General features: G+C 39.7%; 9 protein-coding genes across 13 annotated transcripts in view; 2 read left to right on the top strand and 7 right to left on the bottom strand.

Annotated features, from left to right (window-relative positions):
* Positions 1–7,119, bottom strand: part of TRIM47 (tripartite motif containing 47) — a 24,370-nt gene extending 17,251 nt beyond the window's left edge. The window contains exon 1 of the mRNA XM_070739885.1: positions 6,166–7,119. Coding sequence (XP_070595986.1) covers positions 6,166–6,837 — 672 coding nt within the window. The 5' untranslated portion in view covers positions 6,838–7,119. The remainder of the gene's footprint in view (positions 1–6,165) is intronic.
* Positions 7,120–15,414: 8,295 nt separating this feature from the next.
* Positions 15,415–28,404, bottom strand: TRIM65 (tripartite motif containing 65). The gene is made up of 6 exons (XM_070739887.1): positions 27,885–28,404; positions 26,506–26,601; positions 26,021–26,254; positions 25,405–25,570; positions 24,075–24,158; positions 15,415–16,327 (listed from the first exon to the last, which is right to left on the bottom strand). Exons 1-6 carry the CDS (start codon positions 28,332–28,334, stop codon positions 15,750–15,752), a joined length of 1,608 nt encoding a protein of 535 aa, XP_070595988.1. The 5' UTR covers positions 28,335–28,404; the 3' UTR covers positions 15,415–15,749.
* Positions 28,405–36,960: 8,556 nt separating this feature from the next.
* Positions 36,961–52,483, bottom strand: MRPL38 (mitochondrial ribosomal protein L38). 2 transcript variants are annotated; one of them, XM_070739876.1, is made up of 10 exons: positions 52,364–52,456; positions 52,039–52,208; positions 50,818–51,087; positions 50,085–50,237; positions 49,782–49,990; positions 48,101–48,173; positions 45,794–45,839; positions 42,368–42,526; positions 41,561–41,697; positions 36,961–37,364 (listed from the first exon to the last, which is right to left on the bottom strand). In XM_070739876.1, exons 3-10 carry the CDS (start codon positions 50,960–50,962, stop codon positions 37,228–37,230), a joined length of 1,059 nt encoding a protein of 352 aa, XP_070595977.1. In that variant the 5' UTR covers positions 50,963–51,087; positions 52,039–52,208; positions 52,364–52,456; the 3' UTR covers positions 36,961–37,227. The 2 variants fall into 2 exon arrangements, with proteins under 2 accessions (XP_070595977.1, XP_070595976.1); XM_070739875.1 differs by lacking the exon at positions 52,039–52,208 and having other exon boundaries at positions 50,818–50,997; positions 52,364–52,483.
* A 4,446-nt stretch (positions 52,484–56,929) lies between these two features.
* On the bottom strand, positions 56,930–106,951 carry FBF1 (Fas binding factor 1). The gene is made up of 30 exons (XM_070739873.1): positions 106,341–106,951; positions 104,192–104,297; positions 100,387–100,414; positions 97,541–97,582; positions 96,297–96,384; positions 95,270–95,330; positions 95,023–95,073; positions 94,405–94,546; positions 87,895–87,978; positions 85,175–85,291; positions 84,928–85,063; positions 83,326–83,459; positions 81,502–81,601; positions 80,087–80,521; positions 78,829–78,906; positions 77,359–77,456; positions 74,274–74,323; positions 72,268–72,423; positions 71,199–71,299; positions 69,362–69,568; positions 69,059–69,166; positions 67,587–67,726; positions 66,408–66,526; positions 64,967–65,089; positions 63,391–63,576; positions 62,556–62,732; positions 61,087–61,224; positions 58,415–58,553; positions 57,681–57,811; positions 56,930–57,319 (listed from the first exon to the last, which is right to left on the bottom strand). Exons 2-30 carry the CDS (start codon positions 104,192–104,194, stop codon positions 57,236–57,238), a joined length of 3,456 nt encoding a protein of 1,151 aa, XP_070595974.1. The 5' UTR covers positions 104,195–104,297; positions 106,341–106,951; the 3' UTR covers positions 56,930–57,235.
* Positions 106,952–107,715: 764 nt separating this feature from the next.
* ACOX1 (acyl-CoA oxidase 1) lies at positions 107,716–143,350 on the bottom strand. 3 transcript variants are annotated; one of them, XM_070739871.1, is made up of 15 exons: positions 143,143–143,320; positions 141,648–141,807; positions 132,160–132,320; positions 127,736–127,896; positions 125,858–125,965; positions 125,251–125,370; positions 123,842–123,957; positions 121,865–122,034; positions 119,320–119,482; positions 117,318–117,508; positions 114,827–115,006; positions 113,627–113,732; positions 112,983–113,126; positions 111,033–111,239; positions 107,716–109,245 (listed from the first exon to the last, which is right to left on the bottom strand). In XM_070739871.1, the coding sequence occupies exons 4-15, from the start codon at positions 127,848–127,850 to the stop codon at positions 109,195–109,197; spliced, it is 1,671 nt and encodes a 556-aa protein (XP_070595972.1). In that variant the 5' UTR covers positions 127,851–127,896; positions 132,160–132,320; positions 141,648–141,807; positions 143,143–143,320; the 3' UTR covers positions 107,716–109,194. The 3 variants fall into 3 exon arrangements, with proteins under 3 accessions (XP_070595972.1, XP_070595971.1, XP_070595973.1); XM_070739870.1 differs by lacking the exon at positions 132,160–132,320 and having other exon boundaries at positions 143,143–143,350; XM_070739872.1 differs by lacking the exon at positions 127,736–127,896 and having other exon boundaries at positions 143,143–143,335.
* Positions 143,351–143,445: 95 nt separating this feature from the next.
* On the top strand, positions 143,446–159,658 carry TEN1 (TEN1 subunit of CST complex). 2 transcript variants are annotated; one of them, XM_070739868.1, is made up of 4 exons: positions 143,446–143,677; positions 144,942–145,058; positions 149,005–149,162; positions 155,017–159,658. In XM_070739868.1, exons 2-4 carry the CDS (start codon positions 144,970–144,972, stop codon positions 155,148–155,150), a joined length of 381 nt encoding a protein of 126 aa, XP_070595969.1. In that variant the 5' UTR covers positions 143,446–143,677; positions 144,942–144,969; the 3' UTR covers positions 155,151–159,658. The 2 variants fall into 2 exon arrangements, with proteins under 2 accessions (XP_070595969.1, XP_070595970.1); XM_070739869.1 differs by lacking the exon at positions 143,446–143,677 and adding an exon at positions 143,697–143,916.
* Positions 159,659–161,406: 1,748 nt separating this feature from the next.
* Positions 161,407–172,521, top strand: CDK3 (cyclin dependent kinase 3). Its single transcript, XM_070739867.1, has 7 exons — positions 161,407–161,622; positions 163,253–163,330; positions 163,891–164,011; positions 166,881–167,051; positions 168,351–168,452; positions 171,728–171,931; positions 172,241–172,521. The coding sequence occupies exons 1-7, from the start codon at positions 161,495–161,497 to the stop codon at positions 172,358–172,360; spliced, it is 924 nt and encodes a 307-aa protein (XP_070595968.1). The 5' UTR covers positions 161,407–161,494; the 3' UTR covers positions 172,361–172,521.
* Positions 172,522–175,952: 3,431 nt separating this feature from the next.
* On the bottom strand, positions 175,953–237,269 carry EVPL (envoplakin). Its single transcript, XM_070739866.1, has 22 exons — positions 237,054–237,269; positions 220,219–220,321; positions 216,474–216,628; positions 215,041–215,164; positions 212,910–213,035; positions 211,266–211,304; positions 209,671–209,832; positions 206,996–207,103; positions 202,801–202,896; positions 202,200–202,325; positions 200,877–201,023; positions 198,552–198,706; positions 197,152–197,249; positions 195,628–195,809; positions 194,292–194,470; positions 193,985–194,123; positions 190,867–191,060; positions 188,282–188,432; positions 187,306–187,389; positions 187,098–187,208; positions 183,404–183,496; positions 175,953–179,753 (listed from the first exon to the last, which is right to left on the bottom strand). Exons 1-22 carry the CDS (start codon positions 237,263–237,265, stop codon positions 176,328–176,330), a joined length of 6,210 nt encoding a protein of 2,069 aa, XP_070595967.1. The 5' UTR covers positions 237,266–237,269; the 3' UTR covers positions 175,953–176,327.
* A 27,992-nt stretch (positions 237,270–265,261) lies between these two features.
* On the bottom strand, positions 265,262–286,646 carry SRP68 (signal recognition particle 68). The gene is made up of 16 exons (XM_070739864.1): positions 286,444–286,646; positions 282,822–282,888; positions 281,811–281,924; positions 279,940–280,135; positions 279,167–279,249; positions 278,824–278,933; positions 278,165–278,247; positions 276,003–276,143; positions 273,918–274,016; positions 273,635–273,699; positions 273,287–273,446; positions 272,373–272,467; positions 271,088–271,217; positions 270,587–270,662; positions 269,452–269,504; positions 265,262–267,249 (listed from the first exon to the last, which is right to left on the bottom strand). Exons 1-16 carry the CDS (start codon positions 286,598–286,600, stop codon positions 267,022–267,024), a joined length of 1,857 nt encoding a protein of 618 aa, XP_070595965.1. The 5' UTR covers positions 286,601–286,646; the 3' UTR covers positions 265,262–267,021.
* Positions 286,647–288,358: the final 1,712 nt, after the last annotated feature.

The following is a 288,358-nucleotide window of genomic DNA, read 5'->3' as shown; positions in this document are numbered from 1 at the left end:
TTGAGTGTTACCATCTCAGCATGCCTTCTAAATGCACCAAGGGGGTAGTCATCGGAGTTTACCCAGAATCTAGAGATTATATAAATATTAAAAAGCCAAATGCCAATTTTTTAAAAAAAAACATGACCTCCTTCCACCAAAATAAAGTTGGAAAGTGTAGAGAGGGACAAGACCTTGGGAGTCCAACTACAGTACTCCTATTTCTATCCTTAAACTCTATGAATACACCAAAATGGCCAAATTTACATTGCTGAAAAACCAGCTCCTTGAAGCCAATTGTCTACAGCCATTTTCATCCTTGAAAACAAGAAGTCAATGATTAGTAAAAATCACCTCTTCCTGTGATCTCCCCTTCTTTCCCATCTCATTATATACTGCTCAAAAAAATAAATAAAGGGAACACTCAAATAACACATCCTAGATCTGAATGGATGAAATATTCTCATTGAATACTTTGTTCTGTACAAAGTTGAATGTGCACAATAGCATGTGAAATTGATTGTCAGTCAGTGTTGCTTCCTAAGTGGACAGTTTGATTTCACAGAAGTTTGATTTACTTGGAGTTATATTGTGTTGTTTAAGTGTGCCCTTTATTTTTTTGAGCAGTATATTTCACAACCAAGCTGATGAAGGAGAGCAAGTTCTGTCCTGAATTTTGGGAAAGCTATTCACTTCTGAACGATTCTTTGATGAGATGGAAACTTGCCAGCATGTACAATATAATCCTTTGAAACTATAGTAATTGTCTTTGCACCCCACCTTTTGTACAGAAGCCCAGTTTAGTGTACATATTGTACTATACACTAGTGGAGGCCTCCTTCTCCTCCCTTAGGAAGTAGGTTGGGCAGAGAGCATGACTCACCCCAAATCACCCAGTTTCTATAGTTGAGGATGAATTGGGTCTCCCCATTCCAAATCCAACACTTATCTACTACACCATACTGGTACCTGGATGTAGCCAATTAAGAAACTTGCCAACACTTAATGCTTCCCAGTTAATGCATTGATTTATTTTGATGACTTGTGAAAGTATTCTCTGAAAACTTTTCCAAGTTTAGCAATTCTTCCAAAGGAGTCAAGCACACCCACAGAATGTTTGGAAATGGGATTTCCCGAATAACACTTCAGAATGACTTAAACTAAAACTGACAGGAGTTTAGTCAGAGCCATCTGGAAAGAGGAGCGGCTGAAAAAAAAATAACGCCAGTAGTGCACTCTGAAAGACAAACGGAGCGAGGACTGGAACCTGGGAGAAAAGCCAACGGAAATAAAGGAGTTGGATTGAGACACTGTGGGAAAAGGCTACAAGGGAAGGAATGAACTCCTGTTGCCATCACACAGAAGTAAAGCTATCAGACTAAGCTAGGCCAATTAGCATCAGATGGAATTAATCACAGGCTATAGAGCTTCCTTGTTCCTTGTTTTCTTCACTTTCTTTCCAAATCCAAACAAAATAGATTTCTTTTGTGTGTATGGTTTGGAAAGCCAGGCAAAAATCACCAGAAGTTCAAATAAATGTTTGTCTTTGCACCAGAAAGACCTTTCTGATAGTTTGAAAGACTAATTTCTGGCCTCTCTTGATCCCCAAACAATTCTTTCTAGGGAAGACTGCTGAAAGCTAAGCATTCAACCTCCCTTTATCCTTCCAAACAACTTCCTGGAATGAAATCACCTTCATCCGTTTTTTCCTGACTCTTCTCCACCAAATCTGATGTTTCTATGGGTCTTTATCATTTCATGGGTGGTTCTTATAGAATGGTAAGCAAACCTGATTGTGGGTGGCTTAACTTTCATGACCCAGACTATCATCAAAACTTGCATCTAGTGACTTATTCCAGAATATCGTAAATTATTGCTTAAAGAAGATGTCAAGAGGACATTAGAAACTTCAGTTGTAATGATACTATAGTCCTGACAGTTCTTTTCCCTGATGAATTCTGTAACTGTTACCTCCTGAGAAGGCCTAGCTTTTCAAACAGTTCCTTATCCATATACTGCTTCATCCTGTTAACTGTATTGCAAACCTTTTAGACATTACTCTTAACACTTTCTAGATTTTAAAGTTCTTCCCCACACTCACTCTCTAGAAGTTGTTTGAAACCTTTACCATCTAACAAAGTTCTTTCTTCATTAAATATTCTTTTGCAATATTGCCTATTTTCTAATTAAAAAAGACATGCAATTCAAGATTACCCTGTGTGAAATAGATATTATTTTCCTAGTTTAGTGCCAATGTTCAGTAGCATGCCTTTTCTTGAAAAAAATCAACATGATAATCTGTACAGTTGTTTGTACAGCTGGGAAAAAGTTTAATGGAATTAGCAGCATAATAAAAATACTATGACGATTGTGACTGACACCTGTTGGCTAGTTCCTATGTCTAATATTTCTTTTCTATGCCAAGTCAGTTTTGGAATTTTTATTGATGTTTGTTCAATGCATACAAATGGATGTACATCTTTACAAATCCATTCATAGCCCAATCTTAGAATCTTGTCTATTCAAATTCTTACCTAGATATTTATTCCCTTACAGGTTAATAAACTCAGCACTATTTTAAATGGAAAATAACAGTGCAAAATTTTGCTTGAATAGGAAAACTGACTACACCCAATTCCCGCCTTCTCCAATTTGTTCCAGTCATTGTGACTTTTATATTTACTTGTCTGGCTGCAATTCAAAACTCAGAGGCTTTCCATTCCCAAGCACGGATTTCCCATCCATCTTTAACTACCTTGAACAGGGTAATTGGAAATATTTCCATATAAGTTAGTGTGCAGTTGCTTTTGTCCTAAACAAAAATGATTCCTGCAACTGAATAATCGGACAAAAATCCCCAAAGACTGCAATCTACAACATGTGACGGCAGGTATCTAAGTCCTCCCTGGGTGCTTGCTAGGCGTTTTTAAAAAATCATTTTAATTTATAAGTGGGAAGTGCAAAGCAAAAGTCTCCAACAGCATACAGATTCCCAAGAATGCTTTCAGTCCCTTCAAAGGTCACACAAACTTTCAAAGTTGTGTAAAGTTGTATGGGACCTGGAGAACCTCGAATCCAAATCCCTGCTGGAGACAGGAATCCTCAGACCATCCCAATCAACCTTTGCCTGAAAACCTGCAGTGTTGGATAACCATAGTTATAGTGTAGTTAGTTTAGTTTATTAGATTTGTATGCCGCCCCTCTCCGAGTGGGCCCAATAGCTCTCAAAATGTCAACACTGTTTTTCCTTTGCAATTTCCTTGTTGTATTCTGCCTCTTTCATAATGTCATTCCGCTAATAATTGTATAGGTCACCTGCACTCGGTTGTCATATGCCATGGGTGTCTAACTCACGGCCTAACTGGGTCCGTCACGTGCTGGCCACACCCATGCCTACTTTAGCGAGGGGGGGGGGGGAGAAGTCCAGATACACTCGTGTCATATACAGATAATCTATTAGAACTATGCTGTAGCTCCCATGAACAGGTGAGCAAGGAGAGTCTTCCATCGTATGTTGTGCCTACCATCAAGCTTCTCCTATTCCTTCATAGCAGAATTTCTTCATGGATGCCCTGTTTGTTGCATTACAATTCACTATGCTTGGTCAACATGTTGGAAGGATGGGATGATGAGAGCTGTAGTTCAACCACACCAGCTCTTTTATCGGTGATATTTGGTGAAAAAAAATATCTTTTTTATTTAAATCTATTTATGTAGCGCCCACTGTGCAAATGCAGCTCTAAGTAGCTAACAAATGCAAAGTATCAATGGAAAATAATAAAAGAACATCTAATTCCAATAGAAAATGGGGGCAACCAAGGAAGTCTAATCAACATACATATGATGGGCTCAACTAACATCCTGACCCCTAAGCCAACAAAAGGACTTTCCAAAAGACCATGCAGGGCCAACGGTTTGTATTTCTATGCCTTAATCTTGCTCTGTAATACTTATTCCACCCATCCTTGGGCACGTGCAAGCTTACAGAGCTGGTTTATACAAAGATCAAACTCTTAGCTCCCTAAGGCTTCTGACAGTCAATCTTTCCCAGCTAATCAATCTTCCTTTTACAGACAATGCAAGGATTGAAACCTGCTGCCTTCTTATTTAATTTATAACTTATCTTAAAGTATAACCCCTTTATTTTACTTTTCAGTTACTAAAAATATAACTACAAAAACCTAAAAACCCCGCCCCTGAAAAACATAAACAGCAATAAGCAAAACAGAAAAATTGAAAATTTATAAATTGACTGACCCATATTCAATCTTGCAATTATAAACCATTTAGAACACCTGACTATTAACCAATATACAGTGGTACCTCTACCTACAAATGCCTCTACTTACAAACTTTTCTAGATAAGAACCGTGCGTTCAAGATTTTTTTGCCTATTCTCAAGAACCATTTTTCACTTACAAACCCGAGCCTCCGAAACTGTAACTGGAAAAGGCAGGGAGAAGCCTCTGTGGGGCCTCTCTAGGAATCTCCTGGGAGGAAACAGTGCCTCTACCCTCCCTGTGGTTTTCCCAATCGCACGCATTATACATTGATTCCTATGGGAAAAATTGCTTCTTCTTACAAACTTTTCTACTTAAGAACCTGGTCATAGAATGAATTACTGGTGAGTTCGTAAGTAGAGTACCACTGTACTGCACAAAAGTAAGCAGTTGGTGACAGGGGTGGGGAGGACAATGTGGGACTCAGTGTGGTGGGAAGCAGGCCAAAGGCTTGCAGGGAGCTGATGTGTGTATGGAGGGGGAAAGATAGGTGAAGGGACATTGCAGCATCCTCGTAGTTGGACATAAGGGCAAATCTACCCAAATTTTGTTTCAAGTGACCATAGGGATTCTGCAATGATTGCAATTCCAATACCATATTAAAGCTAGCCTTTCGGAGATTTGCTGTAAAACTTAACCTCAAATGGCTGTTAAGTGCCTGGTGAACATTTTAAATTAGAAAAATAAAAACAAAAACATCAGTTCCCTAATTTCAGAGTATCATTTCTTCATTTTGCCAAATGTTCCTTGCGCCCTTTTAAACATGCCAGATCTGTAATTCCCCAGGACTTTTACCCCTAAACTTCTTGCTTCTCTTAAGTTATGTCTCTAATGAATATTGAGAATCATGTGATAATCACGCCAAGAACTCCTTTGCAAAGAAACATTACAGGACAGAATTAGGGTTCTCACGAAGTTCATTCATTCTCATGTATAGCTGCCTCAGACTAGCAACAGATATATTCTCTGTCAACCTGGAAAATATTTGATTTCTCCCTTTCCCTTTTCACTCTGTTGTGGTTCCCCTAACCTTGGTAAAACAGTCAATTTTATATCCCAATTTCCCTAATGTGGAACCCCTGCATACTAGTGGGAATTGCTACTCCCAGATCTTTCATTCCTGTTGGTTTGGACCCAGCATGCTTGGAAATCTGCAGGTTGAAGAGAATCTTTCTTAATTAAATCAGCGGCCTGCATTAAACAGGATTCTTCACCCATTAGTCTCACTATCTAAATCTAATTATACTCTATTATCCGTATTAGATAAAAGACTGTCTGGTCAGTCTTATACACCAGGGCTAACTGGACTATTTTGGTTCCCAAACTGAGCAGAATGCTTTCTCTTTCTTTTTAATCTAAGGGGGGAAAATGCTTCCAAACATCCCTCTCTTTTTCAAAAACTTAACAATAAACATAATCTCTCCTAGAATACCTTCCTCAAAACCCCTAAACTTTTAAGTAATCCCTAAACATTAATCCTTAAACGTTTCTTCTCTTAGAAATTAAGCGCCTGAAATGTGCAAACTACTTTTCATTCTTCTTTGGTTGAATGAGCCCATACCCTTTAAATGTAAATAGGCTTTATGTTAGGTGGATTTTGAGCTAGGTTTTGCAATCCCTTTTCAAGCGCGGGTTCTCTTACTCCCTAACCTCTACTTTCCAATCTGTAATGTATTTTTAATCACTCCTAACAACGCTCCTAAATCCTAACGCGCGTCCAACAAAACTTTCCAGCGACGCTGGCAGCCAGGGTGTTCCCAATTTATTCCGGGGCTGGAAATCGCCGGCGCAACTTAAATAATGGTTTTGTTCCGCCAGCCGGCCCAGGTTGCGCCCTTGGTCGCTCCTCGGAAATCAGGGCGCAACAAAGGCGCCCCTGTGTACCTCGGACGGCGGCCCTACCCACCTCCACGTGTTCCCGCTCCACCTCCACGGCCACCACCTCGTGGCTCCGATGCTCCTGGGTCAGGCAGAGCTGGCAGATGCAGCTGCGGTCGGTCCGGCAAAAGCTCTCCAAGGGCTTGAGGTGCAACTTGCACAGGCTCTCCTCGATGTGCCGCAAGGGCGAAACCAGCCGGTGGCTTTGGAAAGCCGGGCTTTTCAGATGAGGCTGCAAGTGCGGCGCGCAGAAGGACGCCAAGCACACCAAGCACGACTTGGCCGCTTCGGCCCTCTCGCCGTCGGTGCAGAAGTCGCAAAGCACCTCCTGGGTCTGGGCATCGCCGCCGTTCCCGGGAGCGCATGGCCCCGACGTTTCCTCGGGTGCCATTGCCAGGCGCGGACTGGTGGGCGCGGGCTGTCGGAGCTGCAACAGTTCGGCCAGGGTGTGGTTCTTACGGAGCGGGAGGTCGGCTGGGTAGGGTTCCTGGCAGAGCGGGCAGCGGGAGGCACTCTGTCCTCCGGCTCCCGTTACGCCCCCGCCGGGGTGATGCCTGTGCGCCCCGATGCACTCCAAGCAGAAGTTGTGGCCGCAAGGAGTGGTAACCGGGTCCTTCAGGGCGTCGAGGCAAATGGGGCAACCGAAAGGACCTTCTTGAAAGTTGGGAGCGGAGCTAATGGGGCCGGAGCCCGCGTCCATGCTGCTGAAGTCAGCTGGTAGGAGGCGAAGAGCGCGAGGCTGGGTTGGCCCCCTTTCCCGAGGCAGGGCAGGGCAGGGGGCTGGAAGCGCCAACTCCGCCCATTAAGAACTCAGTCAGGGCGATGCCGAGCAGCCGCGGCAGGCCCCCAAAAGGCGAGCGAGGGGCCGCCTCCCCTGTGCGCGGCGTTTCTCTCTGAGGGGCGACTGAGGAGAAAGCCGCCCGCCTCGGTTAGAAATAAAATAAAAAGCGCTGCTCCTCCTCGAGGCGCGCGAAATGAACCCACGTTAAGCTTTTCCCGCCCTCCGTAGTCTATTAAAATGGTGTGAGTAATTGTGAAAGAATCCCGGGGAATTTTTGTAGGAACATGAGAACAGGACTTGTTTGCGTCCTTTTACTCTCCAATTCAACAGCAGATAGTTGGATGATAGCAGGTAGCGAGGGTATTATGAGTAATAAATGACAGATTCTTTCCCCGTTTTGCTGCAGTTAAGTGGACAGTGATTTATTTATTTATTTATTTATTTATTTATTTATTCATTCATTCATTCATTCATTCATTCATTCATTCATTTATTTATTTAGTCCAATACACAATGAGGGTTTTAGTGGGTATATATCTATATACACATAGTAAAATACATGTACATGATAAAGGTTATAGAGGAGATACTCATAGTAAAATATATTTAAGAAATAATAGAAAAGAAGTTATAGTAAGAACATATCAATGAAAGAATAGAAGAAGAGATATTATTCTATTTCCAGTGGAAGAGTGAAGGGCTCTTCTGGTGAAGTATCTTTGGACATTTTCAAGGGTCTTAATGTCTGAGATGCGATATGGGTTCCAAACAGATGAGCTGTATTCGAGGATGGGTCTGGCAAAAGTTTTGTAAACTCTGGTAAGTAGTGTGAGATTGCCAGAGCAGAAGCTATGTAGGGTTAGGTTTACAACTCTTGAAGCCTTCTTGGCTATGTTGTTGCAGTGGGCTTTGGCACTTATTGATTTTGTCCAATACACAATGAGGGTTAATTGTGCGTGTGTAGTGTGTGTGTGTGTGAAGGTAGATATAGATGTATTTTTGTACGTATGTACACTGTTCAAAAAAAATAAAGGGAACACTCAAAGAACACATGCTAGATCTGAAAGAATGAAATATTCTCATTGAATACTTCGTTCTGTACAAAGTTGAATGTGCTGACCACATGTGAAATTGTCAATCAGTGTTGCTTCCTAAGTGGACAGTTTGATTTCACAGAAGTTTGATTTACTTGGAGTTATATTGTGTTGTTTAAGTGTTTCCTTTATTTTTTGAGCAGTATGTATAGCACATGCATGGGTAGAGATGGGCTTTCTTTGGAGAGCAGGCAACAGTGGCCCAGTGTGCTCACAATTTTTTAAAAAATGACAAAAATTATATCTTAAATTTCAACTTTTTATTTAAATGAAACCTGACTATTTTGGACCATATTTATACAACTGCTGTGCAAATTCTTAATACCGGTATCTTCAAATGTCTTCCATTAATTAATTTTATTCCCTAGGAAAGATGCCCAGGTGAATAAAGCTTGAAAAAGCAGTTGCTGACCTTTGGCCAGCCTTACCTAGTGCTAGTTTCTCAAAACACAGCTGAAATATATTATTCTTTCCTTTATTTTTATTTTTTTTATTTGTCAAAGGTGTATAGGATAGCAGTAGTTTGTATAAACATAAGTTGTATAAAAGAGGACAATAGGACAGGGACGGTAGGCACAGTGGTGCGCTTAGGCAAGCCCCTTACAGATCTCTTAGAAACGGGGATAGGTCAACTGTAGACAGTCTAAGGTTAAAGTTTTTGGGGTTTGGGGAAGAAAACCAGAGTTGGGTAGTGCATTCCATACATTGATTACTCTATTGCTGAAGTCAAAGTTTCTGCAGTCGAGTTTGGAGCGGTTTACATTTAGTTTGAATCTATTACGTGCTCGTGTATTGCTGTGATTGAAGGTGAAGTAGTCATTAACAGGAAGGACATTTTTATATTTATTTTATTTATATGCCTCTCCAAGGACTGGGGCAGCTTACAACATATACAGTAATAACAAACAATAAAATACAATGGCTAAATCCAATTAATTAAAACTAGATAACTAGTTTTAACTAGATATATGATTTAGATTAGATTGGAGGTGACGTAGTTGTAAATTGTCTAATCCCAGTATTTCAAGTCTGGTGGAATAAGGTATTTTATTGCGAGTAGAGGAGTGATGGACTCTTATGAAATATTTCTGGACTCTCAATTTTTAAAATTTAAATTTAAAATTTATATGTGATACATATATATACATGTGATACATGTGTGTGTGTGCCACATGTTTTTGCTGAATTTTTAAAATTCAGGGAGACTAGGATAGCGCTATTTCGGCCTTGTTCTGGCCTCATCAGCTAGCCATATCCTTACTGGGATTTGATCCAGCAGCTTCTGCCTTGTAAGGCACAGAATTAACCTCTAGGCCACCAGATCTGATCCCTTCAGTAATCCAACAGAAAGAACATATATATATGTACCTTTCCTCTTCCATGCTAAAGAATGGAAAGATGGCTACTAGAGAGGTAGCCAGCAGCAGGAGGCAAGATGTAAAGAATACACCTTGAAAGGGATTAGGATTAAATCAGTGATGGATAACATTTTGGGTCAAAAATTCAGAAAATGCCCAACTTTACTCTGCTGGTGTATCACATTACATACCCACACACCCAAACAAAAGAGAAATAATTTTTAACACTTTAAAAAAAAATGCAAACCAATTGTGTGTAATCCCCAGGATTAGCCATGTACTGCTTACCATCAGGCAATGTTCTCTGTTTACAGCTTCCTGCAGCTTGTTACATGAGGCCTTCGTTCTTGAAGTGGAGAATAGTCTTCCATGGCCTCCACAGCCTCCATAATTGTGTGAATAGTTGTTGAATGTTGGGGGGATGCTGGAGTGTCCTCCAAAAAGTCATGGCCTGTCACCTTTGACGTGTGTGTCAGAGGTGAAATTTTTCCTTTCCAGTTCTGTGGGCGTGGCTTATTTTGTGGGCGTGGCTTGGATGCCAGATGGGTGTGGCTTCAGGTAGGCATGATCATGTGGTCACGTGACTGGGTGGTCATGGCTAGGTTGATATGTGACTGGGTGAGTGCAGCCAATTTAGCAGTCCATTTTGCCAGGGAGCAGAGACTAGATGACCTCTGAGGTCACATCCAGCCTTTGCTGTGCTGTTTCAAAGTATCCTCTGAAGTTGTGTCTAGTGCCAGACAAGTTTGTGCTCCTCCCTCCCTCCCTCCTTCATTTTGTAAAAAGCAAATAAAATATTACTCATAATAAAAGGTTCACAGAAAAATTAAGTGCTAACAAGGAAAAATTAAGTGCTAACCAAGAACCTGCTTGAAGCTCATTCCACATTCCTGCCTGATGGAGATACTGTAATGAGATAATGACCATATAGAAAGTGAAAGCCTGACCTCTGGCTCCATTCACGTGAGCAGGCAAACAGATCCCTAGAAAACCCATTCAAGAGGGGATATTTTGAATTTTCCCCATGACAAGATTTGGCAGCTAACAAGACACAGTAGTAGAATCAGAATAAGCAGCCCCATACTCAAGACTCGACAAAGGTCATTTAGCCACAATGGGAATCACCAGCGGTGGGCTACGAGTTGGAACACTAAATTGTGCTCGCTGCTGCGGCTCATAAATGCTTGCGGGGTCAGTGCAATTTTGCTTCTGCACCTGTGCAGGTAGCAAAATTGCGCACAGAGCTGCAGGTGCGCCCGTGTTTCGGCATGTGCAGAAGTTAAAAAAAACTAACCGAAACATGGGCGCACCTGTGGCTCCATGCACGATTTTGCTACCTCCACAGATGCAGAAGCAAAATTGTGCTGGCCCTGCAAGCACTTACGAGCTGCGGCAGCGAGCACAATTTAGCATTCCGGCTAGTAGCCCACCGCTGGGAGTCACCCAAACCCTTTTAGAAAAACGAAGCCTATATTTCACAAACCCCAAAACTTCAAAAACATAGAACCATATAAGAATCCTCCATTTTATCCATTACTGAATTTCACTTCACTTCTACAACTGAAAACCTCCTTCCCAGCAGCGTCCGAAGGCTTTTCAATTTAAAGCAGGAGTCTCCAAATTTTGCAACATTAAGAATTGTGGACTTCAACTTTCAGAATTCCTCAGCCAGCCTTGTGGCTAAATTTGGAGACTCCTGATAGCAACAGCATTTGTTTTTCTTCTTTGCCAAGCGATCTCCCAGTTGGAAAGTGAGTCCTGATTTTTCCTTCTAACACCTCTTTCTTTCTCTCTTCCCTCCTCCCCGCCCCCATCTTTCTTTCAGGGGAACTGGCAGGGGGAAAAGGCTTTAAAAAGTTTTTTTTTTTAACCAGAAAGCGATGATGTCTGAGCGGGTATGTGGAGCCTTAGGCTGCCATCCTGGTTTTCCGAACCATCCACCACAACCGCTACCTACTCGCCTGATACGGCCCGAACCCAGGAGGATTTCAACCCTGAAGTGTGTCACGGGTTTGCCATCTCGGGATTAGATGGATCCCTAAATTTTACTCTTCTTGGGATATTATGGATAAGATTATGAGCATAGTCCAATTCATAGGCAGAAAAGGAAAATATAATACAAGAGCTTAACAGACTTAAAAGAAAATCTGAAAGATTTTTTCCTGGATCTTTTCCTCAACAACCTCTAGCCAAAACTGACTCATTTTCAACTTTGATCTTTTTCCAGCTAATCTTCAGCCCTCCCCCACCTCCAACATATAGTATCTAAGAGAGATCTTCCTATGGGCAGTTCTGAGAATCAAGCTAATACTATTCCAACTTTCTTTTTAAATGAGCAGAATAAACATAGAAACATAGAAACATAGAAGACTGACGGCAGAAAAAGACCCCATGGTCCATCTAGTCTGCCCTTTTACTATTTCCTGTATTTTATCTTACAATGGATATATGTTTATCCCAGGCATGTTTAAATTCGGTTACTGTGGATTTACCAACCACGTCTGCTGGAAGTTTGTTCCAAGGATCTACTACTCTTTCAGTAAAATAATACTTTCTCATGTTGCCTTTGATCTTTCCCCCAACTAACTTCAGATTGTGTCCCCTTGTTCTTGTGTTCACTTTCCTGTTAAAAACACTTCCCTCCTGAACCCTATTTAACCCTTTAACATATTTAAATGTTTCGATCATGTCCCCCCTTTTCCTTCTGTCTTCCAGACTATACAGATTGAGTTCATTAAGTCTTTCCTGATACGTTTTATACTTCAGACCTTCCACCATTCTTGTAGCCCGTCTTTGGACCCGTTCAATTTTGTCAATATCTTTTTGTAGGTGAGGTCTCCAGAACTGAACACAGTACTCCAAATGTGGTCTCACCAGCGCTCTATATAAGGGGATCACAATCTCCCTCTTCCTGCTTGTTATACCTCTAGCTATGCAGCCAAGCATCCTACTTGCCTTTCCTACCGCCCGACCACACTGCTCACCCATTTTGAGACTGTCAGAAATCACTACCCCTAAATCCTTCTCTTCTGAAGTTTTTGCTAACACAGAACTGCCAATGCAATACTCAGATTTAGGATTCCTTTTCCCCAAGTGCATTATTTTACATTTGGAAACATTAAACTGCAGTTTCCATTGCTTTGACCATTTATCTAGTAACGCTAAATCATTTACCATATTACAGACCCCTCCAGGAATATCAACCCTATTGCACACTTTAGAGTCATCGGCAAATAGGCAAACCTTCCCTACCAAACCTTCCCCTATGTCACTCACAAACATATTAAAAAGAATAGGACCCAGAACAGACCCTTGTGGCACACCGCTTGTAACCTGTCTCTGCTCAGAATACTCGCCATTAACAATAACTCTCTGATGTCTATGCTTCAGCCAGCTTGAAATCCACTGAACTATCCAGGGATTAAGTCCAATCTTCACTAATTTATCTATCAGCTCTTTATGTGGAACCGTATCAAAGGCTTTGCTGAAGTCCAGATAGGCAATATCCACGGCACCACCTTGATCCAACACCTTTGTGACATAGTCAAAGAAGTCAATGAGATTAGTCTGACACAATTTGCCTTCAGTAAAGCCATGCTGATTTGGGTCCAATAAGTTATTGTTTTTTAGATGCTGATTTATCCTCTTTTTGAGTAGAGTCTCCATCATTTTAACTACAACTGATGTCAAGCTAACTGGCCTGTAGTTTCCAGCTTCTTCTCTACTGCCCTTCTTGTGGATAGGCACAACACTGGCCATTCTCCAATCCTCAGGAACAGGGATTAACAGGGATTGGTTAAACAAATCAGTCAGGGGGGTAGCAATGACAGATCTGAGTTCTTTAAGAACTCTGGGATGGATGCCATCTGGACCCATTGCCTTATTTATCTTTAATCTTTCAAGTTCTTCTAAGACATCGGCTTCTAAGATCACTGGAGCTGAATCCGTACAGCTGGAAGCAATGCTATATCCCTCTATAGTATTATTTTGTAAGGTGTCTTTTGAGAAAACTGAACAGAAGTAGCTATTGAAATGGTCAGCGATCTCCTTATTCCCATCAATGCATGTATTATTCCCGGTACTAAGCTTTGTGATGCTGCAGTTTTTCTTCTTCCTATCACTAATATATCTGAAGAAGGTTTTATCCCCCTTCTTTACAGATTTTGCTATTTCTTCCTCTTTTGAGGCTTTAGCAGCATATATTATCTGTTTCGCCTCCTTCTGTCTCATTTTATACACCTCTCTATCAGCTATACTTCCAGACTCTTTATACCTCCTATAGGCAGCCTTTTTTTCATTGACTATAGCCCTTACATCATTGCTAAACCATAGCGGTTTCTTCTTCCTTTTACCTTTAGTTACTTGCTTTACATAAAGTCTTGTGGCTTTTAAGATGGCCTTTTTTAATACAGTCCACTGGGTGCTCGCTCCTGCCATTTTATCCCTCCCCTTTAATTCATTATTTAAATATTCCCCCATTGCATTAAAATTTGTTTTTCTGAAATCCAATACTTTGGTTGCAGTATAGGATTGCTCACAATCAGTTTTTGCATCAAACCACAAACATAGATGGTCGCTGCAACCTAAATTTTCTCCCACCTTGACCTCTGAAACCCGATTCCCATTTGTAAAAACTAAATCTAGAATATTCTCCCCTCTAGTTGGTGTCTTAACTAGCTGTGCCATAGCTGCTCCTGTAAAGGCCTCTACTATATTCTTACTTTTGCATGTAAGGGCACTGGGGATATTCCAGTCAACATCAGGCATGTTGAAATCACCCATAACCACAATATCTCCCTTTACTGCCATTAGGGTAATCTCATCCACCATCTTGTTGTCATGTTCCTCAGATTGCCCTGGAGGCCTATAGATCACCCCAATTCTAATGACAGAACCGTCTTTATTTTGCATGCAAATCCAGAGGGTCTCCAGATCTTTACATGTATTTTGAATTAGTATTGTTTTTAGACTTTCTTTAACATAAATGGCTACTCCACCTCCCCTTCTCTCTATTCTATCCTTCCTATACAGTGTATATCCTGGTATGGATATTTCCCATTCATTGGAATCCTTAAACCATGTCTCAGTTATGGCAACCAGATCCAAATTATCTCTAGATATTATGGCCATTAACTCACAGAGCTTGTTGCTCAAGTTTCGAGCATTCGTGCACATTACCCGAAGAACATTATTTTCATTATTAGTTTGCCCCTTATCATCAACAACTACATCTATTTTATTTTCAGCTCCCTTTTCATAAGCTCCCAGAAACTGATGTATCCTCATTGGTCGGGGACAGAAATCCTCCATCTGGTACATCTCTGTCCCCTTTACCTAGTTTAAATGCCTGTCCAAAAAAGCTCTGAATTCCTCACCGAGCACCTGGGTACCTCTGTATGATGGATGCAAACCATCCCTCTTAAACAACTCCCTATTAGACCACCTACTGACATCATGACTTACATAGCCAAAACCTTCAGCTTTACACCACTGCCTTAACCACACATTAAACTCTCTGATACAACTTGTTTTACCCTCCTGGCCACAAACCGGTAACACCTCTGAGAAAGTCACTGAATCAGTGATAAGAATAAGAATCTGTAATGCTAGCTGTAGATATATCATAATTTTCTCCATAGAAAAATAAGCTTTCTTTCCCTGGGATTTTTCATAAACTTAGGAAAACAAAATAAAACCTGCTCTAGATTTCCTTTTAAACTGCTTTTAAAAAATAAATGTTTGTATTTTTTATAATTTTCTTTTCCTATCAGATATTTATTGATGGTGATCTTTTAAAAGATTGATTTAGTTCTTTTGTAAAATGCTGTACTATAGTCTATTCTAATAGGAAAAAGGGTACAAAATAAATTTTTAAAATTGGTTTCCGGAATATGAATTCTTAAGAACTTGCTAGTATCCAATCACCCATATGAGAAACTATATCTATAGTACTTAACTGTTTCACAACGTATTTTCATAATGAAGTGACTACACAAATCTTGTAAACAATTATCTGTCCAGAATAAAAATAATTGTACATTTCCTTTTTGTCCAACTTGATTCTTTTATTGGCTGTTACAATTTCCCAATTCAAAGTTAATTATCTTTTTGTTTACACTATTTCTTTATTGATATTCATTTCTTAATTTTTGTAGTTTGCCCCAAAGCTTTTATGCAGCCCCAAAAACACGTGCATCAGATTCTGTGGTGTATAAGCATCTAACTGCATCTTTACCTGGGAGGGCAAGGGGGACTTCAATTCACAAGAGAGCTATAAGAGACAGAAAGAATTGTCTGTACAGCCAAGTAGCCAAAATTGTTTTTCAATGTTCCAGAGTTATTTGCTTGCTCAAAGTTTCTCCGTAGGGGCAGTTTTTGCCTATACCGGTAAATCAGGTGACCTCTCATCAGCTATAATCTGGCTGGGTGGCCTTTGGCAAAGTGTCACAGCTGTAGCTTCGCAAAGCCAGAAAATTGGTACCAGAGGTTCCATAAAAGTGGTGTGGAAAACATGGAGGCATTTCATATGATTGTCTATGCTGTAGAAGGATATTGTTCCTTGATCACAGTCCAATAGAACTCCAATGAATTTGCACAGAGGTTCTTTTATCTTTGTAGACTTGTCATTGTACCAAGCCACATAGCTGTCTTCTTGGATATGCAGGCCCCAGGAGTGTTTGTCCAGCCCAATGGTGAACTTCTGATGAGCCTGTTTCAATCTGGTGAATGTTTTGCACGCTACGCCAACAATGACGGAGTGGTTGGATAACTTTACTTCCCAGTACTGGGTGCCTTGGCTGAAGTTCTGAGCACACATGACTTGCCATGGCTCAAATCTTTGAGGGTCATTTGGCTTTGGTTTTTGAAAAACTTGGGGATGAGTTGCTTTCTGATTATTATCAGATATCTGCAGATATTTGTTGGCTGTGACTGGATCAAATGTCAAATTCTGCTGATCTGTGGAAGTAACAATGATAATATACAGTATTAGGAATAAGCAAAAAAATCTAAGATCACCAATTTACCTACTCCCTGGAATAATTTCTATTCTGCATATTCATTGAAGCAGGATCATATTATTAAAGTACTGTATTAGTGTAATTTAAAAAGTTAGGAGTGGTGTTATTGAACAGATCCTGCTTTGTTATTTATTTTCCAAACTCTAGATTTAATGTAATTTTGATATATAGTGTTCCCTCGATTTTCGCGGGTCCGAACTTCGCGAATAGCCTATACCACGGTTTTTCAAAAAATATTATTTAAAAAATATTTTGTGGTTTTTTTTTCTATACCACGATTTTTCCTGTACGATGACGTCAAATTGTTAATAAATAATTATGTTTATAAATATCAGGATCACTAAGTGTCTTATTCAATGTTGAGTACAAGTAATAATGGTGAATGGTTAAGTAAATGGTTAAGGGAATGGGAAATGGTAATTTAGGGGTTTAAACTGTTAAGGGATGGCTCGTGATACTGTTCATAGCCAAAAATGGTGTATTTACTTCTGCATCTCTATTTCGCGGAAATTCGACTTTCGCGGGCAGTCTTGGAACGCATGCCCCGCAAAAATCGAGGGAACACTGTAATATAATTTTGCTTCTTGTCAGTATCACAAATACTTTATTTTTAGACATGGAGTCTTTAACATGGATTCTGACATTATGTATTCATGTCACATACATAATGAAAAATTAACTTTTTAGGGTTGGGAGTACTAAACCGAGTCTGCGGAGAGGGGCGGCATACAAATCTAATAAATAATAATAATAAATAGTAGTGTAATAAGTAGGAATATAACAACAACAACAATAGTTTGATGCCTTCAAGGCAGTCTTGATTACTGGATGAGTCCCTGATGTTGTCTTGGCAACATTTTCAGAAGTAGTTTGGCCCTGCGTTTTCCCTAGGACTAAGAGAAAGTGACTGGCCCAAAGTCAACCAGCTGATGTGCCTAAGGCAGGAGTAGAACTCAAAGAGTCTCCTGGTTTCCATCAGGCTCCCATGATATAGTTGATGAAAACTGAAAACTAGCTTCAGGGCCAAGGATTACTACTAGCTGAAGAGTTCACAATAGTCTCTTTGAAATCTATGCCATGATAAAGAGTGCCTGTTCTTACTGGTAACTCAGGAATCCTTTGCTTAGCATTCTGCCTAAATATGTTTAATGAGATAATTATTTCCCCTAGAGATACAAACCAGAAGCCAAACAGAGGAAGTAGACAGACGTATATCCAAGTATATACACATCCCAGATGATCTTGTATTTATTGTTGTTAGTTACTAAAAACAAACAGCTCATTGAGAAACAGCTATGATTAGTTTTGATTAGTTTTCATCTTTGGCAAAGAAGAGGAATGACTACATCTATATTTATGGAAAATTAGATGCAACTTATAAATTAAAGAGACCCAATTAACCGTTTCCTCATATGTTAATACAAAGTCTCTTTAAAAGCAGGAACCCTTAAAAATAAACTAAAAAGAATAAGAGAGAAAATAACTGATTTCACCATTGTCTCTATCAACCCTTAGGAGCATGTAAAATGAGCATTATCAATTAGTTTCACTAGAAACAATCATAGGTGATGACTTTGTGCAATCAACAGTCATAAAATAACTTTGGATGTTCCACAGACAACAATATTGTAGGGCAAGCTATTTACTGGGTTATGTAATGTACACACACTTCTGCAGTCATGAAGGTACAAGCAAGGTACTTTTTTTTACTTCTGAGACAGACACTTTATTATTATTTTTAAATGGGAATAAATTATATAAACTATACAGAAATCTGGAAAGTATGATGCAGCATTCCCATTTCAATGCCATTATACTCCTACCTGCACACCAAGATTTCATTCAGTTACAGAGGATAGAAAGTGATTTATTTTCATCTTTGCAATAAACACCAAGCTCAGAAACAGCTCTATTGAATCAAGTTCCTCTCTGATTTCTTTCTTAAAGCAGTCCTCCAAGGATGGCAGAAACATAGCCATCCAACTTCACACTGGACCTGAGGTGTTGAACTGTTAAGTTCCAAAGAATCATTTCTTGTTTTTCTCCTTGTTAACACAGAGGTGTAGGGAATTATTGCTCATAATTGCAATCTCTTCTGCTACAGAGCAGGGGTAGGCAAAGTTGGCTCTTCTATGGCATGTGGACTTCAACTCCCAGAATTCCTGAGCTAGCAGGATTGGCTGAGAAATTCTGGGAGTTGAAGTCCATAAGTCATAGAAGAGCCAACTTTGCCTACCTCCACTAGAGAGGGTCATAGATAGTGTAAATAGCTCTAATGGAGGATAAGACTAGGGCCGTCCACTGAACGCTCCTCCACCTGTAACAGCAGCCTATGTATTATTTCTGGCCTAGGATTTCCTTACTAGGCCCAAATATACCAGTCTAAGTTGAGACAACATGTTTTGTCCTCTATGTTGCCAGGGATGTGTGCCTATTGGCTCAGCTAGTAGTGCACAATGGTCAGTCCTACATAAACAAACTTGTCAGAGGAAAAGTGAGGGAATGGCTTTGTTTCTGTTTGGGGCAATGGCCAAAGTCTACCAAGGCTTTGTATTGGACACTTGGTAATAAATCTTTTACTCACTAACCAATGTTCCAAATGAGGTGTTTTACAGCAGTGTTTGCCAACCTTGGCAACTTGAAGGTATTTGGACTTCAACTCCCAGAATTCGGGAATTCTGGGAGTTGAAGTCCAGATAGCTTCAAGTTGCCAAGATTGGGAAACACTGTTCTACAGAACAAGGAACATGATGGCAAGCTGTCACTCATACACGAACACTGGCCTTGTGAAATAACCCATCTTCCTTAAGACAAGCCTTCCTTTGTTGTATTTCTCTGAGTGCCACATGAGGTAGATGAAGGGTTAGCCCCTTGCCTCATTCTCCAGGTCACTGGTGCTTACTTCCTTACTACCAAAATGCAATCAACACTGAGGAGAGCTATTCCTGAGATGCCATTTCCACCAAGTCACACTCTGAGCTAGTCAGTTGTTCAATGAAGCAAGTCCTTGGATTCATGCATGGATGAGTCCCATATGTGGTTCACCTGGCTCGTTTCTGATCAGCTACTGAATGGGACCAGAAGAGAATCTGCATGTCTTTTTCAGACTCTGGATAACATCATAGACTCACATTGGTGGAATTTCCATGTGAGTTTATTTAGTTCCTACATTTTCCCCATGTCTTTGGAGGTTCTCAGTCATCTATATCAGTGTTTCCCAACCTTGGCCACTTGAAGATATCTGGACTTCAACTCCCAGAATTCCCCAGCCAGCATTTGCTGGCTGGGGAATTCTGGGAGTTGAAGTCCAAATATCTTCAAGTGACCAAGGTTGGGAAACACTGATCTATATGATTGTCTCAAAGTTGCTTTTCAAAAGGCAACTGGATTTTCTTGCTTTTTTCCCCTTGAAAATATTTTGCTTCTCATACAAGAAGCTTCTTCAATTCTGACTGCAAGAGGGGGGGATTAAAATGATTTAAATATTTTTATTTCCTACCATTCTGTCAGAACTGAAGAAGCTTCTTGGATGCAAAGCAAAACATTTTCAAGAGAAAAAAACCCAAAGTCCAGTTGCCTTTTGAAAAGTATCTTTGGGACATCTCTCTCATAATTCCTTTTCTTCCCTTAAACCCCTTGCCATAGCCAACAAACCTTCTTGTGGGTTGCCAGTGGTATTGCATTTATTTCTATAATTTTTAAAGAGATAAATACATTTTAAAAATGCTCGTGTACAGTTGGTGCATTCTGTGATGCATTTTGTTACAAAGGTGTGTTTGAACTTGCTTGTTTCAACCTGGTTGCTAGAGAACATCTGTAGCACTTTAAAATGAAGAGTGGTTTTGTTGATCAAGGTGTGTGCATAACTCATAAGCAATTTTTTTTCTGTGCACTAATCGATACAGTATTATAAATATACTGTAATTCTAATCCTGATGTAGACTCAATATGCATTTCTGATTTAAATACAGATAGTAAGGCATAGAGCAATTTTTTGCATTTCCTAACATGGTGTCCATCTTCTGGGCAGTGGACCTATTTCTGTTCTGTTCTGTCAGAATGACCTCTTATACTACAGAAAATAATTGATTGAACTGTTTGTGTTTGCTGTGAGAAGTAAACCTAGACAGCATGACGCTTTACTTGGTATATCTCTATTTCCAAGGCAAATTTCAGGGAATATTTAGGACCAAGACTACAAGATCTGGATTGCAAAACCCTGCATTAATAACTACCGTAGATGGTAGCAACATTTTGGAGTTTATTATGTTTTCTGCTGCCATCCAGTGCTGACTTTTGTAAACAAGAAAACTTGTCCTGGATCCCTTTTTCCCTGTGTCCAGAACACTTAAAACCATTACATGTTTCATTTCATCCAAGAACAGGAAAATTTAATTTTCCTAGAATAGGCAAATGCTTCCAAATATTGTTTCATCTTTCAAATGGGGGCAACATAAGCTTATAGATTGCAGTGGTCTTTTTTTTCATGTCCCTACTAGCTGGGGAAATAAAGGTTTTAACATCAGACCCACCAAAATATAGTTATTGAAAAATGCAGAAATTAAAGATTGGAGCTTGGATTTTAAAATGCCCACTGATAAAAGGGAAGAATTCCTGCCCTGCACTAGTTTTGAGAAACTTGCTTTCAGACAGATGTGGGGTCCTCCAGAAATTTTTATAGTGGACAAGTTTTAGAGAAAAAAAAAACTAGTGCTACATTGAAGTTGCCTTCTTTTTGTGCAATAGAATATTTAAATCCAAACTTTGGGCTGCTAATTCATAGTTAACAGAATTCAGTAGGTTTTTTAAAATTAACCTACCGATAAGTACATGGGAGTACTCAACACAGTAAGCCACAAACTGAACACGACTATCTGGATTTATACCACATGCTGCACTAACTGGCCAAATATCTCAAAATATTGTATGAATGGACACTAGCATCTTTTACAGCTTTTCAGTTTCCCTACAGCTATTCTACAGGTTTTTGCTGTTTCTCCTGTCGCCTGTGGCGCTTTCTTGCTGACTCACATCAGCTATTCTACAGGTTTTTGCTGTTTCTCCTGTCGCCTGTGGCGCTTTCTTGCTGACTCACATCCTCTCTTCCTTTTTGAAACATATTTATATGAAACGTGTATCCTGAAAATCTGTATATTGTGTACCCAGAAGAATTATGCAATTGGCAATTCACACAAATTTAATTATACTGACTGATAAAAGTAGATAAAGTAAATAGGTTTTCTTCATATAGAATTTGTTGGGTAACATACAGTCTCAGTAACATACTGTACTGGGCAACGAGACTAACTTCTGGTTCTTTCCTTCTTAATTGCATTGGCATCCTTCAGTCTCAAAATACCATGGTATCATGCTCTGGATTCCCCTTTCTTAATAAGTGAAAGATAAAGAGATATAATTGTGTCCTTTTGATAAAGACAAAGATGTTATTAAGACAGATTTCTGAAACAGCCCTTACCAAGCCTAGGGAAGTTATCCCAAACATTTCTATGGTATTCTTCACTCTGCAGGCCAAATTTATTTATTTATTTTATTTATTTATCAGATTTGTATGCCACCCCTCTCCGTAGACTCGGGGCGGCTAACAACAATAATAAGACAATATAAACAAATCTAATACACTATTTAAGTTTAAGTTAAATTAAGAAACCCTAAATATAAACAAATCTAATATTTAAGTTTAAGTTAAAATAAGAAACCAATCATACATACAGACATACCATGCATACATTTTATAAGCCTAGGGGGAAGGGAATATCTCAGTTCCCCCATGCCTGACGACAGAGGTGGGTTTTAAGGAGCTTACAAAAGGCAATGAGGGTGGGGGCAACTCTGATCTCTGGGGGGGAGTTGGTTCTAGAGGGTCGGGGCCGCCAGAGAGAAGGCTCTTCCCCAGGGTCCCACCAGACGGCATTGTTTAGTTGACAGGACCAGGAGAAGGCCAACTCTTTGGGACCTAACTGGTCTCTGGGTGCATTAGATGCTAGAGCCCTAGCAGCAAACTTAGCTGCATTCAAAGTAGCATCAGCCGAATACTCAGTGGCTGCAATAATTTTGTTGATGTCATGACACAAGTGAATGTTCTCAGGTGACAACCTGGATTGTAATTGGCGCAACCAGATTATGGCGACCTATGGAAGAAGGAGGTGGCAAAAGAAACTCTGATGGACCAGGCAGTCGCATGATGAATTTTACTGCACATCATTTCAACCTTCTTCTCCTCCCTGCGTGTCTCACTTGTATCAGTGGTCAACAGAGGGGGAGTAAACAAGGCTACCGCAGGAGCATCAACCTGAGGAAACTGCAAAAGATCTTCCATATAAAAGTTTGCGATCCATGTTGCTAGAGGCTGTGGGAGAACCAGGACTAGGCCATGAGTGCTGAACAATGTCCAAAAATAATTTTAGAGACGGCTCCTCTACAATAGGCTCGGAAAATGGGCCCTACTGGCCAGACAAGGCCTCTGAAGAGGCAGAGGGCTGTTCCATGTTGGCAGAAGCAATGGCCTTTTACAACAAGGATTTGAACAAAGGAAGGTGGAAAAGACCTGTAAATGCTGGTCTTTCCGGGAACACCCCTTTGTCATCAGAGAACTCCTGATCATCTAACTCATCATCTAACTCAGTGTTTCCCAACCTTGGCAACTTGAAGATATCTGGACTTCAACTCCCAGAATTCCCCAGCCAGCATTTGCTGGCTGGGGAATACTGGGAGTTGAAGTCCAAATATCTTCAAGTTGCCAAGGTTGGGAAACACTGATCTAACTGATAGATTCTTCGCTATGAGCCGAAGAGGTTGGAGACTTGGTGCGTGGACAAACGTGGACCCATCTGAAGGGATAGGGATTGCATATGACTATGATGCCCAAAGGTTGTGACAAAACCTTAAGAAATAGCTTGTGCTATAATCTGGCTCAAATCCTGTACATAATGGGCCCTTGGGTCTGTCCATAACGGAGCCCTGCAGAACTTGGAGTGAAGGTTGCCTCTGATACAGCAGGCCTAGTGGAAACTACAGGTGTAGGAGTAAGTTGTGATATAAGGCCAAAGGCAAAAAATCGTCCATCCTTAACTGAGTTGTAAAAAACAGCGGTGTGGCCAGGAAATTCTTATAACTCAGTCTCTTAGCAACGGAAGTCAACATCCACATGTGGATGCTCCAGCCAATCGCAACTGAGAATATGTTTTTCCTCCTCTGGGTTACTGTCAGAGGTGGGTCTCTACCAGTTTGGACTGGTTCTATAGAACCGGTGGTAACTTGGTGGCCTGGATCGCTGGAGCCGACAGCAATCCAGGCCTGCCATGTCTCTCAGCTGGTTGTCTTGGTGGCACCATAGGTGCCGCCATCTTTTTTCTTTTCTTTTTTTTTTGGGTTTTTTTTTTTGGTTTTTTTTGTTTTGGAGGGACCACTGTACTTTGTATTGCTGTCCCACTCTTAGACTTTGGGGAACTGTATAAATTCCTTTTAGGATTGCAACTAAAATTGCTGGAACCGAGAGTGCATTCACTGACGAAACAGAATCAGTGAGAGACATCTTTGTGTATCTTTATATCTTTGTAAACCGCCTTGAGTTGCCATGTACGAGTAGGCAGCAATATAAATTTTCTAAATAAAGATACAATAAAATATTAAAGAATGAGATCCCACACATCAGCCCAGTTTCTTACCCTTTAGAAGCTTTGTCCTTAGTTCATTCTCTGAAAGACAAGGTTCAGGCATCCTCTTCACAAATATATTTGGCTCAGGTCTGTCTGCACAATGCAATAGAGAAGAAAAATTCAGTAGCAGGAAGAAGGCAAACTTCAAAACATTTCCAAATAGTAATAGAATATAGCTATTAAAATTAACAAAAGAGACTTGTAGTTAAGGCACCAGACTAGACATCTGTCAGGGTTCCAAGTAACACCCCCAATGAAAGAAGATTCTGAGGCTTGAAGTTCCACAAAGTTCCATTTTATTAGACATGTCATATTGGCACACCTGGGAAAACCTGAATCTGAAAAGTTTTCAGGTTTTCCTCACCTAACAGAAAGTCCAAGTCCCTTCCCAGCACCCACAAGTCCATCACATTTATTTGTTTAGTTTGTTTGTTTGTTTGTTTGTTTGTTCTTCATTCATTCATTCATTCATTCATTTATTGGATTTATATGCCGCCCCTCTCCGAAGACTCGGGGCGGCTAACAGCAATCATAAAACAGCGTACAATAATAATCCAATACTAAAAACGATTAAAAACCCCTTAATATAAAAAACCAAACATACATACAGACATACCATGCATAAAATTGTAAAGGTCTAGGGGGAAAGGGAATCTTAATTCCCCCATGCCTGGCGGCAGAGGTGGGTTTTAAGTAGCTTACGAAAGGCAAGGAGGGTGGGGGCAATTCTAATCTGTGGGGGGAGTTGGTTCCAGAGGGCCCAATCAAAGCACCATCCTGACTGGAGTGGCCTCCCAGTTCCAATCCTCCAGGTACAGGGCAAGATGTCCTTGACTCTCTGAGAAAAGAATGTTATTATGACTATATATCAGCCATGCTCCCTACAATCCCCCTTCTAGTTTCCCACAGTAGGTAATGTGGTAGGCCTAAAGGCCCAATGCAAAAAATGGCCTCCAGGCTTGACAGGCTGCCCCCCCCAAATCAGAAAACCGTGTCCTGCAACGAGAATAATACAAGGGGTTACATCAAAAGAGCAACCACCTCTGCCCCCCAGGGACTCTTTGCCTTATCAGGGTATTTATCATGGAATTGTTTTACAAGCCTGTCTGCTTTCATATCCCAGCTTCTGGTATGTGATCTGGTAGCTCTTTTTCCAGCTAACAAATTTTATTCAAAGGCACAAGTTTTTCTGAGTTGCAGCTCACTTCATTCGATGCATAGTGTGGCTAGACTGAGATTTTAAAAATGTGCTACCAGATTCTTACATATTTGCCAGGAAATTGACCTGTCATGTGTGACCCAATTTTCTAATTTGCCCATAAAACAGCTTGATAATTACTTTTTCTGCCACCCTTTTGTGGATTCAAAAGATTTGACTGAAGTGCCTCCAAAAGCCTGAAGAACTCAGTGAAGAACTTGGTGACGGTATCTGCATTCTTATCTAAGTCAAGTTGAATGACTGGAGGAACTTCCAGTTTACTAGGTGGAGAAAGGAGATGTTGTTCCTGCAAAAAATAGAAAATAATTATTTCTCTAGAATTCTGGGAGTTGAAGTCCAGATAGCTTCAAGTTGCCAAGATTGGGAAACACTGTTCTACAGGACTAGAGCAAAGATGGATAATCTGAAATATAGGGAGGGAGGGAGGGAGGAAGGAATACTAAGAAATGTCATAAGACCAGAGAAAACAATAAGAAATAATCTCACTGATTCATCCTCTAGTAACTACACTCCTATTGTGGCAGCTACTTTTAAGCTATTTGTGCCAGTACTCATAACATGCTCTCAGCATTCCAAATGCATGTATATAATGAAACAACAACAACTGGGATCCTCTGAAGTTGCTGGCTTTTGACACCCTGATTCCAATCATGCATTTTGGCAAAGAAACAGTATTATGTCTCCAATGACAGCAACATTCTCCCAATGCACAGAGCCCACATATTTTTTTACCCACTTGAAGAAACACGATATCATCCGCAGAGCTCATCAGCTCTTCTGCTGTCCTGTTGTATTGCGTGACAGCCTCCAGATGATGCTGTAGGCAGTTCTGGTTCTCTTGCATTTGCTTTAGCAAAGCATCATGTTCACTTGTAACCGTCTCCGACACCACCTTCTGGCATTCTTTTAGGGTTTCCATGAGATGATCAAACTTTTGCAAAATTCCTGATCTGAACTTCATTGAGAAAACCTATAGAAAGCCAACATTCAAAACATCAGTTGTCCTCATAGCAGCTAATGTCTCCCTCCATTTTTCTTAAGGCATCAAATGGCAGTAAAATAAAACGTGGAGGGAAAACAATGGAAGGGGTACTGCCCGTTACCTTCTGGACACCAACTAGTAATGGGAGGAAATTACAACCTCTTTGCTTATTCAGCAGCTACCACAAGAACAATTAAAATGCACACTAGCAAACCACAAAATATATCTACATGACTCACTGTAACATGGTTCCTCTGCTGCTCCAGTGTCTGGATTTCTGCTGCGATTCTTTCTGCCTCTTTTCGTTTTTCTTCCAAGATTTCCTTGATTGACTCCTGTCAAAGGAGACTTGAATTTCAATTGAGCAATTGTGTCACACTTTTCCTTGATTCTTCCAGCCCCGTAGAGAATACTTCACTTGGCATATTCATGTTGGTCTAGTCCAGAAGTCCCCAAACTTGGCAACTTTTAAGACTTGAGAATTCTGGGAGTTGAACTCCACAAATCTTAAAGTTGCCAAATTTGAAGACCTCTGGCCTAGTCACATTGGAAGAAACATCTAAATCAGGAGTTCTCAATCTGGGGGTCAGGACCCCTTTGGGAGTTCCTATGGTCCTAAGACCATAGGAAACGACACAATTTCCATGAAGCTTCTATTCCGGTGCCTTGGAACAAATTTTTGCAATCCGACCAATCAGGCGTTTACAGTGGGGGTTGTTCCTCTGACCATCCTGCCAATCAGCTTAAAGCTCTGGTGGGAGAATTGGTGCTAGACTTATGGTTGGGGGTCACCACAACATGAAGAACTGTATTAACCACCCCGAGTCTTCAGAGAGGGGCGGCATACAAATGTAATAAATTATTATTATTATTATTATTATTATTATTATTAAGAGGTCACAGCATTAGAAAGGTTGAGAACCACTGATCTAAGTAAACATAAACATGTAATCTTTTGCAGGGGCCACACAACTCTAGTAATAACACCTTACTGCCACTGTGTTGAACTGAAACAAGTTGACCAAGATCCTGGAATTGTTATCCACTTCAGAACAAGCGATGGGCTCAGGAAAAATATAATGGTATATGGGCCAATTGGGTTTAGTTACAATCATTACTGAATCGTGGTACTAGTCTGGATTTAGCAAGACCTTCAGATCTAGACTTATGTTCAAGTCAGGATCATATCTCTGGTGAGATAGCATGAAAGCAAAACTATCATCCATTTCAAATTGTGCATGGTTTGTGGACCAAACAACAGGCCTTCTCTGTAATAGCCCCTGCCTTGTAGAATCCTCTTATTCAGACACCCAATAGCCCTTTCATTCAGTCTCAAGAAACAACCACTGAAAAGCTGTACAATACTATTCCAATATGCCTGAGTTGATTATGGGCAATGATAATTGCGGAGTCTGCGGAGAGGGGCGGCATACAAATCTAATTAATTAATTAATAATCATCGATTTGGCTGTTGCATTATTTTTATCTTATTCCTTATATTTGATTTTTCATTTTGTTTTTGTGGTTAACTCGCAAAATGTTTTGGGGCTAGACTAGAGTAAATTTATCTGTCTGTTAACCCACCAGCCCCTCTCCTTGACTCTACCACCCTGCTTACCTCTTGAGCTTTCCGTCCTTCTTCAAAGAGAGCCCTCTGGTGCTTTTGGCAGCTTCTCACGGTGCAAACACAGCAGATGCAGCGTTTCTCAGTTACGCAGTAAAGCTCCAAGGACCGGCCATGACTTGGGCATTGCCTTGCCTGAGAACCAGCTGCCTTCCTAATCTCCCCTTCTGAGACACCCGGAGGGACTTGTTCCTGTTTCAGCAGGTCTACCAGGTTTTCAAGCAGGACCGTTTTGCTAAGTTTGGGTCTTTCTGGAAAGCCGTTTCGGCATTCGGGACAAGTGCAGATCTTCTGTCCATTGAGTTCCTCTTTGTTCCAGTGGCTGTTGATGCACGTCTCACAAAAGCTGTGTCCACAAGGCACGGTCACAGGGGTGGTAAACATCTCCAGACAAATGCAACATATTAATTTCTCTTCCAGCACCTGAGATCCAGAGGAAGCCATTTCCCCAGAGGAAGCCCAGAAAAGAGAAAGAGAAAATAGAAACACTCCAAATACTTCAGAATGCTCTAAAAGGGGAGGTCCTAGAGGTAAGAGTGAGTCTTAAAGGGACAGACGCTATCTGTAGTTAACACAATACAGGACAGCATTTAAGGGCATTTCAGATGCCCTAAGATTTTTTATTTTTATTTATTTATTTATTTTTATTTGTCAAACAAGTATGGTATTATAGTACATATTAACATAACATAACGTAAGTAGAACGTAGTAATAGAAAGGATAATAAGACAGTAGGACAGGGACATTAGGCAAGTCAAGAAACATTTTATTTTATTTATTTATTTATTTATTTTATTTGTCATACAAATATAGTATTGTAGTATGTTTAACATAATATAAGTATAAAGTAGAGATAGAAAAGATAAAAAAGACATTAGGACTGGAACGGTAGGCACAAAGGTGCACTTATGCACGCCCCTTACAGACCTCTTAGAAAAGGGCAGAGGTCTATTGTAGATAATGTAAGGTTGAAGATTTGGGGGTTGGGGGAAGCAACAACAGAGTCAGGTAATGAATTCCAGGCGGTGACCACTCTATTGCTGAAATCGTATTTTCTGCAGTCAAGTTTAAATCAAATGCATTTACATTAAATTAAATACATTTAATCAAGATTAAATGTATTGATTCTTTTTGTAAGTGGAAAAAAATCACCTCAAGCTTTGGGTCTGAATCTTATCTCCTTACTTCAAACAATCTTTAGACCAGTGCTATCTATTTCAATGTTTAATTAGTTAACTTGAGCTGTATTGTTTTATTGCACCATCTGAGGTCACCTACAGCTCCTAAAAGGATTGGTTGAGCTCCTGAGGCTTCTAAAAGTTGATAACAAATTGTAATCTTTAATGGCCATAAGAGGAAATACATATTTGGAGCATAATATTAACTGGAGCATAATATTAAAATAATAATAACGAAACATAAATGAAACCACTCTAGTTATCACCCAGCAGGCCCTGTTATTCCTTTGAATAGTTTAAGTAACCCTTGATCTGGGGAAAAAAACCCTCCTCTGCTTCCAAGTTAGAACAAAGAATGGTTTAGGATTAGCATCTTTCAAGGTTTTTTCAAAATCAAATTGGCACCTAAAACACGATTTGAGTATTGCCCACAAGATCATATGCTGCAACGTCCTACCGGTCAATGACTACTTCAGCTTCAACCGCAACAACACAAGAGCACGCAACAGATTCAAACTTAATATTAACCGCTCCAAACTTGACTGTAAAAAATATGATTTCGACAATCGAGTTGTCGAAGCGTGGAACTCATTACCGGACTCAATTGTGTCAACCCCTAACCCCCAACATTTCTCCCTTAGACTCTCCACGATTGACCTCTCCAGGTTCCTAAGAGGCCAGTAAAGGGCGTACATAAGTGCACTGGTGTGTCTTTCGTCCCCTGTCCAATTGTCTTTCCTTTCTCTCACTTATCATATATATTTTCTTTCTTTCATATATCCTCTCCTCTAAGTTCACTTTTACCCTTATATATATTACTACATGTCCATTTTTCTTCCTATGTATTTGTGTATTGGACAAATGAATGAATGAATAAATAAATAAATAAATGTACTCATCTTGGGAGAAGGGGAAGGAAAAACTGCAGTCTCCTTGTAATTAAACCTCAGTAAGAACTGAGTGTCGGGAGACTTTATGCCACTCTAATGAAGCAGAACATGCAGAGGAATTGGAGCAGGTAGATGTCCATGTTTTGCAGGCATCTGCTAGATTATCTTTTTTAGGTTGGCACACACAAAACCCTTTTTACATTGCTTGCCTTCCCAGAGAAGAGAGCTGGTGCTTCAAGCTGCAGTCAGGAGAGGCAAAAGGGAAAACAGAATCTCTAGACACAAATGTGCACTTTCAGCACCCAAAGGAAAAAAGGTTTGCCATCACGGCTCTAGACTCTAGCCACAGAAGGTGCTACTAGAGAGAAAACAGAGAAAACTGGAGTTTGGAATTACATTTGGATGTTTCCCTGAGTTCCCAGCTAAATCTCCAGAGTCAGATATTATTATTTAACACCAGCGTGCCTTCCGTCCCCTGTCCAATTGTCTCTCCTTATCTCATTTATCTTTTCTTTCTTTCAAATTTGTTCACCTATACTTTTATATTTTTTCTTCTATTCTTTTCTTTATTTATATTATTACATGTCTATTCTCTTCAATGTATATTATGTATTGGACTAAATAAATAAATAAATAAAATAAAAATGTGGTCGGGCAGTAGGAAAAGCAAGTAGGATGCTTGGCTGCATAGCTAGAGGTATCACAAGCAGGAAGAGGGAGGTTATGATCCCGCTATATAGAGTGCTGGTGAGACCACATTTGGAATACTGTGTTCAGTTCCGGAGACCTCACCTACAAAAAGATATTGACAAAATTGAACGGGTCCAGAGACGGGCTACAAGAATGGTGGAAGGTCTTAAGCATAAAACGTATCAGGAAAGACTTAATGAACTCAATCTGTATAGTCTGGAGGACAGAAGGAAAAGGGGGGACATGATCAAAACATTTAAATAGGTTAAAGGGTTAAATAAAGTTCAGGAGGGAAGTGTTTTTAATAGGAAAGTGAACACAAGAACAAGGGGACACAATCTGAAGTTAGTTGGGGGAAAGATCAAAAGCAACATGAGAAAATATTATTTTACTGAAAGAGTAGTAGATTCTTGGAACAAAATTCCAGCAGACGTGGTTGGTAAATCCACAGTAACTGAATTTAAACATGCCTGGGATAAACATATATCCATTGTAAGATAAAATACAGGAAATAGTATAAGGCCAGACTAGATGGACCATGAGGTCTTTTTCTGCTGTCAGACTTCTATGTTTCTAAAAATAAATATTTGCCAATCTTGTTCCAGAATGATGAAGGGGAGAATAAACTTTCTACATCTCTGGAGTCCAACATTTACTTTCAGTTACACTCTAGCCAGCAACGGGCCACCATTTCCGGCACCATGGGAACAGGACTGAGAGCGTGCACGGTGCGGGATTCAGCTCCTGCACATGCGCAGAAGCCGAATCTTGCGTAAGGATGCGTGATTTCCCGGTTTTTTTCCTCCGCGAATGTGCAGAAGCAAAAAAGCCGGAAAACGAAAAGGTAAGTTACCCTCCCCCCTGTGTGCCCTGCCTGTTTGCCTGTCCCCTCCCCCACACTGCCTCAAGCTGCGGCTCTGCTGCGAGCAGTCCGAGTGCTCCACCCTCCGCCGCCTCCATTACCTTGCGCAGTGGCTTCTCCCTCACCGAGAAGCTGCGCAGTCTGTTCTGTTCTCTCCCACGTCGCAGGCATCTCTCAGTGCGACGTTGGTGCCTCGAGCGAGTCGTGGCCTTCAGGAACGCAGTGCTGCTGTGGCCACGACTGGCTTGGGGTGCCTTTGCCACGCCGAGAAATGCATGAGAGCAGAAAGCAGGCCATGCGACTGGAGCTCGGGCAAGCCACTTTTGCTGCTGGCTCCAGCTGCTGCTCTAGGTGCCGCATCGAAATTCGGCTGCTGCGCATGTGCAGCAACTGAAATCTCACGCATGGACGTCCTTCCGGCAGCCAAAATTGCTGGTTTCTTTGCTTCCGCGCACATGCAGCAGAAAAAAACCTAGTCATTTTTATCGGAATCATGCTGGTTGCACGTGCACAACCCATGCATGCCCTGTAGCAATGAAGCTAAGCTACACATTCCATTGCCACCCATGGAGCCTAACCCATCCCCATGATTAGCTAGCACTAGTCAATTCTTACAGCTCTGTCCACAAGTCACTCCTTGTCCCATAGAGGCTAATTCATGATTTCTGGCTGGGATCACACATTGTGCTAAAGCATAATGCCAGGCACATAAACCAGAATGGCTGGCCTCATATAATAGTTTAAACCAAAGTTAAATAAGCCACATTACATCTCGTTGTTCATGGTTTGATCCCAATCAGACTCTTCAGTTGTGAAACATTCTAATCCAATTTATTGATTGATTTAGAAAATTTACATTGCTGCCTACTCGCACATGGCAACTCAAGGCAGCTTACGAGGATATAAAAAGTGTATAAAAGAAGTAAACTTAATAAAAATGGCTCCATCCTATTTTGGAATCTTTTAACTAGAACTTTTGCCCGTATGTTTTGTTGGTTAATATTTAAAGACTTGTTTGTTTCTGTAGCAGTTATTTATATGTTTCCAAAGGTCAGCACCTGATCCATAGTGATTATCATAGTGATGAGATAAAACAGTAAGAGTTTGCTGGAGACGTCTGGTTTCAAACTTTCCTGGAACTGAGCTGACTTCAATGCAGTGATGTCAATAGCTTCTGAATCACCGAGTTCAGGCAAGATTGGCTAGATCAGAAACATAAACCTCCCCGATTCTACAATTCTATGATACTTAAGTAGACACAAACAAAAATGAGAAATAATGGGAATTCATAATTACCTGGCTGCTGCTTTACCCTTTAGTGTGTGTCAAACACAGACTGCCTACAAAAATAGGTTTTTTATTTTTCTCATAATTAAACCACAGATCTATCCATAACTTATTGAACAAAAAGTTCAAGATAACACAATTGTAATCCCCTCCAGAAGCAGAAAAAATGGCAGTGCTTGCTTAACCCCTGAACAGATGCTGTTCTTATGAAGAAGTAACATTTGCAAGTGTCAAAATTAAAAAAAACACAACCAAGAATCTGCAAATTATTTGCAAATTATTTAAATTTTGGGTTTCATACTTCAATCAATCCTAAGTTACAAAAGGTCACTAGAACTTATTAAAAATAACATAATAAATTGTATTTGTTAAACTGCTAGAAGACTAACAAAATCAGTCCTTACTTTAATATGTATATTTAAATGCAAAAAATTACAGTTGTAAAAATGTGAATGATAGACTATATATTTCTCCAAATATTGCCATTTGCAGTACTGTACTGTATATTATTTAAATTACTATGTAAAGGGGTCACTGCAATATGTCTTACCCTTAATTAAATTCTGAGAGTATGATTTAAGGTAAGTTTCAAACAAGACACACATTCAGACAAATGTTTGCAATTATTGGCAATGGTTTAAATTATAACAAAACCAAGGGAGGAAGGCTAGATTGGATACAGTTATTTTTGAAGAATTGTTGAATCCTCTAGTTGTTTAATTCTTAATTGCTTCAAAAGAATGTGATTACATAATCAGGTGCTTGGCAAAGAAGTAAATCTGAGCCTTGATCTGAACCTTGATCTACTGTTCTAACAGTAACAATAGTTATAATGGCTATGAAACCTATTTTAGCATGTAAAAGTGGAACAGATACAAAAATGATAAACAAATGTTTTCAGCATGTTTCAAAACATTCAACATCTGACATAGTTTTTGGATTTCCCATACGATTTACCATAATTGATATAATTAGAGAGGAAAAAGAGAGAAACAATTGAGAGAGAAAAAGGTGGGGGAAGAGAGGGAGAGAGATGAGAGGGAGAGAGAGGGAGAAATGAGAGGGAGAGAAAGAAAAAGAGAGAAAGAGTGAGACACCGAGAGCCACAAAACCTGGGTAGGTGTGGCGGGGGGATGTCATGTGACTGGGTGGGAATGAGTGATGTTGAGTGGCCTCTGGTGTTTTGTTTTCTGTGGGAAATCGGTCCAAATGACTCTGAGTGTTTTAAGGTTGCAGACCCTTGGCTTAAGTGATCTGGACTTTGCCAATTAATGCATGGAGTGGGCATCAATTTGAACACTCTTACTATACAAATCAAGTATCGATAAGTTAGCAAAACAGTTTTCCTAGTCTTACAGTATTATCCTCTAACATAAAACTTTACATTCAGTATTCTCTTTTTCACCGCTGTGGTAGGCAGTTAACAGTAATACATGTGTGTAGCTCTCCCGTTGCTTCCTTTGCAGCCTCATGAACAAAACTAAATGAGCAGAACTAAAATTTGTATTCTGTTGTTGTGGGGTGAGGACATAAAAGGTTTACAAATGAGTACCTTCAGCCCTAAGCCCTTTTAGCAATCTCTCCTTTACCAGTCCAAACATTTCCAAATTTATTATTTGTTTATTTGTCAAACAATTATAGGGTGATAATTTGTACATATAAAACATTAGATAAGTAATGATAAAAAGTAGACAATAGGACAGGGACGGTAGGCACAATGGTGCGCTTATGCACCCCCTTACAGACCTCTTAGAAAGGAGGAGAGATCAATTGTAGACAGTCTAAGGTTAAAGGTTTTGGGGTTGAGAGTAGAAACCGCAGAATCAGGTAGTGCATTCCAGGCGTTGATTACTCTGTTGCTGAAGTCGTATTTTTTGCAGTCAAGTTTGGAGCGGTTGACATTTAGTTTAAATCGATTTCGTGCTCGTGTGTTGTTGCAGTTGAAGGTAGAGTAGTCGTTAACAGGTAGGACATTTTGGTATATGATTTTATGAACTATAATTAAGTCGGAACGGAGACGACGGAGTTGTAAGTTGTCTAAACCAAGAATTTCAAGTCTGGTGGAGTAAGGTACAGTATTTTGTTCATTGTCTTCTTCTTTTTTTCACTGAGACCCAAGGGGAAAAGATGCTTAAGGCACAGATTCCACTCCTTAAATTCAACTAGTCTCTTTACAAAGGAAACAAGAGTCAAAGAAATTGGCTCTGACCAGGATGACACAAAGGCTTTAAAGTTCATTAAATTTCATTAAACATAAAATAGCTTGTTTGGTGACCATGTCTGGTATGGAAAATCTTTCACTTAAATGTCAGTCTTAATAGCTAGTGGGACAAATCCATTGTACTTAATTCTGTGTTGAACTTGAAAATGCTCTTGATTTTATTTTTTTTAAAAATTATATGGCTGTCCAATTCACCCTCAGTGACTCCAAGGGATTACAAAAATAAAACCCCAATTAAAAAACCATCAAGAGCAGTTAACTCCTCACCTCTGCCTGAAGAATTATCAAATGTAATTATAGTTGGGCCCTGAGGGACAGTTTGGTACAGTGGTTAAGGCATTGGGCTACAAACCTGGAGACCTTAGGTGCAGTGTTAGGCCACTCTCTAAGAAAAAGGCAATGATAAACCAATTCTGAACATCCTGCCAAGAAAACTGCAGGGACTTGTTTAGATAATCATCAGCAGTCAAGACTGGCTTAGAGGAAGAGACTCCCATACAATTTTAGCAGGCTTTAATGCAGGCATTCTCTCTCTCATCTATCTATCTATCTATCTATCTATCTATCTATCTATCTATCTATCTATCTATCTATCTATCTATCTATCTATCTATCATCTATCTCTACCTACCTACCTATCATATTTATATGCCGCAACAATAAAATCATTCATAAATAACCCCAATTAAAACACCCATGCTCAGTCTAACATTCCACATTCAACAATCCCAGGCCTGCCGGAACAGCTTTGCAGACGTCTGACAAGGTGGGGAGAACACGAATCTCTGGAGGCAGTTGGTTCCATAGGGTCGGGGCAACCACAGAGAAGGCTCTCTCCCAGGGACCTGCCAGCCGATATTGTTTAGCTGACGGGATCCAGAGAAGGCCGACCCCATGGGTTCTTACTGGTCGCTGTGAGGTATGTGGCAGAAGGCGGTCCCGAAGGTAGTCTGGTCCTAAGCCATATAGGGCTTTATAGGTGATAACTGTTGTACATACTCCTGGTCAGTTGGAAGATGAAGATATTGAGGACTCCGATTCAGATGTTTATGAATTAGTGGGGGGCCCGGGGTTACAGGTAGTAGAACAGGTGGGAGGCCAGCCACAGGATGAGGCTATGAGTTCAGGATCTAGTGAGGGAGAATCAGACATTCGCTGGGTTAACCCTAAATTCAGAAGGGCCCCAAAACGTAGAGAACAGGTGTCTAGAAGAAGATATTAAGAAGAGGAATGGGTTAAATACTGTAGTGATGTATTTGGCACGTCAGGGGGTCAGTGGGGAAGAAGGGTGGAGTTTCAACGTTGCCGAAGAGAAAAATTGAGGTTTTTCTTGCCAATCTCAAGTAAGCAAAGGTATTCTGTGTTGATTAACAGTCAGGGCTGCTGTTTTAGAAATCATGCTGTTAGGAAAATAAATCTTGTTAAGTGGAGAAGGAGAAGGAATGTGAGAAATGCAGTTAAGGGAGATAACGGACCAACAATAAGTGCCTGTATGAAATGTTTTTGAATTCCAGAACAGCAGAGAAATAAATGGAGTTTCTTTATTTATGAAATAATGCATTTAATAAGAGTTATTTGTAATTGCTAAATTTTTACCAGAAACCAGAACAATAATCAGCACCTTGAATTGCGTTTGGAGACCCACTGGCAACCAGTGCAGCTCGTGGAACATCAGTGTTGTGTATGTACCTTGGTACTCCCATAATTGCTTGCGCGGCTGCATTTTGCACCAGTTGAAGTCTCCGAACGCTTTTCAAGAGTAGCCCCATGTAGAGTGTCTATGCAGGACAGACCCAGCAACCCAGGCCTGTAAGTGATTCTATGTGTTTCTTTCCAGGAAACTGTTTTCAAATATTTTGAAATCAGGCTTTTCCTTTTCTTTTAATATGAAAGATGATACATAGTCCAGCTTCTGTAACAATCAAACACTTTGCAACATATATTGTATGTATTGTTTGATTTTATTCAAATAAAAATATTTTATTCTTCAAGTCTTTTTGATCAAATACTGGGGGCAAAAAATCAGCAAAACATCTGAGTCATATATACACAAGAGAGATGGGAACTGGATTTTCTTCCAAGTGGGCGATAGCAAGCTGGGTCACTTTCAATGATATTTTATGGACTTCTGTTTCGTTTTTTGGGAGGAGAGGAACGACCGGACACACAAATTATTCTGTTCACATCTCCTATGGAAATGTTTGTCTGCTCAGTAAATGCCATATGTGGGTTCATCACTGTCCCTGTACCTGTCCAGGTACCTCAGAGGCTGACGATGTGGATATTTCTTCTGAGGAGGATGATATCTGGGTGGCCGAACGAAGTCAAAAACTGGTTCCTTCATGTCTATAAAAGGAAAAGAGAATGTTAGCACGTCTCAACAATTACAAATATAACAAGCTGACCATTGGCTGACCAATTAATGGCTTATCAGTTTTCTATCTTTCATCTGTCACAATCTGCAGTACAGTGGTACCTCATCTTACGAACGCCTCTTCTAACGAACTTTTCGAGATACGAACCCGGTGTTTAAGATTTTTTTGCCTCTTCTTCTGAACTATTTTCACCTTACGAACCCAAGTCGCTGCTGCTGGGATGAAGGGGTTTCTTTCCCCCCCCTTTTTTGAAGAAAGAAAAGGGAGGGGCGGCTTGGAGGGGGAAAGTTTGCATTTAAAAAAGTAGGAGAACAGCGTGATTGCACAGGCACTGAAACGGTGTCTTTTGAAAAAAGAAAAGGGAGGGGCGGCTTGGAGGAGGAAAGATTTTGCAGAGAACAACGTGCTTGCAAAGGCACTGAAACGGTGTCTTTTGAAGAAAGAAAAGGGAGGGGCACCCCCTTGCCTTTCTTCCTTCCCACTCACCCTTTAGCCTAGCCTTGCTTCTTCCACCCGCCCCCTTTAGCTGCTCCTCCCTGCCCTCTGTTCGCCTCCCTTCTAAAGTTTGGGATTTTCCTGAAGGATTTGCACGCATTATTTGCTTTTCCATTGATTCCTATGGGAAACATTGTTTCATCTTACGAACTTTTCACCTTACGAACCTCCTCCTGGAACCAATTAAGTTCGCATCATGAGGTACCACTGTATTTTCACTGTGCCCTGAAAAAGCATATGCTTCCTTCTCTTCCTAATAAAGTAAAAGGAAATTAATCCAGTGTTTATAAATCTATGTATCCAGATTGTGGTTGATCCACAGTCACATTCTGCTGGTTACTATCTCTGCTGTTCGTTTCTTGCTGAAGTAACTTTCTGTTAAGTTCCTAAATTCCTGGACTAAATAATTCTGAAAGTTCTACACTCAGTTATTCTCTAGATAAAACCACTGGGGCCTGGAAGCTGCACAAACTAACAGTATATGATTCAAAACATAGCCCAATAGTACAACACTCAATAGTCTTAGATTAGCATTTCAAAAAGCTAAAAGTTGCTAAAGGTTCATGCCAACCTGATGGCACATAATAATTCAATTATTATTACTACTAAAACCTGAAATACATACAGGGGAACCTTTTAATTTCACAGAAACTGCAAAGAATCAGAATTTTATGAGATTTGGAACAAAGTGTATATATGGATAGATAAGAAGAAGTAAAAGTTAAAACTAGGTGAGAATTATAGAAGTACTGTTATGATTTAAATTTTGAGTTGTTATTTTGTCTATATATGAAGGTTTTTTATATAAGCTTAAACAAAATTTCTTCTTTTCACTCAAATTAATATGTTGATTTAAGGTATTAATAATGTACAGTAGTCCCTCGCTATACTGCGCTTCACCTACTGCGGCTTCACTTCATCGCGGGTTTTCAAGAAATATTAATGAGAAAAATCATTCGCGGATCTTCGCTGGTTCGCGGGTTTCTGAGGAAGTCGATCGGCAGATTTAAACAGTCCGCCGAACTCGATCGGCAGGTTTTTTTAAAAATATATATCTAAAATTGTAAATACTGTATTTAAATACTGTATCTAAAATAAATACTGTGTGGGAAGGGTTTATAAACACTTAAAACAATGAAAACTTACCAAACAATTACAATATAAATACTTAAATAAGTACTATCAGTCGATAAATTCCACATCGCGGATTTCACCTATCGTGGCCTGGTCTGGAACGTAACACCAGCGATAGGTGAGGGACTACTGTATTCTTCTTTCTGTAATATGATTTGACTTCTAGAACAAGAGGGGTAATTACAACCCCAATTTTATGTTAAATGTGTGTTTGTGTGTATGTCATTTTTTATGAAAATTTAATAAAGTATATTAAAATAATAATAATAATAATAATAATAATAATAATAATAATAATAATAATTTCACTGAAAGGAACATAATGAAACAGCAATAGATATTCCTCAAATTTATCATACAACTAACAAGGGAATAAAGGGAACTTAATCCACAATGTGATTGCTTAAAGGATCTGTCTGTGACGTTTTCTTGCTAGTGCTAAGGACATGATTTACCACTGTATTTCCAGGGATGTTTCCTTCAAAATTTTTAATCTGGTCCACAGGCTCTGAAATTCTTTAGTGCTTTTCTATCCAAATATAAGCCAGGCATGACCCTGCTTAACTTTTGAGCATTTATAGGATGAGTCTCATGCTGCATCTGTATTTTCACACTGGAGCTCCTAGAGGTCTTAGGAGTAGGATGCTGAGTGACTCTCCCCAGCATCCCACTAAACATGGCTCCCACTTGTAGTTTCTGTGTTTCCCCACATATTTAGTGTTTTCCACCATATATTTACTGTTTCTGTGTTTACCCACATATTGTGTGCTAAATTATGAGTACATTTCTAAGTTCTCTGTCATACTATTGTGTTTCCCCAAAAATGTCCTGATAAGGCCAATCAGGCTTTTCAGCGCATGTGCTGAAATAAGCCCCTCCCAATAACCCTCCCCACTACTTTCTGGGGAAAGGGGGGGACATGCCAGGAGCCGCTCTTTTTGCATCGGGCACTCTTTTGGCTGAGAGAGAGAGGAGGCGGCGAGACAGGTATCAAGACTCGCTACCTCTTCCTCACAGGAAGAGCGCATTTCAAAATCCCACAGGAAGCAAAGCCCAGAGGAGCCGAGCCAGTCCCGTGGGTGCGCACATCTGCCTCTCGCTTGCTCTCTCTCTCCCCAAGGAACGCAACAGAGCTACAAGTGTCAGGTAGGATGCATGTCTCATGGCCCAACACATCCCGCCTGCCAGAAATGAGTCTCTGTGAGACTTGTCATGCTACCGCCGCTGTCTCATAGAGCAGGACTCTGCAAGGCTTGTTTTATTTTATTTATTATTTTATTTTATTTTATTTATTCGATTTTTTATGCCGCCCTTCTCCTTAGACTCAGGGCGGCTTACAACATGTTAGCAATAGCACTTTTTTAAAAAACAGAGCCAGCCTATTGCCCCCACAATCCGGGTCCTCATTTTACCCACCTCAGAAGGATGGAAGGCTGAGTCAACCTGGAACTGGTGATGAGATTTGAACCGCTGACCTTCAGATCTACAGTCAGCTTCAGTGGCCTGCAGTACAGCACTCTACCTGCTGCGCCACCCCGTCTCTCTCTCTCTGTACAACGGCAGCACTACCGCAAGGTTCGACATATAGTATTCCCTCGATTTTCGCAGGTTCGAACTTCGCGAATTGCCTATACCACGGTTTTTCAAAAAATATTAATTAAAAAATACTTTGCGGTTTTTTCCCTATACCACGGTTTTTTTTCCATCCGATGATGTCATACATCATCGCCAAACTAATAATTTTTGCACATAAATAACAAAAAAAATAATTATTGTTAATAAATAATTATGTTTATAAATATCAGGATCACTATTCAATGGTGAGTACCAGTAATAATGGTGAGTAAATGGTTGTTATGGGAAATGGTAATTTAGGGGTTTAAAGTGTTAAGGGATGGCTTGTGATACTGTACATAGCCAAAAATGGTGTGTTTACTTCCGCATCTCTACTTCGCGGAAATTTGACTTTCGCGGGCGGTCTCGGAACGCATCCCCCGTAGAAATCGAGGGAACACTGTACTGGCACAGCCCGAGCGGCAGGACACCAGCTGTGCCATTATGATGAAGCTCACAGGAGTCCTGTAGTTCGTGCATGCAATGGCACAACAAGCCTTGCAGAGTTCTGCTTCACGAGGCGGTGGTGGCGGGCCAGCTGCTTGGCTGGTGCCAAGAACAGGGAGGGGAGACTGCGACAATGGGACATCCAGTCCCACGCTCACCGCATAATAAGCTCCCCACCAAGACAATAAGGCCAAGGACATATTTCTGGGCTCAAAAATAAAAGAAGACACTGTCTTATTTTTCCTGGAAATATAGTATTTCAGTGCTAATTATACAAAACAAACGACTGATCAAGGGATTTTTTTTTAAGCTTCCAATTTCTACCAATTTTGGGTTTAAACTACAGCTTACCCCCCACTCCCACCCAATTATATGGCTTTTTTTGAGATAACAAAGTTTAAGTCTGTCCCAACATTTTATTTCAACCTTAAATAAAATGCAAAATTGTAGCTATTTTACATGTGATCCGTTACTTACTAAGAAGCTCATAAAAGACATTTGTAACAGATTTATCCCACTCGCATTGGAAAAACGCCAGTCCTGCTGGTGTCATGTCACTTTGATGCTTCTTGCAGAAGTCAAATGTTTTGAAGGTTCTCATCTTGAGGCTGTGACTGAAGAGATGAAAATACAAATACAGTAGATTTGTCTCCATCTATTGCAAACATCAATTTCTGTTCAAACATCAATTTCTGAACTCTTAAATTGAAATAAAGATGTGCTGTGTTGGGCATTTTTTTTGTCATAGAAATCATAATTGAATGGGAATGAAAGTGAGACAAACAATTTAAAACTGCATTAAATTTTAAACAGGTAAAAACGTGGAGTTCCTGGAATGAATTATAGAATTATTATATCCAATTCTTGTATTCAACAACTTACTATAAGCAGTTTATCTTGACTGTGCTACCTCTGCCTGCCATTGTACATTCAGTGTATCACCATTTAAAAACCAGAGCTTAGTGGGCATCAACAGCTGTACTCCACTCTAGTGGTGGGCATCACACTGGGAGACCAGAGTTACTTACATGCCATATGCTGATTTTTACCCAAGGAAACAGCCCAAAGTGTTGTGTATAAACTACTATCCAATAAAAATGTTTCAACATTTAAAGCCATTTGGCTAGTTGTGCTTGTTTTCAAGTTATGCTGTGTTAATTTTTTGGGTTTTTCTGCTGAATTGTTTTAATAATATTAAATACTTCTGGAGATTCAGTCATCCAGGTCATGTAACATCCCAATACAATTTTCTTTCATCATTATATGGAAAACATGAAGAATTACCATGGCTTTGGCCGCACATCTTCAGTAAAATCAATTGGCTGGTCCTGTTTGAATAGAAGGAAGACGTAACGATGGTATCCCGTTCCTCTGGCTGGAAATGCCGGGAAATAATGGCAGATTTCCTGCCCTGCCTCTATTTGGTTGCCCGGAATGTTTCCCCTGTTGATATAAAACAGGATCCAAACATGTTTGTTTACATTATTCCTTGGAGAGGGGTGGCATAAAAGTCCAATATATAAATAAATTATTCCCCCCAAAAAAGAATTTATTGTACAGCCACCAAAGGATAGAATTACAGTTTATCTTGGGGAAGTTGGGATTATTCCAATGAGGATAATAATAAAGGTTTGCAAGCTCCCTTTGCAAAGCTGATTTGCTACTTGGCAAAAGCTGTTAGCAATTTAACTGGGCAATGCACAGTGCTGGGGAAACCTTGAGCTCATCCCTCAGGGTCTTTTTAAGTTTACCAGACTGAGTGCTGTTGGATTCCAAAGATCTCATCTCTGTTTTGAGCAGTGTTGCATTATAGGGCCGTGATGGCGATCCTATGGCATGCATATCACAATTATTTATTCATTTATTTATTTATTTATTTATTTATTTATTTATTTATTTATTTATTTATTTATTTATTTATTTATTGGATTTGTATGCCGCCCCTCTCCGCAGACTCGGGGCGGCTAACAACAATGATAAAAAACAACATGTAACAATCCAATTTAATAAAACAACAAAAAACCCTTATTACAAAAACCAAACAGACACACAAACATACCATACATAACTTGTAATGGCCTAGGGGAAGGAATATCCTAACTCCCCCATGCCTGGCGACAAAGGTGGGTCTTGAGTAATTTGCGAAAGACAAGGAGGGTGGGGGCCATTGTAATCTCTGGGGGGAGTTGATTCCAGAGGGCCGGGGCCGCCACAGAGGAGGCTCTTCCCCTGGGGCCCACCAAACAACATTGTTTGGTCGACGGGACCCGGAGAAGGCCAACTCTGTGGGACCTTATCGGCCGCTGGGATTCGTGCGGTAGAAGGCAGTTCTGGATGTATTCTGGCCCAATGCCATGTAGGCGTCGCTCTGCCATGCATGCACACGTGATTCCTGCCAGCCAGCAGGTTTTCAGGTCTCTGCCGTGCATGCGTGGGGGCGGGGCGCATGCAGATGTGTGCGCATGCATGGAGTGGGGGAACCCGTAGGGATCACACATGCATGCATGGGGACAAAGCATGCACAGGGATCATGTGCCCATGTCACGGGTGGGGCACACACAGGATCGTGCATGCATGCACATGGGGCTGACATGCGGGGGGCTGGGGCTCACACAAGGGGTTGCGGGCACATGCATGGGGATGTGGTGCATGTGAGGGCCCCGTGCGCATTTCATTATGGACATGTGCACACACACACACATGCTTTTGGCACTCAGCACCAAAAAGGTTAGCCATCACTGTTATAGGGCATGTCTCAGAAATCAATGCAATCCTCAGGGTTCTGTCAAATTCACAAGAATTCTTGATTAGACCATTCAAAACTGTAAAGTTTACCAAAGATCAAACTGCTTTCCGCCACTTTTAAGATATATGGATTTTAAATCCCCCAGATTTTCCATTGTGGCCAGAGAATTAGACTTGAAATCCTCACATTCAGAAAGTATCCCGTCTAGGGAAGGTTGAGGTTAAAAATTTAGAAGCTTTGGACAATTGAGATCATAGACCTTTATTAAAAAAACTAATGGCTTCAAGTTACAGAACCCGGCGCAGAGGTAGTCAAACATGTTCCAGGGCAAGAAAGAATAATTTTAAATGAAACAGGAGTAGATTCCAGCTGATTAGGGCACATTCCTAATACAGTGATCCCTCGATTAGCACGGTCTCGATTAGCGCGAAACGCTGCAACGCGGTTTTTCAAAAAATATTAATTAAAAAATAAGTTCTCTCTCTCTTTCTCTCCCTGTTGCCGGCGTGGTATATGAGAGAGAAAGAGAGAGGCAGAGAAAGAGAGAGGCAGAGGTCGAGCGCATTACCAGGAGGTGGAGGCGGCGTGGGGACGCTGGGTGCCGGGGACACCGAGGAGGGGGTGGACGTGGCCTCTCAGCTGCAGAGCCGAACAAGGGCGGAGGCAACGGCGGAGTCCGGCGCTGGGGCCATGCGGGGCCGCTCATCCAGGGGGGCGTGGACTGGCAAGTCGCCCTCCTTTCTCTTTCTTTCTCTCTCTTATACCACACCGGTAACAGGGGGAGAAAGAGAGAGAGCGGAGGGCACCTTGCCGGTCCACGCCCCCCTAGATGAGCAGCTCCGCATGGCCCCAGCGCCGCCCAGGCAAAGGGGAAACCCCAAGATCGCTTGCCGCTTGCCGTATTGCAGCGAAGGAGGCGAAGCAAGGCTCCAAGCTGCAATACGGCAAGCGGCAAGCGGCAAGCGATCTTGGGGTTTCCCCTTTGCCTGGGCGGCGGGAAGACCAAAGGAAGGTTCCTTCAGCCGCCCAACACCTGATCCGCTCCGCAGCGCGGCAGCAGCGAGGAGCCGAAGATGGGGTTTCCCCTTTGCCTTTACCCCATCTTCGGCTCCTCGCTGCTTCCGCGCTGCGGAGCAGATCAGCTGTTGGGCGGCTGAAGGAACCTTCCCTTGGTCTTCCCCGCCGCCCACACGCAAACTCCACCATCTGCGCATGTGCGGCCATGAAAAAAATGGCGCGCATGCGTAGATGGTGTTTTTTACTTCCGCACCACTATAACGCGGAAATCGATTAGCGCGGGAGGTCTTGGAACGTAACCCCCGCGCTAATCGAGAGATCACTGTAGTATAAACTGCTTCATTAACAGAAGCCAATGGAGTCTGATGACTTGAAGGCCATCTATTGGGCTTGCCATAATACTAGTAGAATGTACACTGAGAAGTGGAATAGGCTAGTGTAAGATAGTTATAGTTATACAGTAGTACCTCTAGATACGAGCTGCTCCACATGCAAGTATTCCAAGTTATGAGTCACGAGGGGAGAGAAATTTCTTTTCGAGACCCGAGCTCAAATTCGGGATATGAGCCGAGCGTCCACTAGGTGGCGCAAGAATCCTTGCTTCTGGTTATCTTGGAGGGGAAAAACAAAGTCTAAAGCCATTTGTTCCAGATACGAGTTGTTCGACATACGAGCTCCGTTCTGGAATGAATTAAACTCGTATCTAGAGGTACTACTGTAGTTTATTAGATTTGTATGCTGCCCCTCCATATATTCTATGATTTTATAATAATGTGTGGATCAGGGAAATTAGCATTGATAGTACAGTACACTGAAATCTAAATTTTGAGATTCTGTTTCAGATTCCCTTTGAAAATGATGCCCACAGTGAAGGAGGTTGGATTAGAAGACCTCCAAGGTCCCTTTCAGCTCTGTTGTTCTGTTTTCTATACAGTGCTAATACTCACACCAACCAATGGACGTACTCCGAATTGCCTTCAGACAGGTGACCATCTGTACACACAAGGTATACAAAAACCTAGTAAATATACAACTCATCTTACAAAGCATGTCTTTATTATACTATTTTGGCTGTAGTGTGTTCAGGTTTTTTTTTCTTTTTCATTACAACAGTTTATTTTTATGCTATTATAACAAACTTTCACAATGGCTTTTTAAAAAAACTTACTGACAAAGGTTACACAATATTATATAAACAAACATTCGACAAAATAACCCCCGCTCCCCGTTCCGATACATCTGTACCATATATTAATCCTTAATCATCCACCGATTTTAAAGCTACAATTAAATTATAATAAAATACAGTGGTACCTCGACATACGAGTTTAATTCGTGCCAGAGCCGACCTCGTATGTCGATCAATTTGTATCTCGAACCAATGCATTTAGATTTGGCTTGTCGTGCGGAGATAACTGGAAAAAATGAAATTCTTGCGCCACCTAGTGGACGCTCGGCTCGTATCCCGAATTTGAGCTCGGGTGTCGAACATAAATTTTGCTCACGTCTCAGCTCGTAACTTGGAATACTCGCATGTGGAGCAGCTCGTATCTAGAGGTACTACTGTATTTGAACATATCAAAACATGTCCAACTATTGCACAATCTCTTTAAATGAGGAGTCCTCATGTGGCACTCCAAATGCCTAAAATGATTAAAAACTGAGACTGAATAAGGATTATAAGTTTCCAGAATCACTAAGATAGTGGGATGGGTGACATATAAATTAATTAATTAATTAATTAATTAAATAAAGCTATTTACTATGAACATTTTAATTTTAATATTTGACTTGTGGGAGTTGCCATATCTGGCATGCAAAATTTCAGCAAAAGCCTACAATGGACCTGGACAGGCAAAGTAGCAAATGAATTTGGATAGTGGTGCAACGTGATCAACTTTGGGGAAAAAATTGAAGCCTTTTTAAAAAAATGTTGCTCACAACATAAAAAAGCTTTATACACAATCTAGGGACAAAGAAACATCGAGAACTTGCAAAATCCACCTTTAAAATTTCCTACCTTACAAAAGCAAGAATTATCTAAGTTTATTTATTTATGTATTTATTAGACTTCTTGTTAAATCGAACAAAGATCTAGGCCAGGGATTCCCAAACTTTTTACCTCAATCAATCCTTCATGGATTTTCAAACTGTTCACTCACTCCCAAACATTATATGAAAATAATTTAATAAGTACTTCAATACTGCAAATACAGTACAGTGATACCTCATCTTACAAACGCTTTGTCATACAAACTTTTTGAGATACAAACCCGGGCTTTAAGATTTTTTTGCCTCTTCTTACAAACTATTTTCACCTTACAAACCCACCACTGCCATGCTCCGCCTCCGGACTTCCGTTGCCAGCGAAGCACCCGTTTTTGCACTGCTGGGATTCACCTGAGGCTCCCCTCCATGGGAAACCCCCCCTGTGGACTTCCATGTTTTTGTGATGCTGCAGGGGAATCCCAGCAGCGCAAAAACGGGCGCTTCGGCTGGCAAAAGGGGTGAATTTTGGGCTTGCACGCATTAATCGCTTTTCCATTGATTTCTATGGGAAACATTGTTTCGTCTTACAAACTTTTCACCTTAAGAACCTTGTCCCGGAACCAATTAAGTTTGTAAGACAAGGTATCACTGTACTAATAATAGACATCTTTAACACTATCAAAATCTGCCTATCACAGATGATAATAATAATAATAATAATAACAATAACAATAATAATAATAATTTATTAGATTTGTATGCCGCCCCTCTCCAAAGATCCGTGGGAAGGTCTTGATAGGCAGATAAAAATACCAAATCCTGTCTAAACATCTAACTGACTATGCAAACAACCATAATAAAAGAGACAACTCAAGATTGCTCTCATTTGCGACTAACCATTGAACCCTGGATAACACTTTCTTACTGGACTAGAGACTGGAACGGAGCTCTACAGAAACTCCCCCAATTGGCCACTGATCATTTATCTACCTGTTATTCATTCCCAGCCATTGATCGAATGACTCTGGGAGTCAATATTAACCACTTTAAGGAATCCCAATCTAGGCAGTTTTACTTAATTATATGATTTCTGATTTCCCCCACCCCGCTCCTCTATTGACACATCGGCTTGATGTGTCTGTTTCGGCTGCAGCGAAACTGGATTTTAATCAGAAGCTTCATCAAAATATGCAATGGAAAATCTTTTGCCATTGTTAAGAAATCCTATCAAACAAAGAAAGTATTCTTAACATAATGTCATTTACCCAGATTAGTGAGCAACAATGTCCAAAGTGTTCCTTCATCTGCTTCAAATGAGACTTCAGGAGGATTAAAAGCCTAAACAAGAAAATATGACAATTAGTGTTAAATAGTTATTCTCCACCGTGGTCCTGAATAAAGAATTACAACTTGTGTCGCTGATGTAGTTGAGTGGTCTCTTATTTGAAATAATAATTTCTTAAACTTGCTCTCCTGGCTGTTCATAACTTTCACATCAGTTAACAGACATTTAAATCATTTCTTGATAATTGAAGCATGGAGAATCAAAACTAACATTATCAAGGGATTTTGGAGTTAAAACAGAAGATGTGGTAGAGAAAAGGTTAGGAGGAGGGAACATTTTTAGAGCCATGGATTTCTAAAGGAAAGGTAGTACTGTAATACACACACAGACACGCACACACACATGCACACTATATCACGCAGGTGGATAGAAAATATATTTCAAGGTGTTTGCGGAATTTGGGAGGGAATTATTTTCAACCAGGATGCATACAATAACTATCTTCAAGATTTACAGACACCCTTTCTTCCATTTTAGGTTACAAATAAGAGAAAATAACTGACAAATTTCCTTACTGCATGAATTTGGGAGAGTCTGTGGACAATTAAAAAAAAGAGAGGTGAAACTACTGTTATTGATAACAGAAATCTCACCCAAACATCAACAGTATTGCAAAAAGCTATCTCATTCCGTAAGATTATTCCAGCCCATGCAAAATTTACAAGTAAGGTTGAGAGTCAGGAGTTGAAGCATCTCTTGTCATGATTATGTGATAGGTTAAGAGCATCTTATGATCCCAGTTATTTAAGATGATGGTAGTTTCTGCTTTACTCATGCTTTACCGTGCAACTGATTCTTTTTTTTTAATTCACAAAACAATTCATTGCTAATTTTTAGCATTTGTCTGTACTTAGTTGAAAACTGCTCCAGGTATTGTACGACTGAAAGAGTACACAAGCATATAATAAGTGAAAGTTAAAGTTATGTTTACTTCATAGGTAGTCCTGATTTGAGACTGGCAATTGCATTGCTAAGTGATCCAGTTGTAAAATAAAACATCAGCTATGTCAGTTCCAGTTCATTAAGCAAATTACCATACATTGTTAAGCACAATGTTATGTTGATCAGCATTTGGTAAGGAAAGTCACAAAATGTGATCACACAACAGCAGAACATTGTGGTCATTGTAAATCCATGCTGATTTTCAAGTACCCAAATTGCAAATATGTAATTGTGACAGCTACATCCTCTAGGATCAGTCATAAGTCCCCTTTCTCAGCCCTATTGTAACTTTGGCAGTTGCTGAACAAGTAAGGATTACCTGTAATTAATCTGACAGAGAGCATTGCATATATCCTTGATTATACTTATTACTATTTATTACATGTTAATTCTAATAATTAATTTATAGTGAATCTGATTCCATGCAGCTTAACCCTGCAAGGTGGATACTCTGCTGGCAGAGCACTATATTAATACATAGAAAACAGGTAACTATTAACATGTTTAGAGTAGTGACATATTCATTAGGCACAATTTTGTGAAAGGTTTCAGGAAATTTACTTTAGTGCCTTATACCTAATATGTTCATGAGAAGCAGACGAACCAAAACCAAAAAAGTATGTACTTTTATCTCAAAACTCCTATTCTTGGCATAATACCTCTGTGGGAGTAACCACATTTCCATAATAAACTGGCATAACATAATTCTCATCCTGGCTATATTCCACTTTTAGAACCACTCTGGGGAAAAAGATAGCATTATCAAACAAGTCCCGGTACAGTCCATAGTGTTCTGCTATTTGTTGCTTGTGATATGGGCCACTGGTTCTTTCCCATTCAGCTTTTACATCATCTAGTGGAATCTGCACTGCAAGCAGAAACAAAATAATTAAGTAAACAAAAACGATAAATGCTTGTGAATGCAAATGAAATAAATGTTGGGAGAGTGGTTACTAACATACATGTTTTGAGCCAGGATGCCTTTTCCAGCTCTGGATTACTTAAATTTTGTTTCCTAAAAGCCTTTCTCTCCTTGCATATTTTTTTTCGTGAAAGTGGAAGAGTAGTGGATAGTGGAAGACTGGGCAGACCAATGTCAATCTTTGCCTCTTTATCTAAGATTTAAAAGAAAAGAGATTATGCAAAATAGAGCTTGTAGTTTTCTATACAATGTACTGACGGACAGCCCATAACTAATTTTTCAAGTAGAAGACAGAATCAATGTCTTGTTTAAATAACAGGCCTTAAAGGTGAAAATAACCACTTACTTTCTATCTTAGGATATGTTGCAGAAATAGAAGTGCCTGTTGTAGACTTAGAATCTCTGATTTATAGAACTCTTAATGGTAGCAGAATTCATTACAAGGTGAAGGGGAAACAAATCAGTGCGTTTTTAAATAAAGTTGTCTTGCTTTTTGAAAAGAAACAATTGTTCTGCTTCACTTTCTAGATATAATTACAAAAACCAACCATCAACTTTATTTTGTTTATATTTTCCTGTTTACTTTCTCAACAGAATTGAACATTACAATCTAATTCATTATATCTTTATTCAAAAATAGGTTCTATCATGGTCAATAAAATGTGTAAGCATACATAATGCATTATGCCATTGGGAAGAATATTAAACTATTTGATCAAAGCAACTGGAGGGGGAAAATGGGCTGGGATTTTGTGCCTTTCCATGGTCAATACCTTCCTCTGGAGTGATGAATTTCTTATATGTTCGCCACCAAGGAGTCTTTTTATTTTCTTTTTCTGCTACCTTGAAATAGCGAGTGAAAACACGATATTTTTCCAGTGCTTCCAAATTACTAACATCAATATCTTCATTAGGCATTGGTCCCAGAGGTACACCCACTTTGCAGAGGGCAGCTAAAACAAAAACGTAAGCAAAATAATTTGTGTAACAAATTATCCTGTTGGATCAAAAACACAGTAGGTGAGAATAGATTTTAATTTGGGCTTCTTCTATTAAAATGGAAATAGGAGCAAAATGAAGAAAAAAGACTGCAAAGGCAGATAATTATATTAAAATGTACATTTAATTTACATGTTTACATCATTAGACCTAAACACAGTATGGAAAAAAGTGAGGGGAAATTGATCATGGTACTTATTTCTACCTATTTCTGTATGGAATAAATAGCATAATATAGCACTAAAATATACCATCAATTTTTTTGTCTCTACATTTTCAAAAGCAAAAAACTATTTCCAATATTTTTAAAAACACAGTAGTTAGCAACTGTCCTCCTCTTCTAAAATGAAGGTTGATACCCTGATATCTGTATCTACACTGGAAATGTGGATGCACACTAAGTGATCACAGAATACCTAATTTTAACCACTCAAAACAAAGTATTTTAGTTGCAATAAAAATCAATACAATGCTTAAAAAGACACCAATACTACTAGTCACTTTTAATAATCTGTTTTATGTTCGTTTCCAAATATTGAATGCGAAAAAACAGTGTTGTTCCCTTCAAACTGGGATCAGTCCTTCGTGGGCATTGTTGAGATAAGCATTTTACAGAATGAAAAAGCAATATATAACCAATCTCTTCATGCAAGTTGAGAGCAATGTCCTCATTTCAAAAATGATTTTGAAGAAATATCTTGGCCCTCATGCATCCAAACACGTCTCTAGACTTTATTAAAGTGACTTCATTAAAAAAAAAATGCTACGGCTTTCAAAGCAAATTTCTTGCACAGAAGCAGGGGGAAAAGATCAACAATTTAATAGCAGAGATATGCACCGCTGGTGCAAGATTTAAACCCCATCTGCCAAAATATTTTCAATCTCGGTAGTTTAGTATTTTAGTATCCAAGTTTCTGCAACCAGAGATCGTAAACCTAACAGAACCTTATAACCTTATATGCATACTATGCTTGAGAAAAAAAACCTTAATCCACCCAACTATATGAAGAGACCACTATTCTTGAGATATTTCAACAAAGCCCATAAAGTTGATATCGTCTCCAACAAAGTTGATAGTATAAGGGCAGACTAGATGGACCATGAGGTCTTTTTCTGCCGTCAGACTTCTATGTTTCTATATCAACGTTCCAGACGCAGGGATGCACTGGAATACAATGGGACAAAGTTTAACAGGAGAAATGGTCAGAAGTGCACTTCTAAAATCCAAAATTAACGCGGGAAAGCCCATTCATGAAGTGGTGACAAATCACCGGGGGGAAAAAATACCCCAATTTTCTCTCCCATTCTAACATCACCCACCAGTAGTACTAAGCCCTCTGCTGTTCCGGAATCCGCGCAGGGCGACGCTAAGAACGGGCGCCGCCATCTTTTTGCAGGTTCTTGGGTTCCCTCTCTTGGAAAGGGTCCTTCAGCGCGCTATTGGCGCATAGGAGTGAGGTCACGCTGAAGTTATTTCCCCGAGTGCCTGCAAAGGCTTTCTACAAAAGATTTTAATCATTCTTCTAAGCGTCCACTTCATCTGCTGATTCGTAAAATCGTATGCTATAACAAGCAGTGTGTTTCTTTAAAATTAGCTGACTTTCCATTGAGGCTATAGTACAATAAATGTACTTAATTAACATGTAGTTAAGTTAAAATATACTTAATTAAAATGGGGGTTGTCAGTCAAAAGTAAAATGACCAAATCTATAAACACACACAGAAAACTCCCTGTAATAATTAGTTTTATTATATTAGAATTTTCATATGACAACTTTGCTACTTTGTTGGAGACGTAAGGATCACTTTATAGTATAAATTTTAAAGTTATAATCTAATGAACAAGTCAAGTGGATGCACTTAGTGGCATTAAACAAAACAGTCAAATATCCATGGTCTTCTTTCATTCTGATTCAATTGTAGGCTCACGTCTAGGGTTTGGTTTTTGGTTTAAAAAAAAAAACTGATTCTGAAGGTAGTTCAGCAGATCTGAATAGTGGAAACTGATCCTTAATTGTCATAGAGTTTGGTGTCTATGTATTGAAAGAATGTATTGAAAGAACCCTTCTAGAAAAATGAAATGGCCTAGGATATATTAAAAAGGCAGAATATTATATAGAATATCTCTTGCTGAGAAACAGATAAACATGTTTTTAGGTAGGAAAGAGATTTAGTAGTCCCCACCTTTGTCAATATGCCATCAAGGAATGGCCAGGCTCATTTATCCCCACTCCCTTTAATAGCCTGGACCAGTTTATTCTACATAACAAAAATCTACCTCCTTCAAACAGAGCCATACTGTATTAGAAATTGCCCAAAGCCCTTTCATTACACCACATGAGACCTGAGAAGATTGCATCAGCCAGTGGGGATCAAGCAAGCTCGGACTCAGGACAACCCACAGAATTGCCCCTGCATGGCCCCATGGGAATCTGCAGTGAAGGGCTACCAAAATTTTTTACTACCACACTGTGGGCACGACTTATGCAGGACGCCCTGCATTTTCTTTCTGTGCAAATTGGGTGCTCTGGGGTGGAGCTCCATTTTTGCTACCCCACTGCGTGTCTCCCACCCCCCAACCCTGGGAGTCTGACAGCTAATTGGAATGCATTGCATACACATGAACAGGAAATTAAGAGGTGGGCCCCACAGAGGTCATCAAACCAAAGAACTGAGCATCTTTTCCTTTCTCTTCACCCATAATTTGGAAGCATGTGATCCATTTTTCTGCTCAAGAGTTCATGCCATGTGCTCCTCTCCATTAAATCTTCTTACCAAGCAACTTTGGTGAATCCAGTGTCTTTTTCCCCACTGGGAACTGAACCCAGAAGGATATTTCTTACAACAGTATAACTAGGAGGTCTCAAAAGAATTTTTCTTGGAAACAAAAAAAAAGTGATTTGGGCATTTGCTATAATATAATCTACAGTTCCAAAGGTAGTATCTGATTTAAAGGTCTGTGCTTTAGGGATGCAAGCCTTAGGGCTTTACAGCAGAAACACAAACCAGTCGCCCCCTTCTTTGATGCAGACAGGGATCTTTCCCCCCATTTGCATGGTTCTCCAATCTTGATGTACAAGGCCATAAAAGTAGGAGTGAAAAATGGTAAATTTCCACCCTTATTTCCTCCACCCCTTAACTCCAACAATCACCCCAATTGATACATGTTAGAACAGTTCTTCCATGTCTTGTCTCAATAATTCATCACTCAGTTCATCAGCAAATATTTCTTGAATCTGGTTAGAGCAAGATCATTCCACCCCAGATTTCTGGCATAGAACAGGAAATACAGTACAACATAGATTCATGAAGTCAGTCCTTCAAATCTGTGCTCCAAGATCCACTACAGTAATCCCTTGCTACTTCGCAGTTAATCTTTCGCGGATTTGCTACTTCATGGGTTTACAAAGGGGGCTTAAATCCATTAAAAATTTTAAATCCATTAAAAATCCATAAAATTCTTCTACAGTACTACTGTACTCTATTAAAGAAACTGGTAGGATATCACATGTAGTTCCAGCTGAGAAACATTATAGAATGACTGTTTAATGCAAAGGGTGCATATCTTCATTTAATATTGCTATTACTCTCCTGATCAGATTGTAAGATGCAGCTCAAATTTTGTATGATGTTCTGGTAATTATCCAGCAAAGTATCATGTCCTTCAATGAGAGACACAACTCTTTATTTCAGGAGACTCAGAACATAGGTCACTTAGAGCAGTGATGGTGAACCTTTTTTGGTTCGCATGCCAAAAGTGTGTGTGTGTGCTAGAATGCATACATGTGCCCACATCCCTTCCCCCCCACACGTGAACCTCCCATGCTACCCCACGCATGTGCACAATTTTCCCCCCCCATCCCCGCGCATGTGCACAGGCCTCACTGAAGCCTGGGACGTGAGAAACAACCAAACGGGCAAACCGGAAGTTCAGAAAAAGACTTCCAGTTTGCCCGTTGTGCTGGTTTTTTTGCACTCTGGAAGGTTCAGGAAAGCTTCCTGAAGCCCCAGAGTGCAAAAAAACCAGCTTAACGGGCAAAGTGGAAATTCGGGAAATACACTGCTCAAAAAAAGAAAGGGAACGCTCAAAGAACACATCCTAGATCTGGCTGAATGAAATATTCTCATTGAATACTGTTGTATCCTTGTAAATAGTTTGTTCCTTTTGAAAACGCTGTCTGAGCTGGAAACAGGAAGTCGCTCCTGATTGGCTCAGACGCGGGCTGCTCTCTTTTGGCGGGAGCCGCAAATGTATAAAAAGAGCGGTTTCTCCCCAGGTAGAGCAGACGTGTTCCGCTGATTGTCACTTCTCCTTTTAAGAGCTGAATAAAGGAACCGTCTTTACTTAGCCTGTCTTTGGACACTTCAAATACTTTGTTCTGTACAAAGTTGAATGTGCTGACAAGATGTGAAATTGTCAATTAGTGTTGCTTGCTAAGTGGACAGTTTGATTTCACAGAAGTTTGATTTACTTGGAGCTATATTATGTTGCTTAAGTGTTCCCTTTATTTTTTTGAGCAATATACATTTCCAGAAGTGTGTTTTCTGAATTTCTGGATTGTCCGTTGGGAGTTGTTGTTTTTTTCTTTGCCCTCTGGGGCTTCAGGGAAGCTTCCCTGAAGCATCCAAAGGGGAAAATGGACTTTCCCAAGGCTGAAAATCAGCTGGCCAGAGCCCACAGGCACTCTGAAGCTGACAGAGCAATATCTATGTGCCCTCTGATATGGCTCCACGTGCTACCTGTGGCACATGTGCCAAAGGTTCGCCATCCTGGCTCTAGAGTGATCTACTGTATAGGAAATTCTGCTGGTTGAGCTTCCATAAATAATTCTGTCTAGGCTTTCCAGCTTCAGCAAATCCCATGAGGGAAGAAATATTGTCAAGCTGCTTTTGACCGAAGTAAACATTGTCACAAATGTGGCATTGTTCAGTGTTATTTGTATATTCATTTATTGATGTAAGTGTTTGGTGCTCTCTGAGCTTGATTGTTTTCTTGCAGAAGTTTCATTACCCAAACTAGACCAGTGTTTCCCAACCTTGGCAACTTGAAGATATCTGGACTTCAACTCCCAGAATTCCCCAGCCAGCATTCGCTGGCTGGGGAATTCTGGGAGTTGAAGTCCAAATATCTTCAGGTTGCCAAGGTTGGGAAACACTGACCTAGACAACATTGTCAGTGCTGGTTAAAATGGGTAATGAAACATTTCTAAGAAAACAACCAAGCTCAGAGAGAACTAAGGACCTCTCATTTTAACCTTGAGCTACAAATATTTTCCCTTTATTGGTTGTAATAGTGGTTCAGCAAGTTGTTCCTCAGATAAAGAGGTGCCCTGAAAATGCCACACCACAATCCAAGACAAAGTTTGATGTTTCTCTGAATGTGTCTGAAAATTGATGTCAACCTCTCAAGACAGGCCAAGTGAGGAAACAGACATCGCAAGGACTGTTAGAATTCTATTATTGTAGGGTATAACAACAGAACAGCAATAGCTTGAGTTTCCCACTAATGTACTTTGTCTACTAGTAAAGAGAATCAAGGCAGAGTTATTCAGCAGTTCTCTCTAAATTTCTCTTCTTCTTAGGGCTAAATATTAAAATAAACATCCTTACATTCCCCTTTCATGGTTAAACTTCATACATCTCCTCACTTTGGATTGTTTACTCCAACTTAAATCAGCTTGACTCGCTAGATCATGTATAAAGAAAATCCTTGTAGTCTCATGATTCTGTGATAGAAGGGGAATTGAAACTAGGATAAATTGCTTCTCAGCGGTACTTGTAGTACTTTGGAACAATCTCGGTGTCTTATATTATGTGAGCTGTTGAAAGGCGTCATATTGTGGCAGGATGTATGTGCAATAAATAAATTAAACTATTACAAGAGGCAAAGGTGATGTGAAAATACATTGGGGATATGCAATATGATCAAAGGTAGACCACTGTTCTGAAGGACCATTCTTCAAAGCCAGCTAATAGGCAAATAGTTTCAGCAAAACCCAAAACTGTTGATCTGCCAATAGTAGTGTAAGGAAACATTTAAAAATATTTTACAAAATGTCGCTTCTGCATAAGTTGAATTTGGCAGTTATTTATGTGCTTGATTTCATGCTAACCATTCAAAGTGATAACTTTTTTTTTTCATTTGGGGGAAATGTGAATCTTGGCATAGCTATCTTTAGGACTGATCCTCTCTCATGCTGATTGGAAGGAAGTCTTGTAGGGAGCTCTCTTCAAGGTTTCTAAAAAGAACTGCTGGTCTTCCAAAAAATCATGATCCTATTGGAAAAAAACAAAAACAGAATGAAAATGGCAAAAGGGCTCAAAAGTGAACCAAAAACATGTAAGCTCACGACCAGGTATAAGAATTTCACTGTCCTTCTCATTTTCTTAACTTGGTGTTTCATGCAAATTTTGAATTAAACTGAGCTCTTTTTTCGGATAATAATTTTACTTGAAAGAGAGCTAAGTAAAATTAGATGAAATTAAAGCTAAATAGAACAATATTGCTGCATCACTGCAAAGTGGGTTGCATATAAATTTTAAAAATAAAATAAAAATAGCTGTAAAGTATAACCTCAGGACAGATGTTAATGTTTTCAATTCACAGATGACCAAAAGTTGGACAATGTAATCTTACTCTTTCAGCTGTAATTTTATGCAACACCAATCTGGCACATAATTCTGCTGCATCTGGTCTTGGAAGTCCTTGAGAAGCTATGGTGTTTCCAGGGTTGACTGTAAATGGAACAGTAACTGGAAGAGGCAAACCTGGGAAGAAAAACAAGTTACGATAGATAAGGTATATAGTCATCTGTGCCATCTACACTAACGGTCATCAACTGGTGGTCTATGGACCACTGGTGGTCCATGAGAAACTTTTGGTGGTCTATATAACAAATTGTGGTCTATAACAAATGGGTTTTTTATTATGGGGTTTATAGTTTTAGATATTATATTCGACTTCTTCTTATTGTTTTGTATCTATTTGTATTTGTATTTATATAATTATTGTAAGCCACCCTGAGTCCTTTGGGATTGGATGGCATAGAAGTCGAATAAATAAATATAAATGTAATGAGGCAACATTGAACTAAATTGTCCGCATTAGCTTATTGTCAGACACTCCTCTGTATTTTGAGAGCCAGCATTACTGAGTGCCACTTTGTGTGGACCACTTTGTGTGGAAGAAACTCAAATCTGTGCTCCAAGATCTACTAGCTAAATAATACACGAATTGGTCCCCCTCTGTCCCTTCAGTTAAAATCATGTACATATAAAAGCCTTTGAAAAAACATAGAATGGAATTTTAACCTTTTCCTTTAATTTTGCCTATCAAGAATGCCCAGCCCAAATGGCTGCGCAGGTACGTACGATGCATGTTGGAGATTAATTTGTTAGGAGTTCCTGATAACGGTACTGGAGGCATATTCTGAAAAGCCTTTGGGTTGCTTGGAAGTTCCATTCGTAGCTGTTCAAGCTGCCTCCTCTGGTGTGTCAAACTGAGTTGCTCCTGAGTCATTGAAAAGGAAGAAAAATATTGTAGCAGTAGACTGATGTTTCATTCCTCAATCATCTCATGCTGAACAGACCATTTTAACATTTGCCATCATTTCCCAGATTGTCAGAACAAACTTTAATTTATGAAGAGCTCTGGAATACGCTCTTGCTTAACAACAATTTTTTCAGATTTGCAAGTTGTAGTCCATTTTGGAAAGCTGCATTATGACCGCCTGCATCTAGCCTTCTGGAACTTCTAGCCCTTTTTGGTGACATTATGGTAGATGCTGTGAAGTTATTGGGACCAACAGCTCTTTGTGTTGAAGATCTATTCACTTTCTAGGTAGTCGAATAGAATGGAATTTAATGGAATAGAATAGAACAGAATATAATTTTTTATTGACCAAGTGTGATTGCACACACAAGGAATTAGTCTTTGGTGCATATGCTCTCAGTGTACATAAAAGAAAATATATATATGTCAAGAATCATGAGTTACAACACTTAATGATTGTCATAGGGGTCAAATAAGCAATGAAGAAACAATATTAATAAAAATCTTAAGGATACAAGCAACAAGTTACAGTCATAAATGGGAGGAAATGGGTGATAGGAATGATGAGAAAAAACTAGTAGTAATAATAGTGCAGACTTAGTAAATAGTTGTTGAGGGAATTATTTGTTTAGCAGAGTGATGGCGTTCGGGAAAAAACTGTTTTTGTGTCTAGATATGTCTATACTGGTATCAACTATTAAAACCCATCATAGCTTGAGACCGTGTAGCTATGGTGTCTCTTTTCTATTCATCACTTATAATTTTGGGAGGAAGCCTTCTGACCACTCTCAGCTTCCTTATCTAAGCATTCAGAGTTCCACAAAACAATTATGTGATATACTTGTAATAGTTCATGTACACATTTTTAAATAAAAGCTTTTGAAGGTGCTTAACTCCATTCTGATGATAGCACATCTGTATAATCTGAAGACAAATTAAACTGTGTAAAGTAAGAAAATGATTTTAAAAAATATTGTGCCAACGATACCTCTTAAACTTAGGCATGCTGTAGCTTATCTTGATTTCACCCCGGCTGCAATTTTACAATGAGCTGATCTGTGGTTTCATTAAATCAATTTATAGAGCCATGCAATTAAAATGCAACACAAATCAAAACAGCATGAACTATTTTCATTCAATAAAACAGGATTGTGTGATATTTGTATTCTGAGGCATACAATATTTGAATATCCTATACAGTGTTCCCTCGATTTTCTCAGGTTCGAACTTAGCGAATGGCCTATACCACGGTTTTTCAAAAAATATTAATTAAACAATACTCCGTGGGTTTTTTTCTATACTACGGTTTTTCCTGCCCAATGACATCCTATGTCATCGCCAAACTAACAATTTTTGCAAATAAATAACCAAAAAAATAATTATTGTTAATAAATAATTATGTTTATAAATATCAGGATCACTAAGTGTCTTATTCAATGGTGAGTACCAGTAATAATGGGGAGTAAATGGTTGTTAAGGGAATGGGAAATGGTAATTTAGGGGTTTAAAGTGTTACGGGATGGCTCGTCATCCTGTTCATAGCCAAAAATGGTGTATTTACTTCCGCATCTCTACTTCTACTTCTCTACTTCTGCGGACCACTAAAATTTTCTCATAGACCATCAGTTGGCAACAGTGTTCCCTCTAATTTTTTTGGGGGGGTGGGCGGAAAAGTATAGTGTCTGAGTGGCAGTCCCTTTGGGACTGGGCGGCACAGAAATAATAAATAAACAAACAAACAAACAAACAAACAAACAAATAAATAAAAAACCCACCCTGTTTTGCCTCAGAGAATTTCAAAATAAAATACTGTACTGTGTGTCTATAACAGTGAGCTCATAATAGGGCAACTCTATCAATATCAAAATGCCACTTAAATAGTTGAGCTAGTTTCAAACTAGATTTTGATTTTCTTTCTCTCTTTCTTATTCCCATTCTTTTTCTTTCTCTTTTCCTTCCTCTCTTTTTTCTATCTGTTTCTCTTCCTCTCTCTCGCCTTCCCTCTCACTCTTTCCCTCTCGGCTTCTGGGCAGGTTTGGAAAACTCTGAGTTGATGATGATTTTTAAGTGAGCGATTGCTCACTGCTCAACTATGGTTGGCAACCTTTAATCTAAAGGAAGCCTTGATCAAGGTTTCCCTACTTTAAAAATTGCTTCTCTTAGATGACAACATAGGTTATAACAGAATAAAAAATAATAAACAGGAATAATAGTAGTCCGAAAGGTGCTTTTTCAAGACTTCCTTGTTATTCTTTGAAGACATCTTGTTTCTCATCCAAGAAGCTTCTTCAGCTCTGATTGGATGGTGGGAAATGGAAGGATTTATATTCCTTGCAGACACCTGGTCATTTGCATTCTTCAAAGAAAAACAAGAAAGTCCAGCTGCCTCTTGAAAAAGCACCTTTGGGACATCCATGTCCCAAATGACTAGGAATCTCCATCGACAGTAACTACAGTCCATAGGAAAATTTCATAGGTTGGAAGAGGTTACCTGATGCAAATGTTCCTCCCGCTGTCTGAGCCATTCCATTTGCTGCTGCAGAGTCTGGAGTCTGGCCTGATGTTCCGATTCCACCTTCTTGGCCTCCATCAGGGCTTTCTCTCCTTCTTCATACTTGTGAGAGGATAGCTTCAGGGCACAAGGAGGAAGAGCCACGGTTTGATCTTTCTGCTTTAGGACTTCACTTGATATAATTGCATTGGTGCAGCATGCTAAATAATAGATTGTTTGTGGGATCATGTGTGCTATATAGTCCCACAAGAGTTACATGTTAATTCTCGTGCATATTTTTCATAATGAAAGTATTTGTAATTTTTGTGCGTGGCTAATTTGCATTATAGCATCTTGTTTAAGTGACATAATTTTGGTTCAATAACCCACAGGGTATTAGTGTTAGGCTACAGTTCTCTGACCTCCTTCCTTCACATACCTGCCTTCAACAAGTTCATTAATCTGAAATTTCCCCACATCTTGAAAGTGTACTTTAAGGCTTTCCCTTGATAGGTGATAAAACCCAGAGGTGTGGATGTGGCTGGATTTCCACCTTCCCCTTTCCTAAGGAGTTATATTATGTAATTATGCTGTCTGTGGGAAGCATGGCCTTGATTAAAGGGTCTCTTAGAACAATGGTTCTCAACCTTTCTAATGCCGCGACCCCTTAATACATTTCCTCATGTTGTGGTGATCCCCAACCATAAGTCTAGCGCCAATTCTCCCAACAGAGCTTTAAGATGATTGGCAGGAAGGTCAGAGGGACATCCCCACTGTAAACACCTGATTGGTCAGATTGTAAAAATATGTTTCGAGGCGCCAGAATAGAAGCTTTAGTTCCTAACACCGTGGGAAATTTGTCTTTTCCCATGGTCTTAGGCGACCCCTGTGAAACAGTCATTCGACCTCCAAAGGGGTCCTGACCACCAGATTGAGAACCACTGTCTTAGAGTTACTGTGAGGTTTTCCTTGTTTTTCATTATAATAAATCAGCGGAAATCAAAGTGCAAGGCAGCATTCAGTTCCTTCCCAAAAAACCCACCTGCCAATAACTCTGCAAATGTGGCAATTATACTATTTAGGGTTTGGATTTGGAATCAGTAATTTACAAGCTTATTCCCTAGCTTTCAACGGAGCATGTTACAGATTTTTAAAAGACTTTGCTGGCCAAGGGCTTTTTTGGTTTCTGTGATAGAGCCACGGGCGCATCTGCATGTCCACGTGCAATTTCGCTACCTGCCCAGGTGCAGTGGCAGAATTGCGTTGGACTCTGCTAGCACTCAGAGCCACGGGGGCGAGCATACATCACCGTTCCACCTTAGCAGCCCACCTCTAGATACAGTCCAGCCTTCTTTTATCTGATACATCCAGAAGTGCCAGGATACGCAATTTCCAGAATATGTAGTCTAGCCACGTTATACCAGCTTTTCTAGCTTCAATGGTGGATATAGAAAGGGCAGTTTTTCTACCTTGCTGATGTTATTGATTTCATCTTCCCTTTCCTTTACATGCAAAGCTGCTGCATTAACTCTTTCTTTCTCCAGCCTCAGCTCCTGTTTTTTTTGCTCTAGAAGCTCTCGATCCCTCATCAGCTGATCCTCCTTTGATCTCAACTCGCTGGATTTGATCTTCAGGTCTGCTTGTTCCTAAGAGGAAGAATGGGGGGGGGGGAGGAATAGCCTTAAGAGATTTGCTATTTTGTATTTCTGTTTTATACTGAATTTATTCCAATTATATAATATTTTAAAAAAACTAGAAAAAAGACCTTTTATGCAACCCTTTGTATTTCCGTTTCCATGTCAACACAAATGATAAATGGCTACAATTGCAATCTAACCATTGCTTCAGTGCCTTATTATTATTATTATTATTATTATTATTATTATTATTATTATTATTTATTAGATTTATATGCCGCCCCTCTCCGGAGACTCAGAGCGGCTCACAACAACAAACCACAATACAAATCCAATGATAAAAACAGTTTAAAACAGCCATACATCCCAGACAAACCATGCATAAAACGGAATGGCCCGGGGGAATCAATTTTAAGGAGTTTGCAAAAGGCAAGGAGGGTGGGGGCAGTCCTGATCTCCGGGGGGAGTTGATTCCAGAGGATCGGGGCCGCCACAGAGAAGGCTCTTCCCCTAGGACCCGCCAGACGACATTGTTTCGTCGACGGGACCCGGAGAAGGCCAACTCTGTGGGACCTAATCGGTCGCTGGGATTCATGAGACTCTTCTCAGATTGTCCAGTAAAAAAGACCATGCAAGAATTAAAGGAACAAAGACTGCAGTCCTTTACCTTTGCAAGACTCATGATGGTCCCTTCTCTTTGAGAGTCAATTTGCAGAGCCCGGTCAACCTCCCGCTCTGAGCGTTCTTTGCTCAGCCTCTGCTGGACATTCAGCTCTGACCACTCTGCCGCCACTTTACGGCGTTCCTCGGCACATTTCTGCATGACTGCTTTCTGTTCTTCATGCAAAGAATTCTGGGAACAAGGAAGAGAAGAAGGACCGGGAAATCAGCTGTTGTTTTTGATAGCGCTACCCAAAGTGGATCGAAGCACAAATCGCAAGAGTCATAAGGCTGGAATGGACACTGATATTTTATAGTCCAACCCCCCTGCCCAAGGCATAAGTCCTTACTCCATCCTGGACAAATCACCGTGCAGTTTTCTCAGACACCCCCCACCCACCCCCAACCGATGGAGCAAGTTGTTTCATTGACAAATAGTTCTCACTGTCAGGAAATTTCTCCTCAGTTCCAGGTTGGGTTTTCTTCTGACTAGCTTTCCTCCATTGCTTCTTGTTCTGTCTCAGGTACTTGGGAGAATAAATCAAGCCCCCTTTCCCTGTGACAGCACACCCCAAACATAAGACCCGTTATAGTCATTTAAAAAGGTTGCTGCAACTTTATTTGGGTTTAATTGTTGTATCTTGAATTTTTCCTCATAGTGAAAAAGTTCTTTTTCTCCCTGAAACAGAATATGAATTCTATTTTAAATCTTCTCTGCTTCCTTTATAAAATGTCTCTATAAGTTGAGGAATAGCTAAACTATAAACAGAAGTACAAGGAAACAGAGATATTGCTCTTGAGTTTTTGAGTTTCTGTACAGAATATATTTATGTACGATATGGTTCCAGCCATGGTCTCTTCAGCCTTGAAAGACGGCGTTTAAGAGGTGACTTGATTAAAGTGTATAAAATCATGCATGGGATAGAAAAGGCGGATAGAGAAAAATTATTTTCTCTATCACACAATACTAGGACGAGGGGGCCCTCCTTAAAGCTCATAGGTAAGAAAGCGAGGACAAATAAAGGGAAATATTTCTTCACCTAGAGGGTCATTGGTTTATGGAATTCACTTCCAGAAGAGGTCGTGACAGCTGAATTTGACAGATTCATGGATGCCAAGTGTATCGGTGGTTATTGAAACGGATGTCCATGTGCTGCCTCTATGTTGGTTGAGGCAGGCAGGATTCCCTTGAGTACCATTTGTTGGGAGTCAAGGGAAAGGGAGGGTTTTGCCTTCTCTTTCTACTCAAGATCCCCATGTACAATTGGTGGGCCATTGTGTGACACAGAATGCTGGACTCGATGGGCTTTGGCCTGATTCAGCATGGCTCTTCTTATGTTCTTATGGATGGATTCCAGTATTATAAAGCATTATAAAAACTATTGTGTGGAATTAGTCAGTTTTTCCTTATGCAGTAAAAGCAATATAAAAAAATCAGAAAAGCAGTGAGGAAAATATGAGAAAATAAAAAATGAATGATTCATCCTTTTAGTCAAATTCAGTAAATGACTTAGACCCAGTTGCATTGAGTCTTCGCTTCACAACATGCTCATTAATACACAAACAATAGGAGCACTTCTAACCTTTGCCCTATCTAACTCTTCCCTCTCCATGGCTAGTTGCTGGGTCATGACTCTTCTCTGTTCCTCGAGGGAGCGCTGCAAAGATTCCACTTTAGCTTGTTCAGTGGTGACCCTCCAACGTTCCTAAGGCAGAAGAACACACTCATCAGCTCCTGAAAGGCTCACTCCACCTTCAAGCAAGACAGCTTGAGAAACAAGCAGGAAAGGCCACCATCATTAGGCTAGGCCACCCCAAATCCCAATTGGGATTTCATTTCGAAGCCCTTCTGTGTCAGCCCTTCTGCAAGGTATAGCCATTTAAACCCAACAAAGGCAACTGAGAAAATCTATTTATATGGATGTTAAGAGCAGAAAACAATTTGATGACACTTAGTAATAATAATATAAAACTTTGACCATTATGTAATACTTAGAAGATTATTTACGCTGCCTTGAGTCGCTTCGAGAAGGGCGGCATAGAAGTCAAATAAATTTATTTCTTTTATTTATTTATTTATTGGATTTGTATGCTTGCCCCTCTCCGTAGACTCGGGGCGGCTAACAACAGTAATAAAAAACAGCATGTAAATCCAATACTAAAACAACTAAAAACCCTTATCGTAAAACCAAACATCCATATACAGAAACATACCATGCATGAATTGTAAAGGCCTAGGGGGAAAGAGTATCTCAGTTCCCCCATGCCTGACGGCAGAGGTGGGTTTTAAGGAGCTTATGAAAGGCGAGGAGGGTGTGGGCAATTCTAATCTCCGGGGGGAGTTGGTTCCAGAGGGCCGGGGCCGCCACAGAGAAGGCTCTTCCCCTGGGCCCCGCGAAACGACATTGTTTTGTTGACGGTACCCGGAGAAGACCCACTGTGGGACCTAACCGGTCGCTGGGATTCGTGTGGCAGAAGGCGGTCTCGTAGATACCCTGGTCCGGTGCCATGAAGGGCTTTATAGGTGATGATCAATAAGTATGTAAGTAAGTAATCAATAAATAAATTTGTATTATAAACTCATGGATGCCTTCCTTATAAATGCTCTGTTTGTCAAGTGTAACAGTAGCTTGCACATTCTGTGCAGATCTGCAAACCCCACTCTTTCCAATATACAACACTTAGATGTAAGTCCTGTGTCATTTCCCTTTATTGACCTTCCCAGGAAATCTATAGCCTTTCTGATTGAGGAACAGTCAGGGGAAGGATTGGGAAAGAGACCTGCCAGTCTTTAGAGAGAAGATTCACTTCATCTAACTCCATTCTGACTCATATCTTGAAGGGATAGTGACCGGATATGGCAATCACTCAATATAGAAGCCCATTAAGATCTCTTTCACAGTAAACATTTTTTAAAAATATTAAATCCTGAATCTGAGTAGTCCTAAAGATAAAAGTTGCCTTCAATTCTCACATTTCTGCCACCTCCAATACCAACCCTGAGCCAATTTAGCATCAGCTCACCTTTTCCAGAAGGCGGGTTTGTTCGTTGAGTCTGGCCTCCATCTTAGAAATAACCTCTTGCAGCCGGCCTCGTTCATCTTCCATGTCTCTCTGTTGCCAGTTCAAACGGTCTTGCAAAACTTTCAGAGTGGGACAAGGAAAGAATTAGGACCTTTTTGTAGCCACCAGAGTGATAGGCAGAACTTTTTTTTTGGAATGGTGGTGTCAAACTCAAAATCCTCAAATTTTTGAACTGGAACATCTGCCCTGATTTTCAAAAAAGTGATCATGATTGTCCATGAAGATAAGATAGAACAGTGATGGAGAACCAATGGCACGGGTGCCACAGGTGGCACGCGGAGCCCTATTTGCTGGCACGCGAGCCATTGTCCTAGCTCAGCTCCAATGTGCATAGAAACATAGAAGATTGACGGCAGAAAAGGACCTCATGGTCCATCTAGTCTGCCCTTATACTATTTCCTGTATTTTATCTTACAATGGATATATGTTTATCCCAGGCATGTTTAAATTCAGTTACTATGGATTTACCAACCACGTCTGCTGGAAGTTTGTTCCAAGGATCTACTACTCTTTCAGTAAAATAATATTTTCTCATGTTGCTTTTGATCTTTCCCTCAATTAACTTCAGATTGTGTCCCCTTGTTCTTGTGTTCACTTTCCTATTAAAAACACTTCCCTCCTGGACCTTATTTAACCCTTTAACATATTTAAATGTTTCGATCATGTCCCCCCTTTTCCTTCTGTCCTCCAGACTATACAGATTGAGTTCACTAAGTCTTTCCTGATACATTTTATGCTTAAGACCTTCCACCATCTTGTAGCCCGTCTTTGGACCCATGTGTGTGCCGGCCATCTGATTTATGGTTTGCACAGAGGCTTTGGGGGGGTGTTTTTGGCTTCCAGAGAGCCTCCGGGGGGGATGGGGGAGGGCATTTTTATCCTCCCTCGGCCCATTCTAAAAGAAAACGTCTTGCAAGTCCAATCAAATTTCTTGAACTCGCAAGACGATTTCTTTTAGAGCGGGCAGCCCTGGACATAACGCCGAGGAAAGCAACAGAGGTACCGGTACAAGTATTAGGTAGGAAGCGTGCAGAGAGTTGGGGGCATAACAGAAAATAATTGAGAAGCACTGCCCTAGAGCAAGTTGTATTCGGACCCCAATCATCAAAAGGCACATACCCCTAAGATGGTCATCTCTTTGGCGAGCTCCCATCTCAAGACCTTGGTGGGTAGTTTGGTGAGTAGCCTCCACCTTACTGGCAAGATCATTCAGGTTGCTGGAGAACTTCTCCATTTGGTCTATAACGCCATTCAAAGACCTGCAGGAGACAAGCAGAGCACCACATTGCCTAGCTCTTTCCATCTTTCTTACTGACGTCTCATAACAAAAGAATGAAAATCAAAATCTACCTTCGATTACATATACATTGTTTGTTCCCCTGAATATGAACCAAATCCCTTCTGGGGACCTGGACTCATATATGACTCTATGTTTGAGGTATAGGCTTCTGCAACTTAGTGACTGATCTGTAGGTTTCTGTATCCAAATTGCCCATATGGCATTTCTGGCCAGTGTTGCCAGAATTATTGATTTGAATTCCTTTTAATACAGCCTTAAAACTCTTGGTATTTTGCTCTAGTCAGGGTGTCCAGGGGGAAAGCATTTTGAAATTCCTTGATATTTCCCTGTAACTTATGATCTAGTTAAGGTGCGGTTGTAGATGATGTCATACATAAAGTGTTGGTTATGACCTATAAAGCCCTTCATGGCACTGGACCAGATTATCTCAGAGACCGCCTTCTGCCGCACGAATCCCAGCAACCAGTTAGGTCCCACAGAGTGGGTCTTCTCCGGGTCCCATCAACTAAACAATGCCGCTTGGCGGGACCCAGGGGAAGAGCCTTCTCTGTGGCGGCCCTGGCCCTCTGGAACCAACTCCCTCCAGAGATTAGAACTGCCTCCACCCTCCTTGCCTTTCGTAAGCTACTTAAAACCCACCTCTGCCGTCAGGCATGGGGGAACTGAGATACACTTCCCCCTAGGCCTTTACAATTTTATGCATGGTATGTCTGTATGTATGATTGGTTTTATATAATGGGTTTTTAACTGTTTTTAGTATTGGATTATTGTGTATACTGTTCTATTATTGTTGTTAGCCACCCCGAGTCTCTGGAGAGGGGCGGCATACAAATCCAATCAATCAATCAATCAATCAATCAATCAATCATACTAAGCCGTGGAGAACTATTGGTAGCTGAGGAAGCAGGTTGTTGCCACAGTTATGCTAATTTTTGCTTGACTTTGCCAGGCAGTGTGATCTTGTGGTTTTTTTTTACATGATTTCCCCCTGACTTTTAAACATTTTAATACAATTTGGTTCTTTCCCCTGATTTATTCCGTTTTTTTCATGAATTCCCTGATAATTCCTGAACCGCCGATTTTCCTGATAATTCCCTGATTTCTCTGTTTTCCAGGTTTGCTGGACACCCTGTCTAATATGGACTGCACATGTCCATGGATGGAGTCATAAGCACCCTTCATCCTTTTTCTTTCATAGGAGCACTGTGAACCAGAGAAGCGAACTTATGCCCCTTACAACTGAGTACAAGTTCCAATGCTCCAGTTCTTCAGTGTAATTAGCTCTTACTACCTGGTGTAAGAAGTGGCACTGGTCACTGCATCAATCTCCTGACTCTTCAGTTGCTTCAACCGTTGTAACTGGTCTTCATGATCTTTGCGCATTTCCAGGATGGACATACTGCAAGAATCAAAAGGGCCATAAACAAACGAACACCGTTTCTCAATTTATTTCAGTGCATACATAAAGTTTGTCTAAATGCATAGAGATCCAGTTTCAGATTTGTCAAACAAAGCAAGCTTGCATGTTTGACTTAGGCTTCTGTAAAGCATAGCATAACCATCCATTCTTTCATCATCTTCCCCACAATGTTACCGTTGAAGTTCCTGTAGGCGGGTAACTTCCTTGGTCCTTTCCTGCTCTAGCTCAGTCAATCGACGCTGATGCTGGGCTAACATCTCCGATTTCGCCTGCTCTGCGCTCTGACAGCGAGAAAGGTATTGTGACACCAACTCCTCATTTTCTTTCCGGAGTCGATCCTCACGCTGACGATACGAGTCCTCAACCACCTTCACACGGTTCCTGGGCCCCCCAGTTGGCAGTGTCGGGGAGAGAGGAAGAACGCAACATGTTTTTGTGCAGCTGGGAATATTTTCTGATTATCAAGTCTACATTTAAAAAGAGCTGGCATGATCTTGGAGCTGGTTTGTTTCAAAACTGTGCTTCTCATGTCAGTTTACACCTATGATTCCCTCGCCCTTCCCAAAGGTGGTATTATCCAGACGTAAGCAAACCACAATTTCTTTGTCTAAGCTGGCTGTAAATTTCAGGAATTGAGCCTGAATATACAGTAGTACCTCTAGATATGAGCTGCTCTACATGCGAGTATTTCAAGATACGAGCCACGAGGGGAGAGACATTTCTGTTCTAGTCCCGAGCTCAAATTCGGGATACGAGCCGAGCGTCCACTAGGTGGCGCAAGAATGCTTGCTTTTGGTTATCTTGGAGGGGAAAAAAGTTATTTGTTCCAGATACGAGTTGCCTCGACATACAAGCTTCCTTATGGAACGAATTATGCTCATATCTAGGGGTACTACTGTATTAAGATGGTAAAGGTTTCCCTTGCATGTATGTGCTAATCATTCCCGACTCTAGGGGGCAGTGTTCATCTCCATTTCAAAGCCAAAGAGCCACCGCTGTCCGAAGACATCTCTGTGGTCATATGGCCGGGGTGACTAAATGCCAAAGGTACATGGAACACTGTTACCTTCCCACTGAAGGTGGTCTCTATTTTTTTACCTGCATTTTTTCAGGTAGTGCTTTCAAACTTCTAAGTTGGCAGAAGCTGGGACAAGTAATGGGAGCTCACACCATTACGTGGCACTAGGGATTTGAACCACTGAACTGTCGACCTTTCAGTCAACAAGCTTAGCCACTGAGTCACGGTGTCCCCTATTAAGATGGTACCAGGTTGGAAAATGCAGATAAAGATAGTAGGAGAAATAACTTTTCAGGTATAATTTAGGTATATATTATCTGGTGCAGTTTGTCTCTTAATGCAATGCTGTAGTTTTATGAACTTTCATGTTAGGTTTTCCACTTGCTTCAAAATATTCATGCTCTGTTTGGGAGCGACAACGAACTACAATGACAAGCTATAATGGAAGCATTTCAATAAAGAACCCTGGTCCCAGGAAATAAGACTCAGACAGAATTCCCTAAAATATCTCTGAGAATTTGAAAGCAGGAATCTAAATCAATATAACCTTAGCTCTGAGTAGGATAATACTAAATTTGGGGATATTTGATAAATGCGTATTCCTCTTCCAATACAATCTCAACCTCAATTTCAAGGATGGGACCTCTTCTAAATAATAATAATAATAATAATAATAATAATAATAATAATAATAATAGTAGTAGTAGTAATAATAATAATAATAATAATAATAATAATAATAATAAAAAATCTATCTCAATTCTAAATCATGACATGATTCTATAAAAATACCTCTTGTAACAACAACCCACAAACCCTGTAAACATAGAAGAGTTCCTGCTTATGGGGCTTCTAGTGGTAAGGGGATTAGTATTTATATTTACATGTTGCCTTCCAGTTCTTCACGGGCTTCCCAATCCATATTTTTTTTCACTTTATATTTGTAATACTAGACATACTTAGATAACTTCAAGTGGTTTCTCCCATTTCTACCTGTGTGCATTCTCAATAAGTTCCAAATCCTCTTGGTGACGTCGTTGCAGACTTTCCAACATGAGTTTCTGCTGGTTCTTCTCCAGTTCAAGTTGCCTTACCTGAAATTTTTTAATAGTTATTTTTAAAGCAAGTTTAGGAAGGAAGGAAGGAAGGAAGGAAGGAAGGAAGGAAGGAAGGAAGGAAGGAAGGAAGGGTCGCAATGTAGAATAATCATAACTGTAATATAACATAATCTTGATAAGAATGGTAAAAAGAAGAGGAGGCAACACTTGCTCCTTACCTAATGATTCTAAGGGATGTAATTGAAATATTTCCTTGCAGAAAATTGTAAGATAGGTATACGTGTGGATACTTGAAAAAAGAATAAGCATATACCAGTAGTTGTGACCATGCATAGCATTATGGTTATGAAGGCGTATGTGAGAATGGACATCTGGTTGTAAGAACAATACAGGAATGTGATATACATGCATTAATGTCTTGACTTTGCTCTCTATTGCTCTAACTATTGGAAGAGCTTCTCAATTGGAAGAGTATCCCATTATCAAATAAATAAAATAAAATTCTTGCAAGTCTTTGATATATAAATTGTATTAATTGCTTTTGTATTAAAAGAAGACTTCTATCTAACTTTTAAGAAGACCCATTCCTATCTAAATCATATGAAAAAAGATGCAGGAATTGGACATGTTTACTGAAAAGAAGGACTAGGGGTGACACGATAGCAGCGTTCCAATATCTGAGGGGCTGTCACAAAGAAGAGAGGGTCAACCCGTTCTCCAAAGCACCTGAGGGCAGGACAAGAAACAATGGATGGAAACTAAACAAGGAGAGAACCCGAGTAGAACTAAGGAGAAATTTCCTGATAGTGAGAACAATAAACCAGTGGAACAACTTGCCTCCAGAAGTTGTGGAGTGCTCCAACGCTGGAAGTTTTTAAAGAATAGATTGGAGAACCATTTGTCTGAAATGCTATGGGGTTTCCTACTTGAGCAAGGGGTTGGACTAGAAGATCTCCAAGATCCCTTCTAACTCTGATATTCTATTATTTGCACAACGTCCTTACCTGAATATCAAGCTCAGTGAGGCGGGTCTGGGCACTCAAAAGCTCAGCCTGATAGGTTCCCAGGGTCTCTTGGAATTGCGCTTGCATGCCCACCATTCGTTTTTCATAGTCAGCATTATTAGGTGAGCTCAGAAGATGGGGCTCCGAGATCAGAGCCTAAGAAAGAATGAAAAATATCTAAATATCCAGCATACTTTTAAAAAGGTATACAGTACATCCTTCTCCATTCCACTTTATTACCAATTTCATACAGGTTTCTGGAAATACCTGAAAACCTGGGCAACATTTTGTATCCATTTCACTGGTTTTAATAAAGGGAAGTTGGGTGTGGAGTCTTCCCCAAGTACTAAGAGCTATGAAACCTTTTTATAAGCAATATAAATAAGTGCTTGAAGAAATAAACTGAAGGGCAGTGTAAGTGTGTTTTTCTTTCCGCTTCACCAGGTTTCACAAGCAAAAAAGTGAACATGTCTGCAGCTCCTTAAAACCTAGGGTGCATTTCTGCACATCTGAGTTATAGCTGCAAATGGCAGATAAGCAAGCAAGCAAGCAAGCAAGCAAGCAAGCAAGCAAGCAAGCAAGCAAGCAAGCAAGCAAGCAAGCAAGCAAGCAAGCAAGCAAGCAAGCAAGCAAGCAAGCAAGCAAGCAAGCAAGCAAGCAAGCAAATAAATAAATCCACAGAGCCATGCATCTGGAATAAACATACATAGGAATAAGTCTTAATTTATAAAAATTGTTGTGAATGCTCCTTGTCCACCTCAGGTCATGTCAGATTCTGAGGAGGATGAGCCAGGCCCCTCTGGATACCCTGGGTCAGTGGGGTTGCCAGCTGATGCAGAGAGTGAGAACAAGGGAGAAAGTGACGTGAGTGAGCCTGAGGAACCACTAGAGGGGGCTGATATGACAATGGGGGAGTGGTCCCAGTCAGAGGATGATGAAGACATTAGAGTGGATAGTCAGTGGATAGATCCTCACTGTAGGGGATTGCTGAGAAGGCGAGAGGAGTTGCATAGTAAAAGGTATTAGTGTACAGACTTAGCCTCTTTGGGGTGTGATGTCACTTTCAGGCAGTATAAAAGCAAAGGATTTGGGGTAATTGGGTGTGGGGTTTCAACGCCATTCAATGGAAGAGGTTTTAGAGTGGGGGTATACTTGAAAAAGGTTTCAAAGCTTTTTCTGCCTCAGAAAAAGACATTTTCTGCTGGATAATTTTTGCCTGGGACTTTGGTGAGCTGAGTCCACGGAGAGGGGTGGCATACAAATCCAATGAATAAATAAAATAAATAAAATAAAATAAAATAAAATAAATAAATAAATAAAATAAATATCCTTGAATGATAAATGGATTTTGTTATCTAAGGAATGCCATTTAGGCTGAGTTTGGAGCCTTTCCCAGACTTTGTTGATGCTTCATTCCAGAGAGAAAAATAACTCCCTTTTTCTTACCATTTAAATCTGCCTTTCGCTGTGTGTGCTTTTATCAATAAAAGTGTGATTTTTACCACGAAATAAGGGACTTTTGAGTTGGGTGTTCACTCCGAGGGCTGTGCACAGAACAAAAACTAGTCAAGGAATAAATTACACAAGGGAAAAATACTAGGAATTCCTTTCACTGGATATTTATTTACCCACAATATGTAGGTTATTATTTGAAATTATTTAAATTAGGATGCTATAGAAGTTTCCTCTGGGCTAGAAAAAAAATTGAGAGCATTTATTAATACAAATGTATGCTTCAACTAATTCTTGTAAGTGGAAAGGAAAGAAACCCCTCTAGATTATTATTTGGCCTTTTTATGTAGCTTACTCCAGAACTCAAGACACTCTGATCATTAGCCAGTACAATCTTTTAGACAAATGTCTCTTCTTAACATAGGCAAAAAAAAGAAAGAAAGAAATTCACAAAGTCCCAGAAGCTACAGATAACCAGATGCTGAAGAGATAAACTAATTTATCACTCCTGCTGATATTCGTTATTTAAAATTAGTGCATTACTCCACACTTACCTGGGAATTAACAGGAACCTCTTGATGTCCTTGCCAAAAAGTTGCAGATGCTGAAATCCAAGACACAAAAAAAATCAGATGTAGTAACCAATTTAGGTTTCCCATTTCAGAGAAACTGAATTATAGGGCTATTAAGAGCACATACTGTACTGTCCATTGTTATTTCTCAGATTTAAGAACTAAGATGCTTGTAAACTTCATGCTGTTTCCTGCAATTCCTGCATAGCAATCACTGTGTCAGGTATCCTGTAATTGACTTGCATTTTTGGATTAACATCTAGAAGAGACTATTTAGACAAGCTAGATCTTCCTGTTTACTCTTGTAAAGTTGTAAGATAACAGGGAAGGAAGGTGAATTGAAGATAGCTCTATTAAAAGTGGAGCCAATAGCGCAGTTCTTTATAATCCCTCCCTGGATAAGGAAAAGATTTGAGATCGCCCACAAGTGCTCTAGATAGCTGCACCTTGGCAAGGAGACTGCAAGACTGCACTCTGAGATAGGTTTAGAGCTCTGGGAGCCTAGGGAATAGACATTTAGCCATCAAAATGACACTGGATTCGCATACCAGTTTTCTAAAATCATCTTTTGAAATTGCTTGTTAATAGCTTTTTAACCATTAGGAATCTTTGGAACATCAAGTCTGCAAATACTGGGCGAATCTCCTTCAATCTTTAGCAAAGCAAATTTTAATTTGGGGCAGTGGAGGTAGCAAAAATGGATCTTACATATAGTAGATAATGTATATTTTTGAGCACCTGTGTATAACATGTATATACACATATGGCAGTAATAGTAAATATCTTGTATCTCTTTGAGGTGAGAAGAGGCCAGGCACCCTAACCCAAACTCTTGACATGAGCGATGTCAAGTTGGCCATCTTTAAGCTAGTCACATGATCTTTAAGCCTCTCCTGGTCACATGATCACCAAGCCACTCCCACCTGGTCCCATGGCCAGCAAGCCACACCCACAAAATAAGCCATGCCCACAGTGTGGTAGTAAACATTTTTGTGGCCCTTCACTGTGGATAGGTATTGGGTTTTTTAAATCATTGCAATCATAATTATAACTTTAAAAATAAACTACATGAAATGATGGAGTATCTATACATCAATACATTTTAAAGAGGCCGTAAGATTTGCCTTGCTCCCTTCAGCAACATCACTGGATTATAGCTCCACTTGCTGTAGCTCTCCAAAAGGCTAGACTCTTGGTGGTATTAAAAACTCCCGCTTCCCTGCTACACTGAACCAAGAACTCCAAACTCTTTCTAAAAACAGGAAGAAATGAAGATCACTGGGAAAAACCAGATGCAATAGTACAGTGTCACACCCTGAATGACAGAGTTGTAAGAGAATGGCAGGAATGGGCCTGAGGTAGATCTAAAGCAGAGATAACGTCTTTGAGCCAAGAGCCATTATATTAAATGAGGCTCTGTTCCAATAAGAGGAAATGGAGGATTAAAAAAATATGATTTAACTGCAACTGTAATCTAATTCCCCTGTGTTTAATCATCTTTTACTTAAATAAACAACTTGTTGGCAACATTCAGAGAATCTGCGGATCAATCTTAAGGCTTTCAGGAGTTGTGCAGTGGGTGGTGGGTGGGAGTGGAATAGATTACATGTATTTCTAGTCCAAAGAAAACCAATGAGTAAGAAAGAAAGAAATGAAGATAAAATCAGGATGTTTGCATCTCAATCTGTAATTCCCAGCGATTGGTGAGATCCCATAGAGTTGGTCTCCTCTGGGTCCCATCAGCTAAATAGTGTTGACTGGCGGGCCTGCAGGGGAGGGTCTTCTCTGTGGCTGCCCCTGCTCTCTGGAACCAGTTACCTCCGGAGATCCAGACTGCCCCCACCCTGTCAGCCTTCCAAAAAGCAGTAAAGACCTGGCTTTTCCGGCAAGCCTGGGGCCTCTGATCTTGCGATTGTAATTGGCGAGCTTCGACTATGAAATGATATGAAGGGGTTTTAAATGGTTTTTAACGCTCTAAAATGTTCAGGATGGTACAATGTTCATTTTAAGATTTTTTAAAAATGTTTTTTGTCTCTTAGCTGGCCAAGAGTTCTTCGGGAGTTGGGCGGCATATAAATACAATAAAAATAAAAATTAAATTAACAGAATCTAACAGCACTCATACTATGTGATTGTGGAAACAAAGCTTGAAATGTTTCTACCATTGTTTCCCCCATCCCCCCGCCCTTGCAATGGAAATTATGCAGGTTGCCTTGAAAACAAGCCTGTAGAACAGATCAACTTATAATGTTATTAGATGCCTGCCTCTTCTCTCAATGAGAACTCCGCTATAATGTGAATATGCATTTCTTGTATTATTATTATTATTATTATTATTATTATTATGTCAGTACAGCACAACAAACGAGATCACTATGCTGGATTTCGTATTTCATCATCAGTCGGGCACTTCCCAAGCACCTAGGACTGCGTGATGTAGCGGCGAATTATGTTTGCCAATCCCAATTGCCTTTTGCAATTGACAGATGGAGATTTTGTCAATTCCAATGGTTTTCAAATGTCCGCTGAGATCCTTTGGTACTGCACCCAGTGTGCCAAGTACCACTGGGACCACTTTCACGGGCTTATGCCAGAGTCGTTGCAGCTCGATTTTTAGATCTTCGTATTTCACTAATTTCTCTAGCTGCTTCTCCTCAATTCTGCTGTCTCCTAGGATTGCGATGTCGATGATCCATACTTTCTTTTTCTCCATGATCACAATGTCTGGTGTGTTATGCTTCAGAATTCGGTCAGTCTGAAGTCGGAAGTCCCACAGTAGTTTTGCTTGCTCATTTTCGACCACTTTTTCGGGCTTATGATCCCACCAGTTCTTTGCCACTGGTAAATGGTAGTTCCGGCACAAGTTCCAGTGGATCATCTGTGCCACAGCATCATGTCTATGCTTGTAGTCAGTCTGTGCATCTTTTTGCAGCAGCTGAGTATGTGATCGATTGTTTCATCTGTTTATTATTATTATTATTATTATTATTATTATTATTATTATTATAATATTTGTGTGCCACCCCACTCCGTAGACTCCATAGTCCAGCTGGAGATTGAATCTTACCTCTTGAAACTGTATCTCCAAAGGGAGTCCCTTTCCTGGAATCAGACGGAAAAGTAGGGGCACTATGTTTCTGAGATCTTTCCCAAGGAACGAAAGGCCTGAAGCAAGCAAAGGATTGGTAAGGTTAAATGAGAGAGGAATCAAATGCAGTTTCTCATTTTTGGACTTAAGGACTGTGAAAATAACCCTTTCAAGACAATGAAAATAAGGTGGTGGAGTTCCCTATAATTTTGGTGCCAGATTTAATTGCCTTTTGAGTTAGAGGGGAAAGTATCCTGACCTTGCCCTTCCACCATCAGAGCCTTGGTGGTGCAATGGTTAGAGTGCAGTACTGCAAGCTACTTCTGCTGATCACCGGCTGCCAGCAGTTTGGCAGACTGTATCTCAGTAGGTTCAATGTTGACTCAGCCTTCCATCCTTCCAAGGTCGATAAAATTAGGACCCAGATTGTTGGGGGAAATATGCTTACTCTCTGTAAACCGCTTAGAGAGGGCTGTAAAGCACTGTGAAAAGGTATATAAGTCATGAACCAAGGTGGCGCAGCAGGTAGAGTGCAGTACTACAGGCCACTAAAGCTGACTGTAGATCTGTAAGTCAGCAGTTCAAACCTCACCACCGGCTCAAGGTTGACTCAGCCTTCCATCCTTCCGAGGTGGGTAAAATGAGGACCCAGATTGTGGGGCAATAGGCTGGCTCTGTTAAAAAGAGCTATTGCTAACACATTGTAAGCTGCCCTGAGTCTAAGGAGAAGGGCGGCATAAAAAAATTGAATGAATGAATGAATGAATGAATGAATGAATGAATGAATGAATGAATAAATAAATGTATTGTTCTGATAAAGCTAACGGCTAAATAATGACTGTTCTGCCAGATTTAACCAAACGTCTGATAAGAATCTGAGCCAGCGTTTTGTTTTGTCAGTTAGATCACTTATTTCTCAACCTCAACAATTGTAAGGTGTGTGTACAGGTAGTCCTTGACTTAAAACAGTTCATTTAGTGACCTAAGTTACAACGGCATTGAAGAAAATGACTTATGACCGATACAATATCCCTACGGTCATGTGATTTACATTCGGAAGCTTGACAGCTGACTCACGTTTATGACGGTTGCAGTGTCCTGGAGTCATGTGATCCCCTTTAGCGACCTTCTGACAAGCAAAGTCAGTGGTTATTCACTTAATAACCATGTTACTAATTTGAAACCTGCGTTTAACTAATGTGGCAAGAAAAATCATAAAATTGAGCAAATGTCACTCAACAGATTTCTCACTTAGCATAAATGTTGGGCTCTATTGTGGCCGTAAATTGATTGCCTGTACTTTTAACTCCCAGTATTCCCTAATATGAGGGCTCCCAGCCACCAATGTGCTGCAGGATTTGGGGGGTTGAAGTCCACACATTTTCAAGTTGGTGAGGTTGAGAAACACCGAATCAGATGCCTTTGAAAAACTATCATGCAAGTTCTTACTCCAATTGTTCAAATCTGGCAGGTTTATCCAATGTGGCAGCAGATCGACGTTGTTCTTGAGTGGAGATTACCTGTTGGCTGATAAAAAGGAAACAAAAATGTGAACTCAAACATTTGTGTGTTAATTAAAGCAAAGATCTGGCTACCTTCCACAATGGGAATACAATATGATTTCAACAATCGAGTTATCGAAGCGTGGAACTCATTACTGGACTCAATTGTGTCAACCCCTAACCCCCAACACTTCTCCCTCTGACTCTCCACGATTGACCTCTCCAGGTTCCTAAGAGGCCAGTAAGGGGCATACATAAGTGCACTGGTGTGCCTTTCGTCCCCTGTCCAATTGTCTTTCCTTTCTTTCACCTATCTTATATATTCTCTTCCTTTCATATATCCTCTCCTCTAAGTTCACTTTCACCCTCTTTTCTATTATCACATGTCTATTTTTCTTCCTGTGTATTTGTGTATTGGACAAATGAATGAATAAATAAATACATACAATACACACAATACATGCGGAGAGCACCAGGATTTGGAAATCTGCATTAAAGAAACTACTTTCTTGCTCCTCAAGTATAAGCTACAAGATTTGTCAGGAAAGAGGACCACACATCAAACACTGAGGATTGCTTTCCCTTAAGTATCCACATGGAATATACAGTTTGATATATTGTCTATGGAGATTCCCAAACATCAGAGGTCATGGTTGTCCCAAAGGTGCTTTTTCAAGGGGCAACTGCACTTTCTGGTTTTTCTTTGAAGATGTTTCGCTTCTCATCCAAGAAGATTCTTCAGCTGTGAAGAACTGAAGAAGCTTCTTGGATGAGAAGCGAAACGTCTTTAAAGAAAAATCAGAAAGTGCAGTTTGTTTGCTTGTTTGTTTATTGGATTTATATGCCGCCCTTCTCTGAGGACTCGGGACGGTTTACAACATATATAAGGAACAACAAAATGCAATAGTTAAATCCAATTAATTAAAACTAAGCAAACAATCTAAAATCCCCAGTTGGGTTAAAAATCAATCATACCTGTTCAGACAACAGCCATACAAACATTTGTCGGCCAGGGGGCTGAGATCTAATCGCCCCAAGCCTGGGGGCATAAATGACTCTTAAGACTTAAGTTGCCTCTTAAAAAAGCATCTTTGGGGCAACTTGATATATTGGAAATAACTGACAGCCTTTGAGAGAAAATGAGATTTTTCATTTACAGAAATTGAAACATGTTAAGGGGAAAATGAAAAGCCCCCTACTCTTACCTGGTGGCATGATCCCCATGTGTCTGGACATCTAAGGATCCTGATCTCTTCCTCATTTCCCGTGCTTGAGATATTTTTTGAGACAATACGTTATTCAGCCACCTGTTATCCTCCTCCTCAGCTGGTTCTTTCTTCTGAGTGGCTTCTTCAGTAACTTGTTTGGTTGTGAAAGGACCCTGGATGGTGGTAGGAGGAGGAAAAGGAGGAGGAGGATGCTTAACTTCTGAAGGAAATGATGGCATATCCAGTGTGGGTCCTCTTGCACTGCTCTTGCTAGGTTCTTTGAGTGGGGATGATGGTAGCAAGTCACTCTCCTCATCTTTCAGTCCCAGCCAGTCAGCCCCAGATCTGTTGCGTACAGGACTGTTAGATGGTGAGGGGGAAGTTTTTGATCTCTGTTCTGTTTTCAGGTCACTGAGGTTCTCGGTGGAAAACCTACAAAAGCCAAGTGGAAAGATTTTGAAGGCAGCCTTTCGGGGATCAAAATCAAAAAGAAATCAAAAAGTAATAGATTAAAAATAGTATAATGATAAAGTATTTTTGTTATACAGTGTTCCCTCGATTTTCGCGGGTTCAAACTTTGCGAATAGCCTGTACCACGGTTTTTCAAAAAATATTAATTAAAAAATACTTCGCGGTTTTTTTCCTATACCACGGTTTTTCCCTCGCAATGACGTCGTATGTCATCGCCAAACTAATAATTTTTGCAAATAAATAACAAAAAAAATAATTATTGTTAATAAATAATTATGTTTATAAATATCAGGAACACTAAGTGTCTTATTCAATGGTGAGTACCAGTAATAATGGTGAGTAAATGGTTGTTAAGGGAATGGGAAATGGTAATTTAGGGGTTTAAAGTGTTAAGGGATGGCTTGTGATACTGTCCATAGCCAAAAATGGTATATTTACTTCTGCATCTCTACTTTGCGGAAATTCGACTTTCGCGGGCGGTCTCGGAACGCATTCCCCGTGGAAATCGAGGGAGCACTGTATTACTAATTTTAAATGCTTTTTTAATTATTTGTTTAATTAATTGACCTTAACTAGTTTAATTATATTACCAGAATGATATTTTATAGACAGGAGAACTCATTTGAGTTATATGAATTATAACTTAAAAATGGGAATACAGAGGTAAATTTAATAAGAACGTAGAATATTAAAAACTGTATTTCTGTATTGATCTGACTACAGTTAGATTTTTCTTTTTTGTACTAGTTAGACTTCTACGACAAGCGGAGCTATGGTAGCTCCTTTAAATGTTAAATGTTGTCCGTCTTGTTTGTTTAAAGAAAAACAATAAAAATATTATTTTTTTTAAAAAAAGAAAACCTACAAAAGCCAAGTGGAAAGAATTTTAAAGGCAGCCTTATGGGGATCGAAATCAAAAAGTTAACCTGGCCTACTATTACCTGACAGACTGCCGTCTCGACCTCCGTCCCTCTGGAGTTGAGGCCATAGTAGGTTGGTAGGCACCAAAGGTGAAGTCATCTTCCAGAGCATCTTCCTTATCTGTTCAATGGCATTAGGATATATTAAAAACAAAACACTTTTATGCTGCTGTTGTAAATTTTAGAGTCTCCAGACAGAAGCCCCAAAATATGTCAAAACAGAAGATAAAATACAATGTGGAGATTGAAGATCCCCCCCCCCCCCCCCCGTGGGATATTAGTTTTCAATTTTTAAACATGGAAATAAACAGAAGAGCTCATGGATTTGGGGTAAAGTGTCTCTGATTTATGTCCGGATATATGCAGAGTAAGGCAGGAGGACTAGATAAGATACCAGAATAAAATGTGGCAATTAAGGAACCAGATAAATGAACGAAGACACGTTTGTAGAAAACAATAGTTTACTCTTCAGTGTAAAATATCTTCTGCTTCAGTCTTCTATATACAGGAACTTTATATCAGCTGTATTCAGCTTACTTACAAGTAGATACTCAACCAATCCAGGTTACAAGTAGATACTAAACTCATCCAGGTTTCTTCGTATCACTACTACTACTCTACTCAATATTTAACTTACGCTCAAACTGCTCCAGTCAGACAACTAACAACCACCACCATCAACAGCAAACAACAGCAGACAGAAAGAACATGGTGAAGTTGATGTGCATCTTATGTTCTGGCTGAAACAGGTTGCAGTTCACACCCAATGACTCAGCATTTACATCCTTACATTCTATTTTTTACCTTATATGGTAACACAATGAAATATCATCCAGGATTGCTAACCTGACAATTTAATTTTTGAAAACATTTCCAGGTAGGATTAGAGATCTCTAAAATATTGGAAGTCTGATTAAAAAATTTTAGTAGAAGATAATTGCTTATTCATAAGCTAACCATGTGCCTTGAGGGCTTGGAAATCATAAGTCAAAAAAGCACGACATTCAAATGAACAAATGAATCTTAGGATTTCCAGTGATTTTAAAAGGCTAAATTCATGAGGATAATCTTTCAGATGGAATCAGATTTTCTGCCTTGTATAATAGTAGCTGGAGAACATCTTGGTTTTACATTAAGTAAAATCTACTATTAAAAATGTATAAGATAGTGCATCAATTAGGCCTTTCACTCATGTCACAGGTATTATATAATAGAAGATTATCAGGTTTGTTCAATCATATCCCTTATGGCAGAGGTCCCCAATCCCCAGTCCATGGACTGGCACCGATCCACAGCATGCCAGAAACTAATCAACGTAAACAAGCAAAATGCAAACAACGCAAAACCACAGCTCTTCTGGTCCACAGAAAAACCTCTATCCATGGAACTGGTCCCTGGCATCAAAAGTTGTGGGCCACTGCCTTATGGTAATTTCTAGAAGTAGAAATGCATACCCATACCCTAAAAATCCCTTTTAGCCCCTCCAACTCTATTTTTATTTCAGATTCAGAGAACAATTCATTTTAAAAGTTCTCTAGAAAACGCTCCAAAGGTTGGGAGTAAAAACCAAACAAAGGGGGAAAGGACTAAACACACAATTATATTGCAGCCCGAACCAAGGAGAAATTCTTCAATGTTCCTGATAGGGAAATATAGTTAAATATTTTCTGTATTGTATATGAGCCCTCAGTAAAACATCAAGCATATGCATGAGGTAACAAATTCAGATTTCCCCCCCTGAACAATAGACATTTCTTCAGGTTTCTTATGCAGATAAACACTGTAAATATTTCAATAAAAAAGTAAGAGTACTGTTTGTATGATAGTGGTCCCCATCATTCTTACCTGCCTCTTTCTGATATTTCTTATCTAGCTTGAACTCCTTTTGTTCCCCTGTTCTTGGTCGTTCTAGCAGCTTTTTTGCTGTTCCTAAATCCAGCAACTCATCTTGCCTGGCTCGTGCAGGACTAGATTCTTTCCTTTAATTAAAAAAAACATAACCAAACTTTGTTATGAATTTAAAAAATGCAGATGATAGAATGAGAATGGCTTTTCTCAGGATTTTTATGCTGCATCCCAGCTTTTACTTCATGGTTGACAAACAGCACACTGAAAACTCACAGGGGGTTTCTGCTTAATGCTAAGAAACTGGGACACTTGATGAGAGTTTCCAGAAGTCCATAAAAGTCTGCTTTGATGCCATTATGCCAAGTCAGAGGTTGCATGCGATCGACAGACTACACTGGGAAATTTTCTTCTCTTTCCTCTTAAGTGGGACTGATCACTGGCATTGTTTGGGATATAGGGAGTGTATGGCCTTAATTGGAACTGGCAACTGTCACTAAGCGAACCCATTGTTAAGCAGAACATCACGACTGTGACTGCCCCACTTCACAACAACAGTTCTAGCAGTCCCAGGGCAATTAAGAAAATCAGTTGCAACCTCTCGCCAGTTTCCCCATTGATGTTGCTCATCAGAAGCCAGTTTGCAAAGGCATGAATGGTGACCACGTAGGATACCGTGATTATCCTAAATCGGGCCAAAGCCCATTGAGTCCAGCATTCTGTGTCACACAGTGGCCCACCAATTGTCCTTGGGGATCTTCAGCAGAAAAAGAAGGCAAGACCCTCCCTTTCCCTTGACCCCCAACAAATGGTACCCAAGGGAATCCTGCCAGCCTCAACCAACATAGAGGTGGCACTTAATCATAAATCTGTGATCGTTGCCAAGAGCTCAAATGGCAACCAAATGATTGCAAAGATATTTGGGATGGCTATATGTAGAAGGACCAGTTATAAGTTACTTTTTTCAGCACTGTTATAACTTTGAATGGTCTCTAAATAAATGGTTGTTAAGTGATATATAATCAAGAGTTGGGATTTTTTTAAAAAAAGAGTTTAGTTAATTCTTAATTAATTGGTTCCTCTATGATGCTGCAGATAGTAGAATGAAATCATTAGTGGCAGTATGAATTTGCTTATAATCCATCCTCCTTCATTCAGCTGACCTTCATATTAATGGAAATGCAGTTGCTAGATTTCCCAGGCTTTTGGGCATGCCTATTAGAGAAAGAGACTTTAATTTACTCCTACTATGAAACTATTATAGTACTTTGCATATCCAATAATGCCAGAGAAAGATATTAGCAGCTCATTTTATTTTATTATTTGTCAACTTTATGTGACTACCCACCTCACACAAAGTGATTCTGAATGGTGTAAAATAAAATTAACAATGAAAGATTAATTTTTTCTATAAATAAATAAATAAATTTAAAAAATAAAAAAATGAAATGTTCTACAAAACGTTTTGAACAGAGACTCCTTTATTTTTTTCAATGCATGCTTTCCCTTCTACCTACAAGGCATTTAAGGTGATTAAGAATAAAAATAAACATTTAAAGCTCCTGAAACAGAGACAAATTCTAATGAATTTCTCTAGCTTACTCTCCAATCCTCCTGCCAGATTTCACTTCTGCCTTCAAGGTTTCACCAAACCCCAGAGCTTCCATAAGATCATCTCCATCATCTTCAAATGTTAAGCCCTCTTGTTTTTGCTCAGGAGCAACAGCATGGCCATGAACTGTAGGTAGAGATACATGGACAGGTTTTCCAGAGTCTGTAGAAGCCAAAGAAGTCGCAAGCAACCCGTACAAATTTAATTAATAAATAAAGTTCTGGAACCACATTTTACCTTTCTCGTTAGGGGTCCCACTGATTTCTGGAGTAGTTCTGGTGACAGGAGAATGTGTTTTCTTCACTGGGATTTCTTCATCGTCAGAGAGAAGGCCAGCCAAAGGATCATCTATATCTAGAGAAAGAATGTATCTATGAACTTCAAGAGAGCCATAATTTCAAAACAATGAGAGCTGAAGAAAATGAAAAGAACTGATGTACGATTAGGAGATTTTATAGCCTAGAAATTAGGCCCAAATTTGAACCACCTTGAAGGCTAACTCAGCACCACAGTCTTAGAATGCTTATAACATTAAGACAATCAATGAGTTTAAGAAACTTAATGTTTAAAATACAGGCAGTCCTTGTTTAACATTTGTAACTGTGGTAGGAATTTCGGTTGCTAAGCAATGCAAGTGTAAAGTGTGGTGTCACATGACCGCATTGCTTAGCAACGGGAATTCTAGCACTCCCTATCACCATCAGGTGAGCATCACGGGTTGTTAAGCAAGGATCTCCTTGCAACTTCCTGCTGGCTTTCAACAAGCAAAATCAGAAGAGAACTTGGCAAGAAGTTTAAAATCTTAGGGAAACAAGCTAGGGTGCTGGCAACCGGCTGTTGCTGTGTGCTCAAAGGTGCTTGAGGAGTTGGTGTGGCAGGGTATGAGTGTAGATTAGTATGTCTGTTGCAGAAGCAATAGCACAACACAATCCTGGTGGAGCTTGTGGGTGATGGATGCAGAGTGCAGGACTTCGGTGGGGTCTTGGGATGGCTGCTGTGGGGCGTGGGGGAGCCTGGAGAGGGACAGCAGAAGTGTAGCTAGGTTGGGAATGATTAGGGCAGGGTAGGAGAAACTTACCCACCCCCCAAATCAGGGGTGAGTTCCACTTACCTTCACCACTGGTTTGCATCATGACATTTTACTCGCGCGCATCCCCTCGTGCAATTTTACTTTCAGGCACACTCAGAAGGTGGATTCAGCACAAAGACAGCTGAGGAGCTGATCAGCTGTGCTTTGGGCAAAGAAATAAAGGTCAGGATTTCAGGATTAACCCAGCAGCAGGTGGGCAGGCATTTTTCCAAGCAGATAACCAAAGGAAGCCATCCACACATAGGAAAATTTGCCAAAAATTCAGAAAAAAAAAGATGGCAGCGCACATAGAATGGCACCAACAGAACCAATATTATGTCACCAGCAGGCCATTAACAGGCAATTTGGACCGAACTGGGAGGAACCCACCCATGCCCCAAATGCAACATGTTTGCAATCATGTGGCCGCATGGCAGCTAATATGAATTGATGACTGGTCATTAAGTACAACTTGTTATATTTTCACATAATCACTGAACAAGTAAGGCACTAACCAAAAAGTCTGTAGTGTAACAAAATAAAATTCAGGGGGTTTTTTTTCCTACAGGTAGTCCTCAACTTACAACAGTTCGCTTAAGGACTGTTCGAAGTTATAACAGCATTGGAAAAAAGTGACTTGTGACCACTTTTCACACTTAACAATCATTAGCAGCATTCCTTGTGGTCACAAGATCAAAATTCGAATGCTTGGCAAGTGATTCATACATATGACGTTTGCAGTGTCCCGGCGTTATACGATCCCCTTTTGAGACCTTCTGACCAGCAACGTCAACGGGGAAGCCAGATTCACTTAACAATCATGTTACTAATTTAACAACTGCAGCGATTTCCATTAACGAACGTGGCAAGAAAAGCTGTAAAAATGGGGCAAAGCTCACTTAACAAATTTCTCATTAGCAACATAAATCCCAGGCTCAATTGTGGCCGTAAGTTTATTTCTTATTTATTTATTAAGTCGAGGACCATGCGTATATTATGAGATGATTTTATGCACCATGTACAGTATTCTATCCTTCTGCAAAAGACGTTAAAATCAAAATGCACATCACTTTCCTTTCGGTGCTGTTGCAACTTTGAACAGTCACTAAATGAATGGTTGTAAATTGAGGACTACCTCTACCGTTCCTATGCTAGACAGTGTCTGTTCATAAGTGTGTTTTGGCATGTGTATAGGGGGCATTTGAGAAAGGGAGGAGATTTTATGGGCTGCACAAGGGGTGGGTTCCTCCCAGTGTGGACCAGATCTCCCGAACTATTAGCGATCTGCTGGTGACGTGAAGATGGCATCACAAATCCAATTCTGTCTGTGCGCACTGCCAACTTTTTTTGAGAATTTTCAGCCATTTTGGGCGGTGTTTCGATGGCTTCTTCTAGTCCTCTGCTTTGAAAAAAGCCCGCCTGCCCGCCCCCGAGTTAATACCAACTTTTATTTCTTTGCCCAAAGCACAGATGAGCAGCTACTCAGCTGTGTTTTGGGCTGAACCCACCTTCTGAGCATGCGCAGAAGTTAATTCGCACGAAGAGGTGTGCACTCGTGCGTAAAACATTGCAATGTGAATCAGTGGTGAAAGTAAATGGAACCCACCACTGGGCTGCACATTGAGGGGAAAAATAAAATGAAGAAAGAACAGAATCAATATGTGAGTTAGAATTCAACATATTTCGAAAGCACCAATCAGAGAATGTTTGTATTAGGGATAATATTATCTGTGGTTTCTGAATTTAATAGATATTAATAGCAAGAAAAAGTTCAGAGTTGGATTGATTGTTGGTCAGGTACAAATATTGCCACATAAAAGTCTGGGGTTTCCCAATTCATTTTGTGCTAAAACTTAAATTTAAAAACATATCCTATGCAAACTCCTACCTTCAAGGGAGAACCGTTGTTTCAGTGGTTTGGAAGCAGAGGGAACAGAACCAAGATCCTTACTGACTTCATTTGCAGAGTCTCCTGAATACAAAGATTGTAGGTTTAAAAAATAAACAAACAAACAAACAAACAAACAAACAAATAAATAAATGAATGAATCGTAAATATCATCTCCAATTTTCAGGTCTCACATAGCAAGAAGCCCTGAATAAATCCTGCTGATTTTAAAGAACAGATGATTTAATTCGAGAGGTATGAACTGAGTTAGAGAACTCTATACCTTCCAGATATTTTATAGTACCCATAATTCCAAGCTGCCTTGGCCAATGGAATCCAATGCAAACTTGGCAAGGCGAATCTAAAGAATTCACAATGTTCTGGGAGGTCGGGTTGTATTGAGAGAGCAAGTTTCAAGTTTCAAGTTTTATTGGATTTATATGCTGCCCCTCTCCGAAAACTCGGGGCGGCTAACAACAATCATGAACAATATACAATAAAATCCAATACTAAAAGCAAATTAAAACCCCTTAATATATAAAAACCAAACATACATACAAACATGCCATGTATACAATTGTAGTACTTTCCAGCAGTTCCTTAAACCAGGGATCCCTCAACCCCCAGGCTGTGGCCCACTACCAGGCCATGGCCTACGTGGAACTGGGCCTTGTGACAGGCAGGCTAGCGCACAAGTGTGCCCAGGCAACTTAACTTGCATGAGCAATAGCTGGCACGCACGAGTCTGTGTATAGCCCAGACTCCCTTACCTGCTAGGCCACCAAGCCATAAAGACTGCCTTAAACCAAACGTGTTTCTGGTATCAAGCAGCAACTGCAGAAGGCAGTCACAGCCACACAATCTCAGAAAAAGAGAAGTCTGTTTTACAGATTTGCAGAGAAGTGCTATGCGAGAGCCCCTGTGTAGTCTTAGGCATCTTTTGGTTTTATTCCAAAGCACTCCACAGTCCTCACTTGTGCTGCAGTTTTTCTAATGTGATTCTCTTCTAGATTTTAGCCAGGCCTTTTTGTTGAAGGTTGCCTATCCTGCCGGCAGGCATAGCACAGAAGTGACCTCTGAATGTCAAGAGCCCCTTAACAGTCTCAAGGGCACTTGCACTGATGTTACACCAACTGATGTTATTCAATTTTGTCTCGTTTATATCCAGAGTTTGCCCCAGGAGTTCAGTATGGTGAGCTTTAAGATCTTCCAATTTCAGTTTCACAATGCTATCTGGGTTTTAGACATTATTGTTGAATGAATGAGGGTAAAATGTTTATCACCGATATTGTATTAAGGATAAAACCTGGGAAACGAACTATCGTTAAAAAAACCTACTGCATATTCATCTGGCTAGCATCTTTAGTCTGGTCAGCTTCCACACATTATTTTATGCCCCGGGTGGGGCTTTAAAAAAACCCTATTCAGAGAGAGTAACAATAAAAGAGCTTGCAAGCCAGTAAGAGCTGGGAAAATAATTAGCACCTGATTAGGGCTGGAAAGAAACATTTGGAGCAAGTTAGAGCAATGAAAAAAAACTACAAAGACTTGGAAAACATTTTTCACAAAGAGTAACACTGAAAGAACCTGCAAAGTAAGATCGTGCAGAATGCAGCTGCGAGAGCTATCATGGGCCTTCCTAAATATGCCCATGTCACACCAACACTCTGCAGCCTGCATTGGTTGCCGATTGGTTTCCGGTCACAATTCAAAGTGTTGGTTATTTATTTATTTATTTATTATTTGGATTTGTATGCCGCCCCTCTCCGAAGACTCGGGGCGGCTCACAACAAGTGAAAAGACAATCCAATACAATCCAATTAATTAAAATATTATGAGTTTAAGAAAATCCCCTATACTAACATACACACATACAGGCATACCATATATAACTTCAACGTGCCCAGGGGAGATGTTTAGTTTCCCCATGCCTGACGGCAAAGGTGGGTTTTGAGGAGTTTACGGAAGGCAGGAAGAGTAGGGGCAGTTCTGATCTCCGGGGGGAGTTGGTTCCAGAGGGCCGGTGCCGCCACAGAGAAGGCTCTCCCCCTGGGGCCCGCCAACCGGCATTGTTTAGTTGACGGGACCCGGAGGAGGCCCACTCTGTGGGACCGAATCGGTCGCTGGGATTCGTGCGGCAGAAGGCGGTCTCGGAGATATTCTGGTCCAGTGCCATGAAGGGCTTTAAAGGTCATAACCAACACTTTGAATTTTGACCGGAAACTGATCGGCAGCCAATGCAGACTGCGGAGTGATGGTGAAACATGGGCATACCTGGGTAAGCCCATGACTGCTCTCGCAGCTGCATTCTGCACGATCTGAAGTTTCCGAACACTTTTCAAAGGTAGCCCCATGTAGAGAGCATTACAGTAGTCGAACCTCGAGGTGATGAGGGCATGAGTGACTGTGAGTAATGAGTCCCGGTCCAGATAGGGCCGCAACTGGTGCACCAGGCGAACCTGGGCAAACGCCCCCCTCGCCACAGCTGAAAGGTGGTTCTCTAATGTGAGCTGTGGATCGAGGAGGACGCCCAAGTTGCGGACCCTCTCTGAGGGGGTCAATGATTCCCCCCCCAGGGTAATGGACGGACAGATGGGATTGTCCTTGGGAGGCAAAACCCACAGCCACTCCGTCTTATCCGGGTTGAGCTTGAGTCTGTTGACACCCATCCAGGCCCCAACAGCCTCCAGGCACCGGCACATCACTTCCACCGCTTCGTTGACTGGGCATGGGGTGGAGATGTAAAGCTGGGTATCATCGGCATATTGATGATACCTCACCCCATGTCCTTGGATGATCTCACCCAGCGGTTTCATGTAGATGTTAAATAGCAAGGGGGAGAGGACCGACCCCTGAGGCACCCCACAAGGGAGAGACCTCGGAGTCGACCTCTGACCCCCCACTAACACCGACTGCAACCGGCCAGAGAGGTAGGAGGAGAACCACTGAAGCACAGTGCCTCCCACCCCCAACCCCTCCAACCGGTGCAGAAGGATACCATGGTCGATGGTATCGAAAGCCGCTGAGAGATCGAGGAGCACCAGGACAGAGGATAAACCCCTGTCCCGGGCCCGCCAGAGATCATCCATCAACGCGACCAAAGCGGTTTCCGTGCTGTAACCGGGCCTGAAGCCCGACTGCTGGGGACCTAGATAATCGGCTTCTTCCAAGGACCGCTGGAGCTGGAGTGCCACCACCTTCTCGACAACCTTCCCCATGAAGGGAAGGTTGGAGACTGGACGGTAGTTGTTGAGTACTGCTGGGTCCAGGGAAGGCTTCTTGAGGAGGGGGCGCACAAGCGCTTCTTTATAGAGTGATGGAAAAACTCCCCTCCCCAAGGAAGCATTGGTAATCTCCTGGGCCCAGCTCCGTGTCACCTCCCTGCTGGCCGAGACCAACCAGGAGGGACACGGATCCAGTAAACAGGTGGCGGAACTCACAGCTCCAATGGCCTTGTCCACTTCATCAGGTGTCACCAGATCAAACTCTTCCCAGACAGGTGGACAAGTACGTGCCCCAGTCACCTCGACTGACTCGTTGTCAGTCGACTCTGTTTTACAATTGGAGTCGAGGTCGGCCCGGATCTGAGCGACTTTATCAGCGAAAAACGTGTTAAACTCCTCGGCACTACTCTGCAAGGGCTCCCCAACTCCCCCCTGGTTAAGAAGGGAGCGGGTCACCCTAAACAGAGCGGCCGGGCGGGATTCCGCTGATGCAATCAAGGCGGCATGGTACGCGCATCTTGCCGCCTTGAGCGCCACTTTGTAAGTCTTAATGAAAGCTCTTACAAGTGTTCGATCAGATTCAGACCTACTCTTCCTCCATCGCTTCTCTAGACGTCTCTTTTGGCGTTTCAACTCCCGGAGCTCCTCGTTGAACCATGGGGCTCTACGGGGTCTAGCGCCACGGAGAGGTCGCAAAGGCGCAATCCGGTCGAGAGCCTCCGCAGCAGCCGTATTCCAGGCCTCCGCAAGAGACTCCGCCGAACTGTGGATGAGTGCCTCTGGAATAACCCCAAGCGCCGTCTGGAAACCCTCTGGATCCATTAGGCGTCTGGGGCGGAACATCTTCATTGGTTCCGCCTCCCTGCGGGGAAGGATTGGAGCCAGGAAGTCAAGCCTTAGTAGAAAATGGTCTGACCATGACAAAGGCACTGCTTCTAAGCCCCTTAGTCTCAGACTATTGCTCAATTGCTCGGAAAGGAATACCATGTCAGGTGCGTGCCCCCCCTCATGAGTCGGACCCCGTACTACTTGAGTCAGGTCTATGGCTGTCATGGTGGCCATGAACTCCTGTGCCAACCCCGAGGTTTCGCCGAGTGACGGCAGGTTGAAGTCCCCCAAGACAATAAGTCTGGGGAACTCCACCGCCAACCCGGCTACCTCCTCGAGTAGCACAGGCAGGGCTTTTGACACGCAGCTGGGAGGCAGGTACGTGAGAAATAAGCCCACCTGAACCCCTAAGTCCAACCTCATAAAGAGTGACTCGCAACCCGCAATTTCCGGAGCAATGAGTCCACGTAGGCAGAGGCTCTCCCTGGCTATAATAGCCACTCCTCCCCCCCTTCCCTGGGGTCGAGGTTGATGCCATATCTGAAACCCAGCTGGGCAGATTTCAGAGAGAGGAACACCTCCCTCTGGGCCCAGCCAGGTTTCAGTGATACATGCCAGGTCGGCCTCCTCATCCAGGATCAAATCCCGGATGAGGAGAGCTTTATTTACCACCGACCTGGCATTAAGCAGCAGCAACCTGAGTCCAGGGCCAGAGTTACACTCATCACCAGTACCCAGGATTGGGCTCACAGAGTTGGAACAAGGGACCGTTATTAAGCAACGGTCCCTCGTTCCCCTGGAACGGCTAGCTCTGTGGCCCCCGCCATATCTGCCTCTCCCCAGCAACACTGAAATATTCCGACCCTCTGCCACCCCAGAGATCGGTGTCCCTCCCTCCCCTGTCTCCCGGGCGTCAGGTGGGCCAAATCTGTCATTCGCACTACTGTCAATCAACTCATCCATACCATATCCCACCCCACCCCGACCCCCCCAATCGTACCAATCATTCCATTCATACCCACACGTATATGTACCCCAGTCACCCATTATATAAAACCCCAATTATGTTAAAAAAGCAATTAAATTGATGGCAGTATAAAAATAGCAATTAAGAACGATATTAATATTAAAAACACTATTAAAACTAACTAAAAATAACAATAAAAATACAAACATAGGTAATAATGTTATGCCTTCATGGCATCGGACCAGAATATCTCCGGGACCGTCTTCTGCCGCACGAATCCCAGTGACCAGTTAGGTCCCACAGAGTTGGCCTTCTCCAGGCCCCGTCGACTAAACAATGTCGTTTGGCGGGACCCAGGGGAAGAGCCTTCTCTGTGGCGGCCCTGACCCTTTGGAACCAACTCCCCCCAGATATCAGAGTTGCCCCCACCCTCTTTGCCTTTCGTGAGCTCCTTAAAACCCACCTCTGTCGTCAGGCATGGGGGAACTGAGATATTCCTTTCCCCCTAGGCTTATAAAATTTATGCATGGTATGTTTGTGTGTATGATTGTTTTCTTAAATTGGGGTTTTTTACATTACTTTTAATATTAGATTTGTTCATATTGTCTTTTTATTTTGTTAGCCGCCCCGAGTCTACGGAGAAGGGCGGCATACAAATCTAATAAATAAAATTGATGGCAGTATAAAAATAGCAATTAAGAACGATATTAATATTAAAAACACTATTAAAACTAACTAAAAATAACAATAAAAATACAAACATAGGTAATAATGTTATGCCTTCATGGCATCGGACCAGAATATCTCCGGGACCGTCTTCTGCCGCACGAATCCCAGTGACCAGTTAGGTCCCACAGAGTTGGCCTTCTCCAGGCCCCGTCGACTAAACAATGTCGTTTGGCGGGACCCAGGGGAAGAGCCTTCTCTGTGGCGGCCCTGACCCTTTGGAACCAACTCCCCCCAGATATCAGAGTTGCCCCCACCCTCTTTGCCTTTCGTGAGCTCCTTAAAACCCACCTCTGTCGTCAGGCATGGGGGAACTGAGATATTCCTTTCCCCCTAGGCTTATAAAATTTATGCATGGTATGTTTGTGTGTATGATTGTTTTCTTAAATTGGGGTTTTTTACATTACTTTTAATATTAGATTTGTTCATATTGTCTTTTTATTTTGTTAGCCGCCCCGAGTCTACGGAGAAGGGCGGCATACAAATCTAATAAATAAACAAACAAACAAACAAACAAAGTAAGAGCTGGGAAGATCGTTAGCATGTAGTTAGGGCTGGGGAAAATGGTTTGGGGGGAGCAACATTGAGAGTATAAGATGCACCTGAATTTTCAGCCTTTTTAAGGGAGGAAAAAAGGTATGTCTTATAGTCTGAAAAATACGGTATTTTAATAGTTCGGCTTGGAAATAGGGTCTATACATTAACAATTGTATTCCAAGACATCACAGTTATTTTGAAAACTGATTCAAAAGGCTAAACACTCACCTCTTTCCATTTTGGTTGTTGTCTTAGTTTTTGCTGCTTGAGCTGAACGTTCTGGTGTTCGTACACCTTTAACAGCCTTCTGAGGAGATTTTGAGCTTGTTTTCTTTAGGCCCAAAAGATCAGCTTCCATCTCATCCATATCCTGATCAGAGAGAAAACACATAGGGATGTTTTGTTTATGCTAGTTCGTGATTTAACAATAGCTCACTAAACACATCAGAAATAGGTTAAGGTCTGACTTTTCTTTTGAATAGAATGATCATGGCTTCTTTGCATAAGACAGTTTCTTTTATCTCCATTTTTAGCTGCATAGCTTTTGCACTCCTGCTGACTGGTTCAAAAACGTGAGAGCACTAAACTGAAAACATTTCAGCAAACAAATAAATAAATAAATAGTGTCTCCTTATTCACAAAACTATGCAAGAGCTGTGCTAACTATGCTAGCAAATCATGGTTTCCTATCTCATCTCACTCCTACCTCCCATTTGCAGATTGTGTTAAACTGAAAACAAACAAACTATTTCTTGATGTGCGCGTTCAACTTTTTTGCATCATTTGCAAGACACAGTAAAATTGTTTTTTTTAAAAATACACTGCAAGATATATCCTTCAGTTTACCTTCAATGTCTCTAGAACAGCTTCTGGATCCACATCTGAGATATCAAACTCCTAATGAACAAATAAATAATGGATGTGGTTTCAATAGAAAGATGTCAAATAAATACTGCAATAATCACTCAAGACAATAATCTGGGCATAGTGAGCAGAATTCACTGCTCATTATTACTAGCTACAACTGAATCCATCCTGTATTTTCAGGCACAGGTTTCCCAGACAAAGAACCTGGACTGTTATACATTCTCACCTCTGCATCTGCTCCTTCCTCTGCAGCCATTTTGCTAAAGAAATCATCATCCAATAGGCCCCTGAAAATACAGAGGACCCAAGTAAGCAGCAATAGTTACAGGTTTTACCAAAAGTCCCTAGATCGCTCAGATATTTTAATCAAGGGGTAGTTTCCAAATCTCATTTCAATTTAGAATTTGTTACAGCAATGCATCTCAAGGAAAGATCCATCAATATTTATTTATTTATTAGATTTGTATGCTGCCCCTCTCCGTAGACTCGGGGCGGCTCACAACACAATAAAACAATTTATTACAAATCTAATAATATAAATTTTTTTTTTAAAAGCCCATTATTAAACAGACATACATACAAGCATACCATACATAAATTGTATAGGCACGGGGGAGATATCTCAATTCCCCCATGCCTGGCGACAAAGGTGGGTTTTAAGGCGTTTACGGAAGGCAAGGAGGGTGGGGGCAGTTCTAATCTCTGGGGGAAGCTGGTTCCAGAGGGTCGGGGCCGCCACAGAGAAGGATCTTCCCCTGGGACCCGCCAGATGACATTGTTTAGTCGACGGGACCCGGAGAAGGCCAACTTAGAGGTCAGTAAGGGGCGTGCATAAGTGCACCAGTGTGCCTTCCGTCCCCTGTCCAATTGTCTCTCCTTATCTCATTTATCTTTTCTCCCTTTCAAATATGTTCACCTATACTTTTATATCTTTTCCTCTATTCTTTTCTGTATTTATATCACTACATATCTATTCTCCTCAATGTGTATTATTTATTGGACCAAATAAATAAATAAAATAAATAAATAAACTCTGTGGGGCTTAATCGGTCACTGGAATTCATGCGGCAGAAGGTGGTCCCAGAGATATTCTGGTCCCGGAGATATTCTGGTTCACAGCAAAAAATGTTAAAGAGGAGAGTGAAAACAACTACAATAATAGCAATAGGTTCAAGAGGCCCCGTTAGTCAGTCCCACTGCCATTCCGTACTCTGAACATGCTCAGTATTAAAGTACAATACCACTTTACATACTTTCTGCTGATCTGTGGCACGATTTCTTTGGCTTTTCCATCAGGGCTGCCAAATGAAGTAGGTTTGCCCGAATTAGCAGGAATATCATCTTAAAATGAGAGATGAAGATGCAAACATTTAAGTGCAGGTTGTATCCTTTGCTCTAAAGAGATGCATTTCAAGTCAGTTGGTATGCTCAACAGCAAAGTAGAGATGGAGTAAACTTACACGATTTAAAAACAGAGAGAACTCAGTATAGAAAGAACTGGTTCAAGTCAACTTGTACATATGAAATTTTAGTCAGGGACTTCAGCCACTCTCTCTTGCATCCCAGACCACTCTTTCAAGATGAAAAACTGAAGAACAGTTGATACACAGCCAGGTAGGAGAAAACAACAGCAATTTATATTATGTCAATAGATATTTATGGTTATGGGAACTATAGCTTAAATCAGTGTTTCCCAACCTTGGCAACTTGAAGATATTTGGATATCTTCAAGTTGCCAAGGTTGGGAAACACTGGCTTAAATGACTCGCTTGATCATTAAACAAAGGTAATCTGAAATTACATATCATGCACATAACAATCGAGAGAAACCAAGTCCTGGTTTATTTTTTATCTTGTCTGTAGTAAAATGGTGAGAGAAAATGAGAGTGTGTTGTTTTGCAAAAGCTTCTTTCTCCTGATGCAGATAATATTGCATTTTGGTTTAGCACAAAGCTAGCAAACTGATCATTTAGGTATTGTGGTTTCAATTCTGATTACAAAGCCGCATGTTATAATTCTGTTAAGATATAGCTCTAGTCCAGGCATTGGACAAAGATGGGCACTGAGTCTAGCACATCAATATTTGGGATCAGAATGTTATGGTGCCTGATTGTGTAACATGGTTTTATTTTGTGCTTTGATATTTTTAAATGTTACTACAAGCCACCCAGTTCTATAGTGCATGAGGCAGGTATGGCCATATAAATAAATCAATATACTATAACTCATGCAGATTGGAGTTGTATGAAACTAAAATCTCCAAATTAGAGATGGAATTGGTTTTTATACCTCTGGTACAAAGTTATTTGTGAAAGCAGCCAAGACTGAGGAAGTCATTATCAAAAGACAGAATTCCTCTGATAAAATCATTATAGAGATGGCATGCTTTCCAGTAGCCTCCAACCAAACTCCAAAGGAGGGGAAGGCATGTGGGACAGAACACTTGCAACGATTTCTTCATGTACAAGTTTCCCATTCTATATTTTTTCCACTTTACCATCATCACCAAGGAGATCACCAAGGACATCATCAATGGAACCTACAACAAACCAGACAAAAGAATGAGTAGAAAATGATGGGACAGCTGAAGCAAATTCAAGACCATCTCTTCAAGGAAGACCCCAGACAGCAGTTGTGAATAATAAAAATAAAGTCAAGTCTACATGGACATCACATAGAGACAATGGAGCCAAATAAAATGGCTACAGAGTATGTTACAGAATGTTCTGAAAAGCTGGCTCCAATTGGATTCAGCAAGGAAGTGCTGAAAAGCAAGCTTCTCATAAGGAAGATGTGTCCAAAGAGCATAGAGTTTTCAGTGATCCCTGATCAATGTCATGGGGCTCCTGGAAATCTAATGATCAGCTCATAAACTATCAGAGGATTCAATAAAAATCTGAAGGTTTTCATGGATGCAATATGACATCCTAAAATATGGGTGTGCAACCTTTTGGCTAGCCTGAGCCACAGTGCGTCTGGAGGAATTGTTTTGGATCACATATAAACTATATAATATAGTTGATGTACTTAAATAACAAACTTCCTCTAATTTTAGATATTTAATTATATCTTGTAGGGCCGCATTACTAGCTGTCCGGGGCTGCATGTGGCCCATTGGCCACAGGTTGGACATGTAAGAACATAAGAAGAGCCATGCTGAATCAGGCCAAAGCCCATCGAGTCCAGCATTCTGTGCCCACCAATTATCCATGGGGATCTTGAGTATGTCTATCTTAAGAGTATAAGCAAAAATGTAATAACATTTTCCTAAGACAAGAAAGTATAGAAAAGTCATTTGGGAATCTCCGCATTTGAGAAAATGACCCATCAAAGAAAACATGAAGCAGTTGGACACAACATAAAGCTTTTCTCTCAACTTTTCCAGCGAAGAATATTTGGCCCAAGAAAGTAGGAAACCCCACCTATAGCCACGGAATACAGGATCAACCACATCAGTTTAAATCGGCTACCCAATGTATGATGAAGTATAAGTGATTAATCACACTTTGTCAAATTTTGTTCCTTCTGATTCACTTCTCCTGTAACAGTAAAATAGTAGTTATCATATCTGGAAGTTTTTCTTTAATCCACAGAGCAGACTGCTTTATTTTTTGGAATGAAACCAATTAAAGATTGCCAGTTAATTTAATATATTGTAGATGTGCTGAGCCCACATCCATTCTATCTTATCATTTATTTTAGCTACAGTAGTTGTAATACATAACGATCTGATGCATAGACATCAGTTCCAAATTACCCTGTTTAAGCTAATTTACCACGTTAAATTACGTTATCAAAATACCAAATAAACCATAGTGTGCTTTGACAGATTTGACCCAGCTATAATATTGGCTTCATGTTCCTTTTAAAACAGGATTTGGAGTGGGTTGACCAAAACACAGTTGTGATGCAAGCTGGTAAGAGTTATGCAAGTTACGGCATGAAAGCATTGTCAAACATTCATCTCAGTGAGCCACAATGTCTGCAGCTTCTTTTTCAACCCTCTTGCTTTATGCCACACCCCAAAAATGATAGGATGCCATTCAAATCAAAAATTTTATAATAAAGCATATAGAATAGAAAATACTTCCTTTTGTAACTTTCAGTCAGTCTCTACTGAATCAGAAGTCAATACAGGTAGCCCTCAACCCACAACCCCAATTGAGTTTTCCCTATGCTCATAAGCATGTGGTCCTGTCCACTCTGGCTTTCATTTCTCAAAAATGAGTTAGTACAGCCTCCGCTACGGGTCGTCTTTGATCTTAATGATAACTAGAAGGATTTAATTAAATGCATTAATTAAAATACTGATACTTCGCCCAGGTTCGCCTGGTACACCAGTTGCGGCCCTATTTGGACCAGGAGGCTCTCCGCACAGTCACTCAGGCCCTCATCACCTCCCGTCTTGATTATTGCAATGGGGCTACCCTTGAAAACTGTTCGGAGACTGCAAATAGTCTAGAATGCAGCCACGAGAGCTGTTATATAACACCTTTGCTCAGCGAGCTGCACTGGCTTCCTATTAGTCTCCGGGCACAACTCAAGGTGTTGGTTATTAACTATAAAGCCCTACATGGCTCAGAGCCAGACTATTTATGGGACCGTCTCCTGCTGTATACTTCCCAGAGAACAATAAGAGCTCAGAGTCGACCTCCTCTGGGTCCCGTTGACTAAGCAATGCAGGTTGGCGGGACCACGGGGGAGGGCCTTCTCTGTGGCCGCCCCGGCTCTATGGAACCAATTTCCCCCCCATATCCGTACTGCTCCCATCCTGCCGGCCTTTCGCAAAACTACGAAGACCTGGCTTTGCCGACAGGCCTGGGGGCCATAAATTCACAGCTTGATGGCCAACGGTAAGAATGGTGTGTATGTATATGAGTGTGATTTTATTTTTATAATAACTTTTTATGGGGTTTTTTAGTTTGTTCTGTTTTAACCTTAGTTAACTGTTCGACTTCTTTTTACTGTTTTGTATTTATTCTTATTGTACTTATACCGCTGTTGTAAGCCACCCTGAGTTCTTCGGGATTGGGCGGCATAAACAAACAAACAAATAAATAAACAAACAACCCCTTTACCGGCTTTATTAGTATATTTGGAAACACAATTCACCAGGATGATGGTGCTATATTTTTATTATGTAACTACTATTGAGAAATGCCTGTTTTTCATCCAATAAATCCAAATGATCTTGCTGGAAGGCACAGGAGTAGGAACTTTAAAGCCGCTCTTCATGCAAATCTCTTGAAATTGGCTTCCAGTGACACCTCATGATACATTGGAGCAACCTGTGAGGCTAATACTTAATAGATCCCAAGAAAGTAGAAACAAAAATGCACTTACTTCTTAAACTTTTCTTAAGTTTCTTTGCCTAAAGAAAAAAAATAAATATTTGGTTAGGAAAATGAAAGCAAAGAGGGCAAATTGTCAAACATGGATTAAATCTAGAAGAAAACAGATACAAGAATGAACACTTATGAACCTTTGGCTCTCTCTCTCTTATAAACCTTGAGCTGACTTATACTTCGTGGTAATTCGTATTTAATCCAGATCTGCTTACCCAAATATATATTAGATTTTATTTATTCTAATGTGAATACATTTTACCCTGAAAAAAAGATACAATATACAATTCTGCTTCACTGATGAAAGTGTCCCATCCTAGTTCTTTTCAAACACATCAGATACTCTTCTGCACAATCCCCAAAGGTCTTGGAATTATCAGACTTGACCGCCAAAGCATCTGGATTGGGCAAAGTCTACTTTTGATATTGTTCTGTTGCTTCCAACTCTTTGTGTCCAACTAGACAATCTATATTATAAAATTTTGCTTAGATTTATCAGCATTTTTTCCAAGAAGCAGGTGCCTCTGTTTCATGGAGACTAATCACCACCCCTGTAGATTTTTGAACCCATGAAGATAATATGTGTTATTGCTTTGGCTAGCTTTTTCAGCAGTTTGCATTAGGCCACTACAATGGCAGATTTGTAGGAGTTTTGTTTTTGTTTTAATCCTGAGCAGTAGGACAGCTTTCTTTTACTTTTAACAACAGATTTGTTAAGTCCCCCTCACTTACAGCTACCAAAATGATATTGTTAGTTTGTCTGAAGTTTAGTCTTTCTTCTACCTTCCAATAATTGTTTCTTCTAGCATCAGTGAACAACTTTCATAAGATAAATTCAATCAAATATGGACTTCCACATCCCATCTATTGTTGTAAAGGTATGTGGCGATGATCTTGAGTGATGAGGGAAAGAGATGCTACCTGGGAAATGATCATATAAGATAATACTTCTGACCTTTAAGTCCCTGGGGACTCCTCCCTCTTTTGTGTACTCATTTTCTAGGCACCATCTCTTCGCCTTGCCCCTAAAGCTCATTGTCATGTACCATTACAACTGCTAACAAGATTGCTAACAAAGTAAATGATTATCTTGATTCATGTGGACTTCTTTGCTACACTAATACAGTGATCCTTGTAATGGATAAACAGGAGAATGGTGGCTAGATTCCAAGCTGGAATCATCAATGGTGAGAGCACACTTGGAGTACTGTGTACAGTTTTGGTCACCGCACCTTAAGAAGGATATAATGGAACTGGAAAAGGTGCAAAAAAGGGTAACAAGAATGATCAAGGAAATGGAGCACCCCACTTATGAAACCAGGTTGCAATGTCTTAGCCTCTTCAGCCTTGAAATATGGAGTTTAAGAGGTGACTTGAACGAAGTGTATAAAATCATGCAGGGGATAGAAAAGGTAGATAGAGAAAAAAATTCTCTATCACACAATACTAGGACAAGGGGGCACTCTCTAAAGCTCATAGGTAAGAAAGTGAGGACAAATCAAGGAAAATATTTTTTCACCCAGAGGGTCGTTGGTTTATGGAATTCACTTCCAGAAGAAGTCGTGACATCTGTCAGCCTTGATAGCTTCAAGGCAGGATTAGACAGATTCATGGATGCCAAGTGTATCGGTGGTTAATGAAATGGATGTCCATGTACCGCCTCTATGTTGGCTGAGGCAGGCAGATTCCCGTGGGTACCATTTGTTGGAGATCAAGGGAAAGGGAGGGTTTTGCCTTCTCTTTCTGCTCAAGATCCCCACGTACAATTGGTGGGCCACTGTGTGACACAGAATGCTGGACTCAATGGGCTTTGGCCCGATTCAGCCTGGCTCTTCTTAAGCTTTGCTGGAAAAAAAAAGGCTGCTGTGAATTTGATTTCAAAACAATTAAGAACTGATGCAATCTAAGGGATCAGTTTGTTAATCTACTGAATATATTTTCCACAAATTTCATCCTGGACTTACCAGTATGTCCTGACTCACTGTACTCTAAGGGCAATGGGAAATAATAGAGGACAGCAAGATTATTAATTATATTGATTTAAAAAACTGACATGAACAAGTTCACTGAAGTATTCATGTGCCTCAGTTGCTCATGAATTGGGATGAGTAAGGATTTTGAGTAAGGATTTCAACTTGGGTTGTGTAAGTATTTTATGAGAAGAGAATTAGAATGAAGAAGTGAAGATGCAGGATGAACTCCAAGTATGATACCTTTTCATTAGATTCTTTCTGTGTAAATGAGGTCACCTCTTTCTTAATAGACAATAAAAGACCCACCAACAATTGCTAAATTTGAAATCTTACCAGTTCTAACAAACATACAATAGGGCAGTGATGGTGAACCTATGGCACAGGTGCCACAGGTGGCATGTGGAGCTATATCTGCCGGCACGCAAGCCGCTGTCCTAGCTCAGCTCCAGCACACATGTATACACTGGCCAGCTGATTTTTGCCTCACAGGGAGGCTCTGGGAGGGCATTTTTGGCTTCCAGAGGGCCTGGGGATGATGTTGTTGCCCTCCCCAGGCTCCAGAGAAGCCTCTGGAACCTGGGGAGGATGAAAAATGGGCCTACCGAGCCCATCAGAAGTTGGAAAACAGGTTGTTTCTGGCCTTCAGAGGGCCTCTGTGTGTGTGTGTGTGTGTGTGTGTTTGTGTGTGCAGGGAAAACAAATTTCGCCCACCCCAGGGATTGAATTACAGTTGTGGGTACTCGCGCAGGTGCAATAGTGTATGCGCACACGCTTTCGGCACCTGAGGGAAAAAAGGTTTGCCATAACTGCGATAGAGTGTAGTGTAATAACTTCTGGGAAAGTATGTGTTACCCAATTTGCCCTAAAGAGACATGCTTGGAGAGATGGTTGGAGTTTTTGTTTTCTTGATGTCTACATTTATTTTATTTATACGATTTTTATGCCACCCTTCTCTGAAAGTAGGCCATTCTACATTACAGACAATCGTCATTTAACAATAGTAATTCGTACTGGGGATGCTAAGTGATGCAATCACATTACACCATGCTTTATTTCTAGAATGTAATGTGACTTAACATCAGCAATCATGGCAAGGACCATGGATGGTTCAGCAAGGATGTCCTTGCAATTTGAGCCATGGTGGAACAGTAGTTAGAGTGCAGTACTGTAAGCTACTTCTGTTGATCACTGGCTGCCAGCAGTTTGGCAGGTTGAATCTCACCAGGGTTCAAAGTTGACTCAGCCTTCCATCCTTCCGAGGTGGGCAAAATGAGGACCCAGATTGTTGGAGGCAATACGCTTACTCTCTGTAAACCGCTTAGAGAGGGCTGTAAAACACTGTGAAGCAGTATATAAGTCTAAATGTTATTTCTATTGCTAACTTCCTGCCAGATTCCAACAACCAAAGTCAATAGGGAATCCGACAGGTAGATTTTCGGGCACCTTGCAAGTGCCAAGTGGAAGAGGTGTGCAGATACTTATGGTGGTGCATGTGGTCAATTTTGGGCCTAGGGGTAGCTGCTACTGGGCGGAAGAGAGTTGACACATTGACTTTCAGCCTTTCCTGCCAGCTTCCCCATTCACTTTGCTTGGGGAAAGATCACAAACAGCGATCATGTGACTGAAGGGCACTGCAGCCAAGCACTCATATCGCAATCACATGATTGTGAAGCTATTGCGAGAGCCAAAACTTTGAGGAGTGATTGTAAATACCATTTGTTCAGTGCTGTTACAACTCTGAACAGTCCCTGAAGGAGTAGCTGCTAAGCAAGGACGACCTGTAATGCCTATGACCCAACAGAATCAGTTGAACACAATGTTAATTCTTACCATCTTATGGTCTGCAATTGCATTGCTGTATCTCTCGCAAGTGATTTTCTCAAGTTTTCTTCATGTATAGACATATATCAATCAACAATTTCTCCAGCTTTTCTCACTTAGAATGCAAAATAAAAATTTAATTTATTAGGATTTTTAAAGAATCCTAGCTGACATGTATAACCTTACAGCAGCATTTTAATCTTGTAACAGGCCCTATGGATTTGTTAGGCACATTGATCCATTAAATAGCCTACCACATTGTAGCCTAGTAAATTGTGAGGTCTCATTGTGGCTGTTCAGTATGTGCACAACACTGAACATAGTTAATTTCATGAATCCTGACTTTGTGTGAGTCATAAACCGCCCTAACTGATTGGGTTTGGATAACACAGCGCGTTGAAATATTGCTATGTTGTTTGCAATTCTATCTGTTGTGCAATCTCAGCTTGTGAGCTTCCCACTATCACCCAGTTTCACACAGCTGTAAAAACCTCGGCGCTTTCTAAATCCAGCAGATTAGGCTCCAGAATTTGAGGCTCTCCAAACTGCCACCATTTAATCCAACATACCAGAGCAAAGAATGTTTCCTTAGCTAATATATTACATAATTTCTTTCTAATGGCATGTCATTATCATCAGATCAAGAGGTTGCCTCTGATATGTATTGCATGCTGATAATTGGTCACAATTTTTCCTAATTAGTGTCTTCCAAGTGTGTGGGACCTCAGTTTTTACAATTATGGAGCCACATGTGGCTCTTTCATCCCTCTGCTGTGGCTCCCTATCATTGGTCGGCACAATTTTGAGAGGAGCTTCCTGTTTTTTGGGGAAGGGGAAGCAGGGCACACAAAAAGGAGACTCTATGGCAAGGGGCGGGTTTTCCTGTCAGCTCCACAATTGATAGGGCTTTCGGTTAGGACAGATAGAGAGAAAGGGACACCATGCTAGGAGACTCTATGGTGGGAGAACTGACTGGACTTCTGGTTAGCTCCAGAATTGAATGGGGGGGGGGGGGAGCTTCCAGTTAGGACCTTTGTGGCTCTTTAGAGCAGTGTTTCCCAACCTTGGCAACTTGAAGATATCTGGACTTCAACTCCCAGAATTCCCCCGCCAGAGAATTCTGGGAGTTGAAGTCCAAATATCTTCAAGTTGCCATGGTTGGGAAACACTGCTTTAAAGTGTTCAAGGTTGCTGATCCCTGATCTAGCCACTTAGAGGCTCCAGTACGGGAAGGTTAATCTACAATTATGAACAAAGCAGGCCACTAAAATTGAGAGCATAGATACCGATGATAGAAGTGTGTGGCCTTGTTTTCATTCTCTGTAGGTGGAGTTGGGAGGAGGAATTTTTCCTAAATTTAAGATTCCCTTCCACTATGATTACTATTTCATTAAATGTATATGTTGCTTCAGGGAATCTGGGCAATTACATTATGTAATACTCTTTAATTCGGATACATCTAGAGATAAGACACTTCAGGAATCTACTACCAAAATTAGAGATCCCAGGATCTAGGCTAGAAAATCAAGCCACAACAGGGACAAATCTCATCCTAATTGTTGCCAAGAAATTTACAAGTATGTGTCTAAGAAAACACCAGAAATTGATATATTTTCAAGATGATTATCTATATCAGGGGTGGGCAATTAATTTTGCCAGGGGGCCGCATGAGAAATTGGGATGGTTTTAGAAGGCCAGACTAATATAATTAACTCTGTTCTACCCAATACTGTATATTATTGGGCAGAATTGAGTTAATTATATTATAATTATAAATTATATTATATATAATTATATTATATTATATTATATATTTTTCCTTCGTTCCTCCCTCCCTCCATTTCTCCTTTCTTCCTTCCTCCCTCTATTTCTCCTTCCTTCCTTCCTCTCTCATTTCTCCTTCTTGATTGGACTAGCCTCTGCGGTCGGTCAGACAGTGGGCGGCCACACGCGGCCCCTGGGCCGCCACTTGCCCAGGTCTGGTCTATATCTTAGTGATATAGCTGTATACATAGACAAATTCCTTGTGTGTTCAATCACACTTGGCCAATAAAATTCTATTCTATTATTCTATTCTATTCAGAACTATACACAGTTCATTGTAGCTGTACACACCCAACAACCTAACCAGTGGCTTATACTAAATGAATCCAATTACCTGCATTTGCACAAAGCGTTGAAACGTAAACAGGATTCACATAATTATTTCCTAACCAACCAGCTACATTTGCAGATCTAGCCGGTTGTGTAGCAGGCTGTGTTTTTCGACCCGTTCATGCTGCTTTGGGTTTGTCCTGCTTACGTCTCCTCTCCACTCAAGCTACCGGAAGCCACAATGTGTATCCAATCCAGCCGTTGTGATCCACTACGGTTGCACTTCCCTTGCCTTCCACCTACGGCACTTCACCGTTACAGTACTTCCTGGAACACAACTCGGTTACCATAGTAGCCAAAGAGCAGCACTAGCTGCAGACACTCGCACAAAGAAGAATCTTAGATGCCGTTTCCCGTGTACTGTAACTCCTTTGAAAAGGGAGTACAGGCTAAGTGTCCGTGTCCCCGGATGGCGGCCTACTCATCAAACCACGGACTCAGCTTGCTCTTCCCCCACAACCGCTGCACGGAGTTTTAGGAAATGCAGATTGACCGATTCCCGCCTTACTCGACCCCTGTGCTTGCCGGTACTGATGAAACAGGAAATACTGGGCTTCTCCCCGGGGATTTATGCACGGAATTGGAGGTGCCGGGCTGTTGGGCGATGGTGCTTCTGGAATCTGGAGAGGGAAACCGATTACCTTAATGTTGCGAGTTTGGATTATTCCTGCATAATCCGGTTTGCAGTAATTGCTAAACCGTAGGCGGGTTTCATTTTTCTCACCACCTACCGGCGATGCGTTGCCTAAATTGCTATTGTAATTCATTTGACGGGAGCAGGATCGGGTTTCGGAAAGGCCCGTGAGGACTGGTGATCCAGGGCAAAAACACGCTCTTCTCCTTTCCCAAATGGGAAAGCCTCATAACTTGCAATTTCTATCTGTAGCAGTGGCTCTCAATCTTTCCAATGCAGCAACCCATTAATATATTATTCATGTTGTGGTGATCCCCAACCATAAGTCTAGTGCCAACAGAGCTTTAAGCTGATTGGCAGGAAGGTCAGAGGGACACTAAACGCGATTGATCAGATTGTAAAAATATGTTCGAAGGCGCCAGAATAGAAGCTTTATTTCCTCATACCATAGGAAATTTGTCTTTTCCCATGGTCTTAGGTGACCCCTGTGAAACGGTTGTTCGACCCCAAAGGGATTAGGGATCCTGACCCCAGGTTGAGAACCACTGATCTATAGGATCTCCTTTCACCACCACCATCCCAGGAAAAATCCTCCACTTAAAATTAATTTTTTTTATCATGTCCTCAGTTTGGCCTTTGCAGGATTGTTTTTGACAAGCCGTTTTTTTCTGTGACCCTGAAAATCACACACCAAAAACTATTAGTGGGAATGAGCAGATGACTTGATGAACACAGGAAAAGTATGTTTTAGTGTTTGAAAATTAGTTTATTAAGTACACCATGTTTTCCACAAGATGTCAAATAGTCTTTTATTGCAGTTTTTCATTTCCAGTCAGCATTGTACACAGGAATCCAGTATATTAAGTACGGCTATATTAGACACATCAATAGTTAGGATGTTACAATTATAAACAGTTTTTGTTTCAGGTGTAATTTTTTTTCTTGCTCAAAGTTTGCAGTGTAAGAGCACCTTTAGCTCTTGAACAAGGATGCATATCGAAGATGTCAACCCTCCAATGTTATGAAATTCCTTGGTTTGTGATCCAAGTCTTGATTTATTATTGAAGCTGAATCCAACCGATCTGCAATTTTGTCCTGGTAATTTCACACAATAAAATTCTACACAATGCTAAAATGTTAGCCTGCTAACAGTAATCTAGAACTGAGGTCCTTTAATGTGGTTATGTATTCTCTGTAGCCTTCTGAGAGACAGACTATGTAGGCTGACGAATCTACCAGTCTGGACCCCCTTCTCATCTATGATTATATGGAGCAAAAATCCACGTTCCACTGTTTTTTTTAAAAAAATGAATGTTTCAGGATAAAAAAAGTCCTTATGATTATAGGACTCTTAAATACTCTCTATAGTTTGTGTGGAGCAAGGTTTTTCCCTCCCCAGTAACTTTGCAAGTTGGAAATGATGACATTGTTGCTATGGCATAGTACTCCTGACGTTTTCCCATTCAGTTTTCCTGAATACCCGGAGGACAAGGCAACACTTTTAAAAAGGAAAAAAAAAAGGCATCTCGAGAGAGAACCTGCCTGTGTGTGCTATGGATAATTTTATGGGAAATGTAATATAGCACACTTCCATGTCATTTTGAATGCAGAAAGTGAAATTGTACACAAACATTAAGAATGACACATTGGGACAGATTGCACCCATAAGGCAAAGAATCATCCATTCCTGGAACACCAAACAGTTATATACATACATACATAATGTTTGTGCTAGGTCCCTGAAGCCCAATCCCTGACAAAGCTGTGAAAACCTTACAGCAGTAGATTAAGTGCAGGAGGGCTTTGACAACAACTGCCTCTTAAGGTAGTTAATGCTAAAAAAAAATGCGCAAGACCATTTTTAAAGGAGCTTCTGGAGAAGTTGCTTCTATTCAATAACTGCTTTCTAGAACTACTTAGTAGTGAAAAACCTGCTATAGATAACACAGCTTCTGCAGATGCTTAAAAGGGTCACAGATCGACCCTTTTACATAAATCTATAAAGCTTTTATGACTCATTAAAAAGGATAGTTTCTGAACATAATTAAAATTTCATTTTTATCACTTTGTTTCCTTGCTCTAATTCATTCAATATTTTTTTTTTTAAAAAAAGACTAATTACTATCCTATGGCTATTTGGATTTGCCAAGTGCTTCAGATGTTCAAAGAGCAAATTATATTATTTCAAGAAACTAAAGTACATTTAAAATCAAACAAAATGTTATCACAGTTTAGCCTGCAATGGCTTCAGATGTTTGTGGAAAGATTCATGGACCTAGAAGCGGGAGAAAAAAGAGCGGCATTAATTTTAAAGACATACCATATCTTGCTTCTTACTAGGGCAATACATTTCCCAATAAACACACACTGGACTCTTGCTTTAGTGATTTCAGATATACAAATGCAATTAATAATAGTAATAGTAATAATAATAATAATAATAATTTATTGGATTTGTATGCCGCCCCTCTCCGTTGACTCGAGGTGGCTAACAACAATGATAAAAACAGCATGTGACAATCCAATAATAAAACAACTAAAAACCCTTATTATAAAACCAAACATACACACAGACATACCATGCATAACTTGTAATGGCCTAGGGGGAAGGAATATCTCAACTCCCCCATGCCTGGCGGTATAAATGAGTCTTGAGTAGTTTACGAAACACAGGGAGGGTGGGGGCAATTCTAATCTCCGGGGGGAGTTGGTTCCAGAGGGCCAGGGCCGCCACAGAGAAGGCTCTTCCCCTGGGACCCGCCAAACGACATTGTTTAGTCGACGGTACCCGGAGAAGGCCAACTCTGTGGGACCTTATCGGTCGCTGGGATTCGTGCTGTAGCAGGCGGTTCTGGTAGCAGGTGGTTCTGCCATTAAGAATAACATATCTACCGGTAATGGAAAATAATAGCATCAAATCCATTTCTATTAAGAGTAAGAAAAATGTCCAGCATTCTCTAGTATTTTGGCAGAAAAAGTTCTTTATCCAGATAACGTTTGTTGCTATAAGTATCCCCATAATCAGAGAAAATATTCAAGAATTACATAAAATGAGCTATTTTCATCATTAGCAAAAACACAGCTATTTTATTGACATTGTTAGACAATCAATTTGTGAATAACCACATGTTCTCTAACTATTGTTTGCCATTATTTTCAACATGGCAGTCCTGGCTTCTGTAAATTAATTCCCCATTAGATCTAAATAAGTTACAATAGGAATTCCTCCCAAGAAAGCGCACAGAATCATAATATATTTTTGTAACTTCATAAAATAATAGTTTATGGATCTGCAATGGTCATTTGTGTACATCTGCAGGCTCATAAACCATATTTGTGAATTGATTTTAAATCTGCATTTTTAAAATATTAGCAAATCACTTTTTATTTTATTGTAAGTCAAGGTAATTCTTCACTCACAATAGCAATTGAGACTGGAATTTCTGGCATTAAGTAATAGGACTGCATTGTTTAGTGAGGTCAAATTCTAGTAGTCCTGTTATTGTGGTTAACTACATTTCATGGTAGTTAGACAAGGCAACTTCCTGCTGGCTTCCCAAACCTAAGTCTGTGGGGAAACTGGCAAGAAGTTGCAAGTCCCAGATGGCTTACAAGCAACCTGGCAGACAGGTAAATGGATGCTGCTGGGTGGAGGAGAGTTTGAGAGAGGAGGGATTAAGCTTGGAGAGGATTCATGAAGTGCACGAGTATCTGGAGAGGCTCAGAGAAGGTATATGGGAGCGGCCGGTGTGGAGACAGAGAAGCTGAAGGAGATTATATGAGAGGGCAGACTTATCCCAGTGACTTGCAACCTTTCCTGCTGGGAAAGCCCTTCTGAGGAAGCTGGGAGGGAAGGTTGGTGATCCTGTGACCATAGGATACTGCAACTGGTCGTAGGTGCAAGCTGGCTGCCAAGGGGATTCTCAGATGGCTGGACCACCACCATTCATTCAGCACTTTTGTAACATCGGATGGTAGCTGACTGAATTATCATAGATTGAGGACTTCCTGTACGTCTTATGAGCCTTTAGCATCTGGTTGAAAAAGCAATTATGTACTTACCTGTGTTTTATTTAGTGGTGACTTCTTTGACCACTCAAACATATTTTCATATATGTTACCATCATACCGGCCAAGCACAGATCCAAGCACAGAATCACAGAAATCAAAGGAATCTACCAGAGCTACTGCATTAGGACGGATAAGAGCCAAGAGTTCTTTTATACGCATGTTCACTTGAATAAGCTGGGCCTCTGTCAAAATGCCCCCCTGAAGCAAAAGAAAATAATTCAAAACAGTCAGAGCTCTACACCTTTAAGTGCTTATCAATCATTATAGGGAGAATTAATACAAAAGCTGTTATTTTAGATCTGTAAACAAATCTGACCTGAACTTTAATTTTAAATAAGCAATTAAGATTGCAAATGGTTATTGCCTGCATTTTTTTTTAAAAAAAAAACGCCATTGCTTTTCTTAACAATAAAATTACTGTTACTCATGGTTAATGTTCATCTATTCCAATATTCATCTACCACAAACGTTTTAGGTGCTTGGTATGATCACACATAAAATACCTTCCTGATCCCAATTATAAGAAGATTGAGATTTAGCAAAGCATCCGTGATACCACTGTGAGATCTTTGGTAGCTATCCTGTGATCTTTGGTAAGAAATGGTAAGAATTCAACCATTTACAATTTTTATGCCATTTTCATTTAATTTTGGAGGGCTAAAAATGTCATTTCAACACAGTACAGTGGAACCCCGACATAAGAGCTGCTCTACTTAAGAGCAACTCGAGATAAGAGCTGGGAGGGGAGAGATATTTTTGTTCTACTTACAAGCCCAAATTCGAGATACAAGCGCCAAGGAGCTGTCTCCTGAAGCCAAACGCTAACTTCCGCGTTCGGCTTCAGGAGACAGCTGCGAAGCGGCGCGCGTGTTTTAAAAGGTTGCAGCCGGCCTGGGTGGCTCGGGGGGGTGCTTGCAGCTTTCTTTCTTGCTCTTTTTCTTTCTCTCTTTTACCTTCCCTTCCTCTATTTCTTCTTTTCTTTCTCCTTCCCACCTTCTTCCCCCCCTCCCTCCTTTCACTCATTCCTCTCTTACTCTCCCCTTTCATAAGTTTCCTTGCTTCCTTCCTCTGTTCCTGTCCCTTCCCCCTTTCTTTCTTTCTTTCTTTCTTTCTTTCTTTCTTTCTTGCTCTTTTTCTTTCTCTCTTTTACCTTCCCTTCCTCTATTTCTTCTTTTCTTTCTCCTTCCCACCTTCTTCCCTCCCTCCCTCCCTTCACTCATTCCTCTCTTACTCTCCCCTTTCATAAGTTTCCTTGCTTCCTTCCTCTGTTCCTGTCCCTTCCCTCTTTCCTTCCTTCCTTCCCACCCTCCGTCCATTCATTCACCCATTCCTCTCTTGATCGCTTAAAGCCGGTCCCTGGTGCAAAAAGGGTTGGGGACCTCTGTCCTACAGGATTGGGTGGCAGAGAAGTTGAACATATGTAAATTTAAAAGTTTAAGAAAGTTTACAAGTAAAGTGAAAGAAAATTCATTATTCATTTATATGTACATGTACATTTCTTCATTAAAAACATGTCTTTCTGCATAATTTAGACTAACTTTGTGAGTTTTTTGAGGGCTGGAACCAATTAAAATTATTTACATTAATTCCTATGGGGAAAAGTCATTCGAGATAAGAGCTGCTCGACTTAAGAGCCCAGGTCCGGAACGAATTAAACTCGTATCTCGAGGTACCACTGTACTTCCAATTTAGACATTGCAATCCCAAAGAGCAAAACAGGCCGTAGATATTTATTTACACTCCATAAACAACTGCATTGTATGGCAAAGATGTACTTCAAATCAAACAAGGGTGTCTTTGTTTTATCCATGATAATCTAAACCTTCCCTTCATTATCAAATTATATCATCACAAGATTGCTCACCTTTTCCCTGATTAATTTATATCTCAATACTCTATCTAACATAACCTTTCAGCTCAAAGTAGAAAAATTTTACCTACCTGTAGAAAATCTCCTGAATTCTTTATAATCCCAAATAGAGCATACAGTAAACACAAGTTGTTAATGACAGCATGGACAGCTGAGTCACCAATTTCTGAAAGCTTCGCTGTAAACAGTTTGACCACCACATAGTGACAGTGTGCCTGAAAAAATTAGATGACAGATTGAAGTGACTTCAGGTGTTGTAAAATCCAACAACTATCTAAGACTATCTAACTATTTTGCCCCATATTTTTAAATATCATTAAATAGAAGACAGTCTCAATGGCCTAAATACTACTTTTAATATTTTTTCTGTTAAACATAATAATAATAATAATAATAATAATAATAATAATAATAATAATAATAATAATAATAATAATAATAATATAATGACAACAGCAACAACAATAATAATTTATTAGATTTGTATGCTGCCCCTCTCCGAAGACTCGGGGCAGCTCACAACAATAATAAAAAACAATATTATAGTGAAACAAATCTAATATTAAAAAAGAAGCATAATGGATGAAACCAAGGCTTTTGAAGTGTTAATAATAGTAACAGTGATAGCTGTTCTGGTTTACTTCCTCATTTATTTTACTCGCTGCTTTCTAATGTGTCCTATTTTAATAGTATCATATTCTGAGCTGTGACTGACCTCAGATGCTCGTACTAGATCAATGGAAGTCCGGTTCCAAGCATCTTCTTTGCTTTTCCGACGGTTCAATTCAGCCTGTAAATTTTTTGCTGCAAACTCAACCATCCTGTATCATAGAAAAAAACAAGCACCATTTATTATACTTGGAATTGAGGCCATAAATAACACTCAGCTAGTGACACCTGAAAATTAATATGGCAATGATAAATAGCCATAGCCTCAAATGTATGATGGTTGACAATGCCAAGGATTTAAAATGCAAACTCCTTCAGCTTTTACTCCTAGTGAACTCTGGCCTTTATTCCTAGTCTGTAAAATGAACGATAATAATTCCCATTCTCTCATAAAGCTGTCAATGTAGATTTCGCCCCATATTTTCAAATATCATTAAATAGAAGACAGTCTCAATGGCCTAAATACTACTTAGAAACATAGAAACTTTTGGGAGATGCCTTATATGAGGCAATTCTACGAAACCTCTCCTATGTCTTACTGTCGGGGGTTACTTATTTTTGGAGAAACAGGGTAACTGTACAGAAGCAGTTTTAGTACCATTGCTCTGAAACAAAGCAGGAATGCTGGAATCTATTAGATAGCAGCAGCACACACACACAAACACACACACAAACACACACACTTTTTTTAAAAAGAAAACTACAAAAAGGGGATTTGACTCTTATTTTCTGGGTCAGTAATAGTGTTTTAAAAGAGATTTTGGGGGTACTATCTTTTGATCAATTTTGGAAATAACCAATCTTCCAAATCATGCTATTCTGAACAAATCTTTCTTTATAGTATTCCATCTCCTGCAGGGCCTATTTCAAACCGTTCCATAAAATATTAAATCCTGAACAGTCTGGATTTCATTCATATTTATGACTAGCTGCCTTCTGCCCTGTCCTGTTCACAAACCTGCAATGTTGTGGGAGGTTCTGCCCTACCAACATATAGTTGCTACACTCAGATACATCATTTGCATTTGCTAGCTTGCATTTGTTAGTTAGAGCTGGGCCCATTATTTGAACCATGTAAGGCCATGTTAGCAGCACCTGGCCAGTCCCACTCAGATCAAACCAGCTAGACATGAAATTGTTAGAACGATATAACCAAGGAAGCAGCTTGATTAATAAAAATGAGATAGACAAGATGAGCAATCTGAAGTAATGCTTAGAAATTTCGTAACCTTTTATATTGACCTACCTTGAAGCTCTCAATTTATATGCCTCCACCAAACTGGAAGGATTGTTGATATGCAGAGTTGTGGGTCTAGCAGCCACATGCTGAGGCTGAATATGTTGTCCTGATAAGTCATTCAGATAAGACATAATGCCACTAACTAATTGTCCAGAACTAACTTGGGTATAACTTTTGACAAGGAATCTAAATGCAAAACAAAATTATCTCAATGTCATATGATGGATCATCATCATCATAATTTTTCTCAATAGTTGCAGTATAATTTGAAATAATGCTTATGGGATAAAATTATGAAGGTAGAAAAGGTATCAATTATTAACATACTTCATGTCAGTTTAGACATAAATATACTGCTCAAAAAAATAAAGGGAACACTTAAACAACAGAATATAACTCCAAGTAAATCAAACTTCCGTGAAATCAAACTGTCCATTTAGGAAGCAACACTGATTGACAATCAATTTCATTTTGTTGTCAGCATATTCAACTTTATACACAACAAAGTATTCAATGACAATATTTCATTCATTAAGATCTGGGATGTGTTATTTGAGTGTTCCCTTTATTTTGAGTGTACTGTATATATATTGTGAATTAACCTAAAAATGTGAGTTCCAGGTGTAGTTATAGAAGAAACAACAGACATCACGAGCTCTGGAACTTTATAAAACATTTATTACTAAGCTTTTGTTAGCCCCTGCTAACATTATCAGAGTGTACATTCACTACTGAAGACAGTAACACATAAAAGCAAGCATCTCTTTAATGGTGATTTTATACTCTGACAATGTTAGCAGAGATAACGAAAGCTTAGTAAAGAAATTTTTAAAAGTTCTGGGGATCGTGATGTCTGTTGTTTGTTTGTATGTATGTATGTATGTATGTATGTAACTTATTTTTGCTGAATTGAAAATGAAGGGGGATTAGTATAGATCTATTTCAAGGCCGTTTCCTCTCATCAGCTAGCCATACCTTTACTGGGATTTGATCCTGCAGCCTCTAGGCCACAGGATCTCATCCTTTTAGCTTTGTACTATATTGTACACACACACAAATATAAATATATAAATAAATATATATATTTTTTGGCTGCCCATGGTGTTCTCACAAATCTTCTCCAACACCAAATTTTAAAAAGTTTAAAAACATCAGTATTTTCCTATCCTGCTTCAAGCAAAAGTTCAACCTGTACTTCCACAGGGCATCACGGAATATCATTGCTTGCACATTTCTGATCTTTGTAGATATAGACAACTATGGCATCTGAATATCTTTTCCAAGGACTTTAATAACTGTTCTACCATGCGCTAATCTGGGGCATATTTCTTGATTGTTTGTTCCTTTACTGTTGATGTCTATGGAGATTCTCAGCCATCCAGGTTATATTTGTCCCACAAGTGCTTTTTCCAGAAGCAACTGGACTTTCTGATTTTTCTTTGAAGAGATTTCGCTTCGCATCTGTTCTGTCTGGGTGCCCCCAGACTTCAACACCAACTGGAAAAAGCAGCCAGACACGCTGGTAAAAGCAAAAGCACTTTATAGTTTGAAAAATAAACACAGAGAAAAACCTGTTCTTCCCAACAGGCACAGACTTCACTGTGGCACATCCACCACTGTAGAGAATAAGACCCCCACCTTTTCCCCCCAAGGTTTCAGTATTCAAAGTCACAAACCAGAATTCCAAGACGCCAAAGATCACAGCCAGGTCCCAGGACTCCCAAAGATAATACTCCACAAGCCAGGAAGGGTGGGTCTGCCTTTTCAGCCTTTCCAGAGAGCACCACACCCAAACCCAGCTGTTGCCTCTTTAGTGCTGAAAGTACCTGGCTAATTGTCCCCTTCGTTGTGTTGCTCTTCTCTGCCGGAGATCGATTATTGCTTGTGCATTTTCATCTAAGGAATCCAGGCTGCTTGCTGGGGAGAGCTCCCCCTCGGGGGACTCTGGCTGTCCTCCCTCTCCCTCAGCCTGAGATTCCTCCTCCCCGTCTGCCTGAACCTCCTGTTCCTCATCCTCCCCCTCTGAGCAGGAAGCCGGCAGAGGATCAGCCATTCCCTGAGGGGCCTCAGACGGAATCACAACAGCATCCAAGAAGCTTTTTCACCTCTTGGATAGCTGACGAAGTTTCTTGGATGAGAAGCAAAACATTTTCAGAGAAAAACCAGAAAGTCCAGTTGCCTCTTGAAAAAGCATCTTTGGGTTTACTGTTGGTGGTTGACCCTAAAATAACGCGCTATGTACAATTTTGATATCTTGATTATCATTCCAAGGGTGGTTATTCTACCTGTTGTCATTACTTTGGCTTTCTTTCATTTAATTGTAGTCCCATTTTTTTCATCACGTTCCTTGATTTTTGTTAGTAGACCTTGCATATCTTTGCATTTTGGACTATTCAAAAGTATCATCAGCATAGGCTCAAGGTATTATGTTTCCTCCTTCTTGCTGTTTGAGTGCATGCAAAAGGTCACAGAGCTAACAATAAGTGGTATGACTCACCGGGCTGTTTGCAACATCATCACAGTGTTCTCTCCTTCATAAGTGCAAGAAGGAGTGAAATTGACATAAATATCAGGCAAACCACTGCAGCGTGAGTAGCCATGTCCACCACATGCCATTCGACATTCCTCAATGCCAGCGTTGGCAGTCCAGGAACTGAAAGCCTTGAGCCCTGCAGATAGTGCATGCAACTGAGAAAGAAAGTAATTAAAAACAAAATAAGTATTTTTTCCAGATTTGTCTTGTCACTAAATTCTATCTTCCTGAATTTTTGGTGGGGAATGGAAGAGAGACGAGATTAAGAACATTAATCCAGATTATCTCCAAGATCAAAATTCTTCCTTGGAGATTTTAAAACATCAAGACAGAAAGCATACTGTTCTAGCTAGATTTTTTAAAAACTCCAAACCAAATAGCAAATCATAAGAATTCCATCCCATAATCTGTCATGTCCACTGTTCAATTTATACCAGTGTTACATTTATTCAATCATTTCTATAGCTGAACTCAGACAACATGATTCTGAGCTTTGTATGTAGATACTGTATATATACATATAACACTCAAAAAGGACAAAGACTTACAAAAATTTGCAGAATAAATTTCTAGGAACTAGTCCAAATCAGCTTTTGTAAATAATAATGATAATGATGATTGTTGTTGTTATTGTTGTTGTTATTATTGACTGGCATACCAGAATTAGAACTCAGATCATTTTTAATGATCTGATTTGTTGGTCTAAACCAGTGATTTTCAACCTTTTTTGAGCTGCGGCACATTTTTTACATTTACAAAATCCTGGGGCACACCACCAACCAAAATGATACAAAATGATACTCTAACATAGTACATATAAGAAGATGACCCTTCAGGAGGCCATATACAATATAGATAACATTGTGATGCATTGTATATCACCCTCTGCAGGGGCCTCTTATAAAAAGAAAAAGGTCAAATTTCTATATACACCATCAGGATAGACATAACCAGCTGAGGCTGAGGCTTCATCTAGTGGTGGCAACATTTACCTCCAGTCCTGACCAGGATTAGAAATCGGGACCATGGGGAGGAGTAGCAGTTTCAACTACTTGCCGTGGTCACACAATGACAAGTGTGTGGCAGCTCGAGCGGGGACCTTCCTGGATGTGGATGAGAGGTGGCCTGCTATTGGTTCAACGGTAGCGGTCGGAATGAATCCTAAAAGGTGATTGGTCAGTGAGCGTTCCCTGTGCCTCCACTCTTCCTGTCACTGATAGCTGGAGGGATTGTGAGGGGAATGTTTATGTTCGGATGGAGGCGGCTGGTGTTGGGCCGGATAAATGGCCGTAGTTTGAGGACCCATGTTTAATTTCCCCACGACACACCTGACCATGTCTCACGGCACACTAGTGTGCCACGGCACATTGGTTGAAAAACACTGGTCTAAACAGTGAGGTTACAAAATCATCTTGTGGCTCTCATCCCAGTGGTGAGTTTATCGCTCTCATTCATTCTCATTACGAGAACATTCCACAAAGGTTTTCCAAATAGAATGAGAATTAGAATTCTTTATTGGCCAAGTGTGTTTGAACACACATTTGTCTCTAAACTCTCAGTGTATTTAAAACAATAGTGATAGATCATTATTATAGTCATTGTAAAACATTAAATACAACACTTAGTGATAGTCATGGATAGTAAATTAGCAATCAACATAAATCATACTAGAATACTAAGTAAACAATATAAATTGTAAAAAACAACAACAAAACTATCAGAGACCATTTCATCAAGGCAACTGTTGGTGCCATTTTGAATTCAATTTAGATAAAGAAGACAAAGAGATTTAAATTGAGAGAGTATCAATCATGTCTAAGAATTTAGATGTGATTCCTCAATCCTTTTCCCCCCTGAAATTATGTTCCTTCTCAGGAATTTTCCTTATTCCATTATGTTGAAAGAGCAAACTAAACTGTAGTTGTCAATGGCAAAATTCGGTGTTCTATAAGATCATGAGCCTCACCTCTGGCAGTTCACTCAAGTCTCCATCTTGGATGTTCCCAGTGATGCGATGATATGTATCTTTCATATACGAACCCACAAAGCGGAAAGCATATGCTGTTGCTAGGAGAGGAAAAAGTTTGTACTGCTGAGTCTGATAATCCAAAATCTGAGGTTCTGGTTCTCTGTAACAAAGCAAATAAAAAAGAGAACTAAACTGAAAGAGTAGTAGATCCTTGGAACAAACTTCCAGCAGACGTGGTTGGTAAATCCACAGTACTGTACAGTGGTCCCTCGACTTGCGCGTTCTCGATTAGCGCGAAACGCTGCAACGCAGTTTTTAAAAAAATATTATTTAAAAAATAAAATATTAAAATATTATTTTTTTAAAAAAAAATTTTTTTTTTTTTAATTTTTTTTATTCTGTTCCCTGAATGGAGACCGCCGGCCGCTCAATCGGGCCGGCAGGGAACAGAATGGAGCCTTCCGCGGCGGGGCTGGTAAGGGGGGGAGCCGAGGGGGGAGCCGAGCCCAGCCCCGTGGCATTCGCTTTCCTCCCGCCGGCAGCCGACTGATCGTGGGCTCCTTCGCAACCTCGGAGAGCTTCCTGGTTTTCGTGAGCTTTCATGCCCCGGAAGCTCTCCGAGGTTGCGAAGGAGCCCACAATCAGTCTCGGCTGCGGGTGGGAGGAAGGCGAATCCCCCGTGGGCTCCGTTACATTTTCCGCTGCCAGCCAGGCCATGCTGGCGGCAGCGGAACAATCGCTGGGTGGAAGGCGTGCTCGGCTCTGCCGCTCCAGCCGCTTTCGGCCGAGCCTCCCTAGCCAAGCGACTGCCTTCCGTCGCAGCGGGGAACATCGGCGCAGGAGGCAGGAGAGGACCGGGCGACCGGAGAAGCAGCGCTGCCGCCGCCACGCCTGGCTCGACTTCCTTGGCTGCTCGGCCGAAAGGGGCTGGAGCGGCAGAGCCGAGCATGCCTTCCGCCCGGGAAGTCCTGCCCCTTCATCCCCACCCCTCGCCCCTGTGGCCGGCTCATCCAGGGGGGCGTGTGTGGACTGGCAAGCGGCAAGCGGGAAGACCAAGGGAAGGTTCCTTCAGCCGCCCAACACCTGATCCGCTCCGCAGCGCGGCAGCAGCGAGGAGCCGAAGATGGGGTTTCCCCTTTGCCTTTACCCCATCTTCGGCTCCTCGCTGCTTCCGCGCTGCGGAGCAGATCAGCTGTTGGGCGGCTGAAGGAAACTTCCCTTGGTCTTCCCCGCCGCCCACACGCAAACTCCACCATCTGCGCATGTGCGGCCATGAAAAAAATGGCGCACATGCGCAGATGGTGGTTTTTACTTCCGCATCCGGTATAACGCGGAAATCGGTTAGCGCGGGAGGTCTTGGAACGTAACCCCCGCGCTAACCGAGGGATCACTGTAACTGAATTTAAACATGCCTGGGATAAACATAGATCCATCCTAAGATAAAATACAAAAAATAGTATAAGGGCAGACTAGATGGATCATGAGGTCTTTTTCTGCCGTCAGTCTTCTATGTTTCTAAACCACTATAATGCTATGATTTAATTCCTTAGAAATGGAGAAAACCAAAGACTTACACTGGCCTATGGATATGTATTCTGATGACATTTAAAGCAGAAACATATTTAGTTGTAAAAGTGATTCTTGGCATGATCTGATACTATTTCTAGTATACTTGGCCAATAAAACTATTACTTATTTTTTTGAAACACAAAAGAGGTTAAGTAACTACCAGAAAGAAGTCCAAAAGGGTTTTTTCCAAAAGGAAAAAATGGAAATAGTGAAATAATTTAGGACATTAATTTATTGGCAATTATTATTATTGTTTATTATTATTATTATTGTTTATTATTATTATTATTATTATTATTATTATTATTATTATTATTATTATTTATTAGATTTGTATGCTGCCCCTCTCCGTAGACTCGGGGCGGCTATAATTGTGAACAAATAGATGCAGCTCTGAGACAATTCTACAGAGTCTTATTCCAGCTTATATTGTGGTTGCCATGTAACTGTTTACCATCTCCTGGCCCCTTTTATATCGTCACAAAATGACAGATCCCCAGTAACAATATCATCAATAACAATGATTCCCAGTATAGGGCTAGTCCTGACGATAACTCTGATTCAACCATTTTTGAGGTAAGTCACATTAAGAAATAGATCCCAAAAGATATACTAGGACTTATGATAACAGACCCTTGGAATTCTGACAGGGTTTTTCCCCTCCTTCCTATTATACCAAAGAGTGTTAAAGGAAAACAAGTCTGTTATGCTTAGTGGTTTCCCCACACTCATGTTTTGCTAATAGATCCTGCACATTTTCTCCAAAGTCATTGCTGGGCTTTTCTACACTGTTCTTGTCAACTGCACTTCCCAAGAAAACTTGTTGTGAAAGCTAAAAAAGAAGAAGAGGTCACACACATTTTTTTCATGGATAGTATTATGGATAGTATTATGGGCAAGGTGGCAGAGAGGTTAGCCAATTGTTATGGCCTTACAAAAACTGATTTTAGGGATATTAATACAGGCTTCTTACCCAGGCTTTAACTCAGACTGGTGTCTCACAGCACTATAGCGGATGGCAATTGTACAAGCTCTGGCTAAACTGCGAGCAGCATCTCCAACGATAATGGAACGGATGAATACCATAGTCCCATAAGTCAGCTTGGCATTGAGAGGCTTCACATACGTGCCATCTGGTTCAACCTAGTAAAATGAAATAGTGATTGTGGAAAGTATTTGTCCACCGAGTAATGACTTATAAGATTATAAACATCAACATCCTGCTGTGTCACTGAATCTAATAAAAAATTCTTCTTAGGGACCATTCAAAATTCCCTATTTGGCATTTTAGAAGTAGTCCTTCTCATTGGTGTAATAAATGAATGTTTTGGACATCATTGACACGAAGTAACAGGTAAATAATTTAAAATTAACAGGCTTGCATATACCTATTTTGTTAATTGTCTCTTGCTTGGCACATGTCATGAAGCCAATGACATCATTCTAATGCTAACTAGGTCATATTATCTAAGCAGTTTCATGGACATTGACAACAAAATTAATAGATAATATTAAGGTGGTTTAATAATATAGATGACTAATAAATTTAGGAAAAGGAAGACCAGATATTTAACATGTTATTTATTTATTTATTTATTATTTAATTTGTATGCCGCCCCTCTCCGCAGACTCGGGGCAGCTCACAACAAAGTGAAAAAAATTTACAACAAATCTAAATTACTGTTTAAAAACATTTAAAAAACCCCATTTTCTAAACATACCATTCATAAATTGTATATGCCCGAGGGAGATGTCTCAGTTCCCCCATGCCTGATGACAAAGGTGGGTCTTAAGGAGCTTACGAAAGGCAAGGAGAGTAGAGGCAGTTCTAATCTCCGGGGGGAGTTGGTTCCAGAGGGCCGGGGCCGCCACAGAGAAGGCTCTTCCCCTGGGGCCCGCCAACCGACATTGTTTAGTTGACGGGACCCGGAGAAGGCCCACTCTGTGGGACCTAATCGGTTGCTGGGATTCGTGCGGCAGCAGGCGGTCTCGGAGATATTCTGGTCCAGTGCCATGAAGGGCTTTAAAGGTCATAACCAACACTTCGAATTGTGACCGGAAGTTGATTGGCAACCAATGCAGACTGCGGAGTGTTGGTGAAACATGGGCATACCTAGGTAAGCCCATGACTGCTCTCGCAGCTGCATTCTGCACGATCTGAAGTTTCCGAACACTTTTCAAAGGTAGCCCCATGTAGAGAGCATTACAGTAGTCGAACCTCGAGGTGATGAGGGCATGAGTGACTGTGAGCAGTGAGTCCCGGTCCAGATAGGGCCGCAACTGGTGCACCAGGCGAACCTGGGCAAACGCCCCCCTCGCCACAGCTGAAAGATGGTTCTCTAATGTGAGCTGTGGATCGAGGAGGACGCCCAAGTTGCGGACCCTCTCCGAGGGGGTCAATAATTCCCCCCCCCAGGGTAATGGACGGACAGATGGAATTGTCCTTGGGAGGCAGAACCTACAGCCACTCCGTCTTATCCGGGTTGAGTTTGAGTCTGTTGACACCCATCCAGACCTCAACAGCCTCCAGGCATCGACACATCACTTATTACCATTCATTATGTAGGTAGGGGAGAGGAAGCTAGAATTTATTTGACATTAATAGTCACCATGCCCTCCTATTTACTGCCTTCATTTGACAGGGACTCTTCCTCCTCCGTTATCATAAGCTGCAATAAACACACCCTTGAATACACTTCCAGGAAGCTGAGTTCAAGAGCTGGTAGTGAGAGAAACTAACAAACAGGAACTCCCAGACAAATGAGATATAGCTGGATTTTTACCTTTGATGGTCCTTTCTTTAACACAAACTTGGGGATTGCTTTTGACTATGAGATGATCAACTACCTTCTGAGAATATGAAGCCTTGACTTTGGGTAGTTTCTCTTGCAAGCTGTCTGAGCAGCTGGTGTAGATTAATAGCAAAAACAAAACAAAACCCACTGTTTACCTTGGCGTGTTTCATTAGCATATTTTCCCGGGGGATACGGAAGTTGTCCATTTTTAAGTAGCCATTATCCATTTCATCATAACCAAATTTGGGGCCAATGTCACCAATGGTGATGCCTGCAAACAGAATAAGCCAAATAAATTTACCTGGTTGTTAATATTCTTAATAAAAAATTGCATTTTTTGTTGGGGGGATGTGGGGAATCTTCATAAAATATTCTTTTTCCCAACGTCAAATTAGTTATAAGTGCTAAATGGTGGAAGCATCAATGATGCCAATTCCAAAACTGTGTCCTGACTTTAAAGCCACAGTTGCAAAAATGTTGTTTTCATTGATAGTGATAGATATCGTTTTCTTTTCTTTTCTAAAACATTGGTTTTATTTTGTTCCCATCTTGAAAACAAAGTGATGTTAAATTCACAAAATTTTAAGACTGGAAATCAGGTTTTAATAATATTCTTTCTACTTTGGCATTTTTAAAATAAGTTGTTTTGGATGTGATTTTCACAGGCGAATACAGACAATTTTAAGGAATTTTAATATTACTTGAACCTTACTTGAATTAAGACAAATTAAATCTAATTAATGGATAAAACATTATTTTTGTAAAAATGGATTCTGTTCAGCAATATTTACCCCTTTTCAAAATCACACCATGATTTTCAAGTTCCACATTCTTTACAAACCACTATTCTTGTACTGCTAATAACATGCTTTATGAAAAACTTTTGTGCTGCTTTTAAAATATTCTATCTATATCTAGTTTGGTAAATTCCGTTAATTATGTCAGAGCTTTTAAAGCATTTAAATATCTACAATTAATTATTTAACTATAAAAAACATTTTTCCTGATATGCTGCAATGTGGAACTGAAAAAGTAGAGCACTTTGTGTATATTTTGCTAGATTGTGAACATAGCTTCCTTTATATCACCTATTTTTCCCAAAACAATGTAGCCCTTGAAGATTTGTGGTACCAAATTTTTCACTTTGGACATCACATAGTGTCTCAATATGGAGTTTGTGATTCATTTATATGGCAGCTAATTTAGCAACATAAATATTTATAAATATGCTAAATGTTCATTTAAGCAGGCTTTCCCTACCTTTTTTTTTACCCAGTAAGAACCCTTGCAACAATTTTCAGATTTTAAGGAACCTCTGTATAAAAATGGCAAAAACCATGAAAACTTCAAAATGCTATTCATTTCTAATCTACACAATGACAACAGCAAAGCAGCAAGCCAGCAGCTGAATCGTAATGTTTACAAATTCATCCAAATGAAAGCACAAAGTTAAAAAAGAAAATACAGTTGTTTTAAATTGCAATCTCTCAACGAATCCCTACAAATCTCTCACACAACCCTAGTCGCAAAAGGGTAATATCATGGTAGTTGATGGATTGAATACCTGGCAATGGTTCATGGGTTCCCAACTGACGTAGAGGCACAATGAAAGCATGTAACCCATGACTTTTGTTTTGGGTATAAAGCTGAGCCAAAACAATGGCATAGTTTGACGTTTTGCCCACTGCAAGAAGAGGGGGGGAAAGACAATTTAGTAAGTGTATTTGTACAGTCCAAGAAGCATCCTATGCTGACCACAAAAATAATAATACAGACAACAGGCTGTTGTAGGTTTTATGATGTAAAACCACTTCCTTTTACTCTCAAACTGAAATGAAATAGAAAGAATAAAGAATATGCAGAATTATTAAATGAAGAATATGAAGAATCAGTGAAACAGAAACACTTAATTCTGTCTGATGACTATACTATATTAAGCTAATAAAACGAATGTTAATTTTATTATGTTGAGTATACAGCTTAGCCCTAAAACAGAAACCAGAAAATTTTTACTCATACTTTCTACAGTACAGAATAGTAAAAAAATAGTATACAGCCAAAGTTCTGTTTCAGAACATATCAATAGTTAATTGTCTCCACCCTTAGAAAATTCAAAGGGAAAAACAACAACAGCTCTTCTTTTTGCTTTAATCATGTAATAATACACTTACATCCACCTGGCCACCACTTAATAGAAGTCACAGTTGGGCTGTTAAGGATGAATTCCTGGGTAGCAGGATCATAAGTGGCAGTAGTTTCCAGACCTCGGAGATGGGTTCCTGTAGGCAGGCAGCAAATTCTATTTCAACAGTTGCATAGCTCAGCACAAACATACATAGCTAGATTTATTTCAATAATCTTCATTAGCAATGCAAAGCCAAGCAAGGCAAAGAATAAAATTGCCTGCAAATAGACATTTACATAATGGTTAATAGCAAACACATTACAAGAAAGGCATGTATGAAACAGTGGATGCCCGCCACTCTATTAATTGCCCCATTAATGTAAGAATGCTGTCAAATTGCTATACAATTATGCATGTCATTTGTCTTGTACACTTATATATTTTTATTTTATATATTTATTTTATATATTTTCATAAATTTATACATTTGTACACTGAGAGGATATAAACCACAGACAAACTCCTTGTGTGTTCAATCAGACTTGGCAAATAAAGAATTCTGTTCTGTTCTATTCAATTGATGATTTATCTCCATGTGCAAATATATTTTAGATATCTGACAAGGCAAATAAAAGAGTCCCGTGATAATTCCTTTCCAGAGAAGCTTTAGGATAAAAATGGCTTTTTTCTCTAAATCCAGATCTTGTCCTGTACAAAAATCTTCAGAACCACATTAAAATTTTCAACATTTGCTTCTGTAATGTTTTTCAATCCCAGATCTTCATGTTCAATTTCTTTCTCCTGCAGCCACTGTCAATATCCTGATTGCAGTTCAACATCCAGAATTTTTAAACTGAAGAGTAAAACCCAACACACAACAGTTCTTTTTTAAAAAAATCATCTTGCATTCATATAGGTAGATTGGTCTTACAGATTTGGAGAACAGGATAGCACTTTTGATTTTTGGAGTGAAATACATTTAATGTGTCCTCAGCCCTGTCTGCAAAACATATACCAGTTCTGGAGCAAGGTAGAAATCTCCTCAAGGCTTCTTTCTCTTGACTGTAGCATAACCTTGTATTGAATGCGAAAGTATGATTCTATGATAATAGTTAGATTTAGACACGAACGCTGGACGTCTATCACATTCATCTTCAATTTCTCCCTTTCATAAAATTGAGTTTACTTCAGAGGCATATCAGAAGGTGCAGGAAAGTCTACAGAAGAGAAATTATTCCAAGTGGCCCTGTAAAAAGTATCAGCAACATGACAGTTCTATATAAAGATAATAAAAATGACTGTTTTAAAAGCAAGGTGTTTCCTAGAAAATTTATGAATGTATATAAGTTAATGATTGAATTAATCAGAGCCAGTAGGAAAGCTGAACAAGTTTTTTTAAAAGGTACTTTAACGCAAGGGTCCCCAAACTTGGCCACTTTAAGAGTTGTGAACTTCAACTCCCAGAATTCTGGGATAATTCTTTGCTGGCCGGAGAATTCTGGGAGTTGAAGTCCACAACTCTTAAAGTGGCCAAGTTTGGAGACCTCTGCTTTAACGTGACAGAAGTTATATGACTTCTTTTGCTCAGGAGCATTTGCTAATTGTTATTCTTCAAGTTTACTTTCTTTCTAAAGTGCAAAAAACATTTTTTGTGTTTTATATACACCAACCTTAAGTCATTCAGACATCAAGGGAAAATGTGTTTTGACTCTTTGGCAATGCCCCTTTTTAAAAGAAATAAGTTGTCTTTGTATCATCAGAAACCTCTACATCTATGTCCATCTGAATAGCTTCTTTTTCTTAAGAGGAGAAGCGTGTTGCTGCCAACTGAACAGCCAAAAGGACCTAGGCTATCAAGAAACAGAGCTGGTACTTCTTGCAAAAGCTAGTCTACCCTATGAAATAAGACTTGGAAGTACTGTACCATGTCCCATCTCTGTCTGGGCATATGTGCCAATAATCTCCAAGTTCCAAGCAGGCATGAAGAAGCGGTCCTGCTGTTCTTGGGTTGCCTGGGTTAGTAACGTGGGAAGGAACATGCCCAGGTGGAGGTCCAAAGGCTCAGGCCGTCCTTGATGAACGCAGCTGTAAAGAAATGCCAGGGAAGGGGATGTTAATGGGTATTATAGGTGGAAGCAGGTGAGATTAGAGGTGCAGATTGGAGGGGGAAGACAAAAATAATGTGATAAATCAGAATGAAGCAAGCACCATTCTTTCTTCAGAGTTACAGAACCTTACTTCAATCAGAAGGACAGGGGACACTGTTTAATCACAAAAAGGATGATTAATAAAAGGCAACATTATTCTAGAAAATCTAGAATAATGTCCTTATATTTACTGGAAACATTGAAAATAAACAGAATACAGTATAAATATCAGCTTCTGTACATACATTGAAAAAGGAACAAATCGGTTAACAATGTTCCACAATGAAATTGAAGCAATAAAACTTTATCCAATTCAAATTTGGGGGAGGAAAGAAATTATTCAGAAGCTTTTATTCAAAGCCAGTCTACACTACAATTATCCTCTTTCTTGTGTTGCTTCAATCTGTGACATTTCTGTTGTTTTAAATGATTTTTCAAAGGTTCTGGGAGGAAAGGGATGGTGCTCCAAATCAGCAATTAAAGCTAGCAAGCCTGTTCATAGTTTTGTACTAAAATGTTTACAAAGAGAAAAACCATCACCAAAAGCTCACCAAATCAGCAAAACATGCTTCCTAATGATAATCCAGTAAGCACATTCAAACATTATGGGTGCTTTATAATCAGAATGATTACATTTTGCAGTGTATTATGATATTCTTAAAACAACATCCCTTTCAACACAGCCATTTATTCTGGGACATCTTTAACCTGCTACAGAACTGGTACTATATGGATTGCTGTGCCACACTATCCTTGATGGAAATCTATAATGAAGTCTCCAGATCCTTAAGCACGTCATCAGCAATATAGCAATAATAATGGCCTGATTTATAGATTTATTATGTGGATTAAAATATTTAATTGGAAGTACCTAACCTGAATATTTAAAGGTGCATTTTGTTTTTCAACTGTGAAGTAGTACACAGCCCTTTGCTGACAAAATCTTTGCTCACAAAAATAGTAGTATGAAACAAAAGAGATGGAGATAGAAACATAGAAAACTGACGGCAGAAAAAGACCTCATGGTCCATCTAGTCTGCCCTTATACTATTTGCTGTGTTTTATCTTAGGATGGATATATGTTTATCCCAGGCATGTTTAAATTCAGTTACTGTGGATTTACCAACCACGTCTGCTGGAAGTTTGTTCCAAGCATCTACTACTCTTTCAGTGAAATAATATTTTCTCACGTTGCTTCTGATCTTTCCCCCAACTAACTTCAGATTGTGTCCCCTTGTTCTTGTGTTCACTTTCCTATTAAAAACACTTCCCTCCTGAATGGTGGTGAAACCTCCCTCATTCTGAGCTGGGGCGACAATAAATGTTGAAAGGGACTTGAGAGCAACCTGTGGACTTGCCAAGTTTTGCATTCAGCTCATTTTTCAATAAGTAGATGGAAAAGGTAATCAGTAAATGAATAAAAGGTTCATGTCTCTAATTCTAAGGCCCATGATAAAATACTGCACTTATTAAATATAAAAGAGCAAACTTACTGTATTATGCTTGTTACCAACATGATATAGTTGCAGAGACATTCCAAACTATCCTTTATTATAATTATATCAGGATGTATAAAGTGGCACATAAGATGTCCTCATATTAATAAATGTGGAACAACTATGTATATAAATTATATTGTGTTACCAAGAGGCTGTATGGTATTTGCACTAAAGCCAAAATCTTCTATTATTTGCAAATATCTATAGAGGTTTTGTAGGACAGTGATAAACAATTTCAAAATAATATTGAAATGATCAGATAATTGTCATCTACAAATAGGAGAGAAGAATGAAATTAAATTTAGGTAGCAATGCTCAGTGTGATAATTTAAAGCCAGGGCAAACAAATTTTGATGGCTAGAGAGTTACGCTAAAAAGTTTGTGTATAAAATTTAAGAAAGTAAAAGAAATGTAAAATGCAAAAGAGTTACAGCTGTGATAGTCTGCCATCTGTTATCAATAGCAGAGTCTATAAAAAGTGGAAAACAGTGATTTCAGAGCTATTTATTTGAGTACATTTTGAGCTATTTGAGTTGTGAACAACTCAATCCCAATTTACAGGATACACAGTTCTAAAATGGTGCTGTTGAGATTCTATTTTTTAACCCATATTTTTGGAAGCCATTAGAATTCTGTTTTCCTCCAAACAAAGGAGAAAAAAAATGGGAGGCAGACGGTAATAGCAAGATGTCAGAAAGTCAAATCCTCAGTAGGGCCATAAGAAACTGCTTTACACGACCTGTCAGTTCCCTTGACTCAAAGTTGATAACACTGGCTGACAGGAGCTCTGAATTTTCTTGATAGGTGTTTCTGTTCATCCTGTATTAGATAGTTTTCTTCCAGTTGATATCGATTGAGCTAACCAGTTCAACAATACAAATCCTATTTTTTTGCCCATCAAATGAAAATGAAGACACAGGAACCAATGCTTTCATTCTTTCCAGATTGGTTTAGATGAAACCTATTAAAAATTATGTAGATTCCAATATAAAAATGGCTAGGATAATAGTAAATGAACTTTTCCCATAAACATATACCATAATGAAGCAAGCAAGCCAAGATTGTCTCCTCTCTTTTATTTCAGTTAATATTAAAACCATTGACAAAGAAGATACAGCAAGAAGATAAGATTCCAGAAAGTAAATTATCCAATCACAATTCCAATCTAAATGAAAAGGGAAAATCCTTAATATGTACACAGAGGTGGGTTCTTCCTGGTTCACCTGAACTAGTAGTAACCCGCTGCTGATGTCACAATGACATCTCGGAACAAGTTCACTCAGTGCCGGTCCATGGACGCCACCATCATTTAAAAAAAAAATAATAATTTTTTTGGGGAAAAAATTGTTTTGGAATTTTTTCACGGTGTTTTTTTCTTCAAAGCATTCATAGAATGTTATTACACTCAACTTATCCATCCACAGGCATTACTAGATCAAATTATCAATGTCAGTGTTCCATGTTGCAATATTCCATATGCAAATCATACAGGTTCATACCAACTAGACAGTTGGTTAGCAATTCATTTTAGTTTATTTATGTTATTGTCGAGGAAGAAGAAGTAGAGCTTGGTGACGGGGTCAAGAGGAGACTCAGTCTAAAAATTGTTATGTGTCCACAAATGCTTCAAATCCAATCTTCCTTGAATTCCGATGACCCTTATCTAGTGCCAATTTAGTTGACTAGATTCTTGTGTATAGACTTGAGCAATAAATCTTCTAAACTGGAACTTAACATATGATCCTGATTCTTTGCATCTGATAGTTACCATCATACATGACTGTGTCTTGTTCGTAGATAAAGCATTTAGCTTACAGTTTCCAACGTATGAAATTGCCTTTAGTCTGCATGTGAAGTGTTCTGCATATAATTTCAGTACAAACTTATTTGACGTTACAGAAAACTTCAGCCTTCCAAGGAAAAGAATTGCTCATGCCAATTCTTAAGAATGTATTTTTGTCATTTAATGGCCCCTTAATCCAGTGGTGGGATTTGATTTTCTTTTACTACTGGTTCTGCGGGCGTGGCTTGGTGGGCGTGGCAGGGGAAGGATACTGTAAAGCCTCAACCCCTCCCCACTCCAGGGGAAGGTTACTGCAAAATCTCCATTCTCTCCTGATCAGCTGTGACTCAGAAGGCAGAGAATAGATGGGGGTGGGGCCACTCAGAGGTGGTATCTACCAGTTCTCCAAACTATCCAAAATTTCCACTACGGGTTCTCCAGAACTGGTCAGAACCTGCTGAACACCACCTCTGCCATAATCCCTTGTGGGGTGGACTCTGGGCAACTGAATGGAGCTGAGCGTTTACTGGCTGGATGCTCTTCCTGTCGCCAATGTGGAGTTTGCAGCAAATATATTCTCATTGTGCCCAGAGAGAAATATCTGCCTCTACCTAAGATCAAACTCACAGCCTCCTGATTGTGAGACAAGAGTTCCACCTCTAAGCCACTGCACCACCTTCCGATTTTTAAGAACAAAAGTCTAAGACTAAGAACGTAAAATTCAAAAATAGCTTTTATATCAGCTTTGAACCTGTAACACACCCAAATAGTCAATAATTCTCCAAATAAGTAAATAACCTAGTCAACATACTAAATTTGATCCAGGATTGTGTGCTTGCCCTTTATCTCTAAACCCACTGCCAGGCAGACTTGAATAATACTGTATTGGAATACCCATATATTTCTGAAAAGAACTAACCGTGCCCCAATTCCGTCTGGGCGTAGGTGCCGGTTATCTGGAAGCGGGAGGCTAGGGGCAGCCACTTCTTTTCCTGAGCATCTGTGCACTGGCTCTTTAAGGTGGGCACAAACATGGTGATGTGCACATCAAGGGGTGCAACGTGTTTGCCCATGCATGCTCTGGGGGAGAGAGAGATGGCAGATCAGCTCACATCCATTATTCCAAGGGCCAAGGACCTTTGCTCCAATTGTTAATAGGCATGTAGGCAGATGTGGTTTCATTTCACTCTTTTGCTTTCGGTGATGTTAGAAAGAATGCAAAGAAAGCATCACATCCACATAGTTTTCTGGGTACTGGCTCAGCCCTCTTCCCAACCTAGTCTACCGCCCTGAGATTTCCTGACAATTCTTTATCCAAGTCCTAATTACAATTCCTTAAAACAGCCTTATTTAAGCTGTTTCTGTTGCGCCCAGTGAGCTAAACCTATGGACAGCCATAATATTTAAATACTTGTAATGACCTCAATTATACACAAAACAAAGCCATTCATCAGTTGACACACATAGTGGGTCAAAATAAAATGTATGCTGCAAGATGATGCAGCCATTGTTATGATAATTTCAACTAGGTTTTGTCAACTGAGTAGTTGCTGAGAGTAAGAAAGAAGGAGGATATTTAAGTAATCATGAATACAGATAAGTGATGTAGCTATACCTCATTGTATGCCAATTATAATGAGAGGGCATCCTCTCAAGTTAATGGGCAGAATATATTCATTGGCACTAATTTTCCCCTGAGGTTAGTTTCTGGAATTTCAAAACAACCCTGCCTTTACATAAATAAATAGGTTTCTCTGGGCCTTGATGAATCAGAAAAGGAAGATACCCCAAAACAAATAAATGAGAACTAAGAATCCTTGGTGAGTAGGGAAAAATTGGGCAGGAGGGCAAGGCTGCCCATAGCGGGAATGAGCACATTTCAACAGATGGTTATAGATTCCATATATCATGACAAAGAGCAGCCATGGAATCATTGGTTTATGTTGTATAATAAAGCTTGGGTAGCTTAGTTTGTTCAGGAGTTACATACAGTTGTGTAAGTGGCTTCCAAATCCTTGGTGAAAGAGGAATCCACGATTAAGGTGTCAAATTAAATTCTGGACTTAACTGGTGGGTAGAAAATATATCAAGCATGTTTTTTTTAACAACTCCAACAGATATGCACATGCATGTACATGTTTAGAGAGGTGTTTATACTTATGACCTAAAAAAAAATAGGAGTGCCAACTTAGATATCTTCCATAATAACAGCTAACTAAATGCAAATCCCATAGTATTCAAGCCATTCCCCAATTAAAAACAAAACAATTTGATGCAAATATATTATGTTTAACTTCCCTGAGGAACCAAAAGAAATTACCACTTTATTTTTGCAAGATTAGTGTTTTCCTATTTATTACATACAGTATATGGAAATTATATTCAATCCATCTTGATTAGAATGGTTGGAACTTGCATCATCTTATGTACCTTTAATGAGGGTGAGAAATGGATAAAGGGGAACATTCTTTAGATATTGGCTCTAGGTCTGTTTCTCACCTGGCCTACTATGTGTGTTTAAGAACTATCCTATTTCTCTCTTATATTTCTCTCTCTTCAAGATATGGCTTACTTAGGAAGTGAGGCTTTCCTATTAGATATATTTCTTGATAAATTGTAATTAATCTTAATGAGCATTTGTTGATTATAAGGCTAAGCTCAGTGGTGGGTTTCACATTTTTTCACTGGGTGGGGGTGGCAGGGGAAGGTTACTGCAAACTCCCCATTTCCACAGCTGGGATTCAGGAGGCAGAGAATAGATGGGGGCAGATGAGCCAATCTGAGGTGATATGTACTGATTTCTCTGAACTACTCAAAATTTTCACTACTGGTTCTCTGGAATTGGTATGAATCTGCTGAAACCCACCTCTGGCTAAGCTGTAGTAAGCTGCATCCAAGGCCATGTTGAGTACAGGTAGTCCTTAACTTTGAACAGTTCATTTAGTGACCGTACAAACGTATAACAGTATTGTACTGAAAAAAAGTGACTATTGACCATTTTGCACACTTATAACCATTATAGAATCCCCATGGTCCTGTAATTAAAATTCAGACAACTGGCAACTGGTATTTATAACAGTTGTGGTATCTTGGGCTCATCTGATCTCCTTTTGCAACCTTCTGACAAGGAAGTCAATGGGGAAACCAGATTCCATTAACAAATGTGTTAATAACTTAAAAACTGCAGCGATTCATTTAACAACTTTGGCAAGAAAGATCATAAAATGGGACAGAATTCACTCAACAACTGTCTCACTTGGCAACAGTAATTTTTGGCTCAATTGTTGTTATAAGTCAAGGATTACCTGTACTTTTTGGAATGGGTTGCATTATACTACTTAATCTTGTAGTGCTCTGTGCATCCTTTAACAGGGACTCTATTCAAATATCCAACAAGACTATTACTGTAGAGCAGGGATCCCCAAACTTGGCAACTTTAAGACTTGTGAACTTCGACTCCCAGAATTTTCCAAAGCTGGATGGAGAATGCTGGAAGTTGAAGTCTACAAGTCTTAGGGTTGCCAAGTTTGAAGACCCCTGCCATAGAGTATCTGTACTTTCCAACCGTTTGCAAGAGCAAATAGGATTAAGAATAGCACTTGCATGTCAAATTCACATTTGACAATTGAACTAGTTATCAGAATAATTTCCAGCATTCCAATTATTCTGCTGAGCAACTCTTGATATTCAGTACTGAGATTTTTCTGAAAAGAATCAAGAGCTCTTGCAGGCAATTAAAACCACTGTCACAATTTTATACAGCCGGAGAACTTTTCCTTCCATCTGCTGTTTCTTTAAATTTTCCTAAGATAAATTTTCATTGCAAGAAAGGGTGTTCATGCACACATAATTTTGTTATGAATAGACATCTTTATTTTCTTGCTTGTCCTGATTAAACACTACTGTCTTAGATTTTTTTTAATCAAGTCACCCACTCAGTTACAGTGCTTTGTACAAAATCCATCATGGTGGTTTAGCTCTGTGGGAACAACAGGAAGATCTTGTGATGCAATAAGCCAAAATCTCCTCTCTCCTACTCCCTCTTCATCCCTCGTCCTTCTCTCTTTTGGCACATGTGTAACAACAGATGGCTATAGTAAGCACAGTCACAAAGTAATTTACCAGTCAACCACTTTATCTTGGTGTGAAAGGGCATAAGTCCATAATCTTCTGAGAAGCTATTGACTTATTTCTTAAATCACTGAAACACTAGCCACACAACCTTTGTACAGAGTTTAAAAAATAGACCTGCTCTATATTGTGCTGCTGGATCCATCTGATTAGTCATTCTCTTAATAGAGCTTCAGATCACAAAACCTGTTAGACTAGCTATACACACCATCATATTCTGTGTGTGTACGCGTGTGTGTGTTTGTGTACATGTACTTATAGTGTTTCTCAATCTCACCAGCTTTAAGGTGAATGGTTGCAGGAACTGGGCATGGCTAGTTTAACGAAAAGGACCAGGGGAGCCATGCTAGCAGTGTTCCAATATCTCAGGGGTTGCCACAAAGAAGGAGTCAACCTATTCTCCAAAGCACCTGAGAGTAGAACGAGAAGCAATGGGTGGAAACTAAACAAGGAGAGAAGTAACTTAGAACTAAGGAGAAATTTCCTGGCAGTTAGAACAATTAATCAGTGGAACAGCTTGCCCCAAGAAGTTGTGAATGCTCCAACACTGGAAGATGTTGGATGATCATCTGTCAAAAGGGGTTTCCTACCTAAGCAGGGAGTTGGACTAGAAGACCTCCAAGGTCCCTTTCAACTCCGTTGTTACATAAGATGTATGAGCTTCTGCACAAAAGCTGGAGGATTCTGAGAGTTGAAACCCATCTGAAGAATGTTGAGGCTGAGCACCACTTTTATAGGCAGAATCACCTGATTTTACTTGCAGAGATTTTCCCTTAAAAACACAGCAATTACCACTTTGCTAGATCTAATCCAATTTGCAGTTGCCAACAGTAAATAAGCAGATCCAGTGCCAGAGTTACCCACAGTCACTTTCTGACATGTACTTTGCCTCCTGTTCTTTCCTATCAGTATCTGTTATTAAGGCATGCCGCTTTTACAAACTTAATAAACAAATTATCACAGATAATCCCCACTCGGTCAAGGACCTTGGAATACTAATAACTAAAGATCTAAGTGCCAAAGCCCACTGCAACAACATTGCTAAAAAGGCCTCAAGAGTTGTTAATCTAATCCTAGCTTCTGCTCTGGAAATCTCACACTACTTACCAGAGCTTACAAAACTTTCGCCAGATCCATCCTTGAATACAGCTCATCTGTTTGGAACCCATATCGCATCTCTGACATTAACACACTTGAAAATGTTCAAAGATACTTCACAAGAAGAGCCCTTCATTCCTCCACTCGAAACAGAATACCCTACAAAACTAGACTTACAATCCTGGGTCTTGAAAGCTTAGAACTATGATGCCTTAAACATGACCTAAGTATTGCCCACAAGATCATATGCTGCATATGATGCCTGTCAAAGACTACTTCAGCTTCAACCACAACAACACAAGAGCACACAACAGATTCAAGCTTAATATTAACTGCTCCAAACTTGACTGTAAAAAATATGACTTTAGTAATCGGGTTGTCGAAGCGTGGAACTCATTACCAGACTCTGAAGTATCATCCCTTAACCCCCAACTTTTTACCCTTAGACTATGACCTCTCCAGATTCCTAAGAGATCAATAAGGGGCGTACATAAGCGCACTAGAGTGCCTTCTATCCCCTGTCCCATAGTCTCTCCTATATCTCGTATTTCTTCTCTACTATATCCTCTATAACCTTCTTTGTGTATTATTGTGTATTGGAAAAAAATATATGTATGTATGTATGTATGTATGTATGTATGTATGTATGTATGTATGTATGTATGTAAGTAAGTAAGTAAGTAAGTAAATAAATAAATAAATAATGGAAAAAACTACCAATGCAAAGTAAAACTCCTAGTTCTGGAACGCAGGACAATTAACAGCTAAATGGCAAATAATCACTTTTAAAAATTATTTCTTTTATCAAGTTTTGCTATAAGAAAGGGGCCATATGATGTATCGAGACTTCCCCCGCTTCGTTAAAATGGGTGGGCATGGCCAGTGGGTGACACATCTGACCCATGGGCTGAGAGTTTGACACCCTTGCTATAAGATAAAAATACAGGGGGGGGGGAAACCAAAAATTCTAAAACTAAAAGAAAGAGGTGCAAAGAGAATGAAAAAAGTGGTGACTTCCTACTTTTTTTCAGTGCAGTAAATACAAAATAAGTCCTTACATTTCATATTTGAAGCCATTTCTCAATAACAAAATTATTCTAATCCTCAAAACCTAAATCCTGAGTCTCTAGCACAAATTTTCATAATCTGCATGAAAAAACAGCAACAAGATTTGTCTATTCAATAAGTTTTTTCTCTGCCAAAGAAAAGATAATGTAGTAAGTATTCATATTCCACTTATTCTGATTTATTTTCAATGGAGCCTGTTTATTACATCACTTTTAAGCACAAACAACAAAAGGAATACAGTTGCATTTCACTCCTTCATTTAGAAAACAGTAGGAGAATTTAGGGTCAACCTAAGTGTGAAGTTAAGAATTTGGAGCGATAGTCTAGATCAGAAAGATATGATTGCTAAAAGAATTGAGCTTGTTAAATGTCACACTCAGATTTGCTTCCATTAAAAAAAATAAAGACAGTTGTGCCAGCAACAGAATTTGCTAAATAGACAGATAAAGAGAACACTTCTTTGTCTGGCTCATTTCCCATTTTTCTATGTGAAAAAGTTCACAAGGCATCTTTGGAACATAACAGTACCACTAATTCAATTAAAGTCAATGGATGATTAAAAGCTGATTGAAAGAAATATGTTTTTGTTATTTTTTTAAACCTAGAAAGTAGTAGCCAAACACTCAGGTTATCTTCTGAGAGCAGGTTATATTCAACAAAACCTATCCTGCTGATTAAGTAACCAGGTGGATTCCTAGTGGACAAGGCAGCTCCCCGCACTCAGATAATGAAATAATTTAAGGCTTTAAAGATCAATATCAGGATATAAATTGTGCCCAGTAGGCAATTCAGTCAGTACAGATCTTTCTGTAGAATCATATGATCTCCTGGCTTTGCACTGGTGAGTAACCTTGCATAATAAATCTAATCTAATAAATAATTTTATAAGACTCCTTACAGGCCCCAAATGGAACAATTTAATCCTTTGAAACAGAACTACTTGCGACAAGGATCAGTGATTGCTGCTTTATATCAAAAGAACTGTTGCTTTTGGAAACTGCAGATTGTTGCATCAAAGAATTGAATTATGATTGCAATGCAACATAATAGCAAATCTAGCCTTCATAAAAAGATTATAAACAGAGGAAAATCCGATATGGTGCCCAGCTTTCCATCTTTGTTGTAAATAGTAGCAGGCTTTCACCAAAGCCAATCTTAAAGTTGTTTCCCAATAAATATGGGCATGGGACCCACCTTTAGATCAATGTGCATTAATTATGTGCACACAGGTATTAGTCTGGGTGAACGTAACAAAAAAGGGGCAACCCAAAATAAAAAAGTAAAATCAGTAACAGCATTAAAAATTACCAATGAAATTGTAAATTAAGGCACCTCTTTTGTAAATTTAATTTACCCTTCATTTGCACATACTGCTCCCCCTTCTTGAATGTATGTAAACAGAAGAGGGAGAATATGGAAATATAGAGTCAGCATGCATAAAACTTGCAGTAAACTCAGCTAAAGTACAGGTAGTCCTTAACTTACAACCATTCACTTAATGAGCGTTGGAAATTGCAAGGGCACTGACAAAAGTGACTTATGACCATTTTCACACTTAACAATTGTTGCAGTATCCCAATAGTCATTTGATCAAAATTTGGATGCTTGGCAATTGGTTCATATTAATGACAGTTGCAGTGTCTTCCGGTCACAGGATCAACTGTTGTGAATTTCTGACAAGCAAAGTCAATGGGGAAGCCAGGTTTTCACTTAACAACCGTGTTACCAAATTAACTGTACTAATTCACTTAACAAACATGGCGAGAAAGGTCATAAAATGGGGCAAAACTCCCTTAACAACTTTCTTGCTGACCAACAAATATTGGGCTTCATTGTGGTCATAATTTGAGGATCACGTGTAAATTAATCCTAGAAAAATACACACAGACTACTGTTATCTGGGGATAGATTTGTTTAACCCAGTCAATGCTGTGTAACCATACAGGTAACCCTCAACATATAGTCATAAATGGGGCCAAATTTCCCATTCCTAAGCAAAGTGTTTTGAGTCACACCTGATTCTATGATCTTTTTTTTTGGTCACAGTTAAGTGAATCACTGCAGTTGTTAAGTGAATCATGTGGTCCTTAAGCATATCTGGCTTCCCCCAATGACATTCATTGCTTGTGGGAAATCAGCTGGGAAGATCACAAATGGTGATCCCGTGACTTTGCTGTTGCCACATTTGCAAATACAGTGATACGTTGTCTTACGAACTTAATTGGTTCCGGGATGAGGTTTGTAAGGTGAAAAGTTTGTAAGACGAAACAGTGTTTCCCATAGGAATCAATGGAAAAGCGATTAATGCGTGCAAGCCCAAAACTCACCCCTTTTGCCAGCCGAAGCGCCCGTTTTTGCGCTCCTGGGATTCCCTGAGGCTCCCCTCCATGGGAAACCCCACCTCTGGACTTCCGTGTTTTTGTGATGCTGGAGGGGAATCCCAGCAGCATCGCAAAAACATGGAAGTCCTTGAAACCCCACCTCCAGACTTCCGTGTTTTTGTGATGCTGCGATTTCGCTAAGGCTCCCCTCGCTAGGAAACCCCACCTCTGGACTTCCGTTGCCAGCGAAGCACCCATTTTTGCGCTGCTGGGATTCCCCTGCAGCATCACAAAAACATGGAAGTCTGGAGGTGGTGTTTCCCATGGAAGGGAGCCTCAGGGAAATCCCAGCAGCGCAAAAACGGGTGCTTCGCTGGCAACAGAAGACAGGAGGCAGGGCATCCCAGTGGCGGCAGCTTGGGTTTGTAAGGTAAAAATAGTTTGGAAGAAGAGGCAAAAAAATCTTAAACCCTGGGTTTGTATCTCGAAAAGTTTGTATGATGAGGGGTTTGTAAGACGAGGTATCAATCACTACATGCAAGCACCCAAATTTTGATCACGTAACAGTCATAAGCGAGAAGACCAATTGTAAGTCTTTTCCCCAGTGCCGTTTTTAATTTAAAACAGTCACTGAACAAGTGGCTTTAAATCAAGGATTACCTGTAGAGAAAATGTGGGATATCAATATTTTTCTCTTTAAATAAAGTCACTTTGTTCCCTTCTGCATGAGGGATGAGCATCTACAACAAACCAGTACAAGCCCTACAAAGAAGAATTAAGTCATCCCACAAACTGGAAAATGGATCCCCCTCTTTCCATGTCATGCCAGCATTCAAAGGCATTCCTGCTTCCAGTAGTGATGCTTGCTGTCACTTGCTTTAAGTAGCAAAACCTCATTTCAATGGCATTTTCTGGCATATACATAACAGAGCTTTCTGCCCCAAATTTACAGAGGAAAACCCCGTCAACTGCCTATCCAGTTACATAAAGTAAGACTACAGCAATGTCAATGAAAGAAGTGCTCCACCCACTGAGAAATGTTTATCTTTAAACATGATCGAATGCCATGTCAATGACCTGTTCCAAACAATTAAACCAAGGGCTCAAAGATCAGCAACTAGGGTTTAACTTCAGAACTGGATGAATAACTTCAACATTATCTCTGCCGCCAAGTTTGTCATATTGGTTATGTATTTGTACTCTATGGCAATCATTACATGTTGTACCTCAAGATTCTTGACAAATACAGTATATCTTTTTCTCTTATGTACACTGAGAGCATATGCACCAAAGACAAATTCCTTGTGTGTGCAATCTCACTTGGCCAATAAAGAATTCTATTCTATTCTATTCTTCTACTGGCTCTCTACCAGAGAGGAATGGAAAATCAAGGAGAGTAGCAAGACTATTTCAACAGGAGAAGTTTTCTATGGTAAAGGGTAGAAAAACAAAAGTGACAGAGGGGAAAACAAACTAGTGAACAACGTATCATGTCCTTAGCTGACATTAAGTGCTTTAAAAGAAAGCAACATTATCTTGCTTGGTTAAAATGTAACGATGTTCCTAGCCTTCGAATGCTACAGTACATATATCTAGTTTCCACTGCTACAATAAAAGGAAAGGAGGTTGCAAAGGCTTTCCAGAAAACTAGGTTTGGCTAATGGAAGACTTCTAATGTGTATATCTGGAAATGCCATGTAGGGATCTTTTGAAATTAAGCATGACCATCCTTTATATTTATAGGACAAATCTTATGCTTTTTAATGTACCCAATAATGAACACAAGTACCTTTTAAACCAGTAGATCTCATCAGGGTCTGCAATCCCATACTCTCTTAATTTCACCACCATAAAAGCACTCTTTTTGATAGCTAGTTCATAGCGTTCACTACGGGAGAGGAAGTTTACATCTTCATGCTTGAAGCTGGGATCATTTTCAATAATAGCTTCTATGGGAAGAAGAGATATTCATTGTCAGACTTTTCTTCCAAAAGATGCAAGACCATATCCTGCTAAATAAGAGCATAATTAACATGAAATCTAGAAAAATACAACCAGTACAAATGAGTTACCTTCCTATGTTGGGAAAAAATAAAGATTGGCAAAGGAAAAACAGGCGTATGCTCTTATTATTAGATGAGGGTTTCAAGCATGTCATGTATACTTCAAACTCCCAGAATTCCTGATCAGCTAGCGTGATTGGCTCAGGAATTCTGGGAGCTGCAGTCCACAAATCACAGACGAGCTAACTTTACCTAACCCTGCTGGCTTTGCTGGCTGAGAAATTCTGGGCGTAGAAGTCCACAAGTCTTAAAAGTTGCCAAGGTTGGAGACCAGCAGGATGCGACAACTGGTTTATTCTTAAAAGACATCTTTTCTCATATCATCTTTCAGCTGTGGAATTCTCGGTCCTTTAGGTCTATTTTAAACAAGGAACATGGAAGATCTAAGGGGCATGCATGCCTAAGGGCATCATTGTGCCTACCGTCCCTGTCCTACTGTCTTCTTCTTTTATCTGTTATCTAATACATGCTTGATGAAATAAATAAACAAACAAATAAAATAATTAATTAATCAATTAATTAATCAGTGCTTGGAATCTGACACTCACACCTATAGCCAGCAACATGTATTTGGTGATCTAGTTAGAGTAATCCCTTAAAATAGATAGGCATCAAATAAATGGTCTGCAGGTCAGTGGTTCAAATCTCATCACCGGCTCAAGGTTGACTCAGCCTTCCATCCTATTGCTAACATGTTGTAAGCCACCCAGAGTCCAAGGAGAAGGGCGGCATTAAAAAATAGAATAAAATAAATAGGTAGGTAGATAGATAGATATAGATAGATATAGAGATATAGAGATAGATAGATAGATAGATAGATAGATAGATAGATAGATAGATAGATAGATATAGACAGACAGACAGACAGACAGACAGACAAATAAATTAAGCTTTAGGCATACCAAAACATGTTGTGTAACTTGCCAAAAACATTTTTTGGGAGGGGGTTAGAAATGTCTCTTTTCTAAAATGCATCCCGAGACAACCGATTGCGAGCACTGTCCAAAAATTGGGAGTGGGCTGGTGGGAGAGAAGGCGTTCCCATTCAAAGCGTGTCACTTTTAATGGATAAACGCCGGTAAAAGTTCTCGAAGGGCAGCGATCCGCCTCTGCAGCGACCTCCTCTGCTTTTGGGGCAGGCAGCTTGGGAGAGGCGCTGCGCGGCTTTCTCCGCATCCCATCCCGCATCTCCCGCCCGCCTGCTCGCTCGCTCGCTCTCACCGATTTCCTTGCGGCGCAGCGTCCGCTCTGCGCCCCCGTCCAAGAGGTTAGTCACCAGCTCCGTCTTGAACGAAGCCGCCTCTCGTTCCTTCCGCAGATCCGCGTTCATCTCGGCTGCCGTGTGCGGGACTCCTCCGCGAGAAAACAACCGCCGAGCCGACTCCGCCGCCGGAAAAGCTTCCGGACCAGGAGAAATGCAGCCTTCGCCCCGCCCTCCCCGTGACGGCTGGGATGCCCAATGGGAAGCCGCCTAGCTTCCGCGTGACTCCGCGGAGGCGTTTCCACTTGCGGAGGCGGAGCTTCGAGTAGTGAGGCGTCCCGTTCGAGGCGGGCGGTTTTTTCCATTCATTGTTTAGGAGGAAACGGGGGTGGTGGGGGCGGTGATTGGAGCGGGCGGGGGGAGCCAGGAAGCATCTAATGATTTTATGCAAATACTTAATTTGCACCATCGATGTTTAATCTCCTAGAGGTATGCGCCGGGCGTCCTTGTGAAACCGCTTGGTTCCTGGAATCGAAACCCTGTTTTTCAGTCCAGGTATCTGTTGGCGACTTGGCGTGCAGGCTTGAGCTATTCAGGGTTGCCACCCAAAAGTTTCGCTTTGGGCGGGCGTTGTACAATCTATAGGAAATGCAATAGCGTTTAGACTTAGATACTTCTTCACAGTGCTTTTAAAGCTCTCTCTAAGCGGTTTACAGCATATATTGCCCCCAACAACCCGGGTCCTCATTTTACCCACCTCGGAAGCATGGAAGGCTGAGTCAACCTTGAGCCTGGTGAGATTCGATCTGCCTCGTCGTTGACAGAAAAAATACCTGTGGGAAGACTTGATTGTAACTTTCCAGAGTGTAAACGAAAGATGTACTCAAAGGAAACTATAGTTAAATTTCCCTGCCGTCTGTATGTGTTTGTTTGTTTGTTTATTATCCTGCCTTTTTTTAGTTTTACAAATAACTCAAGGAGTTACACACCTTCCTATTTTCCCCACAACAACAACAACCCTGTGGGGTGGGGTGAGCTGAGAGACAGTGGCGGCCCCAAAGTCACCCAGCATGGTTGGGTTAATTTCATGGTTAAGACTGGACTTGAACTCTTGATCTACTTTCTTGCCTGGTGCCTTAACTATTAAACCAAACTGGTTGTTGAAGTTAAGAGTACTGTTAGGTTTCAGTCTGGCTTTATTTGAATAGATGGCAGATCAAGCAGGATTCTCTTCTCTTAGCCCGCCAGATTTGGAAAGAGAACAGGGGAAAAAGAAAATTCCAGGGGAACAAGAAAACCGGGAATCAGAGAGAAGCAAAAATAATGAAGACATGTAGCTTCAGAAAAGTAACAGAAAATCCATAGTGGTTGATTAGGGTTATTAAATTATACTGATTAAACTTATGAGTCTGCGGAGAGGGGCGGCATACAAATCTAATTTATTATTATTATTATTATTATTATTATTATTATTATTATTATTTAGTAAGGAGGATGCCCTAAAACCCTGGTTCCCAATGTGGGGCCCCACGCCCCACAGGGGGGCAATTTGACTTTTAATGGGGGCAATTGGAACCTTGTTTAAACCAAGTTATTGGCCTTTTAGGCTTCGTCTGTGTGAGTTAGGAGTTCACCTTTTGAATAGTAAGAATGATATGTCATGGGGGGGGGGCATCAGGATTTTAGAGATGCTTAAGTGGGGCATGACCAAAAAAAGGTTGGGAATCATGCTTTGTTTTATAGCAGGATAAATATTCAGAGCAGAAAAATATTTGAGATCTCTGAAAATAGAAAGTTCTTTGATCTTGTTTGACAACAGGATCTGCTTTTGCAAGCCGTTCTACGCAATGCTTCCAGATGCTGGAACCTATCACTTTCCTTGGGAAATAAACTCTATTTCAGTACGGGAAGGGAAAGCCCTGAGAACATATGGCAAGTAAGTGTACGTCTCTTTTTCTTTAATTTGGTCAATACAGTATCTGCTTATTTTCTCTATAATTGCAACATGTGTTTGGGCTTTGCCTGCAATTACTATTGGAGACAATGTCACTTATCTGATTTCCTGCCATCATTGGGAAATGGATATTTTGCTTTTCCTTTTACTTATTAGATCAGTGTTTCCCAACCTTGGCAACTTGAAGATATTTGGACTTCAACTCCCAGAATTCCTGGCTGGGGAATTCTGGGAGTTGAAGTCCAAATATCTTCAAGTTTCCCAACCTTGGCAACTTGAAGATATTTGGACTTCAACTCCCAGAATTCCTGGCTGGGGAATTCTGGGAGTTGAAGTCCAAATATCTTCAAGTTTCCCAACCTTGGCAACTTGAAGATATTTGGACTTCAACTCCCAGAATTCGCTGGCTGGGGAATTCTGGAAGTTGAAGTCCAAATATCTTCAAGTTGCCAAGGTTGGGAAACACTGTATTAGATAACTTGTGCTAGACTGTCTAAATCAAAGACACCCAGATATCCATCAGTGTCAAGCTAGGGCCAGTAAGATGGCACTCAAAGATTAGCTATTGAGACAATACCTGAGGGAGCAGCGGATGTGGGAGGAAGATCAAGCAGAAGGTCCCATGGAAAGACCTGATTCTCCATGGGATGTACCATCGACAAATAGCTGAGTAGCAGACATTGGGAAATCCTACTAGTGACTGAAAAAGGCTGGACTAAAAGACTAGACAGGATTCAAAGTCCAAGCTATCCAGAGACGAGCAAAGATAGTCCAACACATGGGAGGGTATAAAATGTAGCCAGGAGCAGCATATACTGAACAGCACAACAGCATACACTAAATGACACCACCAAATACCTGGCACTGAATACAGGAACATCTACAAAATATGGATCAGACCCAGAGGTGGGTTCCTCTTGGTTCGAACCAATAGTTGCATGGTGATCTAGGTCGCTGAACCAGTAGCGACCTCTGGCTGGCCACGCCCCCTAACCAGTTCTCTCACGCGCCACTCAGTCCCTTGCCCTACCCACCCGGGTGCTGTTTTTATCTCCGCCCAGTCATCCTGCCCAATCACCCGTCCCGTCCACTCAATCAATCCTCACCGCCTAGGTTGCTTTCCCAGTTCCCACGTGGTGCCTGCCCTGTGCCTCAACTTAGCTGCCTCCTCCTGCTTACAAGTAATTCGCAATCACGCTAGCACCCATCCCAGCCTTGGAGTTTGCAACGGCCCCCTCAGCATTTCCACCAAGCTGGCTAAGCCACCAAGGCCTGATGCTCCATTCCAGGTCGCGCTGCCTGCAGCCTAGCTTGCCGTGGGCCCCCACCATCCCCACTGGGCTCACAACCTTACCTTCCTCCCACAGCTGGTGCCAGAGGGAAAGGCATGCCAGCGTCCACGAGGAACCGACTCTTGGAGCAGTTTTGGAGCTTGTTAAGGCAGAAGACCCAGCCATGCATGTCCAAACCTGGGCTATTGCAATAGCTTTTCACTCTAAGCAGCCCAGGCTTGAACATGCATGACTGGGGCCAAGGAGTGGTCCTCCTCCTTAACAAGCTCCAGAACTGCTCCAGCATCGGTTCCTCATGGGCGCTGGAATACCGACCTTCAACCTGGCTGTTTCTCTCCAGATGGGCTCCCAAAGCATTGTGTTATGAAAGACACTCTCCCAGCAAGAGACCAGTGGAGAAAAGAAGCTAATCATGTGGAGCTTTGTTCTTCGGTGACTTGTTTCTGGGAGGGCAAGAGTACAAAGCCTGTAAGTGTAAGTCCCATCCAGAAAGCTAGGCAGAGAGAAACAGGTAGAATCCTGTTTCTCTCTGGCACAGTGCTTCCCAGACTTAACAGGACCCAAACTGCAGAGCGGTGAAAGACTCTCTCATAGCAACAGAGCGCGGAAGAGAAAACAGGTCACCTGAGAACACATGGAGGGTTCCATCATGTGCTCTCCAGGTCGGCGGCTGCTGTTTCTCCCTCCCTTCTGTTGTGGTTAGCTCTGGCCCAGCTCCTGCCCCAAGGAATGTGCAGGTGGATGTGGGGGAGACATCCACATGCTGCAGGCCTGTTTTGCTCCCAGTGGAATCTGCCGACAAAGTCTCATCTGACCAAGGAGGCCTGAGTGACAGGGAGGAGGAGAGTTTGGCAGACAGCCCAGGAGGAGATCAATCATCTGTATCATCTCTGAACAAGAATTAATGACACATCCACGCATGCGTAGAGTGATGCATAGGAAGCAACAACTAAAGGATTATTACAAGAGAAAATGAGGCCACCTGTGGTTGGGTGGGGCTGCTGTAATTAGTGCTGCTGCTATAAATAGCAGCGTGTGGGTTTGTCCGTTGTGGAGAATTATCTGATCATTGTGTTTCATGAATGTCTTGCTGACTCTGGCCTTTGTTTGCTGACTTTTCACCACTTTGAAACCAAAGCAGAGCAAAGTATGTTTCACTTTGTGGAAGAAGAAGGGCTGTGACTTTCTTCACAGCTGCAAGCTAAGTACTTACGAACTGATAAGGGACTTGTACAAACTACCAGGTTGTTTTGGGACGAGTGCTCTTTGCAATACAAAAAGAGTGCTTAGTTTATTTTGAATTTTGTGATAAAGAACATTGTTTTGAATTTTCAAACGTGTGTGTGTCTGAAATTTGTACCTTTGAATTTTTGGGAGGCTCCTACCAGAGAGTCCGGCAGAACACCTTCTGGTGTGTTTCCCCCAGCTGTCCTTCCTGCAAAGGAAGCACACAGGAGATCGTGGCCCCGGAGCCCTGTGTGTTTCCCCTAGTTGGCCTGGCCTGCGAGATCCTAGCTGCAGTTTACTCATGAACCCCATTGGCCAGGAGAGGCAGGGAGAAAGGCCAATGGTGCTCACGAGTAAACTGAGGCTCCTAAATGGGGGTCGAGCCTCCCCACTCACAACATCTTCATCTGAGGGCATTGCTGGTGGTTCCTTCCTGAATTACTTTCCCATTGCTGCTTGGCTTCCTCAATGCATGGAGGCAGGAGGCAGCAGTTTCTTTCCCTAAATGTACACTGCGGGCGGTGAGCAGCAAAGCAAATAAGCCAGTGATCTGTTGGCTGCCTCTAATCTGCAGTTTACTCGTGAACATGGTACATTAGAGGCAGCTGGCAGATCGCTGGCTTATTTGCTCTGCTTCTCACCACCTGTAGCGTGCATTTAGTGAAAGAAATCACCGCCTCCTGCCTCCACGCATTGAGGAGCATCCTGCCACAAGCATCGCCTTCCCAAAAGCAGAAATGCCTTAAAATCTGGATTCAATGTTAAACGAAATCACGTTTGACACCCCTGGTGTAGACCAATACTGTAACTAGATTTTAAACTATGTTTTTCTAAATATTATGTATATTGTTTTACATATTCTATTTCTGTCATACATTGTTTGACTGTTAGCATATGTCTGTCTAAATATAGTAAAACATGTCTAAAATATATTTTAGCTACTGTATTAATTGATATGAATTAATATTTCTATCCCATGATATATATTATTAGTATTTATTTATTTATTTATTGGATTTGTATGCTGCCTCTCTCCGGAGACTCGGGGCGGCTAACAGCGACCGTAAAACAGTGAACAATAGTAATTTGGTATTAGAAATGATTAAAAATCAATTAATATAAAAACCAAACATACATACAGACATACCATGCATAGAATTGTAAAGGCCTAGGGGGAAAGAGGATCTCAATTCCCCCATGCCTGGCGGCAGAGGTGGGTTTTAAGTTGTTTACGAAAGGCAAGGAGGGTGGGGGCAGTTCTAATCTCTGGGGGGAGTTGGTTCCAGAGGGCCGGGGCCACCACAGAGAAGGCTCTTCCCCTGGGTCCCGCCAGGCGACATTATTAGTATCTTGGAAATGAATGGGCATATCTTAACTATTAACAATGTCTGTATCTTTCTTTCTTTTAGGCTTCACTCTTATGATATGGCCATTTCCCAAGCTATCTTAACAGCTCAGCATGCATCTGATCAGCACCGTATTCCAGTTTGCACAAAGTTTGTGGAACCCTTTCAGGCCCAGCTTGGGTCTTTGTATATTGTCCTGGGGGAAACTGAACTCAAGGATGGTAAGGATATCTATGATTTTTAATTCTATGGGGCCAAAATTCTCGCAATAAATACAAATAAGTAGAGCCATTCTTCAGCCAAAAAAAAAGTTAATTCATACTTAAGGGAAGCTAAACATAAATGCTACTATCCTAGGTACTTTATAATAGAGCAAAAAGATGCAGATGATGGGTCTGCCATGTTAATAGAAACCCTACTCCATGTAGGGATAATCTAAGAATTACTAGGCTTCTGAATTAAGTCACTAAATCTTACTTGGGTTGAATTGGAATCTGTTTCTCCCCATCCAGGCCTTGGAAGTCTCTAGACATGAAATCCAGACTTGCACTATATTGCTGTTTAGTATATAACTGTATATCCATTAACTATATTTGAATAAAGATATTAACATTTATATTTTACTGTGTTTACCAGTCTAGGTGAAAATTTTATATATATTGCTACTGGTAGTCCATGTATGCTAAATACCGTAAATAAATAAAATAGGTATCATAGCTGTATTGATGATACCTTACACTGAACCAACAATGTGGTTTTGTGCATAGGTTAAACATTTTTGGGGGGAGGTAAGCATTGAGATTGAAGACATCCCATCCTGGATTGCCCAATACTACCAATTACAATCCCTTGTTTAGGAAGGAGTAGAACTACCATAGTACAATGCCCTTCATTCGCAAAATTTGCAGGTAATCCAGAATAATAACGGTAGTCGACCATGTTGAAAGCTGCTATATGTTCTGGCAAGACAGAGGTAATTGCATTTTCTTCATTTGTGTCCCAGCACAGGTCATCCACGAGAGTGACCAGTATGATTTTTGTCTTGTGTTAAATATTATTCTGGCTTTTCCATAATGAATAATGGTACAAGTAGGCAAGAAAGGAACCATTACTGCAACACTTAAATGTCAGAGTTCCTAGGACGTCTTTTCTTTATTCACAATGGGGTGGTGGTAGGGAAATGATTGACGTAGGAGTAGATAGCTATTGTCAGGCCGAAGTCATTTTATTTGGAATCTTGGGCCTGCCACACTTTATATTATTCGACTATGCATATTCTATTGTGATTGCATAAGGATTCCCCGAGATTGTTAGCATGTAACCATAACAAATTCTTTCTAGAAAGCCAAGGTCATCCTTTGTCTCTGCACCTCTGCACCTTGATGGAAGGAGATGGGCGGAATCTGCCAGCATAGCAATAGAAGATTGGACAATGTGATAGATTTGCAGGTGTGGGGTCAAGGACTTGAACTTTCAACTGGGTGGTGAAACCCTAGGGCTGTGATGGCATGCAGAGCCATATCGGAGGGCATGTGAGGTGTTGCCCTATGTCAGCTCCAGTACACAAGTGTTTTTGGCCTTGTGAAAAGCTGTTTTGCTCTCCAGAGGCTTCAGGGAAGCTTCTGTGAAGCCCCGGAGGGCGAAAAACAGCCCAACGGGCAAACTGGAAGTCCATTTTTCCAAACTTCCAGTTTGCCCATTTTTTCCCCTGTCCCAGGCTTCAGAGAGGCCTGTGTGCATGCGCAGAGATGGGGCGTGGGATTGTGCATAGGAGCAGCACAGGGGATTTACATGTGCAGGGGGAAGGAATGGGTGTGGGCATGTGTGTGTGTGCTAGCACAAGCACATACACTCTTTTGGCACGTGAACCAAAAAAGATTCGCCATCACTGCCCTAGGGGAAATCAGATTTGTTTTTCACCCAGATGTGCCAAGATGGCTCTATTAATAAATTGGAACTTTGAGGAATACTTTGCTTTGGACTCTGATTTAATCTGGGATGTTATTTAGAACCTGACAGCTATCTTGGAAAGCTCAGGATAATTTTGAAAGATTGTGCTAAACAAAGCTTGGGCTTTATCACACTATCATATCAAGTTGATTCTTTTTAATCCCAGAAACATGAACAGCAAAGATTTCAATATTTTTCTGTGGGATTTGGAAGGCTGCAGTAGCAGTAAATATTTCAGAGAGGAGTTGTTGAGTAACAGAGTTCTGCTTCTGAGGCCCCAGGGGCAAGGCATTTCTTCATATGATAATGGTTGAGTAGCAGATTTCTCTTTTTGAGCCTCAGGGCAGGGCACATCTTCATATATTAATTGTGAAAGCACATTCATGTCTTTAAACTTGCAGTTTACAGCTGTCAGGTATTTCATGCATTGGCTTGTGAAATGTTGATGTAAAAATTCCCCTTCCGGGGGGATTATCTCAAGTGTTTCATTACCTTTAACAGTGTCACTCAGTAGGCAACAACTAGATTTTATTTTTCCAACTTGTTTCTTTCGGTTCTGACCGGGATTTGAGACCTTTGCTTCATTTGTAGGCCTGCTTTTGAAAACTCAGGTGGGAGAATTGGGGAAATGTGGGTAGAAAAAGGTAGGGAAGGTTAAAATATCTTGCCTGTCCTGTAGAGCAGCGTTTCCCAACCGGTGTGCCGCGAGACACCGCCAGGTGTGCCGCCTGGGCGGGGCGCTGCGGTGCCTCCGACCTCTCGGCTCCTGCCCGATGCCGCGGTTTCTGGCGCTCTCCTGCTGGGCCCCAAAGAAGGAAGGCAGGAAGAAGGAGAGCTCCATTCTTCACGCCTTTTTCCCACCTTCCTTCTTTGGGGCCCAGCAGGAGAGCGCCAGAAACCGCGGCATCGAGCAGGAACCGGGAGGTCGGAGGCACCGGCACGGCAGCGCCCCGCCCAGCTGAAGCTTCCCTGTCGTCGGCACACCTGGCCGTGTCGTCGTCGGCAAGTGTCCTTTGGGGCCCGGCGGGAGGGCACTGGCGGTGGGAGTGGGGGGGGGGCTGCAGCGGCGCAGGCAGTCGCGGGGAGATGGCGGGGGGGGCGGCTAAAGCGGCCCCGGGCACCGTTCCCTGTAGGCTTTTCCAGGGGCGCGCCTGCCGGATTTCCCTCCGCGCGGCTGGTGACGCGGATCCACTGCCCTCGCCAGCCTGATCTCCCTCCACCCGGCTGGGGAGGTGGATTCGCCGCTCCCGCCAGCCCGATCTCCCTCCAGTGGCTGGTGACGCAGATCTTCCGCCCTCGCCAGCCTGATCTCCCTCCGTGGGGGGGTGGGGGGCGACGAACCGACGACCGGGGGCTGTCCGTCTGTGTTGGGTGGTGCAGGGCAGGCACAGGCAGCCCCAGGGGAGAACAAGGGAGGGAGAGAAAGGAAAGAGAGAGTAAGGGAGGGAGAGAAAATTGAATGAAGGAGGGAGAGAAAGAAAGAAAGAGTAAGAAGTAGAAAGGAAAGAGAGAGAAAGGGAGGGAGAGAAAATTGAATGGAGAGAAAGAAAGGGTAAGAAGTAGAAAGGAAAGAGAGAGAAAGGGAGGGAGGGAGAGAAAATTGAATGAAGGAGGGAGAGAAAGAAAGAGTAAGAAGTAGAAAGGATAGAGAAAAAGGAAGAGAAAGGGAGGGGGAGAAAGGAAAGAGGGAGGAAGGGGGGGAGAGAAAATTGAATGAAGGAGGGAGAGAAAGAAAGAGTAAGAACTAGAAAGGATAGAGAAAAAGGAAGAGAAAGGGAGGGAGAGAAAGGAAAGAGAGAGAAAGGAAGGGAGAGAAAATTGAATGAAGGAGGGAGAGAAAGAAAGAGAGATAGGAAGGAAAGAGGGAGAGAAAGGAAAGAGAGAAAGGGAGGGAGAGGAAGGAAAGAGATGAGAGAGGAAGGAGGAGACAGAATGAGAGGAAGGAAGGAAGAGAGAAAGAAAGAGGGATGGAGAGAGAAAGGAAGGAAGAGAGAGAAAGAGGGAGGGAGAGAGAAATAGAGCGAAAGGGAGGAAGAGAGATTTTTTTTGTCCAAACTTTTTTTAGCGCCCCCCCCTCCATGTTCCCCAGGATTTTGAAAATATGAAAAATGTGCCGCGGCTCCAAAAAGGTTGGGAAACACTGCTGTAGAGGACTTCTGCCATGCCACTTCCTTTTTTAAAATAATAATTTTATTAAATCACGATAATAAAAAGGAATAAAACTAAAAAAGGAGAAAAAACAAAGAGAAAAAGTAAGAATAAAGAAAAAGAAAAGAAAAATATTCCCCTTCATCACAAAAAGCATAAACAATTTTAGAAGCTTACTACTTCTTAAAATGTAGCAAATTATTTCTTCTTCCCATATCTACAAATAAATCCTTAAAGCCTTGTTATTTCAATATAGATGTTAGCAAAAGTCCATTAATAGAAATATTACATCTATTTGATCTTGATTAAATATGCTAATTTTATATTCTTTCATTTTACATATATCAATCTTGATCTGTAATTCCTTCAAATAGTGCCCTAGAATAATGGTCCCCAATCCCTGGTCCATGGATTGGCATGCCAGAAATGGGGCAACCCCCATGTGCGGGATGCAGGCAGCATGCAAAACCATGGCCCCTCTTGTCCTCAGAAAAACCTCTCCATAGAACTGATCCCTAGTGCCCAAAAAGTTGGGGGCCACTGTCCTAGAATCAAATGTCTTTTTTTTTCTTTGTCTTTTTCTTCACACCAAATTCTTCAAAAATTTAATAGTCTCTTTTGTAAATCCAATATAAGGAAGCTATCCAAGTCATTCTCCTGAATTTGTATATCCCTTTAATTACTAAGATATTAGCACAATTTGTTTTACATATCCAGTGTAACATCATGTTCCATTTCCTTCTTGTGTCTTGCCACTTTTATGATCCAGTTTTAAATCAGTCTCAGTTTTGTCAGACACAACTTCCTTTTCTTTTTTTCCTTTTTTTGGTGGTGGGGTATTTATGTTTTAATGCTTACAGGTGGTCAACATCCATATATTTATTTATGATTTGTTGTTACATGTTGTGAGCCGCCCCGAGTCTTCGGAGAGGGGCGGCATACAAATCGAATAAATAATAATAATATATTTACATTCATGTCAATATTTTCTATAATTATACATTTGTTCATATAATTCTTTATAATATCCCATCTCTTATTGTGAATTCGCCTTTCTTTTTTGTGTCCTTGTACAGTACTTCTTTTTCAATAATATGTTTTAAACGCAGTCTATTTATTCAAGCAGACTCTGATAAAATTAACTTGTGGGCCTGTCGTTCATTTATATCTTTATGTATGTCTTGCACTGCCCTCAAGAGGAGCAAATATCTTGAGCACTTGTGGATGAAAAGTCACTGCTTTTCAGATTTCTTGTGACACTGAACGTCTGCTCAAATGTTAAATCAGAAATATCCTTTATGAGTATAAAATTGATTTATTGTAGCTTAGAGCAGGCAGTACAGACATATTTGTCATTTCCAGTTCTCCTTGTGTACAATGTTTGTTCTAGTTGGGTGAGGCTTTCCACTTTATGTACATTGTTGGTTAAGTTTCTTCTGTGAATATTTCCTTGGATGCAGAAAGGATTGCAAATATTCCTTTCAATATAGTTTCCCAAAGAGGAGAAAAGAACAGAGAAAACATAATATGACTTATGTATATACCATAGTTTTAGATCTCTTTGAATCTACACTACACTTTAAAATTTTATTCCTCACCAATTCTGTTTGTGCACTCTGCATTTTATAAAGGAGCAATTGTTAGGCCCTCTCTGAAGACCTGTCTCTTCATCTAGGTCTTTTACATATGAGTTTTCTCTCCCACCATTTTTTAAAAAATCTATTGCTTTCAATTTATTGGGTCTAATTGCATATTTTTCATTTTGCAATCCACTTGGAGATAGTTTTTTAGAAGAAGCTATATAATATATATTACAAAATAAAGTGCTATGTATGCTGGAGCAACAAAGAGTGGAACTGCCACATTGTATGATTTGGGTGAACATTTTGTTTTAATTGCATTATTAACTATGAAACTGTTTTAATAGATCCTTTAATTCAAATGGTGATTTATTTATTTGTTCATTTTTTATTGCAGGTGAGATGATCATAAAGGCTAGAGTATTTACATGTGTAGAAGGAATAAATCTTCAGTTATTGGAAAAAGCCATAGAGGAACAGAGAAACTATTTCCAGGAAAGAAGAAAAAATCATGAAGGAAGCGTATGTTAATGCTATGCTTCAGCCAGGATTTATTTTCAAACACAAAATTTGCTGTTGTGTATATAATCATTCATCTCTTGCCTTTACACCTTGTTTTGTTGCAGATTATATTGCTTTATGGATACTTATTTAAAATTGGTTTAATACAATGCTTTAGACTCAGAACTGGTGTTTGTATTAGATTGTGTATCTTATACATAATTTGTTTAGAAATCCATATAAACAATAGAGCATCAAAGAGCTAATAGAAATCTTTATTTTGGAAGATGATTTTGGGAAATCACAGAAGCTTGATCCCTAAGTTGTTTGGAAGCAAAGATGTTTTTAATATGCTAAAGAAACCAACCGTTTGTGTCTGGCTAAGGGCATGGCTTTTCATTCTAATTTTATTGATGGAAAAATGTGTTTTCACTGGCTTGCAATGCCCCATTTCCCTTTATACAACTTTCTTGTTTTGCTGACAGTTGTTGAACATCTTAATCTTCCTTTTCAGAATATACCAGTTTTGTGAAATAATGCAGCTTTTAATTTGACCCTGAAATAAAACTTAACATGCTGGTTCTAGAAACTAATGAAATGAACTTTTCCTTTATTTTCCAGTGTGTACTATAGAATCCTACTAAGATCTGTCTTGTTGCCTGTATTTATATTTATGTGCTACTGTAGATGTGATAATTAGGCTTTAAATAGATTGTATCAATGTGCTAATGGCATCCATCTTAATAATTTTCATCAGGACCATCATGAAACTGTATGTGTTTGCAGCTAGAAAAAGAAGTTGAATAATATCCAGTTTGTTGGTCAGATGTGGTTCCTGGATCTTGAAATCAGTGATCTGGGTCCTTTATATTAGCTAGGCATTGATCATGAGATAGCAGACTCATGATATGAAGGATCTTATAGAGCCCTACAGGATTATTGAATACCTTTTCCCAGCTACAGCTGTTTTTCCAATTATGTTTATCTCTGGACAGAGGTAATTTGTCCATAATAACTCATGCTCTAATTAACTCCAAAGTAGAATTTTAAATGCGCCCTTTATGAAGCTGCTAGGGGACTGGTTTGATAATATCAGGTTTGTTAGAAGCAGCACTGCTTGCCTCTTGTCTAAATACTCACTATCTAAATACTATTTAGTTACATTTCACAGAGCAGTGTTTCCCATCCTTGGCTACTTGAAGCGAATTCTGGCTGGGGAATTCTGGGAGTTGAAGTCCAAATATCTTCAAGTGGCCAAGGATGGGAAACACTGTCACAGAGGATGGTTAAAATAATTATTACTCAATATTGACATCTGATTTTTAGTAATGAATTGTTGAAATGTATAGTTGAACAACATTTAAGAAATTATCAGATGCCTGTTAATATCAGGACTGCATCAAGATGTTTTCCTATTTATTTTTTATCTTAAAGTTGAATAATGGTAATTACTGGTAATGTGTGTCTGCTTACTTTTCTGTTAATTAGTTTGATGTAATTAAATAAAATATGAAAAAGTTATAACTGTTACTTTAATGAGTGCTGCTTATGTTGAATGGGTAATCTTGAAATTTGCCATTGTGAGATATAAAAACAATTGATATACGTATATAGTCTGAAGTTTGCTTGTGGAAATCATTCATATGTATTGAAATTTAGCGCAAACCGTTTCCTTGCCTGAAAAACCACCTGCAATTTCAAAAACAATCTAGATTTGGAGGGATATGCTTTTCTTACCTAGCATGCCATTTTATATATTCAAAATAATATTTTTTCCCCAAAGTGAAAAAATTCTGTTAGGGCAAAGAAACATGCTGGGAGAATTGCATTGCTTATTTAGGCTGCTTCCTATAGCAGGCCTACTTTAATTTATAACTCTCTCCTGGCAGGAATGGTTGTTTTCTTTTTCTTTTGTAGTTTGTACAGTTTGTAGTTTGAAGGGCAAAAACAAATCAGGAGAACTAGATTCAGCTAGAACTCTGGAGAGGCAAAGATACCATCTACACTGAGAAAAAGAAAAGGAAATACTGTATTACTTATATTGCAAGCATCATAAAGTTCGCCCTGTACTTTGTTTTTCTAAAATCTGCTTCAGAGGGTATTTAAAAACTGCTATTTGAGGAGAAGGCTCTAAAGGCCTCGCCAGCCTAGCTTTGGGTCAATGTATGTTTTTCTGTCTCCCTCTGCTGGTGCCAAAACAGGCTGAGTTTTGATCCTTTGGGAAGTCTGTGGCTCAGCAAGAAGGAAAGCATGGAGGCCAATGGGAGGTTGGATCAGCAGGTGAGGAGAGCAGGGGCTGACTTTTACACACGAATAACCAGTTTTGGCAAGGGTATTTCATGAAAGCACATGGGATCCAATATGGGTGACTGGTTGGTCAGTAGCTAATATTCCAGCTTTGGTTCCAGGTTTGGCCTGAGGCCTTCTCCGGTTAGCAGAGGGATGTGTCCTTTTCAAAAATGTTACATTCCAGAGAATCTGGTAATTCTCGAAGTACCAACTCTTATTTTTATTATTTGTGTCAGGAAGCGTTGGGGGAGCTGTAGCTCTGAACCTCTGAAGAGAGGAATCGATTTTGCTCAGGAGTCCCTTGTAAGGGACCCTTGTAAGCTTCCAAAAAGTGCCCCTTGTAAGCTTCCAAAAAAGGCTTGGAAATAGTAGCTTTCCCCTGAAGATTTCTCCTCAAAACAACCACTGTCATATCTTTTGGCCATGAAGTCCCTCCCTGTAAGGTTTCCTTTTTTCCCCCATGCCTGTCTTGGTTACACATCAGCCTTGCATGGCGGGCGGGGGGGGGAGCAGAACATTTTGCAACCCAAGGAAAGAGCAAGAGGCAGGTAGCTTTATAGAAGAATTAAAAGAATTGGAATACAGTGTTCCCTCGATTTTCGCGGGTTCAAACTTCGTGATACGGCTATACCACGGTTTTTCAAAAATATTAATTAAAAAATAATTTGCGTTTTTTCCCCCTATACCATGGTTTATCCTGCCCGATGACGTCATATGTCATCGCCAAACTTTCGTCCGCCTTTAATAAATATTTTTTTAAATAAATGTTAATAAATAAACATGGAGAGTAATAATCTAAATGGTTGCTAAGGGAATGGAAAATTGTAATTTAGGGGTTTAAAGTGTTAAGGGAAGGCTTGTGACACTGTTCATAGCCAAAAATAGTGTATTTACTTCCGCATCTCTACTTCGCGGAAATTCAATTTTCGCGGGCGGTCTCGGAACGCATCCCCCGCAAAAAGCGAGGGAACACTGTACTGTACTAATAGAGGTTTCAGGAAAGGGCTGCTGAGCATAGCCACAGCTTTAAATATAGCAACTAGTAGTAAGGTGACCAATCGTCCTCCTTTAGGGAGGGCAGTCCTTCTTTCGTAGGTTCTGTCCTTCCTCGTACCTGTCCTCCTTTTCGATATTTTAAAACTAATCTGATAATCTCTGTATTCAGAGTTGCCGCGCCGAACTGTTATGGTACAGTTTGGAAAGATGCGATTATGAAACGCATGCGCAGGGCACAGGAGAACTTCACGTGTCTCGCACTTGTCTCCCACCATTGCTTCTATATTATACTTCTTCTTTACTTCTAACAGAAATACTAAATTATTTCTTTCTCATTGAATATTATACTCGGGTAACTACAATTCTGAATGTATATTCAGAATATATATAATCAGAATATATATTCTGATAAATTAGAACAATGGGAGATTTTAATTGGTTTTTTGCCCCTTGATTTGTATATTGGAAGGTGTTGGTGTTTTTATCTTTATTTTTTTTTTAAAATCCTTTAATTTTTTTAAAAAATCCTTTTTAATGGGCATTTACTAATAAAAAAGGTTAATAAATATATATGAAAATTGAAATGGAAGAGATGTGGAGAAATTTGGAGTACTACAGCCTAATTAATTTAAGGCATTTAAAATTTGGATCAGCTTAAAAGATGTATTAGCGAATAGCATATTAATACAATATAAGAAATCTGAGCAGCTATTTATTATCCAGATGTCAAAAGTAAACGAGGTAGCATTTGATTTGTATAAATTTCATTATTGATGTATTTAAACAATTTGATGTTGCTGGTACTTTACATTGTACTGTGATTGGTGAAAAAATAAAATAAAAATTCTGTGAGATTAGAACAATGGGAAAATCAACATGTTGAAATCGATAAAAGATGGGTGGAAATATTTAACCGTTTCAAAAATGAACATATTCCATATGAAAATTTAGTTATTCTTGTTGAATTTATGTTGTGCTACCCTGAAAATAATGCAGCAGTAGAAAGTTTTTTCAATTGGTAATGATTTTTGGACAAGTGAGAAATCAAGATGGAATGTTGATACTCTAGCTGCAGCACATAAAATTAAATATGAAGGATATTTCTTGCTCCGAAATTTCCAATATATTTTTAGAAAATGATATATTGACAAAAATATTCATTAAATGGAAAAATATACATCTAATTAAATAATTAAAAGGGATCTAAGCATAATTAGTGTATTTTTGTTTGAATTAATAAAATGTTTCATTTATTTACGCTGTACTTTTTTCTTAATATTTTTCGTCCTCCTCTTCATTGTAAAAAAATTGCTCAGTAAACTAGTAGTTAGCAATTATAGGTAATCCTTGACTTACGACCACAATTAAGCCCCAGATTTCCATTGCTAAACAAGTGAGCTTTGCTGCATTTTGTGACCTTTTTAAACCACAGTTGTGAAGTAAAGTTACGGCTGTTGTTAAGTTAGTGTGTTAAGTGAATCTGGCTTCCCCACTGACTTTGCTTGTCAGAAGGTTGCAAAAGGTGATAATGCGACTAGGGCAGGAGTGGGTTGCTACCAGTGTGATAGACAACTGCGCTCTGGTATTGGCTGCCTGGTTGCGCAATTTTCGAGCAATTGCTCCGGTGCCAGTCCTATGGGTGCCGCCATCTTTTTTCTGCAATGTTTCATATTTTTCGCTTCACGCGCATGCACAGAAGCAAAATCTCACAAGGGGTCCCACCTGCGTGCGAGATTTCAGCAATTTTTTGCTTCCGTGCATGCAAGGAAGCCAAAAAATAGCCAAAATCTCACACACACGTGTCCCGTTGCAAGTTTTCAGTGTGTCTTTGCTTCCTGCGTATGCGCAGAGGCAAAAACACTGGGGACATGTGCGCATAGCACACACACGCACGCACGCACACAAGAAAATCAAAGTTGCATGCGCACAGCGCACCAGTAGCAACAATAATAGCAATCCACCCCCTGGACTCTGGGACATTGTAAAAATCATAATACATACCATTTACCATACTAAAATACATTTTAGTATTTTTATTGCACAGTGAAAGGAAGAAGGGAGAGACACAGCATTTATAGTGAAATAACTTTATAAATGGCAACTGTAGAATTCTGGTACATGTTTCACAGTATTATGAACAGGTCCATATTCCTTTATCTAGTGCAGTGACAGCAAACCTATGACACACCTGCCACAGGTGGCACGCAGAGCCAATATCTGAGGTCACGCAAAGTGTTGCCCTATGTCAGCTCCAGTGCCCGTGCATGTGCTGGCCAGCTGATTTTTGGCCTTTTCAGCCATTTTCGCTCTCCCCACAGCGAAAACGGCCCAATGGGACACCTGGTGTGTGTGCTCACCCTCAACTTCCTTTTCGCTGTCAGGGATCTTCAAAAACTTCAACTTTGGACAGTTGCAGCCAGGTCTCTCACACATCGGCCCATTTCTTCTGCAGCTGGCAAGGCTTTCCTGAAGGCCTCTACAGCTGATAACAGAGGTCCAGATCGATCGGTTGGACTGGTTACCACAAATTTATTTATTAGGTTTTCCCCCCGCCTTTATTAAAGTAATTCAGTGTGGGTAGTTCTTTACTTTTTGTCCATCAGTAGTGTTAAAATTTCAGACCTGAAATGTTTTTGCCTTTTATTGATATAATAATTGTTATGATCATGATGTGGGTAATAATCAATCATCATTCATTAACCTTAAACCATTTATGAGAGTGGAAGAAGTGCAAGGCAGCCAAAATAAATGTACATAGTTGGTGCATGAAACTCACTGGCAGACAGAAAAAATGGTGGACAAAAAAGAAACGAGTTCAAATGGCCCCCAAAAATGTTGTAAAAATTAAACATTGTACAAACCAGTTTTACTAACAAAAGCTAACATGTATGGAAAAAAAAGATGTTAGTCTATTCTATTGATGTTGTTAAGAGAGGTCTTTAAATAAAATTCCTGCAAATTTACATAGTTGTTTTTTTAGGAAATAAAAAATAATGACAGCATGTAATATTGAGATATATAAAAATGTCAAGTTGTATTATTGCTAAACTTGTGAGTAAATTTTATAGCACCAAGTCAGAAAGCAAAAAATGGACACATTCCAAGATGTATTCCAGAAAGTAGAGAAGATTGGGGAGGGCACCTATGGAGTCGTCTATAAGGCAAGAAACAAGCAAACAGGCCAGTTAGTTGCTCTGAAGAAGATCCGACTTGATTCGTAAGTACTGAAGCTAAACCCTGAACTCTTAGTTCACAAGGTGACTTCTAAATCTACTAGTCATAAACTGATTTTTAAATAGCATTTTGGTATACAGACTATAAGAACAAGCATTGGTGTTTCTTTAAACATGTTTGGGATAAGGGAAATGGGGGTTAGAAACATAGAAGACTGACGGCAGAAAAAGACCCCATGGTCCATCTAGTCTGCCCTTTTACTATTTCCTGTATTTTATCTTACAATGGATATATGTTTATCCCAGGCATGTTTAAATTCGGTTACTGTGGATTTACCAACCACGTCTGCTGGAAGTTTGTTCCAAGGATCTACTACTCTTTCAGTAAAATAATACTTTCTCATGTTGCCTGGAAGATCTTGGTTAGAATTTGTTCATAGTGATACTATAACTTTCTCAGCAGATTCCAGATCAAGTATATTTTAATTAATATTGTTAGAGATATCAAGTATCTCTAACAATATCATCATAATCATCATAACAATAACAATAATAATAATAATTTATAACAGTATAACTTCTGCCAACCTAGCAGTTTGAAAGCACATAAAAATGCAGGTAGAAAAATAGGGACCACCTTTGGTGGGAAAGTAACAGTGTTCTGCGCACCTTCGGGATTTAGTTATGCCAGCCACATAACCACGGAGACATCTTTGGACAACGTGGCTCTTTGGCTTAGAAATGGAGATGAGCACTGCCCCCTAGAGTCCAGAATGATTATCACGTATCTGCGAGGTAAACTTTTACTATTTAGCAAAATAATAGCAAGTACCTTATGAAGAATTTAGGCTCAAACTGGATGTATGAATACAATAATTTGCATTTCATAATTTTTCTAAGTGACAACTCTGCAAATTCACTTTTCCCTTTGAGACACAACTGGGCCAGATAAAGAAATTGTATCAGAAACCGGGAGCATCTCAATCTATTTATGTCCTAACTTTTGCTAGAAATGTCCCCAAATATTTTATCCAAGAACTGGACATATTAAGGTTTATTTATTTTCAGTAAGGAACTGTATTATATTCTCTCAGACCATGTCCTATATGTCAGATTCATAGCAATGGAATAAATAGGATACCTCTCCGCAGAAACAGTATTTCAGGATCATTTCAGATAGTGAACAAATACTCTCTATCAGGATGTGCACAGTAATGTCAAATGTTAAACTTGAAAAATGGTTTTCATCCCTGGCATTATTTTTATAAAAGTATGGCTGCTTCAAGGAATGCATCAATAATTGATAATTAATAATCTGACCATAAGAATTCTTAATATGTGATAGATACTTCAAAGGCTTCTGAAGCTTACTAAATTAAATTCTATCTGGCAGACTTCTTCTCTTGCTTTGTGTCCTAAGCCTCTCAATAACAACTCTGCATCCTCAGAATTAATCCATTACTTGCTAAGTCCCTTGCTTTTAAATTTATGGGGTGATGGTTCTTCTTGACAGGTGGAAATTTATAAATTGAGGGTAATTATAGCTTTAACTAAATCCATAGATGGAATTCGTGATTGATCATGTGACAATCCCCATAAGCAATTCATAGAAAATGATGATGAACTATCTTACCCAAAACATTTTTTAGATCATAAAATATCTTTCCTCCGCAGGGAGACAGAAGGAGTACCTAGTACAGCAATCAGAGAAATCTCACTGTTAAAAGAACTGAAGCATCCAAATATAGTGAGGTAAGAAGAGCTACTGGTCTTCATTATCTGCCAGAATATATTATATGAATATCAAATATTTCCACAGATAGCAAATTCCAATATTGCATTTATTCGTATATATAAAAATATTCTAACCTAACCCTTTGATGTTTAATACAATAATTTGTGTCTTGTGATGTTATCCCCTGCCTCCAAAGAAGCTTGCACAATTTTCCTTTGTCATTATTTACTTATTTTCCTTTTGGCTTGCATAATTTTCCTTTGTTGTTATTTGTTTATTTATATTTATTTATTTGTTCAATTTCTATAGCTGTCCATCTCAAAAAAATGACTCTGGGAGTCTGGGTGGCAAAAAAAATCATAACATCAATTATAAAAACTGAGCGGTAAGAGAATTGCCCCATGTCACCCAGTGAGTTTCCTGTAAAGATTTCAGATTGGATTTCCCCTCATCTTAAGGCACTGAAATCACCCTTTTACGTTGATTCCCCATACTTATTAAGAGTTTGTAGTAATCATGCTTACATATTTTATCTAAATCTAAACACTCAAATCACTGAGTTTAATTTTATTTCCAGGCTCCTTGATGTAGTACATAATCAGAAGAAGCTATACCTAGTCTTTGAATATTTGAATCAAGATCTTAAAAAGTACATGGATTCATCTCGTACAGGAGAACTTCCTCTAAGCTTAGTCAAGGTAACTAGTGGCTCAAATACCCTCCCTCATGGGCCCAAATCTGGAGAACTAATTGCCTCTGGCAATTAGCTAGCAGACTTTCAAACTACTTTTGGGTTGTTCCTTTGTAACTTGGATATTCAACTTACAACTAATGTTGGGCGAACCCAACGAAGTTCGGGTTCAGGTTCGGCACCCGAATTTAAAAAAAAAGTTCTGGTTCAGCATCCGAACCCAAACTTTTGCCAAACTTTTGAGTTCGGCACTTGGGAAAGTGCCGGGAAGCACTGCCACCCAGCTGTCACCTTCCAGAACAGCCGGGCACTTCCCGGCATTCTCCCAAACCTGAACCCGAACTTCTGCCGAACTTCAAAGTTCAGCGCTCGGGAGACCGCCGAGAAGCGCCCCAACTGTTTCTGAAGGTCCTTCCTGGAATCCCCGTTCCAGCCAGCCAGGAAGGATGTCTCAGTGATGTCAAAGCTCCATCCCTGGAATACCCTCATGGGATTCCCCACCTCCTTTTTCGCCTTCCGACCGCCCGACAGCTCCCCGGCTGTTTCGGAAGGTGACAGCCAGGCAGGGGCGCTTCCCAGTGTGTTCTGGAGCCTGAACCCGAACCCAAACTTTTGCTGAACTTCCGAGTTCGGCGTTCGGGAGAGCGCCGGGAAGCGCCGCTGCCCAGCTGTCACCTTCAGAAACAGTGAGGGCGCTTCTCAGCGGTCTCCCGAATGCTGAACTCGGAAGTTCAGCAAAAGTTTGTTTTTGGGCTCCGGAGAATGCTGGGAATCTCCCCAGCGGTTCCAAAAGGTGACAGCTTCCTGGTCCTCACCCGAACCCGAACCTGAACTTTTACCGAACTTTTGCAAAAATTCGGGTTCGGTACGAACACGAACTTTGCGGGTTCGGTTCACCCAACATTACTTACAACTTATCTGTACCAACAATCCTCTCTCTGGCCCACTGCAGTCAACAGTACTTTCTGTCTGCCTGCATAAAACTGATTGTCACATCACCTGCCAGCTATACAATTAGATGTTGTAGAGGCAGCAGGAAATGCCTGTTCAGCTAAGGGAGAGGGAAAAGAAGGTGGGAGGGTGCGTGATGGTATATATCTGTATATATGTGTGGTATGGTGGCAGGAAGCCAGGGAAATAATCTTGGAGAAATCAGCCAGAAGCCATTAAGACAACAGCAGGTGCAGAAATATGCATTGAGTCAAGGGAGGCAGGAAAGTGTTAAAAAAAGACAGACGGGCTCACTGCCCAACTCTCTGGGGTATAAGTGAGAGGGAAGGATAACCACAAGTGGACTTGCAAGATTCTGTTACCATAGCCAGACTCAATGAAGTATAGCTCTAGCATACCTATGGATTTATTTTTCTGATTAGGGTTTATTATGTGCCCCTAGTTGTTTGTGGCTCCTAATTGACCATCAGGTATCCCATGTGATCTTGTAGTCAAAAAGGTTCCCATTTTCCTTTTACCTGGACTGTTGCGAAATCTTTGGCGAAATCTTTATTCTTTTTTCTTCTGGCTCATGAGAGAAGAGCTAGTTTTGACAGCAGTTATAAAGTTATTATGGAAAGAATTAAATACTTAATCTTTATTCTTCCTGCTGAGATTGGGCTTCCAATTGCATCTCCTTTCAGATCTACATGGGTTTCTCAACCCATACTTAGAAATTCATTTTTAACTGTGAAGGAAAAAAAAAATTCAGGAAATGATCTGCCATTGCAAAAGTAGCAGCTGTGCAAAAGTATTAAACTGCTTTACCTCATACTGGTTTTTTAATACAAAATGTTATCCAGAAGCTGTTATTTCAGGGGAAATGGCCCTAGAATGTTGATATGCATATACTATTTGAAAATCTTATAACGTTGTTTTCATTCAAATTATATGTAATTCTCACTGTGGAATAATAAATCTGAAACCAGAGTTGGTGTTTCAGACATATTGCTGCTTCTTGGTGTAAGAGCACTAGGTGAAAAATCAGGTGATGGTGAGTTCTAATCTGATTCATGATCTTGGGCCATGATCTAAAGTCTGATTCATGATCTTGGGCCATCACACAGAGAGGAAAAGCTTTATTTCAGTCCCTTCTCCCAGAATTATAATGTCCAAATCCATCATGCTTCTCCATACTACCCAAATTGTTTTTTAAAAGGGAATAGTGTCATTGTCCAGGGCTAAAAAAGCTACTAATCTGGAATCTGTTTATTTTGTTGGCTAATTAGGATAAAGTCATCTAGTTAGCAAAAAATGCAAACATCAGATGGGAGCTAAGATATATATTTTATTCTGAACCTTTGCTATCACTTAGTAGCTGTCACTATTTTGGAAGCCCATATATGGTAGCAGAATTTTGAGATACAACATAGGAGCTATGGTAGTGCAGTGGTTAGAATGTATTATTGCAAGCTAATTCTGCCAGCTGTCAGCAGTTTGATCCTCACTGGCTCATTCTCCTGAAGTCAGCAAAATGGGGATCCAGATTGTTAAAGGCAATATGCTCACTTTGTAAATGGCTTAGAGAGAGTTATGAACGGGTGAAATTCATCAGGTTCTGACAGATTCTGGAGAACCGGTAGTGGAAATTTTGAGTAATTCAGAGAACCAGCAAATACCACTTCTGGCTGGCTCTGGAGTGGGGTGGGAATTGAGCTTTTGCAATATCCTTTCCCCAGGAGTGGGGGATTTTGCAGTATCCTTCCCTTGCCATGCCCACAAGCCACGTCCACAGAACTGGTAGGGGAAAATTTTGAATTTCACCCCTGGTTATAAAGCACTGTGAATCTGCATATAAGTCTAAGTGCTATTGCTATTTTTCTTAGGAAATGATGTGTCAACCTTACAGTTTCTTCATATGTGCTCTCTGAACTTTTTCTTTCTAGAGCTACCTTTACCAACTGTTACAAGGCGTAAGCTTCTGTCATTCTCACAGAGTTATCCACAGAGACCTGAAGCCACAGAATTTGCTCATAAATGAAATGGGAGCCATCAAACTAGCAGATTTTGGCCTAGCGAGAGCATTTGGAGTTCCCCTACGTACTTACACACATGAGGTAAAGTCTGTCTCTTAATTATATAGGTTGCTGGGTCAGCCCCTGAAAATAAATCACACAAAGAGAGACGAGTGTGCATCGGTGATGGGTTACTCCGGGTTTCAACCATTTCTTAAAACCAATTCTTAGAACTGATAGCACTGGCGGCAGGAGGCCCTGCCCACCCACCCAGTATACTTCTGCACATGTGCAGAAGCATTGTGTGCGCACACACGCACAAGCGTACAGACAAACCGGTAGCAAAATAATTTAGAACACAACACTGGTGTGCATGAGAGAAAGAGGGAGCTATGTTTGTAACCCCTTAAAAAAAATCTTAAGCATAGCCCTAAGAACCTGTTGATATTTACCATTGAATTTACCATTACATTTTGAGAGGGGGGGGGGGAGGGAGGGAGAGAGAGAGAATTAAATGGTGCAGTTGACAGCATCGAAGAACTGGATTTTTTAAAATGCAGCTTTCAGTCAGATTCTACTGATTTTTCAATTTGGGAGCCTCCCTGGCATTAACTATCGACCCATTCTAGTCTAGTTTCAGGGTTATCCTAAAGATGGATTTTGAGCCGTTTTGTGGAATGTTGAATATGCAATTGGATTGGAAAGAAATTTCCCATTATGGCCAATATTCTCAATTAATAGCATTATGTTATCTTGACATAAAGAGACAAGGGTCCTTTCAGGGAGTAGAGTATAGAAGCTTATTTTACAAATGCAAATTTTGTAAAACAGCCAGGCTCTGCCAGTCTAGAATTGGAAGGTGTTAAATTAGAAAAAGTGTTTTTGTCTTTTTAAATTCTTTATGGAGCCTCCAAGACTTTCATATGAATTGGGGTGTGAACCTTCCTGGAATTTTGTTTCTTAAAAAATGGATTTCCCAATATATCTATTGATTTCATTAAAATCTCTGTTGAAGCCACTTAACATTTGGGACTTAGATTTCCCCCCCTTTTTTTGCCTTTGACACTATTCCTTCACCAGTTCTTTGGCCTATGTTTCTGTCCATCTGCCACATGATATTGCTTCTTGTCCAACTGTAAGGTCTAGTGCTTTCCAGTAAAGAGGGAAACTGGGAGAGAGAGAATATCAAGGGATATGAAACTTGTTTGATGTAACATAATATAGGATGCTGAATTCCAGTGGTTGTATTGATGTGACTTGTAGTAAATGACTTGGAATTTCTAATAAATGACTTGAAAAACGTTCTATGTGCTTTGGACATACGCTTCAATAATAAATGTCTCCAATTAAGCCAGAGAAGGCCTTATATATCAAACAACTATTAAATTTGATTCCTTTTAGGTGGTAACCTTATGGTATCGGGCTCCTGAAATTTTATTGGGTTGTAAATATTATTCGACAGCTGTGGATATATGGAGCATTGGCTGTATCTTTGCAGAAATGGTAACATTCTTCATCTTTTTCTGTTTCAGAGAAATATTATAATCACAATATAAATGATTAAAAATGCATATGCAAAAAAGGGTTTTTTTGTGAGCTGGTGGAGTTAAAAAAGCAAATATGCATTAAGCCTCACAGAGCAATACAGGAATGGCTTCAGGATGATAATGAGACTGCAAGTAGCCTGTGGGTTGCCTTAGACAGATGATTAGTTGTACCAGTTGTGACTGCAAAAGGAAGTGTGAGGAAATTCAGCAATGGCAATAACAATAGCACTTAGATTTATATACTGCTCCATAATGCTTCACGGCACTCTGACAGTTTATAATGTTGGCACATTGCCTCCAACAACCTAGCTCCTCATTTTACCGACCTGGGAAAGATGAAAGGCTGAGTCAGTCTTGATCCCAGTTAGACACGAACTTCTGGCTGTGGGCAGAGTTTGCCTACAATATTGCATTCTAGCCACTGCAGCACCATAACCAGTGATGGGTTCCTATGGGTACGGTCAGATACGCAGAACTGGTAGAAAAAGTTTGGTCAGGTATGCAGAATTGGTAGAAAAAAAATGATTTTTTTCTTTTTATCCCTTCTGGGCTCTGGATATGTTTTTTCTTATCGCAGTAAATAAGGTTGAATGTGTATAATTTTAGAAGAGCTGTGCGTGTGTATGTGTGTGTGCATACACATACATTTTATATAGTACATGTATATTTTTGTCTGCCTGTGTGTAATATGTGTGTATAATATGAGCCGGGGTGGCCCAGCAGGTAGAGTGCTATACTGCAGGCCACTGAAGCTGACTGAAGATCTGTAGGTCAGGGGTTCAAATCTCATCACCAGCTCAAGGTTGACTCAGCCTTCCATCCTTCCGAGGTGGGTAAAATTAGGACCCAGATTGTGTGGGCAATATGCTGGCTCTGTTAAAAAGTGCTATTGCTAACATGTTGTAAGCCCCCCTGAGTCTAAGGAGAAGGGCGGCATAAAAATTGAATAAATAAATAAAATAAATGGATTATTGTCATATACTGTTTTATTACTGTTGTTAGCCGCCCCGAATCTGCAGAGAGAGGCGGCATACAAATCCAATCAATCAATCAATCAATCAATACATACATAGAATTAAATAGTATATTTTGGATATTCAGTAATAGTAAATAGATAGGGAAATTGTATCTCTTTGAGGCGAGGAGATGCCAGGCACCCAAACCCTTGACGTGAGTGATGTCAAATTGGCCACCTTTAAGCCAGTCACATGACCTTTAAGGCACCCCGGTCACATGATCGTCAAGCCACTCCCACCTGGTCACATGGCCAGAAAGCCACACCCACAAAATAAGCCACACACACAGTGGTAGTAAAAATTTTTGCATCCCTTCATGATCATCATTCCTAAATCTTTATGTTTCAATATTATTTGCCAAAATGCCATTAAAAGTTTACACTTAAGTTTACTTCATTAGTCTTAAGTCTCAGCATCTAACTAAATTCCCTCAAGCTTCATACACATTGTTTCCCTTTGATTTTGCCTACTTATATTGTTATAAGACTGTAGTACAGTATAAAAACAACCACTGGAGGTTGCTAGTGTCTAGGAGAATAAACGTGATTATACAGTACTAAATTAAATGTGCATAAAGTCCAGGTATCTTTTGCAATACTGAATTTTGAAACGGCAGGAGTAATAAATGTAATCTTTGCTTAAAAATTAGTTTTGAAATTACTCTAATTTCTAAAGTTCTCTCTACAAGAGATCAGTTAGATCTCTAGGCAAAAGTAGCTAGAGGAAAATGGCAGAAGGAGAACCAGGAGTAGAAGCAGTTATTAGAATTGCTCTTCTCCTGCTAAAGATGCATAACTGCATAACTTTTGCCCAGCAGATTGTCTGAATTTCACTCCCCCAAACTGAGCTACTAAAATTTAGAAAATCCCTCTGTGTTTTTTCAGTACATGCATTTGTTACATTTGATAGTTTGCAAAATATTTGAGATGTGCTTTGAACCGAAGGTCAGTTTTAAGAAGTCTAAACAAACCCACTGAAATTCTTCAAAGGTTTTCTGATCTTTTTGCCTCCGTTCCTCTCTTGCATTTATAAATTGATGTGAATTATGAAAGTGCAATATCAGATGGGCCCTTTCCCCAATAGCTCTAACTGTAAGTGGATTTTGGAGGGGGATGGATTTTGGAGGTGGAAATTAATTCTAAGTGGAAGCAGGATTAGATAGACTAGCTCCAAAGTACAGTACTGCAATCTATGCAGGCATGAAAGAATAATGCCTCATCTTGCTGTGGCCTAGAGGTGGTGCTCTTGCCTCACAATCAGGAAGTTGTGAGTTCAATCCTAGATAGAGGCAGATGTGGGGTCTCCATGGGCAGGGGGCCGGGTAAACTAAATGACCTGCAAGGTTGCTTCCAACTCTGTTAATTTGTTGCCTAATTAAATCCAGGGTATGTGAGACATAAGGAGGGTGCTCATAAAGTCTACAAAACCATTTCATTCAGAATTTTGCTCCGGTTTATCATAAATTAGAAACTGCTTCAGAAACTGATTGGTTAACTTCCCCAAAAACAGATACTGAAAAAGCATTGGGAGCTGATGTAAAATACTGAGGTCTAAAAGCTTACAAAATCTCAGTATAATTCAATTTCATATATTAATGTTATTCATATCCCAATGAATAAGATATGTGTTGGGTTAATATATTCCTCTTTTTATTAAAACATAGCATCCAAAAGTATTTTCAGTTTTTTATCATCCATAATTCTTTTGGTCTTTCTAGAGAAAATCTATCTGTGGTGTCAGAAAGTTGATGCCAATTTAATGGAAAATACCGATAATCAGTTTTTGGTGGTGGAAGGAGCAGAGGAGACCCAGAATAGCAACTTGATAATTAAGAATTTTGTGAATATTTTGTAAACCGTGTACTGGAAGAGATGTTGAGGTCTGTTATTCTTTTCTCATTGATACTTGGTAGGCTAGTGGATAGGTCTATTCTAATAAAGCAGACTTTTTAAAAATAATGGAAACATTTTATTTGGAGAGAATAACAGATCTGAATGAATGAAATATTCTCATTGAATACTTTGTTCTGTACAAAGTTGAATGTGCACAACAGCATGTAAAATTGATTGTCCATCAATGTTGCTTCCTAAGTGGACAGTTTGATTTCACAGAAGTTTGATTTACTTGGAGTTATATTGCGTTGTTTAATTGTCCCCTTTATTTTTTGAGCAGTGTATATAATCCAGATGAATGAACCTTCTTCTCCTTGGTCCAGGTGACTAGAAAAGCCTTGTTTCCTGGAGACTCTGAAATTGATCAATTATTCCGGATTTTCCGCACCCTTGGTACTCCTACTGAACCACTGTGGCCTGGAGTCACAAATCTTCCTGACTATAAAGGAAATTTCCCCAAATGGCCAAGGAAAGATATGAAGGTGATCATTCCAAACTTGGATCAAGATGGACGAGACTTACTGCAGGTGAGTAGAAGACTTGTAAAGAGGTTGAGCTTGGTTTTTAATACTTATGACAAGAATTGGCAAGAGTCTACTACAGAAATTGAAGTGTGCGCAACATATCCCACACATTTGTATGAAAGAGAATCAAGCCAAATGCACATTTAGTCAGGTATTCATTAGAAAGGCAGAAGTAGACTAGCTCAAACTTCTTCGTTCTTTTTGAAAAAGGGTTATTTCAGGGTTATTTGAATTAACACTGAAGGGTTTGCTTTAAATGGGCAGGATTTAAAGATTGAGGCATGCTCATATTTCTCTCTTTCTAAATCACAGCAACTACTAATGTATGATCCCAACAAGCGAATCTCAGCCAAAGCTGCTTTGAACCACCAGTATTTCTGGCAAGCTCCACGGGATGCTAAACAGTGTGTGGTAGAACAGTATGGGTCATGAGATTAAGAAGTTCTGTTTAATGTATTGCTGGAAATAGCTACCGGATCGTCTCATTCTAAACAACGTAGCAAAGGAGCAGCTGTAATTGCCATTAAGAATGTTCTTGGCCTTTTGCCCAGTTTAATATTCATGCAAACATTTTGACAATTGTAAACGGTACAGATCCTTGTAAAGATTAATACTTCTTCTTTAACAGAAGTGAAAAAGCTTCATACTTTTAGTATATGAAAAGGAGTAGTGGAAAGAGAAAAAAGTTTAACTAAATCCAGTTTCTGTAATATATTATTCACTCTTTGCTGCAGTTACAAAATATGGTTGTTATTATTATTTAGATTAGACTAGCACATCCTACAGTAGCCTAGGCATTGGGGTTGATTTTTGTTTTTTTTTAATATGAACTCATGCTGTATTTCATAACACTACTGAAAACTAACCATGCCAAAAAAGTATGAGTGTGTGTTGTGTGTGGAGGAACTAGAAATTACAGAGACACACAGAAATATCTTATACTTGAGTTTCTTTCTATATGTATCCATCATAAAAAAGCAAGAACTTTGTATCATCTAGACCAGTGATGGCGAACCTTTTTTAGTTCACATGCCAAAATGGCAGGGGGGGGTAGCATGCCTAATGTGCCCGCACCCCTTCCCTCCCCCGAGCATGCGTACCACCCATCACCCTGCTGACCCCCGCGCATGTGCACAGGCCTTTCTGAGGTTCCAGGGCGGGGGGGGGCACAAAGGAAGGGAAGACCCTCTCCCCCTCTCTCTGATTTTCTCTTTCCCTCTCTCTCTTCCTCCCTCCCTCCCCTTCTCTCTCCCTCTCTTCCCCGTTAAGTTCGCCGTCCGCCCAGCCTGCAAGCAGCCTCCCTCTCGAGCTCGGCGTGCTCCATGCAATCAGCGCCAGGCTGCCCAGCCACAGAGAGAAGTAAACTTCACGCAAGGGAGGCTGGCAAAGGGAAGGGAAGCAGCCAAGTCTTCAGTAGGATGCCTGTCTTGTGACCCGCGCAGCCCCCGCCAGCCTCCACCCAATCCCTGCTTTTCTTCGCTTCCCCCACACCCGAGCTGTCACCCCCAAAAATGTGTCTCTTAGCTGACACTTGTAGCTGGTAGTTGCATTCCTGGTGCTGTGTCCAGGGCAGCCCCTTCTTAAAAAAAAAAACTCGCAAATTCGATCAAACTTCAAAGCACTGATTACTTGGAGAGTGCTGAACTCGAAAGGGAGGCTGGCTTGTAGGCTGGGCGGACAGCGAGCTTAACATGGAAGAGAGGGAGAGAGAAAGGGGGGAGGAAGAGAAAGAGAGAAAAAGAGGGTGAGAGAAAGAGAAAGGGGGAAGAGGGTCTTCTCTTCTTTCGTGTCCTCCCCCGCTTTAGAACCTCTTCCATGTACTCCCTGCTTCTCTTCTCCCCACATCCCCCCCTCTGCAGACTGAGTGATCACGTTTCTCCCCGGCTGGGCAGCTCGGTGCTGATTTCTTGGAGCATGGTTTGTAGGCTGGGCGGATGGCGAGCTTAATGGGGAAGAGAGGGAGAGAAGGAGGAAGAGAGAGAGAGGGAAAGAGAAAATCAGAAAGAAAGAGGGGGAGAGGGTCTTCGCTTCCTTCATGCCCGCCCCCCCATCTCAGAACCTCTTCCCTGGCTGCCTGTTTTGTTCAGAAGAAAGTTGATTTGGAGAAGCCCCTTTGATTGGCGCGATGTACTGATGGGGATTTCCGTGTTAGGTTTCGCTTTCGTGTCTCGTGTGAATACAGAAAACGGTCATGGGTGCCAAAGCAATCCCCCCTCTCTCAAGGGTACAGGACTATTATGGACCTGGATCCCAGAGAGCCTGCTGAGTTTGAGAGGGAGGGAGGCCGGATGGCCGGATTGTAGGCTGAGTGGCCGGTGAGTTAGGAAAAAGTTGTAATCTATTTATATGAAGATGCAGAACAAGTTTGTTTTGCACTCCGGGGATTCAGGGAAGCTTTCCTGACTCCTCCGGAGTGCAAAAAAACCAGCACAATGGCAAACAGGAAGTACATTTTCCCGAACTTCCGGTCTGTCCGTTAGGGGATTTTTTTTGCTTCCGGGGCTTCAAGGAAGTGTCCAGAAGGTGCAACAGCCTTTCCAAAGGCCGAAAATTAGTTGCATGTGTGCTGGAGCTGATACAGGGCAAAGTCTTGCGTGCCCTCGGATGTAGCTCCACATGCCAGTTGTGGCACGCGTGCCATAGGTTCGCCATCACGGATCTAGACTATTCAATAATTAAGAGGCTTATTTACCTGCAGTTTGGGTTTTCAAAAAATTTCTAATTTTTGAAATTTCTAGTCTCTTATTAAATAAAAATATCAAAACCTGATAATCAATATGCTAAGATCTGAATTACATAGTATGGGACATAAAATAAACAAATAAATAATTACATGAAAAAATTCTATTTGTTGATCTTAGCCAAATATCTTGGTTGAAGGTGGAAACCTTGAAATCTCCGGATTCTGATAGAACCTTGACAATACAGAGATGGAGATAGGGAAACCTTACACTGATCGAGGGTTGTTTTTTTTGTGGTCCTTGTTCCATTATGCAAATACTGTATTTTTATTTTTATTTTTGCATTTGTAGAAAGGCAACCTAACACCCAATAGTAGTTCTTTTCTATGGATTTATTTTTAAAATGTCTATTAATACTTAATAAATGTTATCAATTAATGTTATCATTAATTGTTGATGTTGATGTTAATATTCCTGTTTGCATAAATAAAAACATGCATCAGTAACTTTTGCATTAATGAGTTTTTGTAAAAACTGTCAAAAATAGCATTTGAAGACAATTATAATCAATATCCCTATTTTGAATTTGAACTATTAAATACCATAACAAAGCAGTGGAAACCTCATAGCACAGTATCTAGTTAACATTTTAAAACTAGGTTCTAGCCCTGTTGCCCAGGTAAATGGCAATATTTAGTCATGTATAGCTAATCTCAAAGGACTAAGTAAGATCAGAAATAGTTAGTACTTAAGGTGGGAAACATCTGTAAACAACTATAAAATACTGTATTTTATAAATACTATAAAACAACTATAAAATAATGACGTTTAGGCCAGAGACTGCAAAGAAAAAAAGTCTTAAAAGAAGAATATGGCAAAGCACGTTGTTGCCAAGAAAAATATTAGCACATGTAGGAGTCAAGTGCAATATGGAGAGAGATTTTTATTATATATGTGTGTGTATTATATATAAACGTGTGTAAGTTAACCCACCCCTGATATATACATATAACACATATACATGCTGTATATCTTTTACAGTATGTACGGAATGTCTGGTGTGTGTTTTCTAGTGACTTATTTGCTATTAATTTGATTTGCTTTTTATTATAAACAGTTTTGTCTTAGACTTAAAAAGTGCATTCTCTCTCTCCACGTGTTTTCATATAATGTTTAGCGCTGTTACTCTATAGTTTTATGCTTACATCAGGATAGACAATCTGTGGTTCTCCAGATGTTGCTGAATTCTAGCTCCCAACTAGGGACTCAGGAACATATGAAGCACTATATAACTCAGAGGGAAAGGAATTGTTAGTGTTTTTTAAAAAATAACAGGATAGCAGTCAGTATTTTAACTTTTATTGCATGCATGATCTTTAAGCTCCAGCTATTGTGACACGCATCCTTTTAGGCTTTGCAGGAAGAAACTATTTCCTAAGCATTTTGAAGATTTTTTCCTATTTCAAAAACCCCTTTATTCCCTACAATAGATACTGTATTTACTCCCATATTAGATCCCTTCCACTTTTGGAACAGAATGCTTCTGTGTGAAGTGCAGATAACTTGGTATAATGAAGTAAATCCCGCTATCTAATATAATACACGGCTATCTATAATTGCCAGACACTTTGTTCATCTGAACATGACAGGACATGAATTCTCTTGTGGATGAAAAACATTTCAGACTTTTTACAAATTCAAACTTTTACTGCCTTGCTTTAGTGCCTGAATCGGGGCACAGCAGCTGAATGGATTGCAGACTGATATCCTTCGGAGGTAGCTGGGAGGAGGAGGAGCCCACTTAAAGGATCTTTCTGGCAATGAGCCATGGCCTCCTTATAATGGATCTTCTCTTTGGTGATAGGATCAACAAGATCTTTCTCATAACTTGACTCGTCTTCTAGTAATGCGGCCAGGTCACTACTAATTAGGCCTGTCTGCACAGCTTCTGGTATTGGGATGCGTCCTGTTTTCTTAGGATCTATTAGTCCTCCAGTTAGGTGTTGGACTTGTAAATAGGGGAAGGCGTTATCCAGAGTTATCCATCCTTTCTGAACTGCTTCTCCTACAGCCAACCTTCTCTTGGTGACAGGATCTTCAATCCCCGTGAAAGCCTTCTGAGCATTCAACAACCTTTGCACGTAAGTATTGTCGATCAATCCTTTATCAAGGGCTTTGTGGACAGAGTAGCGATCTCTTGAGATAAGATCAACGATGCCGCCGGTAGCAGCTTGTGCCTCCAAAAGCTTCTGGGCTGTCATTGGATCCACCAGTTTCTTGCCGAGTGCCGACTTAATGTTGTACTTGTTGTCGTAGGTTGTGTCATACACTCCAGCAATAGGAAAAGTATCATCACAGAAAGCCATAGGTGGCCCAGAAGAGAAGAAACTTTGCTTTTGTTGAAAAACAGGAGATGAAATTGGAGAGTTGGCAATAATTGAGCCTAAAGAAAGGGCTGCGTTCTGCTTACTTTCCCCTGCTACAAGTAGAGCAAACTCAGAGATGGGGATTTTGCCTTCCTTGTAAAGTTGGTATTCTTCTTTTGTAATCCTTTTGAATCGCAGGGCATCATCAATGGAGTACTGTTTTCCACTCTTTTTGTCAAGAAGAACAGAAACGTCCCCCTTGGATCCCAGGGTTGTAATTTCCTCCCAATCACATTCCAGTTCTTGCAAATGGATATACTGGCATCTATCTATCATGCCTCTCTTATAAGCCTCGTAGGGTGACATATCTTTACCAGTCTCCGGATCCAGAATAGATATCTTGGTAGAGAGATTTGTCTCTCTCATCTGAGTCTCGTTGTTCAGTTCTTCTTTGTTGATTCTGGATTGGAGTTCCCGGATAGCCCTCTCTTTTTCATAAATATTATCCTTCTCCATAAGTATATCTGATTCCAGACGAGAAACCTCCTGGCCAAATTGGATCTTCTTTTGCCTGTCACTTTCAGTCCTTTGGCTCAAGAGCTTGGTCTGTTCTCTAAGGAAACGGGCTTTTCCTTGCTTCTCTTTTTCTAGTTCCCTTAATTCGCCTTCAAGACTGTCTTTTTCTTGCATTGCCACCTTTCGAGATTTCTGGAGCTCAGCTTCTTCTCTGGCCCATGTACATTTCATGCCTTCTGCCCTCTCAATCTTCTCTTTCAGATGTCTGATGCTTTCTTCTGCATTTTGCCGAGTGGTTCGTTCTTTGCTTAGCAGATCCCAAAGACGTGTTCGCTCATTTTCAAGCACTCTGTCTTTTTCTACTCTGATTACTTCCTTATATATTGTCTTTTCCTGGGACTTTGTCTTTTGTAGAACGTCAATCTGGGCTTGGAAGTTCTTACATTCCCTCTGGAGGCTCAATACTTCAACTTTCTCCTTATCTAGTTCAGCTCGCAAATTGTTACTAGATTGCTCAAGAACTGGATCTTTCTCTACCTTGATGACTTCCTCCATGATTATTTTTTCTTGAACTGGAGCTGGGCTTTCTTCAACTTCTTTTATCCTCAGGGTGATCTGCCGCATCTCCTTTTCCAGAGCAAGCCTCTTGTTTCTGTCATCTTGGGAGTTCAGCAGTTTTTCGTTGTCTTCCACTGTTGCCCGAAGCAACTGGACCTCATGATCCATCTTTCGCCGGTTGCTGATTTGTTCATCTAAACTCCTGCTCAGCCTCTTGTGCTCCTCCCTAAGCTTCACATCTTTCTGAGTAACAACTACCTCCTGCACCACCACTTTTTCCTCCGGCTTCCTTCTCTCCAGAAGAATGTACTTATTCTGCAGGTCATAGATGGCATCTTCGGTTGCTCTCCTCTTTTGTAATACGTTACGCACTTCTTGGCGAAGACATTCGGCCTCTTTCTCTAATAGAGGGTCATTCTCATACCGGATGACCTCTTTATTAACAATCTTGGTTTCAACTTTGGCTCTTTCTCTTTTCCACTCATCCCTTTCTCCTTCTAACCTGATTAGCTGTTCTTGGACTCGGCCGTTTACATTCACAAAATGATTTAACTGTTCTTTCAACCGGTCTATTTCTCTCAATATCTCTGGGCTCTTTTCTGTTTTCACCACCTCCTGGATGACTTCTTTAAACTCCACAGAAGGTGGTTGGGCTCTCAGAACTTTCAATTCAGTCAAGGCTGCTTCTACCTCCAGATCGACTTCTTTTCTTTTCCTTGAAATGTCTACGAGTTCTCGCTTCAAACGTGCTATCTCTTCCTCTGTTTCTGGGTCTAGGTGAAAAATCTCCTTGACTTTTTCTTTGATCTCCACCCTAGGCTTTGTCTTCTCCATAGTGCTGTATTTGCTCTGCAGCTGTGTCAGTTCACTTGACAATAACAAGTTCTTGTTCCTCTCTTCATCAATAAGCTTTTGAAGCGTGGAAGACTCTTTTAGGAGCTCCGGATCTTGCTCCACTTGCTTTGTTTCTCTCACGACGACTTTGGGTTCAGTTGCTTCAATGAGCTTCTCAAGATCCTCAATTTTGCTTTTCATTTTCTCTATTGTATCCATTGCAGACTGCTTCTTGAAACTATCTTCATCAATTTGCATTTGCAGTGATCTGATTGCCTTTAGCATTTCTGGATCCTTCTCTAACTTCACCACCTCTTTTACTACTATTTTCTCTCGGATGTTTGATTGCTTTTGCTCCAGGAGGTATAACTCTTTCCTGAGCCGTTCGATTTCAGAGGAGGAAGTTGAATGATCACATAGATACCTGATTTCTTCTTGGAGTCTTGCTGCTTGGGCATTCAGATTTGGATCTTTCTCTGTTTTTGTAATTTCTTTTGTAAGCAGCAGGCTTTTCACAACCCTTCTATCTTTTTCCATTTCAAGAAACACATTATTCACTTTTTCAATATCTGTCTGTAAATCTGCTCTTTTCTTCTTTTCATTCTCAATTTGATTAGAGATTTTAGCAAGATCACTCTCCAGAACTGGATCTCTATAATAATCAAACATTTCTTTCTCCTCAATTCTTTCAATGGGCCGTTGGGTTCTCAGTGTCAGAAGTTTATTTCTCTGCTCCTCCAGTTCTTGCTGTGCCTTGGCTTTCCTGTTGTGTTCCTCTTTAAGCTGAGACTTCAGGGTTTCAGATTCATCTATGTTTTTGGACTGCTGGGTTTGTTCATGCCTTACCCGCACCGTATCACTTACTTCTTTCTGCAGAAAGAAAGGGCAGCCCGGGGGGGGGGGAGGGAGAGAGAAAACAAAAAGAAAGTATTGTTGATTCTTAATACTATGAAATTTACTTCTAGTCCTAAACACACACACACACACCATAGTTTTGCTGAATTGAAAATGAAGGGAGACTAGTATAGATCTATTTTGAGGTTGTTTTCTCTCATCAGCTAGTCATACCCTCACCAGGATTTGAACCAGTAGCCTCTGCCTTGTAAGATTTGATTCGACAGAAACATACACACACATGTTCTAAATTTATATATTTATATATTTATTTATATATATATATATATATATATATATATATATATATATATATATATATATATTTTCGTAGATTTTCACGGGTACAGGTATGACGGTCTTGGCATATTCGGGTTTCTTCCCGTGTAGGATTTGGAAATTTCTGGTGACGTTTCAACGAGGTCCCACTCGTCATCTAGACCAGCGTTTCCCAACCGGTGTGCCACGAGACACGGCCAGGTGTGCCGCGAAGCTCCTAGGGAAGCTCCAGCTGGGCGGGGCGCTGCCGGTGCCGACCTGGAGCTCCCTCGCAGCTGTCCCCCGGCTCCTGCTCGATGCCGCGGTTTTCGGCGCTCTCCTGCTGGGCCCCAAAGAAGGAAGGCAGGAAGAAGGAGAGCTTCATTCTTCGCGCCTTTTTCTCGCCTTTCTTCTTTGGGGCCCAGCAGGAGAGCGCCAGAAACCGCGACATCAGGCAGGAGCCGAGGGACAGCTGTGAGTGGGAGCCCCAGATCGGAGGCACCGGCAGCGCCCCGCCCAGCTGGAGCTTCTCTGGCGTCGGCGGCAAGTGTCCTTTGGGGCCCGGCGGGAGGGCACTGGCGGTGGGAGTGGGGTGGTGGTGGTGGCTGCAGCGGCCGCAGGCAGCCGCGGGGAGATGGCGGCGGCGAGAGGGAGCTCCAGGCGGCGGCGAGAGGGAGCTCTCTCTCTCTCAGCTGACTGCAAGCGGGAGCCCTGACGGTGGCGGTTGGACGTGCTGCTGGACGCCGTACATGCTGGCGCTGCGGGCCTGGCATATATGGCGTCCAGCAGCACGTCCAGCTGCTGCCGTCAGGGCTCCCGCTTGCAGTCAGCTGAGAAAGAGAGAGAGAGAAAGAAAGAAAGAGAGACATATAGGAGAGGCAGAGAGAGAGAGAGAGAGAAAGAGAGACATAGCAAGAGAGGCAGAGAAAGAGAGACAGAGCGAGAAAGAGAGACAGCAAGAGAGGCAGAGAAAGAGAGAGAGAGAAAGAGAGAGAGAAAGAGAGACATAGCAGAGAGAGAGAAAAAGAAAGAGACAGCAAGAGAAAAAGAGAGACAGCAAGAGAGGCAGAGAGAGAGAGAAAGAGAAAGAAAGAGAGACATAGCAAGAGAGACAGAGAGAGAGAAAGAGAGAGAAAGAAAGAGAGATAGCAAGAGAGGCAAAGAGAAAGAAAGAGACATATAGCAAGAGACAGTGAAAGAGAGAGAGAGAGCAAGAAAGAGAGAAAAAAGCAAGAAAGAGATAGCAAGAGAGACAGAGAGAGAGAGAGAGAGCAAGGGAGAGAGAAAGACATAGAGGAAGGGAAGGAGGGAGAGAGAAAGAGAGCAAAAAAGAGAGGAAGAAAGAAAGAAAGAAAGAGGGATGGAGATAGAGAAAGAAGGGAAGGAAGGAAAAGAGAGAAAGAGGGAGAAATAGAGCGAAAGGGAGGAAGAGAGAGGTTTTTTTGTCCAAACTTTTCTTTAACCCCCCCGCCTCCCCCCTTTCAATGTTCCCCAGGATTTTGAAAATATGAATAATGTGCCGCGGCTCAAAAAAGGTTGGGAAACACTGATCTAGACAGTGTTCGCCTTAGAACAAGGACAGAAACACCAGCCTGAAGATGATGAGTGGGACCTCGTCGAAACGTTGCCAGAAATTTCCAAATCCTACACGGGAAGAAACCCGAATATACCTAGACACATGAGCTGTATCCGAGAATTGGTCTAGCAAATGACTGGCTCCTTAGAGCAGTGTTTTTCAACCAGTGTGCCGTGGCACACTAGTGTGCCGTGAGACATGGTCAGGTGTGCCGCGAAGCTCAGAGAGAGAAAGCAAGCAAGTGAGATAGATAGAAAGAAAGAGAAAGAAAAAAAGAGAGAAAGAGCGAGCGAGAGAGAAAGAGAACAAGAGAGAGAGAAAGCAAGAGAGAGAGAAAGAGAACAAGAGAAAGAAAGCAAGAGAGAGAAAGGGAGAGAAAGAAAGAGAGAGAGGGAGGGAGGGAGGGAGAGAGAAAGAGAGCAAAAAAGAGAGGAAGGAAGAGAAAGAAAGAGGGATGGAGAGAGAGAAAAAAAGAGGAAGGAAGGGAGATAAAGTGGGAGAGAGAAATAGAGCGAAAGGGAGGAAGAGAGATAATTTTTTTAGCCCCCCCCCCCCCCTCAATGTGCCCCAGGGTTTTGTAAATGTAAAAAATGTGCCGCAGCTAAAAAAAGGTTGAAAATCACTGCCTTAGAGTATGTAACAACATTTAGTGAACCCACAAGTGAGATTAAACTGGGATTAAGAATCAAATTTTAACTGAGCCTTGAACACACTAAACCCTTCTAGGGAATTTTTTTTAAAAACCTACATGGAATCCTTCAGATTATTCACTGGATTCTGTATTTAGCAAAATGTACAGTAACAGTATGCCTAAGAATATATAGGGACAGATACTTAAGTATTAAAAATAAAATAAATTTATTAAGAATATTGTATTTACTGATATAAAGACTGCCTTATGTTTTTGTGTACATGACAGGGGAAAGGAAAAGGAGACTGTTTTGTTCTTTCAGTAGGAAGCAAGCAGAATATAACACTCTTAAGTATTAGGCTTCCAGTCAGGGGAAAGATAGTAGGAAAAAAATCAGAGAAATAACAGGTTTTCTCTACCTGTTTCTAATGGGCAATAAGATTAAAAAGTGCAACTGTAGAAATTTTAACATTGTTCAGAAGCTCCAATATGCCTTAGGTAAATCGTTGTCTCAACCTTTCTTCCCTTTCCTATAACATAGGGCTACATTGGCTCAATGACTGAAAATATTAATATAAAGCATTTTGAACTGAAAAAGTACTGCCCAAATATTATTGACAATTTTATTTCAAAATTCTTGTGCAATGACAAAAATATGCCAGCAATGTTAAATATGAATTGTTATACCAAATGGGATGAATTTTATTTCATTGAAAAAAACCTGGTCCTTTTATTTCATTGAATTTTATTTCATTTATTTCATTGAAAAAAACCTGGTCCTCAGCGATTTTTGGCTTTTTATATTTACCTAATGTAGAATTGAAATTTGTCTTCATATTTTAAATTACTTTGTTAAAAGTAAAGTTTTGCTTTCTGAAGTTATTGGAAAGTAGACACAATTTTTAAACTGGATCAAATATTAAAAAGCAAAATTGCAGGGGAATGAGATATGAGATATTTTTAATGTTGCAATTATGATTAGGAATTCAAAGAAATAAAATATAAACATTGCTTTCCTTTTATTGGTAAAGCATGTTAGGAAATTATAGTATCACTTACGTATAGAGAGGCAAAAAGAAACCAATGAACTTTCTTTTCAATTGTAAGAGATGCTCTAATATTTAAGCACTAAACATATAATTTCAAATGATTTAGGCATACCTTATTCATAATTTTCTTGGCAAATTCCAGCCAACAGATTTGTTGTTTGTTTTCAGCGGCAGTCTCTGCATAGAGTTTTGTCATATCATTTTCCTAAAGGCAATACAAAGTATTATTCAGATATGACATTTCCTCTACCAGGATAACTAACACCCAGTAAATTACAATATTTATTTTAAAAATATTAATACTAGATCACAATGTTGAACAAATAGCTTTCTGTGAAGTTAGAAAAATGATATTAAATCTGGATAAATTGATATTAAATCTGGAGGTAAACATTTCCTATTTATCTTGAAATGTCAGAAATACAACTCTTTACATGTTTATTCAGAATGTCAACATGCTCAAAGGGATTTACTGCCAGGTAATTATATGACAAAATACAGTGGTACCTCATGATACGAACCCCTCATCGTACGAACTTTTCAAGATACGAACCCAGGGTTCGGAATTTTTTTGCCTCTTCTTACGAACTTTTTTTCACCTTACGAACCTGCCAAGCCGCCACTGAGATGCCCCGCCTCCAGACTTTCGTTGCAAGCCAAGCGCAGGTTTTTGCAATCCTGGGATCCCCTGAGGCTCCCCTCCATGGGAAACCCCACCTCCTGACTTCCACGTTTTTGCAATGCTGTAGGGAAATCCCAGGAGGGGAATCCCAGAATCGCAAAAATGGGTGCTCTGCTGGGCAGAGTAGGGGCCACAAAAACAGGAAGAAAAGACTCATGGAGCTCAAGGGAGGAGAAAGGTGTGGGGAAGATGAGCATAGTGGGGTGGACAAAAACGGGAGGGAAAAGCTCATGGAGCTCAAGGGAGGAGAAAGGTGTGGGGGAGATGAGGAGAGAGAGAGGTGGGCAAAAACGGGAGGGAAAGGCTCATGGAGCTCAAGGGAGGAGAAAGGTGTGGGGGAGATGAGGAGAGAGAGGTGGGCAAAAACGGGAGGGAAAGGCTCATGGAGCTCAAGGGAGGAGAAAGGTGTGGGGGAGATGAGGAGAGAGAGGTGGGCAAAAACGGGAGGGAAAGGCTCATGGAGCTCAAGGGAGGAGAAAGGTGTGGGGGAGATGAGGAGAGAGAGGTGGGCAAAAACGGGAGGGAAAGGCTCATGGAGCTCAAGGGAGGAGAAAGGTGTGGGGGAGATGAGGAGAGAGAGGTGGGCAAAAACGGGAGGGAAAGGCTCATGGAGCTCAAGGGAGGAGAAAGGTGTGGGGGAGATGAGTAGAGAGAGGTGGGCAAAAACGGGAGGGAAAGGCTCATGGAGCTCAAGGGAGGAGAAAGGTGTGGGGGAGATGAGGAGAGAGAGGTGGGCAAAAACGGGAGGGAAAGGCTCATGGAGCTCAAGGGAGGAGAAAGGTGTGGGGGAGATGAGGAGAGAGAGGTGGGCAAAAACGGGAGGGAAAGGCTCATGGAGCTCAAGGGAGGAGAAAGGTGTGGGGGAGATGAGGAGAGAGAGGTGGGCAAAAACGGGAGGGAAAGGCTCATGGAGCTCAAGGGAGGAGAAAGGTGTGGGGGAGATGAGGAGAGAGAGGTGGGCAAAAACGGGAGGGAAAGGCTCATGGAGCTCAAGGGAGGAGAAAGGTGTTCGCCTCAGCTTTGTCTGGCCTCCGCTTTTTTTTTAAGCCTTAATATTTTGGATTCTCCTAATGGGCTTGCACGCATTATTGGCTTTTCCATTGATTCCTATTTGAAACATTGTTTCATCTTACGAACTTTTCACCTTACGAACCTTGTCCCGGAACCAATTAAGTTCGTAAGACGAGGTATTACTGTATATTTAGGCTGCAACTAATCTTTGATGTCTTGGCTTTCCTGCTATTTTGGGGGAGTATGTTAGATGCGGTTTGTGTGAATGTCAGAAAAATGTAGGTGCAGAAGATTTTCAGCAGAGGAAGAAGTTCAAAATTATTACCAACTAATTCTAAGAACTTGCAACTACTTTAGCCACCAACTTTCCCTAACAGACTTTATTTAATTATACCAGTTTGGAATACAGTGTTCCCTCGATTTCCGCGGGGGATGCGTTCTGAGACTGCCCGCGAAAGTCGAATTTCCGCGAAGTAGAGATGCGGAAGTAAATACCGTATATACTCGAGTATAAGCCGACCCGAGTATAAGCCGAGGCACCAATTTTTGCCACAAAAACTGGGAAAACGTATTGACCCGAGTATAAGCCGAGGTTAGAAAATGCAGTGGCTACTGGTAACTTATAAAAATGGAAAACAATAAAATTACATTAATTGAGACATGTTTTAGAATATTTATTTTAAAGAAAACCAGTAAACTAGCTCTGTAAATTTAAGAGGGTAAACAAATTAACAATATTAACAATAAATTAAAAAGTAAAAAAAGTAGCTCGATCAGGAACAAAGCTAAAACCTAAGAGTTAAAATCCTTCAAAACTGGATTCCTTCTCATCATTAATTGGATTTACATTATTGTTCTGTTTTTATATATGCTGTGAGCCACCCTGAGTCCTTGGAGAGGGATGGCGTACAAATCCAATTAAATAAATAAACAAACAAACAAACAAACAAACAAATAAGTGTATCCAAAGAAGAGCTTCAGCATTAGCTGCTGTGAGGTTATCAGCATAGAAAACCAAATAGATAGATAGATAGATAGATAGATAGATAGATAGATATAGATAGAAAGATAGATAGACAGACAGACAGACAGAAAAATAGATAGATAGATAGATAGATAGATAGAAATAGATAGATAGATAGATAGATAGATAGATATAGATAGATAGAAAGATAGATAGACAGACAGACAGACAGACAGATAGAAAAATAGATAGATAGATAGATATTCCTGTCTAGCTCTGCCTCATAACACATTATTAGATCCTATCCAAGCAAGGACAGCAACTACCACAAAATACCATTTTTTAAACAGTTTAAATCCTTTCAAAGGAGGGGGAGGAGAATCTGACAGCAGGGGGCCTTTTTAATCCGACTCACCATTGCAAATGGCTGCCTTCTTTGCTTGAGCTAGGGAGAGGAACTACGGCGTGCCAGAGGGGACAAAAGCTGGTGCCTCCTCGCTCTGGCTCAAGCAATGGCGCCCTCGTGTGGTGACCCGGGTATAAGCCGAGGCTGTGTTTTTCAGCCTATTTTTGGGGCTAAAAAACTCGGCTTATACTCGAGTATATACGGTACACCATTTTTGACTATGGACAGTATCACAAGCCTTCCCTTAACACTTTAAACCCCTAAATTACCATTTCCCACTCCCTTAACAACCATTTACTCACCATTATTACTGGTACTCACTATTGAATAAGACACTTAGTGATCCTGATATTTATAAACATAATTATTTATTAACAATAATTATTTTTGTTGTTATTTATTTGCAAAAATTATTAGTTTTGCGATGACCTATGACGTCATTGGGTGGGAAAAACCATGGTATAGGAAAAAAACCACAAAGTATTTTTTAATTAATATTTTTTGAAAAACCGTGGTATAGGCTATTCGCGAAGTTCGAACCCGCGAAAATCGAGGGAACACTGTACTTCTGTCATTGGTTCGTCAAACATTTTTCTCTTTTCAAATAGCATATTACAGAATTATTTCATTTAATCCTACATTTTAAACTGCCAAATATTAGATTGAATGTTCCAAACTGTTCTTATATAAGGGCTTGTGCATCTTGGATACTATGAATCCAAGCTTTGGGCTTAGTCACTCACCTGAGCCTGAATGCTCTCTTGGAGGGGAGTCACCCGGAGACGCTTGGCAGATGAAGCCGTCAGAGTAGGATCCAGAGACGATTGATATTTTCCTGCCTGAAGTTCATAATCCTGTTTTTTTAAATAAATACCAACCAGTCATATAATTGGAGGAGAACAGGTAGCTTTGCTAATAGGAAATGGAAACGGTAGAACCATGCAAACATACATTGAGAATAGACTGCACATTCCGGGACAGGTTGATCACTGAATTTTTGTCAGACTCTTTACTGTGGATTTCATTTGCCAGCCTCTGTAGGAGAAGTAGAGACAGGGAGTTAGGGATACATTCCTGCACAACGTTAGATTAATATAATTAGATTTTTGCCTATCTTTCAAGCATTAACTCTATGATTATTGCTTTATAAGCAATCTGTATTGTAAAAGCCCCTGCACTTGTGAATTTTTCAGACATTGTACATTAGAAACATAGAAATCTGACGGCAGAAAAAGACCTCATGGTCCATCTAGTCTGCCCTTATACTATTTCCTGTATTTTATCTTAGGATAGATATATGTTTATCCCAGGCATGTTTAAATTCAGTTACTGTGGATTTACCAACCACGTCTGCTGGAAGTTTGTTCCAAGGATCTACTACTCTTTCAGTCAAATAATATTTTCTCATGTTGCTTTTGATCTTTCCCCCAACTAACTTCAGATTGTGTCCCCTTGTTCTTGTGTTCACTTTCCTATTAAAAACACTTCCCTCCTGGACCTTATTTAACCCTTTAATATATTTAAATGTTTCGATCATGTCCCCCCTTTTCCTTCTGTCCTCCAGACTACACAGATTGAGTTCATTAAGTCTTTCCTGATACGTTTTATGCTTAAGACCTTCCACCATTCTTGTAGCCCATCTTTGGACCTGTTCAATTTTGTCAATATCTTTTTGTAGGTGAGGTCTCCAGAACTGAACACAGTATTCCAAATGTGGTCTCACCAGCGCTCTATATAGCGGGATCATACTCTCCCTCTTCCTGCTTGTGATACCTCTACCATTGCCGTTTACTGTTGCTGTCACTGAGTAAAGAACAAGCATGTGTGAATGTTACATGCAGGCATATTCATCAATTCCTGATGAAAGATGCCTAGTGGGAATGCGCCTTCCATTCTTTTGTTTGAGCATAGGGCAGTGCTCTCATACCTTCTGAGCCTCGAGCTTGTAGTTAATTTGGCTCGGTCCATCTGTGGTCTTGATTTTGTACTTCGGGAGATTGTTGAGCCAGAATATCAGATTCTCATTGGCATTTTGGAACTGCTGGTAAATGAGGCTGGTATCCCAAAGTGTCTTCTCCCTGCACAGTAAGATGGCTGTGATTAAGTAGCAAACTTCTTTGGATGACTTCAAGAAAGAACTTAAGAGAAATAAAGCCCAGAAATAGTCAGAAAAATATCAACTACATATTTAAAAAACAATATGTTTATAAAGCCTTTCTCCATGTATTGTAAAGGCTGAGTTGGTGAGTCTCCCACCTTTACTTTTCTGACTATTTCTGGGCTTTATTTCTCTTAAGTTCTTTTAATAATAATAATAATTTAATAATTGTTGTGAGCCGCCCCGAGTCTACGGAGAGGGACGACATACAAATCTAATAAATTATTATTATGTCCCCCCTTTCCCTTCTGTCCTCCACACTATACAGATTGAGTTCATTAAGCCTTTCCTGATAAGTTTTATGCTTAAGACCTTCCACCATTCTTGTAGCCTGTTTTTGGACCCGTTCAATTTTGTTAATATCTTTTTGTAGGTGAGGTCTCCAGAACTGAACACAGTATTCACAGTATTCACAATATGCTGGGTCTGTTAAAAAAAAAAGTGCTATTACTAACATGTTGTAAGCAGCCCTGAGTCTAAGGAGAAGGGCGGCATTAAAAAAATCAAATAAATAAATAAAGCTCAGAAATAGTCAGAAAAGTAAAGGTGGGAGACCCATCAACTCAGCCTTTACAATACATGGAGAAAGGCTTTATAAACATATTGTTTTTTAAATATGTAGTTGATATTTTAATATCAATTCCCCTATTGGGAATCTCTTAACAGAATAACAGAGTTGAAAGGAACTTTGGGGGTCTTCTACTCCAGTGTTTCCCAACCTTGGCAATTTGAAGATATTTGGACTTCAACTCCCAGAATTCCCCAGCCAGCATTTGCTGGCTGGGGAATTCTGGGAGTTGAAGTCTAGATATCTTCAAGTTGCCATGGTTGGGAAACACTGTTCTAGTCCATCCTCCTGTTTAAGCAGGAAACCCTATACCAATGACGGCGAACCTTTTTTTGCTCAGGTGCCTACAAAAATAATGCAATGCCCTCCGTTCTCACACATGCACACACACTCCTCCCCTGCTCTGTCCACCCTGCGCTGCCCCCCTGGAAGCCACCTGAAGCCTGGGGAGGGCGAAAAATGGAAAAGAAGATTCTGGAACAGGGCTCCCCAACCACTGGTCCGTGGACTAGCAATGGGCCACGGTATGCCAGACACCATGCCATGCAAACAAGTAAAGCCCCATTTGTGGGATGCAGGCAGCACACAAAACCACGCCTCTTCCGGTCCGGAGAAAAGCCTCCCTTCACAGAACCAATCCCTGATGCCCAAAAGGTTGGGAGCCACTATTCTGGAAAACTCAAAACCCACATTTGACTTTTAGATACATTGTCTCACAAAAGCGAATTATTAAATGATGACTATTCATAGTAATCATTTCCACCACTAGAGTACATCAATGACCTCTGTGACCATATCGAAAGCAACTGTGTTCTTTTTGCAGACGATGTGAAACTTTTCAACACCACTGACAACACACTCACTCTCCAAAAAGACCTTGACTTTGTTTCAGACTGGTCTAACACCTGGCAACTTCAAATATCAACCAACAAATGCTCTACCCTCCACATCGGCAAAAAGAATCCAAACCGCACATACGAACTGAATAAACAATCTCTCACTGCTAACCCACACTCAGTAAAAGACCTTGGAATACTAATATCAAATGACCTAAGTGCTAAAGCCCACTGCAACAATATCGCCAAAAAAGCTTCTAGAGTTGTTAATCTGATCCTATGCAGCTTCTCCTCAGGCAATCTCACACTACTCACAAGAGCCTACAAAACTTTTGCCAGACCCATCCTAGACTACTGCTCATCTGTCTGGAACCCATACCACATCTCAGACATCAACACCCTTGAAAATGTCCAAAGATATTTCACCAGAAGAGCCCTTCACTCCTCCACTCGAAACAGAATATCCTACGAAAATAGACTAACAATCCTGGGCCTTGAAAGCCTAGAACTACGGCGCCTAAAACATGATTTGAGTATTGCCCACAAGATCATATGCTGCAACGTCCTACCGGTCAATGACTACTTCAGCTTCAACCGCAACAACACAAGAGCACGCAACAGATTCAAACTTAATACGAACCGCTCCAAACTTGACTGTAAAAAATATGATTTCAACAATCGAGTTATCGAAGCGTGGAACTCATTACCGGACTCAATTGTGTCAACCCCTAACCCCCAACATTTCTCCCTTAGACTCTCCACGATTGACCTCTCCAGGTTCCTAAGAAGCCAGTAAGGGGCGTACATAAGTGCACTGGTGTGCCTTTCGTCCCCTGTCCAATTGTCTTTCCTTTCTCTCACTTATCGTATATATTTTCTTTCTTTCATATATCCTCTCCTCTAAGTTCATTTTATCCTTATATATATTACTAGAAAGTGGGGTTTCTCACCGTTGATCCAGCTGGTCAGCTACAATATGATACCGATCATTAATGAGCTGGACTTCCTTTTTCTGCCTGGGCAGATCTGGACAGTATTCTTGAAAATTGTTCTGCATGGCACTGCAGCTGTGCTCTGCATCCTTAAGGCTTCGGTTTAACTTGAGCAAACAGTTCTCCTGTTTCACCAAATCGCGCTTCAGTTTCTTAAAAAAAGAGAAAAGATAACACATATCATGGAGACTTACAAATGATATAAATACATATTTGTGCAACTGTTTACTCAAATCATCTGATCTTCAAAAGTGTCATATCATATCTGCTTTCCCTTTCGATCGGTTTATTAGGGGAGCATAGACAAATAATTGGATTTTAAGAAAAGAAAGGCACTGTGAATTCAGTTGTGGGAGAAGAAACGGTTTTAGGAAAGTGACTAAGGCCGAGGGAAGAATTAAGAAATGAAATGCAGAAAGAGATAGAGAGAAAATAATAATTTTCTCTGTGGGAGAAAATAATAATTTCCCTTGTTTTATAATTGGGATGCTGGAACCAAATGCCTCGCCTCGGGAATGACGTGGTTTTTTGAGCCAAGGACACATTTGGAATATTAACAGCACATCATTGCATGTTCTCTTTAAATGACTGTCAAGTGGGGGAGAGGGAAGATAGCTTGTCTTTCATAAATGATGGTAGTTATGCTGCTCATCAAACAGCCATTTATCAAAATATGATTGGTGATGCTGTTCTTCCTTCTCCCCACTAGATAGGTTTCTGTTTGTGAAGGCAATTTATTTTTTTCAGAAGTGTAATGCACATTGCAGCCAGAAATATCTTTGGGATTTTCCTGGGCCCTAAATGTGCATCTGTAAACGAAAAATATTAGGGCACAGTTCTTTGCAGTATCCCCATTTCCCAATTCTACTCTTTTTATATATTATTAATGTAATTAAACCTCTTATTTAAAAAAAGAGATATATAAAGGAGACTGCAGGGCATTAATGGAAATGTCTCCACGCACAGTGCCTCTGTCTGTGTCTGGTTTCTCATATTGGCAAATCAGGAAATTACTGTAATGTAGGTACTGATGAGTCAATACAAAATTATTATTATTATTATTATTATTATTATTATTATTATTATTATTATTATTATTATTTAGTTTTATATGCCGCCCCTCTCCAAAGACTCCTGGCGGCTTACAACATATAAAAGATAGTACTGTATATAGTTAATTTAAATTTAAAAATTTACCTTTTAAAAAGTTACATTTAAAAACTAGAAAAGAAACCTATTGAAATACATACATATCCATTCATACAAATGCTTGCATCTACTTCTGTTTGTCTTTTGGCTGTATTGTTTAAATTATTGAAAGGGTCTAATTGTTTTGACTCAAGAAATCTTTTCCACAAGGGCCTTAGTGCAAAGAGACTCAACATGTATACTATTTTAATCATTCAAGAATGTATGTGACCTATATATTATGGCAAAAAGACAAAATTTGAGGGTTAAGTGAGTTTAAATATCCTTTAAACATAAATACAGAATGTTAATTTTGAATACAGTGATCCCTCGCTGTTCACCACTCGTGGCTTCAGTGCATCGCGGGTTTCTGTGAGAGGCCTGTGCACATGCGCGGTCAGGGGCTTTCCGTGTCTGCCGGGATTCTAGGGCTGTCCAGAGGTCGGGAGGCTGTGGTGGAGCCAAGGGGGAAGCAGAAGGATCACTGTCCTCTGCCTCGGCACATCAGAATGAAACAGAGGGCGGGGAGGCCTTGGCAGCCAGATTCCTAGGGCTGCCCAGAGGGCGGGAGGCTGTGGCAGAGCTGAGGGGAAAGCAGTGGCTTCTCTGCTCTGGATGGGATGAGGGGAAGCTGTTGTGGTTAGCTCTGGCCCAGCTCCTGCCCCAAGGAATGTGGAGGTAGATGTGGGGGAGATATCCACATGCCGCAGGTCTTTTATGCTCCCAGTAGAATCTGCCGACGAACTCTCCTCTGACCAAGGAAGCGTGAGTGACAGGGAAGAGGAGAGTTTGGCAGACAGCCCAGGAGGAGATCAGTCATCTGTATCATCCCTGGATTCTGAACAAGAATTAATGACACATCCACGCATGCGTAGAGTGATTCATAGGAGACAACAACTGAAGGATTATTGCAAGAGAAAATAAGGCCACCTGTGGTTGGGTGGGGCTGCTTTAAATAGTGCTACAGATAAAAGTGCAGCCTGGTGTTTTAGCATCATGGCAGTTCATCTGATTCATTGCTTCGTCAAGATCGTGGTTTTTGCTGTTCAGGATTGTGTGTGTGGACTCTCTGGACTTTAGAATTGGACTCAATTTCCCAGTTATTGGGTGAGCAATTGGACTGCATTTAACCTGTGCCTTGTGTGCACCAGAAAATCCCTTTGACATTTAAAAAGGGAGCTGTTTCTGTTTTTCTGTTTATAAAAACTTTTGGGTTTTCCTTTTATCGTGTGGTGTGTGTCTTCCTGGACTAATTACCCTGTAATTACGGGTGGTTGAGACACGCCGACAGAACAGAAGCAAGGCGGGTATCTTCTTTCTCCCTCTCCAGATCCTTGAGCGCTTTCAAAGAGGTGGCTGCGGCAGCCAAGAGTATCGATACAACAAGGCTTCACTTTTTAACATTTCTCATCTGATCTCTGGTTTCAGAAGATCCTTTAATATTTCAAAAAAGCCTCGCGTCCCTACTTCGCGGTTTTTCGTTTATCGCGGGTGGTCCTGGAACCTAACCCCCGCGATAAACGAGGGATCACTGTATAACTAAAGGAAAAATTGATTAATAATAAGGCTGGGCAATAATAATATTAACCACATTTTATTCATTGATGAGTGGGCAGCCATATAAATTGAACAAAACCATTTTTATCCCATATTTCCTCCATGAGGTTGAGGTGCCATATTTAATATGTTCTTCTCTATAATTCAAAAATGGTTCAAAAATGTGAAAAACAAACAAGTAAGCAAACAAATCAGTTTATCTTAATGGTTTGATCTTTATTTGGGCTTTTTGTTAATCAACTCTATTCCTTTAGTGTAAGAGTGTGAGATTGGATGGTTGGATGGATGAGCATGATCACATGGGGTATCCATGATTTCAGACAATTCTTACCTGAAGCTCATTTGCACGATCTTGCAATGCCTTAGGTGAAGCTGGAATGGTACCATCATGAGCTAGCTTGGTCTCAATGGTGCTAATGATCCTGTCCACGTTTTCTATCTGAGTTTCCAAGTTTATGCTTGCTTCGGCTCTGAGGAATGGAAGACAATTGCACTCTAAAACTGTTTTCGTCAGTAGCACAATAAAACAACATCTTCCAACTTGTAATGCTTAAAAGAATTTACACAAACATTTTGAAGAATGCTGCTTCTTTACCACTAAAGATTCTTGGCCAAAAGATACTAAAGGAGTTGCTTACTTTTCATCATATAACCTGGAGAGTACTTTAAGATCGTTGTATTTATTCTTGATGTTGTTGAGCATCACAGGAATTTGAGAGGCAGAGGTACCAGCAGGCTTTTTTGAAAGATAGGTCTCACATGCTTTCTGAGCGGCTTCTTTTTCTGTTCCTATAATCTGAATTCTCCTGTTTGTTCCCTGGTAAAAATGAAGATTTTTTTTTTAAAAAAAAGAACAATCAGATCAATTGAAGGGACTGCAATGATTATATGTATGGCAGGATTATGGAGTTGAGGGGATGATATGCACCAACTCTGTCTTATCCTATAATATCTATCTATTGTAAATAATTTTGCCACTGGTTCACATGCACTCTCATGCGCGTGCACACAATGCTTCTGGGCATGCACAGTATGTCCAAGTGTGGCCTCTATGTTGGTGGAGGCTGGCAGGATTCCCTTGGATACCGTTTGTTGGGGGTCAAGGGAAAGGGAGGTTTTTGCCTTCTCTTTCTGCTCAAGATCCCCAGGTACAATTGGTGGGCCACTGTGTGACATAGAATGCTGGACTCAATGGACTTTGGCCCAATTCAGCATGACTCTTCTTAAGCATCCCAGGCGGGTGGGCGGAACTTCCTACTTCTGGCGCTACTGGTTCTAAGAACTGGTCAGAACCGGAAGCAATCCACCACTGTCCTAGATGCCTCCTTATTTTGTTTGTCTGAAACCTGGAACAATCAGTATATTCTTGATTCTGGATGGCAGCTGATCCAAAACAATCAAACAGACTATTCCATAATGCAGTGGTTTATTCCCAATTCAACACAAAACAAAATGCATTCTCTGTTTTGTGTGACCCTCTAGTGCTGGGTAATCTATGCTGATTTTTGCATTTTATACTTGTTTTGACTTTTCCAGTTTAGTGGAAATAGGCTCCTGTCCACATGCAAGAGACTTTAAGACAAATATTTCCTATAAAATAATATTTACAGATACTGATGAATAGTATAATTAGTCACACATTTGATTAAAGCATTGAAAAATAAAAAAATAAAAAGATCCCTTCTACAAAATAATAGGGAAGTTAATAAAATGTGGATCTAATCTTAATTAAATAACTAAAAATATTGGGTTATAAGACCTCTCTCTGTGTTCTTTATTACTCAAGTGAGTGAGCATTTATTACTCAAGTGAGTGAACATTAATTCTTGCTTTTTTTTGCACAGCAGTAAATGCACTCCAATCTTTTTTGGCATGTGCAGTATATAAATATTTTAGCTTTGGGTAGTATTTAGCCAAATATGAGAGTATCAGCTATCACAGACAAGTAAACAGTCAAACTCCTTCGGTACTTGCCTCCTGATGTTTGATCCGTTGAGTAACATCTTCTATAGGGTCACTGTGATTTAGCGGAGACCTTGTGTAGTTTAAAATGTCCATCTTAATTTGCCCCAAATCAATATCAATTTTATTCAGCTTGTGGAGCAAATGGTCAGCTTCAGAGTCATCCTGAACTGTAGTCAAGGGTCTGGTTGTGCCTAGAATAACAAATAACATTGGCATTCCTTTGGTGTAGTCCAAATTAAATAAAACATCCAGATTAAGCACAATTTCTCATTCACATTCATATTAATCCATCAGGTTGCCTTCTCCCCTCCTTGGAAGAGCTTTAAGAAAGTTCAAATCCATCTCATCCTGGACACTGTTTTTTTTTTAACTGTTACCATCTGGCTGATGGTACAGGACAATAAAAACAAGAACAAATAGGCTGAAAAACAGCTTCCATCCCAGAGCAGACACTATACTGAATTCTACTGTGTAATATTAATGCAGTATCAGGGGGTTTCAATTCAATTGTATAGAATATGAAGGTTGCGTGTTTTTTGTTTTACTTTTATAGTTTTCTTATGTATGATGTACACTGAAGATGGCATTTAATTTCGTTGTATGAGGTGCAATGACAATAAAGTAAACTGAGTAACTGCTGTGTCTAAACTCTTTCATGTTCACCTCCAGTTTAAAAAACAATTCTTCCCTAGGAGGTCTAAGATTCTGAATATTGGCTGCAGAAATGAAGCATATCACCTCGAGGTTCAACTACTGTAACGCTCTCTACATGGGGCTACCTTTGAAAAGTGTTCGGAAACTTCAGATTGTGCAGAATGCAGCTGCGAGAGCAATCATGGGCTTCTCCAAATATGTCCATGTTACACCAACACTCCGCAGTCTGCATTGGTTGCCGATCAATTTCCGGTCACAATTCAAAGTGTTGGTTATGACCTATAAAGCCCTTCATGGCATTGGACCAGAATATCTCCGGGACCGCCTTCTGCCGCACGAATCCCAGCGACCGGTTAGGTCCCACAGAGTTGGCCTTCTCCGGGTCCCATCAACTAAACAATGTCGTTTGGCAGGACCCAGGAGAAGAGCCTTCTCTGTGGCGGCCCCGACCCTCTGGAACCAGCTCCCCCCAGATATCAGAGTTGCCCCCACCCTCCTTGCCTTTCGCAAGCTCCTTAAATCCCACCTCTGTCGTCAGGCATGGGGGAATTGAAATTTTTTCCCTTCCACCTAGGCTTATAGAATTTATACATGGTATGCTTGCATGTATGATTGGTTCTTTAAATTGGGGTTTTTTAGATTATTTTTAATATTAGATTTGTTCACATTGTCTTTTTTATTGTTGTTAGCCGCCCCGAGTCTTCGGAGAGGGGCGGCATACAAATCTAATAAATAAAATAAAATAAATAAATATCATCATACGACCTTGAAGTCTTTGGGACTGGAGGTTGAAGTGACAGATTGAAGTCAACACCTCCTTAATATTCTTATTACACAACAATATATTCCTAACAAAAACTACATAAGGTACTGACAGACCTTGATGGCAGGGTTTCACTGATTCCTTGTTGCTGCTTCTTAGGGTGGTCTGGATGGAAGCTCTCTTCTGTTTTATTGTGTTCAGCTCACCTTCTAGCCTAAGCACAACAAAGGGATCAAGACTGTACATTACACAGGGAAATCCTACAATACTTACACATAGGAGGTACTTCTTAGAAAACCTACCCAATCAGAACTTCTAATTATAGATTAATTTAGAACAGTGATGGTGAACCTATGGCATGTGTACCATATTGATGGACATGTGAGCTCAGGTCCGGCATGCATGCATGAACTGTCCAGCTGATTTTCGGGCCTTCTGGGCCCATTGGGAGTCAGGAAACAGGCTGTTTCCAGCCTCTGGAGTGGAGGTGGGGAAGGCCTGTATTTTGCTCTCCCCAAGCTCCAGAGTCTTTCTAGGAGCCTGGGGAGGGTGAAAACGGCCTTCCCCACCTACCCCAGAGGTCCTCCAGAGGCTAAAATCTTGCTGACTTCTGGTTGGACCAGAAGCCCAATTTTTTTGCTCTCCCCAGGCTTCAGAGCCTTTCTAGGAGCCTGGGGAGGGCGGAAGTGGCCTTTCCCCCTGGAGGTCCTCCGGAGGCCAGAAATGACCCATTGTGAATGTGCTTAGAAATAAATATAAATATGTATGTATGTATGTATGTATGTATGTATGTATGTATGTATGTACATGACGGTCTTGGCATATTCGGGTTTCTTCCCGTGTAGGATTTGGAAATTTCTGGCGACGTTTAGACAAGGTCCCACTCGTCATCTTCAGGCTGGTGCTTCTGTCCTTGTTCTAGGGCGAACACAAGAACAAGGACAGAAGCACCAGCCTGAAGATGACGAGTGGGACCTTGTCGAAACGTCGCCAGAAATTTCCAAATCCTACACGGGAAGAAATCCGAATATGCCAAGACCGTCATACCTGTACCCGTGAAAATCTACGAAAACATATATATATACACACACAGGATTTTTTTAAAAAAAATTATACATGTGCAGAATGCCTGAGGGTATGTTTCACAGTGTATATTATTACACAGTAAAAAAAAAATGCAGTGATGGGAATATTCCCATTATAGCATATTCAGTTCTATCTCAATTTTTGTTTTTGTTTTAATCTCTATCTCCCATCCTATATCCAAGGTAAAATCCCAAATGAATATTTAATATCTGCATTCATCAGCAGTTTTTGGTTCTGTGGGATAGCTTTTATTTTATTTATTGATTTTAATTAATAAGTGGGCAGGAAAAAAATGCTGGAAATAATAAGCTTTTTTATATGGCTCATGAAAAGCTTGGGAAGATCATTATCCCGAAAGATGGTATTATAATAATAACAGCAATGCTAGCTTATATTTGCAGGAAAAAGAGCAAAGGAGCTTTGTACTAACCTATTAACGCTGTCTATGGCCTCTAAGTCTGGAGGCGGAATGGAGAAACAAACAGCAGGTGCTACCTTACTCTCTTCTTTGGCATTCTGCACCACCCAGTTTTCCTGGTTGCTATTCTTTTTCAAAGTATACTTTTCACCTCTTTCAAGCTGCACCTAGAAGAATGAAGGTAGGGGGAAAAGGGATTTTGGTTTCTGGTGGATTTCAACTTTTGCAGCAGTACAAATTTAACTTTTTAAAGAGCATTGACCACAAGAATGGGGGTGGTGGTTATGTGCTCTTAGTGCTCTCACGTCTGTTTGCTTTTATTATTATTATTATTATTATTATTATTATTATTATTATTATTATTATTATGTCAGTACAACACAGCAAACGAGATCACTATGCTGGATTTCGTATTTCATCACCAGTCGGGCGCTTCCCAAGCACCTAGGACTGCGTGATGTAGCGGCGAATTATGTTTGCCAATCCCAGTAAAGCGGCCTTTTGCAATTGACAGATGGAGATTTTGTCAATTCCTATGGTTTTCAAATGTCCGCTGAGATTCTTTGGTACTGAGTCCAGCGTGCCAAGTACCACTGGGACCACTTTCACAGGCTTATGCCAGAGTCGTTGCAGCTCGATTTTTAGATCTTCGTATTTCACTAATTTCTCTATCTGCTTCTCCTCAATTCTGCTGTCCCCTGGGATTGCAATGTCGATGATCCATACTTTCTTTTTCTCCACGATCACAATGTATTATTATTATTATTATTATTATTAATATTAATATTATTATTAATAATATTATTATTAATATTATTATTATTATTATTAATTAGATTTGTATGCCGCCCCTCTCCGTAGACATTTGTAGCACACTACTGTATATCTGTATTGTTTTATTATGAGATATTTCAGGATCAACAACAGTGGCCCCCAACCTTTTTGGGCACCAGGGATTGGTTCCGTAGAGAGAGGTTTTTCCATGGATTGGATGGGATGTGGTTTTGCATGCTGCCTGCATCCTATGGATGGGTCTTTGCTTGTTTGTGTGGCCCAGTTTCTGGCAAGCCACAGACCGGTGTGGTGCTGGTTCACGGACGACCAGGGTTTGGGGAACCCTGACCTTGAGGAGTCTAGCTCAGTGCAAGAAATCTGCCCAGAGACCCTCGGGAGTTGGGCGACATCCAAATCCAAATAAATAAATCAAAGTTCTAACACAGGGGTGTCAAAATTGTGTGGTCAGAGCAGCATCACGTGAGTATCATGACTTTTTCCTCCTTCGCTAAACCAGGCATGGGAGTGGCCAGTGCTTGACACCTCTGGTCTGTGGGCTGCGAGTTTGACAACCATGTTATAAGGTCTTCCAAATTTCCATGTTCTTCTATATCATAGGCTTCCCAAGGTATGCCCATGTTACACCAACACTCCGCAGTCTGCATTGGTTGCCGATCAATTTCCGGTCACAGTTCAAAGTGTTGGTTATGACCTATAAAGCCCTTCATGGCATCGGACCAGAATATCTCCGGGACCGCCTTCTGCCGCACGAATCCCAGCGACCGGTTAGGTCTCACAGAGTTGGCCTTCTCCAGGTCCCGTCGACTAAACAATGTCGTTTGGCGGGACCCAGGAGAAGAGCCTTCTCTGTGGCGGCCCCGGCCCTCTGGAACCAGCTCCCCCCGGAGATCAGAACTGCCGCCACCCTCCTTGCCTTTCGTAAAGTTCTTAAGAGCCACCACTGCCATCAGGCATGGGGGAACTGAGACATCTCCCCCGGGCCCATACAGTTTATACATGGTATGTTTGTGTGTATGCTTGCTTTTAATAATCGGGTTTTTAGTGTTTTTTAAATTATTAGATTTGTTCTTACATTGTCTTTGTTATTGTTGTGAGCCGCCCCGAGTCTACGGAGAGGGGCGGCATACAAATCTAATAAATAATAATAATAATAAACCTGAGATTAATTAGTTAATGAGGATTTAAACGTTCGTTCTATAAAACACACACATACAAACGCACATACCACACCGGGAAATCTACATGGTTGGTTTTGTAACCCATTGGACAGCTTTATCAATGTATGGAAAATATAAAATGAATGACATTACTGTATTAGAGATAAATATTTTGCAGAGAGACAGGTCATTATGCTGTGATTTCACACCACACTGTATCCTTTTTAGAGCACTTCACAACTCCTTTCCCTTCTGTTTTTGAGAAGCACCACCACCGAAGGGACATTAAGCAAGAATTTTTAAAAACACAGTGAGATACTTATTAACAGAGCAGAATTGTAAGTGGAACAATTTTCTATCACCCATTATAAAATGTTTCATTTACCTCACCCAAATCCCAATCACAAATGGTATCTATTATAATTGGTTGGGAACATTGGATTCTTCGCAGTTTCAAAGGACTGATCTCTTTACTCCTTCGTTTTAGTTCTGCAATGGTCTTTTCAGCTTGTTTCACGGTCTTCTCATCATTCTAAAAAAGAAAGAAGAGTGGAAAATTAAGAGCTGGTATATATCTGAGGAAAATTACACAGCCAGAGTTATTTTTCTCCAGTTTTTTCTACTTTACTTTAGGGTTTGGGGTTTTTTTTGAAAATCAAAAGTTGGCTGCCACCATAAAAAATCCCTTCTATGAGGTTTAGCTGTGGAATCTAAATCAACAGACACTGCTTATATATAGGGAAAAAAACCTCCACATTTATAGAGCATTTATTCTGCTAGCCTTGAGCCGGAGGTTGGACTAGAACAGTGTTTCCCAATCTTGGCAACTTGAAGTTGTCTGGACTTCAACTCCCAGAATGAATTCTGGGAGTTGAAGTCCAGATATCTTCAAGTTACCAAGGTTGGGGAACACTGGACTAGAAGACCTCTGCGGTCCCTTCAGCACTGTCAGTCTACGTTCTATGAAGGGCTGACTTACTGGTCAGTGAATATAGGTTTGGTTTGGTGAAACACCAGTTATATTATCTCTGTTGCATGTTGAAGCAATAAAAGGACCAATTCTGATGTTGAGCATATTTGTGGGTTAATTACTTAAAGCATATTATCATATTCAAAAGAATGCATGGGAGATACATATTATTCCTATTTCTATCTTATACATGGCTGTGAAGATATGAAGGGCCTATCACAATTTATATATACTTCTGCATCATGGTAGATTGGTTATGACTGGGCAAACCAGTTCAAGTGAAAGTGCTCTTCAATTTCATTCTATTCCATTCTTCTGGACTAGAAGACTTCCAAGGTCCCCTCCAATTCCTATTCTATTCTATTCTATTCTATTCTATTCTATTCTAGTCTAGTCTAGTCTAGTCTAGTCTAGTCTAGTCTAGTCTAGTCTAGTCTTGCATTTCAATTGCCTTTTCAGCAGCAATAGCACATTGTTGGCTCACATTTAACTTGTTATTTTGGGATGCAAATCCAGCTGCAACAACTGAGCAGGATACAGTTTTTCTTGCTGCCACCTTTTCCTTCCTTTGGGTCTGTTTTGTTTATAATTTTTGGTCCTGCAGAGCTACACTTAACTGAACTTAGATGAAGCCATAAATAATAAACAAGTTTGGTTGCCATAGTAGTTTAGCAAAATCATTATTTATTCTAGGTTATTAAGAGCTTGATATCTTTCAGTTCTCCCTTGGGTTCTCACCTCCAGACGGCGCATTAAGTCAGACACTACTCCTGGATTGTCTTTATTGAACTTGCTGTATTTGTTATCAAGATCATTGTTCAGCTTCTTTAAAAAGTGGCTCATATCATCGACATCATCATAGAACTAAAGAGAGAAGAAACAAAAAAAAAAATTAAAAATGACAGATATAAAGAGTTAGAAAATATGATAACATTTGCAGATGCCATGAAGAGGAAATAGCAAATATATTATAGGAAAGTATTAACATTTATGAGGATCTGGACAAACTTGAATAATAAAGGGTGGATTTCAACATGAATATGTATACCAGGTCCTCCTTTTGGGTGGAAACAATAGCATTATATATTATTTTTGTATTCATACAAAATAATCTGGGTATCTGGATGGATCAAAAGCTGAACATAAATCAGCAGTGTGATTCAGCTGTAAAAAGGAAAATGCAAAACAAGGAAAGAGTCAACCTCAGAAGAAGTTATAATGCTCCTCTGTTCTGTATTTGTCAGACCATATATAGAATATTGTGTCCATTTCTAGAAAAGATTGACAAATTAAAGAAATAAGCTGCATTCTATTTTCTTCTTTTGCGTAGTCCATTTACCTTTCTGTAATTCTCTATGCTCTTCAGATGGTGCTCTTGACAAATACACAAGTTGAGAAAATTTTGCCATTCATTCTTCAGGGCTTCCTGATGGGCCTGCAGTAATAAATGATAAATAGATTGAAGATGGATGGATAGATAGATAGATAGATATAGTTAGATAAATATTTATTTATTTATTAGAGTTGAAAGGGACCTTGCAGGTCATCAAGTTCAACCCCCTGCTTAAGCAGGAAATCCTACAACACCCCAGCCAAATGACATAATTCTTATAATTCATATAATTCTTACATCTTTTATTTTTTAATTTAATTTCTTCTCCAAAGACTAACAGCAACAGATAACTATGACTGATCAAATGTAAAATAAATCTATCAAATTTCCTCTCAAATTTGGCTACATTCAAGGCCATATTCAAAATATCAGTCTTGTAGCACACTTCATTTTGTTGTCTGCACAGAATATACCCTCAGATATCTATACAGAGTGCATTCCGAAAGTAATGCAATTTTTTTAAAAATAACTTATTGAACAGATTTGCACAAACGCTTAAAATTTTTCAAAGTACTATCCTTGGGCCTCTACACATTTTTGCCATGACCAGTACGCACCCTGGAAGGCGTCTTCGGGAACCTCTTGCAAGGTCTTCGTCACGGCTGATTGGATCTCTTCTATGGATGAAAAATGGGTTCCTTTCAGGACAGGGAACAAAAAGAAGTCTGCTGGTGCGACGTCAGGACTATGGGGGTGGGGGGTGGGCCAGTGTTGGCACCTGGTGTTTGGCCAAGAACTCGCGGATTCATAGTGTGTTATGGCAAGGCATGTTTTTCCTCCATAGAAGAGATCCAATCAGCCATGACGAAGACCTTGTGAGAGGTCCCTGAAGAGGTCTTCCAGGGTGCGTACCGGTCATGGCAGAATCACTGGAAAAAATGTGTAGAGGCCCAAGGACAATACTTTGAAGAATTTTAAGTGTTTGTGCAAGTCTGTTCAATGAATTCCTTTTAAAATAAAATTGCATTACTTTTGGAACGCACCCTGTATAAACATTTTCTTCTGGATGGATGATGACATGCCTAAAGGTGCTTTCCAAGACTCTGTTTACAAAAAATGCTTTCAAAAATTCTTATGAGATTTTTTGTTTTCACTGGGATAGTTAAAATGCTGTGAAATTTTATTTTCTTAAACATAGTTTGCCCATTGGCGTGCAGATTGCTTATTTGGAACAATATTCAGTCTAGTGGTTAAGGCATCAGGCTATAAATAGGAGACTGTGAGTTCTAGTCCTGCTTTATCCAAAGGGTGGTGGTGGTCATAAATGAATGAATAAAAATAAAATTAAAGGGAGCCCATTGCAACAAATCTCAATGTTCACTTGTATTTACAGTGATAAGACTTGGTCAATTTTTTTGGAGATTATTCTCTTCAAATTATGGTAAATTTTGATTAGTTTAATACCATTACTGCACCTATTCTGCTAATTATAGCTTAGTTTTTCACTAACAGGTAATATTGTGTAAATGTCTTATTTGAATATGAATTTGCATTAATTTGTGTACTTGGAACTATGAATACTGTAAAGACAATAATTTTAAAATTAGTATTATTCCTGACTTGCTTAACAGTATACTGTGTCATTAATAAAGTATGCCTTTAATCTTATTTCTACATCAGATAGTATGTACTTTCAGTTTCACCAGTAGTAGTTATATTAATTGTAAAGCAGGCCTGCAGTCCACAAATATTCAGGTAAAATATGTTATATCACATTATCCGATATATAGTATATCCTGATGGCTGCTATAATAAATAGATAGGAATGTTTACTAATATAGATTTGAAGCAAATTCATTCATTCATTACCTCATCAAGTTAGAATATTGTTATCTGGTCATTTAATTATTTATCTTGCCTTTCTAGTTTTCTGGAAGCAAATCTTCTAGAAATGGATGAGGATCATATTGTGATCTGGAAATTTATTGAGACATTCAATTTCTAAAGTGACATCAATCGTTAAGCATTTCTTAAATGTCTTAATTTATTTCTAGGGAGAGATTTTATGCTTGCTAAACCCTTTTCTGTGTGAACATTTAAGGCAGGGATGTCAAATTCATGAGCCACAGGACGGATGTGTTATGCACTGGCCATGCCCACCTGCATTTTAGCAAAGGGGGGAAAAGTTGCAATATGTCACAGGGCAATGTGTCACTACAAGTTTGACACCCCTGATTTAAAGGCATACCTAAGTCCACCCCAATATGCCAAAATAGCAATAGCTAAAGCCCACTGCAACAATATCGCCAAAAAACCCTCTAGAGTTGTTAACCTGATCCTACGCAGCTTCTGCTCAGGCAACCTCACCCTACTCACAAGAGCCTACAAAACTTTTGCCAGACCTATCCTAGACTACTGCTCATCTGTCTGGAACCCATACCACATCTCAGACATCAACACCCTTGAAAATGTCCAAAGATATTTCACCAGAAGAGCCCTTCACTCCTCCACTCGAAACAGAATATCTTTCGTCCCCTGTCCAATTGTCTTTCCTTTTTTCCACCTATCTTATATATTCTCTTCCTTTCATATATCCTCTCCTCTAAGTTCACCTTCACCCTCTTTTTATATTATTACATGTCTATTTTCTTCCTATGTGTTTCTGTATTGGACAAATGAATAAATAAAAAAAAAAATAAAAAAAATAAAAAGTAAAAAGCATGCCTCTCTTTAACAGCTGCTTCTGGAAGCTCTATAGCTACCTTTGCATTTGTTAATGCTTTAGCATTAGGGACAATTGCAGGCAACATTTAGACACCTCTGGTCAAATTGTAGGTTTCAGTTCCTAAATGAACAGAAACTGAAGCTACTCCTGTATGGCAAGTATTACAAACACTTCCTGCCAGCTATCCTCGTTTCTTCTCTGTATTTTCTCGTAGACCTACCTTTTCCTAGCTCAGAAATATTTTTAGTTTTTCTTGCATGCCCTATGTATTTGATATCTCCCCATAGATTTTAAATAACATTCAAATCTGAAGTTAGAAAACGCCACTTCAAAATCATTTATCTTCCTTTCTGCAAATTGTTTGGTTTGGAAGATTGTTTCAGATCATTGTCTTGCTGAAATACTTAAAGATCTTTTCAAGCTTCAATTTCTATACGGATTGTACTGAGGCAACGAGGGAACATTCTGTCTTCCAGATAAATGGATTCTTGATTATTAGTTTTTTAAAAAAAGGTATTCAGCCACTCCATTTTTTCCTACTTGACAAATTTGGTCTGAAAAGAATAATGATGGAACCACTAATCAAAAAGGGTGAAAAACTTATTTGGATGTCTCATAAGCAGTGAAATCCCCTAATTATAACCTCATTCAGAAGCCTCCTTTTCTCTGATGCCAGGCAGCACCTATTCCCTCAGGGCAAGGTGAGATAGAAGAGAGGAAAGTCCATATTGTTGGCTCTGCTGAGACACCAGTAATTTGTGGCTCTTCTTTGCCTTTGATCTTTTCCTAAACCAGTTGCTCCTTAGAAGATGTTTGTAATTAAGAACAGGTGGCAACATTTGTTTTCCTTTTGCTATTAAGTTTTGGTCCCAATCTAATTTTGTTAGTCTGAAGACAGGAACTTACAAAGGTACCTTTGTTAAGCTCTTGAGAAGAATAGGGCAAATAATAATAATAATAATAATAATAATAATAATAATTATTATTATTATTATTATTATTATTTATTAGATTTGTATGCAGCCCCTCTCCGAAGACTCGGGGCGGCTCACAACAACGATAAAAACAATATTATAATGGCAGAAATCTAATATTAAAAAAAACTAACCCTATCATAATTAAAAGCCGAACAGCACATACATACCAAACATAAATTATAATAAGCCTGGGGGAATGATGTCTCAAATCCCCCATGCCTGGCGGTATAGGTGGGTCTTAAGTAGTTTACAGAAGACAAGGAGGGTGGGAGCAGTTCTAATCTCCGGGGGGAGTTGAGTCCAGAGGGCGGGGGCCGCCACAGAGAAGGCTCTTCCCCTGGGGCCCGCCAGACGACATTGTTTAGTCGACGGGACCCGGAGAAGGCCAACTCTGTGGGACCTTATTGGCCGCTGGGGTTCGTGCGGTTCAGATATTCTTCAGATAATCAAACTAATGAAAATAATCTGGTCCTTTAGATTTCAGGATTTTAATATTTACCTGGATTGGGGTCACTGCTGGATGCTTCAGTTCAATCATCCGTTCTCCGTCATCCTGAAGCATATTCACATACTCTTCCTGGTTAAGAAGTTCATTGTTTCTGAACTCCTGAAGAGAAGGAAGAAAGAATCAATACAGTATAAGTGGCCACAATGAAGGGACTGAATGGTGTAAACCAGTGATTTTCAACCTTTTTTGAGCCGCGGCACATTTTTTACATTTACAAAATCCTGGGGCACACCACCAACCAAAAAGACACAAAATGACACTTAAGCTCTTTAAAAAGATGACCCTTCAGGAGGCCATATACAATATAGATAACATTGTGATGCATTGTATATCACCCTCTGCGGGGCCTCTTATAAAAAGAAAAAGGTCAAATTTCTATATACACCATCAGGACAGACATAACTGGCTGAGGCTTCATCTAGTGGTGGCAACATTTACCGCCAGTCCTGACCAGGATTAGAAATAGGGACTATGGGGAGGAGTAGCCACTTCAACTACTCGCCGCAGCCACACAATGACAACTGCGCAGCAGCCCGAGTGGGTACCTTCCTGAGTGTGGATGAGAGGTGGCCTGCTATTGGTTCATCACTAGTGGTTGGGATGAATCCTAGAAAGTGATTGGTCAGTGAGCGATCCCTGTGCCTCCATTGTTCCTGTCGTTGATAGCTGGAGGGATTGTGAGGGAAATGTTTATGTTCTGATGGAGGCGGCTGGCGGCGGGCCGGATAAATGGCCTCCGCGGGCCGTAGTTTGGGGACCCATGTTTAATTTCCCCACAGCACACCTGACTGTGTCTCACAGCACACTAATGTGCCGCGGCACACTGGTTGAAAAACACTGGTGTAAACAAATGGCCAATAGTGCAACAAATAGACTGGTGGGAAATTTACTTCTTTGGAAGCCACCATAGCCCTACCAGAGCACTAGTAGGTTATTTACGAAATTCAAGTATAAGGGGTCTTATAAGGGGGATAGGAATTTCAATCACTCAGCAATGCGGTTATAAAGCATGGTGTCCCATGATGACACTGCCCAGTGGTGGCAGTTCTGGCTGTTCCTGTTTACCATTGTTAAGTGAATCATCACAAGTTGTTAAACAAGGATTTCACTTGACCATGACTTCCAACTTTCTGCCAGATTCACCATTGGCTTTGCTTGTAGGAAACTGGCACAGAACATTGCAAATCACAAACATGTGACTGATGATGTTGCAACGGTCACATATCTTGGCCAATTGCTGAGTATCTGGATTGCAATCATGGGGGGTGTTGTACATACTCCTGGTCAGTTGGAGGATGAGGAAGAACTTGAGGACTCTGATACAGATAGTGTTTATGAATTAGTGGTAGGCCCTGGGTTACAGGTAGTAGAACAGGTGGGAGGCCAGCCACAGGATGTGGCTATGAGTTCAGAATCTAGTGAGGAAGAAACAGACGTTCACTGGGTCAATTCTAAATTCAGAAGGGTCCAAAAATGTAAGGAACAGGTGTTTGGAAGAAGATATTAAGGGGAGGAATGGATTAAATACTGGAGTGATGTATTTGGTACGTCAGGGGGCCAGTGGGGGTGAAGGGTGGAGTTTCAATGTTGTAGTGCTAAAAATGAAAGGTGTTTTCATTCAACTCCCGAGTGAGCAAGTTCATTCTGTGTTATTTTATAGCCATTTCTGCTGTTTTTGAATGATACTGTAACTACATAAATCTTGGTAGACGGAGGAGGCTGGGAGGAATGCATGTGGAATGTAATTAAGAGAGATAATGGGAGAAAAGGAATGTGCTAGTATGAACCTCATTTTGACTACGGAAGTGAAGAGAATAAAAATGGAGTTTGTTTATGAAATACTGCATTTAGTAAGAGTTATTTTTAATAGCTAAAGTTCTACCAGAAACCAGAACAGGGGGGAGACATTGCAACAGCTGGAGCTGTAAGTATCACTTATTCAGCAGCATCACAAGTTTGACTAGTCCTTGAAAGAATGGACATTAACCTTTACATTTATCAATAAATAAATTTTGTTGAAATCAGTATGGTTAGCATAGTTCCCTCTAAGCTGAGCAGTGAGCAATCGCTCACTTAAAAATCATCATCAACTGAGAGTTTTCCAAACCTGCCCAGAAGCCGAGAGGGAAAGAGTGAGAGGGAAGGAGAGAAAGAGGAAGAGAGAGAAACAGATAGAAAAAAGAGAAGAAGGAAAAGAGAAAGAAAAAGAATGGGAGTAAGGAAGAGAGAAAGAAAATCAAAATCTAGTTTGAAACTAGCTCAACTATTTAAGTGGCATTTTGATATTGATAGAGTTGCCCTATTATGAGCTCATTGTTATAGACACACAGTACAGTATTTTATTTTGAAATTCTCTGAGGCAAAACAGGGTGGGTTTTTATTTATTTATTTGTTTGTTTATTTATTTATTTATTCTGTGCCGCCCAGTCCCAAAGGGACTGCCGCTCAGACACTATACTTTTCCGCCCACCCCCCCAAAAAATTAGAGGGAACACTGATGGTTAGAGGAAATTTTTGCCTGGGTTTTCCTGCAAAACTGTATGTAGCATATGGGCAGGCATATGCCATTGGGCACATCTGAAATTGATGCTGCAGGAGTATCATGTTCTTTAACAGAATCCATGAACCAAGACTTCCCACACCTACAGATCCAACTGTTCATTTACCTCATACTCACGCCGGACTGACTGGGGATCAATCATCTGATCACTCCAGTCCTGCTTCAGGATCTTCTGCTGTTGCTCCGAGAGATACGCCAGCTCTTTCATGCAGCCTTGGAGGTGGGTGTAGAGGCTGTTCAAGCTCTGGCCTCGCCAGATAGAAGCTTTCTGTGAGATTGAGGGGGAAAATACTGTTGTTGTTTCATTTCATTGTGGTACAGTTGTCATCAACCAGATATGGTCCTCACATTCCCGAATATTACAGCCCTTGATATTATGGCCTGAGGTTTCCAGGAATGGTAGTCCAATAAGATTGGAGAACACCATTTTGGAAAAGGGTGCTGAAAGTTTTTATAATGCCCATCTAGTTGTCAGAACATCCGTACTGAGAATGCTAGATTTGCCATTGATTTTTTTAATATTTAATTAGATTTCGATCCTGATTTTCATGCAGGAACTAAAGATGGCGTACATAATACTTCCTCCTCCTATATTTCCCACGACCACCTGCTTCTATAGCTGAGAGTGATCTAGAAATGGAGTCTCCCTACTCTTTGTCCAACATTGTGCCCACACTGCACCATAATGAGCCGGGGTGGCGCAGCAGGTAGAGTGCTGTACTGCAGGCCACTAAAGCTGACTGTAGATCTGTAGGTCAGCGGTTCAAATCTCATCACCTGCTCAAGGTTGATTCAGCCTTCCATCCTTATGAGGTGGGTAAAATGAGGACCCAGATTGTGGGGGCAATAGGCTGGCTCTGTTAAAATGTGCTATTGCTAACATGTTGTGAGCCGCCCTGAGTCTGAGGAGAAGGGCGGCATAAAATTCAAATGAATGAATGAATGAATAAATGAATGAATGAATGAATGAATAAACAAACAAACAAACAAACAAACAAACAAACAAACAAACAAACAAATAAATGCTGGCTCTTGGAATTCTCTCTCAGGATCTCTTAAGCTTCCAATCCAATAACAGTCGCCAGCATCATGCTTGAGCTACCTCATGATCCTCTGCAAAAACTGGATGCTTGGTGGGGGCAGGAGAGTATGGTAGGCTTGTTCTCAGTAAGGCACTTCTCTGGTTTGAATGGATGAAATTCCAAACTGTTGTGTCTTATAAGTAGGGAAAATACTCAACAGTGTTGATGCTCTTATTTATTTTTTGTTCTTATAAAAAGTCCTCAAATCAGTAGTGGGCAATATTGTATAAGGTAACATCAATATGCTTCTAGGTACTTCTTTTAGTGTCCACCAGATCTTCTCTCCTATATCTCTATTTAAAAAAATTAAAGAAATAGCTGGAAACAGCAACGCACAATCCCAGCCTCTAATATCATATTTGTTTGCAGGGAATTCTTTGGATCAAGGGCCCAAATGAAATAGAAGAGGGCACCTATGAGTTTAGTTAATATTCCATGAAATGGGGGTATTGTAAATAGTCATAACTACTATGGCATTTTATACACAGGTATGTCTATCATGGCACTCGGTTTGGGAGCCAGATTTTCTGATCACAGCTTACATGAATCTTATATAGCGGTTTAATAATATTCTCTTTTTAAAAAATTATAGCCTACAAATGGTGAATAAAATTCTTACCAGCAAGTCCTTGTATTGAGTCTTTAAATCTCCAGCTTCCTGTTTGGAGAGAGCAAGATTCTTAAAAGGGACAATTCTAAATGGTTTACATAATGTATTAAAAAAATATACCATCTTGTTTTATCTTACTATGAAATTACAATTTTACGCTATAATATTTAGATTTAATATGGCCTTTTGCTTAAAAAAACCCCAATTTCCATGAGCAAACTGACCCCTTCATAATGTAGTCAATATTTTAGTCAATATTTATCAAAACTTAAATATTGAAGGAATTGAACTGTTAACTAAAAATCCTCAAATATGCATTTGACTGTCAGTCAGTACTATGAATAGGTATTTAATTTTTTTTAAAAAAAAGCTAATTATGACTCGGTCTGTAAACTGTTTTGTCTGATAATTCACTGACAGCAGAAGTGCAATATTATTAAAGGGTCTCTAATTACAATACGATTACAGAGAGCTTTTAATGAAAACATTCATTACAGTAATGGAACATTTTAGTACTTGACTTTCAATATGCTGACATTTAACAAACCTTTTCAACTACGTTCTGCAAATGTTATTAATTTTGTTAAATACATTTATATGGTCGTCCAACTTGCACACAAGTGACTCCCAGCAGCTTACAACATTAAAACATTAATGATTTGAAATTTCCCTATTTTTTTCTTATCTTGCAGCTTCAGAATGAATTGCTGGATAAGAAGAAAAAGTAATCATTCCCATTCCAACGCTGATGGTTTGAGTTTGAATTTAGTTTCAAAGAGCATGGCCAAAGTTGAAGACTTTTAAAGTTGTAGACAAAACATCTGAAGGGCATCAGATTGTCTGCCCCTTTTGTCTTCACAAATTCAGTGCTCTCATATGTGTTGAATTACAGTTCAAAATGTCCATAATGAGCTTTGGACAATTACTGGATTAGCTAGTGATGATGGCACTTGTGTTCCATTATGACTTTGTTTTGTATTTTTCTTCTTCACCATCATTGTTAATACATTCACAATTATGCAACACAAAAATGCTCACAATAAATACTGTCAGCTCTCCCATCATATTACTGGGATACGATAATCATATTTCTACATGTAGAATAAAGTTCCAAGTCTGTTGCCTTAGACTTCTGATATTTTCATATATTTTTCTTCTCAAGTGTAGTTCTGCTGCCTAGAGTACAATAATATAATATTATAATATTCACTGTCTGAAGTTTACTTTTCAAGAGAAATACTATGCTTACCTTTAAAGGTTATCAAATGAAGACTTGTGAATTTCACAAGAATAGGAATTTCATCTGTTCATAAAAACTATCAATTCTAGAATACTAAAATTCACTGGGAGTTAAGAATTTGATTTGTTTAACGCTAAATTTGACTGGCGATTTTCAGGATAGACAAAGCAATAAGACATAGTACAAGGATAGATTAAATAATGATATGTAAAACTACATAAAATTATTTTAAAAAAAGAATTTGGTTTATTTAAATGGGTCTTGTGAATGTATAATGATTCACTTTTGAAGGTGTGTCAATTCCAAATTAGATATTCCTTACAACGATCAGATTAATTATTCTTCACTCTCAAACCATACAGCATTGGGAAGACATGTACTATAATACATCTTTACACCGTGTGCCATCTTACCGCACTGTGAAGATTTTTGATCTGCAGGCCGTATGCTTCTATCTCCTTCTGAAGAATGTTGTGTTCTGCAATCTGTTTTTCCAGCTCAGGCATCGTAGGTCCATATTCCCCTCCACTGATTTGTTTCTGCAACAAACCCATCAGTAAGTCATCACACTGTATATATTTAGAGTTATTCAACCACAAGGAATAAACCGTTCCATGTTGTTCTTAATACTTGTGACCGCTACTAGCACTCAAGCCAAATGATCCTGAAGTGTTAGCGAGTGGAACTCAAAACCAGAAAAGGGGGCAGGAAAAGTGATTATGGGAAGAAGTGAGACAGGCAAAGACTGGCGGGATCAGTTTGAAAGGTTTTGAAGTTGTCTCACCTAAAAGCTTCTGTTATTGATCAATCCCTACCTTGCAAAACTGACCCATTTGATACAAAGAGTTTATTATGATATTATATTTCTGTGAAAACACAGTCAGAAAGCCATGAGTAGAAGAAAATCTGATATATTGAAAGCTTACACAACTAAAGCAGTTGAATATGTTTACTATGTATCCAGGGCAAAAGCAATACAAGGCGACATACAAACCCTCCCGGCCTTAATCTAGGTATGTTGATAACCTACTAAAATAGTAATACAAATGGGGTACCCCGATCTCACTCTCAGAGTAACTACTCTAGGCAACTCCTTTATGAAGTGAGAGGATTCCGGTACTGCCTTCTGCCGCACGAATCCCAGCAACCGGTTAGGTCCCACAGAGTTGACCTTCTCCGGGTCCCGTCGACTAAGCAATGTCGTTTGGCAGGACCCAGGAGAAGAGCCTTCTCTGTGGCGGCCCCGGCCCTCTGGAACCAGCTCCCCCCAGATATCAGAGTTGCCCCCACCCTCCTTGCCTTTCGCAAGCTCCTTAAAACCCACCTCTGTCGTCAGGCATGGGGGAATTGAAATTTCCCTTCCCCCTAGGCTTATAGAATTTATACATGGTATGTTTGTATGTATGAGTGGTTCTTTAAATTGGGGTTTTTTAGATTATTTTTAATATTAGATTTGTTTACATTGTCTTTTTTACTGTTGTTAGCCGCCCCGAGTCTTCGGAGAGGGGCGGCATACAAATCTAATGAATGAATGAATGAATGAATGAATGAATGAATGAATGAATGAATAAATAAATAAATAAATAAATACGGAATGGCATTTTAGTGCTTGTGGTTAAAGCACTTTGAATATTCACTTTCTCTGGGTTTGAGAAATTTCTCTGGGTTTCAAGCATTCAGGAGAAGGGCAGCATAGATTTCGAATAAATAAACAAATAAACAATACTGCTCAATAGTTACTAGATTTTATAGAATTGAGGTTTTGTGATAGAAAATCAATTAAAAACAAGGATATTCTATTTGCGCTTAACCCCCCCCTTTGCTGAGAAATTGCATTCAACAATAAACAGTCCCTATTTCTGCAATTCATTCAGCAATGATGAGACAAGCGGGCTGAAATATGGTTGCTAGGTTGCATTACCAGTCAAGCTGCATGTTCTGGATAATATTTCCTGACTACCTGGTCTGACATGAATTATTAAACCAGGGTTATTTTTATTTTGCTTAGTGGTAGTTTTTCAGTACATGATAACAAACTTGTTTTATCCATTGAGCTAAACTATAGTTTGCATAACTGTGGTTCATTCATAAGCTATAGTTGGCTATGTTTATATAACATAGTTAAGATCAAACAAACCACCATAATGTGTAAACTTGGCCAATATAACTTGGTCCGTTTTAAAGATTTGTCTGTGAGAAAGCAAACTTCCTGGTTAAATGGTTATTGAAAAGATTATTGTATTTCTAGGGCGAATCTGTGGAGAGGGGCGGCATACAAATCTAAATAATAAATAAATAAATAAATAAATAAATAAATAAATAAATAAATAAATAACAGTCATTTGTAAAAGCCACGCATAGCCTGATAAGCATCAGTTAGGGTAATTTTTATTATGCCAATATCATCTTTGCCTTGCAAGGATAAAAAAACACTGCTTTGATCTCTAGATAAAGCTGGAATTCATGTTCAACTTTATTTATTTTGTTGATCAAGAAATGCACTTGATCAAATGAAAGGCCTCATACCCAAGCAGCAAGTCTTACCTGTTTTTGTTCTAGAATTTTTGCCCAGTCCACTTTGGAACCAACTTCAGAAAGTGTAAATTTTTCATAGAGCTCTCGATATTCTGTACATTGATGTGTCATTCGGATGTGGAGCTGCTTGATACTTTTGGAGGGGAGAAGAAAGGGAATTCCTTCATTAGAAGAATGGGTTTCTTCAAGAGAGAATTGCCCAAACCTGATCTGAAGTTTGTCACGTAAGTGTGTCTCCATGCACTTACTGTTTCTTTTTTTAAAGTTTTTTTCCCCCAGTCTTCATATATACATCCATACATATACCCTAAACCATACCAAAATATACAGAGTTATACATTTCTATCAGTAATGAGCAGCCAAAACTTTTACTGTCACACTGTGGATGTGGCATATTTTGTGGGTGTGGCTTAATGGTCATGGGACTAGGTAGGTGTGGCTTGCCAGCCATGTGATTAGGTGGGAGTGGCTTGAACGATCATCATCGTTCAAGTGAACTGTTAAGTCCTTGACTTACCACCTTACCAGTGTCGCTTGCTGGGGTGACAATTTGCTGTGCGTTTCCCGCACTCTCCTTCCTGGGTCGCCCCCCGCCTCAGGCTGGGTAGCTAGGCGAACAGGTGCTGCCAGAAGCATAAATGCTGCCAGCACCACTTTCACCCACACCTTCTGCTTGGGAGGTGACTGCATGAGACTGGAGGGGATCCGGGCAGGAGAGAAGGAAGCTCGTCCAATGCCAGGGAGGAGGAAAGAGGAAAAAAGCAAGGAGCGCAGATGTAGCAGCAGGGAAAAAAGAAGAGCCGAGATGAGACCAGTAATCCAGGAAGTGACAGCTGCCGATCAGCTGCAGCTGTGCACGCATCTTCATTTCCGCCAGTGGAAGTGTGTTCCACCCCGTCCTGCCTGCTGCCCAACCCTGATTTCTATCCAATATACAGTATCATAAACCAGTATCCTAATTTTGCACCTATTATACAGTGGTACCTCGACATACGAGTTTAATACGTGCCAGAGCCGAGCTCGTATGTTGATCAATTCGTATCTCGAACAAATGCATTTAGATTTGGCTTTTCGCGCCGAGATAACTGGAAAAAATGGAATTCTTGCGCCACCTAGTAGATGCTCGGCTCATATCCCGAATTTGAGCTCGGGTGTTGAACAGAAATTTTGCTCGTGTCTCAGCTCGTAACTTGGAATACTCGCATGTGGAGCATTTCATAATACTCCTCTCCCTCTCTCTTCTTTCTATCTTCTTTCTCCTTCCCTCCTCCTTCCTACTTCCCTCCTCCCTTTCTCCCCTTCCTTCCCTTTTCTACTTCCCCCTCCTCCTCCTCCCTCCTGGCCCTTCTCTGAGTGATTCTAATCAGAGTTCATCTGTAAGTGGATCTCCATGCATTTACTCTTTCTCAAGAGAGCTGCATGGAATATAAATCATTACTTACTCTTTTTCAATTTCAAAGGCTTGAGGGTGTTTGAGATGCTTGACTTTGTCTACATCTAGGAAAAGGTCTTTCAAAAGTGTCTCTGCTTCTTTCAGGTTTTTACCATTGATCTGCTGGAATTCCAAAGGTTTGTTCTGCTGACGATTAATAGCATCCTACAAAAAGAAAAACCATAATACGCATTGGCTTCGTTCCCAGCAGAGAGGACAGAGAAGGGCGGCATACAAATCTAATAAATAATTAATAATAATAATAATAATAATAATAATAATAATTTGTAAATCTAAAAGGCAATGTTTTAGGGTGTAATTATGTAATTCTTGATCTTGACATCAATTCCATAAATGCAAGTTTTATCTTATAGTTATAATGTCAGCTTTTATCATATAGTATACACCAGTGGTGGGATTCAGCAAGTTCTGACCAGTTTTGGAGAACTGGTAACAGACATTTTGAATATTTCGGAGAACCGGTAAATACCACCACTGATTGGCCCCGCGGCCCCTGCCCCCATCTATTCTCTGGGAATGGGAATTTTGCGGTAACCTTCCCCTGGAGTGGGGAGAGAATGGAGATCCTTCCATACCACACCCATCAAGCCACACCCACAGAATTGGTAGTAAAAAAAAAAAAGAATCCCATCATTGGTATACACTTAATTTACATAATTCATCACATTGAATAAACTTTTTTAAAAAACTTTGAACTTGGGGAAAATAACTTTGGCTGAACACTGAATTAGATATTTATTGTTTTGATTGGGCAAGCCATGTTTTATATATTCTGAGTTCCCTGATAATAGCCAGGAAAGTACCTTAAACTACTTTTGAATGGTTATCCTCTATCAAACATGGAAGGAGAGGCTCAAGAAAAACTAAATTAGCAACTGAGATTAGCAACTACACCAAGAAAACAGTCATCAAGAAACATAGAGTTTAGGTTCCCTCATCCTAAGATAAAAAAATAAAAAACATTTTCATGAGTTAGTTATAGTCTTTTTTGTTTCAAACTCAGACCATACATACCATACATTCAAACATAGTCATCACTATATTTCTTTTCAGATAGCAGCACTGTATAAAACACAAAAAGACGCTCCCGAGTCTCCGGAGAGGGGTGGCATACAAATGTAATAAATTATTATTATTAATTAAGAAGGTGGGATGAAGCAATCAGCAAAAGAAATTAAGGGCAGAAAATAAAAGGAAAGGAAAAATAATTCTGATTTGCTCCAATAGCCATAATTATAGTTCTCTGTCTTTGCAAAACATTCTTGCTTCCATTAAGCCCATATCCTGATTCTAACAATGATTTTACTCTTTCAATATGTCAGCTCTCATCGATGCTATCTCAGCTTGGTTGTTTGCTTACCGATATTTCATTATCTGACTAGGTAACACCATCAGCCGCCCCGAGTCTTCGGAGAGGGGCGGCATACAAATCTAATAAATTATTATTATTATTATTAATTATTATCAGTGCTAGTGAGTGTGAGGTTCATAGCACTGACTTTAGCTTCACTCCCTAACATCTCCCTAGCATTCCCAAAGAAATATTTCTTTTAGCATTTCCAATGTTAAGGAACCAATGTTTCTCCCCAAATTATTTTATCATTTTTATGTTTAATTTTGTTCACTCTGCCAAAGGCTGTCAGGTGCGAAAGATCAGATCTGTGAAAGATCAAGTTCTCACATGAAGGTTCAATTAAACTGATTTATTACTAAAATCTATACAGAAATCTTCTCAACTAAAAGCACTTGCCTGGAATTAGATAAGGATCAATGGCACTTACTCCAATGGTTGGAGTAAGCTTGCTTGTGGCTACATAACAATTCTAGCCTGATTCCACTTTCCACCCTGCCCTCAAGCTCTGCCAGTCGTACAAAAGCTGTTGTTTAGCCCTTTTCAAATATCTCCCAAACACTTTTTCATCAAAATTGCTTTGCATTTTCTTCCCTCTTTTAATGTTAACTGTTCCCTATCCTTTGATATATATTTTGAACTCTCTTTTGTTCTGTATGCAAACACATATAGGCATCTACCACCCTTCCCCAACCCCAGTATATCAAAAGTCAGGCCTCACGGTCTAAATATAGAACACGTTGAAACATATGTTTTAAAGAAGCATTGTTCTTGTTTATTATTTATTTATTAATATAATTTACCGGTATATGCCGGCAACTTCTCAAAGACTCTGGGTGGCTTACAACAAATAAAAACAATATTTAAAAGAACAATTTAAAAAATAATTACAAAACTCTAGCAAAAGCCACAGAGATCTCTCTCTCAATATCTCTCATGGTATCTCATTTGGTTTTCAGCCCCAGGCCTGCAGAAAAACCAGTAGGGTGGGGAGGGTGCAGATCTCCAGGGGCAGCTGGTTCCAGAGAGACGGAGCTGCCACAAAGAAGGCCCTTCCCTGAGGCCCCACTATTTTGGCATTGTTTGGTAGAACACATTCTGATTTCCCCTGATTTACAATGTTCTGCCCGGGTGTCCCAACCGCCCGTAATTACAGTACAGGGTAATTAGTCCAGAAAGACACACACCACATGATAGAAGGAAAACCAAAAGTCTTTATCAACAGAAAAGCAGAAAAAAACTCCCTTTTTAAATGTCAAAGGGATTTTCTGGTACACACAAGGCACAGGTTAAATGCAATCCAATTTCTCACCCAGTAACTTGGAAATTGAGTCCAAATTCCAAAGTCCAGAAAGTCCACACACAGTCTTGAACAGGGAAACAGCAAAGCCACGATCTTGACAAACTATGAATCAGATAAACTTCCACGAGGCTAACCCAGCACGCTGTTCTTTTTATCTGTAGCACTAATTAGAGCATCCCCACCCAACCACAGGTGGCCTCACTTATCTCCTGTAATAATCCTTCAGTTGTTCTCTCCTGTGCATCACTCTATGCACACGTGGATCTGTCATAAGTTCTTGTTCAGAATCCAGGGATGATAAGGATGATTGATCTCCTCCTGGGCTGTCTGCCAAACTCCCCCCTTCCCTGCTACTCACACTTCCTTCGTCAGAGGAGCCTTCGTGGGGAGATTCTATCGGAAGCAAAACAGGCCTGGGGCATGTGGATGTTTTCCCCACCTCCACCTCCACATTTCTTAGGGCAGGAACTGGGCCAGAGCCAACCACAACATACAAGGTACTAATTCATTCTTTCTTGAGATACACTTCATTCAAAATTTATGTGAATCTGATACATTTCATTCACAATTCACTTTAATAACGTGTATTCATAACCTCCTTTCAGACCTGTTAAAGGTTTCCACACACTTTCAAAAAGCACAAAATATCTATTTTTTTTTCTTTAACATCATTCAGTAATTGAGTCCATTGAAGTTAGGTGGATAATGAATTTAAATAAATAAAAATGAAACAAAAATGTGCTTTATCTAATATTTAAAAAACTAAAGAACTTTCAAAGAGGAGATCTCTTGAGTTTCTAATGAAGATATCTGAAGGACCATTGTGTTGCAAGAAACTATTTTATGAGTTTAATCCACTTTTTTAAATTTATTTTTTAAAATATTTTTGTACATCCAGGCAACTCTGATTTTCTGTAATCTTGTCATTTTGAAATAAATTCCCCTTGTATCTGATTAGATTTATTTTATGTATTTTGCCCAACCAGCATATGAGATCTTACTATTCTACTGGGAGCTTTCTGCAATAAACTTTAGAGTCAAACATATAACATGATTTTTGTTTTCAAGTTCCAATTTTACCTTCTTAAGTTTGGTCTGTGTTTCAAGGATGTCCTTTTCCACCTGGTCAGCATTTTTTTGCATGCGAGAGATGAGCACCGCTAGATCATTGTTGCTTGATGATCTGCAGATAAGGATACAGAAATCATATAGGTCAAAGATACAGTTGTTTTGCTCAGAATTTCATACTGAAACCATATTCTTTTTGATAACTGTTTTGCTCAGTATACCATAGAATTAGAACCCAAACAGGAACAATTTCCTTTAAAAATTTCCATAGTCAATATTTACATAGCAATGAAGTACAGATCGACCTATTTGATAATACAGTGTTCCCTCGATTTTCGCGGGGGATGCGTTCCAAGACTGCCCGCGAAAGTCGAATTTCCGCGAAGTAGAGATGTGGAAGTAAATACACTATTTTTGGCTATGAACAATATCACAAGCCTTCCCTTAACACTTTAAACCCCTAAATTACAATTTCCCATTCCCTTAGCAACCATTTAGATTATTACTCACCATGTTTATTTATTAAAGTTTATTAAAAATAATATTTATTAAAGGCAGACGAAAGTTTGGCAATGACATATGACGTCATCGAGCAGGAAAAACCATGGTATAGGGGAAAAAACCGTGAAGTATTTTTTAATTAATATTTTTGAAAAACCGTGGTATAGACATTTCGCGAAGTTTGAACCCGCGAAAATCGAGGGAACACTGTACAGTTAGTCCTCGACTTACAACAGCTTGTATAGTGACCATTCAAAGTTATTATTGAGAAGAGGGACTTATGACCATTTTTCATACTTACAACCACTGCAGCATCCCCATGATCATGTGATCAAAATTTGGATATTTGGCAACTGACTCATATTTATGACGGTTGCAGTGTCTCGGGGATCATGCAATCTCCTTTTGTGATGTTCTGACAAGCAAAGTCAATGAAAAAGCCAGATTCGCTTAACAACCGTGTTCCTTTAGTAGTTCACTTAACAGGTGTGGCAAGAAAGGTCGTAAAATAGGGCAAAATTCACTTAAGAGACATCTTGCTTAGCAACAGAAATTTTGGGGTCAATTGTGTTTGTAAGTTGAGAACTATCTGAATGTATTAAATAATAAGTAAAAAAAAAGACACAAATCTTTTGCGAGAAAGAATGATTAGCACTCCTATGTCCTTAATATGCACATAATTCAAAGAAAACCTTTAGATACCTCCCCTTCCAAAATCTTTAATTGAATAACTTTCAAATTAGAATCTTCTGTTGCTTGTCAAATGATGAGTTACAGCATGGGTGCAAACTCGCAGTGTCATGTTGCCGTCATGTGACATTTCATGATTTCCCCCCCTTTGCGGAGCGCGTGTGGCCTGCGCATGATGCATGTGGCCCACAGGCCGCGAGTTTGACAGCCCTGATAAAGAAAATAAAAAACTCTGGACTCACTGACCATTAAGTCCCATATTTTAATTATCACTTCATTTTTCCATCAAATTTTAACGCTTATTAAACACCAGAGGCACATAGTACAAATTCTCAACTAGAATAAGATAAAACAAAGCCACTTTATATCAACCAATAAATATTAATATCAATGTTAAGGTTGCCCATTGTCACCTTCAGTTGTAAAATATCATACGCCAGATGTGTTTAAACCAATTGTAGAATCAAGCATTCTACAAAAGCTTTACGTAACCATATGAAAAGAACAGCTTCCTAATTGCAACATAAAGAGCATAATAATAAAAAAGGAAACAAAGTATAAGAAACTGGGCTTTATGTGATCAAAGAACCTTAAGATGGCAGTTACAATAATATAGGGATGGCGAACCTATGGAACAAGTGCCACAGCTGGCACACTTAGCCACATCTGAGGGCACGTGAGACGTTGCCCTATGTCAGATCCAGCATTCATGTGCACGCTCGCCAGCTGGCTTTCGGCCTTCTTTTCAGCCATTTTTGCTCTCCTCAGACTTCAGGAAAGTCTCCTAAAGCCTGGGGAGAGGGAAAATGGCCCAATGAGCCAACAAGAAGTTCACTTGTGTTTTATTTATTTTTATTTATTTATTTTGTCCAATACATAATACACATTGAAGAGAATAGATATGTAATAATATAAATAAAGAAAAGAATAGAAGAAAAGATATAAAAGTACAGTGTTCCCTCGATTTTCATGGGGGATGCGTTCCAAGACTGCCCGCGAAAGTCGAATTTCCGCAAAGTAGAGATGCGGAAGTAAATACACTATTTTTGGCTATGAACAGTATCACAAGCCTTCCCTTAACACTTTAAACCCCTAAATTACAATTTCCCATTCCCTTAGCAACCATTATTACTCACCATGTTTATTTATTAAAGTTTATTTAAAAAAATATTTATTAAAGGTGGACAAAAGTTTGGCGATGACATATGATGTCATCAGATGGGAAAAACCATGGTATAGGGGAAAAAAACGCAAAGTATTTTTTAATTAATATTTTTGAAAAAACGTGGTATAGACTTTTCGCGAAATTCGAACCTGCGAAAATCGAGGGAACACTGTATAGGTGAACATATTTGAAAGGAAGAAAAGATAAATGAGATAAGGAGAGACAATTGGACAGGGGACGGAAGGCACACTGGTGCACTTGTGCACGCCCCTTACTGACCTCTAGGGAACCTGGAGAGGTCAATCGTGGATAGTTGAAGGGAAAAATGTTGGGGGTTATGGGTTGACACTACTGAGTCAGGTAATGAGTTCCACGCTTCGACAACTCGGTTGCTGAAGTCATATTTTTTACAGTCAAATTTGGAGCGGTTAATATTAAGTTTGAATCTGTTGCGTGCTCTTGTGTTGTTGCGATTGAGGCTGAAGTAGTCATTGGCAGGTAGAACGTTGCAGCATATGATCTTGTGGGCAATACTTAGATCGTGTTTTCGGCGACGTAGTTCTAAGCTGTGCTCACCCCCAGCTTCCTTTTTGCTGTCAGAGGTCTTCAGGAACTTCTTCAGCTTTGGAAAGTTTCAGCCAGGACTCCCACACCTCGGCCCATTTCTTCTACAGTCTTTCCTGAAGGCTCCTACAGCCGATAACAGAGCTCTAGCTCTGTCCTGTTTAGGCACGCTTTGAAACCGCGTGGATGTGTGCGAGCTGCACTCGCGAGCAAAGGGCATGCACGGAAGGCTGCGTGTACAGTGGAAAGGGCGTGGGCGCTCTCATTTTCCATGCTGGGTAAACCAATAGGTAAATTATGTGAATCCCACCTCTGGTTAGAACTCAAAACCTTTAAGAGCTTCACAAAGAGTTTCATGGCATTACAACTAAAGTGTTGACTGGTCTTTCAAGTTAAAATCCAATTTAAGCCCTCTCATTTGTTAACCATGCATTACTGGAGCAGCAGCAATTCCTAGAATAAATTAATATTGTGGAATGAAAAGTGTGTGCTGATCCTCCAAAGAAAGGAGAGATATTGATACATAATCATGTGAAAATAATAGTGTTGGCAATATGTAGGGAAATGAACCAGCCCTTCCAGAAAAATTGGTTGATACTGCAACAAAACGTTGTTTAATTAATTTTATTCGGTCTAGATGTTGTTCTTCAAAGGAAGCTTTTATGTTTCAGGAACATCATATTATCATAGACACATAAACTATGTTTGCAGGACAGGCCCATACATGAATAAACAATGTCATTCTTTCTCGGGTAGTCTCCCACTTTTCTTTCTTTTTTACTCTTCTCAGAATATTCTCAAAAAGACCCAAGCAGGTAATCATTCAACTTGACCTACGTGTACCATAGGAGCAGATTTGTTACGTTCTTGCTACCTGACCCTGTTTCTAGAGGATGAAAAGATGGGATAATTTCTGGTATTGCAGTTTTGAGAGCACAGTCAAGGAAAATAAACATACTCTAAGTGTTTTCTCAATGTTGGCAAGCTTAAGATGGGTGGATATTCCCAAGCTGGATGAGGAATTCTGGTAGTTGAAGTCCACCCACCTTAAATTTGCCAACTGCTATAAACTATATGATTCTAGGCTGTGATTACGACAAGTTAGGACTGCAAGTTTGGACAGCACATAAAGCAGTATGCTTTAGCATGTTACACAGAGATAGCTATAATGTTGGAATATTTTGGGGGGGATGAGGCATAGAACGCCAACTCCTATTCGATACCAAATTCCACAGAGTGGGCCTTCTCCGGGTCCCGTCAACTAAACAATGTTGGTTGGCGAGCCCCAGGGGAAAAGCCTTCTCTGTGGCGGCCCCGACTCTCTGGAACAAGTCCCCCCAGAGATTAGAACTGCCCCTATCCTCCTTGCCTTTCGTAAACTCCTTAAAACCCACCTTTGTTGTCAGGCATGGGGGAACTGAGATATCTCCCCCGGGCCTATCCAATTCAATTTGTATATGGTATGCTTGTATGTATGTTTGCTTAATAATGGGTTTTTTAATATTTTAAATTGTAAATTATTAGATTTTTCATGAACTGTTTTATTGTGTTGTGAGCCGCCCCGAGTCCACGGAAAGGGGCGGCATACAAATCTAATAAATAAATAAATAAATTCAGATGTAGAATGCAGCAATAGCATTGCTGAAAAATAGCTTCCCAGCCATAGCTCAAAATGTGTCAGGCAAAAGAGGCCAGCTCCTATTCTTACCGCCTAAAGCAGATTGGTTTATACTGTGGAAACTGGAAAAGAATTAACATTTCAAACTTTCTCCTACTGTTTAACTTGAAATTTAGCACCCTATAATTACTGCCAAACTGGTTCCAGTTCCACCCTTTGGAGTTCCAGAGCATAAGGTTGCCCCTGCTTCTTCAATTACTCTAATTTCTTGTATCTAATGTCAACTTGTTTGCACTTATTTAACAACAGGAACACTGTAGCTGGGGAAAAAACTATACACCTGTGCAATGATTTATTTTCTCCCACCCAACTCCTCAGAGGACATTGGCCCCCGCAGCCTGGAAATAGAAACTAGTTTGTCATTCTTTTCTGTCAGTTGCACAATCTACTTGTCTCCTGGCTCAGCCTCATAGCCTTCCCCTCCCAGGAATGAGGAGGAGGCATGGTAGCAAATACTTGAGCACCACCCAGAATTCCAGTGTTATTTCCTGCCAAACTAGGAGGAATATGACTCATTCTACATTGCTTCTCAGGCATGTTGAGACAAACCTATCAATGTGTTTGCTTTCGTGAAGTCCCTTTCTATGGAGACCGACCAAAGGAAAGGCAGAGTTTCAAGACGATTGTTCACACTCTTGTTGTGAATGGAGTGTAAGAAACCATAACATTGTGACTCAAGGTGTTATGTTGACCCACCTTTTTTAAAGAAAAGAAACCCATACAGGCATTAAAGGGGAGAGAACAATTTGTGTTCACACAGATACATAGAAACATAGAAGATTGACAGCAGAAAAAGACCTCATGGTCCATCTAGTCTGCCCTTATACTATTTTTTGTATTTTATCTTAGGATGGATATACTGTATGTTTATCCCAGGCATGTTTAAATTCAGTTACTGTGGATTTACCAACCATGTCTGCTGGAAGTTTGTTCCAAGGATCTACTACTCTTTCAGTAAAATAATATTTTCTCATGTTGCTTTTGATCTTTTCCCCAACTAACCTGAGATTGTGCCCCCTTGTTCTTGTGTTCACTTTCCTATTAAAAACACTTCCCTCCTGGACCTTATTTAACCCTTTGACATAGTTAAATGTTTCGATCATGTCCCCCCTTTTCCTTCTGTCCTCCAGACTATACAGATTGAGTTCATTAAGTCTTTCCTGATACGTTTTATGCTTAAGACCTTCCACCATTCTTGTAGCCCATCTTTGGACCCGTTCAATTTTGTCAATATCTTTTTGTAGGTTCTCTGGACTTTGGCTTTTCCTCATCAGCAAAAGTTCTCTCTAAATGCCCAGGGTTGACATGTTCTAAGTGCTTCTTTTAAGATGGCCAGGAATGACAGTGATAGTGTCTAGCATTTAGTAACATTCCATTACTAACTCATTTATTTTGGCTAGTCTACCTGTTTTTGCAAGCCACCGGATTTAACTGGCAATAGTTGATGACATCAGGATGCTGCCCATCATCCAAATGTTTCTGCAATATTTCTGATTGAATAGCATGCCATATCACATGCTGTAGGGCAGTGATTCCCAACCTTGGCAACTTGAAGATATCTGGACTTCAACTCCCAGAATTCCTCAGCCAATAGGGTGGGCTGCTGCCTGGACGGGGAGGGGGAATACAGTGGGGTAGCGAAAATGGAGCTCCACCCCAGAGCACCCAATTTGCACTGAAAGATGTTGAAAGAAAATGCATAAGCCATGCCCACAGTGTGGTAGTAAAAATTTTGGTAGCCCTTCACTGACTAGTTGGCAACTATTATGGGTGGTTTGAAATACCGTGCCCCAAGACAATCCCATATCTCCAGTTGCAAAGCTGTTGTAGATTCTGCAAAATTATAATATGATGCTTTTTTAAAAAAACACCCTAAAAATGAAATATTTTTCATCCTCCCTCTGATTCTGTTATGGCTGAACATGTATTCATCTAGATCAGGGTCCCCCAAACTTGGCCACTTTAAGACTTGTGGACGTCAACTCCCAGAATTCTCTGGCTGGAGAATTCTGGGAGTTGAAGTCCACAAGTCTTAAAGTGGCCATGTTTAGGGACCCCTGATCTAGATATATGGACAGACTACCCACTGTGGTCCCTGACATCCAGCTCATGTTTCTCCTGCCAAGTGCAGATACACAGCTGAAAGTTAGCAGTCATGGTGGCACGGTTGAAAGATTTGTAGCAAAAATGCAGTTTGTCAATCACTACGGTTATCATGAACCAAATAGCCATGCTTAGATTCTCCTGTTTACCTGTTCCATCTCCCACATAGCTGACTACTTTAGTGAATGGCTTTGCAAGGTAATAGAGCTGTGATGGTGAACCTATGCTATGCGTGCCACAGGTGGCACACAGAGCCATATCTGAGTTGCCCTATGTCAACTCCAGTGTGCATGTGTGCAATGGCCAGCTTATTTTCAGCCTTGTAGAAGACTATTTAATAATCATAATAATAATTTATTAGAGTTGTATGCTGCCCCTCTTCGAAGACTCCCCAGGCTTCAGGAGGCTTCCCTGAAATCTCTGGATTGCAAAAAACAGCCCAATGGGCAAACTGGAAGTCCCTTTTTCTGAACTTCCAGTTCACCTGTTGGGTCACTTCTTGTACTCCGGAGGGTTCAGGGAAGCCTGGGGATGAAAAATGGCCCAGGGGGCACATGCACAGAGGATGCATACATGTACAGTGTGGTGTGCATGGGGGTTTGTGAGGTGGCATGCGTGCACATTTCCATTTTTGCCACGCAAGAAGAAAAAAATTCACCATTACTGAAATAGAGGAACACAATGAAATTCATGAAGACAAATTCATGGACTGTGCATATGGGGGAGGATGCTTGGAAACCCCCCCCCCTTTATACACCTTTGCTTCCTTTGTGCTGTTTCTGAATTGACAAAGTTCTAGAAACAGGGCCAGTGTAAACTGTGGCAAGTTTGAACAGAGAAACTGAATGCTGATTAGCTGAGAAGATCTAAGTATTGCTCACAAGATCATATGCTGCAACGTCCTGCCTGTCGGCGACTACTTTAGCTTCAACCACAACAACACAAGAGTACACAACAGACTTAAACTTAATATTAACCGCTCCAAACTTGACTGTAAAAAATATGACTTCAGTAACCGAGTTGTCGAAGCATGGAACTCATTACCGGACTCCATAGTGTCATCCCCAAACCCCCAACACTTTACCCTTAGATTATCTATGGTTGACCTATCCAGATTCCTAAGAGGTCAGTAAGGGGCGAGTACAAGTGCACTAGAGTGCCTTCCGTCCCCTGTCCTATTGCTCTCCTATATCTCCTATACCTTTCTTCTATTCCTATATCTCTTCTATTCTTTCATTGATATGTTCTATTCCTATATCTTCTTTTCTATTCTTTCATAGATATATTTTACTATGAGTATCTCCTCTATAACCTTCATCATGTATTTTACTATGTGTATATATATATACACCCACTAAAACTCTCATTGTGTATTGGACAAAATAAATAAATAAATAAATAAATAAAATCTCAGGCTAGGCTGCCATTCTCCACACTCAACTACTGAATGAAAGCTGAGCTGTGTGTGTGTGTATGTGTGTGTGTGTGTGTGTGATTTAAGGGTGGTAATACTGTAAAACACTATTGAAATAAAGCATATTGAGGATGTTTCACGCATCAGATGGTGTATGGAGGAGCTTAATAAGTTTCCTAAAACAAATCTGATCTCAGGAACATAAAAGATTAGAACTCATAAAACATGATATAGCATAGTTGCTTGACATAAGGTGCATCTATACGTAGATTCAAAGCCAAAATATTATTTCACAGGGCAAAGGGCAAAATCTTAAAGGAGCAGGGTCTCCTGAGATCATCCTTACCTTGATCCTAGGAAAAGATGTTTTTAGATTAAAGAGAGGCTAAGAGATGTTAGAGGCAGCCCCCCATTTTTTGTCTTTGGACCACTGGGATGTCCTCTACCCGAGGCTGTCTTTCAACACAACTCATACTATAGCTAGAATGCAGCAGCATGAGTGGCTTTGGACACACCACTACTATACAAGCAGTGTTAACTGCCAATGGGCTTCCAATTCAAGGTGCTGGTTCCCACTTAAAAAAAGTTCTTGGGTCTCCTATTTCTTCTGCTTATCCAATAAGGCCTGATTGAGTTGACCACCTTCAGGTTCCATCATTCAAGTACAGTTCTATCTTGTTGGACAAGCTGATGTGCTTTTTCTGCCACTATTCAGAACAGTATTTCCCCCTGCCTGCCTTTTAAAAAGCCTTGAAGATCCAGCTTATTCTTCAGGTACTGAATCAGAAGCCCATCTTATAATAATAAAAACAAAAACAGAGTTGGAAGGGACCTTGGAGGTCTTCTAGTCCAACCCCCTGCTTGGGCAGGAGACGCTAAACTACTTCAGACAGATGGTTATCCAACATCTTCTTAAAAACTTCCAGTTTGGAGCATTCACAACTTCTGGAGGCAAGACGTTCCACTGATCAATTGTTCTAACTGCCAGGAATTTTTCCCTTAGTTCTAAGTTGCTTCTCTCCTTGATTAGTTTCCACCCATTGCTTCTTGTCCTACCCTCAGGAGAATAGCCTGACTCCCTCTTCTTTGTGGCAACCCCTGAGATAGTGGAACACTGCTATCATGTCTCCCCTAGTTTTTATTTTCATTAAACTAGACATGCCCACTAGTTCCTGCAACCGTTTTTCATATGTTTTAACCTCCAGTCCCCTAATCATCTTTGTTGCACTTCTCTGCACTCTTTCTAGAATCTCAACATCCTTTTTACATCATGGTGACCAAAATTGAATACAGTATTCCAAGCGTGACCTTACCATGGCATTATAAAATGCTATTAACACTTCACATGATCTTGATTCTATCCTTCTGTTAATGCAGCCTAGAACTGTGTTGGACTTTTTGGGCAGCTGCTGCACACTTCTGGCTCATATTTAAATGGTTGTTCATGAGAACTGAAAGATTCTTCTCACAGTTACTACTGTTGAGCAAGGTACCACATATACTGTACCTGTGCGTTTTGTTTTTGTTGCCTAAATGTAGAACCTTACTTTTTTCACCATTGAATTTCATTTTGTTTGATAGTCTCCCAATGTTCAAGTCTATCAAGATCCTTCTGTATCTTGAGCCTATCTTTTGAAGAGTTGACTATTCCTGCCAGTTTGGTGTCATCTGCAAATTTGATGAGTTCTTGATCTATCCCTTTGTCCAAGTCATTGATGAAGATATTGAAGAGTACTGAGTACAAAAGCAACATGAGAAAATATTATTTTACTGAAAGAGTAGTAGATCCTTGGAACAAAATTCCACAGTAACTGAATTTAAACATGCCTGGGATAAACATATATCCATTGTAAGATAAAATACAGGAAATAGTATAAGGGCAGACTAGATGGACCATGAGGTCTTTTTCTGCCGTCAGTCTTCTATGTTTCTAAAACAGAGCCTTGGGGTACTCCACTGCATACATCCCTCCATGTAGATGTAGTTCCGTTGAGCACTACACATTGAGTGCGGTTGGTTAGACAGTTTTGAATCCATCTGGTGGTGTTGCTGTCTAACCCACATTTTTCAACTTTATCTAGTAGTAGGTTATAGTCTACTTATCAAATGCCTTACTAAAGTCCAAGTAAATTAAATTTACAGCATTCCTTTGGTCCACTAATTTTTTCATGTTGTCAAAGAATGCAGTGAGATTAGTCGGGCATGATCTGTTTTTGACAAACCCATGTTGGTTTTTGGTTATTATTTTGTTTGATTATCTTTTCCAAAATCTTTCCTGGTGTTGAGGTCAGGGTGATAGGTCTGTAGTTTCCTGGATCTGTTTTTCCCCCTTTTTTGAAGATGGGAAGTACATCAGCTCTTTTCCAGTCCTCTGGCAGTTCCCTGGTCCTCCAGAATCTTTGAAAGATATAGTTCAATGGTTCTGAGATCTCATCTGCCAGTTCCTTCAGAACTTTGGAGTGAAATCATGCTGATTTGATCTCGTCTAGGGTAGAAAGGTGTTCCTTTACCATTTTCTTCCCTATTTTAACTTGTGTTCCTGATATATTTTTTAAATGTTGTTTTTGATAGGTTGGACTGTTTTTTTCCCTTTGTATAAAGACAGAGGCAAAAATTGAATTAAATAGCTCTGCTTTCTCTCTGTTCTTTGTCAACTTCTTGCCACTTTCTCCCTGCAATGGACTAATTGTTTCCTTGACTTTTTTCTTGTTTTTAATATGTTGGAAGACATTTTTTTGTTACTTTTTACATGGCTCGCCAAATTAACACAGACTGTGGAAACCTTTGCATCTCATTTGGAAACCAAGGACCAAGAGTGAAGTTTTTCATACCTGCTGCCTCAAGGAAGACTTTGAATTTTCCCATGTATTCGTCAGATGTAGATTTCTCAGGGTCGAAATGGTTGGGTGCTTTTCCCACGGGTAGGTTTTCCATGTTGGAGGCACGTAGGTAAGACCTCCTTCGTTGCCAGTGAAATAAACTGAGACTGTTGAATCAGTAGATACTTTATTTCTCCATATATCGGGAACACAATGTTGTTCTGATAACTCTACTCCAGACGCGAATGAATAACAGTGTCGGTTTACAGCTTTTATACTTTGTTTCTTCCCGCTCAAATGTAACTGACGGTCACTTAAATTTCCCGGTCATTTTTAAACCAATCAAATTCAAACATTCAATATACAACTATTTACATCAGGTTAATGAATATTCAACACAGAGAATGGAGGAAGAATGGAGAGGCACACACTGAAGATGCTTGAGCTCCAGTGTAAAGTTTCCACAGGTTATATTGATTTGGGGAGCCATGTCATTTGCTGGTGTTGTTCCACTGTACTTCATTAAGTCCAGGGTCAACACAGCCATCTACCATGCTTTCATCCACATACAAGCTTTATGTGGATGCTGACTTCATTTTCCCGCAGGACTTGGCACTTGCCCACACTGCCAAAAGCACCAAAACCTGGTTCAATGATCGTGGGATTACTGTCCTTGATTGGCCAGCAAACTTGCCTGACCTGAATCCCATAGAGAATCTATGAGGCATTGCCAAGAGAAAGATGAGAGAAAGATGAGTTTCACCTGTATCTAACTATAGACTTTGTAGATATAAAGTAGGAAGAATATATTGCCAGGTTAATATATGGTAGATATTCTACATTTGCAGAGGTGTTACTTTACATTGTAGTATATCACAATTCTACACCTTTTTGGAATCCCGAGTACTGAAAATACCAGAGAAAACTATCAAAATAAAGCCACATTGTTGATCTTTATCAGAAAGCCCACATCTCAAGGACAGCCCATAAAGAAAAATGGATAAAATTTATCCTTCCTGTTCTTGAGGACTGAACATTGTATTTTGGTTTCGAATAGAATATGCTTTACACGTTTTTAAAGAATGAAATCTTACTATTTATTCCTTGCAGGCTAAATCCTGGACCGCTTCTTCTTAATTGATTCTGTTTTTGCAATTAAAAAAATAATGATTTAAAAGCCACAATTACTGCATTCACATTGTACACTAAACAAAACCAAGTATGATTAACATGATTGGGGATTAGAGGCATAGTGTCAGTAAGTTCAAGACAGCTTCCTCCAGCAATATGGTAGAACCTTCTCCTAGTGAAAGCATTCACCATGGAGTAATTGTGCACATTGAAGCACACACCCTTGCCCACATGCATACATCAGCCATGGTTGCAAACCAAATTATTTTCATTGTTTATTACAAATATATATACTACAAATCAGTGGAAGTCTTGAAACATTTCCAATTCACATGGCTAGGTTTTATAACATCACCATGGATTTCTTTATCCACTGTATATTTTCCCCTGAGAAGTCAACAGTACCATGTTAATGCCCTATAGTTGTGATGGGAACCTATGACACGTGTGCCACAGGTAGCATGGGGAACCATATCTACCGGCATGCAAGCCATTGCCCTAGCTCAGTTCCAACACACATGTGTGCGTTGGCCAGCTGATTTTGGCTCACGTAGACAGCATATGAACAGTGTTTGGTTTCCAGAGGGCCTCCGAGGGTGGGGGTGGAGGTTTCGCCCTCCCCAGACTCCAAGAAAACCTGGGGAGTACAAAAAGGGCCTACGGGGCCCAAAAGAAGTCAGGAAATAGGGGAGTGGGGTCACACCTGCGCAGGGGGGGTGAGGCGTGGGGGGGCATTGAAGTATGGGTGTGGGCACCAGAGGAAAAAAGTTCACTATTATTGCTCTATAGGGCTAATTCTCAGATAAATATATATAAGAATGCTGCATAAGCAGTATGCAATGAAATAGTCCCACATAATTTACATTCAAGAATTCACATAGCCGAGAGACTTTTAGTTTTGACAAAGTACTAACATTGTACATCTATTTCAGCTACATATTTCATATTACATATTTATTGCATAAATGAGGTGTAATCTAGAAAAGTAAAGAAACACTATTACACCTTCAATTTGCTTCAAGATAAACTACCTGATTAGCTTCAAGAAAGTCACGCAAACAATCACATTCTTCATAATGCTCTGGATAAACTACCCAAAAAATACAGCTGATACCATACCATAAAAAATCAAGAAATGTGATTGCAAAATTTGAGAAGTAAACATGCCTGGGATAAACATATATCCATCCTAAGATAAAAATACAGGAAATAAGGGTAGACTAGATGGACCATGAAGTCTTTTTCTGCCATCAGTCTTCTATGATTCTATGAAACCAAGATTGTTTTTGTGTTCTGCTACCTTTGAATAAAACCTACTGAATTCTCTCTCTTTTTAGTTGTCATTTGAATAGAAGCTTTTCTTCTATATTTTCACTAGCTCAGAATATTCTTAGGCTCAAAAATATATTCGCAAATCCTTGGTTAGGCAATATACAGGTGAAACTCAAAAAAATTAGAATATCGTGCAAACGTTCATTTTTTTCAATAATATAACTTAAAAGGTGAAACTTAACATATGAGAGATACTCATAACATGCAAGGCAAGATAGATCAAATCTGATTTGTCATAATTGTGATGATTATGGGGTACATATCATGAAAACCCCAAATCCACCATCTCAGAAAATTAGAATATTACATGCGATCAGTAAAACAAGGATTGTACATAGAACAATATTGGACCTCTGAAAAGTATAAGCATGCATATGTACTCAGCACTTCATTTGGGCCCCTTTTGCAGCAATTACTGCCTCAGTGCAGCATGGCATGGAAGTTCTCAGCCTGTGGCACTGCTGAGGTGTTTATTTTATTATTATTTATTTTATTAATTAGATTTGTATGCCACCCCTCTCCGTAGACTTATGGAAGACCAGGATGCTTCGATAGCAACCTTCAGCTCTTTTGCACTGTTCGGTCTCATGTCTCTCCTCTTTCTCTTGGCAATGCTCCATAGATTCTCTCAGGTGAGTTTGCTGGCCAGTCAAGGACAGTAATCCTATGGTCATTGAAGCAGGTTATGGTGCTTTTGGCAGTGTGGGCAGGTGTCAAGTCCTGCTGGAACATTTTAGTCACCATCCCCATAAAGCTTGTATGTGGATGAAAGTATGGAATGCTCCAAAATTGTCCAGTAGACAGCTGTGTTGACCCTGGACTTAATGAAGCACAGTGGACCACTACCAGCAGATGATATGGATCCCCAAATCAACACACCCTGTGGAAACCTTTGCATCTCATTTGGAAACCAAGGACCCAGAGTATGGAGGAAGAATGGAGAGGTTCACTCTGCAAGGTACTTGAGGTCCAGTTTCCACAGCGTATGTTGATTTGGGGAGCCATGTCATCTGCTGGTGTTGGTCCACTATGCTTCATTAAAATCTTAGGAATGAACTCCTAATATAGGATTGAACATTAAGTTGGTTGGGAGAAGGAATCGAAAACTGGAGCAGAGAGAATAAGGAATGGAATCTCCTGGAAGATTGCATGGGTGATGGAACTGAGCAACGTTCTAATCCTCACACTATTTTGTTGCTAGTCTAGGATGTTCATAATAATAAGAAAATCATTTTTGTAAGTGCTGCTCCTTCCATTGTGTCAAAATGATTCCACCTTTTAACAAGATAGAGGGATCTAAAAATGTAGGGGAGGCATACATTTTGAAAAGTATAAAATAGTAAGAAAGAAAATAAACAGAACAACAACAGCAAAATCCTGAAGCTGCTATAGCAGGGATAATGGATATATGTGATAATTGACATCTGAGAATTGGTATCTGTGTTAGTATTTGCAGCTGTATCCACTATACAACTAAACAACATTATAAATCATGTCTTCATGAGCACAGCTTTATCTGAGAATTCAGCAGATAAGCCTTCTAATAGCAACATCTTTTTCCTTCTCAAAAAGTAAATAGAACTCAAGAAATTGAGCATACCCATTTCTCTCAACATTTCAGAAAATAAAGCAAAACCAGATTTTTACATTAAACTTCACCTGTTCCAGGATTTAACCTATTGCTGAATCACTTCCTGGCTTTTGGCTGTTTCCTTTGCAACACACATATTTATTTTCCTTTCAAAATAGAAGAATTAATCATTCTAATGGTAATTATAATATACTTTATCAACTGTGTGTACTATATATGAAATGGCAGGCTGGATATTGCACAGCATTTTAGCCTCAAGTACACTATCTATCTAAATACAGAAGCAGTAGACACAAAGTTCCATGTTACTTATGCATTTATCTAAGATCAAAGATGATTAAATTTGGCAGATTTTATTTTAATAGACTTGTAGCCTTATGAACTTTTCTTCTGAAGACTAATTAAGTTCCTAATAAAGTTGCCACCTTTTACCAGACCAGACCTGGGACAAAATGGAAAGAACAATTGGGTAGAGAAGAAAACAATGAACTAATATCCAACTATTGACTATCCTAAGTGACTTTGACTCATTCATTTTCTCTTGGCCCAGCCAACACCACAAGGTGGAAATAGGAAGAGTTGAGCTCCCAAAGGAAAAGTGAGAAATTAACAAATTAATACCCTTCTAATAATATATTTCCACCACTTACCCAGGTACTTATTCTGTTACCATAGTATGATGCAAAAAGAATTACAGATTTCTCAAAATTGTAGCGATGCCAGGAAAAAGGCAATACAACATTCCATGGATAGCTGCCAATATGATTTTTGGAATATGATATTCTTAGTTTCTATACAAAAAAAGAGGCAGCCAAATCTAGCAGATGACCAAAAGAGGGTACCTAACAGGTGGATTATATTTCCAAAGTGCAAATCTAATAGAAAATATTTGTAGGAATTAAATAAATGGAAAAAAGAAAAGAAGGCTGCATGTGTTTGAAATGTCAAATCCATGCTGTCTATATACACATCCTTAAAAAAAAATATCTGACCATTAAACAAATCAATCAACAAATCAATATAATTTCAAACAATTAGGAGTCTGGAAACCTCTTTAAAATAGAACTAATGTTATGTCCATTGTGCGTATTTTCTTCCACTACATGGGACAATCGTTATGTAGACCCTCTTTTAAGATTTCCTTGCTTTAGAGATCTTGAGTGATATACAAGTTTCTTTATGGGGGAAAAGAAAAAAAAAGCTATACATTTGTCTAGTTTTCCAGCACCCTCAGTCATATTAAACTACATGTCCTAAAATTCCCATCCAGCATGGATACTGGATTGGGAAAATCTGATATGAGAGAAAGAGAATTCACATTCAACTTTGGCCTACTTGCACAAGGGACAAAAACAGATTTTAGTTTTCAGGTATCCTGCTAGGCAAATAACACTTTCACTTGTTCCTTGCAATCTATTTAAGCAACTAAGAAGAAACCTAGACTGCTTTTATTAAACAGGAAAAATTATTTTCCTTAGCATCTTGTTGAGTACCTTACCATGTGTACCTCTTCGTAAATAAATCCCACTGAATTCAGTGAGGTTATGCTGCACAAATAGACAGAAGACTCTATTCTTAGCCTGTACATTATTTAAGGGTTGTTTTTTATTTAAAAAAATTGTATGTAAGCAATTGTTTTCCCTTTAGGTCAGTGTTTCCCAACCTTGGCCACTTGAAGATATTTGGACTTCAACTCCCATAATTCCCCAGCCAGCGAATGCTGGCTGGGGAATTCTGGGAGTTGAAGTCCAAATATCTTCAAGTGGCCAAGGTTGGGAAACACTGCTTTAGGTTGTACTGTATTAACACAAGATCTTATTCAATTCTGTGAAGAGAAAATTGACAGAATCAGCACTTACTTGAACTGCTTGGTTGGGGACCCTTTGTTTGGGGAGCTCCCGCTTGGTGAGCCTTTTCCCGCCCCTTTGAACATCTCGGCGTTATCCTGGGAAATTCCCTGTCGCTGATATTGGGAAGGGTCTTGATGGGAAGTGTGAGTGTGCTGTAGCTGCTTCTGCCTCTGCTCCTGTTGAGATGATCTTGACAGGAAAGGTTCAGACGGTGTGCACATTGTTAAAAGCGGAATCTGGAAAGCTCCTCCCCAAAGTGCAGGTAATCAACAGCACTGATGAAAACTTGCTATATATAAAAAAAAGGAGGACTAGAAAAACCAGTTTATGACTGAATGAGTAAAAGCCAGAGGGAGAGTGGGAGACCCCACCCTGGGACTCAGAAGAATGCACCTCTGTACAAGCCGAGACTTTCCCAGCTATGTTCACACGGTTTTCAACTGCCATTTCATGCAATGCCTTCCCTAGCCTGCAAAGGCTAATCTCATTGTAATGCATGTTTGTCTACAGTAAAGAATAAAGTGCAACTCTATTCATAGTTAGAGCACAGAATAGATAACCCGTGTTGTCCAAGCTATATATTCATGTTGAGATATTCTACATCATTATATACTTGCCTATCTGTGATGGAAATATCTTCCTGTAGGAAGCAAGTATTCCATAAAGCAGGATTAATTAAGAAAAGTATCAAGAACCCATGCCTTGGAAGTGACTTAAAATAAATCTGCTTGCTTCAATATCTGCCACACTGGAAGCCTAGCGTTGTAGTGAAAAATTATATTTTAGTTATATTTAGAGTGCCCAATAGGAATAATCCTTTAACATTTTGTTAGACAAGATCTAAGTATTGCCCACAAGATCATATGCTGCAACGTCCTGCCTGTCGGTGACTACTTCAGCTTCAACCACAACAACACAAGAGCACACAACAGATTTAAACTTAATATTAACCACTCCAAACTTGACTGTAAAAAATATGACTTCAGTAACCGAGTTGTTGAAACATGGAACTCATTACCGGACTTCCTAGTGTCATCCCCAAACCCCCAACACTTTACCCTTAGATTATCTACGGTTGACCTATCCAGATTCCTAAGAGGTCACTAAGGGGCGAGTACAAGTGCACTAGTGTGCCTTCCGTCCCCTGTCCTATTGCTCTCCTATATCTCCTATACCTTTCTTCTATTCCTATATCTCTTCTTCTATTCTTTCATTGATATGTTCTATTACTATACCTTCTTTTCTATTATTTCTTAGATATATTTTACTATGAGTATCTCCTCTATAATCTTTATCATGTATTTTACTATGTGTATATAGATATATACCCACTAAAACCCTCATTGTGTATTGGACAAAATAAATAAATAAATAAAAATAAATAAAAATAGACCATCCTCTTTGTCAGGAATTGGAAGGAATTGGAAGATCATATAGCAACTGGCTCATTCATGATGTTGGGAAAACCACCAGCTCTTGGCTATAAAAATTGGAAGGTTCTCTCGGCCCCTCCAGGGGCCACATCCAAGACAGTTAAACTTTTATAGCTGACAAACTATAATCTATATGTGTAACATGTTTTTGCTGATAATGAAAGGGAGTTTCCCTTCCTTTTCATTATCAGCAAAAATAGCTACACATATTATATGAAATAATTTCATTATCAGCAAAAGTATGTCACACACACTCACACACACACACATACTGTGTGTATATCTCTGTGTATAAAACCTCTTTTCTATCTAGTGATAGTCAATCACATTTCTGCAACTTTGAGTTGGTAGTCCTAGGCACTACCAACCACAAGTCATGAATTTATCTGAAGATAAATGAGCAAAAGAAGTTTCCTATTGGCTCTGGTCTCCTTGTCATCCCACAAGTATTTTACGTAGTCAACCAGCTTTTTATATACTAAAAAAAAATCTTATGGTGCCCCTAAAATCCCATAAGCATTTTTGGAAATGACGATGTTGAGATTAGATTTTAGTTTCGTAGCATTCCAACTTCCCATTAATGGCCTTTAGAAACATAGAAACATAGAAGATTGAGGGCACAAAAAGACCTCATGGTCCATCTAGTCTGCCCTTATACTATTTCCTGTATTTTATCCTGGGATGTGTTGTGGTTCAGCCTGGGACCCCTCCGGGAATGGCTGATTTGCTGTCGGCTTCCAGCTCAGAGGGAGAGGCTGAGGACCAGGAGGTGCAGACTGACGAGGAAGCGGAATCCCAGGCTGAAGAAGAAGGACAGCCAGAGTTCCACCAGGGGGAGCTCTCCCCAGCAAGCAGCCTGGATTCCCTGGGGGAAGATGCTCATGACATCATAGATATGCGACACAGGAGAGCTAATCAGAGACGAACTCAATTGGCTAGGTATTTCCAGCATTAGAGGTCACAGCTGGGTTTGGGTGTGGTGCTTGGGAAAGGATAAAAGGCGGCCCCACCCTTCCTGGCTTGTGGAGTTTTATCTTGGAGATTCGTGAGACCTGTCTGTGAACTTTGGTGGCTACAATCCTGGTTTGTGCCTTGGACTATTGAAACCTTGGGGGGGGGTGCCAGCAAGAAGCTTGTGAAATTGACTGGACATCAGGACCCTGTTGTAACGTATTGTAACCTGTCTGCTGTGAAGACAGGTTTTCCTTTGTGCTTATTTTTTCCTGCTATAAAATACTTTTGGATTTTACCAGAGTGTCTGGCTGTTTTTTCAGTGGGTGTGGAGGTCTGGGAAAACCCAGACAGAACAGGATGGATATATGTTTATCCCAGGCATGTTTAAATTCAGTTACAGTGGATTTACCAACCACGTCTGCTGGAAGTTTGTTCCAAGGATCTACTACTCTTTCAGTAAAATAATATTTTCTCATGTTGCTTTTGATCTTTCCCGCAACTAACTTCAGAATGTGTCCCCTTGTTCTTGTGTTCACTTTCCTATTAACAACACTTCCCTCCTGAACCTTATTTAACCCTTTGACATATTTAAATGTTTCGATCATGTCCCCCCTTTTCCTTCTGTCCTCCAGACTATACAGATTGAGTTCATTAAGTCTTTCCTGATACGTTTTATGCTTAAGACCTTTCACCATTCTTGTAGCCCGTCTTTGGACCCGTTCAATTTTGTCAATATCCTTTTGTAGGTGAGGTCTCCAGAACTGAACACAGTATTCCAAATGTGGTCTCACCAGCGCTCTATATAGCGGGATCACAATCTCCCTCTTCCTGCTTGTTACACCTCTAGCTATGCAGCCAAGCATTCTACTTGCTTTCTCTACCGTCTGACTGCACTGTTCACCCATTTTGAGACTGTCAGAAATTACTACCCCTAAATCCTTTTCTTTTGAAGATTTGCTAACACAGAACTGCCAATGCAATACTCAGATTGAGGATTCCTTTTCCCCAAGTGCATTATTTTACATTTGGAAACATTAAACTTATATCAAAATATTTATCAAACATTTATCATATTTTAAACATATATCAAAATATTTGAAAAACCAGGTGAGACACTGCTCCTGGTAAGTCCTAAGGTAATTCAGCATGTATATAGTGCTCACAAATTTGACAAGAGGAACTTCAGAAATGAAAAGCTAAAACGATTGAATTCAGTGTGTTAGGAACAGTCTAAATCTAAATCAATCTAAAATGGGTTGAAGAGCAACACAGAGTATATACATAGTTTTTTATAGACTAATATACAACAAAGACACACTACATACTGCATATTATACTCTAACAAAAAGCTCAGCAGAAGGAAACCATGTGGAAACAAATGGAAATTGAGGTCTACAGACTATGTGGCCCCAGCTGCAATATTAGGAAGTCTCTAAACAAAATTTATTCCTGACTTGCATCCTTTAGGCATGTCCTCTGCCTCCATTCTCCTGACATGCCATGCAACATCTCTGATTAGTCTTTCCCAAACTCCAGACTGCCAAAGGGTTTGACTGCCACCATTCATTGTCCAGGCAGGCCTAAATTACATCAACAACACAATATGCCCTGAGATTTCTAATGGAGCAGCAGGCAAAAATGCCTTAATTTCTCTCACTATTTATCTGTTTTCCACTGATCTTCTGTAACAGAAAAGAGTTTGCCCAATTACAGTGTTCCCTCGATTTTTGCAGGGGATGTGTTCCGAGACCGCCCGCGAAAGTCGAATTTCCGCAAAGTCAGAGATGCGGAAGTAAATACACCATTTTTGGCTATGGAGAGTATCACAAGCCAACCCTTAACTCTTTAAACCCCTAAATTACCATTTCCCATTCCCTTAACAACCATTTACTCACCATTATTACTGGTACTCGCCATTGAATAAGACACTTAGTGATCCTGATATTTATAAGCATAATTATTTATTAACAATAATAATTATTTTTTGGTTATTTATTTGCAAAAATTATTAGTTTGGCGATGACGTATGATGTCATCAGGTGGGAAAAACCATGGTATAGAAAAAAACCCGCAAAGTATTTTTTAATTAATATTTTTTGAAAAACCGTGGTATAGGCTATACGCGAAGTTCGAACCCGCAAAGACCGAGGGAACACTGTATAAACAAACAAAAACTTTCCCTACTTGTCAAGTTCCTGCCTTCACCCAGACACAGAATTCACCTGGTGAACCAGCTCAATTTGCCTTGCAGGGATGTTGGGAGGATAAAGGTAGCATAGGAAAGTAATAAAGAATGAAACAAACCACCTTGATTAGCATTACAGCATTACATTATTTATTGCTACATTATCTATCAAGTCTATCCCCTATCTTTTAAAATATTTATTGTTTCCTTTGCTTATCTTCCAAATATATGCATTTGGATGACTACCATAGGATATTCATTGAGGTGAACATTCATTTATGAACCTTCCTGTGTTGTCTGATGAAAATCTAGTTTATAGAATGCACAGCCCATAGCACAACTGTAAGATGAGTTGGCAATTTGCAGCCTTCTTTGCAGATTGCTAGAACTAATGATTCAGTGATGTTGAATTCACTCTATAGCTGTGATATTTGAAGTGGCTTCACTCTAAAGCAGTGATTTTCAACCTTTTTTGAGCCGCGGCACATTTTTTACATTTACAAAATCCTGGGGCACACCACCAACCAAAATGACACAAAACGACACTCTAAGACACTCTCCTCTCTTTTTCCATCCCTGTCTCCTCCCCCCCTTGTGTGTGTGTGTGTATACACACCCTTGAACAATTTCCAAAATTAAGTGAGGGCTGAGATTTTTCTCTCTCTTATTCTTTGGGTGCTTTTTTATAATATGCTTTAAATCAAGAGTCACTTCTCTCTCTCTTTTGTTTCTCTCTCTTTCGTCTCATTCTCTGCCTCAATCATTTTCTCATTTCTCTTTTTTTCCTCCTTTTGCTCATTTCTCTTGCTCTTTCCCCCTTCCACTCATTTTCTCTCTCTCTCTTGCCTTCTTTCTCTCTCACTCTTGCTTTCTCTCTCTCTCTCTCTTTCTTTCAGCAAAAAGTTGCGAGATTGGAACCTGAGCTTCCTTCTTCGCGGCACGCCTGACCATGTCTCGCGGCACACTAGTGTGCCTCGGCACACTGGTTGAAAAACGCTGCTCTAAAGTATCCCAAATACACACCCTACACAAATACACAGAGGGAGAGGGGAGAGAGAGAGGGAGAGAGAAAAAATTCTGTGATACTTTCATATGATAGTAGATAAATCCAACAATGACCTACTTTTCAGTTTCAATGGATTTAACATGCCTCTTTACAAATATGTAGGCAATTGCTATTTCTTTCCGCCTTCCAAGGCAGAAGTTTAGAGTAGAGCAAGTTTAGTCAAAAATTGACATTAGTGGTTTGCTAATCTCCTTTTGGCTTTGGTGGATCAATGCCATCTGTGATACAACTGATGTGGGTGTGCAGGAAAAATGCAACTCGTTTTGCATCTGAATTCAAGACATACCAAGAATCTGACTGGAAAGAAAAGTCTTGCCAGAAATAATATCAGAGTATGACACTCCTTCACAGGCAAAATAAACATAGAACTCAAATGGTTTTTGGGTGCAGTTGGTGTCATTTTCTGGGACACAACTAGAGAGGAATCTTGAGCTGAAGTTGAAGAAATGAGACATATATGTGCTAATTTAGGTGGCAGAATCTAGAAACATCCATTTAATTAGAGCTTTTTGGTACTGCTTGGGGAAACAAATCAGAGCATTTTGTTGAATGCTGGATATGAATGCAAATACTTCACATGTGTTCAGGATTCAGGGTATTTCTGTGCAAATTGCTTGCAGCAAGAATTCTTACAGCATTTCTGTTACAGTAGCCGTATTTAAGCTGCAGAAAATCTGGGAAACTACAAGGTAGGAGCAAAGACTTCAGCTTCAATCACAACAACACAAGAGCACACAACAGATTTAAACTTAATATTAACCACTCCAAACTTGACTGTAAAAAATATGACTTCAGTAACCGAGTTGTTGAAGCGTGGAACTCATTACCGGACTCCATAGTGTCATCCCCAAACCCCCAACACTTTACCCTTAGATTATCTACGGTTGACCTATCCAGATTCCTAAGAGGTCAGTAAGGGGCGAGTACAAGTGCACTAGAGTGCCTTCCGTCCCCTGTCCTATTGCTATCCTATATCTCCTATACCTATACCTTCTATTCCTATATCTCTTCTTCTATTCTTTCATTGATATGTTCTATTACTATATCTTCTTTTCTATTCTTTCATAGATATATTTTACTATGAGTATCTCCTCTATAACCTTCATCATGTATTTTACTATGTGTGTGTGTGTGTGTGTGTGTGTGTGTATAGCCCCACTAAAACTCTCATTATGTATTGGACTAACTAACTAACTAACTAACTAACTAACTAACTAACTAACTAAATAAATAAATAAATAAATAAATAAATAATTTAGGTGGCAGAATCTAGAGACATCCATTTAATTAGAGCTTTTTGGTACTGCTTGGGGAAACAAATCAGAGCATTTTGTTGAATGTTGGATATAAATGCAAATACTTCACATGTGTTCAGGATTCAGGGCATTTCTGTGCAAATTGCTTGTAGCAAGAATTCTTACTGCATTTCTGCTAGAGTAGCTGTATTTAAGCTACAGAAAATCTGGGAAACTACAAGCTAGGAGCAAAGACTTAGCATTTTCTGCCTAATATTACCTGGAGCTTTGCAGATCACAAATGGCAATCCTGCTCATTTCAAACACGTTATATTATTGCATCTCTTTAAAATAAGATACAACATAATTCTTCAACCAGATGCCTTTTAATTTCTCATAATTTCCACTAAATTCTACATAGCCGAAAAACATTGAGATCATATTTGTTGTGTTACAGAAGGATGAAGTACAGTATTATATGATAAGCATTCACATTTTAGGATTTTTTGTGTGTGTTAGAAACCAAGAGGTACAAAACCCTACATCTTATATTTTTTCTTTGCCATCTGATTTGGCCACAGTTGGAGACCAGAGGAAGGGTAACAGATGCTTTAGTGGTTCAATGATGTTAAATATTCCAAAATATTTTTTTCGTTATCACCGGAGAACAGAAGAAAGCACAAAATAGAAAGTGGTCATATCTTGATCTGATAAGATTTCTGGACATCAAAATCAATTTTAAACATGCCGGTTTAAAAGAAAAACAGCTGGTAGCTGACGCTAGTAGACATATTGTATGAAATGAAAATGAAAAACGAAAAACTCTATAGTTCTTCTTCGACCATTTCCTACATGGACATACACTGCATCTTTTGACTTGAGTATTGAATAGTTCCTACTCTAGAAAGTCTGCACTAGCTTTTATTAGTAGAAAGAACCGATCCAGTGAAAATCCCCTGACTATAACATCAAACCTCTAACATTTATTTCATAGAGGTGATCATTAAATACTTCTATTACTAATGTGAAGATTACATTATGAAGGAGTAGACAACAAGAAAGGGAACTCATTGCATCTCATTGTATCATGCTGGTTCAAATTGTCAGCTAAATTTAAATTTGCTATTGTATTTTATGAGCTGACAGTTAGCACCCGTCCTCTCCAATGCCAGGGCCACAATCCAGTCTCATTGAGAGTGGGCAGCATAGAAGTCGAATGAATGAATGAATGAATGAATGAATGAATGAATGAATGAATAATCCACTTTGAACATGTCTGCCTGTTCCCACCTGCTTCTGAAGAAGCTACTTTCATAGTTATAGAAGCCAGCCTTTGGCCTTAAGAGATAATCTACTCCAATTTTTTTTAAAAAAATAGGGTAGTAATGTGTGCCTCTAAAAAAAAGCATAGAATCATAAGGCTACAAGGGGCTTTCGAGCGCTTCTACTTCAATCACATACACCTGTCCAAGGCCAGAGAACCTATTGCATCTGAAATAAATGTCTGTCCATAAATGCTATGTTGCTTGTGACCCATTCACTTTTTATTCAAAGGTGCTGGGATTTTGGTGCTTTAGAGTTGAATCCCTCCAAGTTCAGTCCTTGTACTCCTTCTTCCTCATAATGTTTTCTTTCTCCCCTTGTTTTTAATTTATTACATTTCTTGCCTAAGTGAATGTATAGGCTGCCCAAGTCATGTACTGTATAGTGAATGTATAGGCTGCCCAAGTCAGAGCTGCATTTATTTATTTATTTATTTATTTATTGGATTTGTATGCCGCCCCTCTCCGCAGACTCGGGGTGGCTAACAACAATGATAAAAACTGCATGTAGAAATCCAATTAATAAAACAACTAAAAACCCTTATAATAAAACCAAACATACACACAAACATACCATGCATAACTTGTAATAGCCTAGAGGGAAGGAATATCTTAACTCCCCCATGCCTGGCGGCATAAATGAGTCTTGAGTAGTTTACGAAAGACAGGGAGGGTGGGGGCAGTTCTGATCTCCGGGGGGAGTTGGTTCCAGAGGGCCGGGGCCGCCACAGAGAAGGCTCTTCCCCTGGGGCCTGCCAAACGACATTGTTTAGTTGACGGGACCCAGAGAAGGCCAACTCTGTGGGACCTTATCGGTCGCTGGGATTCGTGTGGTAGCAGGCGGTTCCGGAGGTAATCTGGTCCCATGCCATGTAGGGCTTTAAAAGTCATGACCAACACTTTGAATTGTGACTGGAAACTGATCGGCAGCCAATGCAAGCCACGGAGTGTTGAAGAAACGTGGGCGAATCTTGGAAGCCCCACGACGGCTCTCGCAGCTGCGTTCTACACGATCTGAAGTTTCCGAACACTTTTCAAAGGTAGCCCCATGTAGAGAGGGTTGCAGTAATCGAACCTCGAGGTGATGAGGGCATGAGCGACTGTGAGCAATGACTCCCTGTCCAAATAGGGCCGCAACTGGTGCACCAGGCGAACCTGGGCAAACGCCCTCCTTGCCACAGCTGAAAGATGATGTTCCAATGTCAGCTGTGGATCGAGGAGGACGCCCAAGTTGCGGACCCTCTCTGAGGGGGTCAATAGTTCCCCCCCCATATCCATTATAGTCCAAAAGCAAAGAAAGAATAGACTAAATATTACCTAAATAAGGTTTATTTCCTCCCTCCTTCTCAAGCCATGTGGCTTGAGGAAGTCTTTCACATGGAGATGGTTAACATATGGCTGTCCCACAAGAAACACCTCAAAGATTGTAAGATAATAATTCCTGCTTAGTTCCACCTCCCAACCTGGAGTCCCCATCCCTGTAGCCAAGGCACCATAGCATATTGCCACCATTTTTCTGTAATTTCTGGCTACAATATTGGCTAGATGGAGGGAGAACAGTTTGGATTCAGGGAAAGTGAAAGTGCAGCAAAGATAGTAGTAAGAACACTCACAATAACAGTGCTGGGGAGTTTGTGGGCATAGAACTCGGAATGGACATTTCTAAGAATTCACCAGACACATAATAGAGTGGTACCTCTACTTAGGAACTTAATTCGTTCTTTGACCAGGTTCTTAAGTAGAAAAGTTTGTAAGAAGAAGCAATTTTTCCCATAGGAATCAATGTAAAAGCAAATAATATGTGTGATTGGGGAAACCACAGGGAGGGTGGAGGCCCTGTTTCCTCCCAGGAGATTCCTAGAGAGGCCCATGGAGGCTTCTCCCCACCTTTTCCGGCCCTGATTCCTCCCAGGAGATTCCTAGAGAGGCCCCACGGAGGCTTCTCCCTGCCTTTTCCAGTTACAATATCGGAGACTCGGGTTTGTTATTGAAAAATGGTTCTTGAGAAGAGGCAAAAAAAAAATCTTGAATATCCGGTTATTATCTAGAAAAGTGTGTAAGTAGAGGCGTTCTTAGGTAGAGGTACCAACTGTATACTTTTTCCAAGCTGAGGCTTGCAGGTATGTCGAGACTGTGGATCCCAGAAATCCTTTCCAGCTGATATTTGCAAGCCCAACATAAGTGCAATGTGCCAGCTTAGGGACGAGTGTCAGAGAATTTTTCCAAAGGCAAGAAAAGTGACCTAACGATGGAATTTGGGCAGGTAGTCTAACTGGAAGGACTGCTAATGTCGGTGAGTTTCTATGCATACTAAGCAGAAATCACTCTGCATTGTACTTGTTAAGCAGGATCTGGCAAAAATAACAGAGAGTGTTGCAAATAAACCCCTTGGGCACCTACTAAATGCAACAAAATGTTGTGCATAACAAGAGAAGACAGAAAGCTTCGGGGTAAAGGAATAGAAATGACGTTTCCAGTAGCAATTGCATTTGATGGTTATAATTATAAACCTTTTGCAAAACTGCTCAAAATCTCACAAAGGAGTAAAGAAGACCTATGGTTTTTACAAAAATAGCAGTTATTTCCTCATTCTTGGCATAATATGATGCCCTGCCTTTAAGAGTTCTTGGCTCTATGTCGGCTATTTCTGGTAGATACATCTGCATAGGAACATGGGAAGGTTTTGAAAGGAAAATGTTAAAAGCAACATTATTGATTATGAACATCGTTACTGAAGCTTAGTTATTGCAAAAGGTAAGGTTTATGAGGAACTACAGCAATGCCCTGAGGATTTTTTTTCCTTTGAAAAAAGGACAAGTCTAAATGTATAATTTCATAAATTTTTACTTATTTTTATTTTTACTTGTACAGAATGTTTTATGGCATGAAGGTATTGGATCCATGCATTTTGAGAATTTGCATTTTTAGTGGGAAATTCCACATATGAAGAACAAAAGAAAAGAGATGAAGCAAGATCGCTTTGTTAGGACCGTGCTTATGGGAACGTCTCCTTTACTGGGTTGAATGGAAGAAAGAAATGGATCCAATAGTAGCTTAACCACGCCTTTTAACTTCTGGGCTCACAGATAATCTTAAAAATTAACATCAACCTGTAGGAGACTATTATTTATTTATATCCTGGATTTATTCCTTTTACAAATAACTCAGTGGTTTAGAGCAGGGTGTTAAACTTCTGTCATCACCATGGCGTCACATGACGTATCAGGACTCCCCACCCCTTTGCTAAACCAGGTGTGGGCGTGGCCAACGGTGACACATCTGGCCCCCGAGCCACAATGACAGCCCTGATTTAGAGAGTAGGATACCAGGAAAAGATGATAGCTTTGCACTCGATTGTGTTGAAACCTGCCACAGTTTGTAAAATGAAGGTGTACCTTGCAGCTTATATGGTTAGTAAGACCTAGTTCTACCAGTAGGAAGGGGGAGATGGCTGCTTTAAGTGGCAGATGACTGTTTTTGTTAAATTCTCCAGCTGGTTTCTTCTTCCTGAAGGTACATGCAGGTAGCCATCTACAACTTTCTATTGGCTTGGACTATATGCTATGCTGTTTTCTGTATGGTGCTATTGCTATATTCTTTCTATTTTGCTTTGTTTTCTTATTTTTGCTATTGTTTTTAAGTCTGGTCTGCAGCTAAAATAAACAATTGATTAATTGATCAACTGACATGGTTACAAGATGATATTGACTGACAACATTGTACCGTAGTTAGTTCTCTCTGGCTATTATAGCTGTAAAGTTTTGATTGGTTCATCAATCTCCAATCTCCAATCTCCAACCAATCTCCTTACGGACTCAGAGCAGCAAGAAAGGTGATAAAATGGGGCAAAACACATTTAACAACTATTTGGCTTAATAATAAAATTTTTGAGATCAATTGATGTAAGTTGAGGACTACTTGCATGAACTAGTTCCAACAAAATCTGCATTCCGAAAGAATGTTTCTTGGGAATAAAAAGCATTATGGATTTGAACGAAAAGCTGTTCTATTACTTTTTCATATTTTTATATAATGGTCAGAAGCATAATAATAGGCAAATGAAGAGGGTTTGGGCATTTTAGGTCATTTTCAAAAGATAAAAGCTTATGAGAAATAAAGCATATTCAAATATTATTGCCTATACCAGACACTAATACAAATTTTAAATTAAGCAAATTCTGTATTAACTTTCACAAAATATTTGGCATGATTCAAAAAGAGAAAGATGACCACCAGTAAAAGCATCGCTAAATTCTACATTTTGACCACCAAAAATTAAAATTTATTCAGAACTTATGATTTGAACTTTATGATTGGATAAGCATATGCTGTATGTTTTCCTAGTTCTAGGGGGCTTTCAAATCCACCAAAGTATTAAGAAATTCTAGATTTAAAGGAAGGTACAGTCATAAAAAATTCTGAATTGGGAGGTACTTTTTCCACTAATCTTGAATGCTCAGTTGATAAAAGGCATGGCCAGCAATCAATCATGATCATACTTCTGCTTACTTCACTGCAGTATAAGGAAATCTGTAACATATCTGCATTTTTAATACCAAATATAGGATTTATTCATAAAGTAATTTTGCCTAATGCATCTATTCAATTTTCATATCAGCCTTTCAAAATTTACATTACAAAAATATGTTCATTTGGAGCTGCATTGCAGAATCCATTTAGTTTGATATAAAAATCATCATATATTAACAAGCAGGTTTTTTTGCTAATATGCAATTAGGAACAGTTTCCCTTAGGATGATAATGTCATTTTATATGGTTTTCTAAAGTAAGAATTTTGTTTAATAGAGAGGTAGGCAGCTTGAAATTCCCAAAGGCAATTGGAGTAAGTCTAAATAGTTATCTAAAAGATACCATTAAATTGCAGTTTTCAATGTGATTAAAGACAAAATTATGAAATGCATGGAACATAATCTTATGAACTATATTCATTTCAGCTCTTGCATTAAGGTGATTGTAGAACCCTGTAGAATTTTATTTGATTAAGTATTCTATTTTTTATGTTTTTATTTTCTATTTATTCGGATTTGTATGCCTAAGTATGTGTTTCTTCTAAGTATATATTGTCTGTGTGTTTATTTTTTTTTAATTTCTTTATTGAGTTTTCACATATAGTTCAAATCACACATTATTTTGTTTTTACAGATTATAAACCATCTCTTTTAAAATTCTTATAATAAATTTTTACCTGTTACATTCCATCATATACATTATATTTCATACTTTTATATTCTAACATTTATTATATTCAATAACTGGTAAATAAAACTTTTTACAAGGTAGCTGTAGATTGTTTCAATTGTACTGTTTGTTTATTGTTCACAGTAAACATAAACCTGCCCAAATCTTACTGAACCGAAGGGCTTCTAAATCACAGAAATAAGTAATAAATCAATTAAAACAAAGTCACTATCAATTGAAATGAACTTGTACAATATTTAAAACATTCCAATTAGCCATTTTATTGCCCCAGATGTTTTATAAAGGGGATTAAACCAGAGCACGCAGGCTTTGCAACATTTGGGGCAATAAAGGAGACTCTAAAAATCCACCACAGTTCCTTACTTTCCCACAGAACAAATTGAAGATTATTAAAGTTTACTGGGATTACTTTAAATATCTCTCTTATTATCAGAATTATTATATTTTGTAAAATAGAATTCAAGTCTTTATTGATTTTTTTTGTATGTCCCTTTCTAACATTATTTAATGAAATTGAAATTCCTACTGCAACTATTATTAGATGCAAATCCCCTTTGCCAACTTTGCCACACAGAAATAGCTAACTTATAACATGAGACCTTTTAGTTCTTCCTTTTGTTTTTCCTCACCCAGGATTGTGCAACCACCACCACCCTTTTAGAAATTATTGGATTTCTCTGACTAATATATGTAGAAAATCTATGAAAAGGTTTTTATCCTCAGTGAGAAAACATGGATTACTTAGATAGAAACATAGAAACATAGACGTCTGACGGCAGAAAAAGACCTCATGGTCCATCTAGTCTGCCCTTATACTATTTTCTGTATTTTATCTTAGAATGGATCTATGTTTATCCCAGGCATGTTTAAATTCAGTTACTGTGGATTTATCTACCACGTCTGCTGGAAGTTTGTCCCAAGGATCTACTACTACAGATAACTATTTAACATGCTCTGGGGGTTGGAGGAGATACACAGAGTCAAAAGCCTTAATTTAACAATTGAAGTGTGGGGAGAAGGAATACCTCATTAACTCATTTCTTGTCCTCAGTAAAAATATAAAACAATGAATGAAGCTAGAATTCTAACAATGTTCTGCCAAATCTGAAAATCCAAATAAAAGTTGCTATGTTGGCTGTCTCTTTGGCTAATAATTAGGCTGGCTTGAGTTTTTTAATACATTTTGCCCATTTCTGTTTCCTTATTAACACTAATAAAGTGTTAGTAAAGAGTGAAGATTTTGATATAATAGCAGTGTACATTTTACTGATGAGAGCATTAGATTAATCAACAATGCTGTTTTTGGTTTCACATAAAAAGGGGGGGGGAACTCTTATTAAAAAGAAAGTAAAAGAAATTATGCAGTCGTCTTCTTAACCAAGTCTGACAACAATCAATGAGAATGTTCTTTATTATAGTTTCCTATACTAGCATAAAATGAGAGGCAGTTTTCCCACAAAAGATTATGCCGTGGCGTAATGTAATGCTATTCAGGTATTTATGAATCTCCCTTCTACTCTGCTATTTAAAAGGAACCAGAATGGCATTATTAGTATCATTCCCCTAGGACTAGGTAATGAATAAAAACTAGGATGTTCATGTTTATATTCTGCAAAATGAGACCAGTTTTATTTTTTATTATTGTAGAAATCAATCATTTACCAAGAAACAAAATGGCAACCTTACTCCACGCCTCTTCCTCCAGCCCACCAGAATGATCTCTTATTAATTCACTATTGGCTTGTTTTTCTATCTAGGAAGAGCCATTTCTAAACCGAGTTCTCAGCCTACAGACACAATAGAATGCTAATAGAAGCTATTATTGGAGATAAAATTGGAGAAGCAGTTATTGGAGGTAAAAATAAGATAATGGATGCTAGCATTTAACTTTAAAAGACATTAGATCTTTGTGTATTTATTTTTTATCTAAACAAACAAATATCTGCTATGGCAGTGAATCTGGTGAAGGCCCTGTGAGTTTCTACTTGGCTGGATGCCACATGAGGACCTGAGCAATATCTGGTGAGACAGGAGATGTGAAGGGCTCTTTGAAGCAAATGTGTTCAATCTAGCTCTGATGGTGTTACCTAGTTTGGGTAATGAAACATCTGCGAGAAAACAACAAAACTCAGAGAGCACCAAGGACCCCCTCATTTCAATCCCAGACTACAAATATTCTACTTTATTGTTCAATCACTTTCAGAAGAACAGCAGGAGAAGCTGCTCACCACAAAGGCTACTACAGTATACAAAAGGCCCTGATCCCAGCTGAGGTCAATCATGCTTCTCCATAAATTGGAGCCGCAAGCAGGGTCTTATTTGAACACATCAAAGGTGAGGTATCTGGCTGCAGGAAGCATTTCCTGCAATAATTAGGACTTTAAAAAGTGAGGGTTTTTAACAAAGAAGAAAATCTAAATGTTCAATAAATGCTTTATCGATTGATTAGTTAATAGGGATCAGAAAATGCAAGCTATGCAGCAGGACAAGCAAAATTATGATTCAACCTGTTCTGCCGGGCTCTCTGATAGGAGCCTCCCGAAAATTCAAGGGTACAAATTTCAGACACACACGTTTGAAAATTCAAAACAATGTTCTTTATCACAAAATTCAAAATAAACAAAGCACTCTTTTTGTATTGCAAAGAGCACTCTTCCCAAAACAACCGGGTAGTCTGTACAATTTCCCTTAAGCAGTCATTAAGTACTTAGCTAGCAGCTGTGAAGAAACTTCACACCCCTTCTTCTTCCAACGAAGTGAGACACACACACACACACACATACACATGTTGCTCTGCTTTGGTTTCAAAGGTGTGAAGAAGCAACAAAGTCCAACAACACAAGATTCCTGACGAACTCCGATCAGATATTCTTCCACAATGGCCAAACCCATATGCTGCTATTTATAGCAGCAGCCCTAACTACTGGAGCCCTACCCAAACACAGGAGGCCTCCCTTATTTCCTGTAATATGTTCTTATTTGGTCTCATCATCTGAATCAACGGAAGATAAGGGAGAGTGACTGCCTGGGCTGTGTGCCAAGCCCTCCTCTGCCGAGTCACTCCCACCTTCTTCTTCGTCTGAGGAAACTAAACTCTGAACTGACTCTGTCGGCAATAACACAGGCCTGTGAGATGTTGAATTTTCCCCTGCATCTACCTCCCCATTCCCTGGGGCAGGAGCTGGGCCAGAGCCAACCACAACACAACCAAGGTAGAAATAATCATTGTTTTTCTTTGATTTATAGTCCCCTCTTGTCTTAAATAAGATCCATCAGCACAAAACAGTGAGAATAAGCGCACAAACACACACATCAGTGGTAGGTTGCTTCTGGTTCGGACCGGTTCTTAGAACTGGTAGCATTGGTGGTGGGAGGTTCTGCCCACCCACCTAGGACACTTCTGAGCATTGCACAGAAGCATTGTGCACATACATACCCATGGGCACCGGCGCACCGGCACATACAAACTGGTGGCAGAATTATTTACAACCGACCACTGACGCACATATACTGCCACCACCCAAAAATGAGAAAATTAATCCACAGGGATTTTGGAGGGATAAGAAGTGACAATTGATCCACAAATATCGCAGGGATAAGGACCATTGATTGCAACAAAACCTTTTCATCTCTGTCTTTGAGCCACATGGGAGTGACGGAACAGGAACAAAAAGAAAGGAGCTTAAACTTACCAACATCCTTTGACAATGCCGATGCTTAATACCCAAGTTAGAGTTTCTATTTCCTTCCATCAGAATGAAGCCTTTTTACAGCCCAATCATGTACTTTGTATTATTCAGAAATCAGGCCATCCGTGTTTGTCATTGCTTATTTTCAAGTACATTAATCTAAGATTCAACTTTATAGTGACACTTTGGTGACATATTAACATGATTTATTTTCCTCAGTTGCATCCTCCTAGCTCTACCCTTTGAGTAAGGTCTTTAATGCCTAGTGATTTGTCCTCTCTAAAACAACAAAAAGAAGTCACTGTTATGCGTAGGCACAGGGGAAAAATTGTAGGTACAAGTTGGATGTGAGCCACATATTTTTCTCCCAGGCTAATGCTTCAGAACCAAAGTGAACAGGCCCAGCCTCTATGCCTCCATGGGCGAGCCCAGACAAGGCTTTTAAGGTGCACTGAGTAAGAAGAACTAGTGTGGTGAAGTCATCGAGAGGTTTTGTTGAGACCATGTTTACATCTCTGCTGGGTTCCTGTTTCTTTTTTCCTCACTGAAACGTTTTTGCCCACTAGTGAATTTTGCCCACAAATTGATTTTTGTCCACTTATTTCATTTTCTGCATACTTTTATCCCCATTAAACGGGTTGGGTTTACAGCAGGAGCATTCAACTAATGGTTGTCAGTTTGATTTATTTAATTTTTATGCCGCCTTTCTTTCTTTATAAGTAACTCACAATGACAAACATTAGTAATATTCCTTCGTCCTTCTATTTTCCCCATAACAACTACCCTGTGAGGTGAGTTGGGCTGAGGAAGAGTGATTACTTCTGTGAACCTACAGTATGTACTTCTGGCTTAATCACCACAGATATATTTATTTATTATTTATTTGGTATCCCACCTTTATTATTTGTACAAAAAAATTGAGGTAGCAAATATCGCCCTGAATCAATTGAGAAGGGCAGCATAGAAATCAATCAATCAGTCAAATAAATAACTAAATAACTAAATAAATAACTAATTAACTATCTGCCTGCCTGCCTGCCTGCCTGCCTGCCTGCCTGCCTGCCTGCCTGCCTGCCTGCCTGCCTGCCTGCCTGCCTGCCTGCCTGCCTATCTATCTATCTATCTATCTATCTATCTATCTATCTATCTATCTATCTATCTATCTATCTATAAGTAAATAAGTAAATAAATAAATAAATAAATAAATATAAAAATTTAAAAATAAATCCCACACACCTTCCTCCTATTTTCCCAACAACCCTTTGAGATAGGTAGAACTGAGATTGAGTGACTGGCCCTAAGTTACCCAGCTGACTTTTATGCCTATGGTGGGACTTGAATTCAGAGTCTCCTGTCTTCTAGCCTGATGCCTTAACCACTAGAGTAGACCAAACTGGACCAATCAATTATGTACGTGGTGGCACAAATGTCTCAAATATGAAAATTTAAGACTAATGTGGGAAAAAAGAAGAAACAGAAGCTCTCCACTGGTCAGAGTAAATTTTGCCCCTTTGCAGCCTCTCATCCTATGAGGATTTGTGGTGGAGATAAAATGGAAGGCATCCCAGCTGTATGCCACTTCCAGTCCCTAAAGGAAAGGCAGAGCATAATTGTAATAAAAATAAAGCAAACCATCTTATTACATGCGTTTAATTCTAGGGGAGGCTTGGGCATATTGTGTTGTATACAGTGCCCTTTTGTACTTTTCCGTAACATCTGCTTTCCTAAACTTATTACTTGAAAAAATAATTAAGGAAGGTGGTTGCATTCTATAATTAGAGCTATGATCCTCTGTTGACCCAAGGGGCACAGGGCACCTTTCCTCAGGTGAGGTGGAGTGGAAAAACTTCCCTCATGACATTTTTTACACAAAAACAAATGTCAAATCTGTAAAAATAAACCGGAGGGAGAACAGAAAGGGAGAGAGGAAGGACAAGTGTTGAGATATTCCAATGGCAAAGAAAGGGTGGCATGGAGGGTTAAATAAATTTCATTGTTAGCACTGAAGAAATATTCAGCTGTCGACAAACTTAACTTGTGACATTGAATCGGACAAAGAACCATCTTATTCTTTAGTCCAGGAAGCAAAATACAGTATTTTGGGCTAGTCTTGTTATACAAAATATTGTATATGTATCCCTCTCATACTTCCAAATGGAAATAGGGAGAGTTGAGATTCTCTCTATATTAGTTTGCCATCTAGGAAAAGCTAATATAAGGAGCAGAGAAGCTATTCAGAATACCTTCTGAATAGCAAACTATGGTATTAGTTTGCTATCTGACTGATTGACAGATACATTATTATTCTAGTAAAATGGACTAGAGGGAATATATTATTTTTTCCTCTAACCTAGATCCTACCGTACTACTAGGATGACTATGTGTCACATCAAATAAAAGACAAGTAGCTAGTAAGCAATTATCCCTAAGCTTCCCTCAGAAATGTAAGAGAAAGCTGACTTTCCTGAGATATCCTTTTAATTGTGTAGGAAGCATCATGTTAGCTAATCCAAACTGGATAATCAACACCAAACAGGATGAGACATTGCAATGCACCCCAGCTGAATACTGTAGGTATAATTTGGTATGAAATGCCATCTGAGAAGACCAGAACAGCTCCAATTTAGTAAAGCTATATAAATAGGACTAAGGGCTAATTGTTTATCCTGCCTTTTATCTCAACATTGCAAAAAAACACATAATAAAATGTAACAACATTTTAAAAATAAATGTAACAACATTTCTAATTATAACAACACAGCAAACAGGCGTTCCAACTTTGACTTTGATTGTGGTATATCAGTTCTGACTCTGAGATGATTCTATTGCAATTATATCCTAAAATATAGCCTGCCGAATTTCTGCATTCCAGCTATTTGATGTTTTGTTACATTTAATTTCTCCTTTCTGCAAGCAGAAGGCAAAATGTTTTAAAGTTATATTTATTGTATTTTTCTTGCCATGTTATTGTTCTCTCTCTTCTCCCCCCTCCTTCTCCCCCCTCCCTCCCTCTATTGCCAGATAGACAACTATGAAATTTAGGAGCAAATGACCAAGATGATAGTATTTTCAGTAAATGGATACTTCAGTTCCAACTTTTTGATCCTGGAAAAATTAAGGAAGAAATTGGATAGGATGTGTTTTCTCCTTGCAGAAATCTAGAATAACTCATTTAGTTAAGGTATAAGAAAACTTTTAATGGCAAAACTGGATTTTTTTAATATTTAAACTTTAAAAAACAAATTTCCTACAACATGCTCTCCTATAAAAGAATTTGAATATGTTTTCATTTTGATTGGATTGGATTTTCAACACACTAAGATTTAACACATGGACATATGTTTTGTTTCATTTTGGCCTAATGTATGGTACAAACACAGCCATTATTTTTTCTAAATTATAGTTTAACATTTAATATGATGTGTGAATCAGACCACCATAGTTTGGTCAGTTGTTTATGATTAAAATAGACCATAGTTTAATACAATGTGTGAACCCAATCAATGTTTCTGGCTTAGTCCTATTTCCTCAACTTTATGCTATCCACTTTATCCTTGTGTGTGTAAGTGTGTGTGTGAAGTGTGTGTGTGAGAGAAAGAGAGACAGAAAGAGAATGAGGAAGCAGAGGAATTGTCTATATCTAAAAACATTTAAGGGCCTTTATGAATGCAGTGTTTTAAGGCAGTTTGAAATGTCAAATATGCAATGCACAATAAAATATTTATAAAATTACAGAGAAATTTTAGTATATGCCAAACATCCAAAATACTAAAAGGAGCATGCATAATAAAAAATAATAAAAACCCTGATAAAAGCTTTTCTGTTAAAAGCAAACATCTACTTTTAAGAGTGTTTTAAAAACTACACTTAAGACGAGCTATGCAGTGAATAATGATGCTGTTTGTAAAACTGAACAGAAGACTCATGGGAGAAGACAGACAAAAAACACACTTTCTATGAAGAATGATGTTTTAAGCAATAGACGTTAAAAACTTTAAACATCTCCTTGCTGAACATTGTAAAATAAGAGCTTCCTGATCAGATATGGAAGCACTCTAAAATCTATGCTTTATGACTAAGCCCTGCAGCGGTGGGTTCTTCCTGGTCCAGTCAGGTTCTGTGAACCGGTAGCAACGGGATTTAGAACCCACTACTGAGTCATAGATAAATAGAGACCCACCATCACTCCTTCCCAAAGTTGAAATAGGATGGCACAACTGTTTGGAATAGACTCAGGGAACAACTGCTATGATAGGGAAATGATACCACACCAAGGTCCAGTAATAGGTGGTTTTGGTCTAGGCTTGAATACCTTACAAAAAAGAAGTTAGCTAAAGAGGTCTGAAAGTGAGCATCTTTTGTAAATACAGTCATCCCTCATTTTTTGCTGGGGATGCGTTCCAAGACCACCCGTGAAAAACGGATTTCCGTGAAGTAAAGATACTTTTTAATGTACCGGTATTTAACAAGTATTTGGACTTTTAAAATCCACCCTTTGTATTAAACAGTCATTCTATAATGTTTCTCAGCTGGATCTACGTGTGATATCCTACCAGTTTCTTTAATAGAGTACAGTAGTACTGTAGAAGAATTTTATGAATTTTTAATGGATTTAAGCCCCCTTTGAAAACCCGTGAAGTAGAGATCCGTGAACGATGAACTGTGAAGTAGCGAGGGATTACTGTATCTGAAATATTTTAGGTTGACATTCTACACTCGGTAAGTTTTGAAGTTTTGAAGATATAAAACATTTGCTAGACCAATTCTCAAATACAGCTCATCTGTCTGGAAGCCACACTACATATCGGACATTAATACAATTGAGAATGTCACAACAAGAGCACTACACTGCTCCGTTGGCAACAAAATACCTTATGCCACCAGACTTGAAATGTTGGGCCTAGAAAATTTAGAGCTATTCCGCCTTCGGTCTGACCTAAGTGTAGCACACAAAATTATATGCTACAATGTCCTGTCTGTCAACGACTACTTCAGCTTCAACCACAAAAATACATGATCTCACAATAGTTACAAACTCAATGTAAACCTGATTGCAAAATATTTGACTTCGGCAACAGAATAATCAATGCCTGGAATGCATAAACTGACTTCTTCCCCAAACTCCCCAAACTTTAACCTTAAACTATCTACCATTGACCTCACCCTATTCCTAAGAAGTCTGTAAGGGGGGTGACTAAGCGCACTAGTGTGTCTACCATCCCTGTCCTAAAGTCTCCATGTATTTCATAAAATATCGTGTACTCAAAACCATGCTTGTCCTTTTTTTATATTCATGTTAATGTTTATATTTTGTTTGTATCAGGGGTGGGCTACTCCCCGGATGGGGGGGGAACACAGTGGGGTAGCGAAAATGGAGCTCCACCCCAGAGTACCCAATTTGCACTGAAAGATATTGAAAGAAAATACAGGGCATCCTGCATAAGCCACGCCCACAGTGACTTATGCAGGATACCCTGCATTTTCTTTTGGTAGCCCTTCACTGGTTTGTATCCATATACACACTTGACAAAATAAATAAATAAAATACAATTTCTCTAGGCTACGGGTTCTCTATCAAGAGATTTCTTCCCCAGCATTTCTTGTGAATGAAAGGAAGAGCGTTTTTAAAAAAATTAATAAAATAAGGCAAATTCTTAAACATGTGAAGCAATGCATCAAAAATACCAAGAGTATCAATTCAGTGGCAGTTAGGTTTTGAACAAGAAAATATTTGTGAAAAATGAAAGTTTTGGTTAAAGGGGAAATGTAAGATAATGCTTAACTGCAACCATGATACATACTAAACTTCTACATCGGTCAAAGCAACACCTACTTATTTCTTGGTTGTACTTCCTTAAAGTACAATACATACAGAAATTGGAAGGGGGAAAAAGGAATTTCAAACTTAATGCAAACAATTCTAATGCAACCTGACAGAGCACCAACGGAGCATCTGGATATGGGCTGCAGCTAAGCTGCAGAACACTCATTAACTGACTAACTTTCTATTAATTTGATCTCCTTTCTAGAGAATCTTAAACATTATTCAGATAAAGCCACAGGAAAAGGAGCACGAGGAAGCATCTGTATCATCATTAGTTGGCCAACAATGCAACATCAACTGTATTAGAAGTGCATGTACATTCATATTTCCAATCACTGTATCTGTGGTGTTTCCACAACTATTCTTTTATGTTTATCCTGTTCTAAGCGGTTTCTCTATCATCTTCCCTTTCTTCATTCATAATCTTGAGAGACTAATTATATGTACCACATAATCTTCATATTCTATTTTCCCCTTAGGTTTCCCCCCCCCCTACTCTTTTCTTCTATGCCCATTTTATCCAATCAATTACTTGTTCCACATCCATATCCTTGTTATTCTTGCATACATTATGAATTTTCTCAATTACTTTGCTTCTAAGCAGCAACATTTATCAGGAGTTTTTCATTCAGTCCCGTGCTAAGCATATTGTTAACTATAGGCTTACGTTTAAACCATGTATCTGAAGCAAACTGATATTCACCAGTAGCTATTCACTTCATTCTTGGAAGCTCAAATCACATTTCCGATTGTCTCTCATTCTCATCCATCCATTCACGTCATCTAAGGATATTTCCCCCTATATTGTATTTATTCACAATTTGTACAAACCTCCCCCCGCACCAATCATTTATCGTACTTCCATTATGACCATACTCCAAAACATAAAAGGCAACTCTCACCAGCCTAGAGTCCTATTTTTATATTTACCCACCACAATTTCAGTGAAATCAATTTATATCTTCTGACATAAACTTTAGCTTACTGTTTATAATTACAACATTTATTTATTTATTGATTCATTCATTCGATTTTTTAATGCTGTCCTTCTCTTAGACTCAGGGCGGCTTACAACATGTTAGCAATAGCACTTTTTTTAACAGAGCCAGCATATTGCCCCCAACAATCTGGGTCCTCATTTTACCCACCTCAGAGGATGGAAGGCTGAACCAACCTTGAGCCGGTGATGAGATTGAACCGCTGACCTGCAGATCTAGCAGTCAGCTTTAGTGGCCTGCAGTACTGTACTCTACCTGCACTACCTTGCCTCTGCATTTTCTACAATTTCATTTTCTTGCATAATTCAACTGCAGCCCATAAGATATTTGTACTTTTTCTTAGTTTTAGACATCCAGTGTAATACTATTTGATCTTTTATTTCATTAATCAATTCATGTTTTTACCACTTGTCTTAAATTCCCAGCCAAATTATAAGTATGTGTGTTTGCCCACATATGCATCTAGCCTTCACCATAATCTTTCGTAAGCTACTCAGGACCCACCTATATCGCCAGGCATGGGGGAACTGAGACACCTTCCCCAGGCTTTTATACTTTATGTTTGGTATGTATGTGTTGTTTGGTTTTAAATGATAGGGTTTTATATGTCTTTTTCTCTTTTAATATTAGATTTGTTCCACTGTAAGATTGTTTTTATTATTGTTGTGAGCCGCCCCGAGTCTTTGGAGAGGGGCGGCATACAAATCTAATAAATATTATTATTATTATTATTATTATTATTATTATTATTATTATTATTATTATTATTATTATTATTATTTCTCCTATACAATGCTTATTTTCCTCACAATTTGTCTACCAGGCATAGACATCCGCAGATGAATGTTCTAGACATTTTCTTTCTGAACAAGTGTGCATATAGTGATCCCCCGATCATTGCGAGGGTTCCGTTCCAGGACCCCCCGCAATGAGCGGGTTTTCGCGAAGTAGCGCTGCGGAAGTAAAAACACCATCTGCGCATGTGCAGATGGTGTTTTTACTTCCGCCGCAGCAGCGAGGCTTCTCCGCTGACTCCTGGCGAACTTCCCCGCTTTAGGAGTCAGCGGAGAAGCGGCGCACCTGTTTTAAAACGATCGGAGCCGGCCTGGGGGGGCTTTCCAGCAACCCCCGAGCCCGGGTTGGGGGCTCGGGGGTTGCTGGAAAGCCCCCCCAGGCCGGCTCCGATCGTTTTAAAACAGGCGCGCGGCTTCTCCGCTGACTCCTGTCGAACTTCCCGGGCGAAGGGTGAAGGGCGGGCGAGCGGCGAACGGCGGGTGGCCGGGCGAACGGCGGGCGAGCGGGTGCTGGGGGGGGCTTCGCCCTCCCGCCAGCAAGAGGGGGAAGACCCAGGGAAGCCGCCCAGCAGCTGATCTGCCCGGCGCCATCTACGCATGCGTGCCCATAGAAAAAAGGGCACGCATGCGCAGATGGTGTTTTGACTTCCGGGTTGAAAAATCGCAAATTAGCCTGTTCGCAATGGTCGGGAACGCAATAACCGGGGGATCACTGTATATCGGAATTTTAATGTTATATACAGTGAAGGGCTACAAACTTTTTACTACCACACTGTGGGCGTGGCTTATGCAGGCCGCCGTGCATTTTCTTTCAACATCTTTCAGTGCAAATTGGGTGCTCTGGGGTGGAGCTCCATTTTAGCTACCCCACTATGTTCCACCCCATCCGGGCAGTAGTCCACCCCTGGTTATATACAAGGTTGAGAAATGCTAGTGTAAACCCTATTGGCAGCCACATTTTAGATCTGGCTTTTATCTTGGACCAGCTGAAACACAAATTGGGTTTGGCAGATTTTTCCCCCCAGTTCTTTGATCATTGCCTTGTGACTATGGGGTTAACCAGAGCTACTAGCCTGAGCTGTGTATGGCCTGCCTGAATGTTTAATAGATCCTGGATTTCAGAATGTGACTGGCTATAGCAATGATGGCGAAGCTTTTTCCTCGGGTGTCGAAAGAACGTGCGCATGTGCTATCATACATGTGTTAGTGCCCACATCCATAATTCAATGCCTGGAGAGGGCGAAAACAGCTTCCCCTGCCCCCCCCCCCGGAGGTCTTCTGGAGGCTGGAAACGGCCTTTTTCCAAACTTCTGGTGGGCCCAGTAGGCTTGTGTTTCACCCTCTCCAGGCTCCAACGGCTTCCCTGGAGCTGGAGGAGGGTAAAAATGCCTTCCCCCCCCCCCCGAGGCTCCCTGGAAGCCAAAAACACTCTCCCACAGCCTCTGTGGGAGCCAAAAATCAGCTGGCCGGCACACACATGCACATTGGAGTTGAGCTAGGGCATTGGCTCGAGTGCCAGCAGATATGGTTCCGCATGCCACCTGTGGCACCCGTGCCATAGGTTTGCCATCACTGGGCTATGGCATGAGTTTATTTATTGGATTTGTACGCCTCCCCTCTCCGATTCAAGGCTACTCTGCTGCAATAAGTTTGTTTAAAACAATCCTATTACATCTCCATAATGTGAGCCAGCTTAGGACCTCATTTGGTGGCGGGAGTGAGGTTGAGCCCAAGGGGTCCAAATATCTATTCTCTAGCTCCACCACTTCTGCATTCAACCTCTACTTCTCTTGGTTAAAGCAGACAGAATCAGAGCAATAGGCCAGAGTCAATGCTTCTCTTACATAGGCGAGAATGCCACCAGCCTTGAAAGAAGCACTGGTTCACCCACTTCTCAAGGGTATACCCAGGGCAGGGGGGAGCACACTTAGACAACAATATCTATTCTCTCCTTTATGAAGGTTGTAAAGAATGGGGCAACAATTAAAATAGTAAATCATATGGACCGTTAGCAGGATTAAAATTATACTGGTCACCGATAGGTACTTTAAGGAAGTATAGGTCCAGCTTTCAGACTTGTCTATAGGGAAGGAATTTAAAGATTGATTTGTGATAGTTCCACTTTGTGACTGGGCAGGCCAAGTGAAGACAGGGAAAGGTCTCATTGAGAGTTGCTCCATTGTGGTGTGCCCCAGGGGCTTGATGTTCTCCCCGCATTCTGTTTAACATACACAGGCAAAATGCTAGTTTATTTTAGCAACTTTGTACATTTGATTATTATGGACATTATTTTGATTACATTTCAGTCACTAAGATTTTATATCAAAAGCCAAACTCCAATTTGTCACCATGGATGTGCAAGTAAATTTATATCCAGGAATTTGCTTGTGACCAAATTGTGATTTAATTCTGAAAAATGAGTCAATAATGCATTTTACAGAATCTTTTGTCATTAGCCAGTTGAAGTTCCTTCACAGAAACTGTAGTATTAGTATTGTGTGGGTGTTTTGAGCTCTTTACAGTAGTTTTTTTTTCATGCTGTGGTATGTACAAGTATGATTGTTGCCTTTCTGGATGTTAATTCAGGTTTTGAGATTTTTTTTGCCCTCAATTCCAACCTTCAACAAGACTACATTAAAAATCCCCAGTTTTTCACTACTTACATATAAAGCTTAGATGGTTTAATAGTGAGGATTTGTAGACAGCCGTATCAGTTCAGGACAAGTAACACAGGAAGCTCTCAACTTACCATTTTTTGTCTAGTGAGTATTCCATGTTACAATACAGTATTGCAAAAAAATTAACTTATGATCATTTTTCACCCTTAGGGCTGTTGTAGTATGCCCATAGTCACATAATCAAAATTAACTGGCTCATAATTGATGACGATTGCAATGTCCCAGGATCATGTGATCATCTTTCATGCCTGGCAAGCAAAGTTAATGGGGAAGCCAGATTTACTTTACAACCATGTTACTACCGGTAACTGCAGTTATTCACTTAACCACTGTGGCAAGAAAGGTGGTAAAATTAGGCAAAGTTCATTTAACTGTGTTGCCTAGCAACAAAAATGTTGGGCTTAATTGTGGTTGTAAATAAAGGACTAAATTCAATCTATTCTTGCCAAAGTATATAAAATAATGTACTACCATGTTTCCCTGAAAATAAAACGTCTTTTTTTTTTTTGAATCCTGAAATAAGCGCTTGGTCTTATTGCCATGTACCCAGAAACCCGATTGGGATTATTATCAGGGGATGTCTTATTTTGGGGAAAACATTGTACAATGTGCCAACTAATAATGAGTGCTGTGGGCAGAGATGGTGTCCACATCTTTGTGGTAGCTGTAAACATTTTTATTGTAATGATCAAGTCATATGTTTACTTCTCTGGAAAAATCCACCACTTGCAAAGGTATTATTCAAATGTTCCACTAAGGAAAGTTCAAATGAAAGCAGAGCATGCAGTTGAATTGTTTAAACTGTTTAAAACCTGGCTGTAGCAAGAATATGTCTTTATTGTTTAAAGGTTTATTTTCTGTCTTTCTAGCATACTTTGTGTCACATCTTAACAAATATTTCATAACTAATTTAAGGCAGCAGAGATAAATGGAGTGGAATGTACCAGTTACCCAAAAGTTTGGAGATGGGAGGTAAACAAAAAGAAGTTGGATTGCACCTCTTTAAGAATACAGTTCTTGGATTTAATTCAAAATCAGGACAGGAAGTTTGAAGCAAAATACAATCCACAAAAAAAACCCCTAACAGACATATTGCCAAAAATGATACTTGGCCATAGTTACTTGAGTCAAATCTGTTATTTCTATTTAAGCTTTTAAGAGAACTGATAAATTATCAGTTTATCACACCCCAACTCAATCTCAAATTTAATTACTTGATACAGTAAAAATATTTTTGTTTCCTTTTTTCTGCACAATAGGGTTTTTTATATAAAATTCTACTCGTCCAAAAGACCAGAGGGTCCATTTCACACACATATTTTAAAACAGAAGTGGCACAATTAAGTCCTAAGGAGAATTGTGATAGCTTTTCATACAAGATAAACAGTCCCAATAATTTTGGTACAATTACACCCAATTTGGTTTGGAAATTATAATTCTCTACAGTGTATTAGCATAATGCTCGAGAAACTGTTTTTGTGGAACATTCCTAACTGAATAATCCAATTTTAATACTGTTTTTAACAAAGCCAAGAAGCAGCAGAGCAAAACTGGAACGGAGTATGACAAAAACGTGGTGCTGTATGAACAGTAAAAGATAGCTAAAGGACTAGCTGATCCAAGTAATATTTCAGACTAGCTACATTACATTTAAGACTAATATAGTTGGAAATAGAACACATATTTAAAGATGTATCTAGATAAATATTTTTCTTTGTTTCATTTTGGGAACAGATATCAAGATACTGGAATTCCTACCGCACTTGTAAATGTTCTCACAAAAAGTGCCTGTTAATATCTGACTAAAATCTTTATTGCTTTATGATTTTTCATAAAGAGGACAATTTAAAACCACCATATAATTTTCAGAAAGGATGAAAAGCACAAAATAAGCATCCTTTCCAATTTGCCAATTCAAATAAAGGAAAAAAAATACAAAAGGGTTTTTAATGCAGAAATGGAGAATAACATTCTGAAACTAAGGCTCCTTAGGCTCTAAAAGAGATCCTCTAAGAACTTAATAAGAAGTGGTGCCTTTTTGAAGGAAAGATTATATAAGGATATTTTTAAATCCTGTAGTAGAATCTACTATATGGATTTTAAACATAATCTATCAACTCTGATTTTCAATCCATAGTTAGAAGTTAAAATTAAACTTGGCAGGCAGTACAAGGGTCAATTAAACTGAGTTTTTACAGATTCTGGTTGAGGCAGTTCAATTCTGTAAAAATCTGTGCCTTTGGTTTCCCTCTGCTGTGTCTTGTCCAGACGACTGAGATAGCTTTTTAAAAATTAAATTTGTGGTATTAGCTACCAAAAAGAAATGATCCTTACAAAATGGATACTTGTCCCTGCCTGAGGCACTCGGTGTGAGTGGAATCAGACCTCAGGTGTTTTCTTCTTGAAATAAGGCTGGAGACAGAGCACATTTTTTATGTTCTCAGATTGAAATGTTTCTAATAAATTGGATGGACAGACAGAATACTGGAAAAATATTGAAAACCTCCCATGTGGATTTTAGACTCAAGCAGATAAGGTCTGAACCTGTTGCAGATTTCCCCAATATAAAAGAGCCCTGGTTAACTCCGGAATCCAAAGATGCCTTTGATATATCCTGTAAGACCACTCTTTGCTTTCTGCTCTACTTTATCTTCCAGAGGTGGGAAAGTGACGTGGTTGAGAGCCAAATCAAAAAATAAAGGTTTGCAAGGAATTGGCTGGAATTCTGGAGGGAAATGCACCAGACATGCTTGCTTGCTGACAAGAGAAGGATCCAGGCAGAAAATCTCAAATCGCTCAGAAAGGGGCTTGATAAAGAAAGAAAGATAAACAGGAAGAAAAATTAGTTCATTTGGACAAAGTTTGTTACATAACCTTCTAATTTAAGGTTTCTCAATCTGCCCATTTCCCTAATAAATAAATTTCAACTTTCTCAACTCCACAGCCAGCATGGCTACGGTTGAGAACAGTTCTGAGAATTGAAGTCCACACATCTGGAACTTGCCACGGCTGGAAAACCTAGGTGTAGCCTAATGGCAGAAATATTTAACTTTCTGGATAATGCATTCAAGGCAATGAAGTGGGTACATCCATTATGAATGTATGAATAGTTTCTGAGGAAGCCTCAGAAAATTATCCAAATCTATTATAAATGTAAGTACAGTGATACCTTGTCTTACGAACTTAATTGGTTCCAGGACGAGGTTTGTAAGGTGAAAAGTTTGTAAGACAAAACAATGTTTCCCACAGGAATCAATGGAAAAGCGATTAATGCATGCAAGCCCAAAATTTTGCGCTGGTGGGATTCTCCTGAGGCTCCCCTCCATGGAAAACCCCACCTCCAGATTTTGCGATGCTGCAGGGAAATCCCAGCAGGGGAATCCCACCAGCGCGAAAACGGGTATTTCGGCTGGCAACGGAAGTCCGGAGGACTTCAGCGAAGGAAGCTTCAGTGAAATCGCAGGTGAAAATAGTTCGGAAGAAGAGGCAAAAAAATCTTCAACCCTGGGTTCGTATCTTGAAAAGTTCATATGACGAGGGGTTCGTAAGACGAACTGTATAAGTTTTTAATGAAGTTGAAATATCTGGTTAATGTTAGGATTAAGTAATGCGATGCATTAAATATTACCACATAGCTGTTCTTGTTTAAAGAAACCCAATTATGATTAAGATGATTCCCCAACCTATAACCATTTGTTCAGTGACCATTCCAAGTTGCAAAGGCACTGAATGAATGGTGATTATGACTGGCTCTTGGACTTACAGCCCTCCCAGCAGCCTGGCAGACACATGATTGTGATTTGGATGCTTGGCAACTCTTTTGCACTTATGGGCGCCCCACAATCACATGATTGCCATTTGCAACCTTCCCTACCAGCTTCCCTATAAAGTCAATAGAAAAAATACACAGACAAAAAGAACACTCTTGTGGATCCTAGAGATGTCTCTAATGTTTAGTGGACTAAACATTACTAAATTTCTGGGTATTTTAAAAAATTCTTCATTACACTGGTCCCTCGATCATCGCGAGGGTTCCGTTCCAGGACCCCAAGCGATGATCGATTTTTCGCGAAGTAGCGGTGCGGAAGTAAAAACACCATCTGCGCATGCGCAGATGGTGTTTTTACTTCCACTGCCGCCCGCCCTTCGCCCGCCCACCCCGTTGCTTGCGCCTGGGGTTTCCCCGCGCGCGTGCCGCCCGCCCGCCCACGCTGTTGCTGGGGCCGCTTCCCAGCTGGGGAGCGGAGCTGGGGTGTCCCCAAGCGCGCGCGCACCGCCCGCCCGCCCACGCTGTTGCTGGGGCCGCTTCCCAGCTGGGGAGCGGAGCTGGGGTTTCCCCAAGCGCGCGCGCGTTGCTGGGGCCGCTTCCCAGCTGGGGAGCGGAGCTGGGGTTTCCCCAAGCGCGCGCGCACCGCCCGCCCGCCCACGCTGTTGCTGGGGCCGCTTCCCAGCTGGGGAGCGGAGCTGGGGTGTCCCCGCGCGTGCCGCCCGCCCGCCCACGCCGTTGCTCGCGCTGCCGCTGGGGTCTTACCGGGGCAAGAGGGGGAAGACCCAGGGAAGCCACCCAGCTTCCCAGCTGGGGAACTCCACCATCTACGCATGCGTGGCCATAGAAAAAAAGGCACGCATGCGCAGATGGTGGAGTTTACTTCCGGGTTGAAAACTCGCGAAATAGCCCTTTCGCGATGCTCGAGGACGCGAAACTCGAGGGATCACTGTATTCTAATATTAGCTTTGCAAAAACGGAGCAGCATAATTAAAGAGTCATTCTGTTGGTTTTTTCTGCTGTTCTCCCTGATTGTTCTTGAGCTTTTCCATCAAATCCATTGTTTTGTATGATAATATGTCCAAATAAATAAACAAACCAGAAAACATTCTAAACAAAAAGGGACAATTAAAGATTTTTGACATATTTCTAATATATATAATTCAAATTATATGTTTATAACATAAGAAATTAGGCTCCTTTTGAAACTGTGCTTTAGCTGCATACACAGAAAGTTGCTTACCTTGCCATCTTTGACCTGGGATGGAGATTCTGCCTCATGACTGTCATCAGCATCTGAAAGAATCAGAGAACTATTTGAGGAAAATGCATTAACTATGAATTAAACCAGAACAAGAAGATAAGGCTATGTTTTTAAAATGTGAGCAATGAAATTGTCTATGATTTATGATAATGTAAATGATGCAATGATATCAGTTTTTACCCTGTCCCAAGTCTAACTGTATAGCCATTCCTTAATGTTGCTGTATGTCACTCAGAGTTGCTTCTTGTGAGATAGGCGGACATATAAATTAGATAGATAGATGGATAGACAGACAGACAGACAGATAAAATATATACACTATTATAGAGAAGGGTCAAGGAATGAATGTTTCCAATCTAAGTCTGACACAGGAATGGGTATATCATACACACTTATGTTAAGTTAAGTTCATAGGCTTATGCTAATAGAAGTTAAGTTATAGGAAAAAGGCTACTGGAATCAAATGTGGAAAAAAGACACATATTTGAGCAAACGAATAGATGACATTGATGAAATTTACAAGGAGCAACACATCATAGGAGAGAACAGAAGGTCAACAGACTTTAAAAGGGGGTTGCCTTCAATCTCTACGGTACTTATGACTCTGAAGAATATCAGAAGTTAATTGGTGCAGAATTCTGGTTAGAAGGAGTTGTTTTAAGTGGTGAAAGGATGAACAGAAGTGGGCAGAATATGCAGCAGCAAAGGCAACAGTTGGATCATGAACCAATATCATCTAAAAGAGTCAAAGGGAGAAGGTTTTATCCTCCCAGTGGTCTATAAAGAATCAATATAGCTTGACAGGGGAGTGAATATCAATAAATTGGATTGTGGCAAAGGTGTTTTAAAATCTAATTTATAGGTTTTATTTAAATTGAACCTATATTTCTTCCCTATCAGCTGTTGGGCAGTGGAAAATTGTTACTTTTCTTTCCAGAATTGCTCAGTCAAGCCACTGAAAAAATAAAACTATAGAACCACATGTTAAAAAAAGGAAAGTCCTTTGTAGCCACGCCTGCTTTTCATTCTGAAATGTTGACAAAGCCCGTCTCTTGAAACTTGAAAGCATTTCCCAATGAATACTGTGTATGTGGGAATCTGGAAAGCCACTCACCTAATATGGCAGCTGCTTGCAAGGAGTATTTTTCTGCATTTACTTGAGTAATTAGATCCTGAACATCAGGTAGCTCCTATAGAATTCAGACCAATTGCACAAAGACATATACTTAATAGTTTCACTTTTCCTCCATGTTCATTCCCCCCTTCCCCAAAACTACTAGATTTGCTAATGTTTCTTTCTTTTTCATTGTTAGGAAAATAAAAGGAGTATTAAATACATATACCCTTTTGAGTTGCCAAATACAAATATATGTGTTATAGTAACAACTCTTTTTCTCATTCTTGCGCTCTCTCATACACATAGACACAAGTGAGACAAAAATCCAAATAATTTGATTTTATAGTTTTAAAAATGGGTAATCAGTCATAAATTTGTTTCAATAAATCAATCAGAACTGTACATTAGTTAGCACACTATAATCAATTTAAAGGTGTATGCCCTCCATTACATCACCTTAGAACTCTGTTAATGCATAATTCATAACTTGTTTCCTACCTTTAAGTTGCTTTTTTTAGTCCCAGCTTGAGCCTGAACTTCAGTGGCGTATTTCAGCACTCGGTCATACAAAACAAGAGCTTCGCTCCATTTTTTCACCAGGACATATGACTGTGCAATGAAAAAGCATCTAGGAGGAAACAGAAAACCACACAAAGTAGATTGGTAAACTATAGATCAATTAATTGTTTAAATATCAATTAACCCTTTAAATATCAACTCTCTATGACGGGGTGTCAAACTCATAACTGTGGGCTGGATGCATCACATGCTGGCCACCCCCACCTCTCGGTTTAGCGAAGGGGAAACGTTGATACGTCACGTGATGACATGATTTGACACCCTTGCTCTATGAGCACAATTTTCTTGAAACTATTCACACCCAGTCTTTTCCACTTTACAGCCTCCTCTCTGAACTGCCTTTAGGGGAACTATGTCAGAAAGGGGGAAATAGTTATTTCTACAGAAATAACTGGCACATTTCCTGCAATTCTGAAATCGCTACAGGTAGTCCTCGACTTACGACCACAGTTGAGCCCAACATTTCTGTTATTATGTGAGACGTTTGTTAAGCGAGTTTTGTCCCATTGTTGTGTCCTTTCTTGACTCAATTGCTAAGTGAATCATTGCAGCTGATAAGTTAGTAATCTGGTTTTAAATCAATTTGGCTTCCCCATTGACTTTGCTTGTCGGAAGGTCGCCAAAAGTGATCTCATGACCCGGGAACACAGCAATGGTCATTGAATGAGTCAGTTGCCAAGCATCTGAATTTTGATCACATGACTGTGGAGATGCTGCAAAGGTCATAACTGTGAAAAATGGTCGTAAGTCACTTTTTTCAGTGCCGCTGTAACTCTGAAATGGTCACTAAATGAGTAAGTAGAGGACTTCCTTTACTCTGTTGTCCTGCTATGTCCTCAGTTCTCTATCTTGGATGTATTACAATAGCCAAAGGACTTTTCAAGTCATATAAATCTGGCTTAGAAAAAGAAATCAAAATGAGAAAAGTGGCTCCAAATTCAGAGTATTTCGTACTCGTACGAAATTTATTTTTATGATCTGGAATCTCTGTCTTCCTTATTTATTCTGCACGTATTACAATGACACTTCCATGGCAATGAAAAGTAGGAGAGCCAACCTCTACCACTATCACAAACATTCACAGAATTGCACAAATATCTTTTCCCTTGCTGTATTTACAATTCAGTTACAGTATCCGAGCCAGTGTATGACTGTGATAGTTTAACTGTGACTGAATAAGTAACTTTGTTTCTTTGGGAATTACCTGTAAGCCTTATACACCAAGGTCTTTATTCCTATTTCCTTCAGGTAGCTTTTATCTTCTTCTAAGCCAGGAAGTTGTTGCAATTCTGCCAGATTCTTCAGGGTAATCAAAACGAGACAACAAGAACAAAAAAAAAGGCCTTAAATGTAAATAAACTTCACAACTAACAGTATAAATAAATATTTATCCAATGAAATAAATTTAACAGTGGTAAACTGACAATAATTTCATTTACTTTAATCAGCACTATTTGCTTAACTAACTGATACAACAGTACAGAAATGAGCAGAGCACTGTTTTCAAATAGTGTAATATCTTTACAAGGTAACACTCTTTATCTGCTGTCCAAAAAAATAACCTAGAATTATTAACATTATTTAGGAAGCAACTTTCTTTGTGTGAGTTTTAAAAGTAAATTATAAGTTTATTATATCTAGTGGTCATGAAAATACACTGCTCAAAAAAATAAAGGGACACTTAAACAACACAATATAAGTCCACATAAATCAAACTTCTGTGAAAGCAAACTGTCCACTTAGGAAGCAACATTGATTTGACAGTCAATTTTACATGCTGTTGTGCACATGCAACATTGTACACTGAACAAAGTATTCAATGAGAATATTTCATTCCTTCCGATCTAGGGTGTGTTATTTGAGTGTTCCCTTTATTTTTTTGAGTAGTATATTATTTTGCATGAAGCAGTTTCAGAAAACCTCTTTATTTTCAACACTTCCAACACTTTTAATGGAGAAATAGGTTCTGATCCTACCAATTTGTACTGTCTGACCTGCACTTCTAACTTAATAGCACACCTTTTCCTCCTCTACTTTGCAGTCACCTTGTTAGAGATAAAAGAAAACTGGAACAATAAGCCTCTCCCTTCCACTGCTAAACACTCTTGATATGCTTACCTGTAATATGATGTCATAAAGGCGTATCAAATCCTGAGGTCTAGGAACACGCTTGCCATCTTCCTCGGGCTGCTGCTGACGAAGGAGTGCCTTCTGTAGTGCCTTTGCCATGCTCTCATTGCGCTTGATTGCTGTAGATAGCTTGATGTAAGTCAGGTAACTAGACAGCAGATTATTAAAAACGGCATTATTACTAAAATTCATTTCAGAATCATTTGATTGCATACAAAGCTGCTAATAGATGATGAGCTGGGCGGGCAAGAGAGTGAGGTGACACTCAAGCGGTCCTACTATCTGTCCCTAGTGATTTTAATCTACCAGTCATGCATTTCTAGAAAGGCTCTTTACCTGTGCAGATACTGAATATTAGTGACTTTTCCAGAATCTATTTCCAAAGAGTGATCCCGCTGCTTCTGTAGGAAACAAAACATTAAGTGTAACTTATTTATTTTAGAAAAGAATGTTTGGATGCAAACAAAATGGTGGGATAGCTGCAGCTTACTATAGCTTCACAAAGGATCATGTAGGACCAAGCATCAAATAGATCTTCAAGCAGACTCAGCAATGCGTTTTATTTATATCCTGCCTTTCTAACCAAAGGAAAATCAAATGCACAAATTTGATGGCCCACCTGATCTGGCTTCAGCTCTTCGCGAACAGCTTGTATTGCATCCCGACACTCACTCAGCAAAGATTCAAACAAACGCTCTTTAGTTTCTTCTTCTTCTGCCTAAATAAATTAGCACAGAAAAATATATAATCTTTTCAATACACTGCTATATTTCTCCTGAAATCAAGAAGCTAAACCACTGAGTCTTAGAAACATGTTGTATTATATGCAACATTACTAAAACTTTTATTACTTAGTGATAAACTGTGGAGATTAACTCTATCTTTTTATATTTCTATGATATAATAGAAGGGGCAAAATTGAGCTCTTCAGATTTTCTTTTTAAAAAACACCTTCCACAGTGATTCTATTAATATTTCCTAAATTTAATACAATGTGAACCAATAAACAAACCAACATTTTCTTCTTCATACATGGCATAAAATAGGGCAGGGAGAATATTGGCAAGATACACCAGAATCATATATTATTGGGTAATGAGTTCCATCTCATATTCTCTATCAATAAGCCACACTATGAACTCTATTTTGGTTCAATTCAATTTTATTTTGGAATTTTCTGAAATGAAGTTCCTATTCTAATGCTTAAAACTGTAACTTGATACCATCAGATTGTCAGGAATCTTTGTTGTTGTTGTTGATAACCTATAGTTTTATTTGCCCCCCTTCAGAGTCAACAGCGCTACTTTCTGTGACAGATTAAGGATAGGAAACTGATTGATCTTTGCAGATAGTTTTCCTGTTTAGTAATCTAAGATTGGGGAAAAAACATTCCCAAAGTTAGAATAGCCTTAGGTATTCATTAGCATTTTATAATAAGTAACACTTTTGTCAGATTAAAATTACTTAAAATCAATTGCTTAAAGATTCAAAATTTCAGGACAGATTTTAATTTTTAAAATTGATTGGAAGAACATTGTTTTAATGCATTTTTAAAAATTTCTGAAAGTTTAATTGGATTAATACAATTTAAAAATAAGTCTCTAATTTTCAAAGAACTCAGGGGAAGTTAAGTTTTCTAAAATTCGAATAATCAGAGACAGGTCAAACTAGTTTGGTTGCTCCACCTGTGAGGCCATTTCAACTTCAAAAATGCAAAGGGGAAATGCCCAAATAGTAATGCTGAAACAAAAGGAAATGAGGTGGAGATTTATTATTTTACTTATATAAAAATGAATTTATCTTCCTTTTCTAACACAGTTATTCATCTTCTAAGATATCTTGAGGGGAAAGGTTAGCAAATATTCAGGATTTTGTGGTATATGCTGCTTTATTCATTCCTAAGTCACAGGCAAGGGACTGCACCACAGCACATGAATAAAGATTTTGAAAAAGTTACACTAACAGAAGTGTTAAATAAAAGCATATTACTCAATAATCCGAACTAAGAATACAATGTTCTTGAACAAGATTAAGAGTTTCAACAAGTAATTTAAGCTTCCTACGTCACAAACGGTTACTTTTTTAAACATGGAATTTATACATTTCAATTTTCTGCTTGGAAAAACACCAAAAGCATTATTTGTTCACATGTCCCTGGGTGATGTTCACAATTATTACCATCCCTGTAAACCAGGAGTGAGAGAGACATGGCCTCGTCTTTCCTCATTACAGTATATGGTGGCAAATAGCCAAGCGACAGCTTTGCTCTTACTATTTCTTGCCATGAACCATTACCCCCATTTTTAGACAAAGGTTTAGGTTGCTAATACCACTTTGTTACCCGGAGCGCTCACTGTAATGGATCAATAATCAGCTTCTAAGAGTTTTTTTTAATAAAAACAAGCTAATTACTTATTTTTCATTTTATTGTGCTAAATTGTTCATTTGCACAATGTTCTATTTTGGATTTTTATTTTTAAAAACTGAATTAATTTTCAATGAGTCTATGATGGCAATATAATAAACTGAACTGGCATGATTTCTTGCCCATATTCAGTTACAAATGAATTTAAATACATAAAAATTATATTTAAATTCCTCCTTTGTATAGAAATCGGAATATAATAGTGCAGCTACCAAGTTCACATGACCATAGGACCTTTCTTCAGAGTTAAAATCACCGGATTCAGGAGAGTTTACTTACTTGAGTTATAGCTGCTTCAGTATCTGCCAACCCCAACAGAAAGATTCTCACTTTGTCTATTTTCACAGGCACTGCTCTTCCCCTCCATTCCACCTCACTCATAGTGGCTGCCTGCTTTGCTCGAGTCTGTGTGATTAATGACTAGAAAACAGGGACATTTTGGGTTGGCTCTCTCATGAAAAACATTTATTTATCACAGTACACGTTTCTCACTCTATGCAATAAGTAATATACAATTGTAAGCTATGAAAGTTTAATTTCCAAATTATTGCAATCACAGGTCATGATTATTTTATAGCCAGCTTCACAATGAAGAAAGGAATAACCAGAAAACATGTACTTAAAACTGATTTTACAAAATTTGCAAAATTAAAAAGAAACCTTTGCCTCAGAGATTGAAAGATCAATCAAGGTTGTTGGGAAGCATAAGGCACTGGAGACCCTGTCATATCTTTCAAAGATTTCCAACAGGGGACTTCTTGGCAAATATTTATTTATTTATTTCATTTATTTATTGGATTTGTATGCCGCCCCTCTCTGTAGACTCGGGGCGGCTAACAACAATGATAAAAACAGCATGTAACAATCCAATCCAATATTAAAATAACTAAAAAAAACCTTACTATAAAAACCAAACATACATACAGACATACCATGCGTAAATTGTAAAGGCCTAGGGGGAAAGAATATCTCAGTTTCCCCATGCCTGACGGCAGAGGTGGGTTTTAAGAAGTTTACGAAAGGCGAGGAGGGTGGGGGCAATTCTAATCTCTGAGGGGAGTTGGTTCCAAAGGGCCGGGGTCGCCACAGAGAAGGCTCTTCCCCTGGGTCCCGCCAAACGACATTGTTTAGTTGACGGGACCCGGAGAAGGCCCACTCTGTGGGACCTGACTGGTCGCTGGGATTCGTGCAGCAGAAGGCGGTCCCTGAGATAATCTGGTCCGGTGCCATGAAATATGAACATAACGGATTGTTTGGAGGGCTTACTGAAGTGGAGGAAAAGCTGGAAGATTGATTTGGGTGTCCTCAGATACAGAAAGGCAACTTTGAAAGCATACTGATCTTTCCCTAATATTGTTTAAGATGCATGCTTATAGAGAGCAAGAATCTTTAAGTTTGCAGGGCATACAAAGTATACAATTTATGATAGTAACTACTTGAGGCATAATCTAAGGTCTAATTGTAAAATTGTACATAGAATTTTAAGCATGGTGCCATAATACTTAGCAGAGTGCAAGGTTTTTCTGCAGCTCCAATCGACATTCAAACCTACAATGCATTTCCAGGACAAACATCTAGGGGAGAGTATTACTACCAAGAGTGTGTAAGCCTCACAAATAAATGTATGAAGGCACTGTATGAAGTTGGAAGTTGAATGTATGAAATTATTGGCAAGAAACTGAAGTGGAAAATAACCAATGCATTGTCAACAAAAGTACAAGCTTTAAAATGACAAACTGTTCTGTTAGCAATTGCAATGAGCAGAAAAAATACTAACTCAAATTCTATGTCATGTGAAGACGATATTTAACTTATATAGCACATCGCTTTTTCAATTGCAGCCCAATTATTTCCTGTCTTTTTAAACACAGTGGACATCAATACGACAGTATTTACATGCAAAGACTAAATTTCTGCTGCAATTTATATAATTTGCAAAATGGCAAAATCACCCATTAGTACCCTTTGGGGCAGCACAAAAATGATATTTAAAAATAAATAAATAAATGAATTAATCAGATTAGGGGAGCAAAGGAAATATTTTTTAGAACTACTCACAAGGAAGACCCAACATTATTTTAAAGAGATGGTATTTGATTTACAGAAAAAAGTAGACATTAATTGTATTAATTTCTCATCTTTTCTGTTAATATTCATAGAACCAGAACCTGTGGTCTTATAGGTTTTTTTAAACTGCAATTCTAGTCACCTCCAAATACTGCTGATGTGACAGTGGAAAGTTACATGTTTTGTATATCTACTATCTAGTTAAAATTTAGCTTTAGTGTTTTTAAAATCATTTCAAAGTATTATTTTACAAGATAATTTTGAACTTCAGGTTCTTACACAGTATTTTAAATTTCTTTTTAAAAAAGTGACGTCAGTTAAAAAACCAGGCATAAGTAGCCATTCTTTCCAAAGGAAAAGTGTGAATTAATTACCTCTAGTTTTTCAGCAAGAAGCCCTTCAGTGCCTCCAGTCCTCAGCCTCATTTGCATTAACTCACTAATAGCAGATTGGTCCCCTAAGAAATAAGGGACAGAATTCAATTAGCTTGTCATCCAGCGCAATTTCTTACTTAACAAAAACACACTGCAAAGCTTCATGAAAGCTCACGGCACAGGGGACAGTAGCAACACAACGAACAACATCTATTTTAACCTATTTAAATTGGAAAGAATATGCAAGAAACTAAGGGTATCAGTATGTGTTAGTTTGGTATGACATATAGCTTCTATAAGTCATATGGCTTTGGTATGACATATAGCTTCTATATGTCATACCAAAAATCTCAGAGACACGCCAAGCAGATCCAAATGATGTTTTTTGATACTGTATATCTAAATATTAACATTTTGGTCTACAATATATATTTAAAATATTGGCATGATTATGCAAATCAAAGAATTGCCTTGAAGAGATGGGCAGGCACAGAAATTTAATCAATAAGCAGCAAAAAGACAAAAATGTGAGGAAAGGTTTCTATAAAAGTTATATTTTTCTTTTGCAAGAAGGAAAAGATATTGCTACTTTTTTAGGAATGTATGAGAATAATAATTATCAAATTCTTTCATTATGTTTTTCTTCTTGATTTACTTACCAATATTATAAGCACAGTAACGAATATTTGGAGAGATTTCTTCCACTCGCTGATTATATAATATTGCCTGCTCCTCTGTGAAAGCACTAGCCAGCTTTTCATAAATGGTTCTGAAAAAAAGGAAGGTTAAGAATTGAACAGTCAGTACTTTACAGTATTAAAAAAACAGTTCTTTCTATTTGAGGGGTTACTGTAAAAATACTGAGCTTTTAAACTTCATCACTAGGTTACACAGAAGCAAAATGCATTACATGGATTTTAAAAAGTTCCAAGAGAATAAAAAAGGTATATCCAGAAAAACCTGAATGGGAAAAAAGCTGTTTTTAAAAAAATTGAAACTCACTTGCACTTGTTGAAAGCCTCCATTGCTGCCTTCCATTCTTGATGCTCAAATCGGACCATACCTGTGAGGTAAGCTGTGTATGCCTATAAGAAAAATGAAGATGGATGAGTAGTAGTGCAACTATATGGTAACCTACTAACTTTGGATTTTTACATACCATTACTAAATACCAGGAAATATACCAATATCAAGTACAAATAAGTATACAATTTATTTTCATAAAAATAACTAGGTGTACAATGGAGTTCAAATTGTCAAAAATGAAAATATATGCAGGTTACATGAATTGTTTTTCCATAGTAAATAATAGTGGTGGGATATATTCCTTTTAGTTAGTTTGCTAGAAGAAATAAAATGACTGCTGGGCAAATATTCATATTACTTCATATTACATTAAAAAGGCATGCAAATGTTCCACCCAAATATCCTGACCCTAAAACTGATTATTCTGACTGCAGAAAGGCCTAATGAGTTTCAGGGATAGAGTCTTGTACAACCCAAATGATTAACATTTGAAACATACGTTTTTATAAGGTTGGCTTTTTCTTCCTCTTTTCTTGCATATTAAGTAACACAACAGAAGGTTGGCCCTTCTGAAAATAGTTTATGAGGTGTCCAAACAGACTATCCATAATAAGCTTTTTTCTTTACTTTCTCTGTATTCTTCACTGGAGCTTTTATTATCTACAATTTAGATCCAACTGTCCACTGAGAAAGTAACTCTAGTGCATTTTCTCTGCCTTTATAGAAACATTTTAAAAGCTAGTCCTAACCTGAGCTTCCAGCTTTGTCTTGGCATCCACACGGCTACTTTCACAGAGGTGTTCCAGTTCCTCAGCATGTTTCACTGCTTTGCGTAGGCGAGATAACAAATGAAAACGTTTGCGTGGTTCTGTGTTGGCTTCTTGCTTCAGCTGCATTGCATAACTCCAGGCTCTTTCAGCATCCATAAGAATCAGGAGTAAATATCTATGGCATAAGAGCAATTAAAAATTATTCAAAGGACTTATAATCTTGCGAATTTCAACAGAAATACAAAACAAATGCATCTGTTCCTATACTTCTGCAGACATTGTTGGTAAATCTATAGTAACTGAATTTAAACATGCCTGGGATAAACATATATCCATCCTAAGATAAAATACAGGAAATAGTATAAGGGCGGACTAGATGGACCATGAGGTCTTTTTCTGCCATCAATCTTCTATGTTGCTATGTTTCTGCTCCAATCAGGCATGTTGTCTAAAGCGAATCTCAAAGTCCCTTTCTACCAACCGATTGATTATATTTACATCACACCTTCTCTTCAGAATTCTTGATGAAGGACATTTCCACAAGCCTTCTTTTATCCTTACAATCCTGGGAAGACCAACTCTGCCTTTCCTAATCTATTATCTTGATGAATTTTGACAGTACATTTATATATACATCAAAAACATTCTAGAAGTACAGTATTTCTAATACTGTAGCAAGAGGACATGCATTTTGGACAACAGTGTAGGACTAAGTGTGAAGGCAAAATTTACCAGTCTCAATACTTCATTCTAGCACACTAAGCACAGAAACGTATATGGAATGTTTATTACACAGAAACAAAACAACTTCAAACACATCAAAATGTTTTAAAACACCCACATCATTTCTAAGATTTGCTTCAGAAATGCAAGAGTAGTTTTCTTTGTAAAATAACTATTTTTCTGTATCTGAAAATGTTCAAAGATGCTGGGCATGAACTATAAAGCCCTACATGGCATCGGACCAGAATACCTCCGGGACTGTCTTCTGCCGAATCCCAGCGGCCGATAAGGTCCCAGAGTTGGCCTTCTCCGGGTCCTGTCGACTAAACAATGTCGTCTGGCGGGCCCCAGGGGAAGAGCCTTCTCTGTGGCGGCCCTGGCCCTCTGGAATCAACTCCTCCCAGAGATTAGAACTGCCCCCACCCTCCTTGTCTTTCATAAATTGCTTAAGACCCACCTATATCGCCAGGCATGGGGGAATTGAGACATCTCCCCCAGGCTCATATAGTTTTATGTATGGTATGCTAGTGTTGCATGGTTTTTAAATGTTGGGTTTTTATATTTTTTTCTTTTAAATATTAGATTTGTCACATTGTACATTGTTTTATTATTGTTGTGAGCCGCCCTGAGTCTACGGAGAGGGGCGGCATACAAATCTAATAAATTATTATTATTATTATTATTATTATTATTATTATATCAACGTTTCATATTTTAATAAAATTTTGGAATTTGGTTAACCTCTCCTTTGCTGTCCCCATCTTTTTCTATGAGGACAGAAGAAAGCGAAAGAGACCTGATTCTTATGCCCAACACAAAATGAAAGGCAGGTCCAAGCATAACACAAAGTCTGTGTTCAGAGTTTCTAGGAGGCTAGGCCTTCTGACTTCATCTTGTATTCCAAATTTATTCTTGGAAATTGAGGCTTGTTACAGTTTCTCCAGGCAACAAAAGGCTATACAAATTGTAGAGTTGGATATTAAACGAAAAGGTATGCAAGAAATCTTTCTGTTCATGGAATAGGAGAGGGAACGTGCATCTGCAAGGGAAAGTAGATAAACCAGCATGGCCTATTCTGCTGGGTTAAAAAGTGGATGCTAAATGCAGTCAATAGAACCTTCCAGTACCTGTTGTCAGATAATAGCTCTTCTGTTACTTTTTTTCCTGTGAACTTGTGCCTATTTCCCATCTTGAAGTTAAGAGTTTTTCTGAGCCTCCTTAGTCGACGGGAGCAATAACCTCTTCAAGGGATGAAGAGAAAAGAAATGGTTAATTCTTATTTAGAGTAATATTCACTACTTTCCCTACCCTCACATAAAAAAATATCTTAAGAGAAAACACTGCAGCAATCTATAAAATATGATAAGACAACGCAAATAATAGCAAAACATTTAAAGGAAGTCATTCAGAAAATATACGATCATAGAAGACAGGCACTACACCAAAATAAGTCAACTCATGTATCAATTCTTAAAGTAAAATAGTCAATCATAGAAAAAAATGGACATATTTTAAAGCTAGAATTCTACTCATAGATTGATAGATGAATATCAGTGAAGTGATATCTACAGAAAACCTATCTTCAAAATCATACGGACCACATGTACCAGAGGCACAACTTACATGGTTAATTAGGTTTTTCAGGGAAGTGGTGTATAAGATAAAGCCTGAATTTAAAAAAAAATTTTTTAGTCTACTTGGATACAGTGTTCTAAATTATATACTTTTATCAAAGTATTGTGTACCAGGAAATATGTAGAACATATACAAGGCATGAGTCATACATACATACAAAACTGGTTGATAGTGAGATAAGTGACACAGAAATTTAAAAATAAAATGAAACAAAACACATGGTCAGAACTTTCCTAAAACTGAGCAATAAAACCATTCTTAATTTAAAAATATACCCACATAAGTTATTAAATTCATATGTGACTGGGTCTCAGTGATATTAAAGACAAAACAACATTGGTATCAACTCATTCTACTTTTAATTATAACTCATTCCACTTTTATTTTTTTCTCTAAAATCAGACATATCATTTATAACTATTGAAATAAGCATTTTTATTAATAAAAACAAAGTCATTTCTTGTTCAACTGTTAATTTCTATGATTACGCCTTGCATACCAACCTGTATCTCTGAAAATCACCATGACGTAGGCCATGTTGTTGCTGAGATTCTTTAATAATCTGAAGAACTAAAAGACTTGTTAAGGAAACTTCCAATATAACTTACACAGTTAAATCATAGAAAACATACTGTACCTTTTAGTATTTTTAAAAGTAGAAGTTCAAATATACCAAGTTCATGACTGTTTCTGAGTGTGATTATAATGGAATTCCTGCATTCATATTCTAAGCCTAAACCTTTCTGTTGCCTGTTTGGCTTTGGAATAAAACAGCTACAATTTTACCAACTCTGAGATATGTTATTTAAAACCTAATGCAATTTTAAAATAATATTTACTATTGACCTTGGAAATTAATAAAATTACTGTATTTGCTATTACTAACTAGATTCAGTGGTAAGCTAATATAAATGAATTTCTAATTTTGGCTTAAAAATCACTATCCAAACATAAGCTGTACAATCTGAGGAAGTAAAAAATTTCTAGAATTACAGATTAACATTAAATATTACTGCTGTGTCCACGAATTAAAGATGCACAGTAATTGTCATTAAAATATTCACAAAATTAACGTTTCAAGTTCACATTATTTCTGTGTAGTGTTTCATTTTACAATGATACAAATAACATGGACAGCATGTTATTTGTATCATTCTCTAAAACATGAATAAGTTTTTGAAACTTGTTATCTGTTATATAAATTCCACATTATCATGAAAAATCTATAAACAGAAATATGGTTGCTTACTCAAGAAGTTTCTGACATGGTGCATGCAAAGACCTGATATTCTGCCTCCTATACAAACACACCTATATCTCCCTAGAGGTAAGGAGCCTCGGAGGTGCAGTGGTTAGAGTGCAGTACTGCAGGCTACTTCTGCTGATCAGCAGCTGTTGCCATCAGTTTGGCAGATCGAATCTCAGTAGGCTCAAGATTGATTTAGCCTTCCATCCTTCCAAGGTTGGTAAAATGAGGACCCAGATTGTTGGGGGCAATATGCTGACTCTCTGTAAACTGCTTAGCCTTAGAGAGGGTTGTAAAGCACTGTGAAGCGGTATATGTCTAAGTGCTATTGCTAATTCCACAAAAAGAAACAAACACGAAGCCTAACTTTTCAGTTACGAGTTTAGTTTAAAAAATCCAGTTGCTTTGTTTTACAAACAGCTAACATTGTTTTACAAAGATTTTTACAGTCAGCAGACTAAAGACGGTCTGCATACCTATTACCTATGTATAAGATCCCTAAACTTGGCTAATGAGTTATTCCATGCAATGTTGTGCAAAAAGAAAAAAAAAGAAATGCAGTTTCATGTTGCCACTAAATTAATTGTGACAATGTCTTAGAACTAAGGGAAGCCACTTAAGCTCAAATATGCACTGGACAACACACACACATACACACACACTTATTACCTATGTATAAGATCCCTAAACTTGGCTAGTGGGTTATTCCATGCAATGTTGTGCAAAAAGAAAAAAAAGAAATGCAGTTTCACTAATTAATTGCGACAACGTCTTAGAACTAAGGGAAGCCTCTTAACCCTGCTGTTCTGTTTAAGAAAAGTAACAAATCTTCTGTTCCCGGGTCACCCTGACCCGGACCGAAAACTCTTCATTTGCAGTGCTTATGTTTGGTCTTTTTGAAAGCTTTTTTCACTTGGAAAGTAGTCTGAACATTTCTGCACACAATGATATGAAAATTGAAATGAAAAAAGTAAATCTTATTGGTTTATTTTGCGGATATAATGCACGCCCCCCCCATTTTTGTGAAATTTTTTTCAATTTATGGATAGTTTTGCTTGCAAAATGCATTCTATTTTACTAAAGTTGGTATAGGATTGGTAGCTTGAACATTTCTGAACATAATGATATGAAAATTGAACTTGAAAAATTGATGCATATTGGTTTATTTTGTTGATGAAATGCATGCCCCCCCGTTTTTTTTAAATAGTCTTCACTTTATGGATAGTTTTGCTAGCAAAATACATTCTATTTTACTAAAGTTTGTGTGGGATTGGTAGCTTGAACATTTCTGAACATAATGATATGAAAATTGAACTGGAAAAATTGATGCATATTGGTTTATTTTGCACATAAATGTATGCCTCCCCCCGTGTTCAATTATTTCAATTTATATAAAAATTATGCTGTTAATTTCAAACTTACATACTTTTTTTTAGTAAAATGGATTTGTTTCATAAAATTAGTCCTCTGGCTACAATGTGGTTGATTTTCAAAAGGATATTCCAAATATTTCTAGACAAATATGTATAAACAGTGACAATAATGGCACATAGCAAGGCCGGGGGTGGGGGGTGGCCTTTTTGTGGCAAAAATAAACCAATAAGAACCATTTTTTTCAGTTCATTTATATTTTTCTTATATTCAGAAATGTTCAATTTAGTATATCAAACCTTTTGGGGGGAAATTCCTTAGGGATTTGTAGCCTTAAAAAAATAGAAATTGACACGAAATTAAAAAAGGATGGGGGGGGAGGGGCTTTTTGATCAAAATAAAAATATAAGTCTCAATTTTTCCAGTTCAATTTTCATATCATTATGTTCATAAATGTTCAAACTAGTTTTCCAGTTGAAAAAGTTTTCAAAAAGATCAAATTCAAGTACCTAAAAAAATTATTTTTGGTCCGGTCATATACGAACAGAAACAGACTCGAAGTTATGATTTTTTTTTGCCCAGAAAACAATTAGCCACCACCCCAAAAATATTTTTTGATGATCAGCATTGTTAAATTGAGTAAATGAATGCCTAAGATTTTAAAGAATATTTCGGATTTGGAGGATAAAAAAATAAAAAGTGAAAATGGTTGCAAGCAGCCGAGGGGGGGGGGGAGGCCTTATTTCTGATATTAAAAAACCAATAAGAATCATTTTTTTCAGTTCCTTTATATTTTTCTTATATTCAGAAATGTTCAAGCTACCAATCCCACACCAACTTTAGTAAAATAGAATGCATTTTGCAAGCAAAACTATCCATAAATTGAAAAGAAAATCACAAAAACGGGGGGGCGTGCATTATATCCGCAAAATAAACCAATAAGATTTACTTTTTTCATTTCAATTTTCATATCATTGTGTGCAGAAATGTTCAGACTACTTTCCAAGTGAAAAAAGTTTTCAAATTGACCAAACATAAGCACTTCAAATGAAGAGTTTTCGGTCCGGGTCGTATGTGACCCGAACAGAAGATTTGTAACTTTTTTTGCCCAGCAAAAACTAAGCCCCCCACCCCCCAAAAAAAATTCTCATAGAGAGAACCCCTGAAGTGATGGATAGTCATGAAATTTCAAGTTTCAGATATGCAGGGAAAATTTTTTACAGGGACTCAAACTTGGCTTCGGGTCACATACGACCCGAACAGAACAGCAGGGTTAAGCTCAATATGCACTGTATATGCACACACACACACACACACACACACACACGTTTCCTCGCCAAATAAAGATCGTCAGTACCCAAAATTCGGGAAGATAAACCCGATAGGGATTACTACGCAAAGTTCGGGGATGTCTCAGTGCAGAAGCCGAAGCCTGAGAAGGGCTCGCCCTTCGCCTTAAGTGACACGTCCCCATTAGCGCTCTCCCCTCCAACGCGCCGGTAGGATACTCTCCAGGCCCAGGCTGTCTCCGAGGCCACCGGACTTAGGTTTTTCATTCTCCTTGTTATCCTCTAGGGCAGGCATGGAACTAGCGCCACCGCTACCGACGCTCCCACGGCCACCGGTGCCGCCGCCGCTCCCGGCCACCTGCCGCTCGGCCGCCATCTTCCGCCTGTTCCGCTTGGGACCTGAAGCATCACGGGATAGGAAGTAGAAGGTGCGTTGGAAGCGCCACGCTCACGAGTCGCCACCACTGAGGCTGACGGGACGGTGGAGGACACGCGCATGCGTGTTTGGAAAGCGGCCCCTGGACTAGATGTTGTAATTGGGCTGCGTCGCTCGCTTGCTGGCGCTAAAAGCTTAAATGCAAGGGGAATACAAGTCGGAGATTTAAAGGCAACCCACCAAACGTGTTTGCTAGATGGATATTTTCTGGGGTTGCCGAAGGTGGAGAGATAAGGAGTATCTATGAAATTCAGGACGTTGAAAAGAGCGCTTTTCAATTATATTGTAAAATGCTTTTACAATAAAGTTGGGCTACCTATGGTTTGTTGAACTACTAGCCATGCAGACCAGGATAATAGCAATAGCATTATAGCAATAGCATTTAGACTTATATACCGCTATACTGTATAGTGCTTTTACAGTCCTCTCTAAGCGGTTTACAGAATCAGGATATTGCCCCAAGAATCTGGGTCCTCATTTTACCCACCTCGGAAGGATGGAAGGCTGAGTCAACCTTGAGCCAGTGGTGAGATTTGAACTGCTGAACTATAGCTAGCTGGTGGAGATGGGGATTGGAGTGGGAATTCAAGAAATCAGGGCTGCAATTTTTCCATTCATTTCCCCCCCATGGAAAACTCCTAGTTGGTGCTGTTCTTTTAAAGGAGTACAAGACTATAAATTGTTTTGTAGTTTTATTTTTTGTGGTTGCTAAGCTGATCAAAATTGCTATGGAGTCTACAGTACAGCCTCTAAATTGAAACAATGCATCATAATAAATAATACAAAAGAGAAGACCGTTATGCTTGGTCTGATTTAGTCAATAAATCACATCAATTTCATTGAGCTGTAGATTTATTTCATTTATTTATTGGATATCTATGCCTTCCCCCACAAGACTCCCCTCCACCCCTCTCCAAATATGTTGGATTTCTCAGTTCTTAAAGAAAACTGATGAGATCATTTTATTTCATGAAGGATTTGGGAAATAGTTAAGCCACTGGTGAGGGGGTGTTTGTACCAACTGAAAAAATAAATTGGTATTAGTTAAATATGTTGTGTTCATTTCTGCTGTATACTCTTACATTGGAAAATTGACAGCTGCAAAAGCACTTGGATGGTTTTATTAATTTATAAGGGGACATCTGGTTAATTGCTGAATTACGATGCAATGACTTTATTATGGTTATTAATTAAAAAGGAAACTAAATTTTGAGGCAGCAAATAAAAATTGTATTAAAATTTAATTATAACATTGATTCCTTAATGTTGCCTGAAACAACATAAGCTTCTTGTAGTAGACAAACAAGCTTACCAGACAAATACTCCTTTTTATAGTGGGTAGTCCCAATTACAATGGCAATTGGGACTGGAATTTCTGTTGCTAATAGTCATAATCTATTACTATTGCTTAATGATGGCAGTCCTACCATAGTTGCTTTTGTTACCTGAATGCCACATTTGTTAGATGAGGCACCTTCCTGCTAACTTTCCACAATCAAACCCAGTGGGGAAACTAGAAGTTGCAAGTTCCAGGCTGGCAGGCAGATAAGTGGAGTAATAAAGTTAATCGGGAGACAGATTCCAGGTAAAGATTTTTTTAAAATCTGATTTAAATCTGATAACTATATGTTGGGGTGATAAGGGACTCTACTAAATGTATTAGGGAGGAGCATCTAGATGCAGTGGATTGAATTTCAT

This window comes from Erythrolamprus reginae, chromosome 2, assembly GCF_031021105.1.
Source record: "Erythrolamprus reginae isolate rEryReg1 chromosome 2, rEryReg1.hap1, whole genome shotgun sequence".
Classification (NCBI taxonomy): domain Eukaryota; kingdom Metazoa; phylum Chordata; class Lepidosauria; order Squamata; family Dipsadidae; genus Erythrolamprus; species Erythrolamprus reginae.
The sequence above is the reverse complement of the archived record's forward strand: the minus strand, read 5'-3'. Positions and strand labels throughout refer to the sequence as shown.

Bases quoted from the DNA above. Each gene is read 5' to 3' on its own strand.
- MRPL38 (XM_070739875.1), bottom strand. From the start codon at position 52,430: ATGGCGGCGCCCGTTCTTAGCGTCGCCCTGCGCGGATTCCGGAACAGC. The intron at 50,238-50,817 runs GTATTGACCATG...TTTAAATCTTAG, and splicing joins ATTCATCACTCCAGAGGAAG to ATAAAGAGGCAAAGATTGAC. The intron at 45,840-48,100 runs GTAAATGACATT...TTGTGTGTACAG, and splicing joins ATTGTTGCTCACTAATCTGG to ATGGTCACCTGTCTGAAGGC.
- EVPL (XM_070739866.1), bottom strand. From the start codon at position 237,265: ATGTGCACACCGTCTGAACCTTTCCTGTCAAGATCATCTCAACAGGAG. The intron at 202,897-206,995 runs GTAAATATTAAA...TTATTACTGCAG, and splicing joins CAGCAGTGACCCCAATCCAG to GCCCATCAGGAAGCCCTGAA. The intron at 195,810-197,151 runs GTCTGTCAGTAC...TTGTTATTCTAG, and splicing joins AGTGAAACCCTGCCATCAAG to GCACAACCAGACCCTTGACT.
- TEN1 (XM_070739868.1), top strand. From the start codon at position 144,970: ATGCTTCCAGATGCTGGAACCTATCACTTTCCTTGGGAAATAAACTCT. The intron at 145,059-149,004 runs GTAAGTGTACGT...TCTTTCTTTTAG, and splicing joins GCCCTGAGAACATATGGCAA to GCTTCACTCTTATGATATGG. The intron at 149,163-155,016 runs GTAAGGATATCT...TTTTTATTGCAG, and splicing joins GGAAACTGAACTCAAGGATG to GTGAGATGATCATAAAGGCT.
- CDK3 (XM_070739867.1), top strand. From the start codon at position 161,495: ATGGACACATTCCAAGATGTATTCCAGAAAGTAGAGAAGATTGGGGAG. The intron at 163,331-163,890 runs GTAAGAAGAGCT...TTTTATTTCCAG, and splicing joins AAGCATCCAAATATAGTGAG to GCTCCTTGATGTAGTACATA. The intron at 168,453-171,727 runs GTAACATTCTTC...TCCTTGGTCCAG, and splicing joins GCTGTATCTTTGCAGAAATG to GTGACTAGAAAAGCCTTGTT.
- TRIM65 (XM_070739887.1), bottom strand. From the start codon at position 28,334: ATGGCTTCCTCTGGATCTCAGGTGCTGGAAGAGAAATTAATATGTTGC. The intron at 26,255-26,505 runs GTGAGTCATGTA...GGCTTTCTATAG, and splicing joins AGCAGAGGAACCATGTTACA to GTTTTCTCAATGAAGTTCAG. The intron at 25,571-26,020 runs GTGGGTAAAAAA...TATTTTTTGCAG, and splicing joins ATGATATCGTGTTTCTTCAA to GAACAACATCTCCTTTCTCC.
- ACOX1 (XM_070739870.1), bottom strand. From the start codon at position 143,251: ATGAACGCGGATCTGCGGAAGGAACGAGAGGCGGCTTCGTTCAAGACG. The intron at 117,509-119,319 runs GTGAGGCTCATG...TTTCTTTCTCAG, and splicing joins ACTTGAGTGAACTGCCAGAG to TTGCATGCACTATCTGCAGG. The intron at 109,246-111,032 runs GTAAGTACATAA...TCCCGCTTCTAG, and splicing joins CACCACTAAATAAAACACAG to GTCCATGAATCTTTCCACAA.
- SRP68 (XM_070739864.1), bottom strand. From the start codon at position 286,600: ATGGCGGCCGAGCGGCAGGTGGCCGGGAGCGGCGGCGGCACCGGTGGC. The intron at 278,934-279,166 runs GTGAGTTTCAAT...CCTTTTTTTCAG, and splicing joins GAGGCTTTCAACAAGTGCAA to AACCATTTATGAAAAGCTGG. The intron at 269,505-270,586 runs GTGAGTGGCTTT...TGATTCTTTCAG, and splicing joins GCAAGCAGCTGCCATATTAG to ATGCTGATGACAGTCATGAG.
- FBF1 (XM_070739873.1), bottom strand. The intron at 58,554-61,086 runs GTAACCTCTTCC...TCAATGACTCAG, and splicing joins GGGAGGAACATTTGCATCAG to GAGCAACTCAGTTTGACACA. The intron at 57,320-57,680 runs GTAAGATTACAT...TTTTTCCAATAG, and splicing joins ATAAAATTACAGCTGAAAGA to GATCATGATTTTTTGGAAGA.